Source organism: Chelmon rostratus, chromosome 7 (genome assembly GCF_017976325.1).
Source record: "Chelmon rostratus isolate fCheRos1 chromosome 7, fCheRos1.pri, whole genome shotgun sequence".
Classification (NCBI taxonomy): Eukaryota; Metazoa; Chordata; class Actinopteri; order Chaetodontiformes; family Chaetodontidae; genus Chelmon; species Chelmon rostratus.
Window position 1 is genome coordinate 20,814,269 of NC_055664.1, and position 286,664 is coordinate 21,100,932.

General features: G+C 42.6%; 14 protein-coding genes across 19 annotated transcripts; 6 read left to right on the forward strand and 8 right to left on the reverse strand.

Moving 5' to 3' along the window:
• Positions 1 to 554: 554 nt before the first annotated feature.
• Positions 555 to 27,259, reverse strand: rpa1 (replication protein A1). Of its 2 annotated transcripts, none has more exons than XM_041940532.1 (17): positions 27,138 to 27,259; positions 26,662 to 26,709; positions 26,102 to 26,180; positions 25,522 to 25,630; positions 25,285 to 25,373; positions 25,046 to 25,120; positions 23,736 to 23,850; positions 22,393 to 22,495; positions 22,207 to 22,275; positions 21,696 to 21,888; positions 18,157 to 18,293; positions 16,809 to 16,957; positions 10,339 to 10,468; positions 7,276 to 7,452; positions 6,300 to 6,407; positions 5,928 to 6,014; positions 555 to 1,366 (listed from the first exon to the last, which is right to left on the reverse strand). In XM_041940532.1, the coding sequence occupies exons 1-17, from the start codon at positions 27,165 to 27,167 to the stop codon at positions 1,262 to 1,264; spliced, it is 1,803 nt and encodes a 600-aa protein (XP_041796466.1). In that variant the 5' UTR covers positions 27,168 to 27,259; the 3' UTR covers positions 555 to 1,261. The 2 variants fall into 2 exon arrangements, with proteins under 2 accessions (XP_041796466.1, XP_041796465.1); XM_041940531.1 differs by having other exon boundaries at positions 23,736 to 23,853.
• A 1,293-nt stretch (positions 27,260 to 28,552) lies between these two features.
• On the reverse strand, positions 28,553 to 30,968 carry serpinf2b (serpin peptidase inhibitor, clade F (alpha-2 antiplasmin, pigment epithelium derived factor), member 2b). Its single transcript, XM_041941349.1, has 8 exons — positions 30,915 to 30,968; positions 30,745 to 30,819; positions 30,308 to 30,593; positions 30,009 to 30,152; positions 29,635 to 29,823; positions 29,319 to 29,461; positions 29,020 to 29,224; positions 28,553 to 28,905 (listed from the first exon to the last, which is right to left on the reverse strand). Exons 1-8 carry the CDS (start codon positions 30,966 to 30,968, stop codon positions 28,553 to 28,555), a joined length of 1,449 nt encoding a protein of 482 aa, XP_041797283.1.
• A 1,354-nt stretch (positions 30,969 to 32,322) lies between these two features.
• wdr81 (WD repeat domain 81) lies at positions 32,323 to 46,552 on the reverse strand. Its single transcript, XM_041940736.1, has 12 exons — positions 46,329 to 46,552; positions 44,998 to 45,511; positions 40,707 to 44,269; positions 40,518 to 40,625; positions 40,166 to 40,365; positions 39,820 to 40,001; positions 38,622 to 38,787; positions 38,140 to 38,305; positions 37,201 to 38,031; positions 36,922 to 37,067; positions 36,578 to 36,760; positions 32,323 to 34,063 (listed from the first exon to the last, which is right to left on the reverse strand). Exons 2-12 carry the CDS (start codon positions 45,357 to 45,359, stop codon positions 33,737 to 33,739), a joined length of 6,234 nt encoding a protein of 2,077 aa, XP_041796670.1. The 5' UTR covers positions 45,360 to 45,511; positions 46,329 to 46,552; the 3' UTR covers positions 32,323 to 33,736.
• A 4,521-nt stretch (positions 46,553 to 51,073) lies between these two features.
• Positions 51,074 to 58,622, forward strand: slc13a5b (solute carrier family 13 member 5b). Its single transcript, XM_041940285.1, is given in 13 exon segments — positions 51,074 to 51,092; positions 51,095 to 51,210; positions 52,214 to 52,342; positions 52,424 to 52,560; positions 52,781 to 52,992; positions 53,080 to 53,260; positions 53,355 to 53,477; positions 53,610 to 53,822; positions 53,919 to 54,025; positions 54,154 to 54,275; positions 54,833 to 54,994; positions 56,089 to 56,226; positions 57,175 to 58,622. Coding segments are annotated over 13 exon segments (1,785 nt in total). The 3' UTR covers positions 57,301 to 58,622.
• Positions 58,623 to 64,332: 5,710 nt separating this feature from the next.
• slc47a3 (solute carrier family 47 member 3) lies at positions 64,333 to 71,203 on the forward strand. The gene is made up of 17 exons (XM_041941256.1): positions 64,333 to 65,010; positions 65,949 to 66,050; positions 66,227 to 66,295; positions 66,395 to 66,543; positions 66,647 to 66,689; positions 66,858 to 66,902; positions 66,994 to 67,091; positions 67,188 to 67,285; positions 68,235 to 68,348; positions 68,428 to 68,495; positions 68,622 to 68,730; positions 69,025 to 69,100; positions 69,452 to 69,521; positions 69,647 to 69,779; positions 69,960 to 70,054; positions 70,143 to 70,185; positions 70,685 to 71,203. The coding sequence occupies exons 1-17, from the start codon at positions 64,879 to 64,881 to the stop codon at positions 70,894 to 70,896; spliced, it is 1,656 nt and encodes a 551-aa protein (XP_041797190.1). The 5' UTR covers positions 64,333 to 64,878; the 3' UTR covers positions 70,897 to 71,203.
• Positions 71,204 to 71,228: 25 nt separating this feature from the next.
• LOC121609285 (multidrug and toxin extrusion protein 1-like) lies at positions 71,229 to 76,436 on the reverse strand. Its single transcript, XM_041940871.1, has 18 exons — positions 76,410 to 76,436; positions 75,941 to 76,195; positions 75,483 to 75,584; positions 75,252 to 75,320; positions 74,997 to 75,145; positions 74,248 to 74,290; positions 74,097 to 74,141; positions 73,857 to 73,954; positions 73,665 to 73,762; positions 73,435 to 73,548; positions 73,276 to 73,343; positions 72,950 to 73,058; positions 72,553 to 72,628; positions 72,387 to 72,456; positions 72,101 to 72,233; positions 71,905 to 71,999; positions 71,688 to 71,795; positions 71,229 to 71,534 (listed from the first exon to the last, which is right to left on the reverse strand). The coding sequence occupies exons 1-18, from the start codon at positions 76,434 to 76,436 to the stop codon at positions 71,229 to 71,231; spliced, it is 1,965 nt and encodes a 654-aa protein (XP_041796805.1).
• Positions 76,437 to 77,713: 1,277 nt separating this feature from the next.
• LOC121609286 (multidrug and toxin extrusion protein 1-like) lies at positions 77,714 to 82,275 on the reverse strand. The gene is made up of 18 exons (XM_041940872.1): positions 82,272 to 82,275; positions 82,029 to 82,189; positions 81,581 to 81,682; positions 81,255 to 81,323; positions 81,014 to 81,162; positions 80,607 to 80,649; positions 80,458 to 80,502; positions 80,226 to 80,323; positions 80,043 to 80,140; positions 79,826 to 79,939; positions 79,659 to 79,726; positions 79,333 to 79,441; positions 79,170 to 79,245; positions 79,013 to 79,082; positions 78,778 to 78,910; positions 78,530 to 78,624; positions 78,242 to 78,349; positions 77,714 to 78,019 (listed from the first exon to the last, which is right to left on the reverse strand). Exons 1-18 carry the CDS (start codon positions 82,273 to 82,275, stop codon positions 77,714 to 77,716), a joined length of 1,848 nt encoding a protein of 615 aa, XP_041796806.1.
• An 8,829-nt stretch (positions 82,276 to 91,104) lies between these two features.
• On the reverse strand, positions 91,105 to 173,795 carry pitpnm3 (PITPNM family member 3). The gene is made up of 20 exons (XM_041940616.1): positions 173,492 to 173,795; positions 156,188 to 156,280; positions 142,591 to 142,698; positions 128,790 to 128,860; positions 128,407 to 128,627; positions 117,759 to 117,948; positions 115,817 to 115,939; positions 114,931 to 115,118; positions 111,885 to 112,042; positions 110,931 to 111,101; positions 103,583 to 103,777; positions 103,295 to 103,443; positions 100,057 to 100,173; positions 97,254 to 97,370; positions 97,009 to 97,157; positions 96,641 to 96,790; positions 96,290 to 96,473; positions 96,027 to 96,155; positions 95,456 to 95,868; positions 91,105 to 93,878 (listed from the first exon to the last, which is right to left on the reverse strand). Exons 1-19 carry the CDS (start codon positions 173,514 to 173,516, stop codon positions 95,530 to 95,532), a joined length of 2,877 nt encoding a protein of 958 aa, XP_041796550.1. The 5' UTR covers positions 173,517 to 173,795; the 3' UTR covers positions 91,105 to 93,878; positions 95,456 to 95,529.
• Positions 173,796 to 179,515: 5,720 nt separating this feature from the next.
• Positions 179,516 to 200,364, reverse strand: kiaa0753 (KIAA0753 ortholog). 4 transcript variants are annotated; one of them, XM_041941062.1, is made up of 19 exons: positions 199,940 to 200,364; positions 199,095 to 199,391; positions 198,724 to 198,973; positions 198,426 to 198,535; positions 198,261 to 198,323; positions 197,672 to 197,893; positions 196,780 to 196,957; positions 195,781 to 195,980; positions 195,439 to 195,569; positions 194,559 to 194,717; positions 193,943 to 194,032; positions 191,376 to 191,463; positions 191,044 to 191,115; positions 190,692 to 190,862; positions 190,388 to 190,469; positions 190,049 to 190,169; positions 182,326 to 182,559; positions 180,422 to 180,563; positions 179,516 to 179,602 (listed from the first exon to the last, which is right to left on the reverse strand). In XM_041941062.1, exons 1-19 carry the CDS (start codon positions 200,075 to 200,077, stop codon positions 179,543 to 179,545), a joined length of 2,808 nt encoding a protein of 935 aa, XP_041796996.1. In that variant the 5' UTR covers positions 200,078 to 200,364; the 3' UTR covers positions 179,516 to 179,542. The 4 variants fall into 4 exon arrangements, with proteins under 4 accessions (XP_041796996.1, XP_041796994.1, XP_041796995.1 ...); XM_041941060.1 differs by having other exon boundaries at positions 194,559 to 194,714; positions 195,781 to 195,983; XM_041941061.1 differs by having other exon boundaries at positions 191,044 to 191,112; positions 195,781 to 195,983.
• Positions 200,365 to 200,656: 292 nt separating this feature from the next.
• On the forward strand, positions 200,657 to 203,266 carry txndc17 (thioredoxin domain containing 17). The gene is made up of 4 exons (XM_041941107.1): positions 200,657 to 200,912; positions 201,133 to 201,214; positions 202,446 to 202,521; positions 202,761 to 203,266. The coding sequence occupies exons 1-4, from the start codon at positions 200,768 to 200,770 to the stop codon at positions 202,827 to 202,829; spliced, it is 372 nt and encodes a 123-aa protein (XP_041797041.1). The 5' UTR covers positions 200,657 to 200,767; the 3' UTR covers positions 202,830 to 203,266.
• Positions 203,267 to 203,949: 683 nt separating this feature from the next.
• Positions 203,950 to 261,383, forward strand: nxn (nucleoredoxin). 2 transcript variants are annotated; one of them, XM_041941071.1, is made up of 8 exons: positions 203,950 to 204,424; positions 246,566 to 246,683; positions 250,317 to 250,450; positions 252,484 to 252,584; positions 252,736 to 252,842; positions 253,618 to 253,797; positions 254,294 to 254,418; positions 260,253 to 261,383. In XM_041941071.1, exons 1-8 carry the CDS (start codon positions 204,116 to 204,118, stop codon positions 260,433 to 260,435), a joined length of 1,257 nt encoding a protein of 418 aa, XP_041797005.1. In that variant the 5' UTR covers positions 203,950 to 204,115; the 3' UTR covers positions 260,436 to 261,383. The 2 variants fall into 2 exon arrangements, with proteins under 2 accessions (XP_041797005.1, XP_041797006.1); XM_041941072.1 differs by lacking the exon at positions 203,950 to 204,424 and adding an exon at positions 231,576 to 231,673.
• A 776-nt stretch (positions 261,384 to 262,159) lies between these two features.
• mrm3a (mitochondrial rRNA methyltransferase 3a) lies at positions 262,160 to 264,927 on the reverse strand. Its single transcript, XM_041941225.1, has 4 exons — positions 264,334 to 264,927; positions 263,298 to 263,542; positions 263,052 to 263,213; positions 262,160 to 262,940 (listed from the first exon to the last, which is right to left on the reverse strand). Exons 1-4 carry the CDS (start codon positions 264,708 to 264,710, stop codon positions 262,345 to 262,347), a joined length of 1,380 nt encoding a protein of 459 aa, XP_041797159.1. The 5' UTR covers positions 264,711 to 264,927; the 3' UTR covers positions 262,160 to 262,344.
• A 333-nt stretch (positions 264,928 to 265,260) lies between these two features.
• On the forward strand, positions 265,261 to 268,397 carry glod4 (glyoxalase domain containing 4). The gene is made up of 9 exons (XM_041940787.1): positions 265,261 to 265,397; positions 265,601 to 265,650; positions 265,769 to 265,889; positions 265,988 to 266,132; positions 266,699 to 266,835; positions 266,940 to 267,026; positions 267,132 to 267,245; positions 267,327 to 267,413; positions 267,510 to 268,397. Exons 1-9 carry the CDS (start codon positions 265,308 to 265,310, stop codon positions 267,573 to 267,575), a joined length of 897 nt encoding a protein of 298 aa, XP_041796721.1. The 5' UTR covers positions 265,261 to 265,307; the 3' UTR covers positions 267,576 to 268,397.
• A 225-nt stretch (positions 268,398 to 268,622) lies between these two features.
• LOC121609400 (protein KIAA0100-like) lies at positions 268,623 to 286,321 on the forward strand. Its single transcript, XM_041941022.1, has 40 exons — positions 268,623 to 268,752; positions 269,294 to 269,433; positions 269,598 to 269,724; positions 269,885 to 269,934; positions 270,030 to 270,171; positions 270,258 to 270,376; positions 270,509 to 270,569; positions 270,645 to 270,828; positions 272,225 to 272,348; positions 272,461 to 272,585; positions 272,688 to 272,755; positions 272,837 to 272,973; positions 273,200 to 273,318; positions 273,758 to 273,951; positions 274,208 to 274,502; positions 274,729 to 274,934; positions 275,031 to 276,081; positions 276,240 to 276,431; positions 276,936 to 277,138; positions 277,870 to 277,988; positions 278,089 to 278,312; positions 278,419 to 278,609; positions 278,798 to 278,897; positions 279,041 to 279,240; positions 279,328 to 279,625; positions 279,720 to 279,877; positions 280,198 to 280,404; positions 280,728 to 280,827; positions 281,041 to 281,223; positions 281,358 to 281,479; positions 281,567 to 281,722; positions 281,948 to 282,069; positions 282,148 to 282,328; positions 282,657 to 282,743; positions 283,748 to 283,858; positions 283,941 to 284,076; positions 284,481 to 284,605; positions 284,688 to 284,789; positions 285,444 to 285,578; positions 285,854 to 286,321. The coding sequence occupies exons 2-40, from the start codon at positions 269,363 to 269,365 to the stop codon at positions 286,037 to 286,039; spliced, it is 6,711 nt and encodes a 2,236-aa protein (XP_041796956.1). The 5' UTR covers positions 268,623 to 268,752; positions 269,294 to 269,362; the 3' UTR covers positions 286,040 to 286,321.
• Positions 286,322 to 286,664: the final 343 nt, after the last annotated feature.

The following is a 286,664-nucleotide window of genomic DNA, read 5'->3' on the forward strand; positions in this document are numbered from 1 at the left end:
CAGAATGGGCTGAGGCATCCTTTGACACTGCCTGCAACAACTGACTTGCAGCAACAGAGATGTGTTGCAGCATTAAGGAAGACATAGAGGGAGCGCATTGCTAGTTAAAATAAAACGGCGTCAGCAGTGAGACGTGAGGAGGCGATCACAGGCAAACTCGAATCAATATCTCCAAGCATGGCTGGCAAAATAAAATAAATAAGTCAAACGCACCTTTCCTTACCGTTTAAAGACAGGTTTCATCCATCTAAGCACACTACAGGCAACAGATGCAGCGCTCAGCAGAAACGAGATGTTATCAGGAGAAAAATAGGGAGGTGCAGCCTCACTGATGTTCTGCTTTAATACAACATGAAAGTCAAGTTTGCAGGGGAATCTGTTGCACATCTGAGCAAAACCCGAGAAGATGGAGGGCATTGTGTACCAGACCTTGAAAAAAAAAAAAAAAAATCTCCTACACAGAGCAAATAATAGTCTGTTTTCGTTGGTGGGTGAGGACCAGGTGCTGTAAGGGAAAGGTGTGTCAGCTCAACAGATTAACACATTAGACAATAACTTGTTTACAAATACGTTTATTTTCAGTTAATTATCACCCAAAAAAAAAGGGAAATACACAAATGCACAAAACAGGCATTGAAAGCATGTACAACACCTTGTATCTACTTAAACAGGATGCAGTACATTTCCCATTAGGTCTGCACTGTGCATGTGTATATGTGCTTATATTTGAAAGTATGTGAGAGACCGAGGAAAAGAAAAAGAAAAAAAAAAGTGGGAGAGTAAACGGTCTTATCAGGGATGTGCAGGTCCAGCCCAGGCATTTTGAGTGTGCTTCAGAAAGTGAAAGGAGTGCTAGCTACCGCGCTGGCCTTCTGCTTACAGCAGCCACCACCCCCCCGTGGCCGCAGCGCACGCAGGAACAACTGGCTGACTTAAGACAGACACAGCGATGATTTCTTCTGTGGCTTACTGACCCACTCTCTGCTCTGCTTCCCCGAATAACAAAGAGGAAAAAAATGGTGTCTGTTATGTTCACCAGCGACAACAAAAAACAGCTTCCAGAATCAGGTCACAAAACATTATTTCACAAAGGAAAAGGTGAACAGTCACAAGTACTCTGAAGATTCACAAGGAAAAAAAAAAACACAAGACTAAACACATTTGCTTTCTAAGCAAAACATACATTTAGAGCTGTTTGTTGGCTTTACAGGAACAAAGGAAAACTTGCAAAAGCAAGCAAAAACCAGAACATCACAAGCTCCTACTGGGCTGCTAGTTTCCTTATGTTCATAATCAACCTCTTACTGTAGTCCTTGTGGTCAACAGGCTTCACGTCCATGACAGTGGCCTTGATCCTGGATTCATCCTGTCAGAGAGAAAAAAAAAATTGTATGAAAATTGGTTTGCACGTGTGCTTGGATTTGAGAGTTTGGTTCAGACTAATTCTCTGGTCATTCCTTAGCCGTGATGAAATGGGCAAGACACACACACCGCACTCCTATTTATTCAATAGAGAACTAATCTACTGGAAATGTACAATATATCGGCACCTTCCGTTCCCCTGTGACAAAGTGAGTTAATGTGAGACGTTTGGACCGAGTGTCTGAATTGTGTTGGCATTCATATCAATGTTTCACGAAAAAGAGGCAGCTTTTAAAGCCATAGCCACCTCCACAGCTGTCTAGACAGGGGAAGGTCATTTCTACCAGGGCCATTATTCTCTGCATTTAAACAGAGGTTACACTCATTTTGTCTCCATTAATCCTCTGCAGCTCAAGTGGGTAAAATGGAAATCCTCTTCTTTTGGATCGGAGCCCACATTCTTTAAGAATAGCCTGCTATAAATCTTGTTGCTTGTTTTTTTTATGATGCAAGAGAGACACAGTTCGGGCATATTATATCCAAAAAATATAAAATCACAGAGAAACTATAGCTTGATACAAAGTGGAATGAACAAGATTGATTTGTCACACTTTACATCAAAACAGGTAAATGAACTTGAGACTACAACTTTGCTAATGCATTTGACAAAGCAACATGGGAAAGATGTTAAAGGCCTCTTTATTGTCCAGTGCAGGGACTATGTGTGGATGCAGGTGGACAGAACTATCAATAACAGTGGTTAAAGGTGCTGTTTGTGACCACGAATAGCACGATGGAGAAATGTTTAATGAGTTTGTTTGTATAATGCAAGCGTGCATGAGCACACACATGCACCTGAGCAACGTGACACACATTCCTGCAGTTCGTAGTGGCCAAAGGCGAGGAGAGGATGGCGAGCTAGGATATAGAAGGATATGAACAGTGCTTTAAACAATGATTTAGAATTAGAAAGAAAGAAGGAAGGAAAGAACGATGAGCTTTGCAAATGTTGTGAGAGAGGAAAGAAAGAAGAGTCAGGCCTCAAGGATACACAATGTGTAACACTGAATATAAACAAACTTTTTTTTTTTTAAATAAGAAACTCCTCAGGGCACCTTTAAGTGTTGTAAAATCGCCGTCTCGGTTTCTAAAAGGTCAAGCATAACTTGCAGATAAAGAGGTGCGTAGCTCTGTGACTTGAATGTGATCATTAGTGCAGGAATCTCAGATGTACCACTTGCTGCTTGTCCAGCTACTTTCACACACTGGGGTTACTTCATATTTAGGCAAGGGTGATTGGAACATGCTCTTCAAAACAAGTGTGCATACACTGTGCTACAAACACACGTTCTCATGCTCCCTTCTGCCCAATGTTGTGGAAGCCTTGAAATTAAATAGATGCACAGTGGAAATAAGACATCTGCAAATTCAAAGTCATAAACCAAGTGATACCAAAAATGTCAGAAAATGTCAACTTACTGCATTTAAATTGTTGATATTAAAACTTCTAATTTGTTTTTAATCAAAAACACAGTAAAATAAGGATTTTCTTCCTTCTACATGAAATGAAGGAATAATAGTAATAAATTACCTCTTGTTTATCTTAAAAAGCGGAATTATGAGGACATGAGACTTTTTTACAGTGTTATTGTGGAAACCTACATTCAATCCTCAGTTGATGAGTGGGTGAGTGAAGTGTGTGTGTGTGCGTGTAAGAAGCCAAAACCACACAGCCAAGTTGAGTTTTCCACACCTGAACAACCTGTGCTGCCCCCCTTCCAGCCACAGCAGAGAGTGTGTACATATGAGAAACACACACACACACTTGTTCTGATGTGACCTTTTTTTTCCTAACAGCTTTAAATTTGGCAGGAACACTTACAGCTGACAACAGCCAAGGAAACCAACCATTTCAAACGTGCGAAACAAGACATTTTGTGTCCTGTGCAGCCTGTGACATTTGTGGCACTGGGAAATAGCAGCAGAGTGAGATCTCTTACTTTCTCTGCGCTACAGAGGAGCTAGCCTGGGTCTGACGGTCATACGCTGTCCCAACTTCAGGACACTTCTCTCCGTGTAGCCGTCGGCCTGTTGGCCATACCACGTTTGCCATCGGAAACTCAAATTAGAAATTAGCTGACCTGCTGGTTGCCCTCAGATCTACATTTCCGTTTGAAACCGGGCCTGCTGTGGTGCAGCGCGGTGCGGTGTGCTGGGCTGAAACGAAAAGCCCTGAATGTTCAATATCCCCGTTTTCATCAGTGTCATCCTTTTGAGACATTTAAATCAGTTACAATGTCTAGACATAGCCCACAGAGACAACGAGGCCTTAATATCGGTGCAACAGTTCGAATATTATAGCTGCGAGCAGACATTCCTGATGTCAGGCGAGTTAACATGAAGACTGTCAAACAGTGGTAACATTTACAGGACTTTGTTTTGACATCAATAACACATTTTATAGTAATGAAGTTATTCATCCACTGAGATATTGAGAGTTCCAGAACAAGTTACCTACACACAATATCTAAATGTCAATATTTTGAATGCCAAAATACAACTTTGATCTGCATGAAAATAATCCCATCATGCATCACGCCCACATGAACCGACTGCACATCACACTGGTTTTGATGAATACGCTGTAATTAATCAGAGTGCTTGATTTAATAGCATCAAGTTAACTATAGCAAGTGCAACGGCTGTTGGTTCTCAAAGGCAACACATGTTTATGCTTAAAATCGCTTTACGCTCATTTATTTAAATATGTTGATGCCAGAATGACATTAATTAATACTGGACGCACTTGAATGTAGTTTTGACTTCATCCTTAATGGGACACGAGGCTCCTTTAACAGCATCTTGGTTTTGCTTTTTTAAGAGCATCATGCTAATGCGAGCTTTGGTTCTGCATGATGTCGAGCAACAAATGCATCACAACACTTAGTTTGATACAAATGTCAAATAAATCTGGACCATTCTTTCATTGTCTCCTATGTAATACAGTGATAAAGTTGTTAGCTGCACTTAACTATATGTAATATAGTGGCCTGCAAGTAAGGATTATTTACACTAATGATCTATAAATATGCATTATTTTCAATTAAAGCAGGCATGTCAAACTCATTTCATAAAGGGCCGTGTGGCTGCAGGTTTTCGTTCCAACCAAGGAGGAGCACACCAGGCTGGAATCAATTAATCAGCTGGTCTGAGTCTTCAGCTGATAACTAAGTGATCCCTTGATGTTGATTGGTTGGCCTGGTGTGCTCCTCCTTGGTTGGAACAAAAACCTGCAGCCATACGGCCCTTTATGGAATGAGTTTGACATGCCTGAATTAAAGGTTTAGTCATTAACATGTAAAAAAAAAAATATGGAAAAAAACCACATCACATTTTGAGTCTTTAAATTGCTTGTTTTGTCTGAACAACAGACCAAAACAAGACGAATTCAATGAGATAAAAGAGAAAAGCAGCAAAATGTCACATTTTACAGCTGGGAGAAAGCAAACTTTTGTTAATTTGCATAAAAAAATAATTATAACTAGATTCTTTGGATTGGCTAATTATCCCTGCTTTAATATCGCATCTGTATGCGTATGACTAAACATCTGACGTCTACCTTCCCAACATGAGGCATAGCCAGGGTGACCTTTAAATGTGTGGTTTAGTGTTTTAATGTCATTATAATGGATAATTTCATCATACTCCTCATGTGACTGCTGCAGGTTCTTGATTGAATTGCAAATGAAGAGTAGAATTTCCTCAGCTCGGCAAAGCTTAAGACTCACTATGATACAACAGGATAAATGAGTGCCATTAACTGTTAAGGACCTGTTTAGTCCCAAATGAAGCATATTCAACATTGTGCACATGACAACATGTGAGGGCAGGGTACAATAACTGGCTTGTAGCATTGAGAAGCAGAAAATAAAGTGAAAGAGGGGCTGCAGGTGTCTCTGTTGAAGGAATATGGAGTTTGGAGGCAGCAGCCAATACATGCTTGTAGCAGTGCCATTGGCAGTTGGGATGCTGCGCTGAATGTGACAGACACAGTGGCCTCTTCTGTGTGTGGAAGGCGGATGCAGCCTCTGGCTCGGCTCCAGACTTCCTGCTCAGAGTCCCAGCTCAATCAATTCTTTTATGTGCTTTCCTCAAAACAAACCTCTATCTGTGTGGCCTACAGGAAATAGTGACCACGACTAATCTATGTGTGCATCCTTCACAAAGACACTGAAAATGAGCAGCATTCTAGGACAAACACTCAGGTTTTTTTTTAAGAGTTGGCTCTGTCAGTCAAAATGAAAGCAGGGTTTCTTTGTTAATGAATGGGAAAACTATCAAAGAGGAATAAAACATGAAGAACCTGTTTATGTGCCATGCATTTTCAGCTTGCAAAGGAATGATGGTTCAGGGAATTGAGGCGGCAGCATTTTTTTCTCGCAGCGTTTAACACAGGCATATTTTCTATTGCATTTCAGCAGTATGGTCCATCTGCAAAGCCTGCTGCAATGACAACAAACCCGCAGGCGTTTTATCAGAAGAATTAGCGCTCCTGCTTTACTTACATTATACGTTTCTAGCTTCACTCTGCTACGGAAGACGAAAGTGTTGAAGTTGGCTTGTTGGAAGATCTCGTCAAAGGCAGCTTCGTTCTGAAATTGAGAAACATTTGATTAGTTCAACTTCAAGACGTACAATATTCATTGAATCAAATGTTAGTCTCGTTGTAGTTTCGAGCACAAAATATATGAAAACACTGAAAATGACTCTGGTGGTTTTCTACGTAATTGTGTCTGAAGGAAACAAAGCACAGTAGGTGTCGTTGGCACAAATCTGTCAATGCAGCGAGAGAGTGACACTGTGACAAAGTCTGAAGCTCAGCTCTTGCCCCGGCCATTTCCTGAGGCCAGTATCATATTGAGGAAGGGAAGTCTCACCGAGTCCTTGAGCTGCCCCAGGTAAGCTGCATTCTGGCCCAGCATGGCTTCTGCACTTTCCTGGAAGCAAGTCACCCACTGGTTGTCTCCGTAATCTGCAATGTTGGCCTGTCAGATAACAGAGAAAACAAAAGGCAAGAGGAAATGGAAGAAATGTTACACACATGCACAACCATACATCTCTGTATTCTTGTCTGAGTGTTGCATAATTTTCGAAAGTTTGACAAAGCAGTTGGCTGGGTGCTTATTTTAACTTTTTAGCACATCTCTGTGCTCTTATGAAATCATTACATCCTCTAATTAGCCCATATCCTGCTGGCAAGCCTGGCAAAACACGCAGAGTCACGGCACACTTGTGATACATACAGGGGAAGCAAATTCACAGCTTATGCTACAGCTTGTGAAGAATAACAATATGTCAACTGGTGAGTGGTACAAAACAAAAGCCGCTTATTTCAGGCCTGGCTGCAGTTGCTCCGTTGCTGACTAAGTGAGTTTTTGCATTCAGTGTTGTTGGTTGCTTTTTTTAAATACTGTTTGTTTGCAAACGAGCTGAGAAAAAGGCTTGAATCTGCATTCCTCCCTGCACTTTCTGTAAAATGACTAATGACGCATCGTTGAAACGGCAGCAATTAACCCGACATAGCTCCCATTTAAACTCAAGTGTAAAAATGTGCTTTAAATGTCTCTAAATTTAACTGCAGAGAGCAGACTGGGGCAATGCTGAGCCACAGGGAGTCGGCCATAAGGGGAGAGAGTGGCTCGAGTCCTGGGAGACGGGAAAGACGAGTAAGGACAGTGAGTCAGGAGAACAGAAAGACAGGGAAATAAGAGGGAGTAGCAGAGGCATCTGCTCAGGACTGAGCAGGAAGAGCAGGCATTTAAGATACGTGCATTAGTGCACATGTTTGTGTGTGAGTGCATGTGCGGCACAGCTGAAAATGAATTTTCGGGAACCCAGTGCTGAGTCACTTACAGAAAGGATGAGGCGGTACTTGAAGTTGGGGAACTCTTTGTCACACTTCTCACAGCGGAACATGCCATTCTGTTGGTCGACCACTTTTTTGTTGCAGTCCTGGCTGGGACAGGCCTGGTAAAGGCAGTTTTCCTTGCGCAGGTACACTATGGTAGCTATGCAGGTGTAGTAGTCTGCCTAAAAGGGAATATAAACAAACACAGTTCTTGCTGGATGCCTTCTCTCTGTCACGAGCTTTTTGTTTTGGATGTTAAACATGTTGACTGTTGGGAACCAGGAATAAAAACAGCATGAAATTAACATTAAGATGACATTTTAAGGCGCATATAGTGGTGTATGTGCACAGGCGGAGAGATTTGTGTAGCAGATGCACAAGTTACACACGCAACCAGAATCCTAATGGCTCCGACACAAATGCAAACTACTGAGGTAGCTGCTGCTTTTGTGGGGAAGAGGCAAACTTAGGGCACCGGCTGCAGATAGACAGCCTTCGGAAAACATTCCTAGTCGGCACGGAAAGCACACAAGCAAGTGGCATGAATTTCACATTGGACAGAAAGAGCTGAGCACCAAAAGATGTGCAATAATGAAGAGATGAAAAGTTTCGACGTGTTTGCAGATGAGTCACATCACCTCTCCTCTTCTGGAAGGGTTTCCTCGTGCAGGGCAGGCCCTATTGCACATGTACAGCTCATTGTTTTAGACAGAGGCTCCCCCCCTGCTAACCTCAGCACTGTGACTACAGAGAGGAGACTGGGCCCCTGCATGCTTTGATAAACACTAAAGGTGCCTGTTCAGGCCGTATGATTTCAGTAGTGCAGAGAACATCGTGGAACAACAGAATTGTGGAATTTGATAATAAAAACAATCACGGAAATTGCCAAAATGTGGACGCAATTTATAAAAATCAGGGTTATTTCACAGCGTTTCAGCTGAAGGGTGTGCAAGCATGCACACACACCTTATGTTAGTAATCTGGACATCCTGATTCATTTCAATGGTAGAACAGCTTTTTCAAACTTACACAGTCTCAAACTCAGTCCAGTCTTAGTACACAGAGGTACTTTGCTGAGTGTTACAACATAATCTTACTAATGTTTCAAACATTTGCTAATGAATTAAACAGGAAAACAATCCCTAAAGTACAGTGAAAATGAATGAAAAATTCTCTCCTCTCTCTTTTCTCTAAGCGCAGACCACTGTGTCTGTATGCGAAGGGCGTTCGCCCCCAATTAACTTCCAAAACAGGACAATTGATATTTTGTGTCAATTTCGACAAATAAAAAGCCCTTAAGAGTGTGGTTAAATGACAGCGACAAAATCAAAGAAAACCCTCCTGTTCCAAGACAATGAGCTGCTGGCGATGTGTTTTTTAATTAGCATTTTGATTTTTACCAAAAACAACCCAGACATCAACCTCCGCTGCTTTTCCAAAAGGGGTCCAATTAATCAAGTAAATACCTCTTCAATTAGCGTGCCACTGAGGGCTGCCACAGTGGGAAGAGGACAGAAGAACTTGTTTCTCGCCGCTGTCACAGGCCTTTACAAATTCAGTGTCAAGCCAACAAGAGGAGGGTGACCACTTACTGTCAGAGAGGGCATGGGGAATGTGCAATGTGGAAACTTGAGATTGTGACACAAAGACTTTGTGACAGGAACAATTAATTGTAACAGACTTCTGTTAGGGGGGGTCTTGAGAGGCCTGACCCACATGCCCCTGTGTTTTGGCATGTCTCGGAGGGGTCGAGGACGGCCTCGGCTCAGCTTCTTTGTCAGCGCCAGGCCTCGTCACACGCCATGCTGAGGAGGAGCAAGAGCCTCCATAGCCCAGGGGTCAATCGTTTCCTCCTGCACGGCGGGGAGCCTGTGCCGGGGGGAGCCGTTCACCTGACAGGGGCGCTAATGGTTACAGTCAGGACTTCGGGTGTGGAATTTAAGAGAAAAGAAAAAGCCTCCGGATGATTGAATTGCTTAATTGGCTCCTCTAAAAGGAAGCAAGGAGGAGGAACAATAAGCCATTCGCAATCTGTGAGTGGGAATCCTGCAGTCCTGACCACAGAGGGGAGGATTATGAGGGCAGCAGAAGCAGAACATGGTAACTCACAGCCTCGAGCAGCAAACAAAAAAAACAAAAACAACATGCAAAAAAAAAAAAAAAGGAAAAACCAAAAACCCTCATTCACCACAACATATTTTTCATTTAATTGGGACTTACAGATAACTGCTGATCCTGTTTAATCCATGTTTTATTGCATTTCTCTTTCTTTGCTCAGAAATTATGGGAACTCAGGTCTTCTCTGAGCTTCTGAATAGAAAGCACACCCCCCCACCTCCAGAGTCGTCCTTTACATCTGGAGCAGAACCATAATCGCTTGCATCTATTAATTGTCCTCATCTTAATGGAATATTTTCATCATGCTGTGATGATTACTAATGTGCAGAGCATGTTAAATTATGTTAAATTCGACAAGTTAAAATCTCTGCACAGGCCACATTATCCACTCTAGACAATTTATACACTGTTAGAAGAATATTCCCCCAACAGCATAAAAAAATCAACACATTTTACTTTCACTTATCTTGAGGTAGTAATTTCATTACAGAGGGCAAAGAATAGAGTTCATGCAATCTTTGTAATCAATACCAGAGATAAATGTGACTTTCACCATGAACATACACTAAGACAGTGAGAGGACACCTCTTGGGGGGGATTCATGAGCAGAAGACGATCAGGCACCTTAGTGGGATGAGATTTAAGTGATTTTATGAGTCAACGATTATGAAGATTCATCACGCTGACTCTCAGCTAAAAGGTACCTTTGCGAAGCAGAGCTGTGAGTGACAAGGTTACACTGCAGCGAGGTTTCCTCGACCTGCAGTGTGTGCCATGAACAAATGCAGTTTGACTGTGAGCACTTTCATACTTGTCGTTTGGCATTCAACACCAGCCTTTCAGTTTGTCCTTGAATATCTTCAAAGAGTCATCCTTGAATAACAATATGTCTGGAGTTACCATATCTTGAATGTTTGAGTGCGCCAAAGGAAAGCTGAGCACGTGTGTACCTTGTCTCCGTGTCCCAGGTGCTCCGTCTTCACGTCAGATAGAGTCTTCCAGTTGGTGTTTCCTCCCCCGCTGCCACCTTTCATCTCCGTCAGGGACTGTCCCTCCATGGTATGGCCCTCCTTGTCGTACCTATGTGAAAGACAACGAATACCAGTCACTGCTGATCTGACGCCAGTCGCAGTGAACTTGTAGGGCTGCACCCAGCAATCATATTCATTTCCCTGATTAATTGTTTGGTCCTTAAAATGTCAGAAAATGGTTTTAAAAAAAAAAAAAAACAAACCCAAAATTCTCAAAATATACGAGTGTCACAATTTCCCACAGCTGGCATATTCCTATTGCATGTTTTGTCCAAAACCAAGATTTTTAAATTATCAAGATCAAGACAATCTGAAAATTGTTTTGTGAGAAGTATTTAAAAAAAAAAGTATTTAAAGGCTGAACCGATGATTTAACAGCTGCAGATTAATATTCTGTTATTAATCAAGTTATGCTTTCAGTTCTATATAGTTTAATAAACCCTACAGCCCACCATCTCATTTATTCACCTAAAGAAATTAATTAAAGAAAGCTGCATTTCATTCATTCATGGTGTTTGTACGCCGAGGCCTAGTTTTGGACCACAGCTTAACGGCTTGATTCCACCGGGCTCTGATGCGTGGCGCTTTTTTTGTCCTCCAAGGAGAGCATTTCAGAAGCAGAGCATTTTCCTTGCCTGATTTTGTTGACTTGCTCAGATATTGTTGATTTATCATTTTTCCTGGATGTTTGTGCTTCCACCATGGGTAAAGTAGGCTACCTAGTTAAACAGTTTCTTTTTTGTCTGTTTTAATTGTGTTAATTGTTGATATACGATCAGGAGTTTGCACAGGGTGTATTATTTTGAAAACTGACAGGATTCTCGATGCTGTTCCTGTGTCTGACTTCCTGTCTGGCTCGATCGGCGCTGTGCTGCTTGGCGTAGCTTTCGTCAAAAATTGAATGGGTGCGTATTCTCCGCGGAGCAGAGCGCACTTCTAGAAACGCACTGCGGGGCTTCCGGTGGAATCACAAGCATTGTCTGGAATCGCGACGAACAGCTCCGGCGGCTGCTTTTCAGCCGGAGCGCAACACAGCCGTGTCCGTGGAATCAAGCAGTTATTCATTTCAGAACATCTGAACCAAAGCAGGAGACGCCATTACGCTGCCATTCATATGGCTGTAAGCAGGATGCATTGAACAGTTATCTTAAAAAAAAAAAATCTTGTTTCAGGCAGCATTCATTCGTGTTTGTCAAAGCAGAGAAAGCTCAGCTGAGACCAAGGCAAGCTGAGAGGCTTGTGAAATGAATCAACAGCAGAGGGACAGATGAGCTGGCCAGGGTCAGGGCTGTTACAGCGATATCAGAAACCCATTTTCGCCCAGCGTTCTCGGTAATTCAGGACAGACAATCGGAAGAAGAAGATGGAAGGCGGGGGAGACAGAGAAGAAAGATGGGTGGAGGTAAAATGCAGTTGAGGGTGAATAACAGTTTAAAATGGTCAGAGATCAATAGATCTTACTAATGTGTTGGCCACAAGGCAGAGGGGGGCACAATAGGGAGGTCATGTTGTAAATACAGCGAGAGCATGCCTCGCTCCTGGAGGCATGACTAATTGAAAATATCCCCATTAACACTTCAGACCGTGGCCAGGGCAACACACGGCCTGCCAATTTCCCACTTGTACTGACAAATGTGAGCAATTCTTCACGGTGACACCAGATTCCACAATTCCTGCGCGGCGTTGCTTTAATTGTTGCGGCACCCAGTTAAGAGCTTGCAAAAAAAAAAAAAAGGATCTCGTTTTCTGTCATGGGGCAACGACTCTCCTAAGGCAGATGTTCTGCAGAGGAGAAAAATGTGTCAACATAGATGGGATGATTAAAAATGCATCGCACTTTGAAAAGGTAAGACCGCAGACGAGCGAGGCGTCGCAGTGTCACGTGGCTGTTCTGGACATCTGATTTGACAAATACCCAAAAGGACTGTGAAATGCTCAACAACATGCCACTGTGACAGTATCCAGTTGCTAAGCTTTATACAGACAGCGAGCACGGGAGCCAGAAATGGCACGGGAGACGGTGATCGTGATGAAGGAGACAAAAAGAGGACAAATTAGACCTGGCAGGAAATGTGCAACAGTCAACTGAAAGCAAGCAGATCCCAGCTCAGAGCAGCGCGCCGTCAGTGAGACAAACTATCTGCAGGAACACTGAGATAGATGACTGGAGGTTGGCAGACACACATGTGCGTGGCATAGACATGTCGAATGTCGGTGTGTCAATGAACAAGGACAGGGCAGGAGCAGAGAGGTGTCAGAGGGAGAGGCACGAGGGGGGGGTGATGGGAAAGTCTAGTAAGCTGTGTTTTCTGCTCCGGGCTAAGACTCTAATGCCTGGGTTGAGAGTGGAGAACACACCGAAAACACAATGACTCTGTGCTGTGTGTGTGACTTGCGGTTAGCCACTTTGTCTGTGGTGAGTGACAAGTGGTCACACATTGAGCGACCGCTAATGACAGAAGGTACTGCGTTAAGTTTATTCAAACATAAACATGGATGAACGCACGTTTTCCGATGTTCTCATTTTGATGTAATCGTAGCGAAGTGTCCGTTTCTCCTCATAACAGACGGACCACACAGGCTGTAATTTTAAAACCATTTGTGTAAGAGAACAGAGTACAGCAATCTAACATTTACATGTCATTCATCCACCACGGGACGGTTCTGCATGCATCAGTGCACACGGCCACAACAGTTGAATTTTAATGAATCTGTCACATACAGAGCTCCAAGCACTTCATGGGCGAACAGAAGATGTTATGCTATAGTATTTTTCTATACGGCAAACTGAACTCCCTGCTAACCTGCTGTTTTGCTGTGTTTCAAACTAAACTTGACCCCAGCACAAAGTTACTAGATAGAGTGACAGTTCACATCTTTGTAAGCTTTATTGAATAAGATTATTTTTAGTTGTTAAAAACAAGGCTGCAGCTACTACTTTCACCTGCCAATTATTTTCCCGATGAATCAATAATGTCTATACAATGTCACAAAATATAATCAGAATTTCCCAAGAACCCAACCTATTAGTACCCAAAGTGCTAGACAAAACCCTTGAGCTCTTGTCAAAAACAAAACACAGCATAGTGCTAATTAAATGGCAGCTCTGTGTGGCACCGAGCAGACCGAGTAATGCGGGAGCCTTAGTTGAAGGGTACTTTGGAAATGGTGACTGAAACGAGCGAGTGCGCAAATTCGGTTTAAAACATTCATTAGGTCAGTTACTAACTCAATTCGGCTAATAACTCCAGCCAGCTCCTCTCCAACTCCACCAGCAGCTCAGCTTGTAATTCTTGTTTTCACATCCAGACAGCACAGTGAAACGTTTGGGTAAAATAACAGTCAGTGACATAATGAGGTATCATATTCACAAGACTACTGTATTAAAGCTTGTTTGCTTCTGGGCCGACATAATTACCGGCCCGACTATGTGCTGCGGTCCGTACATGTGGAAATGCTGGCGTCGTGATAAGGAAGGCGGTGACAATGTCAGCTTGGACTTGTCGGTGGTGCATGTCTGAGGACGACAGCATCGAGCTTTGAGAATAAAGGTGACAGTGTAGTTAGCAGGAAAGTGCCTGTCCTGCCTGACAGCTCGGAAGAAGGCAGCAGCACCATCTCCAAATGTGCTGTTGCCACCTAATGGACAACTGCATCTGCACAGGTAGATGGATCAAAGTGTGAAGTCAGAGTTTTACACTGAACATTTTCACGAGGTGGAACCTGATGTTAGGTTTAACGTCAGGTTGGCGACAAGTAATCTCAAAAAGAGGGCGAGGGCGTGCAGAACATGCACGTTAACAACGCACTAAGACCCCAGATTAATCCAACATCAAGATAATTAGTGCATAGGGCAGCATTCTTATTTATAAGCACACTGGAAAGTGCTGAGTGGCACCACTAATACTCTGCATGAGTTTGAGTCAACAGCCCACCAAGGACAGACTATTCATTTGAGGAAGTCCCAAAGGTCTGCGCCAAAACACAATCAAATTAAGACGCCTCCGCATGAGTAAAACAATGATGTTTCAGCAGGCTTGGCTGTACAGTAAAGGCGTATCTTTGTTTGGCTGAGAGAGAAAAGGCTCAGGGTTCTTTGGCTGGGAGAGAAAACGCGCTGGGTTCTTCTGTGCAAGATTAAATAACTTTAAAAAGATTCATTCAGAGTTTAATTGATTTGCTTCCTTGTTCTGTTTTCCATAATTCACATTTTGGCTTGCAGAACAATCCTTGAGGGACATACTTTGTGGACGGGTACCAACCTGAGACCCAAGCTTATCACCAAAGCACACATTATGTATTCAACAGCTGGCAGTCTTCCAATGAAAACATACTGACAACTTACTTCTCATCACTAGATATCATCTCTGTAAGGCAGCCTTAAAAAAAAAAAACAAAAGACAAATAACTACAGAGGCTATTCTCTCCGTCCTCTTCAAAGCAAGAGGCTGGCTGGGCGACAGCTCTCAGACAAGCTGCATAACGATCTCGTCTACACCACGCTTCTCACTTGGATTGACTTGGATCAAGAGTAATGAGTCAGGTTTGGCCTCCTTCAATCTGTGACTTTTAAACTGTTCATTAGCGGATTCCTGCGAACCTGCAGGTACCCACCGTCCAAAGAGGACCCACGCAAGGCCAAGCTGTCCTCTGTGCTGCATAAACCAACACAAGGATTTAAGGATCATTATTTCTGGCTGTCCAAGTGAGAAGTGATGGGAGAAAGTGGGGAACAACCTTCTGTCATTAAACTAGAGAGAGCAGGAAGTGTAAAAAGCCTGTGCAACAGTGGGGATGTGGAAACGTGATTCAGGACTTAATGGTGTTCAGGTAAAAGAAAGCAGAAGCCCCAGGAGTGGTGCCGATAATGGAGCACTTTCTATCACAATGTGAATATGAAAAAAAGTTCACAGTAGGCAATGAATTGAAGTAAAAATATAAATTCAGAGAAGGCAGAGGTTGGAGCTAAAACTATCATCAAGAAATTACCATGAGCCAAGAGATCTGATTAAAGAGGCACATCTGAGCATATTTTGTGATTTGCCTCTTTCTCACCTGAAAAGCAGTCACATTTCACTGCTCTGATTATGCAGATCAGGTCCTCTGATCGTGTATAAATACTCACCGCCACATTCGTCACGGCGGAAGAAGAGACTGCGCTGCACTTGTCATGAAATAAATGTGTTTATCGTCAGAGAAGAGCAGGCCTGGTATTGGGTGGTAAACAAATGAAGCGCTTTGGACACAATCGATTGGATCTCCGCTCTCAAACAGAGACGTCTGCTCACACGTCAGAGGGGAGGGGCGGACCCGGCCTGTTTAAGTGGGATCTATACTGACGACAGATCGATCAGCGTGTCACGGTGCTGAGTGAGGCGAGTATCTGCCCCCACCTCGGCCCATGTGACCAGCGCATCGTCTATCAATCATACAGCTGTCCCTGTATAAACCTTGACTTCACACCAGGTGACATCTTAGTTTCAAAATAGATTACAAAAATGTCTTATCCTTACCTCTACACAATACATACACATATGGCACTGCATGCTTATTTTTGGTCATGTCGTACACCAGGGAGAGGAAAAAACAGAAGTAACTGAGGAACTGGCACGTGAGCCTGAAGAAAAGATGAAAGCTTGAGCCTTAAATGTTTTTCTCTTCCACTGCGAGAAACATCTTCGAGGAACGGAGTCACATGCCTCAATTCTGCTCGTGCACTATCCTACAAGTGCATTTGGCTCTAGTTCTTCTAATAAATTCGACTGTAATGCAATACGCATGACTACATGTACACGGTTAACCACTGATTTTTAAGAAAAAGGTATCTTGGCTTATTTGCCCATAATGCTATGTGCTCAAATGAAAACAAACATGAGAATATGCGCACGCACGCACGCACGCACGCACGCACGCACGCACGCACGCACGCACGCACGCCAAAAGAAAAGAAATGCTACAATCAACATAATCACACAGAAATGAGTCTGGATTTCATTTCATCTGGAAAGGCGATTAGGGGAGTAAAAAACACATTTCCACAGATTAAGTATGATTTCCATTTATATGTAATGCTTCATTGAGGCACCCCCCACATTGTGGCTAATGGGGGAAAACTAATCTTGATAATGAGAATCAGAGCATGCACTCGTGCAACTTGGGAAATGGAAACTCACTACTTAAATCCTTTCAGTTCTTCAATTTTAACAGTAATACTTGCATCTGAGAAGTTGGATTCCGGGGGGATACATAACAGAAAGCCTTCTGGCATCAAAAATAAACCATGTTTCATACCTACTATAAAGGCACTTTGTCATGGAAATACAGCTGCTCGAACATACATATAAGCAATTTTCTGCACAGCATTATCTATGAACGTCAGGCTCACTTACCAGCCTCTGAGTTTATACGCCTCGGGGATGTCTGGGTTGATCATCAGGGTGCTGCTGAAGGATGCAGAGAGGGATCGGCCTCCAAAGTCTGAAAGTTTTGCCCCCTTAATGGCTACAATGGGCTGTCCAGATCCATCAAACTTCTCTGCCTAGAGATATGGACAGACAATTAAAACTAGGAAAATTAAAAAAGGAAGGAAGAATGTAGTGGTGCTTCGAGTTAAACATCAACATGCTTAGAGGCTCAGTATGCCGATGCTAACATGCTGTTAATTAGCAGGTATGATGTTCACCATCTTGGTTTATCCTGTGACTTGGTAATGAGCATGATTAGATGATGAGAACATGAATGTCTGCACCAAATATCATTGCAAAGCTGTCGAGATATTTAAGTGAGAATGCAAATGTGAAAATTCAGAGGATCGCCAAAGTCTGCAGGATTTATCATCTGGAACCATTAATGTCTGAACACAAGTATCCTTAATTTATCCAAGATATTTCAGTCCGAACCAAAGCGGTGGGCCGACTGAGCGACCAAAAGTCAGACCACTGACACCCGTAGAGCGATGCTGCTGTGAACTACAACACAGTTTTTTGTTATTTCAGCTCCAAAATGGCTGTTTTAAAATATTTCATGTTTACTTGGTTTTCAGGTTCAGAGCTTTTCAGTGCTCTTTATCATAATAACCTGAGGACACCAACAGAGTAAAAAAACAACTGTGAGAGGACGAGGGCAGCAGCAAAGCCCTCAGAGATTGGAGAAGATCCAACACTAGCTTTCTGGCATAGCCATTGTTCTTTATAAACTATACATCTTGTGTGCCTCAGCAAGTCCCTCTGGAAAAGGGGTATCTGTCGAACAAACAAACAGGGAACACTGTGCTGCTTGTCAGGAGGAAAGAAATGGTGGCGAACTCAGCGCAGTCCCTCTGAGCCACAGGTAAAAATCAACTGCAGTCGGACAGTTACTTCATCACCCTGTGACAGGGAACTTAGCCAACCACATTCGCCTCATTCAACACTGTACCTGCTGTTTTCCTCCTTTTCTCAAGCTGCTCAACATCAGCAAAATGTGTTGAACAACCGTCTTAATTAACACCTTTCAGACAGTCCTGTCAAAATCTGGAAAAGGTAGCATTTATTTCAGGTGCTCATGTCACTGTGTCCATCCCTGAATGTGTGATCCAACTATAGCGTAGCCTCAGTCGTTCATGGTCACCCTCCTACATCTAATGAAAAAAGGTCTTAAGGTTTAAATAAGTCATGTAATAAATTATAATAAAAAGCCCCAGACACAACATCTCTACTTCATTACACCTTTTACTCTCCGTCTAATGTCTGTACTCACTTCCTCTCCCCACAGCGTGACAGCCACCACCTTCCCGGACATGTCCATCAGATTGACCGTCCTCTTGGACACCTCTCTGTTGGTCTTGGTGGTGAGGCGGGTCACGTCGTCCACATCCTTACACACGCCGATCACATCTGTAACGAAAAAACATGAATCAGTGTTGCACTTTAGCAGCGGACACTGGATCTACCGTATTTTCCACACGGTAAGGCACACCGGATTATAACGCGCACCTTCAATGAATGGCCTATTTTAAAACTTCTTTCATATATAGGGCACACCGCATTATAAGGCGCATAGAAAGAAACCCGCACTGTGGTGTCAGGGGTTGCGATATGCATCCATTAGATCAGACCCGCGGCTCCTGAAAATAATTAATGACCATTTATTTAAAATGTATTTTATTTTAGTTTGTTCGTTTTGAAACAAATACCGCTTATCCTGCGTAAAGATGCAGGTGACGGCGCACAGCGCAGATGTGCAGACGCTGTGCGCTGAGGTTCAGGAGCAGAAATCACATTAACCATGTTTGATTAATATTTTAATTGCATATTATTTAGCACATATTCATATTTTTTCATTGTTCAGTGAAACAGTCATTTTATTATTCAGGTTGAAAGCTGACTGCACGCGCCAGTAAAAGGATGACGGCACGCAGAGAGTGGAATACCACTGTTACTTCGGCCACGCCCCCTGACTACAATAGCCTTAATTAACCAATAATGATCCATATAAAAGGCGCATCGGATTATAAGGCGCACTGTCGGTTTTTGAGAAAATTAAAGGCTTTTAGGTGCGCCTTATAGTGCGGAAAAAACAGTATTTTTCTATTTCTGCTGCTGATGAGGTCTGAGTGCTTGATGAGCAGAGTCGAAGCAGCAGGCGAGCGGCAGAGGGGTGGGTGAAGTCAGAGGTGGAGGCATGCTACATTAAGGCAAGGGTGTAGACTTAAATATAATAAAATGTAAAGCACGAAGGGATTTTTTCTTTTTATGTATAAAACTTCTAAACATGAAATTTGAAGACCAGAGTTGAGTTTTTAGGGGTTTAATCAAGTCCTGGAGAGGAACTTTGAGATTGCATCATGTACAGCATGTGCCATTCTTGAGAAGACCATATGGTTTAATTTTCTAGACCAACAGGATTGTTCCCACACATGCACATCATAAATATTGATTGTGGTGTTAGCGTCTACAGGTCACTCTCGGTCCCATGGTTTCCGGCACAAATTGGCTCTTGGGAAATAAGTGATTCATCCCTTTCACATCAGGTGTAAGGTCACCGGCCTGCGTACCAGGAATTGACATCCATTATGTACGAGAGAAGCCATGAAATAGGCTTTAATTGTTTCCACCAATGCACTCCAGGCATACTTTGTTGAGCAATGCAGTCGAGCATAATAGATGCAGAGCCATTTATCTGTAAAAGTGTGAGAGTGGCAGCGCCAACATTACTCATAAACTACAGTACAAACCCCCGGCCCCACTGAGTAAAGGGATTTTAAATGCATTTAAGCATGATGAACAAAACTAACGTTTGATGCCAGCTGCTATGTGGGAGAGAAATTACTCAAACAGCAGTACAAGCTGCAGTCTTCATTAAAAGAAGTACAAGCAGACTCCTTATTATTACTTCATTTTACCTGTGACAGCAGGTTCTCGTTTTCTCATCGGCTCTGTCATAGGGCCCAAAGTCAATCTGCACTACAGGCTATTACTGTCATCAGTGTTATTAATACCACTTTTATCTCTCTGCTCGTATACTGTAATTACCTCAACCTCCCAGCATATCCGGCTCTACTTTCTGGGACAAACTCTATGCGCTTCTTTTGATAGCTCATTATTAGGTGGTTGGGAACAGCTCAGTAGGAGTTGGGCTCTGAGTATCGGTTGGTTGGTTTGTGCTTTTTCGCAGTGCACTGGAGAGAATTAGGATATGTTTAGGCCTCGCAGAGCCTCACCCCCCTCATAAAAATTAAAACAATGTGTACTTGCACACCAGGAACAGAGGACACAAGCATGAGCTACCTGTACACTTCAGCGCAGGGTACATTCACTGATGCAATGACACTATGGCTCCCCTGTGCACTGCTACACAACTCTGCCCTCTGTACATTTGTTGAGGGCACAGAACACATCACAGTGTGATATCATCATCACAGCTAATGTCTCATAAAATGGGTTGGCAAAACATGGCCACCATTCAAAGTGGAAAAACTGCTCATACCAGACGGATCATCCCGCTGCAACGATGCAGCATGGGAACAAACGGAGCCTGAAGCTCTGCCCTGAAAGGGTTTACAAGGCTTCACTCTGAGCTACAGACATGACCACAGGGTCTTCCCTGGATTTTCTTGTGACAATAGAGGCAAAGGCTGCAGAAGAAGATCTTTCCAATGTGTCCAGTGAATAGATACCAACAGGTGGGTCATATGACATGGAAGCCATTGGAAAAAAACAGTAATTTATTGGTCCCAAAGTGAAACCCCTGTGGTTAAGAGCGAGGGCCCAGAGGTGAGATGACGCTATATCCTGAGTGAATGTCTGTCGAATATCCACCAAAAAATTAACTTCACTGCGGTGAATTTCTGCCTTCTAAATAATCTGACAAGCACTGGCACTCAAAAAGCAAGCTGAGGTTTAATATTCACAGTCCTATTTACTCCTGCAGAAATGGTAAATGTGTCATTCCCTCCCCTTACCTCCACATTCAAGTGCTGCATGTAAGTCATATAAAGCAACTGCTGACAAAAAGGGACAAAAATCCTTTGGTTTTTGTTGGAATTTTCGACAAAGACTGTGGTCAATAATAACGGAGGCCTATCTTTCAGTTAGATTGAGATAAATTAGAGACGACCCTGACACAGTGTGCGGTAGGACATGCCGGGTTTCTCAAATAGCAAAAGTCGAATCAGTCTCAAGTCATTTTTGGTCTAACTAGTTGCTTATATACAATATTTTATACCGTTAGATAAGACTTAGTTTAGGCGTTGGGGCAGAGGAATAAATGGGGCTTTAGCTGAGAGGCCCATAAAGTCGGCTACAGAGACAACAAGCCGAACAGGGATGAACAGATCCAATTTCTTTATTCCTCTAACAAATATTCCAAGCTGTTAGAACTGAAGGCTAGCTTTATTTAACATCTCACATAGGCGTTGAATGTTTTATTCAGCTCTTGTCTTTGTTACAGTATTGAACTTTGAGGGGTTTAAAGCTGACAGTTTCAACCTGGATCAAATAATACTTGAATTGTTGTATAGTTGACTAATTTTCCTGAAGTCCTCATGCTTGATGTCTTGAAGATGTCTGCACAATTTTTGTTGATTAAATTTCGGGGCTATGCATAGGGCTTTTAGTCTTGATAGTATGCCATGTGTTTCTATATGTTGTTATGCTGCAGGCCTGGTCCAGGAACATAAGAAACTGGGAAACGATCACATCTGTCTGGGGATTTTACGACACAGGTTGGGTTCAGAAATGGCTCTGTGTGTGTGTGTGTGTGTGTGTGTGTGTGTGTGTGTTACTCATGCTCCTTACCAACAACAGCATCTTTTTCTCTGCTCTCCAGATCAGCAATAGAGACAAAGTCACACTGCACCATGGGAACATCACAGCTGTCCTCACAGGGGATGACAGTGGACTCTCCATTGAGTGTCATCTCATAGTCATTCTTCACTGATGTGTACTGCTTGTTGGCGATCTTCAGGGAGCACTTGGAGATGTAGTAGACCTGGCCCGTACAGATGGATGAACCACGTGTTAATCAGAGATCTGGGGAGCATTTCACCTGACTGAATGGTGCAAACAAGATACGACTTCAGACAGTCGGGGGGGATCAACAAAGGCTGGCAGATGATCATAAGCTGCTTATTGTATGGGTACAGTGTAGCCAGATGACTCATTCATAGTCTCCGTGGTTTAACTCACAAAGTACTGTCAGCTGTTGCTAGAACAGTATGCGGCCAAATCCGTCTTTAACAGGACTGTGAAAGACAGTTTTGGCAGATAATTGGGACATAGTGAATCATTATCTGGAGGAACGCCTCACCTTGCCAACCTCAATAAGGCTGTAGAACTTGTCCACCTCTTGGTTGAAACCAGTCACTCGTATCTCTCCCTATAATAGAACATAAAATTTGAATAAGATATTACAGACGGTCAGGGACCATACTCACTTGATCTCTTGTAGGTTATTTACATAAAATAAAAAATGCGGGACCACAATAACACTCACACTCTCATCCACAATCTCCATGGAGAAGAGTTTGCCATCACCGCGAGAGTTGCTCCACGTACGGATGCTGCTCTTGTTGGTTACACGGGTGCGGATGGTCCACCTGTCAGACATAGACAAGTCCACTAATGTCAGTGTTCATTTATAGAGCACCTCATGGACCCAGACTGTAACCCTACATACATATTTCATTCTTTCATTCATTCATCCACCAACACACCCTTTAATAATCTGCCCTCTGGTGGCCTTTTGCATGAATGGCAATGTGTAAAGACCATCACATGACATGCATCATTTACTCGCCCCCACTTCAACAGGCTTCCCAGGAATGTTTCGATTGCTCACAGGAGAGAAAGCGCAGGTGTAGCTGATGGCATTAACCATGGCTCTGTTACATTAAGGCATGCCAGGAAGTCAGCAGCATTTGCCCTGCGCTGGCTCTCTTCAGCAGAACGCAATGTTATCAGTAACACCTGTGTTTGGCAAATCCACACATCCTCTGTGAGACAGGCCTGTACTGTTCAATTGTGGAAGCAAAGAGCAATTATGCTGTTTGTGCTTCTGGTGGGACTGTGAAACAGAGGAAAGGTCACAGCGGTTTTCTTCTGACTGTTTTTCAGGCTTTCACCAAACAGCCAGTATCATACACACCGCTTCAGACGCCATTGTTTAAGATTCTTGTTCCCGCAAGTCGGTCCCTGGCACCCTCTTCCCGATGACGTCACGGAGGTCATGAAAGACGGCAAGCTACGATTGGTCAGGGACCAACATATCATCTCTCGATTAAATCAACAATTTCTGTCTCTAATCTGACAGTGACGACCAAATATTATATAGTCTGAAATTGGCATTATGATTATCATTTTATTTCTATATGTTCTACTTAACATTTGCATTTGGCATTAACAACTGCAGTCTGTCAGAGTTTAAAAATCTAAAATGATATATCAGCTGTTTTTAATACATACAACAAACATTATTGAAGGATAAAGTTCGAAAACGCAGTTGCAGTGCTCACTAGTGGACAAACGACAGAGATCGACTTCGATCATATCGTCTTTGCCATTTCTGTTCTCCTCTCTTGTTACTTCGGTCAACATGCACACCAGTGCAATGCTGATACAGCAGAATAGAAAGCTTCACATATGTTATCCCTGTGTCAGGGCTGTTGCATAGAATCACATTAGGTCATATTTGTGTTCCTGATATTGTACCTACCTTCTGTTGCTTCACCGTGCAACACTTCACATGGTTTTGCTGATGCATTGCAGGTTTTTGTGGTTACTGTACAAATATACAACATTTTGACATGACATTTCTCACCGACTAGGAAACAGACTCACTTGGACTGGTAGGGGTTGAGGCTGGCGATGGGTACAACTTTGGAGCTGCCCCCTGGAGTACTGGGCATGGCAGATGGGGCCTTCTTCCCAAAGTCCTTAGTGAAACCTCTGTTCACTGCTGGAGGAATGAAGAGAGAAATAAATGATCCATGAAGAGCAGTGATGGAGAGAAGTCAAGAGAGAGGCACATGCATTATTCATCAGAGACGAATTACAAAAATCCAATTTCTTTGGATTGCAACTGCTTGATCACTGTAATTATCTCACTTCATGAGGGAAGTTTCATCAAAGAAAAGCCTAATGACTTAAAGAAAATTTACCGCTGTTGACTCTTGAGTCGAGCAGGAGGAAAGACTCGAGCAGGAAACAAAAATCTTGTCAAAGCGAGTTGTTGGAGATGTATGAGCCAGCATTTCGGCGAGAAGGATGATTCACATGTCACAGAATCAGGGCAGAGTGTGAAATGCTATAACAAACTGGAGCAGCTCTACCCCAGGAGAGCAGCGCTGCCTGACTTTGAGATTTTCCATTTGAACAAGCGCTGCACATTTGATTTGTGTGCGTCTCACGCGGAGGATTAGAGTTCAAAGTGTCCACTTAAGTCCTCCTACTTTGCCAACCACTGCACTTCTGGTAATTAAGCCCCCAGATCAAGTAGCACATACAGAGAAATGAACAATGACTGTGCCGATGAGGAGGGTGCTTGCCACAACTTCAATTCCCACACGGCAGATTAGAGGGATGAATACCTGCTATGACACACGTTGGAAGACAGCAAAACCCTTCTGACAGCTGAAATGCACATCTCTCCTGGTCCAAGCTCTGCTGTGATCCACCACTTACCGTTCACATGAACAACTGTTTGAAAAATAAGTCTATTTGTTCGTGGGGGTTAATACACTCCCTCCAGGTAACCTGTGTTGCTACCTGTTGGTTTGTTTGTGTATTCTACTGTGCATTTAAAAAGAGAGTTATGCTTGACATGCACAGGCAGAGACAGCTGCCTTTCACCACAAGCTCACAGTTGTTAAAAGTTTATGATACCAAGCGTTCACATGAAAAAGGAGACACTCTGTGCCAGTAACACTACGAAAAAAACTCCTGAAAAGGGTTTAAAAAGGCTAAAATTGAAAACGTTTCTCAAAGGGGCTGTCAAAATTACTTGTGTCCTGTAAATCTGTGGGTCACCCAAATTATAGAAAGCAGTAGGGAAATGGCGCCATCTGGTGGTTATTTATGAACTATTTGTGCACAGTGTTTTTCCACAAAATGTGAAGTCTGAACGAGTGAAGATAAAAACTTGCACTCACCTTCATTTCTGTTTTGTGGCTGTAGCGGAGGGCGGATTTCAGGGTTTGCTGCAGACTGTGGGCCTTTAGTCTGACCTGCAAGGAAGAGCTGACATTAATATTAACCTGCAGTGACACTGTGAACCATTATGTATGACTGACAATACCAGTCTCTCTTTATAAGCATATTCACTGCTTCAAAACAATCATTAATTATTCAGAAAGCAGCAAATATCATGAAACGTGTTTTGAAGCCTTACCCTCAGTGTAAGGGGTGGGGTCACCTATTCTTCCAGCAACATCTTCAGCAGCTTTGATGACATCAATTTCCAGAATGATCACCACCCGTCTGTAGTAAGACACCACCATAAACCGCAGAAAACTGCTTAGTTTTGGAGGAGAGTTCTTAAATATGCTCACAGTTATCAACACATTTATGCAGACTGTAGGCAAAGTCTGGATATGATAGATAAGAAATGTACAGAAAAACTGCATACCGTCCATCCTTCAGTATATTAGTCACATGCCTCTTCAGTACGCAGATGCAGTTTGGGGCCAGTCTGTTCTCTTCAGCCATGTAGTTCAGCTGAGTCGAGAGCATGAAGGCTGCAAAGGCGTAGAAAATTGAGAAAAGAGAATCACACAGGGGCAGCACAGGTTCATTCACTGCAGGGCTCTTGAGAATAAATGCTCCTAAAAACAACCCCACATCCATCTGGTATTCAGTGTCTCATAGAAAAGAAAATCACCACACATGCTTCTACAAAAGCCAATCAACCCCCTGCACACTTGTCGGGCACCAGTCATTTAAATGCCAACCACATTAACCTTTTAATGAGATAATGCAGTATGTATTAAGGAGACTTACAATCCAGAAAAACTCTAAAAATATGGTTTCCTGCCTGTATACTGGAAACCATGTTCAGATTTAGCAATAAACAATTAAAAATCTAATCTAATTATCAGTCACTACAAATAACAATAATTTGCTGTAACTTATTTCACACATCACAACATCCTTTGGATCCAAATCTGCTTTCCTGCTTCGACAGTTGTGTCAGAGAAATATGTACTCACAGGACAGAGTGTGCCGTCCATCACTCATCATCACGCGAAAGCGAGCTGGACCATTTCCTCCCTCTATCTTGCGAATGTTCTGAAACATATGACACAATGAAAGCGAGACCGATCAACATATTCAAAGAACAAGATTTGTCTTGCTACATATTATGTTCGTCCGGTTGTGTGAACCTGCGTCCTATGACAACATATGTTTTAGATAGTTTTGTTGTGTGGTACGTTCAAAAATTAAAGTACAAAGTAGCTATTTTGTTTTGTAAATACAATTATCCAAGCTCAACCTCTCATCATGTTAGGATCCGTCTCTCCTCCGCATTTTGAATTATGAGTAGTGTCTTGATCTTTTTTTTTTTCCAGCACCCTGAATAGGATCCAGCTTTGGTTTACAGAAGGCTTCCCAAATTTGATTCTGACAGATTGTTGACTGTTGATCAAATGTATGTGCATGTGTCAATCTTTATTGTTGCCAAAAACAGGAAAAGAGAAGTCAGCAGTGATAATAGGGGCTGTAACATTGAGGAAACACCGTGTGATCCTGGTCTGTTTTTGCTACTCACCACCAGCTGAAGCATTGCGTCGCTGCCACCGGTGCCATTTGATAGAGCCTACAAACACAAATCGCCAGTTAGCTTAATTTGCTCTCAAGATCGATATTTGATCCAATTTCATCTGAAACAACTTGGAAAATTACTAGTTTTCCAGAAGCTACTAACTCTACTTTCATATCTAATGCTAACTTAGAGCCACATTTCTAACGTTACTGTGCCTGACAATAATGTTAGTAAGCTAACACCTTTAAAAAAGGCAACGTTACAAGCGTTAACAATACTGCTAATATTACATTAAGCTAGCGTTGGTTGGCTTTCGTGTTTTTTTGGTCATTCAGTTACAGGGTGTGTGAATGCAAACAAATGACTGCTAGCTAACACACGCCAGCTGAACAAAAGCTGCACTTCAAACTGCACAAAATCAACTTTAACGTTTTAAAAATCGTGTTTTAGCTAATTAGTTATTCTGAAAAGATAAACCTTACCTCTATCGCACCCTCTGAGAGCTTCGTCATGTCTGTGAGGTGGTGATTTAGCGATAAAAATAAAACTTTAGTGAAATGTTAGATAGACAGACAACGCTTTGCATCTGCCGCTGACAGTACTTTGTGAATTGTGGCGTTGGCGCCAACAGCTTGGACAAACGCGCGATGTTGCTTCAGTTTCCGCTTCCGCTCACCGTTCTGACTTCAGTTTGTAGCCTGTCAGCACCGTGAATATGAATGCCTGGTGAACTCTCCAAAACTGACCGGAGACCAGTTGCATGAATATCAGCGCCAAACACAACGTGACGTCAGGCGCTTACTGTGATGCGTTCCATGGAAATGGGAGATTTTAAACTCCACCATAGCGTTTTTTTTTTTTTTCAATGGAGCTAAAGCAAACGTCGGATGGCAGTATTTGTGAAATTATGAGTTTAATACCTTTAAAGTTATGGTATAGTGGATGTTTTTTCAACGTGGTCATCACACTAATAGACATCCAATGACCATTCACACACCGTTTTTGACAAAGTCATCCATGAAGTATCCATAATTATTTTACATCACATACTCTTTTACTGTGGAAATACTATATGAGATATAGTGGGAAAAAAATGGACAACAATAAGTTAAAGCGATAATAATGATTGTAAAACATTATGGAAAGTTATGAAATGATTCAACTCTAATATCTGTTTTTATAACAGTTTCATCGCTTGAATCAATCAAATAAAGATAAGGGGAAAACTGGTGGGGTAGGACCACCAAATGCCAGCTAGTTAGTCACCTAAGTACGCAAAAAGGTAATTTAGCTGCAACTACAAATTGCTGGCATTTGAATAAAACTAGCCATGCTTGTGTTACCATCAGCCTTGTCCTTGTTTTGTCTTTTCCAACTTTCATCAATTCATCACTTTACCTTCAGACTACAACAAGAGCTTTTAGTTCAAGAAGACAATACAACTCATAACCTTGACAGGTTGTGATTCAAAACAATTCAATTTATTATCCCATTAGATGACATCGTTAAAAGTCAAACTCCATACAAAATGGTGCAGTTAATGCTGTGACATTGACCTTACATTTCCAAAACGTTGATTGATTAAAGTCTAATCAATCAATTACAAGGTGAGGACTGATTTTACTCTGGGTATAAACCTTTGCTTGTATCTAATTAGAATAATAAGAGTAGCTTTACTGGGACATGTTATCTAATGCAGCAAAACTGACATTTCTTAAGAAATATTTGTTTTTTACAGGGGATACTGGACTCCTCAGTGTGTCAATTCTACAATGACATAAAGCATATGTTTTCATACACATTCTGATCCAGCTAAGTGATATTTTACATTTAATCTGTACAATCACAGAGGTCTTGGCCTGGCTTTTCCTTGGGACAGCACTGTGGTTATTAGCCCCTACTTAGGTGGGCCTCCGAATGAGCCAACATGATTCTTATCAATTGGGAATCCCACTTTATCTTTGCTCCCAGGTTCTCCTCTCTGCAAGATAGGAGCTCCCGGATTCGGGTTGTTGATGACACCCATGAAAATCGGCACTTGAGTCATATCATCCATTAGGGCAAAGAAGAAGGGTTGGGTCAGGTGGAAAACAGGGTTGGACGCCCGCGAGATGATCACAGTGGTGGCTGCAGCAGCCTCAGCACCCTCCTCATTTATTTCCATGCTGGACTTATGCATGACACTGGACACCAGCAGGGGGCCGTCTGCTATCTCAGCCAGGTTGGGACGGGAGAACATCTCTCCAAGGCCTAACGCAGAGGAGAGAGGACAGCGTCAATTCTAGTCCACAGCGTGTTCAAAAACTATTTGTATGTGGGGTGAAAATGTCATAACTAAGACCACTGAAAACAAGGAGCTCTTACCCAATTTGGTAAAAACGTCCTGCAGCTCTTGAGCATACTCCAGTTTGAATTTGGGGACTTTAACTTGAACGGCCCTCTGCTTGGGCAAACGATTATACAGGTCGGAGACATTCAGCTTGGCGGAAAGAGAAGACACGTTCACCTGGCCGGACAAAGGCATGACCACCAGCAAGCTCATGAACTTCTGGAAGGGGAAGCTCGCTACCTGCACAGGACAAAGAAAGGGAGTAAGGAATTTAGGTTTCTTTCCAAACCGTATGATAAGACGCAAGTGTGCCTAGGGGACAGTGACATTGTACCTGAGCCTCCAGTTCATTATCAATAAATAAACTCAAGGGATGTTTGGCATCTTCCATCACTTCAGCATCAACCATGTGTTTGTCGTCAAGGTAGAAGACACCCCTGGAGGTGAAGCGCGGGTCAAAACGAGCTTTCCACTCTCCTGCGGGTAACGTGGGAAAGGGGTCTCACATTTAGTCAGCAGCATAGGACAGGAAAGGAAGGGAAACTTGCAAACAGCGGAGATTTGATTGGTTGCTCCCACTTGGATTGTACTCTCAGCAAACATGGCAACTTAGAAAAGAGGCTAATTATATGAATGTGGCGACATTTCACCTTTGAAATGGACAGCATTGATGAGCATGAGGAGCAGATTGAGTGGCAAAGCAGACAGGAAGTCAGTCATCTTTCCATTTGTTGCGCTGTCTACCCAGTCGTTAATCTGCTGCAGGCTCTCCAAGACTGCTGGCTCCGAGTCATATAACCGCTGGGATTCATTGACAAACTCCTGCTTTGGCTTAAACCCTGAAACATAACGAACACACACCCACTCAGGCTTTTTTCCTCTTAAAACTGTTCTTTAGGTCAGTGCTAATGAGAGAAATTACAAGAAAATAAATCTTTCTGCAAGCAGGAGCTGTGTAGTCTTAACTTTTTAGCATATCTTAAAAATGATTTAGACAAAAGCTGTGTCCTTTTCAGGAAGCAACCTTGGCGCAGGAAGATGCGTGTGGCGATCTGCAGGTCATTGTCTCTGAGCTGCACTAACACATTATGCATCGACTCGTGGTAGCAGGAGAGAGTGTGTTCGTGGAGATGATGCATCAGCAGCTCCTGAGTCTCATTCACCGCACCTGTGAAGAAGAGGGTTGCGATGACTGGATGGGAACGGTGACGGTCTCCAGACAACTATAAACGTGTTTGCTGACACAGGTCATCACACGTGTGCAGGAAAACAAGCTGATCAGGTACGATGTGTCGTGTAAAAGCTGCAGCAGGACATGCATACCTAAAGCCAGCTGGGAGAGCGCTAATGATATGCTGAAAGGAGATATGATTATGTTTGGCTGCTCTGGCGTTGCCTCCAGGTTCTGCAGCAGCTGCACTCCCAGCTTTTGAATGGCAGCAGCGATGGCCTCCATGGACTGCGGGCTTCGGCCAATAGACAGACAAACCTCATCTTGTTCCTCCTCTGATGAGCCCCCGTTGGGCCTGCTAGTTATGGGTGTTGCAATTACAGGTACGTCTGTGGTATCTGCAGTTTTTGGTTGTGGTGTACTTTTGTTTTCTACTTTCTAAAAGCAAGGATAGGACAAAATGTTAAGTATAAGGACACATTTTCAAAACTGTGAACTTAGATAACAAGAATAACTGCTGTGAGACAACAAGCACTATGAAAGAGAGAGGAAAAAAAAACTTTCCAAACATTTCTAATTTGCCTCTTACCTCTATGGGGTGGCTGGGTATCAAAGGAATGAGAGGCACCAAAGGGATAGACTCATTGTCTGCCACCTCACCATTCTGTTGAGCAGAAAGATAGTATAAAATAACAATTTATACAAGCGTTACACAATCTAGCATAATCTTGAAAGGGATTTATGAGCTTATAAGTTTACAGTGATTCCTTGGCTGCAGAGACAGATCAACAGGAGTGTCACATGAAGGTCCATGTCCTTACAACGTAACTGTGGAAGAGAGAAATAATGTTGGCTGAAAAAGAAAAGTGTCCTGGTCACTTTCATGAAACAACAAATACACCTCCCTCGCTTGAACTTCTTACAAAACTCTCACCTTTTGTATATAGTTTCTTTGCTGTATTATCTGCAGGTCTCAAACACTTTCTTACTAAGTCACCCTCTTTTTTAAAGGACCCCAGATCATCTGGAAGTATGCCTAAAACGTGGGAGCCAAACAAAAGGATTTTTTTTAGACTGTGCACCAAAACTTCCACACAGAAACTGTGAAGTGTTTGCTTTCAGCACATATCCACGCCGTCCTCAACCACATGCTGATATTACAGATTTATTGTTCAAAGAAACATTGTTACAGGGTACGCACTTTCAAGGAACATATATGTATTCAACACATGATATGCAAAAACAAATCAAAAGTATTGACTGGTATAGCACTATAGCCTCCTTTGCAGACCTTACACTAACATGAAAAATCCATGAATAACAGTAATATTTAGCACATTCCACCATGTCTTCAAATTATTCAAATGTACAATAGCGTCCCAACAAGTTTGCGAAAACATATTTGATCTTACCTTAAATTTAAATAAGAAAAAAACCTCCTGCCTTGTCCAAAAAAGGAGCGACTAAGTGACTGAGGATGGCAGAATTCCTGAGAGTAAAAGATTGGCACTTGCTCAGCAAACAGTTAAATATCAACTTGCATTGATTGGGGCCTTGTTCAAGCCACTATTTGTTTGTAAATGCAGCTACTGAGACTCATCCAGGGTTAAATATTGAAGGCTGACACGCTTAGTTATTTTGCATGTCAATGGGCAGGTGATAATGTCATGTCACAACCGAATCTATGACGGGACACATTACAGATTAATTGCAAAAGTGTGGTTAATCCAACTGTGTGTGGGCAAACAAACACAACTTGCTGACACCAGAGTTACACGTTTGATTAGAGAGAACACAAGCTCACATTTCCCAGAACCCTCTGGCTTTGACAGATTACCAACTTCACAGAACAGACAGCTAAACTTGACTGCTCTGTCTAAAAACTGGGGTTATATACTATGATCAATGACTGCTCAAGAGAGGGAAAGAAATTAAGCCAAAAAAAATAAACTTATTCAGCTGATTTGGTCACATTTCACCACTGAGCAAAAGCGGTATCTTCTAGACCACATGACAGCCGTCTGCAAACACAAGAGGGGACTTTGTCCAATCTGAGCTCGAGTGACTCAGCCAAGATCAGAAGGCAACGGTGGGAGTCATGATGAATCCAGGTGAATCACACAAAACAACTGGAACACACGCAAAAAAAAAAAACATGGAAGCAATTTGGTTTTTTTATTAATCCAGTTAAAAAAAAGAAGCGTTTTCTTGGATTTTTCTTAAAATGTTCAAAGAGATAGCGGGAAAATCATAACCAATTATCAATACAAACTACAAATTGTATTTTTCAAAACAAGTTTGCTGCTTTATTATTATTATTGAGCTTTCACTCCAGGTTTACAAAAAAATAAAACACAAAATATCAAAAGATGTAATACACTTCTAGAGCATTTTGAGCTTTGGGCAAATAATTAGAAAAGTAGGCAAACTGTGTTTTACAACATGACAGCGATTGAAAAATCACACAAAAGGGGAGAGCTTTGCTCATTAGATGCTGTTGGCCTTTGAAAACTGATATTTATTCAGCGTTTTGTGGAAACTGGGCTGGGTTTAAGAGACAAAAAATTCTACTGCAGCAAGTTAAACCACATTTTTTATTGTTAAGTTTTGTTCGTATTTTCTCAACATATTCATATGCAGTTACATATAAATGTTAAAATACAAAACTCTTCATCTTGGCATTGACTGCTCCTATGTTAGCTTTTGTAGTCAGAAATTAGAAAGAACTGGCAGTCAAAGTGGTATCTGCCTATATGCACTCCCAATATAATGTTGCTACAGGTTCTGACTGCTAAATCAACTGTTTAAAAATCCAAAAGCAACTTCAAGTAATTTATTAGTGGATAAAAACATTCAGTTTTTAAAATCTGAGTGAGAATCTTAATGGTACAATTCAGGCCATACTTGTGCAGTAGAATGAAGGCTGCGCATCAGTAACTGAGTCTTGTATGCGACGACAACTGAAGCGTCTCCACTCTGAGAAGATGCACCGAGACTGTCGACAAAACAGTGAGTGTACTTTTATTGTTCATGAAGTATAAACAATCTAACGTGAAACATCTCTCATGAAACACGGCGTGACGCTAACACAAACAAATGATTCGATCTACAAATACTGCATAGTTTAATCAGTGCATTTGGATACGCATGTATTCTAACATCAAGGGAAATGAAAGTTGAGGTCAATGTATTTTTGGTGTTGTTATGCATCTATGTGGAAAGTGTAAACACTACATAAGAACCGTGTTCGGTTCCACCTTCCTGAGCACGTCCTCTGATCCATTCTTTTGAACAGAATAACTGATCGAGTCAAAAGAACAAATGACCTTGTCAAGATAAGAATTTCCCAATATATACTATCTATACATCAATAGACTTTTAAAATATCATGGGATTTACTGTACATGATAAATGTTAACTGTGTGGCACATATTTCCTGTTCATCAAATTTGGTGCCGGAGTAGCAAGATTCAGTAGACATGAAGCTTATACAATGCCGTTGTTTGTGCTGCTTCAGTCAAAAAGCAATATAGTGGAAGTGGCTAAGAGTGTTTCGAGTAGCTGGGAGCTATTGATTTTCCCTACGCTAATAACCGGATGGCCCCGTTCTCAGAGCCCAGCAGCAGGAGCCTCTTGGTGGGCAGGACTGCCAGGCTGGTCAGTGTGCCGCGGAAGTTCTCCGAGCTCAGCTTTGTGCTGCTAACAGGGCTCAGGGAGATATCCGCCATGGAGTACACCCCGATCTTGTTAGCCACTGTTCCGGTTACAATCTCTGAACCGTAAAGGTCAAAGGCGTGAATGGGGTCGGACTGCGACTTGTACTGGCGAAAAGGCTTGTGTTCCAGATCTTTCCACACAGTGAGTGTGTAGTCGGTGGAGGAGCTGATGACCAAGTTTCCTTCTGCAGCCTGAAAAGTAACAACACAAGAAAGGAAGTCACTGACTGTTGATGTTATATTCAAGCATTCAACAGGTGAATTTCCCCAGCGTTAAATATAGTCTTATCTGACTGAACACTGCCAGCTTTACAACATTGTTTTTCAAGAACTGTGATTATTACTTGTAGTGCAATTTAATGTCCTTGTAAACACCCTGTAATTAAAAAAATCTGAATACTTTTAAAGTAGAGATGTTTCAAAGAACTATACTATTTTATTTTAATGGTGATTTCAAATTAAAATGAATTAAACAGAAATATGCAGCATGCATATTCAGACAGATAAATAAGGCAACAGCCTACAGCCTTATTTGCTTATATACTTCTGACACGTTGGACTCGTTGTGTTCCTGCACCCACAAACTAAGAACCTTTAGTTGGGAGTAAGCTGAATTAGTTTGATAATCTTTATTTCCTACAGCTAAATAAAGCTAAACATGAAACCAGCCAGGGGTTGACACACGGAACAATTGAGGGGAAGTCTGAGTAACATAAATGCGCCAATGAGAACTAACGTGGTCTTTCTAATGAGTAACCTCTGTCCATATTTGCCTAAACTTGTGCCTTTAAAACTAGAGATACAATCCTTGACCTAATTTGGGGTTAAATAAAGTTTGCTCATCCTTGCGCTCTGTTGACAGCAGATTTGCTGGGTACAACTTTCACCATCTCTGCACGGCTTCGCATCTCTCCACCACTTCCTTTGTGGAATGTCAAAATAAATCCACTTGGCTGATCGTCCTCTTAAAAATTTATCACATGACTACTGACAACGTACAGCCACACCTTCTGGTTTGAGTATATGATGGTCAGGGAATACAGGAACAGGTCAGTTGTCTAGAACATTTTTTGGGACAGGACTGATGTCATACAATGGCTCAGGTGTTTAACATATATGGTACTATATAAAGACTACTTTAGCCGAATAAAAGTACCCAATATTCCATGTAGACAACCCACCAAGAGGTCTAGGTAACTCATGTTGATGTAATGTGGATCACTCAGAGAAGATGAGTCAACAACAGTGCCAAGAGACAAACTGTCACTGCGTAGGTTGTGATTTCCACAGCTGTGGTCAACCACCGTTTATCAGAAAGCCTGGTTGGGATTTCACACCCACCAGATTCTGCTGGTCTATGCATCAGAATTTACAAATCAGCTACTGGAGGACAAAATGTCTTGTGACAGGCAGACAGATTTTATAAACTTTAACTGGTTTAAGTTTCTAGTGTTTACTGCTAAATGCACAACACATAAACAGAAGTTATCTTCTCAACAGTAGAAGCCTTTAGGCCTGTTGTACCTGATGGTATACCCATCATCCAGCTGCACCTCAAACCCATACAGCCTTTCAGAAATCACACCATGCTTACAAACCGAACAAAGTAATGGAGTCATGTTTCAGAAACTATCCAGTGTTTGGCTACAAGTTTATCTGGCAGAGCAACCGCCCATTTATATGACACACTGCATGACCGGCGTCCCCCAGCTCAAGTCTTGTGTAAACAACTTGACTGTAAAGAGTCCCACGCATGTCAGTGTTGGGAAACACACGCTGAATATGAGTACTTTGTGTAACGAGAGTTCAAGTTAATGTGTGGCCATCATTTGATCAAGGAATCACTTTCTAAAACATAAAAATAACACATGTTCTAACCTACAATCAGCAAATCACAGATAATTCTGTGTAACTTGAACACACAAAGCCTAAAATAAGTATTTAATATTCACCCACTTTGAGTTTTTCACACTTTATTGCATACAACATTGAGTTGTTGTAAGGCTGTTAGATTTGTAAGATTTTTGCTTTCGTGGTAATGCAGTAGAGAGGTGGGACTGTTTTTACACTTTGCTTCTTGGTGCATTTAAAGACACTTTAAGTGTTAAGTGCCAAACTGCAACATTTTCAGTTATTCATGTTTCTTTGGTTATTGCTCATCTTTCTTTTCTTTCTTCATTTCTAAAGTCTGTTGTTGATAGTATCCTGTAGGCACTCATTTATTTACGCATTCAACCAATCTATTGAAACTAATATTAACTACCCCAGTTTGTCATTGTTAGAGTTTTTGAAGATACAAACAGCTTTTGCAGAATGATATCATTAACTAATCATTAACTATTTCAAATGAATGAATAGAGGCCTGCGGGTATATCCATGCAGTTGGGCAGAGACTTTTTGTTGCATTTCATCCCTCCTCTCCTTGCACCATTTCTTATCTCCTCGTCACTGTCTGCTATCTAAATAAACCCAAAGATGCCTGAAACAGTACAAATAAAAATCGCTTGTTCATTGCATGCATAACTAGTGTTGTCAATGTCAAACCTTCATGGAGTCTATTTTACTTCACTGATTATCTTTGAGTAGAAAAAACATATTTACAAAACACCACTGACTACTGACAAAGATGTTACCCAGAGGCAGCCCCATTCAGTTATACAGATGTAAAGAAACACACACACACAGTCACACACACAGTAACTATACCCTCATTTGGAGGATGTCTCCCTCATGAGCCGGCCAGCCCTTCAGAATAAGTCCAGTACGCGCATCTAGCAGAACAATGAAGCCAGATGAGAAACCTGCAGCCACAGTGCGCCCTGAAGGGCTCACTGCCAGGTAGCGGATGAGCCCGGCGCTCACATTGTTGTATGCCAGACGAAATTCATGCTGGGGACACAGGGGAAGATTTGTCATTGTAAAGGCTGAAATAACTCTGTAGTGGAGAAGTGTAAAACATGCTACTATTATAGAAAACACAGTAATGATAATTGGCGGATGTTGTGTGGAGTAGGTCTAGACAGAATGAGCTTGCTAATTGAAATTGCTACCTGCAGTCCTGGTTTGCGAGGATCAATGAAGCGGAGAACAGAATCCGCACTGCCAAACACAACACTGCAGTGTGGAGCTGGCATGGTGGTGACAGCTGTGATGGGATTCTTACCGTCCACGGCTTCATACGAGCGGATCTGCTTGCCTGAGGACAACAGTTAGAGTGGAGTTAGTTATTTCATTCCATTGATTTGAGTCTTGTGTCCTTTAACGGACCTAATAAACAATTTTACAGTTCTAATCACGAGCAGAAATGCATTGTGCTTGATGTCTATTACCTGTATACTGGTCCCACAGGTGCACAGTGCCATCACAGCTGACTACCTCCTGTGACGCCTCCAGCTGTCCCACATAGAAGACTGACTTTCGATGGTCGTTGTACGTCAGCCTGGGGTCAACCTCCTGTGTTCCATCACCGTGGTTATAGAGGGGCCAAAGTTTCACAGTCTTGTCTTTACTACCAGAAAGGAAGTAATCCTCTCCTGCCAGTGGCGCCAAACACTTTGTGGTGCCTGAGTGACCCAGGAAGCTCTGCAGTCGGATCTGGTGGAAGTGGAAATGTGGATCCTGCTGGTTGAGGCCAATCTCATACTGCCAGTAGGCCAGCCAGTTGCCCTGCAGGGAGCGGCCACTGCGAGGGAGCTCCTGTTTCAGGGCACTGACTTCTAGGCTGGGGTCTGTCACCCAGGAGGAAGAAGAGGAAACTTTGCCAACAGATGGAGTGGTGAAGGTGGAGGCAGTGGTGATGATGGGGTTGGTATGGCTGGAGCGTCCCCAAGAGTTGGCTAAGCCCAGGTTCAGGCTACTGTCATAATCAGTGTCACATGACACTTGTATACGGTTTCCTACCAGGTGGCTCCCAAAAGTGCCTGACTCAGGGAGGGAGTCTCCGAGCTGGGTGGAGCTAGTCAAGGGTGCAGGGAATGGGCTGCAACCGGCACGTCTGGCAAAACCCGAAGAGAGTCCTATGGAGGAAGGAGGTAGCTCCACCCTGGATGCTGCTGTGAGGTTCGTTTCTGGACTCCCCTGACTCAGACTATGATGGTAAGACTGGGCCAACTGCCAGACCAGCTCATGGTTAGGAAACAGTTTCGGAATTGCCATGTCACCTACAGAAATCACAATACAGCATATGTTTCATTTTAGCACAGTGGATACAGCCTCCATCCTGCAACACAGGGTATTTTGTATTTGGCACAAAATGAGGCGTTCCCTACCTATGAGACAAGAGAAGGTGACGTAGGAGACATGAGCCATCTCAGGGTTGAAAACAGTCTGCAGCTCCTCCAATACCCCCAACTCATATGTGACATTTGACTCCTCGGGTGTGCAGACGTCCACAACAACGACTTCTCCCACAACTCTGCGAGGGGCCATGTCCAACTTCAGCGTAAGAGAGACAGTCACCACATCTGTAAATCTCCAGTTCCATCTTAAAACAAACACTGTCGATGCAACTACGTGAAGGAACTTCTAATTATCTGATGCAACAAGAAAAAACATCCTGCCACACTCACAAATGCATCTCCTCTCTTTATCTGCCTGTCTGTAAGATAGACAGGATTCCAAGTGCCTGTCTCGTTTTTATTTTAATCTGCCTTTGTGTTGTTTGTTTTTGTCAGGCTCTTTGTGACAGATCTGCTTGTTGAAAGCATTCTAGAATTCAGTCTTCATGTGCTGCGTTAGTGTGCGTGCATACCTGGGGCTGCAGTGAATGCAGCAGAGAGAAAACAGCAAAGAACCGACGCAGAGTGTCGGCCATATGCTGTTGCACCATCTCCCTCCCAATGCGCAGACAGATGAGAGCCATCAGGCTGAGTGTCTTGAGACAGACGGCGGTGCGTGTCTGCACCCCACTGGGGAACCTGAGTACAGCAGGATGGGTACAACCACGCAGAGGATGAATGACAGTTCTATCATAGCTAAAGTATTACCATTTATAAATCAAAAAGATGCTGAAAAACTAATTCATGCCTTTATTTCAATCCAACTCGATTACTGTAATGCACTATTTACTGGTCTCCTGAAAATAACCACTAAGAGACTTCAGCTCATTCGAAACACTGCAGCTCAGCTATTAACCAGAAACAATAAGAGCGAGCACATTAGTCCAGCTTTAGCTGCTCTGCACTGGCTTCCTGTAACATTCAGAATTGATTTTAAGGTCCTCATCCTTGTGTACAAAGCCCTTAATGGGCTACGACCGAGTTACACTGCTAAATCTCTTGTTCAGTATTTGCCTTCAAGAACACTGTGATCATCTGCTGCTGGTTTATTGGAGGTTCCCAGCAACAGCCAAAAGAAAATCAGTGATGAAGCCTTTGTTAATTATGCCCCAAAGGTCTGGAACATACTGCCCATAGATATCAGGGAAGCCAGCTCGCTAAACACTTTTAAAAGAAAGCTAAAAATCTCTTCACTTTAACCTTTAACTAGCTATGACTTTCCTGATAAAAGCTTGGAACTTTTGAGCTCTGCCTCGCACTTATGCACTGCTGTACTTATTCCAAATTGTTGTTATTTAATTGATTTTATGCCTCCTATGTACTCCATTTTTAAATGTATTCTACCACTATTATTCAGTGGTTTTATTTTCCATCTTGTTTTTACGACTATTGCCAAGTGTGTATTTATTCTCCATCATATTTTGTGCAAATTTTCTAGCCCTGTTTTATGTTCAATCTGTCTGTGTGTAGCACTTGGTGCACTTGATGTCTTTGTTGTAAAGCACTTTGAGCTGCATTTGGAAAAAAATAAAAAATAAAAAGCACAACAATCTGTTTGCAATGTTCCAGAATTTGACATGTGCTTGAATATTTGAATATTCTGGCATTGCCATAAGTGAAACCTCAACGTACATCTAGAGTATGTGCGCGGTTGTAATGTGTGTTATTTACCCCATACGAGGGGTGGTGAGTAGGTCCAGCAGTGGGAGGAGCACATCCTGATTGATCTTCATGAGCATGTCCATTAGAGTGGTATCGGAGAGAAAGACAACGATCTTCTGTGTAAGTGCAACAGCTCCCAGCAGACTTGCCTCCTTTCGTGTGTTAAGCCGCTGTGAAGAAGGTGGACAAACCTGAAAACATATTAAGAAATCAGAGCACATTTTGTTAATGTTCTCAGATAAATAATAAACTTAAAAAGCTCTAGTACAATTTTCCTTCCCCCCTCCAAAAAACCCTCTCTATCTTAACAATCCAAATGATGTTTTGTGCATGAGTGCTGCTTTATCCCCCTTACCAGATATCCTATATAAGGCAGGTACTGGTAAGTGAGTACAGGCTCTCCATAAAGCTGAGCTATGTAGATGAGACAGTCCAACACAGGCCCTGCAGTTTGGTCACCAACCACAGGTTTCTTCTCATATACTCTGCTCATTCCCACACTCTCCAGACTGCTCTCCTCAGATGTAGGGGTCACAAACTGGTGCTTCTGCGGCCCTACAGGCAGAGAACGTGGGAGGGAAATGGGGTGAAGAAAAAACAAGCAGTAACAGATGAAACATGTTTGATATACAGAACTCCAGAGCATGGTTTTGTCATGTGTAATATGATTGTGGCAATGAAACTTTTAATATTATAAACTTACGCACCAATGTAACAATTTGTAAGCAATCTCAGCAAATTTCTTGCAATGTATCGAGACGTCACTGTTGGTCCAAGCTTTGCTGACAGCCATCGAACTGTTTTGCAGACTGTATCTGTGTGCAGAAACATGATTAAAAACATTAGACATGAATCAGTAACACAAAATTTGAGATATACCTCAATGATTCACTCACCTAGAAGAATCTTTTGCTCTTTCTCCTCAGACTCTTCTGATGGATCGTGGTCCTCCTCCTGCTCTCCCACATTGCCTTTATCAGTGTCTTCCAGTGCCATTCCATTCACAAACTCTCCCTCCAGAGTGGCAACTGTGGCTCCTGAAGCTTCTGTGCAACCAGAGAGAGTAAGCTCCAGGTTGGGTACAGCAGGGTCATCTGTACCCTCTTTACCCTCATTAGTCTCAGTCACCTCTTCTTCCTCAAGCTCTCCTCCCTCCTCTCCTTCACTAGCATGTTTCAGGTCCTGACTGCTGTCAGCTGATTTGAGACTGGCTCGATCCCGCATTGAGTCTCCATCACCCAGTGAGAGCTCACTTGTGCTGCTTTTGTCACTTAGTTTCCCAACACTTAAAGACTCCTGGTCTTGATCCTTGGCTGCAGAGTTCTGGCTCTGCTGTTTCCCAGCAGCCACCCCTGCTCCACTGTTGACATAGAACCCATTCTGAAAGTCCTCTGCCTCTGAGAGAAACACTTGGTCATTTAGGCTGATGCCAGAGGAGTAATCGACCAGCCCTGCGTCTCCTACCACGACCCCTCCACTGGCTCCACTGCTACCTCCCATATTCCCGCTAACAGACCCAGAAGATGACCGCACCTCACCACACTGAAAGTCCTCTTCCTCTTCCTCTCCTAGATTGCATGTACCACCCCTGAGGCCTTTGCAAGCTTCCCCGCCAGTGCCTGAGATGCAGCTTTCAAAGCCAGTGATGACCTGCAGCACATGGGGGAGTAGGCTGGACAGAAAGGCTTGCAGGCCGAGCCTCACAATCAGCTGCAGAATGAAGCAGTCAGTGTAGAGATAGAAACGTCCTCGCAGGCAGTGAGGGTTTTCATAAACATTGATCAGTGGCTTCTGTAAGTACTTGTTTGCATTTCTGGGACCCAGTACTCTAGAGATGGGCTCGAAAAGGTACCAAGCAGCATAGACAGCAGTGGACTCCTCAAGCATTAGGGCTAAAATGAAAGGCAAGAGAATCTCAAGACCCTCAGCTGTAATGTTTCCCCGCAACAGTGTCTCAAGCTGCTGCCAGAGGTGAAAGACAACATCTCTTCCTTGAAGACTACACGTAGTCTCTATCTTGGCGTGGTAGGAAAAGATAAAATGATGAAGGGCTGCAAAATAAGAAGGGAAAGGGAGGGGGGAGATAACTGAGTTCAGTAACTGGCAGGGGTTTGGGGGAGGCAGACCATCGCAGATGGGGTCATATTTGAAAAGAAGTGGACGTGGGCAATCTGGTACTTCTCTGTGTGCTATACCAGAGTGCTTCTCCATCAGCAGCAGTGTCTCAAGAGCATGATGCAAAGACAGTGGCACATCACGGAGGCTGGCAGAGCATAGCTTCATAACAGCTTGGAAACGCTGTCTGAGGGGGTTGCCTGGTTTCAGTCCTCTCAGTTTAGAGGAGTAGAATATCTCAGCGATGAGAACGCCAAGGGCCTGCATGTCTCTTTGGTAGAGCTGTGTCAGAGAAGGTAGAGATTCAAATATCACACCGTCTCTCATGCAGTCACTTGATCCTGCAGGATGCCACACTTCAGCATGCAGACTCTTCACCAGGAAATTGTTCAACTTCTCCAGCTCTTCCAAAGGCTGCAATGGGTTGAAGCCCTCAGGGAGGGTAATTCTGATTTCCTCTGCACTGCTGGCAGTCACACTGCCCTCCCCATGTTTTTTGTTCGTTGGCCCACCTCTTTGTAACATGGCACTGCGTAAACCAGGGCCTAAGCCGCTTGTGAAATCACCAGGGAATGAACTCGGGGACTGAGATACAATAAGTGCTGTGTGCTCTGCTCCCATCTTTCCTCCCGCCGTGCTTGGCATTGGGACAGAGCAGGACGCAGAAACAGAAGAGCCTGTGGATGCTAATGAGTCCAAAGCTTCCATACCTTGTTCAAGCTCTTCATCTCTGTCTACCATGGTCCATCCGCTGGACTCACACCCTGTGGACTCTGGCACCATTCCATCCACAGTGTCAGCCATGGTGTTGATTTGAGGGACGTGTAGAGAAGGCACAGTAAGAGCAGCAAGGCCAAGAAGAGGAGGTTCTGCTGGGGCGTACTGGGAAGGAGATAAGCGGGGTGGGTGGGGCTGGTCAAACAGCTGAACTACACCATAGGTAGTCAGATTGGTGTGGTTGTCCACTAGGTGCAGGCACACATTCTTGGCCTTGACAGCTTCTTTACCAGAAAGCTTATAACCAAACGTGAGATCTATCCAGTGATGCAAATGCTGGGACACCTCTCGGCTCTCCAGAAGGCGTCGATGGACCTCAACAAACTCCTCACACGACTTGCACCAGGAAGGCACATCCAGGTCTGGCATGTCAGGGTGGATAGAGCGGAAAATAGAGGGATCTGTGTAGAACTCTGGAATGCACTCATCAGGGGTCCAACTCTGCATGCGCTCCATACTGGCTGGGTATTCATTAGGCTCCCACTGGGATCTAACATGGCTGCACAACACTGACTTGGGTGTCTGCCGGGCTTTGTAGACATAGTAGGTAATGTCTGAGAGCACGTCAGATATGTGATGAGGTACATGGAGGTGGTCAGGCTGTCCAGCACCACCAGCACCTACAGAGCCACTGAGGTCTCCGCCTACACCACTTCCACCCACCCCATTACCCACCGCAGCTGCCAAAGCCTCTTTGGTCATCTCGTATGTAAAGTCCAGCTGCTTATCCCCTTTATTGAGCCTGAACTTTGACCTCCTGAGGTCCCGGAATTTTCCAAATGGCACAGTGAAATCCACCACCCAAGGCAGCACTGGGTGATAATTAGGGTCTCCTTCTCTGCGTCCTGCCAGCCTGTTCAGTTCCATCAAGTAGCGGAAGTTACTGACTCTTCCATGGACCCAGTCAAGAACCAACATCTTGAGTTCACCAAAGCAGTCTTTGCAAAGTCTCTTGTTCTCTTGGCTCACACACGAGTGGTCCCTTGGCAGGACACTTTTTGGCACTTCTCTGCCACTAACATCACTGTTTGCATCCCCTTCTGGCCCCAGTTCCTCATAATGGGCTAGGTTGATTCTGAGGCGGCTGCAGAGCTGCTCATCTACAGCTATGTCCTGCAGGGAGAGCTCTCCACAAGAAAGTCCTGCTGCGTGACATGCCTGCAGGGCAATCAGTAACTGGTACAGAATGAACAACACTTTGGCATGGCTGTTAGCAAGCTTGGCTGGGCTGAAGGAGACAATATCATGGAGTGTATACTGAGTATATGGTAGAATCACATAGAGCATCTCTGCTGTCTCCAGCAGACACTCTGCAGGTAGAACATTGGGACAAAGATGGTCTGACTGGGACTTGGAAAAGCAAGATGAACCAGATGAGAAGTAGTTTTCTTTCTCCTTTTCTCTGGCTGGAGAAAGGGATGGAGACACCTTGTCAGATGAGAAGAATGTAGAATTGAAGAGCTTCTGTAAAGCATGACGCACCGCATCTACAGCCGCAGTATGCATCTGCTCACTGGCTCCTGCATATGTCTGCACAAGCTTGTAATGAGCTTCACGCCACAGATTCCTGAAAAGGGGGAAAAACAAAAAAAGCTGATACATTACTGTGAATGAAAGTAGTAAATGAAAAACCCTGACATGACATTAGAAGGTACAAATGATTGCGACTGAATAAAGCTCATTATTTGCAAAAACAACACTTATAAACACTAAAGTACATCATTTCGCCATCCGGAGATTAGTAAAGTTGTTCTTATCTTATCTTAAAGGAATGCACAAAGGCAAGTTGCAACTAACAATTATTTGCACTGTCAAATTAATCTAACCATTATTTTTTGGGTTAATAATTCAATCTAAAAAATGTTCGAAAAGGAGTCAAAAATGTGTTGCACATGTTACCAAAGCCCAAGGTCACATCTGCAATTACTTGTTTTGCCCGCCCAACGATAAAATGGAGAAAAATAGTAAATCCTCACTTTTCAGATGGTAGAACCAGACTATGTTTGCCATTTTTGCTGGATAAATGACTTTAATGAGTACTCAGTATTTAAAATTGTTGCTGATTAACTTTCTGTACATCCACTTATTGATTATCAATTCTTTCAGCTCTGCAAAAATTTACCACAAAAGCTTTTTTAATCCTTTTGGATGAGAGTTCACAAATAAAAGTCAATTGTTAAGGGAATGATGGATCATCTTTAAAGGAGATTTTTCACTTTGATTGAACGTTAGCACAGGTGTAACGTTACAAGTATAGTCACATTTTACAGTAGAAAATCAGAGTATATACAGTACCTGACATTATGTTGCGACACACACTGCATGGTTTTGACATAAGAATCCTGTGACATTAATTCCATTTGTTGAGGGCAAGGGTCTCTGGCCAATCTGTAGCTCAGCTTGCTTTTCCTCAGACCTTGAATGCACACACGTGTCCAGCCAGGTGGCAACTTTGCTTGGGAACACTGAAGGTACGTCCGGATTTCTGCCTCATTGATGCTGTCAAATCGGGTACAGCGCATGACCCTCCTCTCCCTCAGGCCCATCACCCAGCGTGTAGGAACAAGGGCTACAAGCTCCCTGGGACGGGGACCTGGGCCTTGCTGCCGTCGGTCAACCCCCAAGTCTTTCTCAACTGAATTCATCAGCCAATCCATGGCAAGTCTCTTGTTAAGAGTCGCACAATGTCCTGCTGCGTAGACCTCTCTGTCTCCCACAAGGACGACTTTCAGACATTCATGGAGGAGGAAATCAAAGTCATCAAGGGCAGACCAAATCTCCTCTTCCAACTGTCCGCCTGAGAATATAACTGAAAAACATAAATGGACAATTATATATCCGACTACTGCTTTTGTAATGCTTTAACAACGAGACTGCTGTGCAATGCTGTAAGAAGAGATGGGTGTTATCTAGAGAGGAGAACAGTAGTTGCTGCAATGACAGAGTGATGAGATGTTGGTGAATGCACACGACTTCTTTTCCTTCTCCTTCTCCTTCTCCAAGTACCTGCAGTTTGAGCTAAACTCAGTTCATATGTCTGAACCTGCTCTGCTCCTTAAACCTTCTCTACCCTGGGGCAAGTTTGCTAAAAGCGTCCACTTGCTGTGATTTAAAGTGTAAACTTTATGACATGCTTCTGACTAAATGTACAACTGACTTTACTTACGACAAGTTCCCAACACGGTCATAAACCACCAATTCTTAAAAGTTAGAATAAATTTTGTACGTTAGCTTGGCTGCTAGCTGGTTGCAGAGATAACATCCAAGAAACAATAAAGTCCACCTTAACCCGAGAATATAATTATTGCAATCTTCAAAACTGAACGTATAAATGTTATTCTGCTAATGGCAACCTGTCTCTCATGTAATAAATCCCGGAAAGTCAGTTGGTGGCTTTAGGAAGACAATTGGGGAAGTAGAATCAACTTAACGCTAAAAGTTAGCTTAACGAAGTGGCTAACGTCATGATACGTAAGTCCAAGTAAGAAAAAATCCACAATGTAGTTACTAACATCACTGACATAAAGTTAAACAAGAGCAGCGACATCGATGTAAATGTAACTGCAGTGTAATTACAGAACAACAAAAAAACAACAACAAAGCGTACTGCTTAATGTTTAGCTCACCTCTCACCACTTGTAGCAGTTGACAGCTAGCTAGCGTTAAGCTAACGGTGCACCGTCGGTCTCACGCATCGTGAGTTTGTGCTAAATTAACTTAATGAAACGAGGACATACTGCGGGACCACATCTAACTGCTGGCTCCATTTTGTGATGCTTACTGATGCGTGTCAGCAGGCAGACCACAGTCAGTCAGCCGACGGTGTTTTTGTTCTGTGCTAGTTGGAGCCATGTTTTAGAAACGACACCTCACGTGACACAACATCAGCCCCATCTCATGTGACCACTGCCGCTGCCCTGCAGCAGCAGCAGCACAGACCCGCGTCCTCAGCGGCCTGTAAGTCAGACTTTATATACACCAAACATGATATTTGTGCTTACTTGATGGAGCAGAAAAGACAGTGGACTGTAGTGTGTATGTAGGGACAGCTACTGTGGAAAAATAGAGACACCTCTCGGTGGTTTGATTTAATTTAACAGTAAATTCTAATAAAAACGGTCATAGTAGTGTGTGTGTGTGTGTGTGTGTGTGTGTGTGTGTGAGAGAGAGAGAGAGAGAGAGAGAGAGAGAGCTTGTCACTTTGTAAATAGCAAGCTATTATATTTTACTGAACTAATACGGTGAATGAAATATAGCCAATATAGCCTGCTTCTTAAGATCCCAAGAAATCACCTCATCTTATTTTAGGAACCAGCCCATCATAAAGTACTTCCCAAAATTATAGTTCTTCAAGATTGCAGCCTCCACTATGTCCAGTATAAAGTGATATTTGCTTCTGCTACCTGACTGTTGTGTAATGATAGTCATCTCCACAAGGTGGCATTATGTGTGTAATTTCACATACAAATCTTTCAGCAGCCTTCTGCAGACATATTGTGTACACAGTACACTAATTTGCAGTCATTTGATCTTTTATTTTGTTTTGCTGGCTCCAGCTTTGACTCAATATTTTGTAATGTCCAGAAGCAAAGAACTGCATCAAGACCTCTGTGTGCCACTTTTGTAGGCCTATTTTGACAATGTGATGGTGTCACATGTCTGTGAATATTCTCATTCATCCAGGTCACGGTACTTCAAAGTGCTTCCAAAGGCTGCTGGACTTGCTTGCTTGGACTCCCACCAGTCAGTTAAAACGTCTTCTAGAACCGCAAGCACGTCCAGTTGCCTTCGGAACACCTAGAATTGGTGTTGTCAGGTGGCCATTACTTATGGCTGGTCACCAGTTGTGATCACTGCTTCACTCGTACAACATTAAAATCAGGATTTCCATCACTACATTTAATGTGCATGCTTGATTTCCCATTAACGTTACATCGAGTTATTCTTCCACAAACTTAGTCCAAATCTCTGGCACTAGACTGAATATAATTAATTGGTTTCTATCCATTTATTAGAATACAGTACAGTGTCATACACAAGTTATTAAAAGAACACAATTTCTAATTTATCCAGAAAATGCTATGTTGATATAAATACAAACTTTATGAAGAATATTGACATATTCCTGTGTGCAACAATCTATTTGTGCTTTTGCTGCTGTATGAGTCCTGCTGTTGTCAGCACCTGGGAAGACAGTCCTGTGAATGCTGTGCAAAAAGCAACCCTACTTTGTTAATTAACTTTTAACATTTTAAACATAATTTTAGTGTGCATATTTTTATGTATGGATGTTTTGAAAGCATAGTTTGACTGGTCAATCATTTTAGGTAGGAAGTAAACAATAATAAAAGTAATAAATGATTAAATAAAGATTTTAAAAAGCAACAGATCAGAACTAACAATTAACTTAACAGAACTTAACAATTATTGTCAAAACTCAACAAGTGGACTGTCCTGATTTTAACAACCTTTTCATGTCTTCAGAATTGGTAAAAATTAGTCTGCAAGCATGAATGTTGAAATCCCACACTGGTTTGTAGACTCACAATTACAGGAGCACAAATGAAAAGCTTCTCTCATCTCAGCATACCACCAATGCAACATAATTACTGTCAGCACTTTTACAGAGAAGATGCAGCCAAAGAACATGACATTCCTTGGCTCAGCATATTATGTTCTTCTCTTAGTTCTGCTCTTCGTAGTTTTATAGTACTGCCAGGCAGAATGTGTTTTATGTTCCAAAGCACAGTGTTGGTTTTGGTTTAAAGCGTTCGCTGCAAATGGCCTAAACTCACAGGGCACAAAAAGAGGCTGGACACGTGAGGCATATTGTGCATTTCATTTGTCTGTGTTACAGTAGCTGTGCAATAAATACTGTTTGTACTTTTCTGTTGTGTCACATCACTCAAAATAATGTGTCACCTCATAAAGTTACAAGAAGGAATATGTGGTTTTCTGTAAGGGGAGAAAATAGCTTGAAGTGACATTTTACACCCTTTAAAAGCTCAAAAATGCACAGAGAGTTTAAGCTAAAACTAAACACGTTTTCATGGAAAAAAAAAAAGAATCTGAAAACTGAAAAAAGGTCAAAACTTGAAACGTGAAAGTTGAAAACTGCCCTAATCCAGAGAGATGAAAGTTGTTTCTTCTGGCATCATTATTTCTGTCAGCATGGTTATAGTTCCTTTTGGTTTGTTTGTCTTGTTAGTTAATTGGATGACTAAAAAAAAAAGTTAAATTTAGTAGAAAGTTAGGTCTCAGGCCGACAAAAGGTTTTTCGGTTCAGAGAGTGCAGTCAGCCATTTATAAAGCAACGTTCTCCCTCATAACACAGCAAGCTTTTTTCTGTTCTCCTCATAAATGTTTGGCACAAGCACATTCAGACGACTCTCAAAAGGTTTCCTTGTTGCCAAATTCTTACAAGCATTTGACATTATATAGAAACATTATTTGGCCACAAATCGGTGGTCATGAGTCTCAGTAAATCTGAGATGGCACAAGTGGCATGAAGGACTATTTTTACCGGTAAGACTTCCAAGCCGTCTGTTCACCAGCACCGAGCAAACCACCACAAGACTTTTCCCAATTTCCATTTTTCTGCAGTTGCGTACCAAAAATCATCTCATCCACTGACTGGTAAATACTGTAATTTGAACCAAAGAGCCAAATGTAAAAATGTGCCACGAAATAAGAGGCTGCATTAAGAAAAGCAGGCACCACAAACCCAACCAAAACAGACGCCGCAGGGTTACATTTAAAGCCAGGGTAGTTGTGTGAGTTACACAATACAGCAAAGAAAAATTCTCATGGTTGTCAAAATATGTAGACTGCTGGTAAAAAAAAAAAAAAAAAAAAGCGTTTATAGGACCAAATTTGAGGAAGCCAGGCTTTCCCCTCCTGGCATGAGGGGGAAACACACTGATGTTGACCAAACATGCAAATACACACTAATATCATTTCGGGTCACTCAGGTGGGTATTCATGTTCCATGTGGGATTATCACATGACATTTTAACAACCATGCAAACAATCTGCTTTACTCTATTGAAGTCAATCTACTCTGCTGGAACTCTGACATATCTGAGAAAGTGGTGTCTATTTTGTCAGAAATGCTTCACCCATTTATCACAGTGTTGTGAACCTGTTGCAGCACTTTCTGACAATTCCTTTTGCAGCTGATTCAAACTGACACACTCACTGTGATAATAGGCATTTGAAAGGCTGTAGAGAGGCGGGGCTGAAGTATTCAGGTCAGAACACACCGAGGAAATGGGGGGGGGGGCTGTTCACTGAAATAATTGTGAAATGTAATTTCTTAATCAGTGCGCAGAATACAAGTCATTTGGTGCAGACACGAAAGTCTTGAATGGCAGCTATTTGGTTGCAACATGTTGTCAAGGTTGGCTGCTTTATCTCCTGTGTTCCAGTTAACTCTTCAGAAGCTCAGCTGAAGGTTTGACAGAGTATTCAGTGGTCTGCAGCTACCAGGCTCGACAGCAACCTATCGACTTATCAGACTTTTAAAGTGTTTAGACATAAATAAAGGAATTTGTTATTTTTTCACACTGTTATATTCTGGCAGTGTGCAGTGGCATTAGAAACAGCATTTAGACAACCTGGGGAGATAAAATGAGCAGAAAAGTTAAGTGTTTTGGTTTTTTGGTTTTTTTGTGGCTAGTTCCAGCAGGTGGAACTCATGATATCGGTATTTTGAAAATCCAGGCCATGACCCAGCCTTTATCATTTGTTATAAAAAATACACACGCCCATGATAAAGATGATTTAAATTCACAGCCCCACTGCTGGCCTGAGACAATTTTTCTAATTCACACCACAGTGAGTCACAGACTAAAGTGTGTCATAGTCTGATCTGATGCAACGGACACAAGTGTTCATCTTTTCTTCATTCACAGGAGGATTCAAACATGAATCAGCTCACTGTACGCACTTCTTTAACGGCCGCAACTGACGAAATCCTCTTCAGGACACCAAAAGGAGTTAGAGGCTTCAGTTCACCTGTCCATATGATGTGGCAGCTGCAGGAGCTCCAAGTTCCTCAACTTTCTGCCAAGTTTGCAGCAGTTCAGCCAGTATCAGTGATGACGGGATTTCTTGTCATTATTTGGGAGGTTTGCTGATGGAAGAACCCTTTTTTGTTGATTCTCAGAATAATCAGTCAGTCAGCTCTTTTGTTTTGGTGTGAGCAGCTCTCTCTCTCTCTCTCTCTCTCTTCATTGTGATTCGCTTCTCTCTCTCTCCCTCCCTCTCTCTCTCTCTCTCTCTCTCTCTCTCTCTCTCTCTCTCTCTCTGTCCTTTATCTGCTGTGGGACTCCCCCCTCCTCCTCTCCTCTGCGCCTCAAAAGCGCGATCCATGGTGCGAAAGCCTCCTTTTCACCGTTTTCCTTCAGAATGGCATTCTTCAAATATCTCCGCTCTGTTAAGAATGAGTTTATCCTCTTCTCAACTCCATTTCTTCTACTTCCACTGCCTTTAGTGATCGGGACATCGGTATGTAGCAACTGATTTGGATGGAACAATGGGTTTATTTGGATTAAACTTTGTGGTGGAGAATTTCGGTAATTGTTAATGATTTTGGCATGGAATAATTGAAATGTTGCTATCTGGCAACATTTGCACTCGGGATGTCTTTAATTGGGTTTACACGTTTTTTTTAGAACTTAATTAGGAAACATTTCACCTCGTGTGCATGCAGTTTTAACACATGAATGAACTAAATTTATGCGCAAATTCAGCGCGCGATTGACATTTCTTGCCTAAAAATGAGGTTTGAGATCGAGCGTGATTTGCGCTGGTTTCCTCGTGCACCTGTTGATGCGGCTCACAAGTGCGCAGCGCACTTGGAGCAAAATGCATGAGAACTGTCCAGTGTTGCCTGAGGCTGGAGCGCTCGGAAGTCTTGTTATTTTAACTCCTAGTTGTTAACATGAAGGGTCATGTCCAGCGTGGGAACACGGAGTCAAAGGGCTCTGTCCATGTTACACCTTCATGTGACACAGACATGCACACAGGCATGTAGGCATGTTATGATAGACATAGACTGCAGCCGTGAACAAAGATATGAGGTAGGGGAGGGGAGGAGAATGTGGGGTCTCAAACTTTAGGATTGTTTCCTCACTTTGCAAAAAGTGAAGACAAAGGATTTTTTAACAAGAAGCAACATGAAAGCAACCAGTGGGCTCTGTTACCTGAAAAAAAAAACTGTAAAATGTCTTAATTAGGCAGGCAATAAAACATGGCAACATGAATATGTCATGTACTGATAATTGAAGAGGTGTTTATGGAGCTCAGACATATGATCTAGCAAGCAGTGACAGCAACAATAGCACAACAAGCACACTTATCTTTACCCTTTGAACCATAATAACATCCCATTAAAGATTATGTAATCCTGCTCCCGGGGGCTGTTTTTACACCTGACATGGCATCTTTCCAGAAGGGGTCTTATGTCTGTGTGCAATTTGCTTTCATGTTTTTGCATTTATTCATGCAGGAAGCAGAATGCGCCTACGTGATAGTCCTGATGGCGGTTTACTGGTGCACGGAGGTGCTCCCGCTGTCTGTGACAGCTCTCCTCCCGGCCCTGCTCTTCCCCTTGTTTGGCATTATGCGATCCAAAGACGTGAGTAAAATCACTTCAGCACTGTGCAGAGTTTCTGCTCACACACGGCTCATCCTCCTCTTTGTGACCCCGCTGTCTCAGGTGTGTATGCAGTACCTGAAGGACGCAAACCTGTTGTTTGTGAGCGGACTGATGGTCGCAGTAGCCGTGGAGCACTGGAATCTGCACAAGCGCATCGCCTTGAGGGTGCTGCTCTTTGTTGGAGTGCGTCCAGCGCTGTGAGTGGCTCAGATGCTCACCTCCACGGCAGAGTATCTGTTTAGCTTGTCATCTTTAAGACCTACATTTTGGAAACATGTCTAATCAACTGTGACATCAAAAACATCTGCTATAGATAAAGACGTTTTTTTATCTCTCTCCCTCTAATTTACTGATTGTTGTGAAACCCAATCCAAAGCCACTAACACTATTTATGTTTTTTCTTTATCTTCGTGGCAGTTTGATGCTGGGTTTCATGGGTGTGACAGCCTTCTTGTCCATGTGGATCAGTAACACAGCAACCACAGCCATGATGGTGCCTATTGTCCAAGCAGTGCTGGAGCAGCTAAACGACAGAGAGGCGGAGATACCTCAGATTCTCAGCTCAGAGGAGCAGGTCCAGACATCAGAGGCCGACAGCAAACAGACCGAGAAGCAGAGCGAGGGGCAAAGTGAGCCACGGTCACCTTCAAGTACAGCACTGTTGGCGTTTTTCAGAAAACGCACAGCTCTTATTATCCTCTGCTCTTTGTTTGAAGGCTCAGTGGTGGTGACTTTCTTAGATGCCTCAGCGGAGGCAGAGAGACATAAGGAGGCGGCAGAAAAGAGGAGAATGTGCAAAGGGATGACCCTGTGTGTTTGCTACGCTGCGAGCATCGGAGGCACCGCCACACTGACAGGAACCGGCCCCAATCTGGTGCTCAAGGGCCAGATGAACCAGTGAGCGTTTCCTCAAAGCATTGTTTAGTCATCCTGCATTTCTTTCAATCTTGTTCTGTGAAATCTAAAAAATCCCTTTTGTTGCTTTCCATAGGCTCTTTCCCCAAAACGGAGACGTGATTAACTTTGCCTCCTGGTTCGGCTTTGCCTTCCCAAACATGATCCTCATGCTCACGCTGGCGTGGCTTTGGCTGCAGTTTGTCTTCATGGGATTCAAGTGAGTTTGGTGATGGTTAAAGCCTAATTACAGTGACAGAGACTTGAACCAACATCAAGAAACTTTTGCCGCATCAGGAGTTTGTTTGAGTGCAGAGGTGACAGAAAGATTTTTCCCATGTGATCCCTCCAGCTTTAAGAAAACGTGGGGCTGTGGGGCTATGAAGACAGAGAAGGACATTGCCGCCTATAACGTGATCCGCGAGGAGCACCGTCTGCTGGGGCCCATGTCCTTTGGAGAGATAAGTGTCCTGGGTCTCTTCGTTCTGCTGGTGGTGATGTGGTTCACGAGGGACCCAGGCTTTGTCAGCGGCTGGGCGACAGATATCTTCAACTCCAAAGCAGAGTTTGTACACAACAAATTTCCATTTCTAATTCTGAGCCATAGTTTTTGTAAATTATTTGCTTAATTTCTTCCCTCCGTCATCCCTCTGCTTCTCAGGTATGTGACAGACGCCACAGTGGCAGTCTTCGTTGCTGTTCTTCTCTTTGTCCTGCCCTCTAGACCCCCGCGTTTCTGTTCGTGGAGGACCCAAAGTTTTGACACAGGTGAGCTACTCATAGCTATTCATTCTGGAAGAAAACAGATTATGTGTCACGTAGTTATAATCGTGTTTTGAGAGGTGGAGACTGTGCAATAACTCAATCGTCAGTCACTGGATTTATTGGCTCTGTAGCACCCCGTCAAGCTGCTGGCCCAACTCCTCGTCTGCTCACCTGGAAGGTTGCCCAAAAGAAGCTACCATGGGGCATCGTGCTTCTTCTTGGAGGAGGCTTTGCTCTGGCCAAGGGCAGTGAAGTAAGTGACAGTGACAGCCACACTGTTAATGGGAAACTGGCCTGAGAGCTTACACACAATATGGCATGAATAATAACGTCTCCGGAGGGGGGAGCGTGGTGGTGGCTTCATGGTTCTCTGCAGTGGTTTTTATTGTTAGTGGCAGAGTCTGCCATTCCTGCACCGGATTCAAATTGCTTATGCACAACGGAGTCACAGGAAACGGCGCTGCATGTAATCCAGCATCACTTTTTAAAATTTTATCTCATAAGAATCAGACTCACTATTTACAGTTTGCTCAGCTATCAGAGCTCCATTTAGCTACTGCTCTGCAAGCTGAACATTTCCTACTGCTGCAAGTTCAAATGTTGCCTGTGTTGCTTGTGTTTTTTCATTTTAAATTTCATGCTGCAAATAGCGCTGAGTTACACTTGAAAGTGCTCCATACGATGCACAAACCCTAATTATAGTATACTCATACCAAATGAGCAAACGGTAACTCAGCTGTTTAGATGAATGCTGTGCACATTTCCAGAAGAGACTAACTGTGTATATGTTTATTATGTATATCTCTGTAGGAATCAGGACTCTCTAAGTGGATAGGACATCAAATGACTCCCCTGCAAAACATCCCTCCCTGGGCAATTGCTATCATCTTATGCCTGCTGATTGCTACCTTCACCGAGTGCACCAGTAATGTGGCCACTGCGACGCTCTTCCTACCTGTCTTAGCCTCAATGGTGAGTTCTCAGACAGAGAGTGAAATGCATTTGATGAGGGCAGAGGCAGAATCTCAGACTGCAGGAGACAGACTATTATGTTTGGCAGCAGAGGTTCAGTGAGGTGAAGTGCGACATATGTGTAATTTCTTTTGAACCGATTTTCCCCAATTGGAGTCCAGCATTGAAACTACTCCCAGTAGGAGCCGGCCCATTTTCCCTTGTTTGGTTACCCATCTAGTTGGTCATTCAGGCTGAATATGTTTGGTTCCCTTTCCCCGGGCCCCTCCTCCCATTAATAACCTGCCAAACACTCCAATTCAGCCCAGCGCCTTGTAACGCTGCCCACCCCGCTGCTGCTGAAGAATGGCATGACTGTGCCCGCTAGTCGAGCACTTGAGGGGACGCCAAAGCTGGGTTGTGAAAGACAGTGCCAAGCAGGGGTATTCAGACAGATATTTATGAAAGGGGCGAAGGTGTCCAGCCTTTGTGTGAAAATAGGGATGGAAAGAAAAGAGAGAAGAAAAGAACATCTGATCAGTTATACTCAGCTGAAAGTGGGGAGATGACACTTTGTGGCTCTCATGGTTTGTGGTATGTCACTTTGTGTCATCCTGTCAAGTGAATCTTTAGCATTTGATTTAAACAAAAACATCAGACAAGACAAAACACTGTCATCGCAGTGACCTGATATACAGCCCACAGTTTGAAGAAGTCCAACTATAAAGTTTAAGTCTTTTCACTCTTTGTTTATTTTGAGAACCAGAAATTACTGTGCACTTGTAAGCTACTGTGCTGTGGGACATGTAATTCAGCAGCAAATTCCAGAGTAATGTTTTCTGCATCTTAGTACTCTGCCATTATCGCTACATATGTACCGCTTTTCTATTTTGAATATCATGACTCAGCCCCGAGCTTGCAGGAATTACATCTTAATTACACCCACCTAATGAGAGTTTTCACTCCACGCAGAATTGCACACATTTCACTCTGAGTTATGAGTCAGTGATTACGGCTGCAGAAAAATAGCCAGATGGAGGAGTGGAGGATTTTGTTATCAAGTCTGTGTTCATCCCTGTCTCAGACTATTCAAGCTCTCTGTGTGATTATTGCAGTCTCAGTCCATTGGAATCAACCCACTGTACGTCATGGTGCCTTGTACACTGAGTGCCTCTTTCGCCTTCATGCTGCCTGTTGCTACACCTCCAAACGCAATAGTCTTCTCTTACGGATACCTCAAGGTTGCTGACATGGTGAGTATGGCAGTGGTTTGCTATGTTTATTCAGTAAATTATATGTTGAACATGCAAAGTCGTCAGTTTAGGGCCCCTGCTGCGCCGTCGGGATCGCTGAACCTGTGTGTTCACAGTCATTTGCAGTTGCGACCTGAAACTGTTGAAGGAATAACTCACTGTTTTGGGGAAACACATTTGCTCTTTTTGCTGAGGGTCGGATGAGAATGTGAACGGAAGCGGTGTAAGGGTGCATGTCGTTCTCACAAAAATTCACAACTGGACAGTTTGCGCCGTCGTTGTGCCCCAGACGATGTGCTGACTCTCTGTAACGTCAGCTGTAAGATGACTGAAGCTGAGCGTGTCTGTGTGTTTGTGAGGCAGCTCAGCCTCTGACTGATCTCACAGCTCACCTGGGATTCCACTTCTTTTTCTTAATTCTCTCATTTTGGACATGTCTTAACAGCATTTTGCAGTGGCGAAGTTGTGTCTAATCACCTCTAAATCTCACTTTGGTTTATGTCTACATGCTAGTATGAAGCCACCACCAGCATCTGGTTCACTTAACTTATTATGAAGACTGGAAATCAGTAAAACTGCTGGCCTAGCTATGTCCAAAGATAACACAACCTGCCCGTGAGCACCTTTAAACCTCACAAATAAACACATTCTCTGTAGTATGAGTATAAATGGAAAGTTGTGGTTGTTCAACAGGGGTCTGTGTACTGAACTATTTCTTCTTAGAGAGCAGAGACTTCCTGAAGTCTTGCTGTCTTTACGGGGAATAAGAAGTAGTCTGCTGAGGTGCTGGTAGTCAAATTCTGTTGGCTTTGGTCATACTAACCAGCTGATGGCTGCAGCTTTATATGTAACAGAGAGACATGACACTTCTCATGTAACTCCAAGCAAGAAAGTAAGTATCTCCTAACTATTTCTTTAATATCACACCATACTCTTCCTTTCCCTCAGGCCAGGACAGGAATAGTCATGAACATCATTGGCATCCTCTGTATTACACTGGCCATCAACAGCTGGGGCAAGGCCATGTTTAACCTGGACTCCTTCCCCGCCTGGGCCAACGTCACCGGGGTGTGATCCTGGTTCCGCCATGGGAGATGATCCACGCACACACTGCCCTCCCTATCCACAGGTGCCGGACAAAGACCTCTGGTCAGAGCGACAGCACAGGACCACACGGTGGACCACATGCGCCCGACTGCTGCTAGAACACAAGCCCCGCAAGGCTTGTTTTCATTGACAACTGAGTCTTGCTTGTGAAAGAAAGTGGTGATGAATACGATTAGGAACGGAAGAAGAGTTGTCGGCGAATTAAATTCAAATCTTTTTCTATTTACATTGCATCATAATGAAGTTACACTTCTAAATTATGTATATCTTCCAATAGAGACTTTCTAGTCACCTAAGCAGCCAATTCTAGAAACACCATTCAAGTCCACTCATTTTTTGTCAGAGGAATCATAGGAAGGGCTTTTCATGAGGTCAAGGTTGTTAGAAATGTTTCACGTAGCCACATGTAGCCACATCTTGATAGCAATAAACTGTACAGCATAAAATAAGAGCCTAACTTCACACATTTACTCAAGTAATGCACTTAAGTACAATTTTGAAGGTACTCGTACTTCACTTAAGGATTTACATCTTATGCCACTTCTGCTTTACTTCACTGCATTTCAGAGGGAAATGTCGTCCTTTTTACTCTATTACATTTATCTAACAGCTGTACTTTCTAGTTACTTTTCATATTGTGATAATATGACATTTGACTATAGATTAAACTATGCAACTGCACGCACATCAGCCCCGTCTCAACCAGATCCAGCATTAAAATTCTGTTAAATACATTAGTAAAATAATGCAACATCGTTACACGTAACACTGACGAGGGCAATTCAGCTGCCTAATGAGCAACTTTACTATTGACACACTTCTGTGTCAAAATCTGTACTTTGACAAAAGTAAAACATTTATTGCAAGACTTATGACGGATTATTTTTTACACTGCTGCCACTTAAGTAAAACAAACAAAAAAAAATCCAAGTACTTCCTCCACCACTGTGTTGGTTAGGTTTGCCATTTTGATATTTATAGATAATTGGCTAATATGCACAATACAGCTGACACTTGACCACAAGTAAACATGTACTTTTGCCCCCCTTCTGTCCGAACTGACCTGCGCTGACCTATATATCAAGACATATGGTTGTTTGTTCCAGCATCAGCTGAACTTTGAAATATACTCTCATTACAAAACAACAAGCCCATACATGTTTTGTGCAAGCTTGTGCTGACTTATTGTACTGTAAACACATTTTCAACATTTTGATCAGTTCGCTGTGTGCTGACATTGTGAAATGTCTCACTGCAACAATGAATTCTGTTTGAATTGTAATAAGACTATTTAAGAACCACTGTGCGTTTTTTTTTTTCCTCTTCAATATCAAGACTTTTGTACATGGAAAATGAATAAAGATGAATAAAGTACATTTCAGTGGCCTGTGACAGACTATGAAAATAAAAGAGTTTTATACTAAGAAGTTTTAATGTTTCTTGCTTGTCATGTTGCCTTGTTCAAGTCACGCTCAGAGAGTTTTTACAGTAAATTCTGCCAAAGTTGGTTTAATTTTTAAGGCACTGATTTAACAGCAAGATCATTAATGACCTGGTTTAGGCTCTTAAACAAATGAGAGGATTTAATAAAGCAGGTGGAACGACAACTCGGCATTAGCTGTTAAAAAACAACATTGTCGTTGCTCAGTGTCATCCAAAACAAAATGATCCCACTTTCATCACTCTTCAACAACATTCAACATCACACGACAGTTACCTGTGTTTAAAAGTGCACACGTGTTTCTCTGCCTCCTGCTTAGTGACATCTTGTCTCATGCATAGAGCTGATATAATCCTGTAAACACAGTGTGGAAAGCCACAGTAATCCCGGACTGAAAGGGCACACCTAATGTATGCAGCCAAGAGTTCTGTGTCATTGTCCTTTAGCCCAGACTTTGCGTGAGCCAAAGGTCAAGGCAGTTATTGTCCAGCGCTCATAAACATTATGAGCTCTGAGAAGACATTTCACATGGCTCCACTTAAAGACCCCAGAGAGCTTTATTACAACCCTGCAAGTATCTATCACCATGATGAGAGTTACGTGTTAGAGCAAGACAAAGGATCATCATGAATCATTAGACTCGGTAAGAGGGATATGTACACATACTCTGGTTTTCAGTTGCTTTCACTGTACTTGCACGCTGCTCCAAGAAAAAATATCAGCAATATAGGAGGTAGAAATGGACATGATTTTAAAAAAGCAAGAATGTCTACATATAAAAGTCAGGTGTGTCTATAAATTGTAGACTAATAGTGAAAATGAATATTAAAAGTGTAATCAAATAGATTCTTTATGTTGTACATGAAGTAGGTGGTTATTTACAGTATATGCATGTATAAATGTCTATATTCAGTGTATACAGTGTTGAACTCTATATGAGTCATAATTTGAAAGTAAGAAGATGTTTTACAGGGTTGTTCACGCTATGACTGATTTAAGTGTTTGTCATGGTGATGGCCTGTGGAAAGTATTGTTCATTCTAATGGTTGTTTTTGCTATGCGGTGTTCCGTAGCTCCTACTAGAGGCCAGATGTTGGAACAGTCTGCATCCTGGGTTTGATGGCGGTGATGCTTTCCTACCACTTTCCTGTCTCTTGAGATGTGAAAGTCCTGAACAGAGGGCAGGTTGGCACCAACGCTTCTCTCTGCAGTCCTGACCGTCTGCTGTGGTCTGTTCCTGTCCTGTTTGGAGGCCGATCCAAACCAGACAGTGATGGATGCGAGTCCAGCAACTCCCGAGGCAGGCCAAGCGTCCTAAGCCGGCGCAGGAAGTGCATCCTCTGCTGGGCCTTTGTGATGATTGCGTCTGTGCCGAGTGGCCACTTCAGGTCATGGGAGATTGTGGATTTCAGAAACCTGAAAGTCTCCACCTCACGGCACAGCACCAACAACAGCACGAAACCATGTTGGTGGTATCGTGTGACTGAGGAAAACATGTTACACTGCTGCAAAGGTAATGGGAGAAGGAAATGAAAGGATCACATGAATATTCTGACCTCAGTTCTGTTGGACAATTAAAATGTTAGACGGTTTAAAAGTGGTTAACAAGCGGTTGGGTTCATAGGGCAGTTCAGATCACTATGATCTTGGGTCCCACTAGGAAAAAAAGCTTATGTAATTACAGTGCCTTTCTCTCCTTTTGCTGCCTCCCAGCCACCCACTCATTATCCAATTGAAACACATCCTCTTGTATCATAGCCTCCAGTATTGGCTATATATACATGTAAGGCTTCAGTAGGAAATTGAACCTGGGAGTTGTTCTCTTTGCTGGCATTTCACGCGACTGACTGCACACACAAGACCTCTGGTGAACCCAGAAACATGTTTCTATTAAATCATTAGAAACAAGGCCCTCTGGTTGTTGAGTAAGCAAGTAGAAAGATTAATAAATGACTTCCAGACAAATATACTGTCATGTGGGAATCAAGAAAATCTTCCAGGCACGCACAGGGTCAAACGGCACATTTTGCGTCGAATCCACCTGCTGGATTTGGAAGTATTTGTGGATGGGAAGGCTCTTTAAAACCACAGTGGCCTTCCACCTTTTCTGTATCAGTTACACATGAGGACAATATGCAGCCTGTCTGATAAAATCAATCCTTCCTGGCACATAAAGACTTGTGTGTAGAGATGGTTTCAGTTAGAAATTCGAGCATCCAATCAACCTTTGGACAGGAGTCAACAGGGCAAAATCTAAAGGATCCAGAAGAGGACAGAGGGCCTTTCTTTGGACCCTTTTGGCCAAAGCACATTCGTACTGACCAGGCTAAACTAATAGTGGTTTCACAATCATTCCCTTGGTGGGATTATATGTGAATCATTACACCTTTAATACCCCAAAGGTCGATAAAATATCCATAGCATCAGATTTGCACAGATAAAGCTGCCCCTTACATTTGTAAGGCACAAAGACAAGAAACAGGTGATGAGGAACAAATGAATAGTAAGCAAACCTGAGCTCGTCATGGAGCAGCTGTTTACATCATGATCTGAAAAAGACGATGAAGAACACTCCAAAACATGTCCAGATAATGAGTTTGAGTGATCTTGATGATATTACATAACAAATGGGAAGAGAGTTGTCCACGTTGACTGGCTCATTACAGGAAACGGGAACAACATGATTCTAGTCCTCGTTAGCGCCGGGGCTCCGTCAGCCAGTCGGCCCACCACTTTGGTCCAGACTGAAATATCTCAGCGAATATTGGAAAGAATTCTGTAGAATAACTTTGGTGATCCCATAACTTTTCAGTCAGCGCCATCGTCAGGTCAAAATTTTTGTTTGTCCAGCACTTTGGTGCCAGTGGCCTGAGAAACCACCCAGAAAGCAAAGTATGATTGGATCAGCTGTGAAGTATTGAATCCACACTGCTGCCTGATGCCAAATGTTGAATAAGTACCACATTTTCATGACGCAATTATTAAAAGAGTGTCTGGGATTGAATTTTAGCTGAGTTTAATATATTTTGAATCAAAACTACACTAATTTACCACAAAAAACACACACTTTTTCATCCCATTTTCTCTATTTATACAACATTTGTACAAGGAGACATTCTTCTGACCATGTAAATAAAGTTCAAGACACTTTTAAACTTGCATTTAATCCAATAATGACAGCAGGTTCAATTTAAATTCTCATAATATTTACTAACAAAAAGATTTAGTGTGTCCTGGAATATTTCTCTAACTATATTATAGATCAAAATATATAAAATGAAATATAATCTGACATATCTTGCAAATGAAACAGTGAAATAATAAAATAAAGTGTGTCATTTATACTTTGCTTATAGAACAAGAAATGTTAATGTAAGTCTTTCATGTGATGTAGAAATTAGCATTTCTTCTCTGAATCGCTAAAGTTCATCTGCGACGTCTCTTTGTGTCCCAGTGCAAAAGTTCCTGAGAGAGATTTTAAGCAGAAGAAGAGTGCAGCCAGGAAGTGGAAAGAGGTGACAGATTACGGGGCCTAGTCATCCCTGTGAAGTACCATTTCTTGCAGGTTGTGTGGGACTCCCTGTGGTTGGAGCTGGCATCCCTATGAAAACAAGTGAAAATGTTTTTTCACTTTAATTTCATTTACCAACATTAACCAAATCAGGTTCAAGTATGTAGGAAGGTCCTGCCAGCCTCTGAGCAGGTGTGAGCGCACTGCTTAAATTGCAGCAAAGGAATCCAGAGAAAGTTTCCTTTTAACTTGAATGGATGATTTTTTCTTGAAGGAACCAGTCAAGACCCCTTCAGATGGGGGCACTGTCATCCATGAGGACTGCAGAATCTCAGAGAGGAGTCGCTTCATGTTTACTGAGTAGCTTCTTTACTTCTATGGGAGTCTTCCTCTGGCACCCAGAAACCTTCACCTTAGGGAGCATTCCCCTTTTAGACGCTTGTTCTGCGTGTACCACACACGTGCTCAAAAACAGAGTGAAGGATGACTCATCGGCCCGTATGACCGCAGTTCACGTGTTACTTGCACCACTTCACTCACAAAAAAGGGACATTTTTAAGTGTAATAAGAGGTTAAAGCACTGCAACCCTACTATTGTGTCCGTCTCTCTGAAGTTCTGCATAGACTGTTTTGATGAGACTGCCTTGTCAATTTAGCCTCAGATTTTTTTTAATGGTATTTATTCATGGTACAGTCAGCTGATTCAAAGTCTGTTTTTGGCCTTCATGTCAAAACAAAGCACAGACATTTTGTTGTTCATGTCTTTCCTGCAGGACCACATCACCTGATGCCGTGATTGCTCAATGCAACAAACAGCAGTTTTTCCTCTTGAAGCCTATTACGACAGCGATCTTTGTAAATGTTGTCATGCCCTGGTGGCCAGAATAAATGACAGCTGACTCTAACCAGCACACGATGTTGTGGTGCAGCTACAGTGTTTGTCAGTGGGATGACATCTGTGTGTCCAATTACCTTCAACTTGCTTTGTTTCCCAAATTTACATTAACTGGACAGAAAATTTGTGGGCTGCACACTAGGAGAGTTGTAAAAACTACATAATGACCTGAAGGAAAACTTTGATTTCAAATTATATTTCCATATATTCATTTGGCAGATGCTTGTCCTACATTGACATTGACCTTAATTAGTCTAATTCTAAACCCTCCTGATGGGGTTGACAACTGGTATAATTCAACATAACAATTCATGGAGGCAGCAAATTATCTATCTATTTATAACATCCTTAATATCAATACTTCTTATTTCTTAATTTAAGGGCATATCAAGAGCCTAATGGTCTTTGCATCATTGCGTTGTTAACTTAAGTACAGTTTCAAGTAATGATTTAGGGCTTATTTAATGGACCTTGTTTTTGTTTGGCATAATAAAGCTAGTGACTCATCATCAACCTTGTTAATGTCTAACAAAGGGTATAAAAATGATTGCATGAATTTTCCTAAACAATGTAATTAAGCAACAGTTCTTTAGGCTTTGACATGTCTACAGTCGTTTTTGTAGAGAAATGAAGGACATTTATGGATAAATTACATGTTTTAATGGAAACCAAAGCACCCCTCAGTATAAAGACTTGGTGCCTAACAGTTCATGTGATTTCAGTGGTGATGAGACATGTCACTGTGCCACTTGATTTTTCTGTGGCTGTATGGTCAGATTGCATTGGGGTTATTGGGAAATGGCGCCATCTGCTGGCGCGATGCAGCACTAACGACAGCGTCTCAGGACGAGGAGTTACCGGGCAGAGGAATCCGGTTTTCATTGCTGTGTGGGAGAAGTTGAGCTTTAACACGCGTGGGTGCACGGGACAAGTGACCCATTACGCAAGGATTACCACCTGTCAGGTGTGACTTACCTGCTAAATTGCAACTTTATTTTTATGTTGAAGCTTCACCAAATCCTGATAAATCTTGAATAATTTTGCTTTGAGCAGCGTTATGGTGCGTTTTGATACCTGTTCATATTGAGGCGTTAATGCCTGTACTGTCACTTTAAGACGTCGAACTTTTTTGACGTCGATGCGGCGCCACAACACACTGAGAGGAGGTATATTTACATGGCTATGATTGGACATTTATTTTGCTCTGTAGTTAATAAAACATAATAATATGCAGTTATACATGTTAGTCTTAAGACTGAGAACATGCAGCAGCTGTGTCATTTGAGTAGAAACGCACTTTTTAAAGTTTTATTGGAGACGTGCGTCAGGGGAGCGATGACCCGTGTGTGAGGAAGAGCCTGCATGTTACAGAGCATTTTTGGGTTTTTTTTTTATTGATTCGTACACATGCCACCACCATGCCATGTTCATTAAAGGAGCAACCAGGAGCTGTTTGTGTATTGGGTCCTTCCTTCAGTCATCACCGTCAAAGAACACAACGCAGATCACACGAAAGTAACGGATTTGCCTTCAGGCGCACCCGTTACAGTAGCCTACGGAGAGGAAGTAGTAACCGACTGACCCACCCCGTGACTCACATGAGATCACACAATAGACAGCAGCTTTGCATCATACACCCTGACCTGAAGGGCTCATACAGAAACATACCGCGGCGAGCAGAGCAGTAGCCAGTGCGTCATGGAGAGCAGAGCGCAGAGTTCACCTGTGTCCACCTGGACTGACTGTTTTAGAATGAAGCGGATCCGCATGCTCGTCCCTGTCGGGTTCAAGACAGAAATAAAAGAGATATCTAAGCTGGCCGGACCGGTGGTAAGTAGCCTGTATTAAACGTCCTGTCAGTGTCCAATCACTATGACGATTACAGACCAATGATCCAATTAAATTAATAGTCAGGCTCTCCATGAAGCCAGGACACTACCACACTGTAAAAATACTTAGTTACTTCAGTAAAAGTATGTAAGTATATTCAGAATGTATCATTTGATTATTATTACTCATTTGTATATGTACAAACAACAAGACAGATAAGACAAAACTTTATGAATCCCCAGCCAAGGAAATTCAGGCAGCAGGCAATAGAAGCAGGAATAAGAAAAATACAAAATACAAAAAGTTGACTATATATATGTACATTTTATACAAAGGAACGATAATATATATACAGTATTTGCCAATGGAAAATATCCTGATCATTTTCCAGATTAATAAATTGACAGTTTAGTTTATAAAAGAGTCAGAAAATAGTGAGCTATGCTGTCACAATTACCCAGAGCCCAAAGTGACACATTCACAGTGCTTGTTTTGTCCAATCCAATAGTTCAAACCTCTAAATTATTAAAAAAAAAAAAGTTTTTACCTGAATAATGACTTAATCAAATCAATCAATCCACCAACCGTTTCAGCACTGCTTGCATATACTGTCGAGTAGTTCAGTTAATAACAAAATATATTTTAGAATGTCCTCACAGGTTTTCTATGTAAAAATCACAGGTAGATAAAGCTGTCAGATAGCGGTAGTGGAGCAAAGAGTAGAATTGTGGTCGTAGAAGTAGAAAATATAGCATGAAAAGAAAATAACCACAAATTTGTACCTAAGTACAATACTTGAGTAAATGTACTAACCACTGGAAGCTTGTACCACTCAGGTTGGAGTATATGCCCACACCGCTAATCACCAGCTAATAAACTAATCAATACCATTTTGTTGTCCCAGCTTCTTCTCATTAATTTTTGCCTTTTCTCGTCAGTTTATTTCCCAGTTCATGAGTTTTGCAGTGGGTTTTGTCAGTACTGTTTTCTGTGGCCACCTGGGGCGGACAGAGCTGGCAGGAGTGTCTTTGGCCATAGCAGTAAGTACAGCACGGTGATGATCTGATAGTGAAATTGAACCGATAGAAGCAGAAGGTGATAATGTCCGACGAGGAGTCCGTTATCAGGAATTAAAGGACACTCTGCAGCCAGTGAGAATCACCCAGACTGAGGTATAACAGGACATAATCCACCAGTGTTTGTGTTATATCCACAGGTTATTAATGTTACAGGTATTTCTATTGGGATTGGTTTGTCGGCAGCATGTGATACTCTGATTTCTCAGGTACGAGCCTGTCAGTCACACGTTTTCAATATTGACGACATGCCTTGTAAAACAGAAAAAGTAATGAGAAATTAAAAAACAAACAAACTCTGGTTTCAGACCTTTGGGAGCCGTAACCTCCTGAGAGTCGGGGTCATTCTGCAGCGGGCGATCCTCATTTTGATACTGGCGTGTTTCCCCTGCTGGGCGATCCTCATTAACACAGAACCCATTCTGCTGGCTGTCAAACAGGAACCAGAGGTGGCCAGGTCAGCAAACTTGACCTCTTCTCCTGCTTTAGTTTGCTGTTGTATTTTTTTTTTATTATACAATCATATTTCTTACTGATATTGATGGAGAATCTCTATCTAGATTGGCTCAGCTGTATGTGAAGATCTTTATGCCAGCACTTCCTGTAAGTGTTTCAAACCTTTCAGTATTTCGCCTTGTAAATGCTGCCATAAATTAGTCTGAGTAAGATTAAGCAGTTATACAAAACTTATGTATTGATGCCTGTTATGTCCAGATACATGCAATTCAGAGATTGATTTTTTTATATGCATTTCTTTGTGCCTCTCTCTAGGCTACTTTCATGTATGCATTGCTAGTAAGATACCTGCAAAACCAGGTAAGTCCATTATTATTCAACATATTCAAGTAATTCCCTGATGAGCTGAAATAAGACTCTGCCTTTTATTCACATGGCACTTCTATTTAAGGGCATCATATGGCCACAGGTGATCACAGGCATTGTGGTCAATCTTATTAACGCTCTCACCAACTACATCTTTCTCCACCCATTAAATCTGGGAGTACCGTGAGTATCGCCTGTTGATCTGCACATGGCTCTTTCGGCCACATCATTGTTGCTCGCGTCACATAACCAGCATTGTGCGATGAAATGCTCTTACAGAGGGTCTGCTGTCGCCAACACCCTTTCCCAGTTCTGCATGGCTGCAATTCTCTATTCTTACATCATTTGGAAAGGTCTTCACAAGGCCACCTGGGGAGGTGAGAACAACATTAGCACTGGAGGATGTTGACGCTGGATTTAATCAGGCACTTATTGTTTCCCTCAGCATGTGTTAATGAGTTACAATAGTGAAAACACTCAGAGTGGGAGGATTGTGGTTTAATCGTGTTGTACCTCAGTAGTCAAGAAACCCAGTAGTCTTAGCTGAAAGCACCAAATAGTCTGGAGTGCTTTTCAGACTACTTCAGATATCATTGTCTTAGGCTATCTGACTGCAAAACAAAGTGTGTAAAAGGTGTTTAAAGAACGTAACACCATCCCCAGAGACTATCGTCCGTGTGTGCAATACGTTGCCTCAGAGAGAACAGCGCCTGCACATCTTGCTACACTTTCTTGATTTCAGAAATAAGTAAAATTGGTGCAAGAATATGTCCTTTCTTTACATTTCCTGAGTTTATTTTGCTAATTTATTAGATTAAAAAAGCTAAAAGAGCTTGTGAAACATTGCACTATTGCCTCTTGAGGTACAAAGTGGTATTACGAGACAGGACAGGCTTCTGCTAGCTGCTTAGCATGCTAACTTCAGCAGATATCTCTGCAGCACAAAACATACATGACCTTGACATAAGGTCAGAACTTGATGTTGCTGGAGTAAAGCAAATACAGTATGTGAGCTGTGAGGTTTGTGATTAGTTAAGCGGCATGGAGTACATTTCTATTTTCCGCCATTTGTCTGCCATAATAAGATAAAGTGTCCTCCATATTTGAGATCCTGAGGGTATGAACTATAGTGTATATATATATAGTTTTATTCTTAATACTGGAGATTTGTGTCACTAGACTGAAGAGTCCGAACTGAACGATTCTATGAGCCCTTTTTTGTTCTCTTCTCCGTTTTACTTCTTCATTTAAGAAATCCAAGAACAGAGGGGTAGGAGTGGGAAAGCAGAAATGAATGATTTATTAATTCACTGATTGACCACACAGGTTGGTCTAAAGAGTGCCTGCAGGACTGGGGCTCATACATCCACTTGGCCATCCCCAGCATGGTCATGCTGTGTGTTGAATGGTGGACGTATGAGATTGGAGGTTTTCTGGCAGGTAATGTCACTTTGGCCTCTTTGTGTTTTTCTGTGAAGTAACGATTGTCTGAATTCTCACGGCTGTTCGTTATCGACAGGTTTAATAAATGAGGTGGAACTTGGAGCTCAATCAGTTGTGTTCCAACTGTCAAATATTGCATACATGGTAATATCCGTCGTGTGAAATAATCTGTCCTTTACTGAATATACACCAAATTGTTATTGTGTGACATTAATCATGCAATTGTGCATGCAGTGTAGCAGGATGTTAATATAGTAATTTTGTTATTAGTTCCCTTTAGGTTTCAGTATCGCAGGCAATGTAAGAGTTGGAAATGCGTTGGGAGCCGGAGACACAGATCAGGCCAAGCTGTCTGCTAAACTGACAATGTTCTGTGCAGGTCAGTACGCTCTCAAACATCATCTCAATGATATATAGTAAGATCTGATGAAAATTACATGTATCTGAAGTTAAGATAGTAATAAAATTATTGTTATATTGTCAAGAAATGAGTGCAAGAGTAGCTTACGGGTTAAAGAAGAAGCTTTGTGACCAAAAAAAGTGAGTGGAGCATACTAACTCCCATATGATGCACATATGAGTAAATATGAATGAGTGCATTTACAGAAATCGATTCAGCACCTTCTGAATGCTGCAACTGATGCATACCTAAGTCTCTCACCTTTTGCCACAGTGTCAGTCTCTGTATGTCTGGCGGTTTTCATCGGGAGCCTGAAGGACCATATCTCTTACGTCTTTACATATGACGAGTGAGTATGTCTTTAACACATTTTCTTTGATAAACACAGTGTTTTCCCTTGGCGTGCTGTGTTAACAGATACAGAGCTGGTGTCAAGTCTAACAGAGATAACAGGCGTCTCAAATGACCTTTCACCATTATGTCAATTATTGTACACACAGTAAAAGTGACCTTTGCTTACATATTCCTTTAAATATTAACATGCAGTTGTGCTCAGTTACACTCAGTAGCATCACTGTGATTAAGGGGCATTGACCGATCCCTTTATCACACATCACTCAAAAATCAAATGATAATGTCTTTTCTCTGGTCGGCCCTCTTATAATGTCAGACTGTAACGTTTGAGTCACTCCTCTTTCAGACAAATCAGGGAAAGGGTTGCTGAAGTTATCGCTTTTTATGCTCCATTCCTCTTACTAGATGCAACATCAGTAAGTACATCTGCCATTACGCCCAAACAAGATCTTGTGAGATACCCGTGTATTGCTCGTGGAAATTACCCGGTGCTTGTTTTTTGTCAAGTCTAACCATGTCTTTATTCTGTTTGCGTGACTAGGCTGCCTCGGGAGGCATCATAAGAGGAGCAGGTAAACAGAAAGTCGGAGCTGTTTGCAACATTTTGGGATTTTATGGAGTTGGGTTTCCTATTGGAGTGCCACTGATGTTTGCAACCAAATTAGGAATCAAGGGTAAGATTACAGCAGAGATGTTTTTAAGCCTTCGGCTGTTTTTTGCCACACCGTTGCCTAACTAGTAATTTTTAAGTTTTGTCCCCAGAGTCTTTTTTTAGCTAGAGATCTACCATGCCATCAACATCCACAGTACTCGCTATCCTTAAAGCAGGATGTGAAACTGTCTGTTTCCCTCAGGTCTGTGGACAGGCCTGTGTGTCTGTGTGTTTCTGCAGTGCTTGTTTCTGATCATATACCTGGTAAGATTGAACTGGAAAAAAGTTACAGTCGAGGTTAGTATTCAGATGTAAATCCCCGCACTCCAAATGGCCTGAAGCTGCTTCTTTATGAACAGACATTCACTCGCCTTTTTTCTTCCAGGCTCAAATCAGAGCAGGACTGTGTGGGAGCGGCGCAGACGCAAGTAAGAGATATGGTGCCGCAACTAAAACATTTTATACAGCTAAAGAAAAATATTTATCCTGCTTAGCATGAGGAATGATACGTTCTTCCTCAGACCCAATTGAAACGATAAGAAATGTAGTTTAATGGTAGCACATTGATATTGCTAACATGATGCATGTAGCACCTTTTCAGTCTGTCAGAAGTTCAATATCATTGTGAAGCTTTTCCTTATTTTCAGAATTGAGAGTATATATACTGAATACACTTTCTGTTAATTCAGGGTCAGTGTCAATGGGATTTTGAACCTGGAAGTTCTGGTTACACTTTCAACTTTTTGTCAGTGCATAAAACTGAAAGTGAATCAACACAAACTTACTAACAGCAACTTTTCAAAGAGTTTAATTTAATGTGAATAATACAGTTTCGACAAAAAGCTAGAATCTTGTAATACTAAGTTCACAATATCATATTTTTTTTCAGTGAAAATATGATAGTCACATTTGCATTTGTATGTCCAGGTCTCCAGCCAGACGATTCAGGGGACTCCCGGGGCCAAACAGACACCGTGGAGCTGGCTGAAAGTGAGGCGGGGCTCGCAGTGATGACAGCGGAGGAGGGGCTCTCTCACAGGAGCCTGGTCCTGCGTCGGGCCCTGGCTCTGGCTTTCATGCTATTGATCCTGGCTGCTGGAATCATTGTGAACGTGCTGATCACGAACTTGGTCACATGAACATGAGAAAACGTCGATTGAATTCAGTGAAGTGACTCCTCAGCCACCAGTGCGCAGTGTGATGCAGATGTTTGCATTGCAGGGTGTTTAAGCAGGATGTGCAGAGGAAGGAGGCAAGTGCAGAGGAGCAGAAAGTAGAAAGTGAAATGATCTGTGATCAGTGAATTAATCTCTCAAGGCAAAATGTTTCCATTCTGTCAAAAGATTTCCCAGTGAATCTGTCAGTGATCAGCTCACAGCCATATTCTGTCAAAGAGAAGAAGTCAAACTAATGAGAGTTTGACAACATTTGTATTAAATACATTAAACAGAAATACTGTGGACTGCCAAGGTCAGTCTGACTCTTCATTCGGGACCAGCACAGTGGAGAAAATCTGATCAGGAGTATATGTAGTATTGATCCAGTCTGAAGTTAAGTTGGCCTCTGAACGCAGGGTTTCTGGCAAAGGCACGAGGAAGTGCACACTCACTCCCACAGCCAGGAGGGCAACCGCTGCGAACATAGCGAGGCCTCGCCTGAGGATCAGCTGGGTGGTGGAGAGACGGCCGCCCGCCTGCTGCTGGACCACGTGTGCGCCCTGCGAGTCTGGGTTCCCATCATTGTCCTCGGTGCTCACAGACATGTAGCCGTCCACTGACTTGGGAGAAAGATACTGAGCATTACTTGATCTTGCTGAGTCATATGGAGAGCAAACAGAGTCAAACTCAGAGAGGGAAAGTGTGATAGAAAAATGCCTGCGAAAATAAATTTAGATTAATTGTTGCCAGGGTCAAGTTAACAGGCTGCTTACACTCCTACTGGTTGCTGTCTGGCTGGCAGCATCACTACCTGCAGCATCTGACACAGCAGCTGTGCTTAATAACGTCGTGTGAGTGTTTTTCTGTGCTCGATCCACAGCCTGCAAACAAGCAGAAACAACCAAATTCCTAATTTGTCATATTCCTACAAGCAAAGCTCAGTAACTAATTCTGTAGGACTGCAAGTCCAAACTCTAAGGCTTAGCATACCTCCTGTGTCATTCTCTCCCAGTTCAGCTTGAAGATGATAATGATGTAGAGGGTGGATTGCAAAGAGACACAAATGAGCAGTCCCAGCCAAAAACCTGTGGAGAAAAAGACCAATTAGTCTGTCAAGGGCACAGCAGGCTTCCCTTAGAAAAAAAGGACTCAAGGAATGACAAAAAAGGTCACCTCGTGCAATTACCTAAAATTCTCAGTTTTGCGACAAATATTAAAGTAACACACAGTGACAGTCCTATGCCGTAGTATCCAATGAAATTAGCCACAGCTGGTATCTTCTGTTTGCCCGTGCCCAGGAAGATGCCCGTGCAAACACACTAGGATGTAAACAGACACATCTCTCATTATTATGTGCTGTCAGTCCATTGGCCACCATGTGGTAACTTCTGGATGGATAAACATTTTATATTTAACTTATATGAAATGCTTTTATGCTTGCAAATGTATGTATTTAAACTGTTTAAACTCACCACAAGACCATCAAAGAACTGAAGGAAACAGTAAGCATTCATCAAGTGTGAGACCAGAGCTATGATCTTCCTGAAATAAGGTTTTATAATTAGGATCTGTTTTTTCCTAAGCCAACGTCTGTATGACATCGCTGGGTGAAATGAGAGTGCAGCTGTAGAGACTCACTCATCAGAGGTGAAGATGAAGCCTATCACTGATTTGGTAGAGGCAAGCACAAGACCTTCAACCACTGCGAAGCTACCTGGAACAGAGGAGCTGTGAATTCTCAAACAGCAGAGGAATTACGAAGTGCCTGTACATGCACACTGGCATCCTGGTTTGGAGTCTTGTCCTGTTTCTGATCATATTCTGGATATGATGTTTACATGCAACATGATAAATGTGGTTATTCTTATCAGGTACCTGATGGTCTGTGTGCAGGTGTGTCTATGCTCTGTACCAACAAAGACCGGACAAGCTGTTTACATGTGCAACACGAAACCAGAATGCTCTGAAAACTTCATCATAACTAGGATTCTAGTGTGCATGCAAAGTACAATCTGAGAAAACGTGTCTAACTGACCCGCGAGAGTGAGTGACATCTTGCTGGTGAGGATCGCCCTGCCAGTGTCTCCTGCACCCAGAGCATTTCCCACCCGTGCACATGCTGCAGCTTGAATACCGAGAGGGAACTGTGGATCCATCAGTTTGGAAAAACATGATAACAATGCATTCAGGAATCACAAAGCAGGAACACTGACATGCAAACGAGTTTGCTCCTGAGAGTGTTTCCAAGCCAAACTCCAGCATTAATTTGTAAAAGTTCTGTTTTTAGCTGATCTAAATCTGTGACATGTTCAGAGAAGACTCATGAAGTGAGAATGTGAAGCTCTGACTTGCTGTTAGTACCATGTAGGTTATGAAAGCCACCATTATCACAGCATGCTGGGCTGCCAGCTCATCTTCACTCAACATTCCTGATCAGCAGAGACAAAGACGAAAAGGACGGTCATGACTTTGTGGTTTGATTAAATAAAATGGCTTACCGAAATCTAATATTTGGATTACCTGCAAAGAATCCCCCAAACTCATAAACCCACCACTCAAAGCACTTCATTAATGTACTGGGAATGGCCAGTTTCATGTAGGAGCCCCACTCCTGCAGCGATTCTGTTGACCAGCCTGCAGGGGGAGAGAGAAACTTATTTATGTCGAGAGAAAAACTTGGCAGATGAACAAAGCGGTCCGTGAGATCATAAGGTCCACACAAATATCTGCTAAATATAACTGTCCCTCACCTCCCCATGTTGTCACGTGGAGCTTCTTCCACCAAATGTAAGCAAACATAAAAGTACAGATGTAAATGTGAGACAGAGCGTTGGCTGCTGCAGATCCGCTGTAAGACATGCACACAGATATCAGTGTGTGTGACCGTTTTATTCAGATTCAAAATGCTATACTGACGTGTGTGTGTGTGTGTGCACACCTACCTAACGCCCAGATCCAGCCAGTAAAGGAAGATGTAGTTCGTCACAGCATTTGCTATGTTTGCCACGGCAGCAGCGTACATTTGTGGCATTATTATACCCTGAGTACACAAACAGCAGATGATTTGATTATTGCCACCTTTGCCATCAGAAATCAAATCAGATTTAATAAGATTTACATCATTGTTATACTAAAAGATGATACTTGGATCAACACTGACTGCGCTACGGTCGGCAATGCACCTGATTCTGCAGGTAAGACGCCTGAAGCTGATATAGAAACAATGCCTGCAGAGAAAGATCATTATAATTTATTAGACAGATTTTGCACAGAAAGGAAAAACAGAAAATAATAACTAAAATTTGTTGAATTTGTGTTGAAATTGACACTTACTGGTACTGCTGGAAGGAAGCCTGTAATATACAGCTGGGCTATTCTGAAATCAAGATGTTTGTATTCAGTTCAAATTAAAGACAAACAAGGACGTAGGCGGGTAATGTACACGATTCAGAATCATTAGTTTAGTCTAATCTATTTTCAATGCCACTCAGAAGCAGGGAAGTATGGAAAATGTCCTGTTTAATGAAAAACTATGAAGTTAAAGCTGCATTAATCAATGTTTTTTCTAAAAAAAAATTGAACCAAATAACGGATGTATGTGAATTTGCTTGTTGTGAAGAACTCACAGAGAACTCTCACCCAAATCTGCAGGTCTACAGAGCTTTTTAGCCCTCTTTCTTTTCTCATATGGTCAGCCATGTACCCTGCAGAGGCAGCAGGCAGCTGTGTTTACATTTGCTCTGATAATCACTGTACTCTACTTGTCCAGAACCAAACGAGTAACAGAGTCAGTGAGTAGCTGCTGAAGTCAAATATGGTTCTGGCAGTGTTTGAAAACTATTTCCTTTGAAGGAACTTTAAAGAATTAAAGATAGTGGAGCAGAATGAGTGCAATGATAGATATAGATTTTTCACAGATGCTGCAGAGGTCATCTGCTCAGTATTTGGAATACAGATTCTCTGTTTATGCTGAATCTGTTCAGTGAATCTGTGGGGACCAGGAGTGATTTTAATGCAGAGGTGGTGGTGTTTGTGTGCAGAGGCAGCAGTGGTGTTACTCCATGTTTGGTGCTGGTTGTTACCTGGTCACCGCAGGGTCCTGGCCCATGCATAACAGGACGGCTTCAGCATTAATGAGGAGACCCCAGCAGGGCAGGCAGAAGAGCAGCAGGATGATGATGCCCCGCTGGAGGATCACTCCCACACGCAGCAGGTTCCTGCCACCAAATGTCTGCACAACATGATTAGCATTTTAGAAAGGAGGACAGTAATGAACAGCAGGGGTCATTGAATAAAAAAAAAAAATCCAATCATTATATCAAAAGGGTTTTCCAAACCTGAGACACCAAAGTGTCACATGCCAGTCCCAGACCACAACCTGTTGCTGCAGTGGTGACATTAATGGTCTGAAATGAATACGGAACATGAATGAGTCTGAGGTACGAGGTAAGAAATGTTGTGTTGGCGTGTTCATAGTATTTCATTTTCTCCCTCGAAATTAAATCTCCAGCTGTCGTATCCTCATGTTAGCCTCCACAAGGCTGCGGAGCATACAGATGATCACTTACAGCACAAGCTAATCCATAGCCAGCCATCACTTCATTGCCCAGCCGCCCACAGAACATTGTCACCACAAATGGAAGCAGGTAATTGAGGATTCGAGAGAGCAGCTAGAAAGACAAACATCGAGAGAGGTGCAGGTTGATACGGCTACCAGCTCACACAGTTGGAAATTGCAGTAAACACGAGTTGCAGTTGAATATCACGGCACTCAGACTATGCCTTGACAAGTACGCTACCACACAGTCATCACTTTGGCAGGTTGCAACCACAGTTTGAAACCTGCCAAAACCTGTTTTAGGTCTGTTGACTCTGTGTCAGTGTCAGACACCAAAGTCTGTTTTCCTTTAACCTGTCCTTGACTGTCATCAATCCTCTGTTGCATTGATCAGCTTTTCAGGAATGACAGCAGTTCAAACAGTTCCTTACAGACAGAGCAGGTTATATATACAGAGCCAGTCCTTACCAGAGGCCCTGTCATTTTCAGGATGTGGTACAGCTCCTCTCTGTGGGCCTGGGGAACCCTGTGGCGCACCCACCTGCAGCAGAAAAGCTTGTCACTGGACCCCTCCATGTCTGCAGCACGAGATGCCAGCGCAGGTCCCTGCACTGAAGTGTCCGTCTTTTCTCTCACGAGCTTATCTAAGTTGCTCCTCAGGATGTCGGAAAGGATGGAAATCTTGCTGCGGTCACAGCTGCCCTGGAAGCGAGCCAAGGCAAGCTGACACAAGGCAGATTTTAAAAACATGAAAAAAGGTCTGCAATCACAACAAAGACGAAGATGGATGGCTTGATCCTACTCACAACCTCAAGTCTGGGTCAGGAAAGAGATAATTCTCCCAGAACAACATAATCAGGTTGTTCATTACTCCAAAGATAAAACATTCTTGTTGGAGACGGTGTAATCATTTATCCTTTAGAAGCTTTTCACATACTTCGGAAATGTCGAACAGCCAACTCATTGGCTAAAATAAAAAATACATAAATAAAGTTTGTTTTAGAGATTCAGATAGTTAAAGTACCATGTATTTAGGTGATATATCAAACTTTAACTTAGAGCTCAAGGAAGAGTCTCCAACAAAAGTAAAGGTGTTATGGTTTATTCTGCCCTGCATCTTTCCACAACACAAAGCTCCTCTGAAGAACTCATTAAATCTTGGAGCAGATCTGAATCACGGGACGGATGGTAAAAATATTCTTCACTTGAGTAAAACATTTATCAAGCAGTTTGTTAACGCTCCTGTTGTGTTTGTTTCTCAGGAACAGCAGTGATGTTCCTGGGTCAGTTTGATGCGGGGCATGATAATGATCCAAAAGTGTCAGAAACTAAAAAAATGCAATAAACATTGTTTATATCTCATCAGTAACTCCATTACTAACCATTCCAATCAATATTTAGTTACCTCTCACAGATCATGGTTCAATGAGGATAAATCACTCGTTTTTCATAATAAATGCATGTTAAAACTTTTTTTAATGCACTTTGGAAAGTCCTACATATAAAATACAATAGTTTTACATTACACTGATTTTTTTTTTATTTCATTTTACACTTTTTTTCTTTGTATGAAGTGATGTTATAAATTAACAGAGACACCTCATCTGTTCAGGGTCAAATTGACCCACTGACTTAAAATCAAGACAAATGAGTCATGAGGATTTGTTGTTGAACCAGTGTACAAAAACAACAAAACATGCCGTATTTAGCTGGTTTGGAAGGCATACATTGCCTAAATGCGCAGCCATCTTGCCATGTACATATATTTAGTGATGAAGACCACTGTGTGGAGAATCTTTATATGTTCTGCCCCTCCCCTGCTGAGTGTCCCCTCAATGTGGGTGGAGTTTGGGGAGGGTTGCAAATATGTGAAATGAACCATTTTCATTTTATATGTTGATTACACTTATTAAGCCAAGCAGAAGAAGTTTCATACCAACCAACCATTTTTTAACTTTAAAATGAGTCAATTTGACCTGCAACATAACAGGAGGGTTAACAGGTCAAAGGAGAGAGCAGATGAGAAAAAAGCAGAGAGAACCCAAAAAATGTTTATGATCAAACAATTAATGAATCTCTTCTAGCAAAATATTACTTCCAACATTCATTCACTTCATTTTTCCATCAAATCTGCCAGCGCTTTGCCACTTTCTGCCACAAGAGTCTAAAATTCAGTGTTTATCTAACATTGAGCACAAACACTGATTTTATGATCAAGGCTCTCGATCAAGCTGATCAAGGTTACCCGGTCTCTTCTGTTGGGACCAGCACAGTGGAGAAAATTTGATCAGGAGTATATGTGGTATTGATCCAGTCTGAAGTTAAGTTGGCCTCTGAATGCTGAGTCTCTGGCAAGGGCACGAGGAGGTGCACACTCACTCCCACAGCCAGGAGGGCAACCGCTGCAAACATAGTGAGGCCTCGCCTGAGGATCAGCTGGGTGGTGGAGAGACGGCCGCCCGTCTGCTGCTGGACCACGTGCTCACCCTGCAGCTCCGCGCTCCCATAATTGTCCTCTTGGCTCACAGACATGTAGCTTTCCACTGGCTTGAAGGAAAAAAGGATCATATTTCCTTTATTTTATTAAGTTGTGTGGAGCGCAAGCACAGTAAAAGTTAAAAAGAAAGTTTGTTAGATATTTGCTATACTTGACATAAGTGTCCTATAGAAAGTATTACACAGAAAGCAAAATGGTCCATTGATAACAGTGCAAAGCAAGCTATGAAAAGCCATTGAGGGTGTTATTGTTAAGAATAACAGGTCACTTACACTCCCCTTAGTTGCTGTCTGGTCAGCAGTGTTTTTATCTACAGTGTCCGACAGGGCGGCTGTGCTTATTAATGTCATGTGACTGTGTTTCTGAGCTCGTTTCACAGCCTGCAAACAAACAGACACAAAAAACACAACTGCCAGTTTCTCCTTATTCCTGCACTTAACAGATAGAGACTGAAATTAACCAGATTTGTCTCGGCTGTTGAAATGAAACACATTCTGTCAGCACATGTCAACAGCTGAGGCCCTGCGTGATCCTGATTGTTAGATTAGCCAGTAGCATACCTCCTCTGTCATTCTCTTCCAGTTCAGTTTGAAGATGACAGTGATGTAGAGGGTGGATTGTACGACGACACAAATGAGCAGTCCCAGCCAAAAGCCTGCAGAGAAAAAGACAAATTGGTCTATCAAGGGCACAGCAGGCTTCCTTTATAATAACCTGCTCTTCCTGTGCAGCCATTTATTTGTCTTAAATGTCTCTGAAGATAAAACAAAACAAAACAAAACAAAACATGGTCACATCACATAGTTACCTAAAACTCTCAGTTTTGCGACAAACATTAAAGTAACACACAGTGACAGTCCTATGCAGTAGTATCCAATGAAATTAGCCACAGCTGGTATCTTCTGTTTGCCCGTGCCCAGGAAGATGCCCGTGCACACGCACTAGGATGAAAGCAAATTTCAGATTTGACACATATGACTTGCTTTTGCAATCGTACTGCAAACAGATTTTGCTCTGCACACAAGAAGGGCTTGTAGACTCACCACAAGGCCGTCAAAGAATTGAAGGAAACAGTAAGCATTCATCAGATGGGAGACCAGGCCTATAATCTTCCTGAAACGACAATTTCAGATGGTGTCATTGTGTGCACCAGCTACAGCATACAGTTATTGAAATGTGAGTGCAGCTGTAGAGGCTCACTCATCGGAGGTGAAGATGAAGCCAATCACTGTTTTAGTAGAGCCAAGCACAAGACCTTCAACCACTGCGAAAGAGCCTGCAAAAGAGGAGCTGTCAAAGAGCACAAAATGCTGTAGAAATTTATCAGTGTAGGCTACAACAACAGAACATGTGCCTAACTGACCCGCAAGAGTGAGTGACATCTTGCTGGTGAGGATCGCCCTGCCAGTGTCTCCTGCGCCCAGAGCATTTCCCACCCGTGCACATGCTGCAGCTTGAATACCGAGAGGGAACTGTGGATCCATCAGTTTGGAAAAACATGATAACAATGCATTCAGGAATCACAAAGCAGGAACACTGACATGCAAACGAGTTTGCTCCTGAGAGTGTTTCCAAGACAAACTCCAGCATTAATTTGTAAAAGTTCTGTTTTTAGCTGATCTAAATCTGTGACATGTTCAGAGAAGACTCATAAAGTGAGAATGTGAAGCTCTGACTTGCTGTTAGTACCATGTAGGTTATGAAAGCCACCATTATCACAGCATGCTGGGCTGCCAGCTCCTCTTCACTCAACATCCCTGATCAGCAGAGACAAAGACAAAAAGGACGGTCATGACTTTGTGGTTTGATTAAATAAAATGGCTAATTGGCTAAAATAAATCCAATATTTGAATTACCTGCAAAGAATCCCCCAAACTCATAAACCCACCACTCGAAACATGTCATTAATGTACTGGGAATGGCCAGTTTCATGTAGGAGCCCCACTCCTGCAGCGATTCTATAGACCAGCCTGCAGGGGGAGAGAGAAACTTATTTATGCAGCTGAAAAAGATGGAGGATGAACAGGGCAAAGCATGAAAGCACAGGGAAACCATGAATATCAAATCCGTCACCTCCCCATGTTGTCACATGGAGCTTCTTCCACCAAATGTAAGCAAACAGAAAAGCACAGATGTAAATCTGAGACAGAGTGTTGGCTGCTGCAGATCCGCTGTAAGACATGCAGATATGATGATATCAGTGTGTGTAATCATTTTATTCAGTGTGAGTGTGAGTGAGTGTGTGTGCACACCTACCTAACACCCAGGTCCAGCCAGTAAAGGAAGACGTAGTTCGTCACAGCATTTGCTATGTTTGCCATGGCAGCAGTGTACATTTGTGGCATTATTATGCCCTGAGTACACAAACAGCAGATGATTGGATTGAGTTCCACTTATATCTTTCCCATCAGGCAAGTAATTAGATTAATAAAGATCACATGTTTTGATTGACTGAAATAAAAGAACTGTGCGCAGGACATCAGTGCACCTGATTCTGCAGATACGACACCTGAAGCTGGTGCAGAAACATTGCCTAAAAGACAAAAAGAGATGAAAACTCTTGATACTTGAAGTTTTTTGATACTTATCACTACAAATGTATTGAACATTCACTAAAAAGGTGAGAGAATAACTCACTGGTACACCTGGAAGGAAGGCTGTCATATACAGCTGGGCTATTCTGAAATCAAGAAGCTGTATTCAGATCCGAAGAAATCATTTATTTAAGGTAATAAAAACAGTTTGGCGTTGTAAGTTCAAGTTTATTATCATATTTAGTTTTTGTATATCGACAACCCTGAAGAAGTGTGATAAAATGGTGGTGTGAGGCTCTCCTGCAATACAGGAGAGGTGTGTGTGATTAATTTCCTGTTGTGATATTGACTTTACACAGATGCTGTAGAGGTCATTAGATCAATATTTGGAATACAGATTCTGTTTATGCTGAATCTGATTCTACTGCAGAGGCGGTGTTCGTGAAAGTTGAGTCACATCACCGATGGTGGCAGCAGTGGTGTTACTCCATGTTTGGTGCTGGTAGGTACCTGGTCACCGCAGGGTCCTGGCCCATGCATAACAGGACGGCCTCAGCATTAATGAGGAGACCCCAGCAGGGCAGGCAGAAGAGCAGCAGGATGATGATGCCCCGCTGGAGGATCACTCCCACACGCAGCAGGTTCCTGCCACCAAATGTCTGCACAACAGTGCAGACAATGTCAGTCATTTTAGAAAGTAGAGCAATGAGCAGTTTGAGAGGGGATTGATACAAAAAAGGGTTTTCCAAACCTGAGACACCAAAGTGTCACAAGCCAGTCCCAGACCACAACCTGTTGCTGCAGTGGTGACATTAATGGTCTGAAATATATACGGAACATGAATGAGTCTGAGGTACGCTTGAGGACTCTGATGTAACCAATATTTCTATGACTCACACGAGTAAATGTACTGTATATTGATTAAATCATCAGGTTTGTGAGAGGATTGTAAAAGCTACCATGAGAAGATGAGTTCATTGTCGTAATATTTCATTTTCTCCCCGAAATTAAATCTCCAGCTGTCGTATCCTCATGTTAGCCTCCACAAGGCTGCGGAGCATACAGATGATCACTTACAGCAGAAGCTAATCCATAGCCAGCCATCACCTCATTGCCCAGCCGCCCACAGAACATTGTCACCACGAATGGAAGCAGGTAATTGAGGATTCGAGAGAACAACTAGAAAGACAAACATTGACAGAGGTGCATGTTGATACAGCTACCAGCTCACAGGTAAATTACAGTAAACATGGGTTGGGATTAGTTAACGTGGCTCTCTTTGCAAATGTAGTCATCATATTGGCAGGTTGCAGCCACTGTTTGAAACCTGGCAAACGCTGCTTTTGGCTGGCTGATTCCTGCTTCTATAACACAGACTCAAAGCCCTTTTTTCCTGACATGAAACATTTAATTAGTCCACAGTAGCTTATTACAAAGGAGTCAGTCCACAGCCGGACTGACTGTGGACTCAGTCCACACAATCACTTGCAGACAGAGCAGGGTAAGAAACAGTGCCAATCCTTACCAGGGGCCCTGTCATCCTGAGGATGTGGTACAGCTCCTCTCTGTGGGCCAGGGGAACCCTGTGGCGCACCCACCTGCAGCAGAAAAGCTCGTCACTGGACCCCTCCATGTCTGCACGATCAGATGCTGATGCAGGCTTTTCCACTGAAGCGTCAGTCCTTTCTGATCATGCAACACTACGTGTGTCTCCCCAGGAAAAGCATTCAAGTATTTCAACATCTGAGAATGTTACTAATTAATTCACCCATGGGCAGTTTCACAAATTGAGCTTCAGGTTTGACATTGTGGGAAAACAGTTGACAAAAATAATTTCATTATGTAAATGTGTTACATGGAACGAAGTTCGCCTTATGAGTCACTGTTTAATGCAGTGTTTTCTAGGTGGTATACCAGGGCTGCATGTAAATGACATTCACAATTAAATTTCACATTCAAGTGCAGTTAAAAGTCAATTTTGCATTTGATTGTATTCATTTGTGGCATGACTATTTGGCCAATAGTTAGCACTGTGGGAAGCATGCTAAATAACCATTACATGCCTTCATTCTACCTCTGTCTTGTCAGATGTGATATGTGAACAGACAGAAGGTGTGAAGTAATCACTATTCATGAACAGCTTTTGCATATTAATGACTGTACAGGTTTCCTTTGAAGAAGTGAAATCAGTCCAATCAATTCTGGCAGACATGTTCATTAAAGTGTTTGGGGATATAAAACATTAACATGTCATATGAGCAGTAAAGGTTAACCAGTCAGTGCTCTGGCAACATCTAAAATGAGATGCAGCCCACTGCTGCTATCAGGCAGAAAACCCATTCAACTAGCAATCCGTGGCAGAGTGATAGCATATATCAGTGCAAGTGGCTTCCTGTTCCACGGATAGAAAACACATTTACACAAACAAGACTTGTGGTAACTCGAAAGCTGGAGAATGAATTTGTGCAGACATGAAATGACACGCTCGTTTTTCAACTGATTTAAATATTCATTGTCAGGCTTCCCAGAAGTGATCCCTCTAAATCTACCTCTATATGAAGATGATTTGGGCACTAAGCAGCACGTGAAAATGTGTTTGGCTAATTCATCTTTCCATGTGGGCAGCAAGATGATGAATCGGTGCATCCACGATTTCCACTAGATGGAGCAGAAGCTTTATAGACAAACATAAAATTGTTTTCACAAACTCAAGTGCGTCACTCTGATTGCCCCCCTCATTGAAAATCAAAAAGCATGAAGACTTGAAGAAATAGCATATTCACTCTGTGTATAGTGTTACACTTAGAGACAGGAACTGCTTATGCACACTCACTCAATTTGCTTGTGTCATTGCCTGCTTTAGAAAGTAATGCCACCCATCTCTCATCTCTGAATCTTTCTATTATACTCTGTAAAGGTAAAGTTGGTTAGTACAAGTCTCTGAGCAGCTCAGTCTTTCCCAACAAGTACGTGTTTTTGGCAAAATGATGTTGCAGTAGGTTTCACAGAAGAAAACAACACATGTGGATGTTGAAATCCATGATCCACAGCTAGAAGGGCTCATACTTTGATTCTCTCAGCTCTCTCAGGTATGAATGTGACTTCTGGCCTCATAGAGGAGTGAAGTGATGGGTTTCTCCCCGGAGGACAGGATTGACTCACCCTGGAGAGGATGAAGCAGGTGGCATGCAAAAGTGAATACTTAAGTGAGTAGAAGATGAACTGGATGCAAAAGTTTGTGCAGCCCAAGAAATTTGAGCTCTCAGATAACTTTTACCAAGGTCTCTGACCTTTAACGAGCTTGTTCACAATCATGATCGGGAAAGGCCAGGTGATGCTAATTTCAAAGCTTTATAAATACCCTGTAATGAGAAATTAAAAACTATATTAAAAGGCCAGATTGTTTTTGCCAGACAGGAATCAGAGGATCAAACTAGCTCTGATTAAGTGAATACGACCATCACCACATCAGAAAAGGTTACAGAGCTCTAGCTGTGAATGCGTCCCTGATAGCTGGGAAGGACGAGCGAAACATGGCATTTCTGTACATGTGGCTTTCAGTGTCAGTTTGACAGGCAAAGAGCTCCCCGCAGTGTGACAACCCGAAGCCCTCTCGGCTTTATGTTGACTAAATCAATCAGGCTGCTGGAATGGGTGCCACGGATAGCATGTGCTGCAGTGCCAGTGATTTGTATCTGTCACTTGTTATTTTCTCTAACACTGCTCTTCCTTTGTGTTTGCTGAGTCCATCAGATGGCACCTCATATCTCTGCCTCCCTATCTCAGTCAGACCGTGCCCCTGCCTCCCGCCTGTCTCCCCTTCCTTCCTTCCTCTCTCTCTTCATTGTCTCTGCCCATGCAAACTTTTTGTCAAGTGCACCCTTTCTGTATTGCATGGCCAGAGCATTTTCATTTTTTAGCATGATATAAAATAAACATAACATAAATTTTACAGAGCCCACTCAGTGAAAACTTCAGCAGCAATCAAGTATAATTTAAAAACCACACAAAATCTTGATCGATGATTATGTAGGTATGTATAGCAAAGAGCTAACATGGCAGGGCGCTCGAAAAGTGCTTCCTGTACCTGTAAATAAGAAAATACATTAGCATCAGTGGAGTCAGTCAGAATAATGGTTAAAAGACTAATAGCCATGCTAACAGCTGTGTAAGGCTGTCGTTAGCCACAGTGCTGCTTTCAGCAAAATGCTAACGTCAACATGCTAACATGCTCACAGTGAAAATGCTGATATGCTGATGCTTAACAGATTTACGATGTTCACTATCTTAACTTAGCATGTCAAAATACTAACATTCTCTGATTAGCACTGAACTCATTGCAGCTGATGCTTATGTCATTAGGTGTGCAGCTATTTGCTCATAAGCCAGTGGACAAATTCACATTTTTACCTGATGATGGTGCAGCATGAAAACTAAAGTAAAGTCAGAGCATCGCCATTTACCCCCGACTCCTCCAACCCACTTGATTCCACCCAATGTCTGACAAACACATTTTATTTACATTTTTTCCAGCTGTGGGCATCTCCTCCATTTCCTTTGTGCATTGCATTGTGAAATAATGTTGTGCACCACAAAAAATCGGCCATATTTAGAGTGCATAGTGTCTGCTTTGAGTATACTTTCCTTTTGTCACCTTCCCATTGTGAACACGTACAGGACTGGGACACAGCGACAGTCTTGCCAATGCTTTCACACTCTTCCACTGGTCCACAACTGGCTGTAAAGCGCCAAGAAACTCAGCGATGTGCAACCAAAGGCAGTGTAGAAGAGCTGCCATGTAAACATGGATGTGATGCTTTCTGAGGAAGGAAATTAATTCAACATGTTTGTAAGACCTCAAGGACACACAGAGCATTTGCTGAATGTAAACATAACTTTTGTCTGTTTCACACAGGGTACGTTCAAGGAGGTCAAAGTAATCAGGTTAAGGTGTTGTCATTTTATTGGCTCTCTCACTGTAACAGCTTCTCAGTAGCTTTGTAAAAGCAGCAAATAGTCACATTTTTAAAATCAAATCAGTTTAGTCTTTATATTCAGCTCCATATGTCAACCTATCAGTTTTGTCTCAAGCTCAAAAGTCTGTGACTGTGCTGTGCTTGCAAATCCATGCATGGCACTAGCACAGAAGACGGAGAGGAAGCACTCAGTCTTCGAGCGCCATGAGGACACACTGTGTAAAGTCATCTGCAGAGAGGACATTTAGCAATGTGCTCAAAGTTAGGCATCCGTGAGAACCGTTTCCCCATTTTCAATTTTTCTGTGACCGCTCTCCTTCTATGACCCAGCATGGGAAACTCCAGCTCTTTATCACTAAGCCAAGTTATACAGTCCAACAAAAGATGCTCTCTAAACTCAACCAAGTCATTTCAAAGTTAAAAATTAATCTTCCAAGTTTATGAGCTTATCATGGCTGCTTTTCTTAAAAACCAAACTTCAAAAAACTGTGCACAGCTGCACTGCCTGTGGTTTTCAGGGGGATAAAAGGATCAAGAGCCAAATCTTTCTTTGACAATTCATTCCACTGATGATCCATATTTGAATGAATTATACCTCTAAGGAGGCTCATACTGTTTATTCATTTGGTTCTCCTTTAATTATTCACTCTCATTTTGTCTTTCGCAATGCTGCAGGTAAACCCCTGTAAACCTTGTAAAATAATCTTGTGTTAATGAGCTACTAAGCTGACAACACGGCTAGACATCTTCAATAAAAGATGCCTGTATCGACTCTCATGCATTTCAAATAAAATACCACAGCAGCTAAAAAGAAATGAAATACAGCTGCAAAACTAATCTGGACATGCAGTAGAAATGCGTGTTTCACGACTGTGAGACATCTTGCTTGCAGGTACCAAACAAACAAAACAAATGATGCTACTTGCGTAGCTGTTTGCACTGAGTTACATTAAACTTCTTGAACACAAAGAGCAGAAAAGGCCCTGAAGCAGCCTTTCCCAGACCTGTCAGAACTTCATGTTCAGTTAAATATTGATGACTTAGGTTAATGATGGCAGTGAAGATGTGAGCTCTGCTATGAAGGGACACAGTCTGTCGCATCCGATGCCACTGTGAGCAGTGATATGTGGCGCCTGCATCTGACCTTCAGTTCATGGGGGCATTTTAGATAATTGCTTTCTCAAATGCAATCCACAGATTGTTCTTCTCCCCCTGAAAATATTCTAAGGCAGCAGGTTTCCAAATTCTTCATCACTTCTTGAGACCCACATCTGAATTCAGAGGGTGTGTTGCAGGCTAATGTAGCAGGGTTGTAAGCATTCGAGCGACAAAGCTTCAAGCCAATGCTGTGCCCTCCAGGATAATTCTGAGACCTATTTTTAATCTTGCTGCAGTCCACCGCCTCGGTCATTTCCTCGACTTTCACCAAACAGCTAAACCTTTTATTCCAGCATCAGCATGGCTGTGGACAACTGTGGTCAAATGGTAAACTACAGCAAGTCCTAAAACCTTCTCATGATGGATGACAAGCAGGAGCAAAGCTATTTTAAAGTGAAATGAATTCAAACAACCACGTACAGAATGTGAAATAAGGCAGATTTCAATAAATTAAAATATAATATGAAACCAGGCCTGACCTTAACTGCAGAGCCGCCTTTCCAGAGGTACAAAAGTTGATCTCTATCTCTCCTTGCTGACCCCAGGATTGTGCTTTGGTTGAGAATGTGTGCAGTGTTATTCACACTATCTGACACTATTCCTGTTGTGTAGGAATCGGGCTGCCTGGCTCTAAGAAATCTCGCTATATATATTTATCCCTTGCTGTCTGTGGACTGCTGATCTATTCAGATTTTAATGCATTGCTCACCGCTGCCCTGGCATCCTGAAATCACCTAGCAGATCACAGGACAAATTAAACCCCACGCTGCTGTTTCGTGAATAACGATAAGGCTGATTCAGTGATGCCACTGCAGAGCAGAGCTGGAGGTCATACGTTGCTGCTAGGTAACTGACTTGTTTCGTATTGCGCAGCAGCGGTTTCTTTCTTATGCAAGCATTACATTGGGTTGTTTCACCAATGCTCTACATGTGTTACATTAAAAAAGATCAAATCCAGCATACGAGAAAGTGATTCGTGATTCTCAGCTACAGCAGTGTAGCTGCAGCATGCTATGTTTTGCATGACTGCGGCTCTGAGGAAGCCTCACATTTGCTCAGTGTGAAACCATCATCTAAGACGAAATGCCTGCAACAAAAGCGGACATTGATGCACAAGTGAGATACATCTCTAACAAGATTCAGACCTTGTGACCTGAGGAAGATATCCAGAAGCATTGCAAAAGCAAGTATGACAGTAATGCACCGGTCAGTTCTTGGGATTTACAGTAAATGTAAGTTTACTTATCAGGGAAAATACAAATAAGCATTGTTACACAGAGAGAAGCAATGCAACAGATGTAAAGTGGGTGTCCAGCTGAAGCTGATTTGCAGCCCCCCTCTTTTCCTATAAAGGTGACAAAATGCTCCCACTTGCTGCTCGTCTAGTTGTGGCTCCTCTGTGATTTTATTTTCTGATCAGTTGACACATTAGATTGTGGACTGGGTGTCAGCCAGATGTGATCACATTAAATACAGTTTCTTCAGTGCACCAGTAAAATAAAACATAACAATACGATTGAGAAAGGCATCTGTTGGAGCTCTCAGTCGTATCGCATGATCTTCATCAACAAATTAACTTTGCCCAGTTGTTATGGCATCGTAGATGTTTGAATTTCCATTTTTTTCTGAACACTTTAAGGATTTTTTTAACAGAACGTTTTGTGATAAAGACCATGTGATATGATCAAAAGCTCCAGAACAGCCACTAATCTTTTCAGGGTCAAGACAGATCCTTACACCTCACTTTAAAAAATTCTTCTGGTCCAAGAGGCAGTTTAATTGAAGTGTGAGAGAGATGTTTTCCTTTTCTTTTATCAACACAAGTGACAAAGCGATTTAAAATCCCACGTGAAGTCCCTGCACCCAAACACGTCATCTTAGGAAAGTGCAGATGCTTCAAGTAAGCGGTTAGTGATGTAGAGCTGTCACTTGAGCGCCTAGTTGATCAGTGAAGTAGTGACAGTACACTCTTACTAAAGAGTCTCAAAGGAAAATTACCTTGATTGAAGATCTTCATCAGCTGATGTGACTTTTGGAAAAAACAAATAACTAGAGGAGAAGAGAAAGAAGGTGCATTTCTTTCGCACAGAGGAGTAGAACAACAAGGGAAACAAATCAAGAGGTTTGAGATGCATGAACGACTCTGCTGGAGGCCAAATTAAAGTCAACTCTTCTGTTATTCAAGCAAACTGTCATATGGACAGTTCTCCAGTGGGAAACTAGTATATACCATCATGGGTATGTGGACGGTGAAAACTGGTCAGCTGGAAGTACGTAGTCTTTGAACAAATCATAAAATGGGAACTGTTCTGTATAGAGGTTCTTCAGTCGGGAACATGCATCCTAACAACATCAAACAGGTCAAAAATAGAGTTTCTTATGAGAATTCATTATTCTGTCATGTTATTGATATTATTGCTGTTTTCTTACCTTTTTTTGTTATTTATTCATTTTAGGTGACGTCTCTTTGCAATTTTTTTTTTTTTTTTGCCTCTATTACAGCTTACTGTTGTTTGTGTTGCATTATTTCATTTGTTTTATGAACTTTCTGCTGAGCTCAAACTGATTTTTTTGGTCCTCTTGATACAGCGTGATTTTTATTTGTATTTTTTGTAGTCGTGTTAATGGGGACCCCAGGAAGACTCGCAACCACGCTGTGGAAGCTAATGGGGATTGAGATTAGAGAGGACTGTGAGCTAGAAACAGTTGCTAAGTTTTAATCACTTAAATCTCAGTGTTCACTGTGAATGACTTCAACCGTCTTTAATGCGAAGCTTGCACAATAAGAAACCAGCAGTCCTTCTTTTCACCAGGGGGCAATCCCTCGCCTGTTTTTTCAGGCCATATGCTAGTAATGATGCTTAAATGGGGCTTGGAGAATCACAGCTCCTGCTCATTATGACAGATGCTTGGGGTTGGATAAAGCACTTTACACAGATTCAAGACAGAGGTCATTGTCTGAGGGAATTCATCAGTTTCACAAAATTGCTCATTTATTCAGGATATATGCAGTGAACTATTAGGGCAAAGACATATTTCTCAAAAAACATGCCCCTGACATAGTTTACATAATGAGCTCCCTCAACCATTACAAAACACTAGCATACATTTTATCAAACCACTAAAGATTATTATATTATAGTAGCTGGTCCAGCACAACCTTCATCAGCAAACTATAGAGGTTTAAATTTCCATTTAGCCACCAATTGATCCAACGACGGCTGGATCAATTTCCATTTAATGTTGGAGTTTTGTCAGTGTTCTCCTGACCTTTCCTCCAGCAGCACCTCCAGCAGGTTGACATTTCAGTTTTGCAGTGAAAACTATTGGCTGAACTGCCATGAAATTCGGTTCATACATTTATGTTCCCCTCAGGATGTATGTTAAAAACTTTGGTGGTGATAATGCAAATGGGATTTTCCCCTAAATATCTGCAATGACATTACAAACCTCAGCAACACGATATGTTTGTGCTAATTTGGAAATGCTGTTGTTCACACATCAAAATAAGATGGCGAACATGGTAAACCTGCATTGTCACTGTGAGCATGTAGCATACTGATGTCGACATTTAGCTCAAAGCTCCAGTGGTCAGCCTCATAGAGCCATTAGCATAGCTGTAATGCTGTCACTGAGCAGAAATCTTGTCTCGTCTTGTCCATGTTAGCTTGAAAGTTGACTCTTGACTTTGAAAACAGCAGCCAACAAAATAATCTCAGCACCATTAAATGGACCGCGTGGTGAGATCTTTTTTGTCAACTCTTGCCAAGGTCAAGAATGAACTAACTCAACCCAATATTAAAGCAACCTAGATTTGTGCATGCCTGAAATTGATGCTCCTTCTATTAACACTGCAGTCTGTGGTGAGGCCCTGGGCAGTGAATGGATGACTGGTTTTATTTCCTGCAATAAGTAAAGGCTTGTGGCCATTTATTGGTTAAGAAGCAGTCCAGCTCTGACAATGCTGTAGGGCAGAATAAAGCCAACAGCTGAGGCTGCTACAGCAAAAGTCAGCCTCCCTAATGTCTGTAATCTATCAGTTCTAAGTCAAACCGGCTATGTACAGGTCAGTAAGTGGATGGTGAACAAAAGGAAAGTTGGAGAGAGGTTTTTAAGTTTAACTTTCCAACCCAGTAAGTGTTACAAAGTCTAAATAAAAGGATATCGGAGTCAAGTCTGCTGCCCCACAGTCAAACTCCTGACCTTGAAGTATAAAAAAGCTTATCGCAGGTGATTCATCCCTGGAGATGAGGAGCACATGGAAGGAATAATAAGACTGTCCTGGAGCAAAACTAAACTCTTCGACTGTGAAATATCTTTATTTATGCAAGAATGAAAGACGGACTGAGTCCAATAAACACAATAACATGTTCATCATCACAGGAGATCTGTACAAAACAATAAACTTCGTAGCAGTGAAACCAGCTGTTTTTTCCTTATTGGTCAAAAGGCCAGTGTCAAATACTCATAAGACCAAAAGTAAGACCACAAAAATAAATAAAATCAAGGATTTTCAAAAGAAGCTGCCACGCCATCGTGGTTAATTTACTAAATCTTACTCTATACGTCGTAAGAACTGTTAATAAATGGCAAATCAGGTCAATACCCAATAGTTAAGTCATGATTTGGTGAATACTAATCATTTGACAACATTAATTAGCACTTAGTGAGAGGTTATTCATATTTATATGAAGACAATAACTGCGTAACACTTAAATCTCGCGCTAAATACAAAACTTTTACATTGTGTAATATAACCTGTTGTTCTTTTCTTGGTGATTTCTGTATTAGTAGCCTTTAGTATTGAGGAATAAAATGAATTTATATGACTTCCAGTTTCCATGAATCCCATTAAATGAGTGAAAGTCTGAAGTAAAAGGAAGAGGTAACTTCACGATCTTAATCGACAATGCATTTACGGTTATTACCGTTGCTTATCCTAAATTTAAGTATTGCGTTTGAGTGTACTCATCTGGCGGTGGAGCTTACATCCATGAATTATTATTCACCACGTATTTACAAATAGCTACTCTATCGTTAGTTCAGAGGACCACAAACATGACAATTGATAGAAGTTACTTAACAATATCAAATAATTAACATGCACAGAGCAATCACCATTTAACCATTAGATCATTATTTGCCATTTACTAACATTGTTGCTGTCCAGCATGAATATTTCACTCCTTCAGTGTGTCATCACTGCAGAAAAATAGCACTATGTGTTATACAGACTTATGGAAATACTTGTATCACTGTGTATACATGGATGGGAATGATCATTTTCTTGCTTGGATAACAATGTTTCAGTATCAACAATCTAAATGCAAAACAAATTCGAGTTAAGTATTTCAGTATTGTTTCTACAACATTATACAATTACCAAGTAATGCTAATTGGTGCACTGCAATTACAGGGGCGGCACCACAGGGAGTCATACATACTTAGTAGTAATCAAATAGCTAATTACCGGACCACCTAGGCAGTGAAAGAAAGGAGTCAAAGACAGCTCTCCTCTGGATTGCACGTTCCACTCCGCCATGCAGGTTTTCAGTTACACCCTAAAATCTCAAAAGCCCTTTTTCTTTCGTAGCAGGTATAAAAGCCTCGGCTAAGTAATCCTCTGACACACCGCTTCAATCCAAACCCATGAACACACGCGCTGTTCTGAAAAGCCGGCGGTAGTGAGCTGCAGTGAGAACATGCAGGTATGTTAACACTGGCCTCCCTGCGTCCTCCGATTCCTTGATTTACTTGTCATAGCTGTCTTCATGGTCGCTGTAAATACAACTACAACAAATACCTACTGTAGACACTCACTCACACATGCACACACGTACACAGCATCTAAAAACGTGTCAAAGCAAAATATCAACTAGATAAAATGCACTTTGTCATGAAGTAACAGCGAAACTCAAGACTTTGGTCAAACAAACCTAATTATAAGTATTTCTACACAACATCAAAACAATTTAAGGCAGAAATGAACCGTTCAACAATCAAACAACAAAACTTTCAAAAACATACATTGAAAATATTTCTTTTTACAATATTTCCTCATAGAAAAATATGTTTGACTTGCACAGAGTTTTAAACATGGCCACAATAAGACTCAATTCAACTTCGTGTGCACAAGACAGCATCAGATTTCATCACAAATCTATTGGTTCCAGTGCAGCTGTAGGAAATGGATGCAAGGGCATCCTGGTGGAAATTCAACTGGCGTGGGGTCTATTGTACAATATCCTGCAAGCCACTGCAACTACCAAGCAGCTAAACTAATGTGGCCGATAACACACTGTCATTTTAATTATGCAGATAATTTAGTTCTCATCACTTTTTACAGCTGTGTCTGTCATTCTGTAAACATTTTTTGGTCAAACCAGCGTTTTCCTACATATTCTGTTTAATCCTCCACTAGTTACAGTAACCAACAGACAGTGACAGTGCACAATCTGCAGGAAAAACAAAAACTACAAATACGATAAAATACAAATACAACTCTGTGTCTCTGAAGCAAGTACCGCAGCTAAATTACGAACCGCTGTGGTGTACTTCAATAGTGCAAATGCAACCCCGGGGGCTGTCGACCCCAGTCTGAGGCGGCTGTCAAAAGGCATGTTCTGCCTGAACTGTTGAGGGAGGGGCGGAAGTAGTAAGTCAGCCACAATGCGAGGGAGACATCTAACAGTGGGAGTGAAATGGGTCGGCTGACTGGGGCTCCGGATCGCAGAGCTCGTGCACAGACTGAACCTAAATGTCGCCGTGCGTCTGTGTCCAGGGGCCCACATGGGGATGATGTGTGTTGACTATTTACATGGGCGGGGGGTGAGCGCAGGAGTCCGTCATCATGACCACCTGTCGGCACAGCAGTCTGAATGGGGCCAGATTGTGATACAGTCTCAATAGGTTCAAAGTCACCACCGTCGTCACATCTTCCATCCTCTGAAGCGTCTGTTTGGGCATGAGTATGTGTGTACACTGACTATCTGAAGTACATTCTTTTGATTTTACAATTACACAATTTGAGCTTGACACAGACTTTCGCAAAAATCATTGCCATCCCGGACGATGACTTCAAATTTCAGGCACAAAGACTAGGTGACATTATCCATCGAGCAGGTCACAAAAAAATGGCTGAACGGGAGGCAAAGTGTAGAGGGCCAAGCAGGAGGTAAAGCTGAGCTGTGAGGGACGCCAGCAGGGGATCCATTGTATATGTACAGTGAGTAGAGGTGATGCTGTCAAATGAGAGAGGAAAATTAGCGAAGTCACACACATGTCAGCGTATTTGTTCCTAGAGGTGATACAAGCTCTAATCTCCATAATCGGACAAACAATATTTCCAAATGTAGAAATGAATGGATTTTCAAGCATGGGGAGACTGCAGTTGTAGCTCATCAGTACTTGCATAATCATAATCATTTACATTCAGTCCTCTCAGGGTGCTACTGCTAATAATAGCATCTCCTACTCAGGTTGCCACAGGAATATTAAGCACCCAGAAAATTCACTGTTCATTGTTTGTCAGCTCCCATCTTTGCTTCTTTCAATATCACTTTCTTTTGTGCTCTCAGACTTAAGTGTATTTATAAAAATAATAATCTCTCTGTGACTGAAAGTGTAAAGACTGTAATGTATCAGGCACATCACAGAACATAATCTAATCACGGTGGACGCTTATTGACTTTGCTGGAACTCAACAGTAGTGAGCAAAATCAATCTGTGTTTGCGTCAAAGCTCTGCAGAGCCTCGAGCTCTTAAAGGCTTCAACGGGCAACGCAGTTAAATAAAAGGTGAAAGGCTGTATTATTCAATGAGGATTTATTCATGTTACCTCAGTGTTTGCTGCCGTTAACGCGACAGTGATTCTTATTTTTAAGCGGGAAATGATAAAACAAGACCTCACGGGTGTCGCGGCAGTATTCTGACAATAAGATGTTTGCTTTGCACCACACAGGACCTTTCTACCCGTCAAAATGCGGCACAATCATCTATCACCACCTCGACAATTGATTGGGTTTTTGATTGGGACTGATGCTGAAGTCTGAAATAACACTGATTATGTCATCAGCTGCATCTCAGTTTGTGCTCACAAGCTGGAGATGTAGAGTCTCATATAAGAGGCCATTGAGGGGAATCTAATTAAAGACTTCTTTCAAGTTGCAGACTTGCAAGATGCAGCATTTTTAGAGCTTGACTCATATGAGAGACTAAAAGTGAGGATATCTCAGTCTCTGCTGCCTTGAATTTGACCATTTTTTTTGTTTTAATCTGTCTGTTATTCAGCTTCTTGCAAACAACCTTATTGCTCCATTTTGGAATGTGGAATTTGTATTGCACCAGTCTGCCCCAAGAGAGACCTACATCATTTATGAAGGACGCTGTACTGATCTGATACACTGAGGCACACTCTGCTGTGCATGCCCAAAAGGGTAAGAAACAAGTGATCAGACAGGTTGCAAACAAGCGAATGGGAAACAGATTAGGTAGATAATCTACTGAAATGCGCCTGAAATGTGTGCACACAACAGCATGTATGCAAGGTTGAGGTTGGACCTTGAATGAAGTCTCTAAAGAACTCGGTCTATAAACTGTTTACAACAAACATTTTGGGTCCGATCTGGTCTGTTTGCCTTTGTTTTCTCAGCCTGAAGCTTGTATTTGATCGTCTGACTGCTTCTGTTTCTTTTCCTGTGTGAATTCCTTTTAGCAATGTCACTGAGTTCTCCGCAGTTAACTTGGAGAGAACAAAGGTGTTATTACCTGTAGGAAAAAAGTACAAAAATAAGACACAAGTTGCTGCGAGAGATCTCACCTTGGCCCTGGACACTAAGACCCCTTTGTTTTCCAATTCTATCCTCCTGCAATCCTTCCATCTCTTTTTATACGTCATGGAGTGGTGTCTCCACGATGCATGGCGGCCCGTCCCCATGCAACTTGTCCACTGCCTCCTCCGCCTCCTCCGCCTCCTCCTCCCCCGTGGTCCTTATCTGACTCCGGCTGGCTCTGGGCTCGCTCAGGCTTGGGGTTGGGCGTGCATGGCGGGTCGGGCTGTTGCACTGACATGGTCCTGCGCAGGTGGGTGCGCTTACACAGGAAGTCAGGCTTCGCTGAGAGACCAAATGAGCCTTTCCTCAGGACCATACGAACCGAGGGGGATTTCTTGGGTCTGGCTCTGTGCCCAAACTGAAGGGTGGAGAGGTGCGCTGCATAGCCATCGCTCAGGAACTACATATACCCCACAGAGAAAGGGAGCAGTAAGAAGATTAAATTAAACCAGAAAACCAAGAGGAAAACCAAAACCTCTCAACTGAAACAGTCAGACAGAAACATTAAGAAATGCTACAAAAGAAAGAGATTAAAAAAACACAAATGCAATGACCTACCTGGCACTGATTCTGGTACTTCTTCGAAGGTCTGCCAACGATATAAACCTGTGAGGGGCTGAGGCCGAGCATGTTGTAAACAGAGATATCCTTCATGGAGCCGTAAGCAGAGTTGATCTTAATGTGACACTGGTGAGAGAGAGGAAATAATCATTCGGAGATGTGTGTGTGGCATTTCCATGCAGCACAGCACAAGGCTACAGCAATGTGAGCTTGCAAAAGAAAGATTAACTGCCCAGACGACGGTTTGTCTCAAGGGGTACCTCCTGAATGAGGTTCCTGAGGAAGATGGTCTTCTGTCGCAGGGGATCATGAACCAGGCCTTCAGAAAAGAAGATCATCCCGTGGGGAAAATTGTGCTGCGACAGCCACGATACCACACGCTGCTTCTGCATGTCAGGGCGGCCTGTGATGTAGATAATCAGATAGCCCAGGTCCTGCCAGTGCCTGCGTGTGAATGCATGAGATCAAACACGCTTCAGAGTTATTCATTTTGATCAGCAGTAGCGGCACCATCACACAGATGACACACTTGAATACATGACATGCATGCACAAAGGCCACCTCTCCAACACACACACACACACAGACATTCAGAGGCTGCTTCCACTTACCTGACGACATCAACAGCTCCAGGGCGCACCTTGGGGTCACTGCCCATGATTGACACACTGGCAGCAAAAGAGCCATCGATGCTGAAGACCACGCACTCCATTCCCCGTGGCAACACAGTCAGGTAGGCCTCGGCACTTGTTTGATCCCCCCTTTGGATGGAAAAAGAGAGAATGCGTTAGAAACTGCATTAGCTACACGTGGGTGTTACTCCCTTCAAGGCCCTTTATCCTGCACCCTCTAGCTAGAAGCTCACACACTGATATAGAGCATGAATATAGGACTTAATTCAATAATTCTTTCCTTTTTCTGTGCGACATCTTTTTTTATTTGGAGCAGTCTGTAAAGGGCACGCCACACGGATGCTTACTTGACCACCATTTTAATTGGATAGACTCCCAGGCCGAGCTTCTTGCTCTTGGGTATGGTGTATGTGACCCTGCCGCTGCTGTTGGTCACCTCTGTGTCAAAGTGCACCCAGCGGCCAGACTGAGGTTGTGTCATTAGCAGGACGTCCACCTGAGAGGGGCAGGGTGGGTCAACGGGCAAGATTAAAGCAAGTCTTTCATAAAAAAATGCACATCTGTAGTGATCAGTCACATGTCTGTGATTCACCTTTTCTCCAGTCAGAGTGACCATGTCCAGGGGTCCATACATGAAGCGGCCAACCAGAGTCTGAGGTCCGTCCTCGGTGGCAATGACATCATTCACCCTGTGGTTGGCGGTGACGTTCTGCAAGATAACAAGCATAAAACACAGTTCAGCCAAGAGTCTTTTTAACCTGATATGGCTCTTTGCTGTGATGTTCAGGGACAGATCTTCGCATTTACTGATGAAGACCATGAGATGAGATAGAAAGCTCTGGAAAAGCTACCATACAGACCGATGCACAACATTTAAAGCTGCTACACTCAATGTTCTCATATTAACAATGGATCAAATGACTTTGTGTAGTGTGCAGAAGGCGGCTGGTATAAACCCATGAAGAATTATCGCCTCTGCAGCTTATCTCAGCCCTCGGGATCTTTTAACATCTCTCAGCTCATTGTTTTGGTTTCAGCCGGCAACTTGACTGCTTTGGTTCACTCTCGCTGCTCTCATCAGCGTTGCGTGTCAGCTAAAGAGCCAGATATTTCCCTCAGGACTCGGTGGAGAGTAAAACAGAGCTAAAATGAATGCTCTGCTGTTCCATATGCTTGATGTGCTCACAAGTTAATCACATCAACTTGAAAGTGATAATATGTGAATTTTGTGTTTACATCTTGTTTCTGCTGCCCCAAAGTGGCCAGTTCATTCATTTCATTTCAAGAGCTTATAGACCTATTTAAAATTCACATAGACCTAAATGTAAGAGGAGAGGGCTGGGGAAGTGACGGCACATTATGTGGACCACCTAAGGCAATAAGACATAAACGATAAAGTCAGAACATGTGACTATGAAATTACTTCTGTGCCTGCCTGGACTACCACGAGGATCCATTGAAATCACCACTGGTGTCTTTACAAGCCCTTAAGACACACAGGACTATACAAGAGGAGGGAAATGGCTAAAGTTTTCCCTGCTTTGATGTGTTACATATCCAGTTTTCCAGCAAAATGCCTCTGAAGTGTGCACTCCGGGACCTTCCAGAAAAGAGGGTTAACTCTCTATTAAGCTTCCTTGTCTTGTTCTTTTCTCCATATTGCACCATTCAGTGAGTACCTCCGAGTGAGCCAGCAGAGAAACACTAATCCCTCACTAAATCTCTTCTTGCTGAGATGGTTGCATTTTAATAGCATATTATCAGCACACTAATGTATAATTCTTAGACTCTGTTACAGGCCACCATGACAGAAATCTTAATTCTCCTACCGACTTGTCTGTAACCTTTAGGTCATCCTGGAGATGTGTGTGTGTGTATATATAGATATCAATATATCTATCTGTACATACATATATATAGATAAATATAGATATATAACTGTGCAATAACCCAGATACACTGCATTTTTGGCCATATTTTTTACACCTTTTGTGTATAATGTACATAGCCTTCTATAGTTGATTTTTAGAATTTCCCCAGCATGGGATCTATAGAGTCCTATCTTATCTTATCTCATAGCAGAACTGCATGAGAAAACAAAAGCAACACCACTTACTCTAATTGGCTGACTCCGTCAATTCCGACATTGTTTACTTGAAAATGAAGGGTTTTATTGACAGCACTAACATTGTAAAGTGCTCACGCATGTGTTGGTATTTTACATACTGCCTAATGATTTAAAAGATGTGACATTTAACAGAGAAGTTTAACATTTCCAGCTGTTTTGCTTTGCCAGCACATACACACACACACACACACACACAGGATAGACATCATCACAGCAATACTGTGTGACTCGGGGAGGCCTGACAGTGTTCAATATGTAGTTAAGATTTCCTCAGCACAGTTCACTAGATACTGCGTGCGGTCATATGTGAAAAAGAAAATGCCTCAGTCTCATCATCCACTCACAGACGAAGTGTGGAAGAGACGAGTTGGAGAGTCAGACCCCTGCCTGCAAAAGAACAGCATGTACGAAAAACAACAGCCGCACTAGTGGTGACAAAGACCTCTTCCCAAGGAGGGAGGGGAGCTTTTTTTTGAAGCCTCTCTGAATAGCATCACCCAGCAGACGAGCTGGCTGCCACATTCAGATTCCTAAATCTCCACATGCTGAATCGCACTCAGGACGAGGCAACTTTTTCAGACCTACTTTCCTTTAAGCACTTACATCAGAAAGACATCACCCGGTCAAGGTGAGGCGCGAACAAGATTACAGTGAAAGAAGAAAACCTTCGCAGAGTGAAATATAGATATGTTCCCATGGTGCTCAGGTTGCACAGTTCTATTTATAGCTTCAATAAAAGCAAGCAGTCACTAAACTCGTCTTTGGAAAATGGCAGATAAAAGGAGCATTTGGTGGATAGCAATGTGACCTTGATTGTTCTACTCCGCAGGGTTTCAGAGGCATCAAGTAATTGTGTGTCTCTGCCTGCTTCAGTGCTTCAAGGTGAAACTGTGGGAGTATTTTAAAAAATGCAGGCCACTATGACCTCAGCACTTAATGATAAATGTATTTTTAGTTTCTATGAATGCAAGGCTACTGTGGCAGAAGAACAATTTCTGTTGTGTGTGTGTGTGGGTGGGTGGGAGGTTGCATTTCTGAGAATGAGAGGCACCTTAGAGACAATATTCCAGGTTGTGTAATATATTGTGTCCAAGCCAAAGTGCTTTGCTAAAATATTCATGAATTTGCTCACATAAAGTTTGAATGTGAGCTTCTAAAAGTTAATTGAGTAGCCATAAAATCACATTTGTGTTGGCGCCTTTGCCAGCAGAGCATGGTATAAAAGGACAAAAGTATATGCATAGTAAAGCGCTGAATTATTTATTACCCTTAGTTTGACATGTGTCCTCCTTCGGAGCCATTTTTCTCGTGGGCTGGAGGGAGAGAAAGGAGCCGAGTCCAGATTGTCCGCTTCCTGTGTCTTCACGCAGTCACATCGCATGAGCTGTAAATAAACACATGCATATATAAGATCTGGCATTTCAACACTTCAACAAATCAAATTAGCGTTAATGGGTTTGCCTCCCAGTCGACGCTAGTCTCACCTGAGCGCTTTCTGCACATAGAATATAATAATAAGGAAGAATTAAATCTGCAGTTTTGTTTAGGGATCATAAATCACAATTCTAATGGAAAGCTTTTGTGACAAGCGCAGAACTGCCACAGATTAAGGGTTAAGAGGTGATTTGAAGCACTTGAAGAAAATTACCACTCACTACTTGGAAGAGGCCAAGCTTATTATTCCTGACTGATTGGATGTAGGGATGCTCCCTTTTTAGCGCACGATTCAGCTTTTTCTGTGCAGCCCTTAAATTCCATGACAATCCTTTAATATTATTAGCTCCCTTATAGTGTCAACAGCACTTCTTCTGTCCTTCGTGCGCTCCGTATTCCTCTCATGTTTTCTCACAAAGAAGACGCGCTGCAGCAGACAGCGGCAAGGTGAAACCAGATTACCGCCTCGTGGTTGTTTGCCTCCGCCAGCCAGTCAAGTTGCATTTACGTCCATGTCTGTCCAGACTCACACATGTGGTGAAGACTTTGAAGAAATTTAACAAAAGGTAGCACATGTATTTTCGGGCAAAATGGATATTGATGTGTATGATTCCAGTGAGTCATTTCCAGGTAGAAACCTGCTGTCTTCACTTAGAGATGATTTTTACAGAGGACTGATAGAGAGCTTCATCACACGGTGCTCCAGCCATCACCTGAAGCTCAATATCAGCAGAATCAATGCGTTTGTGGTGGACTACAGTTCTTTAAATATGGATGCTTCACACATATCTTCAACCCAACAGCACAGAAAATCTATACAATCACCACAGCTTCAAGGTGGACGCCCAAGAACAGTGTCACCAATTCAGCATCTGACCAAATGTGAAACATGAGAAAAGTGTTTTTGTTGAACGTTACGATGTCACAGTGAAGCTGACCTTTGACATAACATGTCATCACTTCATCAATTTATCCAGTGAGACACTTGTGTGAAATGTTTTTTTAATTAGCATATGAATGTGAGGTCAACACCAAAAAAAATCAGATCATCCTTGAGTCCAAGAGGACATTTGTGCCAAATTTGAAGAAATTCCCTCAAGGATTTCCTGAGATATCGCATTCACAAAAATGGGATGAACGGACGCATATGAATGGCCATATAGATGTATGTACGGATAAACAGATAAACCTAAAAGCGTGACCGACATGGAGGCACAGAAAATCGCTCTGTTTATGTCCTCCAGGAGCTCTGCTTTATAATGAGGCAGTTCAAAGACTGCAAGTGTTTCCAGTGGCTTTTAATAGGACGTGACGCTTGACACTTGTTTTATTTCTTTATTTTTTGTTCTGCTTTGTTGCGGTGTGAGGAGCCAGTGATCCTTGTCATTACCACTGAGGCACAAACACACACTACACATGAATGTAATCACTGTCAAAGATGTGATTTATTCTTGGGCAGAGCCAGAGCTCAAGGTTTAATTCCCACTTAGTGTGAGAACTTTATGCACTGATGGCACTGTCAGACTATAAGGTTTCGCCCGTGAAAATCTCCAGAGACTCGCCTTAGCTGAGGACACATGCGCAGACATTTCAAATCCTAACCAACCATAAAAAGAGTTAGCAGCACACGTTTAAATTCTGACTTTTGCAGATCACAGTCATGCCAGAATGCTGGAAAGATTTTTTCAGATTTCAGTAATAAAATCAAACACGTTTGATAAAATGGCTCCCACTTGTCTGAGACTCAACTGTGAGGCGTGAGACGAATCCTAAACATGCTCATACGAGATTAAGTGTTGATAGTGACCTTCCCTTCATTTTGCAGACCACCGCGCAATCTCCACAATCTTGACCATCACTCATGAAGGCTAAATGAAGGGAAAAATGGGCCTCGTGTGCTCGGAGCTGCAGATCCACATGTCATGACTCAGCACTGGATTGTAGCCCAACATACTGTGAGATGTCTTGAAACGCCTTCACATGATATTTATGGTTCAAATGTCAATGGCAAAATCTTACTGTTTATTTCTTGTCACTGACTTTGTCCACAGCCATTAATGTCGTCACAATGTTGACGACATTACTGGCTTGCTGCCAGACTTCTGGATTTAAGATATTCAGAGAGTCATCAGTGCAGAAGGAGCCCTTGAACAGCTAAGAAGCATCTTTCCTCTATGCTGTGTCGTTTTTGCGGCAAGAAGACATCATTAAATGACAACAGCTGTAGCAGGATTTGGTTCAAAGAATTTCAAAAAAGAAGAGAGTCACATTTTAGTACTTTAAACGACAGTAAAAACTCAGTAAAACCTGAGAAGTCTATGAGGATGCAGCATTTAAAACATCAGATCAGCTTTTTGGGGAGCAAGAGGATTGGCATCGGCATCTCACCTACATTATGTATCAAAACGAACTAAAATGGCATGAGGAGTTCCCCAAGGGTCAATCATAGGACCCACTTCATTCATCTGCAACATACTGCAATTACTTTTCGATCATTTTTAGATTTAAATTCCCTCTGTTTGTCTTTCAGCCTGATGTTGCCTCCATGCCTTATAGAAAGCAAAACCAATTCTGTGCAAATGTGCTTTACAAATTACTAAAAAAATGTGTCTTCTTATGTCAAGACCAATGCAGATTATGAATTCAAGCCTGTTGATTCTTTACCTTGCAAGAAATGCCAACAAGTTTCCAAAACTAACCCCCTGGATATTACAGCAACAAATAGACTATATTAAAATAGACTGTTTCCAACTTAACGCCTCTGACCAGTGCCTCCACTTTCTACCTCCTACAACGTTCTTGTTGCTGGTTTTGTTACATTATGCAATATAATGCAGTTTGACACACTTTAGCAAACATCTACAAAGGAGGAAAATGAGGAAATGATAGCAAGTGGTTTCCTGCTGCTGCCATTTGATTGTATATGCAAACTCATGGCCTAAACTGAGACTGGAGACCACACTGCATTTTGTGACTTTGCTTGACTCTGTGCACTAATCACAGAAAGTATACTTGTCCCAGTATATAAAATCTGAAAAAAAACAAAAGCCTGTCAAATAAGGCTTGCCCACCTGCCGGAGAACAAAAGCTGCTACGTCAGTGGACTCCCAGTAGGAGGCATGGAAAAGGTGAGGCAGAGCCACTGTTGGGAAGGCGGTCAGCACATCAGGGCAGTACAACGCATAATCCAGCCTCTTGGCGCCCCACCAGCTACTGGAAACTGGAAACACACATACGCAGGAATAGACATGTGGAAAACTGAGGTCAACTCAAGAGCTGTGAAACCTCATGAACCTTAATTAATCTAGAGGAGATAACTGAATGAAGGAGACAGGCAGTGTAGCTTCCCTCCCACTCACTGTTAGCAATGGTGTTTCCCAGCTGGCCCATGGAGCAAATCGACATTTCACTTTCCACGCTGGTCACGCTGGTTCTACGACCTCCTTCTTCTCCTCCTCCCTCAGTCTTTGTCTCAGAGGACAGCTGTGAAGGTGGACCTCCAGGAGTTTGATCACCTTCCAAAAACACATTCGTATGGCCTTGGATACTCTCCGCTGGGGAGGGTGAGAAGAGGATGGAAAAGAAAAGACAAGGACAAACATTGATGGAAGAGGAAAGGAAATGCTTTGATCACACAACAACTGACTGGCCTCAGTCTTTAAATCAATGCTGTTATTTCGCCTAATAAGATGGGCTCTTGCTGTGTATCGACTTGCTTTGCGTTTTATCAAGGAAAACCAAAGACAAGCACTAAGTATGAGTACAATGACAGAGGCTGCTTCTGGTCCTCATGAGGTTCAATCCATTTGTATTGGATTTAGAGGTCCTAAAAAGCATCTTGCTCTCAGCTCCTGCTGACAAGTAGAATAATTATATCAGGTTGGTTTCCTCTCTTTCACCAGCACGTCTCTCGCAGATCTTTCCTATTTTTTACTGCATAATAGGAAAAAGAGTTCCCTGGAGACCTGGTTTCAGCAGACATCATGGATCCACTTGTTATTTCTGAAGATGCAGAGCCCAGAAGAAGCATAATTCATCAATAATTCAATCGTCAGAGAGGCCCGTGTCGCCCAGCTCTGTTCAATCCCTCATTCATCTTAAAGCTCCCAACACATCCCGGGGACAAACAGAGACTCGCACCAAATGTTATACAACTTCCAACAAACAGCATTTTCTTAACATAGCTGAACAGCAGGAAGCTGAACAGCACGTCCATAAGGCTGCTCTCTTTATTTGAGAACACTCTCGCCTCTTCTACCTGTATTATGAAACTGTAAATGTTTTTCCAACAAGACTCTGGAGGGTACTCATTATCCTGTTGCCGAGGCCTCGTATGCTGCTGTGGAGCTATTATGACACTGGACATGGCTTGACTCCAGTCTGAATGAGCCGCTATTCTACCGCTGCGCTGCACGGTGCGCTACAGATGAAGTGTTGACCTCAATGACAACATATAACCCCAATCCATACTCTGCCAAACAATTGAAAAGGACGTAATCCAAATACGTATGTCACAAACAAGCCAAGACATATATATACCGGGAGCTTGAACAGCGAGCAGCACGGCTGAGAAGAGCTGAGATAAAATGACAGTGGCTGCTTGCCTGCCTGAGTTGGTCTTTTGTGGGAGAGGATCTTGCTGCATGTCTGGAAAAAAAGGATTTTCTTAACAATTCTCTGTTTACATGACTTCAACTAACACTAAAAACAAATATTAAGCAGACGTTACCTCCACTCGTGGACAGTGTGTGCGTCTGCCTGCGTTCAGTCTTTGTAATTGGTGTGTTTGCATGAATCAAATTATCACCCAGAATAGTCGGACCTGCTTCATGAAGCAGCCAGTTATGGGCAGATTAACCCTCTCTAAGCAGTCTGTGGTAACGGCTATAAATAAGCCATCAGATGCATCCACATGTTGCCCTATGTTCGGTCTGTGAAGGATCGGCTACCGCAGCAGAATACAGATTAACAGCCGCACTCTCAGAGGAAGGGAGAATCAGGTGTGGTTAATAAATCCCCACAGTTAAGGCAAAGAACCAGCCACATGAGGATGATGGATGGATAGATGGTTTCTATGGAACGGGTCTGCTTCTGAGGGGCAGAAAATATCTTGTTGGTTGGGAAGGTTCAGCTGGTTTAATGGTTGTTTATGTATTTAAATTCCTTTCAGTCGGGTCAAAATGTGACTTTTGCATGTGGCATTATTCAAGCACAAAAATACCAGGAATAACACTGCAACATGTTTTACTTCAGTGCACATGTTCAAATGCACTGGGTTCAATTGTTGAATAGAAAGTAGGATTTATCAGTGTTCTGTGTACAGGCAAACACATTTCTGAAGCATTAACCCCTTAACGCTGATTGTCGCGAATTTGCATCACCGCTTTAATCCACATTGCAGCCGAATCGTGCATGCATTCCTCTAATGCTGGTTTGTGCATATTCAACACACACCTAGGAACCTTTTGCACTGGTTTCTCGTCGGACCGGTCAAAGTGAAAACTACATCCGTTGTGTTGTTGTTACAATGTAATGGTTGTAAGCCAATTTTGTGGCTGTTTTGGTGAAATAAATGAATTTTGAATGGCTTCACATTTATGAATTTTGGAAAAAAAAAAGGATTTTTATTGCATTTAAGCATTAATGCCTGTTGTCGCTAATTTGCATCATACCTAAATTTATATCTATTGTATGTGCTACAGAAAAATTAACAACCTCCTCTTAATTTAGGATCAATTTGAAAGCAAAAACACAAAGAATTATTTTTTTAATATAATTCTAAATAAATTCACGCGTCAAGGGTTTAATGCATTAATATGTGTGTGTGTGTGTGTGTGTGTTTGAAGGCATTTTGTCATTGAGACATCAGAGACTTTCACTTGAATGTTCGTTCACACGCTGCAGGACATTTACAGGAAGAGCCTCATGCTCCTGTGATATTTGGCACCTGGGGGGAGCCAAGAGAGAGAGAGAGAGAAAGAGAGAGAGAGAGTTTAATTCACAGTGGTGAGTTAGTTGAAGCCATAACGACTGTCCTCCTCTCACAGTGAATCCACTGATACATTATCATGTCAATTTGAATTATTTCATGTTATTAGTGAACCTTTTTTAATAACATCCAACACTCCAAGAGCATTGAACGACACGCCATTATGTTGGGGTGTTTTTCAAGTAAAGAATTGCAAAGATTTGATGGTTCCAGCTTCTCAAATGTCAACTTTTGCTGATTTCTCTTGTCTTAACATAAGTGCACTATATATGTTTTCTGATCGAAAAACTGATCTGCAGATTAATCAATTATGAAAAGAATCATAGTTTGTTCATAATACAGTGCCAATTCCAAACAAGTTGGGACGCTGTGTAAAACATAAGTAAAACAGAATGTGAGAACTTGCTGATCCTTTTTGATGTATACTTAATTAAAAACAATATAATTAATGTTTGACCTCATCAGCTTCATTGATTTATGTAAATAATATTTGAAACAAGTTGGGACAGGAGCAACAAAAGACAGGGAACGCTCCAAAAACACCTGTTTGGATCATTCCACAAGTAAACAGGTTGATTGGTGACAGGTGATAGAATCATGATTGGGTAGGAAAGGGGCATCCTGGAAAGGCTCAGTCGTTCACAAGCGAGGATGGAGCAAAGTAAACCACTTGTGAACACATGATTGGATAAAGGAGATTACTACATGGACTCGGGAACACTTCATAACACTGTTGTCTGTAAACACAGTTTTGTTTGCAAATGATTGTCTTCTATTTCTATTTATGTTTTACACAGAGTCCCAATAGGTGGTTATGTTTATGCATGTATACATGTCTATATAGAGTATATACAGTGTGCTTAGGTTTATATTTGACAATGATGGATGATACATACACGTTAACACACAATGTTTATTTTAAACTGCAAATATATATTTAATTAATATGGGGCATTTTAATATGGGGGTCTATGGGGATTGAGTCGCTTTTGGAGCCAGCTTCAAGTGGCCATTAGAGGAAGTGCAGCTTTTTCCACATTGGCTTCATTTTTCAGCACTGGAAGCTGCTGCTTGCAGAATACAGATTAAATGCCACTCTGTCTGACCACCTGTTCGGACCGTTATGATGACGACTGAATGTCACACAAAACCCAACACATATTCTTTAATCTATGCAGTGCATTTATCTGAAGACAAGGTCATTTTATATACTGTATACTGTTCGCAGTGATTTCAGTAATTAAACCTCCTCTGAGGTCACATACTGCAATCTGTTATCATTAATGTGGCCCACGCCGCTCAGAGGAGCCTCATTCTCTCTACAGCCTCTGGAACGTGAGCACAGCTTTGTCTTTCTTCCACAACACAATAAGCAGAGAGAGGCAGAGAGGGAGGGAGAGATTATTCTGACGGACAGAGAGAGAGGGGAGAGAAAAGCCCGCTGAGTCTGACGCATTTTCTCAAACACACACACACACACACACACATGACATCTCCAAAGATGTGCGCTGGGGACGAAGCCGAGAGAGCAGAGCATCAAAGGTGGGGACACGTGGTGACGAAGAAATGGAGGAGAAAGGGGCGAGGGCATGCGTGAAAAGCTAAAGTTCAAAAAATTCCAGTTCAAACAGCAGTCCCATTACACGACCAGTATGGAAAAAGAAAGACGATGATTTAAGCAGGAGGCAGGGGAGAGCGAAACGGCTGATGACACCGGTTAAAGGAAGGACGAGCAGAGAATTCGTTCGGCGAGGGAGGATGATTGCACTATGGCCTTGGAACATGCTTGTAACAAAAAGAAACGGAAAGAGACTTTTAACTAAGCACCCCCCTCTCCCCTCCCCAGTCGTCACCACGCTCTCGCCTCCACACACAGTAGCATGCTAGGGACTCATTTCATGGCAGAGCAAAAGATAAACCACCATCTTTACATTAATGCACCGTTAGCCATGAGATCAATACTGATAAAAATGAGTGCAATTACACATGCATTTGCTGTCACGGGTGATCATATTTCCCATTGGAGCATAGCTGGAAATCAATAGGAAGAGGGCTCATTTTCTCTATTTTAGCAGCATTCATCATAATAAACCCTCAAGTGTTGGTGGGTGTTGCTGTCGAACTCATACCCACAGGAGCCTGATTTGATTGGCTCTCCGTGCCTTCATAACAACTAATTACCATATTACAGAGCGGGAAATGGGTGACGTGTGCCACCGTTTCTTCTATGTGTTTGTATATCTGCCTCCGCCTCCGTGTGCACCTGTCTATGGTTTTTAATTTAACACATAATTTGACAGCATCCGAGCTCGATCAGTGGAAAAGAAACGCAGACCCGTAATTAAAACCCGGTATAACTGCAACACATCGACGTGCGCCTGCTTTTACACTCCATCACCTTTATCAGCACCACTAGCATCCTGCTTTGTGAACTCGATTAAATCAATAAATCACAGCTTGGGCACCCAGTTTAGTAAAAACACTGTGTTATTTACTACCATGTGTCACATACGAGCGAGACACGCGGATTACTCACGGGCTTCCTGTTTAAACAGGAAACAAACGAGCTGATGGGAGCTGATTTATCCCACACGTACACAGTACAATGATTTCAAGTGACTGAGTGACTTAATTAGTGAGTGAAGCTCTTTCCAGACGTGGAACAAGAACCATTACAGGCCTCGTCCATCTGTAAAAGTAATGGCTTTTTGGCTTTCAAATGTAGGTTCTATCACATATGTTCAGCAACCGCTTTATTCAAACATGACAGGAGTTTTAGAGAAAACGCTGCTTGATATGTGGCAACTAGTGCACAAGAGGGAGTGCAGAGAGCATCTTCTGTTCTCTAATAGGCTGCATGGCTGATGGATTTTAAACACTTATATTGACTTTGAAGCCTTCAGTAAAGACCACTGTGACCCCTTCTCTCTAATTCTTGCAGCGAATTCACTAATACATTTTCTCATCAATTTCATCATTACAAAGACGATTCTGCAGCTGATTTTGTAACACACGATACAGCAGAAAAAGCTGGTAACTCACATTCCATTGCTAGTTGCTGACATGCTGCAGGACTTGTTAGCATACATTTTTTTACAAATTTTTAAAAGGAACATATTTGCATATTGTGCTGCTGTGGCCTTCATGTTAACATTACAGCAGTTCAAACTCAGACCCCCTAAATGTACAATAACTTTGACATATCATAGTTTAAATTATTACAGAGCTGATTTGGAACTACCCATATTTACCATGTACATTTTCTATGTCAATAATGTATAAGAAAACCTGATCCTGGATCAGATCTCAGCTGAGATCTTGTCAGAGGAGTCACTGTCGCCACTCGCAGACTCTTTATGAACGGATTTTACAACTTTCATTTGGTTTTCAGTGTCAGCCCGTTACATATGGTACAGTACGGTTGTCCTGAAGTTTTGTTTGGTATGTTTTATGCAATATGATTATTCTGAAGTCTTTGTACGTATATTTGCTTTTTGGGACCTGACAGAACTGCAACGTCTGACCTAGTTAGACCGCCATTGTGACTTTTAATTATTTAAAATAAGGTAAAATTGCCACCACATTTATATAACAAGGAGTGTGCCTGAATGGGGTCTTGGTTAGTTTATTTTTAATCCAGTCTCATGTAAAACTTTTTGTCCATCCCACACAGAATTGAAAGATATCACTGTGTGTCAAACAGGAAACAGCAAGACAATCATATATCTACACCTACATAATTTCAGGTAACACATGCTTGACTGTATGTAAATTGTGCACCAAATAGTAGAAGAAGAAACAAAGAAACCACTTTTTCTAAGAGCCTAATTTTTACGCTGATGAAGGGCTTTTGTGTGTCATATGAATAGTCAATATTCTTTGAGCTTCGTCCATGTTGAAATAATCGGTTTTTGTTCTTGTCTCATTAAAGAACACACTAATATAAAGCAAAAAGGATAATGGAAATTAACTTTCCATATCACTGAGATTCCACATTTGACAAATCTGTCTTCATGTTACACTCTTTCTAATGATTGCATGTTGAGTAGAAGGTTTAAATGTTTCAACATCTTGCACCAAACCAAGTCTTCTGCTGTTGGTTCGTGCAAGCGATCAGTCCTTGTCCTACTTTCTCTCATTGAAGTAGGTGGACAGAGAGACAGAGAAACCAGGCGATGCGTCATGACTGCTTTTTAGAGAGAGTCCCTGTGTCCCAAAAGTGGGCTAAAACATGCTTCAAATAAATCAGTGGCTCATTAAGGACTGAGTCTCTACAACCGAGCCCTCCTGGGGGAGTGCAGCACTTCTGTGCCATATATCAGGCCGATATCTCACATACTGTGCCTGATCCTCAGAGAGGAGTTGCAGGCTGAAGGTGATGCACCACAAGAACATGAAGTATAATTACTTCAAACTTCTGGCCTTGGGAGCAGGATTTAGCCCCCCTCTGCAGGGTGGGCTCACGCAGATGGGATCAAGGCTCTGCGCACATGTGCACCTGTGAAAATTCACATTACTAAGTCATTGAATCTCTCTGCCACTCTAATCTGGTCTTATTAACAGGATTCCTCAAAGGTTTCACGGCAGCTTTGAAATGCAAAAATCAAAAAGGTTATTAATGCGGCATTAGAATTACACCAGGAAATAGATTAAGCTATGAAATATTCAGTCTCCCCACACTGGTAAATTGATTTCCAGGGTCAAACCATCCGTCCTACCGATGAGCATTGAGCGACCGTCTCCTAAAGGGTAGCGCTGGTAGCGTGGCACAGCAAATGGTGGCAACTTGTGGAAGAGAGGCTGCAGCAGCGGCTCCAGTCTGGAGGCTGAAGGGTCCGACGGGTAGAACAGGTTGAAAATCTGAGAGCAGGCTGGATGGAGCTGGCTCACTGAGGGACAGAAAACACAATTTTAGCACGAAGTGTGGTGTGCACAGATTTAGAAAAAGCATAAATAAAAAAAATCTATGTGAATAGGGTTAGGGTTAGGTTTCAAGTTTGTTTTTTATTACTTTGAAGTACTCACACACACGCAATGCCACATAGCTCATTTTCTGCCTGCTTCTATGAGTGGAAGCGTAATCTGAGCTTTGCTCGCCATCAGAGGACCTTTGTTTGTCTGCTACATTTGTTTATATAATTTTTACTGCATGCTATTTAGATTTTTTATTATGTATAGTTCTTGTTCTATTGTTCTTTATAGTCCGATTTCACAAAATTTATATTATCTATCTATCTATCTATCTATCTATCTATGCTGTTTGCAGTGAACTACAGGAAAAAAACAACACATTTATTTTCCCCTTGGAGCAGGAAACACATCAACTTTTAGAGTAGTGAGGTAAAATCCAGGTGAAAATCAGTTTGAATTGATTTGATCCAGTCAGAAATGTTGACTATTTTTACAGAAACAAATGAGGAAAAAGATTAAAATGATGAAATCATCCAATGGTGTCGTATCTGCAATAACATTTCACTCAAACCTGCTTCACAGGTCAGCGCATTCAAAGTGCTTTACAGTTGACTGACAAGCTAAAGATAAGACAATACACAGTAAAACAATAGGAGACTAATGCACAAGCACAAATATGACTGTTGTCTGTGTACATCTGCAGATGCGTGTGTATGAAGAAGTTCATTCTCTGGTGTATGTTGCACGCGTCTGATCCTCACCCTGGACGGCAGGCAGCACAGTGCGTCTCATGGCCAGCACGAGGCCAAGCGGACAGCCCAGCAGGAAGCAGTCTGACACTTCAAAGTCGAAACGGCCTGGGTTCAACACCAGGCTGGTGCTACTGCCGCCACGCACCTCCACACTCTCCTTCATCAAACTGGGGGATAGACACGGACAGAATATACAGAATGGGCTTAATCATGTGATAACTGGGTTGTACCAAGCTTTCAAATGCATGATTGAGACTCCGACTATGCTGCAGGCATCACTTTTAAAGGCTGTGTTTACCAAGAACAATGAGAATAAGTAAAGGCAGGAGAAGTGGCTTTTGGTAAGTCATTAATACAGAAATCATCAATTTGGGGTGTAACAATTCCTGTCGGCTGTGTTAATGGGGCAGCACTTAACTTGATGGCAAAGAACAATCCCTCTGTTACAGTTTTGTTTACATTTGAAGAGAAAGCAGGGGTGAGCTGAGATGCTCATGCTGAATTTGGGAAGGCAAATGTCTTGGTCTCAGCACAGATGAGCCAGTGAAGCTTTTGCTTTGTCCTGATTCAACAGTTGGCTTGTTTAAAGATTCTGGGGTCGTTGTCGGCACCAGGCCTTTATGACTCAGCCTGAGCAGCTCTTCACTCAGCATTCACAGGCTGAATCATGCTCACAGCTGTTTGAACAGCAGAGCCGGTCTCAGCCACAACCTTCTGCTGACTGACGAGATCTCTCTGCTCTCCAGCGAGACAACATTTCCCCATTAAGTCCTGCTTGGGGAGAAAGGATTAGCAAACAGTCTCCCCGCATCTTTAAAAGCCAAATCAATAGTGCTTTGATTGCTTTCTGCTTCCGTTCTAGTTTTTGTCTTCTCTTTTCTGATGTGTCCACTTACGTCTTCCTACCATGTTAGTCTAAACTGCAAAAAGTACTACCTGTGGTTGTATCTGTGCATCTGAAGAGATTAGAGATCATGTATTGCATGGACAGTACTCTGTAAATGGATTCATGTGCCATGTTGACAACACAATCCCTCCTCTGAGCAAGTGCACTTTCCATTTACTGGCACACAAAACATGCAGAAAGGGAAGTGTTATTTTTGCTGCCTGCATGGGCTTTAATTTCCCTTTTTGCAGCTATCGCACTTGTCACTTAACTGCAGATTGTTACCAATATGTTCAATAGTCATGGCAAATATTACATTGGCTAACTGTTACTGAATGAATGCTTGACATGTTTTTATGAGGGATAATGAGCAATGAACATACGACATGCGTCAAACTGCCCAGCTTTTCACTGCAGCAGCAAATAGATCTGACAATAATGCCTACCTATTACACTAAAGTATTGCAAATATATTTCTTTATGCGCATTATGCAATAAGCCTTTCTGCTGCTCTAACTGCACAAAATCTTTATTTCTGAGCACTTCAAACTAAATAGATGTCTAAAGCTGTCAATTATGTCCATTTAGGTGGCAGTTTATTACAATCTGGTTTAACATCAGTGAAATTAGCCAAAACACACATCCCTAACAAAGACAGACTGCTGGAAAAGTAGACAAAATAAAGTATAAGACATGGTAAAGTTAAAAAGAAATCAGCCCCACTGTTTGAAACCTCCTAGGTTTTCAATAGAAATTTGCACATGATCTCACAGGCAATTTCCAGTCAGAGCGACAGCAGAGCAAAGTGCACACTGAAACGTCTGGAATGGAGTAAACCACAGGTAGGCAGTCACACGACAGGCCTTTCTGATACGAGTGATAAAGTGTGGGAAAAGGAGCTTTAATAAGCCCTCCTGGTGGCTGAGAATATGCAGTAGATGTGCAGGGGAAACAAGCACATCCAGGAACAGAGGTTACCCTCCCCACGGCGAGGCCTGGACTTAATCAGGAGTGTAACAGCAAGTGAAAGGTGAGATGTGCACCGCCATGAACACAATGTGGCATAACTGTGAACTGATGGGCTCCTCTCTTCAGCGACTGTGTTACTGTGATGGTGTAAGCCTAGTGGAGCATGTGATTTGGAATGGGAGCACTGGTTGCCTGAAGTGAGTCGACATGGCAGGAGCACCCCCTCCAGCCACCCTGACCCAGCTAAATTCAACCGCTCAGTCTCCCATACAAACTGGCTGGCACAGGCTCAAACGGGCTATTTATAGTCCAGCAGAGGCAGGTAGGCAGGCGGGGCAGTCAAGCTGCAAATATTGATAAAGAGCAAGGGCGAGACAGGGTGACACATTCCAGGAAAACCTGGATGAGGGCCAGCATGCAACATCTGGGTCATCATATGACACTCATGACAAATGCTGTTTGGCAGAAATGGATGACAGAAATACTAATATGTCTGACGTGTTTTTTTTTTTTTTTGGGAGGGGTGTGTGAACTAAATTTTGTTTTTTAGTATATATCTACAGATAAATATAAATTTAGAGCATTCAAATTTGCACTGAATGCTGTAAATCTTTATTATCTGTGAATGTTTGTCATTTTTGACTATTGCACATAACACTAAATCTTCTTTTGCTACAGCTTGTTCCCAGTTTGACCAACAGCATTGACCACTATCTTGTCCAGGTAGCACACTGCTGCTATACTGCTGCTGTATTTGATTGTACATGTGCACCGTCTCTTTAAAACTTCCCTTCCTGCACCAACCATCGTTGTGAGTAATGTTGCAGACTTTTTCTGCACTGCATACGCATGAATGTGTGTGTAAATGTACGTATGGGTAAGTGCACGAAACAATGAAAAATGAAACTGTTGGCTTTTGACTGAAATCATGCAAGGTCACTTTATTCTTTGAGGAGTATAAAAAAACTGCAATGACGGAGATCTGAGCTGAGGTTAACAAAGCTTTTACTGAGTATAGTGTGTGCACATGATTGTGTACTGTGCATGTTTTTGTTCTTCTATTTCTAGTATATAACCATTAGTTTGGAAACATTTCCAGGTTATTCCATTCATTGATACCCAAATGGACAGACTCCAATGCTCACAGTATATATGATCATATTGCCCTTTGCGTGGGCCTGTTCATGCACACTGTCCCACCTGGAGAAGAAGCTGTGCTGGCCTGTGGACGAGGTGTCTCCATCATACGAGTCGCTCTGCTTGCGGCTGAGCGGCGGCTCGCCCTGGCCGTCCCCTCCGTTTGGGGCGGAGATATCGATGTTGCTCTTACTCAGCCTCTTGCTAGAACTCAGACCCAGGGCGGACTCCCCGAGCAAGCCCGAGTTATCCTGAGAGGAAGGAGGAGAAAGCGCAACATGCTGTTCAGCCTCATCCTCTCACAGCAGCGGGTACACCAGGAAATTACACATAATCAGATGGGAGCTGATGCGTTTTTCCCAGGTGAACAGTTTAAAACTGTGCCTGTGCGAGTCAATTAGATGTGAGTGGATTTATCAAATGGGAGGAGGAGAGAGTGAGGGAGCAACAGACAGAAAGAGGGGATCATGCAACGTATTGTGTGTTACATGGAAACTCCTTAAACTGATGCTCAGACCCCCACGTACACACACAATGTTCACCTCACCTGTGACTTTTATTCGCAACATTTACACATGAGACTTTTAGAGAAAAATAGTGCCAAAGACATTGCCACGAGCATGCGGTGTCATTTCTAAAAGCTGTGTCTTGATAGAGGCGCTGTGCTTAAAAACTGATGGAAAAAAGACGTATCAGAGATGAATTCTGTGTTTACTAGAGAGGACGGGGAGTTGTGCCAAGGACGCTGCCCCTGATGCTCATGTAGTAATTAACTCCACTGATGAGAACAAGGTATAACACACAGGCATGTAATCTTGATCATCTGCAGTGATCTCTTAATCATTCACGACCAGGAAAATGTCTTCACTTTCACCAGCTGCTCAGCGCGTCCCAACCCCGTGTGCAGATCTGTGTGCCATCATCATCATCATCACGCTGTCATCCCTACCTTCAGGCTCTCAGTGCTGTTGTTCCTGCTGCTGTTGTTGGGGCTGCCAGGCCTCTGGTGGTTGCTGAAGCACAAAGCGTCGAAGCACAGCACACCTCCCACACAGTCGCCCATCAGGCATACCTGCTCGAAAAATAAGTAATTTAGACGCCCTGCACATATGGTGCACTCAGTCATTAAAAGCCCTAACAGGAGCGCAACTCAAGAGGGAATTAAACAACGGAAAAACACTCCCTGCGTCCCACTTCCATACTATATAACTACATAACTGCCAAAGTATGCTATTTTTGAAAGATAGCAGGTTACACAAGAAATCAATGTATTTTATCATTTTGAACTTTCAGGTAATGATGCAACATGCCTACAAGCTTAGACCAAGACTGCTGATAACAATTCACAAACAGAAATGAAAATGTGATGTTTAAAAGTTTAATACTTTGCTTATCTCTGTACCTTCCTGCAGCTGTTTGACCACAGTTCTGAATTCATTCTAATGTGTTGCAGCTGTGAGCAGCTTCTCCTTCTCCTGTGTGCACTGCATTCAGAAAACCAAGCACTTTTTTAATGCTGCATTCACAACTCATCGTTCAGTGTGTAATTACAAGCAGCCAAGTGGGAAAGCACATAACCCAGGTAGGCCTCTGGGTTGTAATTCCGAGTCAGATGTATCAGGGATTTCTGATAGCTACTGTATGAAATCCCTTGCTTGGTGAAAAGAACTAGAGGGGTCAACAGATCGCTGCTGAAATAGCTGCTGACACTTCAGCTTATTGAAACAAATATTCTAACCATCTTGGAATAACGTGTGACCACTCAAAAGTGAGAATAAACTATGCTAGATTATATTTTCCCGTTCATTCCATTCTGCTGATATTGGGTGAATTCATCATTGGTATTTGTTCTTTTTGGTATCTTCAATTTTGTCCTTTTTGCAGTGAAAACACTCTACATGCTGAAAACTGTTTTTTTTTTTTTTCAGTTAAGTGACGCTACTGCATCACCAGGCAATGAGCAGCTACAAGTCAACAATGGTGGAATGAAAAAAACAAAAAACCCAACAGCTGATTGTAATAAAGGCAATCACACACAGATCAATATGTAGAGAAAATACTGCAGAGCGATGACTGGACGCAGACTGAGTTTAGTCATCTCAACAAGGTGAAAACAGACTGGACTGGAACACTAAACATGTCTGCCTATATCCTTTAACAGTATATAATAATAAATAACACAGAGTCCAGAAAGTACCAATCCAATCACAACAGCAACAGCCAAAAATAAAAATAACACATGCTGGTCAAATCACCTTCACTGTAATCACCTGTGGGGTTGTTACCTTGTACATTTTGACTGTATGTAATGTCTTGTGTTGTTGCTGATTGGCTAATCAGGAATGTACTAACCAGTGGGTCTCAATCATGTGTCAATCACAAAGACCTGAGAATATGAGGCTTTTCATTTCAAACAGCAGCTGAACTGCAGCAGCAAACAGACTGCAGCGAAAAAAACATTATTTGCTGGACACTGTTGTTACACTTGGTGATCTGGCTTTTTAATTACATCTACAATAATCAATAAGATATAAGCTAAGCAAAGCAAAGTTTTCTATCAGAGCCTTAACTTAATGCTGTTAAATGCAGCTCAGTTGTGAATAAACTTCTGACAGATCAACACCTCAGCAGAAAATACAGCTTGTTACCAAGAGGCCAGTGGATGTTATGTACAAAAGAGCTAAAATATGGTTCGCTTAAACAATAGAGATCTAGAGGCCTCTGAGGGCCTGAGCTCCCACAGCCTACACAGCCCACTCAAAAGCAATCTCCACTTCCTTTGACAATCATTAACTTCTATTAAAGCACCTGCAGCTCATTATTCAATGATGAGAGACTAGAGTGAAGGAGTTCTCCGTTCTCCTCTCCAACCAGAAGACGGCGAGACAGACCTGACCCGTGAATCCCTGCCCGTCCTCTGACTGCAGGAAGCTGTGGTAGACCTGGTTGGCTCGGGCGATCACGGTCGCCACAGCGTCCTGGTAGCGAGGCGAGACGATGGCGAGGAGGGGGAGAGCGGCCAGGGGCAGGTGGTCCACGCTGCTGGACACGCAGCTCTCGTCGTAGCTGTACGGGTTCAGGCTGGAAGGAGCAAGGAAAGAGGGAGGGGAAGGGGATGAAGGACGGTGCAGCACGAAGGAACACAACAAATTACATGACAATTGTATGTCTTAGCTGAGCCCTTTGGGAGTGTTTGCTTATAACGATGTAAGATGCTGTCATCGGTTTCTGATACACACTAATGTCAAAAGAAATGAAGGTCACGTTCATTTAATTAAGGTCATGATGTCGAAAATCAAAGATCCTTCCGGTGTTCCTGCTTTGATTCGCTTGAATTTACTGCATTCATTAATGTCTTGTTCAGTCTGTTCATGACACACTCTATCTGATTTGAATGCTACTTGTATGTGTGTGTGTGTGTGTGTGTGTACAAAAGGAAGATAAGGGAATGATCTTATCTCAAGGAATATAACACAAGCAAACCTGTACAGGTAGCAGCAAAGCCTTTGTGTCTTTACTGCTGTGTAGACATTAATGGATGTGTGTGTGTGTGTGTGTGCGTCACAATGACAGTGCAGATGCGGATCGGGCGAGACACTTCATGTGACAGCGTGCGGAAACAGTAAAAGATGGTGTTGCCCTGTGCTCCTTCCTTGAGCAGCACTGTCACCATCCATCAGATGCTCTGATTGCAGGAAGAGGCAGCGATGCTGCACCATGACTGAAATATGTCAGCGACCGTGTGCACCTCACCACACAGAAGGGCACAACCTCACCTCAGGTATGAAGGGTCACAGTTTTCATGTAGCACTGACATAAAAATGCATGTGATGCGACATTTTGGGAAGCACACCATTGCAGTAGATGGGAAGCCCAGCTACTGCTTAGATTACCAGATCGATAATAATTTCATCTCTGTCCAGTCACCAAAACTGAACGCAAGGAGAGGAAAGGGCTGACCCGGCTCTGCCTCCCAACAACGTCCAAACTGTTTTTTTTTCTTAGTCAACAACTCCCATGAAAAGACCAAGAGCAATCATTTGAAATCTGTCTCTTGATGCTTCCACACTCTCAGCAGCTCCACGCCCGTTCGCTCCAGCTAATCAATAGTCAGTCACATACAGCACCATCTGTGGCTCGAACGACCGACACACTGGAAACACTATGTTTCATTGTATGCAAGTACAATGACAATAAAGTTGAATTGAACTGAAACATATCCTGGAGCACTGTCTCCCCTGAACACACAGATATTAAATTAAGCTTCTAATGTAATCAGACTAAATGAGTGCTTTTATGAAACAGTGGGAGATGCTCGTGTTGTTCTGCTAATTGGACTGCTATGATTTACAGGTAGGTCCAGTAACACAGGCCTATTGTGCCTTGGGGGATTTTTGGACTTTATTTCATTAGAGTCAAACATTGTGTTGCCATGGTTACTAATAATAATACCCCAGAAAAGGAAAATTTCTGCGTCTGTGTACCGGCTACACAAGAAAATGTGTCTCCTACACTGGTAACAACTGGGACCAGAGCAACTTTAAGTCATTATCCAGCTAAAAAACATCCAGCTCCCTTCTCATCACTTTTTTTTTCTAATTACAACCATGATTCTGCTCTGCCACAGGTTTTTTAGCAGCCACGGCCAACTTCTGTTGCAATTATGAAGTGCCACAGTGCAGGCTTTGGGAAACCTGTTGGGAAGAAAAGAGACACTAGATGTGATTTTTGTTTTGCTCCCAGCAACACAGTGTTCAGCAGTCAGTGTGTGACATCCACGGCAGATGAAGCCACCTCCACAATCCCCACTGCCAACATCACAGCAAACAGTGACGAATCTGTGTTGGAGAGCAATTATTTACATCAGCCACCAGAGTAAATAGATTGACAAATGTTTAACTCATCCTGTTCTGCTTTACAGAAATGCATGAAAATCAAACTGGCAAACTTGCTGAGGTTTAATAAGGTCTGCCTGCATGTGTTTTGCTTGGAAAAGTCGCATAAAAAAAAAAAAAAAAAAAAAAAACTCACGGAACACAACCCGAGCAGTTGACAGATGCAAGCTAGGACACCAATGCTACCTGATGCCATTGTTGCACTGTGTCATTGATAGATGCACTGCACCTCTTCTCCCAGCTGGTTGATATCAAGCAAGAGCAGGAGAGAAAAGCAAAAGATGCAGCCCTTAGAGGGATAATTGGGAATTTAAGTAGGAATTAGTCAGAAGTCAGAAAACCTCATCCGTATTCATGTCCATATGCTGTCTTGAGGAATGGTGAATCGTGAGGTTAGCTTGGCTCGACTCCTGCATGTGCATGTGATAAAGCAGCACTTCTACCAGCTAAATATCTCAGAAGATTAGTGACTGGTCTGACTAATTTAAAGCACATATATTTTTTTTAATGTTAGCTTTACCATTAACATCATGGTGAGAAACTTCCAATCAACCTCTTCTTATGATGCACGCAGCCACTTCAAATAAATATGTTTGAATTTCAGTATAAGCGATTCCTACTTTGCATGCATATTTGAAAACATTTAGTATGAAAAACTGGTTAGATGAGTACAAAATTAAAATCTTGACACTGCATTTATTCTGTCTGCAACTTGCAGAAACTGACAACAGAGACCTCGCTCTGCAACAGTAAAAATAAAAGAGAACACTCAGAAGTTTATCTGAGAGCAGGGACTAAAAATAGTTTAGTTGCATGCAAATGTAAGATTAGATGGTGAAAATCAATGTGCAACTTGAGCACAGATTAAAAAAAAATGTGTATGTAATCATACTGCAAATAATGTAAACAAACATCAGCTATAATCACACGTTGCATGTAGGCACAGCAATTATGCCTACTTCAATTACAAAAAGAATTCTATCAATGTAGTAAGATAACATTGTTTACATGAGCTGCCTTTGCTTTATTGCCTTGATCACATTACGGCTGTTACAATTCAATTAACATGTAAATGTGGGAGCGAACATAACTTGCAGAAAGGCAGCAAATGTGATATTTGGGATGGTGAAGTAGACAGAATGTCAGCCATGCTGCTGCAATCAGCACGCTCTAGCTCATACTTTATTAGGTTAGTATAATGCTTAATGTGGGAAGAAGGTTTTCTTATGATTCTCATGTTCTTACAGTAAAGTCTCAATGAAAGTCTGTGTGTTTCACCTGCAGATGACGCGTATTCTCTGTTGGCGTAGCTTCCCTCATGGCAGTCTCCTACTGGACTATTTGCTATTTAGCAGCAATAAGTGGAGTCACATTCCAGGATGCGGCTCTGACATGTAGCTGTCAGCAGAAAACTGTGCAGAGATCACATAAAGCCTCTTAAAATGCTGTTTGCCTCTGCACTGTCAGCTCTGGTACAGCGTGAACCCTGCTCTCGAGGGCAGCTTTTTTGAGACAGCTTTCTACGCCTTCAGCCGCTTCCATGCAGATTTGTAGGAAAACAGGAAAAAAAGGGAAACCTTTGTTATGTTTTCGCTGGAACGGTGCTGCACACAGTTATTTGCATAACAACAGTGTCACTCCTTCTACAGAAGCCGCCGTATTTAATATTCAGTTCCGAAAAATCATGCACAGAAGTTGTAACGTATTGCTCTAGGAGGAAGACTGTGTCATAATTTAAACCACCATGATTTGTTCATGAGGTGCTTGTTTATGAGTTTTGGTGCTGAAATGTGAAATCCCCACATCCCAGCTCAGTGCCACCGAGAGTTTGGTCCAACCTTTCAAGTCACCCGGCCTTGATCTTGGAGTCTTGTTAACAACCGCTGCTCGCGCACGCTCCCAAACACAAACACGCACGCACTTCCTCGCCGAGGAGTCAAAACAAAAAGCTCAGATTAATATTCCAAACACACTCTACCTGTGAGCGGGGTTCACAAGTCACAGGACAGGAACAGGGGTTTAACACCTGCTGCACTGCTCAACAAATGTCAGGTGAAACACTCATTATTTGCATTGCATAATTACTTGATTATGCAAGCACTTGTTAGTATCACTACCACAGAGCAGCCACTGTTTTACATTCAAAAGGGTGCACATAAATTATTTGTTTGTCCTGTGTGTGTGTGTGTGTGTGTGTGTGTGCATGAGCCAAACTGTTTGCCAAGGCAGTCTGGAGGTATAACGTCCTTGAGGGCTGCAGGTTGTTCCCTGTTCAGAATCGATGGTCCTAATTAATTTCAGGCGATCATTAACATCTTCGTCTATACAAACATGTACTTTGGAGAACGATGCTCCGCCAAACCATCCGAATCCCATCTGCGTTTAATGGCTTTAATTGATCTTAATAATCCTCAGTAATTTCCTCTGAAATGCCAGTGATCAATATAGTAGTTGCTGTGATACCAGGCGTAGAGTTTTGATGGAGCAAACCTGGAGAGCGGTGTGTTTGCTGTCAGTAGCAGATGGAGCTCTATAGAATGGATATGACTGTAGATTTAAATCCTTAATTAAGAGCATGTGTTCATCAAAAATGTCCTCTACCAGGCTACAGAAGCGATAAACTTGACATCCATCAGTCAGCACAAGCAGATGAATAAAATGTGCTACTCTGGAGGTTTTTCTGCTCCCCAATACAGGCACATCCACCGAGCCTTGAAAGGCGGAGGAGCGTCGCTATGACAAGTCTGCCCCTTCGAGATGTGAGTCATTTGCTCACGAGTGGTGGTATTTACCCCCGCTTGCATCTCTCTGCTCTCATTAGTGAAATGCAAGCGATACTGACTGCAAATATGCTGAGGTCATGTCGAGGTGTCACTGGAGTGAACGTCTTTTAAGACTTACATAACGGAAGAAGCCTCAAAAAGCCTCATTTGCTGCTTTGTTAGGAGCAACACTTGACTGTAGACGGGCTGTCTGGTTATCCTTCATCTTTGAACCGAGAGAGCCTTTTAGTTTATCGCTTTGCCTGTGATTACCACGTTCATGCCACAGACAGCTAAACGCAGAGTAATTAACTCAACCGTTCTATATTGAGAGATGTACAGGAGTCTTCCTCAAGGTTTAATGGTAATGCGGTGATGAGGAGATCCATTAACAACAGCAAGGAGAAGATAAGGCCGAGTGGGCCGATTAAACCTCACATCAGCCTCATCTCGTGCAGCATAACCTTGGGACAGACTCCATTATGCTGCCCCACCACCCTCTTGCCTTTCGCCATATAATGTCAAACTGAAAACTCTGAAGTCTGTCAGATTCCTGCTTAATTGCCCTCCCCGTTTCCTAATGGCTGGCTTAGCACCGTACAACGTTTGCACAATTAACATGAGCAGCGACGGGCCTCTGCAGAGTCTTTTTAATTAGAGAGAGGGTGCAGAAGCTGTGGCGGCACGTCCACTGCCGCTGATCGCCAGAATAATGAGTCTCTATCTCCCCGAACTGAGGTCACAGCACACGGCCAAGTGGACTTCCTCCTCCTCCTCCTCCTTCTGAAGCTGCACACCGACACTGAATGTAATGAGACAAGAATCCATCTTATTCGTCTCTCCTGCTGCTCAGATAGAGGTTTTAATACAAATGTTTCTTTCTCTTCAAATCGTCACAGAGAGGAAATCGCTGTTAATTGGATGCACTGATGATGCAATAGTACACATTCGGTGCTCTTCTCTAACTGTTTTCGTGTCGGATGTGCTTGTGCAAGTGTGTTTATGGATTACACGTGTGTTGTCTTGACACCCAGCTCCTAGCACTGCCAGGTACGTTCATTAGCAGGCAGAGCAAATAATGAGCACAGCAGGCCTTCAACACACATAGCAACAAGGACAACACAAGCTGAAAAACATGTTCATTCTCTACTGGGACACCCTACAGTACATAAGGAATCATCAGGCACCGAGCTGAAAGTGGTGTGTTTATGTGAAAGTTTGTCTTTGAGGCGCTAGGAGATTTTACCACCTTCACTCGGCGGTGCGATTTCCAGCCAAGCTGTTACCCAGAATGAGAGTAAATTACCAACACAACAGCAACTCCTTCCCGCAGGGTTGCCTATTCCTCTGATGTTTATGTTGGCATGCAAATAAATGAGGCTCCGCACGCCCACAAGTCCAACACTGTCATTAGAGCAAACACTGTTAACTGACAAAAGTGTAGTTGAATAAGTGTTGTTTGTTGCTGTGTGGGCGTGCATGAATGCCTACCGACTGCACATATTGTGAGAGTATGGTAGGGACCTGGAGCCATCTGGGCATAAGTAAGCTTTGTTTAATTTCAGTGGGGAGCTAAAACACACTGACAAATATGTTTTTCATCTGTGAAATGTCCCAATTAGTATGCATCTTTGCCATGACCATTAAAAACAAAAACAGATCTAAGAGAGCTGCATCCAGATCGCTCTTTATGTAATGGGTTTGTTTTAAAAATAATGACTCGTTATCAGATTTTTTTTTTTTAACTTGCAAATGTCATTATCAGTATCAAGAATGAATTAGTAGATTTAAAGATACATGAATAAACAAAACGAGAGACACAAATAATGGTACATGGTACATTCCACTGTCCGGCAGTGGAATGTACCATTTCTAGCAGATGGTCATACAGCACAGCTTTGTAAGACACTGCTCTGAATACATACTGAATATACTGGGAGATCAGACCCTTCCTCAACTATGAAATACTTGAGTTCATTATCAAACATTAGTTCTTAGCAAAATCAACAATATCAAAAGTGTAGCACATGAGGAGGATGCAGCTACTTTATCACATTTTCTCCCAAATGTACAGTATATTTATCTTATCCTCCGTTTTGATCTGTATTTCTAAGTGTATTCTCATGGTTGTAACCTTATTTGCATACTGTCAATGATTGGTTTTTGTTACACCAAACCTTAACTTGCAAACTGAAGACCACAAGCTGCATTTTTGAGGTTATAACAACTCATAACGACATGTTAACGGTTTGAGCGACTGCAGAAACATGGCGGACTCCGTGGAAGAAGACCCGCTCCCTCTGTAGATATGAAGAGCTAACGAAAACACGATTCTCCGATACACACTAATGAAAACGTAGTTACGGCTATTATGTTTCATCTGGACATTTAACAAACTCCTGGCAAAAGAATCCTGCTGAAGAAAAAAACAGAAAAAAACAAAACCTCCTGCAGGAAAATAAAGCTTGATAGAACAATTAAAGACGAAAGAAATAACGTGGAATTAATGTATTACACAGGGCTAAACCTATTCCCCAATTTGTAATTATTGTTTTTAATTATTTATTTCTCTTTCCATTTGACCATTGTGTTTAATCATTCATTACTTAATTTATTTCCCAATAAGACAGCTTTGGTCCTTTGTGACAAAGCATTTTAAAATTAATGGGTCTCTTTTCAAGCAAAATTTCATGCATGCCTGAGTGTTAATTGTGTACGTGTTCATGTGTTTGTGTGTGTGTGCGTGTGTGTGTGTCCACACGCACGAGCAGGCAGTTGGGATGCGGCAGTAACTGCTCGTCTCCCAGGGGAAGTTGTTGTTTTTAATATTTTATCCGCGGATGTGGTGAAAGCTAAGCGGACGTCAAGCTGCTGAGCAGCGACAGCACTCAAATCTCTTTACACTCGTCTTGCTTCCAGTCAGCACTTCGCTCCTGCTAACGTCAATCGCAAAACCAGACAGAAGCCTTCACTTGACTGCCAAACACATTCTCTCAGCGACTGTGATTAGTGACAATTCAGACAAAAACATCCTCAGCATGTAATTGGAAAAGTAGCGAAAACGAAGTGACGCTGTCAGAGATAAAACTGATGACCACTGGGACATGTGACATTAAACACGAAATCAAATCATTAGCTACGCCTAAGCGGCTCTCTGCACAGGCAGCAGATGAGGCTGAAAAAGGAGCAAACACGTGAATGTATGCACGTTTTTACATCGTCCAGCAGATGACTTCATTGCATTACAGAGATGATTACAAGGAATAAGACTTTTAAGATGGAGACAAACTGTATAATTTATTATAAGGGAAGACTCTTCTACTCACGGCTGCTTATCACTGAGGAAACCTGCAGACCATTTCCACTTTGAACATGATCCCACAAATGAAACCTGATCATAAAGTAACAGCACCTAATTCGACAGACATCACTGTTTCCTTGCAGCAGACCTCAGCGACTCAATGGAAACTGTATAATGTCACTGAGCTGTTTACTTTGTCCACGAAGGAGCCACCTGCAGGACTTCAGGGGTGAATTAACAATTAAAAACCAGCAGCGTTTAAAAAGGTTAGGAGTTAAATATTCCACATGGCCACGAGCTTGCAGCGGCTGAGAAATGCCATCAGCATACTGATTAACATTGCCTGTTTATGGGTCTTTGGTCAATATATTTTCTCAATTAACCTTCACCACATTAGCCAACAAGGCATTTTTGCCTCTATGCTAATTCTTGCACTCGTGCATTCAGACTGGGAAAATGTCCCCTTAAACAGTACAGTGCTGTGTAGTTCATTCTTTAATGCTTGAAAGTAATTAAGGCCGTCTATCAAACTCATGAGATCATCGGATTAATAAAAAAACAGAAGCAGGAGACTTAAAGAAAATAATAAAAACAAATAAAGGACCACCTGGTGGCACATAAATACCAGATTCAATGAAACTGCAATCACTTTCGCTATTTAATGCATCTCTGACAGGTTGGATTGCCATCTGATGTCAAAAAAGGCAAAGCAGGAATGCAACCATGAACCACTGTTGACAGATTGCTCAAAACACCTCAGCAAACGCACAGCAGCAGACATTTTGGCCATGGCAGCGTGACTGTAAGCCAACACGCGCAATACCAGGACCTGAACCTGAAGCAGTTTTAAATGAATCCAGCCATCACAAATGTGATTGTCATCCAGTAACATGTGAAACTCTCACATTTTAAAAAAGCCCATGCAGCGAAGAGGAAAACATTATCTGAGCCATTCGTGCCTCACAATCACTCAAACATTCACCAGCTGACGTCGTGCAGGTGTTCAGCACAGACAATACAACCTGACGCCACCTCGAACTCCTCGTCACCTGTTCGGCTTTTGGTATTGTTGATTTATCTGAGATTTAATGTTCATGTGTCTGCTCGTTAGAGGGGGTTTTCTCTCCTAGCAGAGTCCCTGTTGACTCTTTGAGAGCTTCCTCCACCAAATCTAGCTGAGTGAACATTTGCAATAACAGGTCACTTGCTTGACATGTCTCTGACGCTAAAAAGGTATAAATACAGTCACCTCCCATAGCTGCACACAAAGTGTGAACGCCTCCCTGTATCACTAAGCAGGCTGTGATGTGGTTGCACATGATAACAGCAATTGAAAGTAATAATCTCAGAGATTTTCAATTAAATAAATGTCCGCATCTATTGCCAAATGAGGTAACACGATGGTGACTGAGCTTGTGGCCAACTGATGAACACTGATGCATTTGCAGCATCACAAGCTGAGTGACGGCCCAACATTACTAGAAGAAATGCTGCATTAACTGACTGCTAATGCAAACCAAACATTCTGCACATTAAAAGCATTAAACTGGTGAAATTATCATGATGTTGTCACAGGGAGCGCAATGTGTCAGCGAGCTTTACACTCGCAGCTATCGTGGCACACAAGACGACGGCCATTTTCAGCATTTTCTGACAGCAAATCAGTTAGAAATACTGAAGGGAGTAATGAGACAAGAAGGAGATGAGTGAAGGAAAAAGGCCGGTTGTTTGTTTTGCTGTGACCTGTTGTATTAAACCGTATTTGCGTTACCATCACTGACTACAGGTGTCGCCTAATTAAGCAGGACTGAAAAGTTAAGGACTACGTCTTTGAGTGACACTGAAATTAACCATCTTTAACTGACAAAATATCTCCTTATGTGTGTTTGTGCTAATAAAGTTCTTAGCTGTTAGCACAAATTTTCACTGGTATGTTTTGGGAGTTACTAATCATTATAAGATGCAGCAGCATGACCTATTTAGATTTGCATGTAGCTCAGGGGAGGCATGATAGATGCAATCAGATCTGTGACCTGGCTAAAAGAGACAACTTGTTCTTTTTGCAGCTAAACTACATTTGTGGCCAAAACGGGGCTGTTCCTGTCTGCTTTTAAAGGCACGTGGTTACACCGACAGGCCACCTACTTTATTTCCTCCAAAGACGACAGGGAAGACACCTGTAGCATTCTGCTGACTCTCACAGAACTCTAAATGGAAGTCTTAAAGGTTTCATGGGGCAACTAATAACGTGAATAAAGTCCAGAACAGCTTTAATGTTCGTTGATGGATTATTCACCCTCTGGACTGGAGGGATGACCATTATTCTTTCTAAAGATATACCCTCCTTTGTCGTTTTGATGATATTGGTGGGCGCTGTCTAACATGTTGATATAAAATTGGAGATTTGGTGTAGGCCACAGCATGTGATTCATATCCTTTTTTAACTCATCAACTCATTCTGCCTTTCATCAGTGATTTAATCAGGTTTTTCCTTTAAGGGTATAAACTTAAAAAAAGTGTATTGAACCACATCTGGATTTGGAGTCTAAAGGGGGGCAGATGCTCTGGCGACAGCACTCACTTGGACACCAGGGAGAAGGCTTCAGCGCACACGGCCGGACATGGCACCAGCTTGATCATCACGTGTTCGCTGGCGGCCTGAAAATGCACCCGCGTCACCTTCTCCAGCACTGAGGCCAGGGTGGCCACATCGCCGGCCTTTGTGCTGGGGTCTCCGCCTGCTGTGTCCAAGATGTTTCCGCCGTGCACCACCAGCAGCAGCACGTGCGTCTTACATTTCCTCTGCAAAAGGGTGAAAAAAGAGAACTTAAAAGGAGAGACTCAAAGGGAGGAAGGGATGGGGCGGCATTTCGGGAAAGCAGCGGCAAGACAAAGAAACTGGGTACTTCTACGTGTTCTTGGCTGCAGGTGAATGTACTGAAAAGCTGTTGGTAATGATCCCACCTCTATGTCCTCCAGTCCTTCAATGCTGCTCTGAGGGGCACAGCGTGGACCACCCAGCTGGTAGAGGCCGTCTGTATTGGATGAGCAAAGGGTAGAAGCAGGAAGTGGCAGGAAGGTAAAGATGGAGGAATAAAGAGAGAAAAGGGGAAAGAAAGGGTCACTGCAGGAGCCCCTTGACCCAGCCGCACCAGAAACAGATGCATAATTGGACAACGATCTGTGAATATGGTCAATATTACTAACGCCTCTTCATCTCTCTTCATTCGTACTCTGAGCGGGGGGAACGGGTCTATGCACCCACAGGCTTAAAAGGCACAAGTGAGATTCAGAAGTCGATACTGGCAGTAAACAGCAGGAGCGTGGTTGTCTCTCTGCTGCAGCATCTATAGCCATCACATGTGGCTTTTAAATAGCCATGGACGTCTTTTCTACAGACAAAAGACGAAAGGATGACAACTAGCAGCTCCTCTCCCCCATCTCTCTCTGTGGCGCAGCATATCATGGGAACCCGGCCAAACTCATTACCCTCTCCGGAAGCCTCTGCACGCTGTGTCATCTTATTCCTGAGATCTCTCCTGTCTCTCTTTCTATTTTCTCTCTCCTGGCTCAAGGCACGGCTCTGCGCTTTGCTCGCTCGCCCGTTGTTTATTTGGCCTCCTCGTCTGGGACCGGCTGTCATGGGAGACTCTCACAGACTCACGCACTGTCATCTCCCCTCCACTCCATTCCCAGCCCACAGCCTGCCTCCGACTGCCTGCTTGTCTAGCACTGCTCAGCACACACAAGGGACTCAGCACACTGAACTATTTTGGTCACAAAGTAACAGGAAATCAATGGCGGGAGGTTTTCTTTTCTCTGAAAGAGGGGGGTAGGGCAGAAAAGTTCCTCCAAAAACCTTGTAAAGTCTTTTAGAGTGCAAACACTGCAGGAGAGGTGAAACAATGTGGGATTTGACAGCGGGCAGAAAAACTGCCTTGTTTGATCTAAAGGCAGTTGTACCTATTTGTGGGGCTGGTTTGAAATTGAAAGGCATTAGATTGAAACCCAATTCTTTTGATGGGAAGACACTGATATACCTATTTACAACAGAGCTGCAACAATCAGACATTTATATATTATATTCGCTGATTTCAGTTCCTCCAGTCTGAGGATTTCCCGCTTTTTCTGATATTTTAAAGATTATTTGATGGATTAATCAAACTCCAGATTAACAAATGATGAAAATAATCGTTAGTTGCAGCCCTCATTTATTATAAATGCTATATATTTGACAGCGGTGGGAAAAATTAATTGTTTTACAAGTCACAAGTAAGTGTCAAGGTTTGGCTTCGACGTCCAGAGTCACATCCAAGTCTTAATATCATGTGTTAAGTCTCAAACAAACAATGTTTGTCTACGCTCTTCTCTGCACTGACTAACGCTCCTTTGCCTCCAATTGTGCAACATGATTGGCTGCTGTATAATTGGTCATCTTTGACTCGGGGAGGATATCATGTCATCCCAAATCAAAAGGCTTAAGAGAGGCAGAGTAACGAGATTCCAGTCACGAGCAGTGTGTCATTACACATTTCAAATGACATTACAGTTAATAATCAGTTGCTTTGACACTGAAGGACAGGCTTAGAGTCAGATGGTGGGTCAGTTCGGTCCCATTCAGCGGACAGACTGGAAGGAGATGTAAACGAAGGACAAATAGACAATGAAAAAGGATATAGAAAAAAATCAGTTTTATGTGCGTGTGTGTGTATATATAAAAGGAGTATAAAAATAATATTACCTTGAGATGGATGGTTCAGTTTCACAATGAAAGAGTTTGAATTGCACAAAAATAAGATATAAATAATAACATACAGTGCTTTTGTACTATTGCACAGTAGAAAACATACAACATAGTAAAAATATATAATTGCAGTAAAAATATGTAATATTACACAAGATTGTTGCACAGATGTGCTTTTTTCAATGAACCTTGCCAACACCAGAGAGACGTTTAGTGATTTAAAGTTGAGCTGTTTTTGTTGGGTCTTAAGTCACCAGATAAATAAGTTCAAAGGTCTGAAATTAAAAAATATATGTATATATATATATATATTTAAAAAAGTATACATTTCAAATCAAGTGATACCAACATCTGCACTGGAGCACCTTCAAATAGAAAACATTCTACGTGGGCAGAGGGCACTTTCAAGTTAAGACCAATCTTCTAGAAATTGCTATTTGATCATTTTCACACTAACAAAATTCCCTGAAACAGTGTGTTTGTGTGTGTGCGTGTGCGTGTGTGTATGGACTGAAAGCCAAATAAAATTATTAGGTGGTTTAGTGCAATGCCTTACAGCAAAAAGCTGAAATAGGTTTCACAGACTACAATTTCTGTGGCTGATTGGGTGAAATATGACTTCTCTGTTTTGGGAGGCAGGAAATGCTATAGCGGTAGTTTAGATTTCTGGCGCCCCGAGAAGCTTCACATTTATGGATCGTGATTCAGTCCCAACTTTATCTTGAAGGAAGTTCAGTTTAGTAAGTGAAATACAAAGGTGAACAACTCTTTTATCACGGAAGACATGAGAAAAGACAATAACAGTGCGTTCAAACATGCACTCACTCAGTCACAGCCAAACATAGCTGCCAAACAGCAGCAAACAGCTGCATTCAGCAGATTGCTGAAGAGACAGTCAGAGGAAATAGCAGAGCTTCGCACACCTCATCATCTGTGAGAGCAGCACACATGCTGGTCTGCTCCTGAATTCGGAGATAAGTAAGACATTTGATTGATATTGGAGCAAACTGACAAAAGCATCTTTCCGTTAGCGCGGCTTAGCGATATAAACTGGCTTCCTGCGGTTACGAGGCCGATTTTTTTTATCCTCCTGCAGTAGATTTGTGCTGCTGCAGGGGGAGTCTAGCAATCCAGCAAGTCTTTTGTTTTCTTTTCTTGTGCTTCCTCGCTGAGGTCTGAGTCCTGCCAGTCAATATGTGCTCTGTGAAGCTTAGTGGAATTTAGCAGCTCTCGCTCTGTGCTCATTCCCTCCAAACAAATGACCTAACCTAGAAAGCACCCTGTGGAAAGTTGACAGTGCCGTAGTCCAGCAGCAGCACGGCCACTTCCAGTGGCTTAAAGCCCAGGGAAGGCAGACACTCACAGCCACTACTCCCACTACACCAACGCATCTGTTATAATGCTTCATATTTCCGAGAGAGAGGAAGAAAAAATTGACCCCAGAAAGAAGGTTGTGAAGATGAAAGGGCTCTCCAGAGAAGTCGACTCGAGCTGAATAAGAAAGGATGAAATATTGATGTATTGATCCCTGTATGGATCCCTCTTGTGTGTCATTCTGTCCGTGTTACTGTGATTTAAAATGTCATTTTCCCATAAAACTCAGCGCTGTCTCTTTTTCTCTCCAGCACGCGAAGCGTTTGTTTGCTGTTTCACTCGCCTCGGCCTCTTCCTGTCAGGTCTCGACACTTCTTTCACCGTCATGAGCAGATGAGAGAAAAACAAAAGCGGGAGGATGACAGTGAAAGGCAAAAGACTGCATTCATCATCAGGAAGATTGGCTTCCAGACTACGGATTCAAATCTTCCCAGGGAGTATGAAAATGGCAAAATGCCCTCAAAGTTTCCTGCCTGCTGGAGTGTGAATCAACTCATTAGAGAGCTACAGTATCATGGTGAATTATCTGTGTTCCTGGGAAGACGTCCACAGAAAACAGCAGCGTTGGCTTCTTCTTGCAGATTACTTTTGCCTCTAAATCTTTTCCTCAATTGAACAAGACATGCTACGTTTTCAAGAAGCAGAAAGAAGAAATTTACAATGCAGAAATAAGTCCCTGATTACATTAGTGGGAGTTGATTATGAATACCCTATTGTAAACCAGTGTGGGACAATAATCTATATAAATGTATGTCATTATAAAGAAATCATTGGTGGTAAATACACTGCAACGGGCTCATAATATTATTAAGTGTCCTTATGGCAATAACCAGCTCTGGCAATGAGGTAGAGCCCCTCTGGGCTTCAGCCACTCACTCAATTCACATGACAACGTCAGAAGAACGTGACTTGTCCTTTTTTTTAACCTTGTTTTTGTCTCGAGAATCTCCTGAGAAAAACATCTGGATCTTAAGCAGCTGCTGAAGATGCTCCGCTATGTTCACCAGCTAGCTGCTAACGTTAGTCATTGCTCTACAGGTAGTGAGTACTCAGTAAAAACAATGCCGAAGAGAGCAGTGAGACTGAAGCAAAACAGTCAAGTCATGGGCCGTAAAAAAAAATGAGCTGAAAGATGCTCAAACGTCCGTTGAGCGCAATTTTTCAGGGTCACTGGTGGTGAAGTTCAGCCCTAGAAGCAGTCAAGCTTAATTGATGGGAGAATCTGAAAAGCTCGATGCAACTTCAATTTTTCTCTCAAAAAACTGGCTTCTCTCACGCAGAAATGAAGAATATTTTCCTAAGAGCTAGTGCACGATCAGATCTGAATCTGCAACAGGTTTTTATGTTTGTTTATGATCGTTTCGGCTAATCTGAAATAATTTTACAACAAACTTTCTCTGCAAATCATTATCAGCCATGTACAGTAACCACTGGAAATAATACATGGTCTCTATAGAAAGAATTATTTTTTGTTCGTGTGTAATATTTGAAAAAGGGGAATAAAAGGGTCATCGTGATTACATGGACTGCATGCATCGTAGACCACTGGGCAATAGGGACTCATCTGAGGAAGAGAATATAATGAGGGTTTATGTGATGAAAATATGAGTGAATTTTCTTAGAAGAGGTAAGATGCTGGGGGAATCATCTAGAGAGGTGAAGAAGTCATGCACCACTTTGTTGTGATTCGAGAGTCTGTGCCGTTAAGTAGCAACAGGTTAGGGTGCTCATTTGGAGGATTGTTGTCCCCTGACTGGTTGAACAGCCATCTCTGACCCCTGGCACAGTACAGGCATGCTAACACGCTCAGCCATCTGCTCACTGCTGCTGGCATCAGGGTCTGTCGTGAGGCCCTACTGTGAAAAGACCCCAGGAGACGCCACCAGCTCCACTGCATGACAAACCTGCTGACCCACACAGACACACACACACGCCATAAGGAAATGCAGCACATAAACTTGGTCAAAGACACATATATATTCTGACACATGCACACATGCACACTCGCAGTCTATCCCTAACAATCCCAGCTGCTCCCTGCCTATATGCTGCGGCCGCTGTACTGCAACAAACACTCCCACACACACTAACACATACACAGCAGGCGGAAGTGAGGCGGGAGAGCCTCACTCAGTGACAAGACGTGCTGATCTGATATTCACTAACGGCATCCGTTTGCCCAAAAGCACTGGATCAAAAACCGAAAAAACCATAAACAGCTGCAATACAAACTATTGACAAATGCACCCTGAAATGTCATATAAATAATTGATGAAGGTGGAAGCAACAACTGCATGCAGATATTTTGCTCTAAAAGTAGGAGGAAAAAACTAAATCAGAGAATGCAAAGAGGGAAACAGAAGGGTTTGAAGAAGTGCAATTATCGGACATTTGGGCAACAGAAATAAAATGAAATACGATGAAGGTGTGAAAAACAAAAGTAGCACAGATGGAAGCAACAAGAATCTACCTTAAAGAAATAGTATGACACTTTCGGAACTAGGATTATTTGCTTCCTTGTAAAATCTGAAGCTACAGCCAGGAGATGGTTATCTTAGCTTAGCTTAGCATAAAGAGGAGGAAACTGCTATCACGGCTAAAGTCCTACCAGCACGTCTAAAGATCACGTCACATCTCGTTTGTCAGTACAAAATCCAACATCAAGAGGCGAGCCATGCCCCCCTATTTCCAGTCTTTATGCTGAGCTAATAAGCTAACAGTGGCTGTAGCTTCATATCTACCACAGACATGACATTTACTCACTGATGGGTCACTCACTGATACATATGCTTATGTAGCTAATTTAAGCAAATGCATATGAAAGGCAAATTCACAGCTCAGTGGATATTAAAGAGAAAATTGAGTTTCATTTATATAACCCAAGGTTATGCATTTGTCTTTGATGGTTTTGCATTTTCTCAAACATATGACTCATTATATCCTTAAAACCTTGACTCATATAATTAAAACTCCACCATGTGAACAAAAAAAAAAACTCAAAAAGGCCAACAGACATTATGCTGTGAAGAAATAGATTTAATTATTAATTGTGCAGCAAATGACATACAGCACTGTGCTGTTATGAAGTGTGATAAGTTGAAGGGTTTAAGTGCTATTGACCCATTTCTACCTGACTGGCAGCTGCATGCATTTCTGCAGCACATAAACACTGACGCTCGATAGACATTTCTAACGGGTCAAGGAAAGCGTTAACCATCAGCATGAGAAATCTATGTAGAGCTGAGAAGCTTCACGGGATTGTTCATTTTCATTTCATGCAGTCGCTCTCCCTCCACCTCCCTCTGTCTCTCCCCTCCTCCCGCGCCCCCACCCCTCCCCTCTGGAGCTCCAGGCGACGACAGTGTTGTTTGGGTGCGATTATCTTCTCTCAATGTGCGATCGCACAACATTTCTAACTTCATATCCTGTCAGACAAACGTACACATGTACACACAAATGCACATGTAATCACGCAACTACAGACAGACGACAGACACGAGGACAGAACAACAGAAACACAGACAGACGGGAGAAAAAGCCTCTAACAACAACGGTACAATTACTGCCAAGGGGCTGTAATAACAAAAGACGAGGCAGAACAATACTGCGGACGTAGAGAGCTGAGTCTTTCAGGTCAGTCACTCGTAATCATTACCCCACCTCTCACTCTTTCTTGTTTACCGTCTTTAATTATAATTTAGCAGAGAAATTGCTTTTGTCTTTGCAGCTTTCAAGCCTCTCTAAGCTGTTTTCTCTCCAAGAGAAAGAGAAAGCATTCATTTAATGGGAATTTAAGTGACATGACAACTGCGCCTATGCAAAGATTGTGTGTTAAAAATGACCACGAGGGAGGCAGCGGGCAGAATACAGATGAGTCTCAGACCTTAAATTTATGTTTTCTGTCACTCCCTCTTTGCGTGTGTGTCTGAATAGAGCTTCAGGGTGCATGCAGAAGAAAGCTGTGACGCGCCACAGAAAACAGGAAATCGGTCTCCCATTCAATATAATACACTTCTCTCCAGGTCACTTTGTGTGGAATTATATTCCCACCATATATTACATGTTGCTGGGAAAAAAAAGGTCCGTGTTGGGTTGTTTTTGGCAGGGCTTATCACTGAGTCATCTCCAAACTGTCTACTTCCACTGACGTGGCCAGTTTAGCTAATGTTATCCCACCTTGGCAGCAAGCACCGAGAAATCAGCCAAGTCAGAGTCAGTAGTTTTTGTTTATCACTTACGTAACGTGGCTATTTCAGGTTTGACTATATGATACAGCATCAGTCGGTGAATGAAGTGGAAAAAAAAAAGGTGGCGCTGCATAAATATACAGATAAGAGTGTTTGCATGGTGAACAGATGGAGAGCCTGACGTTGGAGCAGTGGCTGATGTAGGACGTCACTGAGCGGAGATGAAGAAGACGAGTACAGTGGAAAATAAGGGGCAGTTGTGCTTCAGGCATTCCTCTCTGCCACTGAGGTTTCCATCACCGTTGCTTCTACTGAGAGGGAAAGTGTTTACAGTCGCTCGTGGCTTGTGGAGTAATGAATGAAGGGAAGACAGAGAGGGGGCGATATAAGAACATGATGAGGTGATGTGACGGGAAGAGAGCGAAGGAACGGGGAGGCCAGAGGGAAAATGATGGTTAGAGGAGCTGAGGAGGACAAAAAGGAGAATGAAAGAATAATGGAGAGCAAAGGGGAGAGAGGTTATAAACCCAGAGATGCATCTGAGGAACCGACAAATGTATGTAATCAAAGGGAAGTGGATGTGACCACTCAACCGCTGCAGAGAGTAAGAGCAGTCCTGCTGCACCTCTAAGCTGACCCTTGTTCTGACCTGCACAACAACAATCCCACATAGTCTCCTTCTCCTCCTTTTATTTAGAACCACTGACAATAATTCATAAGCAAAGAGGTCAGTAAGTAAATAGGTGGCTTTAGCTGATTATTTGTTTGACAGGACAATGAAACATCATTCTTTACCTGCAACAGAGAGCGAGCTGACAAAATAGAGGCTGGAAACTCCACAGTATGTTCTAACGCCCAAATGCTACTGGAGTTTTAAAGGTCAACAGCAACACACAGTATGTGAGACAGTGTCTATAATAAATATTTGTCGATCACATAACTGCATGTATCTGTGAAAGGGGTCACTCAAGCCCAGAAATAGTTAGCACCCAACTGTGCAGTTCCCTTCAGCTTTATGGAGCTTTTATGGAGTCTTTTCACAGATTGATTTGGTCCCGCAACTCTGGCGCCCAACTTTAATGTTTTGATTCGCTTTCACCGCATCGCTTTCAGCCACAGCAGGCAGCTGTCTCCTGCAAGAAAGCTCTAGAAACCCACTGAACCGCTACCTGAGCAGACAGACAAAGTTAGCGACTAATTGGTGAACACAGTGGAGCGTTTAGACGCTAAAGAGACCAAAAATAGAGCTAAAAGAGATCAGGTGGCTGAAGTCCAAATGAGTGCTAATGTTGCTCCATGTCTGCAGGACCCTGAACCCCGACATCAAGATTGAATCTGGCTGCAGAGGCTTATTGCATCTTCCCTTCCCTCACCTCCTGTCACCTCCTGTCTATCACTGTCTAATGAAGGCGTGAAATGCACCAGGAAATGATTAAAAAAAAAAAATCTTTGACATTTCTGCTCTGCATTATTAGTTGCTGGTCAGCATATTCACTGATGCAGGCGCACTGATATATCTGTGATGAACTAAAATCACATTTCTGGTCAAACCTGTTGAGCACACTGATTCTCTGTGCAACTCAACAGGTTGAAAACATCACACGATTCTGGTAATATTCAACCGTCTTGAGCTTATTAGAGGATATCTGCACCTCTCTGACCAATCCGTTCCTAATTTCCCAAAAGATTTCAGCCACTTCTGTTGCAGTAGCTGTTGTTGCTGTTGCTTTAAGATCTTTTTTTGTTGCTACGCCCGGCTTTGCTCAGCTAAATTTATGTCTAATATTCCAGTGCCTCCGTGAGTGTAGGATGTAAACAAACAGACAACACAGAACCTCAGCAGGCATATGCACATTTGTATGCAGCACCACGTTTGGGAGTGTTTCTATTTTGGGTAACTTTGACTTTGTTGCATGAGAGACGGAAAGAGGGAGAATGCCATTACCATCACTTAGACAGTCCAGGTGAAACTCTCAACAGCATTGTGTGGGAATAAATGTGCAGCAGTCCCAGTATTTTCTTTCCATCTCAGAGAGTCTTAAATACCGTAGAACAAGAGATCACAGAGCTGAATTCAGCGTCTGATAATAGGTTTGTTGGAAAAACAAATTTACGTGGCATTAGTCGCGTTTGCACACATGCTTTGCCGTTTCAGTCGCGTGGCGTGATTGAAATGGAAAGCACCTGCTGTATGAGACACAGCTTCACATTGACTCAATTACAGTGGGAACATCTAATCTTTGCCACCCTTTCTGCTTCACAAAGAGGAGTGGACAGCGTACTCGTATGTTTGTTCGTGAAAACAGTGGATTTTTTTCATGCATCACACAAGATAAAGACAGATGATCTCAGTGGGTGTGAGTCTGGGGAAACTGGGGGCACATGCAGTTTTAAAGAAGAGACGCTGTGTGACCATGTAATAATGTCTCGGGTCAGCGTCTCCCACTATGCCCACCAGCTTTAGACCCCTGCAGACACCATATACATCACACGCTCCATTTAAGGTTAAAAAAAATCTTTTTTTTTCAGCGGGCATTGAGTGTACTTAACACCTCAAGCACCACTGACGTGTATGTACCAGCTCCAACAATGCAAGAACCAACAGCTCAACAGTGACTGAGGACAGTGGCAGCAGGAAGCTCTGAACTACATAACCCTCCCTCCTATCCAATCAGCAGCTGTCTGAAGTCACCTTTATGTGTGCTTATATGTGTGTTTTTAAATGGGTTTGTTTGCATCGATGTAACTTTACTCAGAGTGTACCTGCTTATAGCTGCCGAACAGCCACTCATTTGATTAACAAAAGATTAATTTACATCATCTCCTTCAAGTTCTTAAGCCTGCAATAGCAGATGATTTTGGGGGGCACCAGAAGCAAGCTGTGAACACGACACTGACATAATATAAAGTTGATACGGTGAACGGTAGCCTCTTTACACGTTCAGCAAACACAAAGCAATTTAAGCAATAACTTGGAGTCCGGTTTGTATTGACCTGATGAATTTAAGTGCAAAATTCGCTCCTTAGAGCTCTGTTTTTGGTCTCCACCAACTCCTGAGGGAAATGGCTGGCTCTGTGGCTGCTAAATGCTCCGCTGAACTCACCAGCTGGTTGCTAGCTGTGTCTGTTTGCTGTTTGATGCTAAGCAGGTAGTGCTGTAGTGGGTTTAACAGCTACCTGCTACAGCTGAAAACAAGCTGTGCGGTAAAGCCAGAACAATGAGCTGAACGTTGCCAGTCGGGTGATAATAATCTGTGGGTTCATCATCCATTATGGCACTTTAGCTAAAAGATGCGCATTTCATGAGTCAAAAGGACACAAAAATATAGTTTTTAGAATAGGTGAGGATCATCTTAATTGAATTCTAGCTTTATACATATAAAACTGAAAGAGTGATTATTCCTCTTCTCCAACATGTCATCATGAAGTGATGCCATCTTAGCGTGATCCCAGTGTGAGAAATTACACCACACGTTGCACTAAAAAGCGTTCTAAACTTCACACAAAGCAACGACGGACACTTCTTTGACATACATGTGACATCTGAGGAACGTATTAAAGAACAAGACTGCTGCTTTTCTATATTTCTACCGTTTATATTTATTTGTTTCCTTTATTCTGGCAGATGCTGGTGCTGCTAACATTATTCTGAAGCACTAGAATATCTCTGTACTTCACAGGTCATTACTGGTTTCGAGAGAGGTCTGCTGATGGGGTGTGCGGGGGGTGTAAAATATTCACAGTGTACCCACTTCTTCAGTTATCACCACATGACTTAGACCAGCATCCCTGCAGGACTGGATTCTTTCATCTCTGCAGGACTGGAGTACACTCCCACTGAATTGCAGTGATTAAAAGCGTCCACTCCAGTTTGTCAAATCTCAGAGCTGACCTTTACGATGAGAGCCGGTCTATTTATCAGTAAACAAAACCAGAAGCCAGCATGGCACTTTCATGCTATCAGGACTGGACTGACAGACGAGCTGTAAAGCATGTTATTATCAGTGATTTTGTCCTATATGGTTAAACTGATGCCAATTTAAAACCGCTCCGTTTCTATCACATGTTGTTTTATGATAGAGGGAAGCAGTGTATTATCTTTGGCTGATGAAGCAAAAGAAGAGAAACTTCGGAGTCCAGATTGTATCCAGACTGATTCTTTGAAGTCAGGACAGCAAAAAAAATCAGATCCAAGCCACATTTGGAGGTGGTTTGAATGTGATTGATTCTAATCAGATTTCTACAGATGCGTCACGGTTGGTGCCAGCATGATTGTTTGGACAGCGAGACGATGGGGCTCCATTTCTCATGCTTCCGGGTTAGAGCCACATCACCAGTGCACGTACTTAGTGACGCCTACAGGCCCTTTCAGAAACAACGTGATGTGAGCTGCGGTTTGTTGGCAAGCTTGCATCCAAACTTGAATCAGTTCGGGGGCGAGTCATTGGAAACGATGGGCTGCAGAGCACAGTGGTGCCTTCGTCGCCTTGTGCCTGAAAGCGCCTTACATCGTTACCACAGCAACCCGTGCAGATGCAGGCTGGTGATGTCTGAACACACAAATCCAATCCGATCACTCGCAATTAACAGCGCAGACCATCTGTCTTAAAGATCTGCTTTGAGAAACGAATCTGACTCGCCTGCAGTCTGAACAAAGCCTGAACAGCTTAAAAAACCTGATATGAATCTTTATTTGCATATGTGGCATAATGATCTGTATCACTTAACCTTCACACACAACTAAAACCCATAATGGAGAGTAAGAAGTTAAAAATATATTCCTGACTGCTGCGATCAAATTTTCTCTCACATGAAAGCCGATGCTGTGGGAGTTTGACTTCTATTAAAACCACTGATCTGCATGAATCCCAGCACTGATTCATGATCTTTAAAGGCACAAACTGAACTTCTCTTATTCTGTCTGAAAAATCTGGCGCTGTTAAATCTCTGGGCGATGTGTTAGTCAGTTACTGAGCTTGGATGTTCACGCCAGAGACTTTGATATGTTAAATAAATTCAATAACTTTGTCCCAGGAAGAATTCATTAGAATAATCACTTGATTTAATCTGTGTTGATGTCGAACATGAAAATCTGCTGGAATAGGATTGTTTCACCGCTGCTCTGTACAGGCAGCTGTCTAGTTTATTGTTTCGGATGATTCTTCTCACAACACACAAACACGACAGATGTAGATGTTCTTGATTTACTGAATTAGGAGAGAAGCTTATTCTCTGAGACAGGATCATGAAAAGTCGATCAACTGGGGCTCAGGCAATAAAAAAATTAACAGCATTTGCCACGTTGGTCCTCAGGGCCTTGAAGTAAGAGCATTGAGGGAGGGCAGACATTGCACTGAACAGAAAAGAAGGAAAGAGGGGAAAATCAAAGGAGATTCTGTTCAGGGAGCAAGGAAGAAAATGTTCCCATATTTACTTCTGTGGTGTCTCATTAGCTCATTTCCTTTAGGGGGAAAAGAAGAAAGAGCACAAGGAAGACGAGCGTCCACACATATCTGTGATCTGTGGTTTGTTTGAAATTTGATAGAAGGCTTAAACAGAAGTGAAAAATACTTGAACTGGAACTGCTGGAATTTTATTTAAGTGTTCAAGCGATGCTTTCGATGCACATAAATACTCTGCGGTGCAGAACGTTTCCAGCTAAATGCGCTTCCTCGGGCATCGCGGAGCACTGAGACGGCGCACGGAGCTGGAAATGCATCACATATCTGCATATTAGATCTCAGCCACCCTTATGTTTATCTCCTGCTCACTATGTGCTTCTGTTTATTCATGCTCATCTAAAGCATCAATCACCAAATGTTCAGCCTTTGCAAGCACGGAGGATCTAATCTCTGGGAAGTCCTTTTTCCTCGATTTGATATGAAACCTGTCGTACGTGACGCTTTTGATATTAACATGGTGTCAATTGGCTCGGCATAGTGTGAAAGGGTTAGTCATCACACCTCGATAAGATGAAATCAGACCCTTTCCACAACCCTTGTGGTCAAAAATGACTAAATGCAGCTTTAAATAGAAGCTACAGTCCACCATTATCATCATTCAGTGAGAGGCTCATTCCAGACAATCTGAACCTTCACATGTGAGCAAGCAAAATGCACACCTCGTCGTGCTTTTGTGTCTCAGAGTGATTAGAACTTGTGTGTGTGTGTGTGTGCATGAGTGTGTGAGACGTGTATTAGTCATGTTGCGGGGACATAAATCTGTTTGCACAGTCAAATCTGTGGGGACTCACCTTCTTTTTGGGGACAAAACAAGTCCCCATAATGTGAATCATTACATATTAGGGCGAAGCCCTGGGTTAAGGTTAGGGATAGTAATATGCAAGTAGTGATTAGGGTGAGTCTCCAGGAAATGAATGCAAGTCATTGTAATGTCACCTGAAGTGATGTAAACAAGAGTGTGTGTGTGTGTGTGTGTGTGTGTGTGTGTGTGTGTGTACCATGTGACTGGTCCTCCATGTGTCCGAGAGTTTCAATCTGCTCCACCAGGTCATTTGAGTTCCACTGACTCATGCCCAGCAGAATGGCGCTCTTTCCCTCCATAACATCTGCTGGGACACACACACACACACACACACACACACACACACACACACACACACACATACAGGAGTAAGACAGTGCATTAAAGATAAAATCCCGTTCCTCCCTCTGCATATCAATAATCCAAACTGATCAAAGCTGAACAACATGAAACAGACTGCACAGACCAAGAGTTCACTCAGCCAGGTGTGTTGATTTATTGTACCACATTATACTCTTAACAGGTGCGCTCACACGTTAGCTTTGTGGCACCTGTTAGGGTGGACTCTTTATCAGAGGGTGCATCCTAGCACTGGCTCTGATCTGTGCCAGATGGGTGTGGTTTCCACTCCATTTAAATTTGGCTTACCAAACGGTGCACGCTGCTTATGCCAACCTGAACGGACAGCTTAATGTGCAGTGAATAAACAAAAACTGCCACGTGACGGCAAACAACATGGCAAACAACGGGAGCCTGGCAAACACATGTCTTTCACATGGCTCGTCGTGGCTGAACACGAATGGAATAGCCACTGGCTGCCTTTGCCAAAACTTGCAGGCAGTGCAGAGATAAAAATGTAAATTTGGCCTGAGTGATGTTTACACAGACTAAATATACCCTAAAGACAGCAGTGTAACATGTTTATCAAGATGGCCTACCACATATTTATCTGTCTTTTCTAGTGCATCATCCTCCACGAGCAGCAATATTATACCTTCAGCCACACTACTGGCTGCTGTTTGGTTATTAGCTGATAAAGATTCAGTGTTATACGTGCTGCATCCTGTGTCGCCTGCACTCCATTTGAAGGTACCCTGTGGAGCTTCCTTGTTCAAACACTGCTAATTTTTACATCGGCTGTTTTCTGCAAAAACACAATGTGTAATGCACTGAAATCTGCAGTGTTTTTGTCCATGTTAACATCATCAAACAATCGTATTCTTTCCTACCCTTTGGTGGGACAGTTATTGAGACTTAAACACCATCAACCATGGATCAGTAGAAAAGTGTGAAACCATCGGCTGGAACATGTGTCCTCGCATATGTGATATCAGAGGCGAGATACAAAAAAACAGAAACTTGTTTATCAATACATTGCTCCATAGTGTCCCTAGTGGCCAAAAACTGCACAGGATCTCAGAACGTTGCTAACAAATAAGTTCTTCAGGGCACCAACATGAAGAGTCAAACAGGGTGTAAACAAAAGGTTAGTCAAACATAGACATTACACACATATAGTTTAGTGATCCTGCCACCAGCTGCCTCAGTTGTTTTCACTTTTACCAAATCTGCCTCTCTGTCCACCCCTTCCAGCCACACACCCACTTCCCCAGGCCCCTGCATTTCTATGCAGCTCTGCAGTCATTGCCGTTCTCTGCCTGCCCACCAGATTCCCTCTGACTTTTCCATCAATCCTGGTCACCTGACTCCCTCTTCCTCCAGATCAGGCCAGTCAGCGTGCTGGCCCCTTGTCGCCAGTCAATTGCCGGATCATCAGTGTTGCTTTGTGCCTTTGCTTTCCAGCCTCTTGAACATGAACCTCAATCCGAATTCAAGTCCATACCTACCTGTCTTTACTTTTCACTTGCCTCATACCTGCTAACCTGCGGTTTCTCAGCCACTATGCTTGGACCTCCCACCTCTGCCTGTAAGCTTAAACATAACCATTTTACTACTGTTCCTGTCTGCCATGTTGTCTGCATTTAGGTCCTGTTCCTTGCTGCCTTGTACACACCTTGTGACAGTCCTCACGTCACTTCCAGGCCATTTAAAACACGGAACCACCACATTGTCACGGTAAATGATACTACTACTACAAATACTGGAGAGTATTTGAAACCTCTTATGCAGAAACACAAGCCAGGTGTGCTGTGTGGTTCTGCCTGACCAAAATGGTTGTCTACTCGTCACAGAGGGTCATCCGAGAGAGAGTCTGAGACAGGATGAGTCATGGAGGAAGAAAACCCCTCTACCTGGCAGACTTCTCTCCTCTCTCGCACATCCCTGCCTGGCAGCTCTGAAATGCACTGACATGGGTCTACACAGCCTGTCCATTTGGATCACAGAGCTGCCGCTCTACTGGTCACAGTTTGTCTGCTCCGACTCCCCCCTGCTTTGGTGTCCTCTCTCCCCTCTGGGCATACAATACTGAGCTGAATTAAACGACGCAGGGACATAACACACATGCTTACAGATTCAGATATACACAGACAGGGACAAAGAAAATGGAGAGGAGCGAGGAAAAGACTCACAGAGAGATGCATATTGGATCTGAACAAAGCATTGCAGGATGTATGAAAGCCTGTGTTTGGACAGGCGGGGAGAATGCAAAGCAGGCTTTACACCAAACCCTGAAAACGCAGGTTACTGAATCATCTCCTGCAGGGAGAGCTGAGCAGAGGCGCTCGCAGCCAAAACAGAAGCTCCTCTGAGAAGCAAAACGTGTTTGAGCTGAATAAAACACACTAAAAACCGGCAATCTGCAGAAATCAAGCGCAACGCATGTGACGCGCACAAATAATGAAGCTAATAAAGCGAACCGATTGAAGCTACCGTTATCTGCGTGGAATTAGGTATGAGAGAACAGCAAAATCCGTTTTGAACAACAGGCGAAAAGAGAAATAGAAGTGTGAGGTTTGCCTGCAGCCGACAGCCTCGAGGGAGAAAAGGGAGATTTAGAGACATCCTTCAACCTGTCAGCTCAAAGTGAGGAAGTGTCAGGGTAGAAGACAGAGGAACAGATGCTGTGATTTTTAAATGATGACGAAACGGCCTCGCTTGACCTCTACCGCTCTAATTTTTCTCAATTCTCAATTTCTCGATCTCATCATAATGCATTAGTTGCAGCAGTGGAATTACCTAAATACTACTTCTGGCTTTATTTTAGGCCCCTTCTACGTCCGATGACGCACTATGAAAATGACATTGCTTAGGGGATTATCCTGTAAAATGGCATAAACAGAATGAGGCAGTCAGGTAAGTAGGCTGCAGAAGAAGGATGGCATTGAAACACTCCGAGCATAGCTCAGAAGCAGATAATGTTTCTGTAATTGGATATATAAAAATGAAGGGGAAAAAAGCATTAAAGACATGGAGTCATGATTTAATTCTTACAGTATTCATACTAATGTTTGCATGCTCTGGGAAAGATGCACAAATGTACTTATACATGTGCGTTATTTAGCCATGATGGTAGCATGGCTCAAGGGATGTCAGTCGTTCAGTGCCCTCCTTTGGTCCTGAAATATCTTAACAAAAATTGGAAAGATTGCTTGTAAATTTGGTTCAAATTCATCCAAGAGGGTGAATCCTACTGACTTTGTTGATCCCTAGATGTTTCCTCTAGCACCAACAGCAGGTGAAAGATTCCACTTATCCTGTTTAATACATCAACATGTATGCGATGGATTGGCTAAAATTTTTTGTTCAGACATTCATGGTTCCCGGACGGTGGATCCTAACGACTTTGGTGATCCTGTGACCTTTCTTTCTTTGTAGTGCATGTAACGCCACCATCAGGTCAAAATTTAGCTTTTCTTTGTTTTTAGAAATGTAAGGAAAGCGAACACACTAAACTACGTTGGTGACCGTGGTTAACAATGTAAGTGTATAATATACTGTATATTGGCTCGATATGAACTACAGTCTCTTGTCTTCTCTGTACATGCTGTCAGTTCCCTCTACACTGTTCTTCTCTCATATGGGACACTTGGTATCCCATTTATCCGAAAGCTATTCTGTAACCCACTGTTACAGATGGGTTACAACAGTATTTAATCACTTCTTATAGTGTGCTTCTGCAAGCCACAGCACTTTATGTGAGTATATTTCTATATCTTATTTTATATGCATATACTTAGTATGTGGCCTTTACAATTTATCATACGTATGTTGTTTACTTTGTGTTGCTAATGAAACTTTAATGTTTGTCGCTATTTCTATATAGCTTATCATACTTGTAATCTCTTAGTCTAAATTCCCATCAGTATTTACTCACTGCCCCCTCCAGGAGGATCATTAAAGTTTCATCCCTTCTTTTTTGTTCCCACAAATAAGATTACTGTATATTCTCTGCGTGTGTGTGTGTGTGTGTGTGTGTGTGTGTGTGTGGCAGTTGCATTACAATTCTGTGTAGCACATCACATGAGACAGTTGTTGTGCAGCAACAGTTTCATTAAAATGACACGCTGCAGCAGCTGATTTAACTGCTCATAAAAAAACTTCAACCAGGGAGAAAGAACTAATCAGTGAGATCACCACGGGCAGGAACTGGCTTGGAATGAGAAACGTCTGGCTTTCAGTGGCACATGGTTCATATCCACTGCAGGAGATGTGCTAGTAAGAGGTCTTTTTCTGTACAATCAAGCACAAAATCGGGCTAATTCCCAAATCGCTTATTTTTACATAATCCTGGTTTGATTTACCAATAAAACGCTACACAAATCAATCCCTGTTTAGCCTGCGAGGACCTGGATTTTGGACTCAACCACCAGAATGCAAAAGCAGCATAAAAAACAACACTTGTCTAAGAAATCCAAGATCTGGATCGCTGCCAAAATGTAATGAACAGTTGTTGGGTCGGAGGTCTATTGGTCCAGAGCGTTAAATCCGCCTCTGCTCATAACTTTTTCAGATTGTTAAAAATGTAGAACAAACAAGCATGAAAACAGTCTCTTTCCAGAAAGAAGTGAAGACAGAGGAAGGGCGAGTCCACAGGCTGATGAATCTATCTATGCTACATGCAACAAAAATATATGAAAACAAGACAGAGTTTATCTTTCATGTACTCTCCGTCAGACCCGTCACAGAGATGTAAGATTAAGGTGAATGAAGACAGGCGAGGGGATGGAGGGGATTACCTTCCAGACACTGATGAGCAGACACTGTCGCTCTGTCACCGACAGCTCAGACAAACAAGCTCGGCAGGGAATGATATGTGTGCGAGCGTCTCTGTTTGCTATTGTACTTCTCTCTTTGTGAGGACCGGCTTTAGTTTTAAACCTAAATAACCGTGACAGTTTTGGAACATAAGTTTTAACCATCCGTGTTTAAAGGGAAAAAGGGATGAGTGGGAGGATGAGCCCTAAAGGAATCTTCACCATAAACTCGTATCTGCTGCTTCCGCATGTGACTTTCTCTTGAGTTGGGGAGATAAAATGCTGCAATCAGCCACATGTGCAAGACAAAAAAAGAAAGGAAATTAAAAATGGAAGTGGATGAGCAAGTGAAATTATAAAATCCTCCTTTCTGCATCCCGTTGGACTTTCTTAATTAAAACCCTCACCACATATTACAACTCTGGTCAGTGATGTAAACATCTATCACACGTCTTAATGAACAGCTTGACATTTTGGGAAATATGCTTATTTGCTTTCTTGCCAAGAGTCAGATGAGAAAATCGATACCATTCTCAAATCTGTTCCTTCAATATGAAGCTACAGCCAGAAGCTGGTTAGCTTAGCTTCACATAAAGACTGCAGACAGGGGGTAACATAGCCTGGCTATGTAAGGTAACTGAAAGCTTCATAATTGAATAGAAAGACATGAGAGTGTGTTGTGGGAAAATGTTGTTTTTTCCCCCAAAAATGTTGAAATTTTCCTTTAAATGTGTTAAAATTCAATTTACTATGTAATTATGTGCATATATAATTGTACCAGCAAGATTTATGATTATCCTCATGACCCTTATTAACAAAATTTGTCAAAGAGACTTTCCCATCTGGTAAAACACAGTCACCCCAGGTTCAATCTGTGCCGAGTGGAATACAGGAACATAATAAGATAGCAGCCTTATAATAAATGAATGTCCCACTTGCATACAAACATGGTTTACCTCCCATGGCAATATATTATGGCATTAAACTGCGGGAGCAGCCAACACCATGAATTTCCTTTCAGGCTCAATCTGTCAATTCGCCTCATTATTTAAATTCATGTCATCAAATAACAAATCTGGATTAACACACAACAAATGTGTCAACAGCTCAAATCAATAAACAGTGTGGCAATTGAGTTGGCATTCGCTCGAGCTGCCTGAGGGCGCACTAAGTCACGATAAAAAATGAGACTCGTGCACAAACTTGTGTGGTTTTACACGTGTGAGACGTAAATGGAGGCTGAGTGATGCTGAGGGCGCTGTCAGGTGGAGGTGGAAAGGAGGGAGCAGTATGCTGGGTGGAAGAGAGGTTGAATTTTTCTTTTATTATAACAGTCAAGTGGAGGGTAATTAGAATTCATCAGATTCTTTGGTAAAAAGAGGAAGTAAAAGCAAGCCTGAATAAATGACCCTGCTGCTGCTGGCCAGTGGCAGGAACAGCCATGAAAGAGCCGAAACACTTGGAAACACTGAAAAATCCATTATATATATAAAGATTTGACACACCAGATCAATTTATTACCAGACTTTCTTCTATTATCTGGGTTAAAAGATCAGGAAATGTCATTTTATGAAGCACTTCTTCATAAGATTTATCACTGCAAACATGCAAGGCTTCAGAAACCTATAGTCTTCAATAACAAAACTGACACTGTTATCTTCAATCCAAAACAAAGCCAGAGTTTTCTGGATGGAGCACAGTGTTTCATCTTGTTAAACAAATATTTAAAATGCAGTCTTCAATCTCGCTGAGCTTTTTCAGCAAACTGACGCAGATGAGCTAGTGCTACTGACAAAGTAAAGTCATGAAATGTGAGCAAAATCTTGAAAAGGGCCTGCAATATTAAAGTGTGCACAAATTATTCAGTAAAAGGTCTTTTTGTGGGGTGGCAACATCAAAGGAAAAAAAATGCATGGCGCTCTTTAAAGAAGTGCTTTAAAAAGCCTCTATTCTATGGATCTGTCAGGCCAATAATCAAGGCCCATCATCTGAAACAACAGGGGATTGGTGGATTGCTGCAGCCTGAAGTTGAGAAGAGGAGGAGGATAGCTATAAAATCGGAGCTGTGTGCAAACAGCAACAAGGGAGATGGAAGATCTAGGAGGCTGTGATCAACAGGGTCATACAGGGAGGATGCCCCAGGCAGGGCTGAGCTTCGTATGATGCGTTCACACATCCAGAGGAAACTGATTGCAGAGCTAACACTGGAACATCCATCCAGTGATTCCTGAAGTCTCTTGGGATCACGTGCTCCAAGCTGAGGAAGGCTCTCCTGGTGGAGGAGGCGCAACAAGGGAGCTTCAGCCTGGCTCTGAAGAAAAAAATAAGGCGTGAGGAAACCAAGTATCCTAGCCAGCTGCAGGGGGTGTGGGGAGACGTCCCTCCCACTGCTCCACCACCTTGAGATGTTCTGGGGTTGAAGGAGCGTCATCAGTGAAGGGTGGCGCCCGGCCAACTACCCTGCAGCCGGCACAATGGCACCGTCGGGGCTGCATCAGGTAGAACTGGCCAGCAGGTGGACCCACCTGTGCTTACAACTGTCGGTTTGTTCAAAGTAAAACTCCTGGTCACTCCATGTGTTTCTGCGTGCAGCATCCTCACTGAGCACAGAGCTTCAAACAATTCAATAGTTGAAAAGTGCATCCACTGAATAAAAAGATCAACATTTTCACAAGGCGACTGCTTTGCATTTTATTTTTCTTCCTTCAGCGTGAGCTTCAAATGTCTTCTTATCTCCTTCCTTTCATTTGAACACTCACATTTGAGAGCTTTTGTGTCTGTATTGCAGATAAACCGGAGCTTTACCTGCCACTGGAAAATTAACGTTTTATGCTCGACAGTGGAGGTGGCGCCACTAAACATCTTCGCTTTGATCTGTCGATGTGTCAGCACGGCTCTCTGCTCTGACAGCGGCCTGTGATGCACTTCTGTTTTCATCGTCGCTGCGGGGCCAACTCAAGGGGGCCGGGACGATGCGTGGGGGCTTTGCCAGGGGCAGCTGTGCGGATGTCAGAGGAGTTGAACAACAGAGATGACAGCAGCAAACCATCCAGCCAACAGCTGTGCTGCCTCCACACCATGTCGCACAAACACTGACTGACGCACAACATCAAGCTGACCTCAGTCTCTGTTCTCATTAGAAGCAACACACGCAGATGTTGATGGATTTCTTATCTGCTTCCCTGTTCAGCAGCAAGATTCACATTGTTAATATTTTACCATCTGTAAACACGTTTTTGGTACAGAACAAAGTCCGTTCTGAGTACCAAGTTTAGTGCTGGCGTCTAATGCTCAAATTTGTATTCTTCTTTATGTCCTTGTTGTTGCTCAAGTGAATATTTATATGTTTAATTCATAAATCACAATTGCCTAAAAGGGTTTTACAATCTGTACAGCACAACAACATCCCCATTTCCTCCATTTGGATAAAGGAAAACTGCTAAATATTTATTTTTTAACAGTTTCTACTCTAAATCATATAAAAGTGTTAAACTGCATAGTATTTAGTGAATGTTTTTGCACGGCTGCTCGTGCTCAGACAACATCCGGTATTCAAAAACTCAAATGAACTATCTGCTGTGATCAACTGCTTCAGGAGACCAAAGTCGTTGAAGAAATTAACACATTCTTAAATAAAGTCATGGTATTTGATGTTTAGTTGCAAATCAATGGCTGGAGTCTTCGAGGCTTAGAGGCCCAGACCCAGCAGACACTTGGCATCTTTCCTAATGAGGCTCCGCCAGACCTACATGCAGACTCACTTCTTGTTTGGGACGTTGGGACCAGTCTGGTTCTTCAAGAAATGAAACACACCATCAGTTCATTTGAGGTCAGCATTTTTTATGTGGCAGCAGGGGAAGTGGTGGGTTGTTCTGGCTTAATGTTTAGGGTCATTGTCCTGCTGCAGTCTTGGGGTACGATGTATAAAACAGGAGGACCAGCCCTATACTGGTGACCCGTTATGACTGTGAACACCCTAAAACACCCTCCAGGATACGTAATCTCCTATACCTTGAAGAAGAATTCCTTTATTAATCCCCATTGAGGGAGATTCATCTTCACGCGCTGACTGATGTCAGAGTGACGGGTCACCACAGTGCAGCGCCCCGAGCAGTTAGGGGTTAGATGCCTTGCTGAACTGCTTGAACTGCCACTTCTCTAGCTACCTGGTTCAAATCCACGCTGGTCTCAAACCGGACCAAAGCCAAGTCCTTATGGGCTGAGCCACTGCTGCCCCACTTATGGTCATTGTTTCGTTTCAAATCAAATCGGGTGGATTACAGAGGAAAAACAGCAGAAAATGTCAGACAGTACTTGTAGGCTGCGCTTGTGGATGCATTTGTTGTGAACACAAAGCTCTGCACTTCGACAGCAGCCTTTGATCAGCCTGAGGCAGCTCTACACTGCCACTGGCCATGTACATTAAAGCATCTCAAAAAAGACCCATAAAGAGCATCAAACATGGCCATTTCTTAAATTCAAACCCAAAATTTATTGTGCACAGGATAAACCACTTGAGATGCATCATCTTGTTTTACAAGAGGCATCTGACAAGGTATTGCATTTGCTAATAATTATATGTATGGAGACGGAGCAAGAAAGGTGATAAGAGAGTATGAAACACACAAACAAATAACAGCCACGGCTCATCTTAGCAGAAAACTGAGTAAATATCTGACAGTCTTCATACATTTTCATAGCTTTTGTGGGTCCGCTGGGTTGCATAGAGTGGATGAAAACATCCATCATAAGCACATAAATAAAAACCCCCCAAAGCTTATTGTGATGGTTTGAGTGGTAGGCCAATAATGTGACAAACACCCCCTCAATCTCTCTCCAGTCTAAATCTTTTACTTTTTCTTTTCTATAAAAAGATGAAATAGCTTTGGCTAAAGAAAACATACATCCAGCGTTCCTGGTGGAAATAATGACGTGCAGTTATGTGCAGCTGAGATTGAGAGTGGCGGCGTTGCAGTTAGCAAGCGGCTGTGGTGAGCCATAATTTCAACAAGCCTTTCATGACCTTGATCTAGTTTCCCTTTTAAGGGGGGCATCCTTCACACTGAGCATATGTTTATGTTTGGAATAACTTGCTCTGTTGCCTTTTCTGCAGAGCTGAGCTCTTCTTTTCCCCCTGACCTCAGACAATGAAGTCACACAGCAAGCACATCGAAAAAGCACCCCTCCTCTTGTTTTCTGGCTTTATCTTCTTTTACAAAGCTAAACTAGCTTTGTTGTGTTTCGTCTTTCAATGTGAAGCCTCTTTATTGATTGCAACAGACCTCAAAAACACCGGCCTGCCTCACAGTCCCTCTAATGTTGTGCATCAATGAGAGACGACAAAATGAGACATAAAATGTTTGGCCTCCGCAGAACAAGGCAGCAAATAATAATCCATCTGGAGTTAGAAGAAAGAAAGCCTGAAATGAAAGATGGAACAAAAAGTGACCTTACGAACACCTCGACTCAAAGTCTTGTGTGCATAATCTGTATCTCATGACAAATGGATGTGGAAACCTCAAAATGACTAATTCTGCTCTAAACTGTCCAATTCATAGCTAAAATATAATGCCATCACACTGATTGGCTGCAGCAAACCAAAACAAGCATGATACACATTCACAGTTTAATTGGAGGCTTTGTTTCCAAACCTTTAACACCGTACACCGAAGCTGTAACAACAGTCGTGTCACTTATGAGAAATCAAACGATATAACGCCCCTCGAAAACTAGATCTGCTCATGGCAGTTCTGCTCTGTCTCTTTTCATTTGAAGTTACAGCCAGCAGCTGGTTAGCTTAGCACAAAGACTGAGAACATGCAGCAACAACTAGCTTAGCTTTGTCCAGCAGCAACAAAACACATCCACCAGCAAAGCTTGTGAACATGTTATATCTTGTTTGTTCACTTGACGTGTAATGAAAGCTAAAGCTTCAGCCATTAGCCTTTTAGCTTAGCTTAGAAAAAGGGCTTCCTGGTTCTGTCTTAATCGCCTACAAGCACCTCTAAAGCTCAGTGAGTAACACATAATGCAAAAAGCAAAGTGTAAAAAACGACACAACACAAGATCATGCAACCAGATTTTTTTCCCCTTTGAACAGAGCTAGGCTAGCTGCTCCCCCAGCTTCCAATCTATATGCTATACTAAGCTAACTAAGCTTGCTGTATTAGCTTCATATTTACTGTCCAAACATGAGTGAGCCCATTGTCTGATCTAACACTCGGCAAGAAAGCAAGTAAGTGTCTCTCTCAAAATGATGCATAAAAGCAATGCATTGCAACCACACGCCAGAAACATTTGGTCATTTGTTTGCTTTTGTTTGCTGCTGCAGTCTGTCCTCGCCCTGTTCCATGGAGAGAGATTACAGAACATCTCTGTTCATCACTGTCCCTTCACATCCAGTGAAGAGATAGCTGAGGAATCTGAAGCCGCAGATAGTGTGAGGATGAGGAGGCAGTACATCTGTTCACGTAAAACACACGCACGTATTATCTCATCCCCTGGCGATTCCTTGACGCTGACGGGCGCCTTGACTTCGGTCTCACGAAATGCATTTCGAGCAGCGCTCAGCTCGGCCCTGTGACGGCTGTGATAAGGGTAAATATTTCATGCTTTCCAGGAGCGTGTGCAGCGAACGTGCCTTTTTTGGCAAACAGAGTATGCAAGGGAACGGGGGCGAGGGGAAATCAGAATTAAGGGAGGGAAGCGAATGAATTTTTGATTGAGGCAGGAAGGAGTGAAAGGGAAATGAGATAAACAAAAGCAAGTGAATGACAGAAGAGGATGAAAAAAGTTATATATGATGTTAAATGTGACGTTAAACCACGGCACTTAAGATTTCCTCTAAGGACAAAAAGTCTGTTCCAGATGGCCTCTAATCCACCAGCCACATTTTCAGCATGTTTTTACATCGTGTGAAGGAATGTTGGACACCAGAAACTCTCAACACCCCTGGCTATTGACTGACTTAATGTAAAATAAGAGTATTATCTAATAATAACACATAATTGACTAGTATCTCTACCATCAGTCTCTTGGGGATAAGCACTTGGAGGGGATAATTGGTGGGATAAGTATTCCACTTATTGGCTGATGAACTCCCCCTGGGACTGTGAAAAGGCTAGTAGTTGAACAAGCTCTCAAGTGTGTCTATTTCTGGTCAGTCCTACATCTTAAATAAATTCACACAAGTATCTTCGGCAGTAAAGTGGACAGTGAAGCTGGTTTTTGTTCATTCGCTCATTCAGTTAGCTCCGAAGTAAAATATTTAACCCATTCAGTGATTATACATTACATACATACATTATACATTAATTTATACCAACCCAAAGCAGAGCATGCAGTGACGGTCAGAAATTCTCCTGGATCTTCCATAATATGAACTTTTAAGAGCCTTATAGGGCATAGCAAGTACGAGGTTCTTCCACTTTTCCTACAGCTGAAGCATTACCTTGATTAACCAGTGAGTCAGCTGATTATAGCAACTCTTTTGATAATCATGTAATCGTTTGACTACTCTTTCCAAGTAAAATGCCAAATATTCCCCAGTTCCAGCTCCTTAGCTGTGGCGATCTGCTGCTTTTCTTTGTCTCAGACTGTCGTGAACTGAATATTTTTAGTGTTCCTTGGGCAAAACAAGACATTTAAAGATGCTTTTAGAAACCTAAAGGGCATTTTTGCTGACAATTATAGACAAAATGATTGATCACAACATTAAACAGCAGATTATCCAATAATAGAAGTAACTGTGCTGTGCTTGGTTGGCGAGTAAAGAAAGCAGTTGTTGTTAGAAATAAAGTATACATGAGATATACGTCTATATGCCACAGTAGAATCCTGGACCACCGCAGCAAAAGCTGGTCCGTCAAAGATAATCAGACCACTCAGGTTTTTCTGTTTACACATCAGAGTGGATTGTGATCCTTCATTCTGTTTCATTTTTACATTTTGTTCCCCTGCACTGTTTGGCTGTGTGTAGCATCTGTACTGCTGCCAGATGCTCGGGAACCTTCCTGTTTTTGTTTTTCTGGCCTCCTTGCCCCAAATACCAGTGAGGGACCGCAAATGGACGCATTTATGAAGCGCTTTTCTGGTCTACTTTGACCACTCAGAGTGCTTTACCTGATCTACCTCCTGAGTCACAGACGCCCCATAAGGACCTCAACATGTTGCTTTGTTTAAATAAGCGTCCTCTATGGTTTTTTATTGGTTTTCTTTTGGTTGTCCTGGGGCCTGAAACACAGGATATCTTTTTATCATTTATTTTATTTAGGCGGTCCCGATTTTCCCAGTGAGCATGTTCACATGAAAGGGGAAGTGTTTGCAGCACATGACCAATCGCAAAAAATGGACAAGTCCACTGGCAGAGGAGCGACACATTTGTCAATTAAAAGAATATAATAGACAAACATAAAGAAGTTAACACACAATCCAGGCTAACAGCGACACAGCTGGCAAAAAATCGCTAAATTAACAGTCTTATAATATCACTTGCCCCATCATTAGGGCACCAGTGGATCTGACTATAATTACATCTGTGTATGGCATTAAATGAATGTGTTGCTTCAGTGTTTTCTGGCTATTTCTATTTTGACCTTGAAGTCAGGATAAAATGTGTAAATAAAATGTAACACTAACCTCTGGCATCAAAGAACTCCTCATCAGAGCTGTCAACCGATTCTTGTGCGATATTCTGCAGACACCAATGGGTGGCGCTGTGCTTTCGTGATCCTGCGGGTTAGACAAAGAAAGTCATTCAGAAAATCTGCTTTTAGACCTGAGGAGTGACAAGCAGAATCGTGCCATTAATCACAGAACTCAAGGATAGACAAACGAAGCGCGGTTATATTTTTTCCTCTCGGTTGATAGCTCTCAGAATTTCAGAGTGAAAAGCAAAGCGTGAATGCCCCAGGTGGGGATAGATGGCCTTTCTAGTATCACAGCAGGTGAAAAGACACGAATGGACTTTCCTTTGAGCGGTGTCACAGCACACAAGTGTCTCAGCAAGGAAGCCAGGCAGAGTTTTTTATGACCTTCTGATACAAGAGCAGGGATAAAAAGGGATTTAGAGCACTCTCCGTTTGTTGACAATATTCACCCTCGAGTACCCAGATACAAAACCATTGCAAACAACAGAGTACAGCAAATGATGGAGCAGAAAGTGAAACAGCCAGGTGAAACTGAGAAAACAAGCTCAGGTTGTTAATAAACTCAATTAAGTAATGATTCTGGAGTTGACACAGGATTGATTACAACTGTCAGGCTCCAAATGTCGTTCATTCAACTTTAGGTTGAAAAGCAGCATTTTGCAAAGCACTAGTTGCACCTGTAACCACATCCACCAGTGGTGCCATGGTGTCCGAGACTGCACCTGTACATCACTGCATCGAGGTGAAAAGTTAAACCACTAGAGGTCAGCAAAAACAAGACTTCCAGTGGGTGTTGAGTTACTCTTCAAGAGTAGTAGCTCCTCCTCACTCTGATGATGTAGCCATAATGGACCACATGTCTCCCATGTTCTGGCCCAGGGGCCACATCTTGAGGCTTAATTTTCCCATTTTTATCTGAGTCCATTGCTCCTTCCTGACATGATAGATAAGACATGTCCCATTGGACAGAAAGCACCAAAAACACACATTATCCCTTGATTTTTTTTTTCCTCACCCTCATTCCAGGAAGACCCTCCCGACTCTGCGTCTGATCTAGTGTTCGTTGCTTGGCTTGGGTTTGGGGTAAATGCTCGGCTAGACGGTTAGGGTTAGAAAAAAATGTCAAGGTCAGAGCCAATCAGAGGTAGAGTAGGGGCAGGTCTTCACGGACTCCGGGTGGGAAAAAAATGCAGGGAGAGTGCAGAGTTTGAGAGCAATGCCCGTTTTTTGGGGGATAACAGGCTGTCACAAAAATGAGCTTTCTGGTGGGACATTTTTTGGACCATTTGGGTTTCAGAATAATCAGCAGTTGGAACAATGGCATGCCATGTGGCCATGAGCGAGACTAAGGAATATTGCAAAAACTGCTCCATTACTCCTACTATGATATAAATCATGGGGATTAAATCATGTTTAACAAACCAGCTCAAGTGGCATCATTAAATTCTACTAAATTTACCTGCTTGAAAGTAGATAGAAAATTGTTCAAGCACGTGTGCAATGTGATGTACAACCCCAATTCCAAAACAGTTGGGACGCTGTGTAAAACATAAATAAAAAACAGAATGCAATCATTCGCAAACAAACGGTTTATGACATATTCCTGACATCCTCTATACAATCATGTGTTTACAACGTGGTGAACCTCGCTCCATCCCTGCTTGTGAAACCACTGAGCCTTTCCAGGAAAAATAACTTAGCTGCAACTCTTTCCGTCAGCCAATCATTCTCCAGGATGCCTGAACCGCTGCAGTCCTTAACCCTGTCATCTTGGCCTACACTGAATGATGAGTGAGGAGGCTTGGCGAGGATTAGTTCAATCCACGTGTGAGCGCTGAGTGTGCATCAACACACAGACCAGCAGCAGCACTGCCAGCCGACAGCAGCATCTCCTGAATCTTACACAGCAATCCCTTATATACCATCCCTGACTGCTAATTTGTGTCAACTAAACTGCCTGTGGGGGAGCTCAACATATATACAAAGGGCAATCTGGCCAAATTATACAATCCTCTGCTGACACAGAAATAATTAGTGCACATAAGATTAAAATTCTTTTTTTTTTTTTCAGGAAAACACTGCTTCCCTCTTTGGAAATGTCTCTTCCCACTTGAACAAAATGGAAATAGCTATAAATACATTGGAAGTACTCAGAAGTTTGTATAGTTACCCAACTATTCATTAACATTTCATACTTTAATACCAAATGAGTATGAAATTCACAATGAAATGGAGGAAAATTTACATCACACAGACCTATTGCTATGCCTGTCAAGTGCCTGTTATGTTACGTTAATTACAGACTTGCTAATGTTTGCAACCTGCTTTAGAGCAGACAAAAACACGCTGCAAAGGACAAACCTGTAGGCCTGCGCGCTTGCAAATATCTGCCCCGTCACTGTCTTACGTGCTCTCCACTCGATTGCAGGGAGTCATCCTGAGGAGGCACATGGACAGGCAGAGGCGTTCCCTGTGCGCCACAGTGCCAAGAGCTCCGCAGGCACATGCCGAGTGGGAAGAGGAGCTGATGGTGTGCACAGCATGAGCAAAGGAAAGGAACTAAAGGAACTGCCAAACAGCTTTCTATCATGGGATTTGATTCGTTGAGTGCACTGAATACACCGTGGGTCACCTTATGAGGCCTTTCAAGTGATTTTAAAGCACTGTTTTTATCCAATGGACCCACTGCTGGCACAGATACCCGTGTATATTCTGTGGATGCTGGTAGTGCGCTCAGTTTACCCGTGCAGCTGCACAAACACTTTCAATGTCCTAAGGTTTAGGAAATCTAACTATTTGTGTGGCTTGAGCCTGGCACTGCAGCGCCTATCACCAAGCGATGCCTTCCCCACTGGGTAATGAAAATGATTGCTGCAGCACCCCGCAGGGCATTACGGTGCACTATGTCGCCGCAGATACTGAGTGAACGTTTGAAAGAACTACAGATTATGATCACACAACCAGCAGGAGTGCAAATATGAACAGACCATCCTGCTTGTACCTTGAAGACAGGAGCAAGGACTAGGAAGATTTTGTCAATGGTGAGAGGATGTCCCTCCTCTTCACATCTACTAGCCAATCACTGTAAGTTGGCAAGTTGCTTCAGGTTGCTGAGGACTACAGGGAGGAGAGGGCTCCTTCATTCATGTATAGATGGGATAAAAATGCATACAGATGGAGAGGGAGAGGAGGAGAGGGGAGCTCAGTGCATCATGGGAAATCCCCCGGCAGTCCATGCATATAGCAGCATAACTAACGGCTGGTTCGAGCCAGACAAATCTAAAAGCTTTATCAAAGATGCCAATTTTAAGCCTACTCCTGAATGTGGAGAAGGCGTCTGCCTCCCAAACCCAAACTGGGATCTGGTTCTGAAGGAGAGGATTTTGCCTCCCATTCGACTTTTGAAGACTCTAGGAACCACAAGTGACCCTGCATTTTGGGATTGCAGCATTCTAGTGGGGTAATAGGGTACTTGTGGCTTTGTAGGTTAGGAGTTGGATTTTAAATTAAATTCTGGATTTTACAGGGAGCCAGTGCAGACAAGATAATATGGGAGAAGTAAGTATCTTTTTCTAGTTGCTGCAGGGTTCTGGATCAGCTGGAGCATCTTTAGCAATGTACTGGGGCAGCAGGATAGTAAGGAATTGCAATAATCCAGCCGAGAAGTAACTAATGCAGAAGCAGTGCACTAGTTTTTCCTGCATCATTTGAGACAGGATGCGCCTGATTTTGGCAATGTTATGTAGGTGAAAAAAGCCGGTCCTTGAAATTTGTTTTACCCATTAATGCACAACTTTGTGAACACTTAAGGATGAGGTTTACTCATTTTGAAGATAAATAAATGTTTTTGAAAAATGGCTGAATGGATAGTTTGTATGCTATTAAATCAAAAATGCTAAGATGCTAATGCATCTGGTCTGATGAAAGAATCAAAGTTAAACACCCAGACGAGGCCATGGCACACTATATTCCTTAAACTTGGCTTTAATTACTTTGACTAATGGATGTTGGCTGACGCAAGTCACCCATATTTGTTTGCCTTTTCAGGCACTTTGGTCTAATTACACGTCAAGACAGATATAATGGAGCTTTCCCTGTCAAAACAAGCATTTTTGTGCTTGAAAATCATGCTCATAGTCTTTCAACACCAATTTTTTTTACTATTATTTAAAAAATGACTCAATTTCTGCTTTGCATAATGTGTCATGGAAATGATTTGTGCTGTAAAACGAATTAGCAAAGCATTGTCAGGGACGATGTCGGATGTTCCAGTCCTTCTCACCAGTCAAACAGATGTGAACTCTGTTTCACTGTGTTCAAACAAAATCACAGGACTTGATAATTCATCATTTACTTTGATCAAATTGCTTTTGTCTGCAAAAGTAAAGCATGCAAAGCCAAAACAGCTTGTCTTTTAAAACTGACTGTGCAACTGATGGAAACTGACAGTGAGACAGGGAGGGACGGGGAGAGACCCTGCACATCATTGGGCTACGTTCAAAGGAAATCTGTGCGTAGGTATTTAAAAGGATTTACTTCAAAACAAGACAACACAAGGCTGCATGTGATTCATCTCATCCTTCTTTCATCCCTTTCTTTCCATTATCCACCTCCAGCAGAGGTTACACTGAAGCCTGCAGGGGCGGACAGGGTGGGCCGACAGCATTGACCCTGGAGCAGCTCCATTGCAATCACTGGTTATGTCCTCTGCATCTGTCGCCTGCAGACAGGTATGACTCTATGATGCCTTACAACACACACACGGCTGCAGCGCTACACATGCATGAGGAGGTAGTGCTGAGATTTGTTGTAGGTCATGACTGGTTCAAATGTTTGACTTAACGTAAAAGTAGGATGGGTGAGTCTGTCATATGAATTTTCTGTGTCTTCTACAGCAGACTCTGAGAGTATAGTGCCTGCAAATGCTATTTCATAAATGCTATTTCAGGCAAAGCGCTTTTTTGCTCTCTTATTCTCTCTCTCTTATTACTTTTAGGCTGCTCCGATCAATACAGTCCGGCCACAGAAGGCAGCTGTTTAAAAATCTCTGATAAATCAACTGTAAAATACCTGTCCAGCACCAAACAGCAGACAGACGCCGTTAGCGACTAACTTATGAGCATAGTGGAGCATTTATTCGCTAAAGAACCAGATTACCCTGAGTTATTGGTGGAGATAAAAACCAGAGCTAAAATAAGAGTGAGTCATCAGGTGGTCAGAAACAAAGCTTATGATGCTGCATGTCTGTGGGATATCATAGACTGTGTTGCAGTGTTGGTAACAGCGTTGGGACATTACAGTTACTAATCCCAGTTAAGATTACCACGAATTTGATGGAGGGCTGATATAAATTGGCTCGCTCTGGATTCAGTTAGCACACTGTTGCTGGATGTGTTAGCTCGGTGCAAAAGAGGAGAAAACCACTAAACTGTCTCACTTATATGTTGTGTCTTAGCTGCCTTGCTAAAGTAATCCGCTGGTAATCCTGCAATCAGGACTTGCCAGGTTCGGTTCAGAGCATTGGAGGGTGTGTGTGTGAACCCCCTAGCTTGTGACGACAAACAGTAGGCTGTACAGTAGACTTCTAGTTAAACCAGCGTCCCATTTTGTATTTCTACATGTTTTAAATGCACAATATTTGACATGTGGGTAAAGTAATGTAATGAGTAATGTAGACTAACTAATTACTTAACAGCAATTGCAAACTAATAACAAGACAATATTGTGTTTTTGGGTTGAAGTAGATAGATAGATAGATAGATAGATAGATAGATAGATAGATAGATAGATAGATAGATAGATAGATAGATAGATAGATAGATAGATAGATAGATAGATAGATAGATAGATAGACAGACAGACAGACAGACAGACAGACTTTATTTATCCCAAGCTGGGAAAATTGCAGTAGCCAAAAACTAAATCATTGCAGGTTTAACCAAATAAAAAAGTCAAACTGAATAATCATCTTTTGTAATCAAAAATAATGCCAATGTGTGTTTTAGTTTATATTTATTTATAGGGTTTTTTTTTATGATTATTAAAAGGATGCAAAAAAATAACCGAAATGCTTGTTTTTCTCTCAGCTGCCTGAGGACGTTGGTGTGTTTGATTAACAGCAGCTGATTAACAGCAGGCTGCCAGTGTCAAACACCAGAGGCAACGAGACACAAAGTTAACAAATTTGCACTGTAGCCTTCATGTCATGGGCAGACAGTGAGCTATTAGCAGGGGTTTTACGGACCACACCGGTATCTAACTGGACCAAAGTCATTTGCAGGTCCGTTTCCATGCTGTTTGATGTGCAGCAGCTGAGCAGCTAATTATCTACCTGGCCTGTAAGCTGACTTTTGCAGTGCACGTTTCCCCAGTAAATGTTTGTCTGGTGGCTTGTCCAACAAGCTAAGTTGCAAAACAAGACCTGTCTTCATGTTTGTAAGTTAAATCCGAAGATCTGCATCTACATGAACATATTTTTTTTTTAATTAATGGAAAACCAAGATATACATTTCTTTTTCTCAAGTGATTTACTGAATGTGATGGTTTGCTAATCCTTTTTGAGGTATGCTCTTTTGATCAACTTCATTAATTTTTGCAAATATCTGCTTATTCTGAATTTGATGCCAGTAACATGCTTCACACAAGTTGGGACAGGAACAACAAAAGACTGAGAAAGTTGTGGAACGCTCCAAAACACCTGTGTGGAACATTCCACAGGTAAACAGGTTGATTGGTAACAGGTGATAGGATCATAACTGGGTATGAAAAGAGCATCCTGGACTCTGCAATTGTCCGCCTCATCACAGATGGGGATGCCACGGACTGCAGAGAACTGACCCAGGGAGTTGTGGATTAGTGCCAGCAGAAACGCCTCCAGATCAATGCAGGGAAAACCAAAGAGCTGGTGGTGCACTTCCACAGGTGCAAACACTCCCCTCCTACACCAGTCAACATCCAGAGAACGGACATAGAGCTGATGGAATCTTACAAGCACCTGGGTGTTCACCTGAATAACAAACAGGTCTGGACTGAGAATACAAATGTGGTACACATAAAGGCCACAGCAGCAAATCTGCTGAGGAGACTCAGGCCTTTTGGAGTCAGGGGGCACTCGACCACTGACAGGAGGAGACTTAACACAGTGGTTAAGAAGGCCAGCTCTGTCCCGGGATTCCTCCTCAACCAGGTGGAGGTGGTGGGAGAAAGGAGGATGATGAGGCTAAGCTATCATCCCTGATAGAGAACATGTCCCACCCCATGCAGGACACTCTGGGCAGCTCCTTCAGTGAGAGGCAGCTTGTGCTGAGGAGAGATACTGCAGGAACCTTCCTTGTTTATCCTGGTTGTTTAACACGATGTGGCAGTCCACGTGATCATCAAATCACGTGAGATCACGGTAAGCTGCCCAAACCACGTGACCTGAGAGCAACAGTTGGTGGTAATAATACACCTCTGTTGTTTTCATATGAAACCTTAAAGCTTACATTTTTAAAGGAAGTTAATTTTATTGTTTTGAGTCTTTGGTTTTTAACTCAAGTGTCACAAGTGACGTTGTTTTAGTTTATATGGTAATAATCAAATGTGATGAAGTATGGTTTAGTATGGTTATTTCAAACCATTTCTTAATTAACAGTAATTATACTGTGATGTATACCGTTACCATAATATAAAATAACACATATACTGCATTGCGATTGAAGGTTTTGGCCAAAGCGCCCGCTCCTACGTTCTGATGTAAAACCAACTAAACTAAACTGAACTGGACTGGACTGGACTGCTTGGTTGAAATGCATGAGAAAGGGACCCAAACACAACAGGAGGGTTAATGTGTGTTAACACATTTCTGTAGAAATAAAGAGCTCATTCTATAGGTGACAAAAACACAATTATTCCTATTCAGGTGATTATACACTGATGATATTAGAATTATGATTAATATCTTCCATTTCTGCTAATAAATCCCTGTAAATCTTAGACACTGGCCTTTTAACACACCAAGCAAAATTTAATCTACATTCATTTTAGATACTAAACCACAGAAACAGCAAAAAGGACTTGTACCTTCCCTGGTCTGGTATCATGCTCTAAGCAGTTTACAAAGAAAGGAAGTGACTCCACCAGAGGAGAATCACCGAAGCTCGCTGCAAACAGAAAACCTAGTGGGCTGCATCTTTCACCCTCCAGTTGGCTCTCAGCAGAGGCCACCTGGCTTTGCTTTGAGGGTATTTGTCTGGCGGTGTGAATGATAGATGCTTTAGTTCGGTTTTGTTAAACACATGCGGGAAGGCGGCAGACGCAGCACAGTTCCTGTTAGAGTAATTAAACAGGTGTTTTAAAGGAACCTGAAAATGTTGCAGTTATTATATAAAAATCTGTAGACAGTATTCTACCACATGCTTCATTTTCATGGATGGAAGAAAATAGAAGAAAGAAATAAAAGGGGTTTCTACGACATTGACATTTTTCCTAAAAGATAAATACACAGGACGGGTCAGGATTTAAATCAATATCCAGCTGTATCCGTGGTGATGATTTGCTGCAGATGTGCCCAGAGTGTATTTATGAATTGAAACGCTAAATCAAGTTATCTGTGATGAGTGAATGTTAACAGTATAATCAGTGAACATATTCCACCCTGTATGAGTCATATGCTATATGGTTTTCACAATGGGAGAACATCTCTCTCTGATGTAGGTTATTCTACTGCAACAAACCCTATAATTTACTAATCTATATGGCATTTTCCACTGATTCTCAGTGTAAATTGCACACTAGACACATATGATTTAAGGCAAATTCAATGCAGACGCATTAAGCTGTAGGGCTGCAATATAAATGGAAAATTTTCTATGGAAGGCAGCTGTTGAAGACGGATTTGGGATGGTAGCTGGGAGAGAAGTAAGAAATAGCTCGAGTGCAGCTCCTGAAAGATTTATAATTGAACTCATTCATCTTTCTATCTTTCCTATTACACATATATGCCGCAACTACTCTGCCAAAACTCATACTAAAAAGATAATAACTAACTTTGGACTGCACAACTGCCTCCAGCTGTATAGAGAATGAGTTGGAAATGCATCTCCACCCAACTTTTACAACAAATTAAACTTGATTATTCGGTGAATTGTTGAATGTCATAAAATATTACAAGTAAAAGCCATGTTAAACAGTGAATATTCAAACAATAGAGGTAAAAACAAGATAAAGTATATCAAAGCCTGTTAAGTGTGTGTTTTCAGGGGTTAGTTAAAGGGCAGCAATTTTTTAGAGCAAATTATCCCAGAAATTGAGATCTAGCACCTCAGGCCCCAGTGGGCTCTGAGTAGATATTATATATATGTATAAAAACCATATAGGTCAAAAGTGCAATGGTCTTTAATTTGGTTTTGTGGCCGCTGGGTCCCTCATACTGTATCTGATCATCTAGGGGTTCATCACACATCTGGCTTTAATTGCAGTTGAATTCATCTCGCAGGACACATGCATAAGCATTTCCTCCACAACTGCACTTGCGTCTCAAAAAGCCAACGCAGAGTGGAAAGTGTGGCAACTCCTGACACAAAATGGATTAATCTCCTCTGGAGTGGAAATACCAAAGTCAAGTACAACTGCGTGAAATATTTATGAAAGCACAGCAGTGTCTAAACTCAACTCAACAAATAATTAGTGCATCTTGAGACATCCGAAGACTTTTCATCTGCCGCCATTTTTTGTTTGTTAAGTGGATGTTGGTGGAGGTTAAGGGTGCACAGACTTCTCCACTTAAGCCAAGCGTCTAAGCTTTTTTGCAATATTTGGACTCTTCTTCAAATTTCCTCCATTTCCACTTCTTGCTTTATGCACAAATTGAAAACGAAGATACTGAAAATAGGTTGCTCAAATCTAAAAGAGGCGGCGAGTCAGAAAACACTCACACAAATAGTTTAGCCGGAGCTCACCTCTTATCGCCCTCACTCCAAACCAGATGGTAAATTCCTCAATTTATAATTAGTAGCATTTAATACACAAGAAACTTGTGGTAACCAACATCACCCGAAAGAGCTACTGGGTCATAAGAGATGGCGACAGCTGCCGTCACGCAGAGAGTGAGGACAGGAGGGCTCTCTCATGATGCAAACCGCATCCGCGTGAATATTAGACAAGTCACATCAAAGTGCGATATCTCCCACGTCAAGAGGAAATCCAATGATGTTTTCCTTCTGTGCACGGAGAAATGGGAGGAAATGAGAAGTGCCTCTGCCCCTCATTTTAACATCCAACATGCCCCAGGGAAGATGAAAATCACAAGGACCTGACTCGACATGATAATGTACACAAATCCACACGAAGAAAAGGACGACGACAGTGGTTCTGTGTCTGCTGAGTCTGTTTATGCCACAGTAAACATCCTACGGTCCGCAAAAGGTAATCAATTCTGTCTGTCTGGTCCTCTGCGGGCTGGAAATGGCTATTAATAGCTTGTCCTGTAATTTAATTAAACCTCATTTCAGCACACAGTTAAAATCAATCTCTGCAGCCAATGAGAGACATAGAGGAGATTGATTTCTCCTCAAAAATGTTGAATCAGTCACAGATTCACCTTCCAGGCATTATCCTCCTGGATGCTATTTATCTGCGCTGCAGCTACGCAGATCAGAACTTGGCATTGACTCTTAATGGACTGCTACGCTACAACTAGGTGATAATCATCATTACCAAGCCTGCACACCCTCCACTTGAGTCTATGCAACAATGACCACATTTAGTGCTGTATGTCCAGACTGAGAATGAGTGCATGTGAAGGGGTTATATTATTAAGTCCATGCTCTAATGATTTTAAATTGGATAGGCACTGGGTGAGAAGGCAATCAGCTCACCACAGCTTCCCAGTGGAAAGATCACAAACTGTATACCTCAGCTGTGACCGCGTCCTAAATAGACATCGACCGATAGTAGATTTTTAAGGGGTAATAATATCACGATGGTTTGTAGCCGGAGAAGGCCAATAGCCGACTAATCGGCTGATAAAAACACTGTTGGAAATGGTATAGAGGAGTGTGTGTGTGTGTGAGTGTGGCGAGAGAGAGCGAAAGAAAATGAAATGAACAATCTTTGATTTTATTAGAAACTGAGTAACTGTCAAACTGAATATCTAAGTCAAAGTAATAGATACCTAAATAAATAAATAAACCTGGATCACTGAACGTCAAGACGAAAGCAATAAACACCTTAATAAAAATCCATCAGCCACAATCGGAGCCACGTTCCACTGATGCCAATAGTTTGTAAAACGTCCAATCGGTGCAGATAAATCTGACAACCTCTGGGCCATGTTTCTGTCCTCTTGGCAAATAAAAGTCCAGTATTCGCTCCTCTTTTAGCTCTATTTTTGGTCTCCTCCAACTCCTGGGAAAAAATATCTGGTTTTATAGCTTCTAAATACTCCACTATGTTCACTAGCAAGTCACTAACTTTTTGGTGCTGGGCAGGTGGTGCACAGTGGGTTTATCAGAGCTTTGTTAAAGAAGGCTGCTGCCCGCTGGCCTGAAAATGACCCTATGTGTTGAAAAAGAACCAAACAGTAAAGTGGTGGGTCATAAATCCAACGGACCAAAGCCAAAGCCTCATGGCCCAAATTTCTGTAAACCTGCTTGTCAAAAAACAACAGTTCATCTCCACAGTAGTCTTATTGCTTACAGTATTGTGTCCTGATCAGGATATCCAATAACAATCTAATAATCTAACAGAAAAATGCCCATCACAAGCTCCAAGAGCCCAAAGTGATGTCTTTTGGACAAATCCTAAAGACATTCGGTTCACTGTCATATGAGGCAAAGAAGAGTGGTTAATGTTCACATTTAAGAGGGTGGAAGCAACAAGTCTTTTGCTGTCGTTTCTTGAAAAATGATTTCAATTGATTATCAAAATTGATGCTTATTTTCTGAATAATAATAATCATTTCAGCTCTGGTATGGACAGTTTAAATAAGCCAGTTGACAAGTTGACAGAGTGACTGACAGTTCAGCTAGATGCTCTCTGACAGGTGCTTCCAGTCACTCAGCGATGGAAAATAGCAGAAACCCAAAATGTATGACCCCACCTAAAACATTTACTCCACTTAATAAATGTGTTTGCTAAGAGGCTAGTATTAGAGAGCTGAGTAATTGTGCCTTCAAAAAGTCTATTTCAAGAGCATGAGTGCTTCCTCGTAGCCAGAAATCTGAAGGGAGAGGCTAAACAAGCGGTTTCTGCCTTCCACTCTGCATCCAGAAATCAGTTTGACGTCAAGACATTTGGCTGTGACAAACAACATGTAGACTGGTGCCCGGCTCCAGGTGAGCCTCAAATAGCAGCGGGCCAGCTGCTGTGTGCATTGTGAATAGCTGCTCCCCGACACAGGCCCAGTGTGCTCCCCCATGACAAACAGCTATTAAATTTGAATTAACACTGTTTTGTATGATCAAATAAAATAACAGAGGTCATGGGCGGAATGCATTAGCACACGCCTCTGTAGAATTCAGAGAACATTGTGGAGCTGCTTGTTGAACAGGCTGTCTGGGGACCATTTGCCAGTGCGACCGCACTACACCCAGCAAGCTGTTGCAGTATAGTACTGTATATATAAAGTATTTATCATGTCTTAAACCTTAAAGACCTGGCTTTGTGGACACTTAGAGCATCAAACGAAAATGCTAACACTAAAATAGTGGTAAATGGTTAGCATTCACTTTATTCACCTGTAGAGAGAGAGAGAGATGGAAGCAGGGAGAGAAAGAGAGAGACTGTTCATCAGCATCCTGCAGCTCTATTTTTAGCTTGATGCTGAATCCCAGAAAAACAGCAGGTAGGCTACCCATTTATTTTATTTGGACAACAAGTAAAAAAAACCCTTCAGATTGATCCAGATTCATCAACTATGAGGAATATAAAATGCAAAATGGTGCTATGGCTCACAGTGAGGCCCGGAATGGTCCATTAAGTCTTAGGAAGGACAAGCAGTTGGGGTCAGTGAGACTGTGGGAGGGGGTATGACAGAGATGACTGAGAGTGATTAGAAATGCAAAAGTTCTTAAAGAGATTTGGCAGCATATTACCTGCATGGCTTCAAGCCACGGCTCATGCAAAGGGGTGGGGGCAGCCTCAAGGATAGAGAAACAGGTGTGTAACTAAAGACTGTATGGTTTGACTTGCAATGCCAGCTGGTCTCATTAAAAGATGCAGCCTCTGTTGTCATGTGACTCCTCAGCGGCCAATGAAAAGAGCAAGATGTTCGCAGGTGTGAAAGTGTTTGAATGAGAAGAAGAGCGCGGCTGGGACTGAGCATCTGTATATGTATGTATGTCCAACAGAAAGCAAAATTAAACAAGAAGCATGTTGTGAAATAGCTGACAGCCAGTTATCCTCGTTGAATGTTTATTCAGCAACATGCTACAGCAATGCTAGCAGCTGTGTGAGGTTGTATTAGCCACAGTGGTGCTTTGAGCTAAATGCTAATGCCAGCATGCTAACAATGGCAATACTAACAATTCAATGTTTTGCAAGTATATTTTCTATATTCACGATCCTTGCTGAACATGCTAGCATTTTAACATTTGCTAATTAGCACTAATATTTTCACCTGATGGTGGCGCTAGAGGAAAAGTGAAGGGATCACAAGTCTCAGGGGGAATCCAGCAAATATTTGTCAAGAAATTTAATTAAAAATGCAAATATTAACCTCATGATGGCACTAGAGGGACAATCAGAGGTTCAGCAAAATCATCAGGATTCATCCTCTTGGAACAATGAATGTCTTCACAAAATTTCAAGACAATCCATCGAGTAGTTGTTGAGATATTTTAGCGTAAACCTATGCGGTGGAGGATCTGAACGGGCCACATGAGACATCCATTAATATTCTTTTAAGTTTGCGCAGCACCTGCTTCATTTCGAGGAAGCTTTGCTCAGCACAGCCCTCGTCATTCCTAAATCCTTATTACTCTGCTCAAATTATCTTTCAATATTTAGATGATTAAAACTGGGGCTCTCTTCGGTTTTAATTGACAGTTGGTGAATCTGGGCACAAGGCCATGTTTCTGCAGAAGCTGAAAAAAGGCACTGCAAACTGTAAAGCTTAGCTAGTCTATAAACCCTGGCTGTAATAGTTCAATAATGAAATACACACCATGCGTATATGTGTATATCATCCTTGCTGTTTGTTCCACGGGCCCCATTCTAGATAATAGTGCACGTTCTCTCGAGAGAATAAAGACAGAAATTTTAATCTAGAATAAGAACATGTATGGAATCCCCTGCAGCCCTCTGATAATTGAAAATGATGAGATAACATCTGCGTACATAAGTGAAAGTCATGGAATTAAAAGTCTGTCCTGGCCTTCTTGGTGAGTGTTTCTACGAGCTCTACTTCAAAAGTCGCACTGTGAACGGAGGTCGAGCGATAATGATGCACTGCATGCTCGAGATATGACTGTACCAACAGAAACCTCACACACACTGAAGGCTGCCATCAACCTGCCACCGGCCTGCTGGAGAATCACAGGGTTAACATGTTTTTATAGAGCTCTGCTGAAATCATGTACAGCCTCACAGTGGAGCTTCCATTAGCGAGTGAATTTTATGGTGAGGATCAATGCAACATAATTAAGATTAACTGGAGAAGACATCCAGTTGCAGCTGTTGAGATAAAAAAATAGTTTTTCCATGCGCTCAGGGAATCTAATTTGTCTTGTGGGATTGTCTCCTAAAAAAAGAACCGCTTGCTTGATTTCTCGAGGAGAACAAACTCGTCGGCCTGAGGGGCTGTAGCTGACATTTTGTACAAAAATGTATATTTAAACAAACTGGTACACAAATAATGAACATAGAAACAAACCCTTAGCAAACTGTGGCCCGCAGTTTCACAATGAAGAGGATCTTCTGCATCTTTTGTTAGTCGCCTTTATATTTTTATCATGAATTGGACCCTTTATAAACCCTTTTATTAGTTTATACCTCATGTTGAATGTGCTGTGCTGCCAGTGTTTGTCCAAATCCTCATAACTGTTTCTCAAATTCTGGAGACATTGCCAATGCTTCTTCAAAGAGTTCTGCACTGGTTTAGGATTGCACTCCTCAATCATTGATGGATTCAAAATGTTGAAACAAATCGAAAATCCATGCAGCAGGATCAGAGATATTGTCTTTTTTTTCATATTCTTCTTCCTTCTCATAATCTGTGGCCTACATTACCCACAATGCCAACAATTGGACCACCAACCAAGTTCAGTTGGAGATGTGGGGGTGTTATGCTAGTATCAGCTAATGTAGCCTTGAGCTGTTAGCCTCAAGCAGAGATGAGGAACAGGACATAGTTAATTTCTTCCCACCACCGGATTTCTTTTATTTACAAACCAACCATCACTGACTCATGTGACATCACTCAAGTGATGTCACTTGAGTCACTTTATCAGTATTTGTGCAGCTCCTGGTCAAGCCTAAAAAGGCTTCATGGGAGTTAGTGGTACTCCCCAAGACCTGTTAACAGACCTTGACGTGAGCTTCCCTTTCATGTTTGTAGAACTTTGGAAAATGATGCAGAAAAGCTGATTATTTCCTCTTGGTTTTAAAGGCGCCATCATAAAAATATTCGTCTCTGTCTGGATTAACTCACTCAACCAAAATTTATATACATTAGCTGAACAAACAGATACAGAAAATACATTCTTTCTAAATTCAGGAGACTTAAATGGAGAATTTAATGGGGAAATCCAGAGTCTAATGGGTTAATGCAACTCCTGATCTCTGCCTGGCTCTTTGTTTGAATCAGCTTGTTGTAAAATGGTAAATATTTCAGATACGTTCCACTTTGTATGTCGCTGCACCCTCCTATCAAGCGGTGGTGCTGCTGTAAATCCAACATAGGCACATTTTAGAGCCCAAACCACGCTGCATAAAATCTCCCCTCTGATGTGAGGCTTATTTCCTCCACTGAGTTGTGCTGATATTTTAATTGATCCCTGAAGGGAAATTCCCCTTCTACTCTCGTCCCGTGGAAAAGGTCAGAGCACAAAGACCATGAACAGAACCGCAAGCCTGAAGCTGGAAGAGCTTCAGTGACTTGCTCAAAGGCTCTCCAGCAGGGCAGATGCGCGACGACACAAGGGAATAAAGCCAGGACCTCCGGCTCGAGGAAAGTGTCAGTACGATTAACGCAACCACGCTGCTTCTGCTAGCACGGTTAACAGGGTTTTACACCAACTCGATATCATGTGCCTTTGAACTTTGGATTTATCTCTATCATTAAAAACCATCAAAAATAGGTCTAGAAAGGAAGAAACAAACAACATATCAGCAATCTTGTACACAATACAAAATCTGAAACAAAATGATGCCGTGCATAGGATGCAATCCTAACAAAGAGTAAAAACACAACCTGAATCACTGCATTTTCTTCTCTTTTTTTGCATAAATTTACACCACAATGCAACAGGTGGCACATTTGAGCCGCAAAAGAATCTTTTGAATGAGCAACAATGAAGCTCTTATGCTAAAGAAAGGTCACAACATCAGAGGCCTCGCTGATGCCGTCCGGCCAGAACTCTCTCACATACCACGCGTCCAATTTAACAATCAAATGAGCTGCATGAAAAACTGCCCGCTATTATTAGCAATGCACCGGACTCTGGATTATCCATTTTCATTTCTCCTGGTTTAACCTTGTCCTGGCTGCTTTGTTGTCTAATGCTGGAAATAGAGCAGCATAGACTACAATGTGTTTGTCTTCCACCTGCAGGCTCTGTGACCTGATGAGAATTACAGCTACACTTTTTTATTATTATTTTTTTTTTACCATGTGGTCACTTCCTTAATTTAAATAGCTGTTACTACTAACAGAGTCACCCGCCATATTTAGATAGGGTCACACATACAGCGCTGACAGCTGATAGCAGACACCTTTGACCTCAGGTCTGCAGGTGTGTCTGTAGGTCACTAACAGCTCACGTGTCAATATTTGGTGAATCCCTCATCTTTTTTTTTTCTTCTTCTTCTACATTTGACCCTGCAGCGTCACAGGATCTGACGGGTCACACATTTGGTTGTGACGCGCAGAGACAGACAGGACAGAGCGCCTGAATGGCAGACAGACAGATGTAAGGACGGACCGGGCTGGACAGTCCACCGACCCGGGCTGTCTGACAGACGCAGGTCCGCTTAGACCGTCGCGCATTCCTACAGATTGCCTCCATGCAGCACGCGGCTGTGCGCGCCAGCGTCCGGCAGCACGAGACGCACGTTTCTACCTGTTAGCACGAGACTGCGTGCAGTGTCCCCTTACCTTTTCCCCTGGTCTCCTTTGACATAGTGTCCTCTCCTGTGCGTCTCTGCCTGTCTGCGGTCACTCGGGAACAGCGTCGCGTTGCTCTGCGCAGAGACGTTTTGTCAGATAGTTAATCAAGCAGCGGCTCTTCCTCCGTCCCTCTTCCTGCCTGCTGCACCTGACGCCTGCCGGACTGAAGCAGGGTGAAGCAGGCGCGGGGAGCTCCGGTGGCCGTGTCGGTCTCCTCTCACCGTGGAAAGCGGGGGGAAAAACAGAGAAATTCAGAAAACCGGAGAATCCGCAGCTGTGCGCTCAGTCACCTGTGTTAAGTCCCTCAGAGCGTCGACCCGCCCCTGCCGCAGACATACTTTGGGTATTTGTTGTATCTGTGCAGACTTGGCTCGCATGTCATGCCCACCCAGCTCCGGCTCGCTTGCTCCTCTCCGCCGCTAACATCAGCCGGAGTTCCTCCGAACGAGCCACGGTCTGCAGCTCGACTGCCTCCAGCGGTGCGCGCACGTCCGCGGCTGCGGCTGCTGAAGGGCGTCCGTCCTCTTTCCAAACACCGTTTCCTCACTTTGCAGGATGCTCGAGAAGTATCCTGAGCGAAGGACAATAAACAGCTGCTCTGGTGACTCCAGAAGCTTTAATGTGAAAGCTGTGGTTTGTCATTTGCAAGATTCATTTAATTGGTTTAATCAATTTTATTGGATTTAGCCAAGCACAGCAGTCACAAGTCTGTGCACAAATGTTTCAGGAATTACAAAGAAAATGAGATACAAAGCAGATAAAAGCAATGCCACACAAGTAGCCCCTGTATGTTTTTTTTTCCATGCAGGGTGTGGTTGTTACGGAAGAGGATATAGAGAAGAAGAGGTATGAAGATGAAGAGCAGGGCAGTTAATCACAAGTCTGCACACAAATATTACATGACTTTAGCAGAATATGAAATATAAAGTACCGGTAGGTGAAAGTCAATGAGTGTCACAAGTGTGTCGTCTCATATATAGGGTGCATTACTGCATATCTAGGCTAAATAAAGAGAATATGTTACGAGACAATGAATCACAGGTCTGCACAGGCCTATTGCATGAATTAAACATAATATTACATTTAACGCAGATAAAAGTCATTTTAATGTCACACAAGCAGCCGTGTTGTATATTTTTCCCTATGCAGGGCTGGGGTTACATGTCTGCTGTATAAAAGGGGATATGGAGTATGTGAGGTATAAGAGCAGAAGGATAATAAATCAGTGCGGCCTAAGGATGGAGGGGTGAAAGCTACCACCCCTGTCAACCATCCATCACTGGAGCAGCAGGTGCCACCTTGGTCACATCGGGGCAGTCACCCAGACAGAAGAGAAAATCAACCGACCCCTTCAAAACAAAGCATGAAGTTTGATTTCTTTTTTTTCCCTCCTCTTTTGCTTTTCGAGGGATAAAAGGGAAATGAAGCGCATGAATCATGTTCCCTCAGCTCTGAATCCTTTAAATCCAGTGGCGAGATCTGGTCTAATCTGACAGATGCTTTACCTAATGGGCGCCTCGAATTCATTTTTAAGCTTATCTTGACCTGCGCAACTGCTGTACTTGACCCAAATTGCAGCAAAACGGGTTTTTCCCACTGGCGCGCAGTATGCTCGATAGTGTGAATGGTGATGCCGTGCTTATCGCTCTTCTCCCGGGTGACCACACGTGAGGGCGCAGAAGGATGATCAGGCCGTGGCCACGTCCACACAAATGAATATCGATAAAGGGAAAATGCCTGTGGCCGAACCATTACCCGGAACGTGAGAGCCGGCGCACTGCATTACCAAACTCTGCTCGGAAAACATGCAGCCAATTTCTATTTATCACGAAAGCCAGTGACAATACATATCTGGTCCAGAACACTGAGCTGAGATCCCACGAAGAACAACTAATAGGAAAGAGCTTTAATGCCAGGAAGCCAGCAAGACAGATTGCATTGATTACACCAAATGGCTGTACTGACTGGATCCAAGTGAGAGAAAAAAGGCTAATTGAATTAAGTGAGTTCCTTTTCTTTCTTTCAAATCCTCTTCAAGCCATTGAGGACATCACTCAAATTCTACAGCACTTCCACATCAGCAGAGGCGGATTTCAGCTGCGACACACACGGACGAGAAATACATCAAAATAACCCTGTCACTTGTCATTTGTACAGCGACATTCACAGCAGGCAGCTCATTCCAGACAGTCTCTGTCTGGTGTTGGGTTGCTCCAACTGCTCTTTGACTCTTCCTCCATGCATCAGAACAAGCCCTCATCAGATCACTTTCCCCTCCTCGCTTGACTAGTGCCCACCTCGTCTTTTTAACACCTAGTGACACTTTATCGAAGATATTAGGAGGGACGGGCATCAGCTAAGTGTATCTGACAGTGTTGTTCTGTGCTTTGATCTGCAGGGATTTCGGCATCCTAGTCTTGGTCTTGGGCCTTCGTCGGCCTCGGTTCCATGGACTCTATTTCTGTCCCTCAGTCCACTTGTGGGCATATCAGTCATCATACGGATTGACATGTTTTTTCTGTGAGCTTTACTTTCTTCTACTCTGTCATGTCTATTTGTTTTTTTTTTATTTTATTCCATGAATAAAATATGCACATAACAAAAAGGAACCCACATTTTCGTGATGATTTAGAGCACAAGAATCGAGGCAGCGCACATTCATGGAGCACAGGCAGACAGGAAGTCCATCCTGTAGACAGATGTTTATAGTGGTAAATTACCACTCTGAGACTTTAGAAAATGAAGGCAGGACCTGTTTCAGCGACATCAGGCTTTCCGGAAGCCATTATTAAAGAGAAACAAAACACAATACTTGGCAGTCAGCAAACCTGGATTTAGCACCCGGAGTGCAGATTTTTTGTTGTTTCCTGTCTGACAAGACAATTCAGCGACCTTGTGGGTGGAAAAGCACAACCAGCGGCTTCGTTGGTACCAAACCAAAAGCTCTCTGCACTATATGATGATTTATACTAAAATATTCCCATGTGTCACAGCGGCTCTTACACAAGGTGAGATAGTAGACTGGCACTTCTTCACAGTCAGACAGTGCTGAGTGACACATCACATATTCCTACTTGTGCTGTATAAGCACACATTTCATTCGGTTGTGATGACACTTTTGTCCTTGCTATCAAAGCTTTTATGTAGATAATGAGAAGTAACGTTGGTTTACTGCACAAGCTCAATGAATCGTCTCATCAGGATGGTGATCTCTGACCTCTGACCTTAACCCTGTCCAGCACAGTGACCTCAGGGAGTCCTTTGCATTGCCCTGCACACTGCATATTTACACTTATGACATATGAAGTGTGGTGGAATGTAACTAAGTACATTTACTCAAGTAGTGTAGGCTACTTGAGTCCAAATTCAAGGTACTGGTACTTAACTTGAGTATTTCCATCTTATGCAGACTTTATACTACTACTCCACTGCATCTCAGAAACAAATATTATACTTTTTACTGCATTTGCCTGACATCCGAAGTTTCGAGCTACTTGTCAGATTACAATTTTTTATGGCCTTCCTGTCCGGTGAAAACCACGTATCTCCAACTTTGGTGATGCTGGATGTGAATGTTTGTGATAAACTGAAGGATTAAGAGTTACTTTATGGGTTGAGAGTATTCTCATCTGAACCATCACAAACCCTCCTGGATTAGCTGTGAAATGCATTGTCACAAAGCTGAAAACAGGCTGATTTTATTGTGCAAAGTTTACTTTTTAGAGATACGTGGTTCTCACAGGACAGCAATACTAAACACATATGGTGATCTTATAATAATAATAACATTAAAATAATAATATTAATCCAAAACATCAGATATAACAGGAAAATACGGACAGGGACCATTTTACTGCACAATGAGTACTTTTACTTTTCATGCTTTTAGTACAATTTGCAGATAATACTTAGGTAAGGTTTTAATACAGGGCTCTTTCTTCTAGTGGAGTATTATCACAGTGCAGTATTTGTACTTTTACTTGAGTAAAGGCACTAAATACTTCATCCAGAAATGTTTCTTGCTAACATCAAACACAGCAGTGAAAATTAATTAAGTGCATTTACTCAAGTACAATTTGGACATATTTGCATTTAACATAAGCCGTTATATTTTATGTTACTCTGTACCTTTTACTCCCTCATTTCCCAGCTGTAGTTTCTGGTTACTTTGCAGATCAAGATTTGGTGTACAAAACATGAAGTTGATCCACTGTTATAGATGAAACAGTTTAGAAAGTAGTTGGACAACTCTAACATGGTGCTTACATGTTCATTCATCAGTAGTAATAATCCAGAATTGTAGTTGTTACACTGGGAAATGGACTATTTTGTATGAGTACTTTGTGTGTGTGTATACTTCTATCCTTTGATTGGACATAATGAAAATCTATTTAATGAAATCTCCTTTGACTCCTTTTCTTTCAGATGTGATGATGAAGACGTGGCTGATAATTATGCTCTGATTGCAAACCGTTAAATAAACAGCTGAGGCTTAGCTCTGCAGACGGTAGTTGGCTTTGGCTCCGAAGCCGCGCTGTTCACCATGATGACTGTTGAAAAGCAGAAAGTTTAACAAGCTGATGAGTGATGTACCGGTGAGGAAAAGGTCACGCTGCTGCTCCTCCTGCTGTTATTCTGTGTGGTGGAGTCCACACTCCACTGCATCTCACGCGGCAATAAACAAAATTACAACAAACAAACATAACTCTGTTGCATCCACTCTGCTTCAGGCTCACATCTGCTTTGAGGTTGACAGATAATCTTTTCAGGCTCATAATCCATCAGTGTGAGTTTAGTCGGCTCTCTGCAGGATCGCTGCTTCTTTGCTTGTTTCAGACAATAACCTCATAACTAGCAGCTGGTCTGAGACCATAAATCATCCCAACGAAGCAAAGCTGTGATGAATTAAAGACAGAAACAGCCAAAGATTTCTCGCAGCCACAGGTGTTTCAAATGGGAAATATTGTGAATAGAATTTGCATGGCAGGTCGCTCAGTGAAGGCCTTTCTCATCCCTCTGACACTTCAGCTCCAGCAGAAAAACCCCATGAGAACAGCAAACAACAGCAAGACATAAATGATTTTACATCCATCGGGTTTTAGTACCGAGCGTCTGCTAAAAATGTTTTGAAAGCCGCCCAGATGTGACAAATCTGCCTTGATGCACCTGTACGGCAAAGTGCCCCCTCAAAGCACCATGCATACATTGCAGTGATACTGTGTCCTCTCCACTTCTGAAATTAGTTCTGATAATGAGTCAGCGCTGGTTGGCGGCAAGGTCGACCCTCTATGACCATTACAGATTAGAATAATGTGCAAAACGCTGCTACTTCTATGTAAATGCTCATACTTAGAATCAATAAAAGTAAAAATGAGTAAAAAAATCCACATTATTAAATCAATACAATGTTCGCTGTGAATAAAGAAATGCATATTTAAAATAACAAAGTAGGAAACCGATTTCACTGTTCGCTGGTTTGCTGACACACAAACGCTAAGTGGGGCCTGCTGGGGTGGCATAAATGAAAATATATTCGGCTTTGTCTTATAAATCACTCTTGGCAGACATGTTTGAAATTTCTGAACCATAATAATGAAAAATAATTAGAAATGAGCTCTTGAAAATGAACGGAATCATTTCAAGTGTTTCACCTCTTCCTCTCCCCAGTGTCAGAACGACCTCGGTCATGTCAGAGCAAAGACGGCAGCGCTGCCCTCGCTTTGAGCCCGCACATTTCTATTTGTCCTCGATCGAAAAGAAGAAATGTGCACGGAGCTCGAGCGCGTACGTATTCAGACGCCCACGCGGAACCCAGCCTGAGAGAAAATAGCGGCAGCTGATTCGACGTGAGCTAATTCATTCAGTCACTGCATGTCCCCTGTCAAAGGCTGGTCCCCACAGGCCAGCGAAACATCTGGATGTGTCCCCTCTGCTCTGTCTGCATGGCTTTCATGTTGCTCTCAAGGGACTAGACAGTTGCTTGGGCTGCCAAACCCGTCCTGTTTATTTTGCATTCAGAACTGACATTTTACACCATTATTATGCTGGATTCAGTTGGTCAGTAGCAACAGAATATAAACCAGCTGCCATACGCTGACTCTGTGGAAAAAAGAAATAAAAATGAACAACAGCTCTAAAAAAGATCATTAAAAAGTCGTCCTAAACCACTTGAAAACGCTACAGAGAAGAACTTCATAACACTTTCTTCTCCTGTGCTCCATCTCCGCACAGTGGTCATAACTTACTGGGATAAACATTCACTAGTGAGGGGAAATGAAGCCTTTTGCTGCCTTTGGACCCTTTATTTAGACATTAAAGCAAAAGAGGAAATAGTGATACAACAGATTACACACATGACGCCCTCGAATTCCTACATCATTCGGGTGGAGACCGTATGCAATTAATTTATTTCCATATTCCGACGTGAAAATAGAAAGTGTGAGTAATCCTCAGGGAGATTTAAACGAAGAGCAAGGGGAGGGCAGTAATCTTATAATCCTCTGTAATGTCGTAATGGTCTCTCCAAGCTTATCTAAACTAAACTAACTTTCCCAGTGGAATTCAATCACAGATACAGATGGGCCATGAAGAGTAATGTGACTAATGCTCCCTGTGCAATTCAACGATCCCCTCTGCTGCAGCTTCATTAAAAAATATCTACAATGACAATTAAATAAAGTCATATGTCGTCACATCAAAGTAGTGACCTATAAACACTCCTTAATGTGCAGATCTTTGCACGTTAAGAAAGTAAGCACACACAAAAATGGCAAATAATCATAGTCCTTGGTCGACAAAATGATCCCAGAGTCTTGATATCTAAATCTGCAAAAAAAAAAGACGATTTCCACCAAAATAAATAAATATCAAAGCAATTTGTAAGAAACTCCTGCATGCTGTAACATCCTATTGGCTGACCAAAGCCGCAGTCGAAGCAGGAGGCGACTGGATCGGCTGAAGAAACTCTGAGGTGAAGACGGCCTCGGCGTATTCCTCCACGACATCCTGAAACTCTGCTGCCACGTCAGCCAGAGCCTCCGACAGTAGCTCATCTGCCAGGCTGAGGGTCGAGAAACAACAGAGACATCAGAGAGAATAAGTCATTTTCCTTGAAACCAAGTTGCAAAGACAGCTCCTGAGAGTCGGCCTCCTCTTAAAGTTACGGTACGTAGACATATACAGACTTTTTGAAATTGCTAAATAACAAGCTCAAGGGACTTAGACACAATAAGATTTATACATCGCTTTAAACGTGGCATATGAGGAAAAGTAAATAATCAGCCTTGTGCCGTTATCTTTAAAATGCAGAAGGTGCAGGTTTTTCCTAAATGGTGTGTCTACTGACTTTCACAGCTGGACGGAAAAACACTGAAATTTGCACCTTACCATTAAAGGCGTAAAATGAAGGAAAATAAGTCAAAAGAATGGTGAGTTGGGTGCAGCAGCGAGCTAAATTTCAGTGTTTTGATCATTATCTGAGTCAACAAACGCAGAGCCTGAAGCAGGGACAGGAAAAAGTGAAAGTGCTGTACATTCTTGGATCTCCAGACGGCCCCAAAAATGTCAAATCATTAAGTTGTCAGCGCAACAAAACAATCAGAGTAATTGTGTGTTGTTGAACTACCTGTACCTTTGAAGAGTCAATACAAGAATACTTTGCTGTCAGCCCTGCATTCAGGGTGAAAAGAAGTCAAGAGTCTACCTTAATGGATTAGGAACAGCCATTTGGAAATACTAATAACATGAGTATGTTAAAAGCCACGCTAGTGCTGCTGAATGACTCCACATATTCTGTATGCTGTATGTTTAAGGCTCCAAATACAATGAAGTCCAACCACTGAGCTGACGGTGTAAAAAATAATTTTAAGAACTTCAAATGAAGCTTAAAATAGCCTCAAGTTTGCATGTTTTCTGTGTTTCGGCTGTGCTGAAATTTTTTTCTATTTTGCAAATCAATCTGTTTGCAGGCAGAGTGAATGAGATCCTCCAGGGGGTTTGGGTCCACAGCAGCACTCGGCTGCTCATTACCATCACATCATGCAGACAGGTTTCTGCACTGTGGCAGGTGGCAGGTGGCGTACATGCCTGTATGTATGTGTTCTCTTTCCAAAAACACTGAGGTAATTGGATGGCTTCTCTTCACACAATATCCTCGTTTTATTCCAAAATTCAGAAAAGTGCAGATCCATCTCTTGAAAACTTCGGCTCATTGATGTGGGACTGATAATGAGCCGGCGACACAAGCAGTCAGATCCCAAAGGCGGGACTGGGCGACACTTTTTCAGCTCTCAAAAACAATTTATTGAGCTGTTCATAGTCCTACACATATCTTTGACACACAGAGTGAGAAAAAAGGGCTGACTTATATTTTACAAGTTTGTGACTGATACATCAAACATATGGATCCAGCATGTTTGCAAGGATGAGAGGGACCGTTCTGCATTCTGCACTGCAGCAACTTAAGAATTCTCTTAAATATGCAAATTTGTGAGTGGGAGAGAGAAACACCGATGAACACCAGAGACGCACTATGCAAACCATAACCTCTGCATGATCCGCTCAGAGCAAGCTCTTCAGGCTGCACATCATGTCCGTCAAACACGTCCAGGGACAAAACAGAGAAAAGGAAGGACCAATCTTGTTTCTATGTGGGCTTCTGAGCATGTGATGCTGCTAATATGTCGTAGAAATATTTTTATGAAAGCTCAAAGACACAAAGCATGACTGCACTGACTATTAACACCATTTAACTACATATTATGTCAACCAGAGGGGAGTTAAGATAAAACCTTTACTTGTTGCCTTCACTGTCAGTTTTTTACCTGTCTGCCACGGCCCAGGGGCTGAAGCTGCCAACAGCCTCGTGAGCCACAACGCGCAGGTAGGCCTCGTAGTCTTCCCGGTACCGTCGGATGTTTCTTAGCATGCTGCCTGGTACAGAGATAACAGTCCCCCTGCTTCGCTCGACTGGGCCTGGGAACATGACACTGCGTCTGGGCTGCAGTTCATCCTGGGATGCCTCCTCTGTCAGGCTGTTCTCCGAGAGGGTGCTGTGTCTGAGGAAACACAAAGGATGCTCATGTGGCCAGGCAAACAGGTAGCTTTCCAAGAAACCTTTTCATTACCTCGACCGTTCACACTCTATGAACTAGATGAAGGGGCTCTGATGGCTCCAAGGAAGAGGCAAACTCGTTTATTGATGAGGGAGCCACAATGGAGCGCAGTTCTGCCATTGACCAGAAACACTTGTTGTGCCTGATATGAGGCTGAGGATGATGAATTTAGGAGAGGTGTCAGAGCACAGGGCAGCTCTCTCGCCTGCCCCTTGCTCAGAGTGAGTAGGGGCTCAGCTGGGCATTGCCATGGTCTGGCTTTATAATCCTCTCTGCTTGGACAAATCAGCCTGGCTCCTGCGACGGCGCTCTCGCTGCTATATTTAGTGTTGCAGCAGCAGTTCCCAAAGCAAAGTGCCTCTCTATTGTGCTCCCCGGCCTCAGCTGAACTTGTATCTGTTTTGACTGTGGGGACTGCAAACTGTGGGGGGGCCATAAATATCAAAGTGCCAGCACAGTTAACTCTGCTTCCAGTCCGAAATGGGTCGATTTGCTGTCCGCTGGGCATCCAATGTGGCAAACACCAAGAAAACAGTACCCAGCAAATCCATTTCCTATTTATAAGGTCAGGACGGCACCCACATTTTTTGTGCCATATTCACGCACGAACAAGCACCAGGCTGTCTTTCCTGTCACCAAACACCATTCAGACATTGTGGCGTCTTTAATGGCAAGATTGATGTTGCACATATATCTCTGTATATGTGAATGAAAAAAAAAAGCAAACACAGAACAGAAACAAGTACAAAGTGTTAGTGGTACCTTCTAGGGTTGAGTGGTGGTTTCTATTTTCATATCGTCTAATTGTGGTTACTCGCCAGTGAAATGCCAGCATGAAAGATTTAGTGTTAATGTCGGAGACAAATGTAACATCTTGCATTTGGGAATATTCTGGGTTTTACCCAGATGCCAAAGGTGAGCCTAAGGATATTACACAGCCCATCTGCAAGCTGTGTAAAAGTCTGTGTGTCTGCTTGGAACGACCATATCACAGCATTATGTTCTGTTTAACATTATTATCTTATCTTTAATATCACATTCCAAGTCATATCCATAAACCACAGGTGTGGTTGTGGTGATTGTTGGAACAATGCACGTAAGGAAGAACCTTACATTGTTCTGTATGGAACCTTTCGCAATGTTCGTCAGACGCAATCTGAGCCTGTCAGTGCCAAAAGCAAACACTTTCAGTGGACATACATTGACGGTGTTCAAATGCACAGAAGGATTACGTTGCAGCCCATTCTGTAGCTGCCATCTGCAGCGTTCTCGCTTAATACTGGATCAATCTAAAAAAATGTTGCTCCCATTAGTCACTTAGACACAAACACACTGGGAAAATATGGTCCATAAACAAAGACAATATTTGACTGGAATTTCTCCCGTTTGTCTGCGACACTGAAATCATCCAGGATACGACTGACTAGGAGATGCAGTCCAGCACACTCCTTAGCGCAAAACTAACCACTTGGTTTCCAATTAATTGCTGTAGGGCTATCAAAAGCAAAAATTAACCGAAACTGACATCCCTAGTCAGATCCATGGAAAAGAGATAGCGAACTGGTTTGCAATTAATATAAAATTCACTCGTCACTGTGGGCGGACATGCCGCTCCACCAGAAACACCTGTAGAGATTATCTTTATAATGTCTTAGTTCTGATAGGAAGTTAGTTAAAATCACAATAATATCTGCGTAGGAAAAAACAATGGCTGACCATCCCTTCAATTGTCAATATATGATTCAATTGCCTCGTAACTTCTCACGATATTCTGCCCTATGGAGCTCAATGAGAGGAGAAGGCCAAGGAACATCTACTAATATCTACAGTGAATATTTCATTAAATCTGTGCATTCATAAGGGTGTGTGTGTTTCTGCGTGGGCTGTGATTGACAGGGGAGTACAAATTGGATATCCTCTGCCCATCACACTCGCCCACCTACAACTTGGCCTGCACAAGATATACACAAAACAGACAAATAGCACCTGCAAGAGATCACCTCAAGTTGGTCTTCTCACTTCCTACAAAAACCCAAGCCTTGCATCGCTGTGGAAGCAGAGGATCTGGCAAAGGAAGGTGCCATATGCGACATGTCAAAACGGATGTGGGCTGAGTTGGACAAAGACAAATGTGGCTCGGAGATCGCAGGGAGTGATTCGAGCGAGACTGGTAAGCTTTGGGGAACAGCAGCAACGATCAGTGTGGTAAGAAACAGATGGAGGATGAATAGTGTGGAGGACAATGTATAGATTATTGCAATGCAGGGGGCGAGAGCCATCACAACCGCAAATCTACCGAGCAGCCATGGACTGTACAACACATACTTAGGCCTGAGAGGAGAACTGCAGCTGTAAACAAAGATGCAGGAGCAGGAAGTGGGAGAGCAGATTAAAAAAATAAATAAATAAATAAAACACATGAAAGGTTTAGAATATTGCTGAGCTGGGCTTTCATCTTTTCATTGATTTGTTTCACCTGCTGACGGAGCTGCTGTGGGCCAGTCAGCATTAACCGAGATGGGAGACAATCGGGGTCTGTATCTGAACTCCTCACCATGGATACATAAACGTTATCTGCGGCTCTGCTGATGTCTTCAAAGATGAAATCTCTCACTCCATTGTCTCTGTGGTCGTTTCATAGCACTCAAGCACAAGCACAAAGGCAGCATTGGTAAACATTAATCAATGCTGTTTTGGAACTGGATAATGGAAGTGTTAAAATACCGCTTTAGTGTAAGCAAGCACCTTCTCACAAATAGTGAAGAAAAACTCTTGTCTGATAGGCCCTGCTGTTGTCATGGCACAGAATAAACCGTAACGAGCCTCGGCAGAGACTAAAGATTAGCCTGAACACTTGTAAACAATAAAATGAGATCTGCACTATATCTTTATTTTGGAAATCAGCTGACAGTCCTTTAAAAATTGCATGCCCACATCAGTCCTTTCCTTCATCAACTCTGTGCCTCTATAACAGCAACTAAATCAAAAATAATCAGGAAAGCCATGATAACTGATAATAGCCTGCGAGTGTCCCTATTAGTCATCAGACAATACAATCAAAGAAGCCTCCAGTGACTTTCTTGGTGTGTGTGTGTGTGTTGGGCACATGATTGAATGCATGACTCTGTTTTCCTGCTGACGGCAGCGACTGATGTGACTCGGGGCTGAGAAATGTGGGCAATAAGCAACCAATCAGGTCTGAGACGGCACACGTGATGAGATCTTCACGCATTTTGCCATTCCAAACCCCCAAAATGAAACCTCTCCATTCTGCTCCACTGAACACTGATGGAGGTTTAGCACAATCCAACACCAATACAAAGGCAAACTGGATTTTGAGGCTATATTCCTTCATAGGAACTGACGCTTTTAATCAGCAGCTCAGCTGCCATATAAGCAACATGAAGGCAGAATTTTCTGAATGTCAACAATAATGTTCCATTCAGTCTCATCCACAATTTCCTCTCTTGTACAGCCTAGTGTTTACTTTCTGCTGACTACTGCACAAAAGTATTAATTATCTTAACTGTTGACAGGTATACAAATATCTGGACTGAACTGCAGCTGGCTGCACTTTTGAACACCTACTGGGACGTAAGTGTTTTTTAAAATAATATTTGTCATTATCTGGAGAATTACTTCCCTTAATGAGGTCAGTGGGTTGACTGGTTAGTCTCTGGCAACAAAGTGAGGCATTACCATTAAATCTAGAATGTTTTCTTGGACACTAATGCAGCTCATTTCCTCAGGCTGCAGATGGAAACTAACTGTCAAACGTCACTTCACAATTGTCTGAACTGTGAAGCTCAGTCCCTGTTACTTCCTGTTAAAGACATGTTGACATTAAACCTCAGAACCCCAAGCAGTTTCTGGCCGTTTCTTTTGCTCTTGTCACAGCATTACTCACTATGGCTCATTTTTCTCTGCAATATAAAAGTCCTGCACCTCTGTGGAAACAGCTACAACTAGAGAGAACTCAAAATCATAAAAAACATACATTTTTACAACCTCTACACACTCAGCTCTCTGCTCTGTGAAAACACAGCCTGCAGTTCAGTTGACTTTAGTGACTATAGGTCTCAGCCTAGTCATTCAAGGCTTTCCAGTTGCACCAAGGAGCATGACATTTGAAATGAGACACGTTGAATAAAGACATTTTGATGAAATATCACTATTTTAAGCTTAGATTTAGTTATTTCTCCTGATGGAGGTGTTCATTACACATTAAAGGACAGTCGCAAATTTGAAAATATGTCAATAAATAGCTTTTCAAACTTACTGGTGGGTTGTGGGGTTCAAAGGGCTAAAAAAAAAGCTGAATTTAACATGCTGGTTATAATTGTTAATTTGTTCTTGGTGTATTGTGTTATGTGGATTTTTGTTTTTGGTATTGAGTTCTGTAATCAAAACTTTTCTTCACTTCATCCCCTCTGTTATGTGTTGTAAAATGGGTCATTTTAGCCAGCAACACCGCAGCACAGGTAGCTGACTCATCTCCCTTGCAGCTCAGGTCAGTTTACAAAGGAACGTCTTGGCCCCTAAAGACAGTTCTATAAAGCGATGTGCCTAATAAGCACAGTTTCTCTTTCTATCTCACACCAAACGACTCCCCGCTTCCAGCTTTATTACTTCTTCGGGGACGAAGCACTGAGGAAAAGTTGTTGTCTGCCTACGCCAAGTTTCTGTTCGCACCTCGTCGTAGAGATTAAGAAAACTCCATCGTGAAACAAACCATGCATTTGTGTGACTGTAGTAGGGTCCACTAAGTGCAACAAGTGATACATTTATTGGCAGCATCTTTCTCTGTCAGCCCTTTTGATACACAAAGATATACTTGTGCCTGCACAGAAAAAAAAACATTGCCACTTAAATTCATTTTAAATTAAATATTAGAAGTAAGACTTTCTCCAGACAAAAGCAGCTGGCTGGGTGTTCATTCAGAGCGGGGATGAGGTGACTAATGTGGGAAATGTTTTGAATCGATGGTAATTGTTTTTCGAATGATAAGGAGTACAATTCCTGCCTGGCAAGCGATCTATGAGCTACAAAATATGGTGCAGGCACATTTCATATACATGGCCACCATCAATACAAACAAAGTTGTGCTGTCTTGTTGAGTAGAACATTTTTATCACCTCCCCCGCCATCTATCTGTCTCATTACTGCACTGGAAATATTGAGGAGCATCTAATGGAAAAGAGATTCTGCGCTGCCATGATGTGTGAGTGAGCAGACAGCAAAGTTACACACTCTCCATTTTGCTGAATGGCTGTCTGTCACCATCAGTGTCTACTGAGTCTATGCTGATCAATGTACCAACAGACCAACAGTCATATATCCAATTATGGCCAAGAAATCTCTGATGTTCCCATAAAAACACCAAGCAACAAATTCACCTTGTAGCGAATTCATGTCAACCACTTCTTATAAAAGCAGACTCGTGCTGAAAAGCTGAGCTGATTAATTGACTAATGATGTGTGTTGTGGAAAAATTTCCCGGTCTGCCTATAGAGAGCCAAACAAACCACTCTGGAAAGCAAGTAACATGCACGAAGTGTTTAATCTCTATAGAGAGGAGACACAGCTACAGAACCACACGGCAGTAAGCAGTTCAGAGTTGTGCTCCCTGATCAGATGTTTTCACCCCATTCTTATAGTCTGACATGCCTTTGGTCTTAACAGAACTGGTATAACAGATGGCACCAGAAAAACAGTTGTCTGCAATAAAACTTGATGATGTCCTGTTCTCGGGAATTTACAGTTAGGTGTGATAACATCAGGTCATATACTTTGGCACCCCTGGGAGTTAATTGCAGTAGGTTACAACAACAAATCCACCAGGACATCCTCTAGTCAATATAACAGTAAAACAGCTAAGACTACAGATCAACTATATAAACTAGGAAAACAAATAGAAAAGTATAGAAACATGTAAAAATTCCATCACAATGTGTTTGAAATCTAATTTAGAACACCCAGTTTTGTAATACTACACCACAGCACACTTATATAAACATTTTCCTTCACTAAAAATATGCATTATTTGTAACTGGATAAGTATTTATCTTATGAAAAATACTTGAAACTTGATTAGAGGTCGATACACTTATTAGTATTTAGTAATAAATGCTTTTATCTTTGATATCTGTAATGAATATAGGTCAGTTTGCAGAGATTAGTTTTCACTTTGACATCAGAGTGTTTTCTTCTATTGATTAGTGTCAAAAAATATTGAAAAAGCTAACATGAAAAAGTCCAGCGGGGTGCCAATACTTTTAAAAGGCACGGTAATTTGGACAGAGGATGAAAGCGATGCAAGCAGGTCTGCCTCAGTTTTAAGTCACAGGAATTCAGAGAGTTTCAGAACAAATGAGCTCGCAGTTCAGTTATCAAATGGCTTTGTCCTTACTAAGATGCTGCGAGCCTGGATACCTCTGAAACCAGAATAAGTCATGGAAAAACAAAACACCTCTTCAAAAAGACCAGACACGAAATACTTCAAAATGCCTGTGTTGTGTTTGCCAAAAAATAGAGCTATTACTTGATGGATGTGTTAAGAAGAGTATAAGATGAGTCACGGTGGATCTGAGGGCAAAGTTTCCATCAAGGGAACTGCACCTGAGTCTCTCCAAGCCTGACTGATTTTAATTTGCTAATGGTGCTGCTGGAATTTGTTAGAAGCAGCATCCCGCAAGCTTGTCTGCGTCAACAACTTCTAGTCCTTCCAGTGTCTTTTCTCTTCCTTCCAAGTTCCTCATTAATAGAAACAGTACGGCAGCTGCAGCCAAAGCCCTGGGCAGTGGACGGTCTCTCTGTGGAGTCTGCTGCCAGACTCAGGAATAGACTCTGCCCTGGGTACGGTAGCCACCAAGTGAGTTTTGTGGGATGAGTAAGGCCTCCCGTTGGGAGAGTGATTATAGGGCAATGACACGTCATGTGGAAAAAAAAAAAAAAAAAAAAAAAAAAAAAAAAACACTAACCAACTAGCATCGTTGGAAAAACATGAACCACTGTAGTTTTCATCTTGGAAGCCTAATTAAAACAGTGGTGGGTGCCTTCCTGCTGCTCTTAGTTTTATTGTACAACCACAAGACGTCTTAAGTGCAATTAAATATTTTTCTCACAAAAAATGACAGAGACTTTTAAGGCATTCGAAATCCAACATTTCCATATGTATATTGGTTAAACTGAGGGTTATATCATATCACATCATCATCACTATTGTGCTAGAGACATGATCACTGGGGGCTCAGGGTATAATTTTGGCTCAAATGATTGAGAAGGAAGTTAAATAGGTCAAACCCTGATGCTGCACTCCAGTTAATATTCAGAGAACACTCATAAAACAATATGAAGGGAGAGCCATCAGCAAAACATTAGCAGTAGAAATCATTTGAGTGTAAAATAAGGGCAAAGGACGTTAATAGCTCACCCAGTCTCCACAGGTTTCTCTAGGACAATATCAGCTGCAGAGCTCTGCCTCAGCACTGGCCTTGTGAGCCTAATTGGTTGAGGAGAGGCTGGCCTGGAGCCCGGAGCATTGCACTGGGGTCCTGGGAAAAACAGAGAGGGAGGAGAGGAGGGGGTGGTGGTAGTGTGTGTCGAGAGGGATGGGGTGGATCAGGGGACAGACAGATGAGGGGGGAAAAAAAGAGCACTGAGTCAGAATGATAAGTATTCACCCTCTGCATTGTAGCGCTGTCTCCACCTACAGGAGACATCAGGGAAATGATTTGTCTAAATGCAGTTAGTGAGGATGAGGATTTTTTACCTGCTGTTCCTGATTGGTCCCAATAAAGAGGGTCTGAATAGGTGATAGCGGCAAACCGTCTCCTCACTTCCTCCTGATCTCTCTGCTCAGACACATACAGAGAAACACATTTTAGAAACCACCTTCCACTAGTGAACCATATCAGACGGGCTGAGCGTCATGAAGACTAGACACTGCATCAGTAAACAACACCAGACCAGAGCTGTCACAACAGCTCACTATAAATAACAACCCCCATCACCGGTGACCTTTTCGGGTTCCGCTAACCTTCTGTTGGTGGGCCCCTCTGTAGGGCAACTCTCACCTGTATCTCCTCCATACGAAGCAGCATAGACTCCAGGGTGGGGGCCTGCAGCCTACTCTGAGCCATGCCCTCCAACTGTCTGTCTGCCTCAGCCGCCCACGCCGCCCGTGCAGTGTCCTCCAACAGATCTTCCAGCAGCGCCTCACTCAGCTGCTCAGCACTCTCTGCTGCCTGTGGAGGACAACATACACAAAAAAACACAGAGAATATAAGCAGAATATTGAGCTTAATTGTGCAACTGCTCAGTTCTTGTCGTTTAATCTTTGCCATGGCCATCAAATTCAAACTTTCTTCAAAAGCAAGGCCGATTCTCCTCCCCCCGTCAATAATTTGTGACAGCAGCGCTGCTCACCCTCTCTGCAGCCTGCTCAGACAGGCGATTCCTCAGTGAAGAGCTCATCCTGTTCCTGGACTCACCAATCTGCTGAGATAAACAGACAAAAACAAAACCAGTGACACTGATGCAAGCAAACATCATTTACTCCCTCTTACTCAATAAAAACAAAACTGATACTCAAAAAGTCACAATTTATTTTACTGTGGTAAGTAAGAAGGTAAATACATGCACTGTTTAATTTGAACAAATAAGATGGATTGATCGTTTCTCTCTTCTACCGGAGACATATAAAAGCAAGGGAAGGCAAGTAAAATGGCACTCCCCAGGCAACAATTAAACCTTCCTACTTGTGCTTCATCCAGGAGGGGCTGAATTCTCTCTCTGGCCTTCTGCTCAGCTCTCTCAGCCCACTGAGTTGGCGAGACAACTTCAGACCTGCAAACCAAAACACACCCACACAGCAAGCTGTCACAGGAGAAGTTCTGTGGCTGTATAGATTTAACTTTAAGAGACCAAATGAGGCATGTTATTCCCCCAACAACATTATTATTATGTGATATCAAGAAAGTTGTTGAATGGGTCAAACTTTAGGCCACTCTAGATTCTGAGCGATAGATGTTAAATGGTAATGGAAGACAAAATGATTTGGACACAGAAAAAAATGCTTAGTTTGTGCCACATTCAAATTGCTTTTCAAGTCTGATGGGATTGTACGTACAAAAAGCAGTATTTGTCAGGCTTGTAATGGCATAAATATTCACATTACTGTGATTAAACAAGGACAAAAACTGACAAAACAAACTGTGTGAACAATGAACTAATCTCTAAAGCCTGACATGCTACTTACAACAACTCCAGCTGAGATTTCTTCAGGGCATAATAACTCAAAAGAGATTAATTCGATGAATGTGACGTGAGCATTACATGCAAGGTATAATCTGTAACTGTGAAGGGTTCTATCGTGCAATAGCTATCACCTGTTAACAAGTGACAGGTTTTGTGCAATACCTGTCACTTGTTAATAGGGGGAGCAACCCACTTCTATTCCAAAACACAGTAGGGCATGATGACTCTCTGATTTCAGCTCTCCGCCGTAAGATTTACATGGCATGTATTTTTTTCCCAAAAAAAGCTCAGTCTCATGCTAAATATGCTAAAATACTGTTAAATTTAGAGGCCTGCAAACAGTAGGCCACGAGGATGCAGCTTGTTTCCTGCCGTCCATACTGATGGAGTGGCTGTACTTTGTTTTGATGGGTTTGGTAATTAACTATAACTTAACTAAGAATATTTAATTGGCCCAGCAGATCATTTTCACAGTTGACATTTTATCTGGTCATAGCGAGGAATGTCCAGGTGGAACAAATAACATTAACAATGATGCGATTCCATTCAAGTGTCCCATTAAGGCACTACACCTGTGTTTTCCCAGGCACAATGACCAGGTCTACTGGCTGTGTCTCTGTGTGTGAGAAAATGGAAGCATGAAAGACAAACCTGCACGCTTGTTATAAAATAATTAAAGCGCTACGGACCAAATGTTGACTACAATCTACACTATGCATGGCTCACACTGGCCTGAGTTAAACTGCTCAGTGACTGTTAGGAAATGTGAGGCGATCTATAGGAACACATGCTCTCTCTTGGGCTGAGGGGATGTTTCTGCAATCACAACCTGCGTTATTTTCTGTTCTATTGTTCGTGGGTAATCACGTCCATGTTGCAATCCCCAGTGTGGCTGTTGTTTAATTGTACGGCCTGGTGCATTGAGTTGTACAACAGATTACTGTGTGGATTACTGATTTGGGCAGTGGCATTACTAGTGGGAAATGTTTTTCTTAAACAACCTTCATTTATTTTATACAGGACAAGAACACATCCAGGCAAATATTATCATTATTATTAGCATTGCTATACAGTCCGTAATGTTTATTGTACAGTAATTAATCGGGACCTCTGAAAACAGCTCTCCACTATTTCTGCCAATATTACTGTGATCCTGTCCCCATTAAAGGCATACCCTCCTGTTTCCACAAGATTCTCTTGTATTTTACCCATCTTTCCTGTTGTCATTCTGTTTAAATATTTTTCTTTAAATCTCCCACATTTTTAACCTTTAAAAAAATGTTGACAGGAGGCATAATGGCCTGTTTGATGTGTTTGCAACATTCCCCTCAGGTACAGCAGATGGCAGTATGTAGAATATCAGACACAGATATTAACACCTCGTGACGAGGAGCTGATGGACTGTTGTAAGGGTGGTGGGACAGCCCATGGCGGGGCGCTGGAAAGTGTTCCCTTATTTTCAAATCCCAATGTTGCCAGGTAAATTAAAGGGGCCTGTGGAGTTTTATGGTGAACAAAAGTTATATCAACATTCAGTGTTACCAAAACAAATTGTGTGCATCTTTGAGGTCTGACGAACATGTCGAGTGCATTTCCTTCCTCAAAAAACATTTGCAAAGCTGATTTATGAATTAATGAATGATTATTTTTAGTCCAGCATTGTTTACTAGCTTGCAATCTTTGCAGCATATCTTGTTGATACCGCCACCTGTTGATCAGTGGAACAGTGTGACACACTCATAGAAAAACAGCTCATTTGCACAACTAAAGCTCTGAAACTCCACAGGGAACCTTCAAGCTAAATTGAATTTGTCTCATTAAGGGAATTGTTTTATTTCACAGTCAACTGTTTTAATTGGTGGCATATTTTCCCAATTCTGGTACTTCCTGTCTTAATGTCAATGTACAGGAGGTTTGCAGTTTGGGTACAGATGGGATTAATGATTAATTAACAATCAATTTTTTGACTGGATCAATATGCAACAACTGAGGCAACATTATGACCTTCACCTTGCATCCCCGCCGATGCTTTAAATCTGCTAAAACTGCAATTATATTTCTACTGTACCTTAATGTCTGAATGCGTTCAGCCTCTTCTCTACTCAGCTGGTTGAGCTCTTTTAGTCTCTGCATCGTCATCTTATCCAGCCAGGCTTTCCTGTAACAAGCCAGTGATCATCAAATGAAGCAAAACACAAGCTCAATCAAATATTTCACATATATAATGAATAATCCTAATCTCTAAAATCAGTCTGCTGGCCCCTGATTAATGGCAAAGCACAATTGTAGTAATTAAGATTTGATTAAACAGAGACGTATGTGAAGCACTCAATCAATGAGGTTCTTATAAGCACTGAAAACAGGCAAGATGTTAATCACTCATTAAGAGAAATGGCCTCAATCTAGCAGGCACCTGGATTAATTTATTGGAAAGAATTAACTTTGAATTAGTATCAAAGTATTGCCTGTGGCTCTCAGCAAGTGGGGTCTGCTACAGAGGTTAGAAATAAATCACTGAATACATTAAGATTCCTTTTCCCTAGAATCCATCCATTCTGCTTTTTTCTCTCTCTTTTTTAAGACACACAATCTGATGTACATATGAAGTGATAACAAAAACACAAAATGTATTTGCTAAAACAGAAGAGGTTAAAATCAGCCAAAAATCTTTAGATTGGCTTCACCTTAATGCTTCATTCTGAGCTTGTTCCTTCTTGTCTGAGCTCAAGGCCGGCTGCTCTGCTGCCAAACCACTGGCCACCTTCTGTTTCGGAGGACTGACTGAGGGCTTTACAGGAGAGAAGAGACATCGAGGCTCTGGTCCTCTCCTTTGAGGGGATCTGCTGAGAAAATAGCAGAAGGATGAAGGAATAATAAACACCGGCTTAAATGGAGCTGGAAGAATATGGAGATGAAGAATCAAAGAAAGCTGAAGATAAAGGGCTAAATTTGCAACACTGTAGTTTTTTCATGCCACATTTTTTATATCATAGTTGCAATTCCTGAGGGAACAAACATTCTGCTAACCCTTTTTTTCCAGCTATTATCGTATTAACTTTGAATGAATGAATGAAAATTTAGTATGCCATCATGGCTGATGATATGATGAGTGTTTTTTTTGTTTTTCTGCTTTATCATTATAAGTTCCATTAATATTGTGGGGATACCAATTTAGCAGGGCCTACAATCATACAGTGAATGGAAGCTATTAGTCCAGCAGCTAATTATACTATTTTTCTATTCACGTCCACCTACTGGATGAAAAATGAACAACTTGTTAGACAAGTCTCTCCTGGCACTGCTTGCATGGATCACCTTTTTTCTCCTTCTATTTTTAAATGTTGTTGTGTCAACAGGCCATTAATTCACAATGCATTAACAAACAGATTCATAGCGCATGCAAACTGTTACCTTGAGATAAGACTTTCAGACATTACAACAGTAAAACCTGAGTTATGTAACGGTGTTAATCATCCAGCCTGCACCGAGAGTGAACAATAACAGGTTATGATTTTTAAAAAATCCAATGTGTCATCAGCTTGTGCGGAGAGATAAAAGGCTCACCGCTGTGGAGGAGGAGAGTGAGGGGATGTAGGTATCCAGGGCACGGAGTGCTCTTTTTGAGGGAGCTGGTTCACTCTGAGCTGAGAGGAGACTGTAGGCTGCCGGAAACCTGCATCTTGTATCTGATTACGCTATGACAAAAATGATAAAATATATGTTTAGAGTGTTTACATGATCCTCATATTGTTCGAAACTTTGAAGTGACCTCTAACGGACCTTTATGCCCCTTTTCACAGTGAATTTTCTTAAAAGCCAAATCACACTGCTTCTTAAATAATAAACTATTACATATACATACACTATTTAATTCTGTATACAACTTTGTGGGTGTCAAGCCACCACCTTCATTATAAAGTCAGCCTTGCTTCTCTCAGAGTGCAGAGCTCCCCCTTTTCTGCAGACGGTGTTTTTCTGAGGTCGTCTCTGCAGCTCTCGCAGCTCCCTCTGTTGGGCAAGGCTCTCCAGGCCAGCCCTGAGCACCTCTCTTCTGTTCAAGGGCTGGTGGGAAGTGGTTTGGGGCTTCTGCGATGCCATTCTCCTACCTGCTGTCAAAATGAAAAATGAAACCTTTGATTCATTTTGATACTTTTTTTAAAAATTGGGAATAGCTACAGTAGAAACAAACCATACTCTTTGTCATCACTATTAAACACCTGGGGCCTAAAGCTTTACGCGCTAACACAACACCACCAATTAGCTAGCACTCTTAACAACCAGCTGGATTCCTACTGACTGCTAGATAAGTGGTACAGGGACACGAGTTTGTTTCCAGGGAGATCTAAATGCAGCTAAAGCTCATTGTAGGTGTTTGTGTCATCTCTTCCACAGGATGCCTCTTAGCGCAATAGGAGCCTGCAGGAGATAACTGCTCATAAGGTTGAGCAGCAGGGGACTAAAGGCCGGAGTACTGCACTTCACCTCCTGTTTTTCCATCACTTCTTCTCGACTCCATATCAATTTTATGCCTGATGCAGCCATTTAAGCACAGTGGGAGGCCCAAACACAACTCACAAAAGCCCTGAGGCAACTTCCAGATACATGGGAGACTAAACGCTTTGGCCTTCATCACAAGGCATACATACAATTTACTCTCTGTGCAGTGATCAGAGACTTCGGCAGCAAGTACATCATGCCTGAAGTAGGAAATTATGAAGGAAAATACTGCATTTATATTAGACTCTTGAGGTTTGCAATAGTATTCATAAATACAGTTGCTGAGGAAAGAAAATTAGAACCAGAACAGAAAAAGATTAATTAAGTAACACATGCACAAACGGCTTGCTGAAGACAAGTAAAGGGGTTTTAAACATGCTACCTAATCAGGGCAAAAGAAACACTCACCATGGACCACTCTTTTGGGATTTCTGGGTTTGCGAGGTCCTCGAACAGATGAGGTGCTGGGACCTTTGGGTGCTCTCGTTGGTGACATGCTGCGATGAGGAGACTTCCTGTGTGGAGGACATGCTTGGGCCTGCAACTTTTCCAGCATGTCTTGTTTACTGAGGACAGAATCCAAAGTCTAAGAGGAATAGAGTGACATTAAAATCATGGATTATTCATGTAAAAAAACCCTAAACAATCCCTCCATCAAATAACACGCATATGTAGACAAATAACATAAAACATCAATTAATCAAATAAAACACTTTAGAAAGACCAAAGTTATTTTTTAAGTTTACTGTCCTATCAAAAACATGCAGCCACATGCAGGGAAGTCATAAAGTATGAGAATGAAATATGAATAAATGAAATGAAACAAAACACAGCAAGTTGAGTGCTGACTCTCAGCTATAATATGAGGGTGTTTATATCAACATTATTTCACAATTTTGGAGGACATAAATAACTGAAAAAATTAACTAAGACTTAAATAAAGTCATCTCATTACCAATGATTGGTGAACTAAAGCCTATGAAGCCTACAAACTTCTGCCCGTAGGTTTGTATTTGGTATGTAAAACACATGCTCAGTTAGATAGATGTCAGATGACAGGTGACTCAGATTGAAGTCATGTGACTGATATGATCTATAAAAAAATTTCACTGTTTGGCTAGAAAAAACTGTTTAGTAGGTTGTATGTTTGGAATTATTGTACTGCTATATTGTCCTATAATTGGGGCACAATGTTTAAAAAAAGCTACAAGTCCTACATACAATAGTTAAAATCCAATGTGTTGGAGCCAAGGAAATGAAAAAATATTATTAACACTTTCTAATACTTTATGTTCCTCACCTCTAGTTTCTGCAGAATTTCAAGGGCCTTCCCAGGCACAGCTGAACCCTGTTTTACTTCAACTTTGGCTGAGCACAAAGAGAGCTGGCGAATCAGCTGGCCCAGCTCTTTGCAATAAGGGGGTACTTTGACAAGAGATAGATCTGAAAGCTGGTGGATAACAACCTGTAAGGCCCTGAGTGCCCCTCGGTGGGCGGCTGCAAGCCTGTTTATTGCTGTGGACTGAAAGAAGAACAGATAGTAAATCACTTTACAATCTAGATGATTTTTGCTCAGCAACAGAACTGGAAAAACTAAACAAAATCTGCCTTCAAAATAACATTAACTTCAAGAATTATTAAATGTGGTAAACATACTGATACATGAAATCATCATCATTGCTGTTATAACAAAAAGTTTTTTTAGTTTAATGCCTGTCATAGAAAAAAAAAATATACACAAGTGAGGCCTCAGATCACACATTGACGTGTTTGGACAAGTGAGTTAGAAGATTAGTTTTTGTGGGACTGGTGCTTTATCATTATCAACAAATACATGAACAGTCTCAGCTGTACATAGCAATAAATCAGTGACAATGACAAAGACATACCTTTTTGGTGTCCCACGTTCTCTGGCTTCGTAGTTTCTCTATATCTCCTTGTATCTCTTTTACCTTCAAAATAACAATTTTGTAAAACAGTATTTATAGATACAGGGTAGATTAAAAAGTCAGTAAAGGTTTATTTCCAATTACATGTGGTAGAAATTTAAATACCTGTTGTTGGAGGACATAGATGACACGTGCTGAGCGAGCTGCCTGCTTCTCTCTGCGTATCTCCAACTTGTTTTGCTCTTCAGGCTCTAGTGGCTCCTCTATTTTCTCTCCTGTTGTTAAATTCCCATTATTCATTATTACTCATAATTACATGTGTATTGTAAAACCATATGAAAAGCTTGCTGATTGTGGTGGGTGCCACAACTGTGATAGCCTTTTCAAACTAATCTGTACCTTTAAACATATAATCAACAGTAATACATGGGACTAGTGTAACAAGCTGTTTTTTGTGAGTCACCTCTGTTGGCTAGCTCTTCTACTTTTTGAATATACACTTCCAGCTCATGTTGCAGCTTGTGGATCTCCTGGCTTAGAGAAGTCTGTTTGGCTCCAGGGCCAGGGTCTCTGTTTGGGGGTGACTGGCCAATGCAAGGCATGGGAGAAATGGGATGCTTCTGGGATGTGAGCACAGACAGCTTGGCTCCAGGTTGGGCCATTTTTTCCTTTGGACTAGAGGCCTTTAACTTATTTGGAGTGGCTGCAAGTTCCTACAGAGAGAGAAAGAAACTCCTTTCGGTCACTGACTGAAAAAGTCATCATTCCTTACATAGGACATATAGAATTAAGCTACAAATAATACACGTTATACCATGAATGTACATCAGTTACCTGAAGCAGAACTACATCACTTGTTTCAAGGGTGGAGGTGGCCTCCTGGGATGGTCTGGCAGGGGATTCTATCAGTGTTTTGAGGCGCCTTCGTCTCAGATCTCGCTTGGCCAGCTGAACCGCAGTGCGCAGTCTCTCCTCAGAGAGGGTGGTGAAGCTGATGGAGCTTCGGGCGCTGTCCACCCTCTCACGCTCCTCCGACAGCGGCAGCAGCCTCTCGATCACAATGGGGGCTGGTGGGCGTACATGGGTGGCACGGTTGCTAGCACTTGCAGGGATAGCTTCATTGAACAGTAGCTGTGGTGTATAAGATACCAGTCAGTCTTGTACGTGACATTAACAGATATTTGTGGTACTCAAGTTATGCTTTTCACGCCACTTTCTCAACAGGTATTTCTGTCGTTCACGCATTTTGAACTGAATTGCCAGCATGTTTGTTACGATTATCTAAATTCAATGCAATCTGAAGCAGCAACCCTACAATAAATCCTACCTTCATTACGTTTTTTGATTGAACTGTTTTAAATAAGTGTTGAATCAACTTTAGCATTACTTTGGGGGTCTGTACTGTTCGGTTCTGTTATGCTATAAGGAGAGGTCTCGATAATATATAGTCAAGTGTCAGTGATACGTCAAGTGGACGTAACACATTATATTCTTCATGAAGAGGTCGGGTTTAACGTTACTGCGGGGTTGATGTATCGGACTGAGCAGGATTTTAGCTAACGACAGTTGTACCAAACTGGCAACTGAGTGTACTGAACATAGCATGAGCCACCTGGAATAAAGATGCAGTGTAATACTCACACGTTTTAAATAATTTTATGTATCCCACTGGTGTTTACCTTGGTTTGGGACATCCTGTGAGTTAAATCGCTGTGGTTGTAAACGTTTGGGGTTGTGCGTAAAACAACCCAGTCTCTCACTTGACTTTGCTGTCCTGCGGAAATCTTGGGACTGCTCTCCAAGAACTGCGCAGTCATTGCAGCAAAAATAGCCACCAAGTTCTGTCAAACCAGCATTAAGTCCTTGATATATTAGTAATGCTAATGAGAATTAGCATTAGCAAGCTAACTTGAAGTTTGCCAACGTCAAATTAATCCCAACATCATCCATTCGACTAATTCGACCTCACTTGTAACTATCTTTTCAGTATATAAAGAAATTCTACATTAGCTATACATATAGCAACGCCAACTGGTGGTTAATTAAAATATAGCACATGGCTAACTATCTAAAATATAATCCAGGCTTGACAACAGTTTGAAACGCCGCCATGACAACAACAGAACGCCGTTAGACGGAAGTAGTCTTTAACTAAGTACGGCTCGTCAAAGAAGTCAAACATCATCTCAACCGCATTTTTATTGACGCATTATTAATCTAAAGTGAATATCTGCTGTGACACTTTATGAATGTGTAATTGTGTATGTAATGATAGTATTTAAATAATTTACCTTCGTCTTGTTTAAGGACAATTTCAAATGCCTAATAAAGCTATTGAGGTACACTGTCACTTTAAGAACCTTTGCACAGACCGGAAGTGGTACTGTCAAGTTTTCGAGTATTTCTAGCAAGTCCGCTGTGCAGAGCAGCAGTTTTTGTTCTAACATTTGCCTGTGCCTCATAGTTGTATAGTTTATATTCGTGCATTTTCACATTAACTCAGTCTAATGGCCCATTACGAAGAAGTACACGTGCGTGGATATGATGAATTCTCTCAGGCTGTGTCTGAAAGAAAAGGAAAGGACATTTTTGCCTATTTCTCTGGTGATAAAGACGCCCAAGGAAAGAGCTGGTGTCCAGACTGTGTGAAAGGTAACTATATATATGTTCTATTACGAGTTACCATGCATAATGCAGCAATATATGCTTGTGCTTTCATTTTATACTTGAAATATCTGGTCATCTAACCTCACGTGGAAAACTTCTCATTGTTCTCGTAGAGAGTTGGGTGTAAACTGTTTTGCTTTTAAGGATCATGACACACATTTATTTCATGTGTAGTGCACTCTCATTAAGTTTTTCTTCCTTCCAGCTGAGCCAGTGGTGAGAGGAGAGATGACTCATCTTCCTGAGGGCTCGGTCTTCATCTACTGTCAAGTTGGAGAGAGGGCCTAGTCAGTATTTCACTCTGCTTTATTTCAATATTCTTCTGCATAACTGTATAACCTCTGTCACCCAGAAGACATGTGTGATAGCAAGCCACGAGGACATATCATATTAGAGCTGCAATCAACACTTACATTTATCTGTTGAGTATTTTTCCAATCATCTGCTCAATAAAATAAGATAAATAATGGAAATCAGAGCCCGACATAATGCATTTAGAACTGTTAACTGACAGTTTGACAAACAATACTAATTGATTTGAGCTAACTTTATTTTTAAACATCATGAAATGGAAAGATAGGTAATTATTTGTATTTGTGAAGCCACTAGCCAGTAGCAAATATGTATATTTGATAAATTGAAAGAAAAAGTATGATGTGATTACCAAACTGGATACCTTTTTTTGTTGGTCAACTAATAGATTTATCAACAGATGGTTTCAGAATTACATTATGATATTGGATCTCATTTTACATTTTTACTTTAGACAACTGATAAACTACAGAGCCAGGTACAGTGAACACAGTAAAATATTACATTTCTAGACAACCAGAAAGTCTTGTGCCACCAGAATGATGTATGGTTTACAGCTGTATGGTTCATATGAATAATCATACCTCTACAACCCAAAGGAGTTGTAGCCAAGAGAGTTATTGAGCTTTTAATAGTCAAAATAGAAATATTTCTTTGGTATAGATTTTGGTATTATGATCTTTATTTACACTCATGCAGTCATAGCTCTGTGTAACATTAAATCTGGGTCATAAATTTGACTGAAATGTAATATTAAAATAAATATTGAGTTTATTTTCCTCATAGCCAAAACTGCTCCACAAAAACAGAAATCACTCAGACATCTTGTGGACGAATTATTAATATTTGTGCAAAATGAATGAATGCATACAGCAGAGGTTTCCCAGTTAGTGATATTTGCAGCTGCACAGCCATTCTGAACATCTGCATACCAACTGTGGATTTGATAAGATCGTAGTGCTACCAAACATATGATAGACTACTGTACACAAAAAGGCATCTCTGTAAAGTTTAAATGGTTTGCTATTTAAATGTATTACATACATTTGACCACCAAGTGTTGCTTATTCCACAGACTTTTTAAATTAATCCATTAAGCATTTAGTCCCCATTTTTGCAAATATAGCTTTATGTTGGAAAGCTGAAAAATCTTTTGCCAAGTCTGCTCTTTCAAATGTGTCTCATGATGTCTTTTTCATGCTTCAGTTGGAAGGATCAGAATAATGACTTCAAGAAGACACTGAAGTTGAGTGGAGTTCCCACTCTGCTGCGATACGGCACAGTAAGAATAACTTCTATTTGCTTGACTATCTTATTGACGTGGATTAGCCTAAGATCAGTCGACTGTTAGTGTTTTATATAAATTAGATTACAAGTGACCAGATTCAGGTAGCATTCAGTTTCTTATAAAATGTTGTATATGAATGAGCATAATCTCTGATATTGCTGTAGTTAGAGTGCTCTTGGCAGCACATTCACCCGTGTAAATGTTAAAAGCCTCCCTCTGTAAACCTGTTTCAGCCTCAGAAGCTGGTGGAGGAGGAATGCTTCAAAGCAGACCTGGTGAAGATGATGTTCACTGAGGACTGAGGGATCCTGCGCTGTTCACATCCGACACGGGCATTCAGGATTTCTTCACCATTAATCAGTAAAGTTTACCACCATTCAGTTTCAGCACTATTGATAATCTTGCACATGGCACACTGTGATTTGCTCAAAATCAGCAACTGTGTAAGTTTACAACCAAAATATCTTTGTAATATTCAGCTGTTCAGCTAAATCCAAACTGGAATATCTGCACAGACAAACAGGTAGAGTGGATGAAACTCACACTACTATATGCTTTTTTTTTGTTCTGCTTTTTGTGCAAACATTCACTCCTGTTCTGTAGCTTGAGTGTGATGCATTTCTTTAAATGCAATGTTCCTCTGACACACTAGTTGATTACGAAAATATCTTCTTTTTTTCTATTGTGTCCATTTTTCATGTGATTTTTGTTGCTTTGTCGGTCTCAAATAAAGTGGCACTCGATGTTGAACATTTGTGGCAGAAGGAAATGTTCTTTGTAACGTGCGGTATGATGACACTGATGAAGGCTGCAAGCTGAAAAGTCTCACAGTGACATTTTAAGTGCTGATGATGTTTGATTTGTTGTTGTTGTTCTGGGAGACACTCACTGGAGCATTTGAACAAAGGTGTTATCTATACCGGAAGTGTTTTTCACCTTTCCCTGTCCATGCACCTTGGAAGTAGGTGAGGTAGTTTTGACATTTGCTGCAGCCCAGGTATTTCCCTTTTATGAACACTAGGTGGCAGCACATCCATAGGAATAGAGTGTGGCCTTATCCTTCAGAAATTTGCAGGATTTAATTTAGTTTTCGAGTGAAACTTATTAAGTGAGGAAATCTCAAGCATTTCATAAAATACAATGCAATTTTGAGGTCAAACCTAGAATCCAGCTGCTTTGCATCTGAACATTTTGAGGATATAAAACGTGAACTCAGACATTAAACATTAATTGAGCTGCGTTTGCTATTCTTAACACATCAAAAATACACAGAATACAGCATAAAGTATCATCTCTGTGATTAGAATAATCAGATGTCACGGTGAAAGTGTTTGCTTTGGTGGTTAAAAGAGCGCAACCGCTGTTGCAGTCAGGCGATTTAAGCGGAGTGCATTCCTGCACAGCGCTCACACCGGAGGACGAGCCGCGGTGAAGCACACACCGCAACGCCTCACAGGGGCTGGGAGCTCACCTAAAATCTCGCGTCGGAGGTGGAGGAAGTGCTGGGTGTCGCCTGAGCATAGCGGGTTTTCACGCACAGCAGCCTCGGCTGAGGGTTACGTTGCGTGTTCGAGGACTGTGCGCCGCGATGTCGGAGTTTCTGGTGAGTCTGCTCGGGGAGCGGCTCGTCAACAGCGAGAAAGCCGAGGTGGACGTGCAGTCGCTGGGCGCCAAGCTGTCCCTGGTCGGGCTCTTCTTCGGGTGCAGCCTGAACGCCCCGTGCAAGCAGTTCAACGGCAGCCTGTGCGAGTTTTACAGCAGGTTCAAAAAGACGTCTGAACACAAGGACAAATTGGAAATCGTCTTCATCTCGTCTGATCAGGACCAGAAACACTGGCAAGACTTTTTGCAGGAGATGCCATGGCCTGCGTTACCTTTCAAAGACAGACACAAAAAGGTAAGATGGGTCGTGGTGATGAAGAGGGACACTGGCAGATCACTGCTTAATCCCTCAAGAGGTTTTTTTTCTGTTTATTGGGCTGGAAAGCACCGGAAAACCCCCATGTAGGCCGTGTATGCTGCTCCTGTCAGTGCACAGGTGTATATGCTTTAATTCGGGTCATGAATTTGGCTTCCTCACACCATTGACCTCTTTTCAGTCAGATTCCCTCAAATCTGACTTGATTCAACTGGACTTCTACCATCTTCAATTTATCTGTCTAATAAACCAAGTAAGGCTCATTATTGATAAAACTCTGAATCTATTCATGTGTGTGACAATGTACACCAGATCAAATCTAATAAAGCCAGTGGGTCAGAGAGGCAGCCACTTGATCCCACATTCAACCAATGGGAAATGAAAAGGATCTGTGAAATGTCACGAGTGTTTGTGCAGAAAAATCTTCTGAGAATTGAATTTTCTAATCATATCTCACGCTTTTGCATAACACGCGGAGCCTGTGAAGGAACCGTTCATCCTTTGCCTTAATTTGGTGGAGATGATCTGAATGTGGCGGGCCAGACATTCCTAACTTATTAACAAGCCAAAGAGGAAGCAGAAAGCCTTGATCTCCTTGTGTCTGCACACTTCAGTTCAAGGAATAGTTATTGGTGTATAATATTTCAGCTGAGCATCTCAGAGCACTGTTATTGTTGCATCTATCATATTATCCTTGTTGCTGCATGTGTAGCCTGCTCGGTGAAGGCCTCTTATTTTGCCATCATCTCATCTATAGGTTTGCTGATGGTGTCAACACTGCAGTGCTTGGAGGATTTCAAGTTCACTGCTTTGATTTCTTTCACATATTAAGTGCTGTCATATTTGTCTTAATTTAAACCATGAGGCAACTTGGATTTATTTTTCTGTGATTATATATATATATTTTTAAAATGTGCAAATATTTGCATTTTAACGAAAACAAAACAAATGTTGTTTTGTTTTTTTTGTTGGACAATACCGTATTATTAAATTGCATCATTTATCCACTCACAAGATTTATGAGTAGCCTGAAATCATCTTTTGATGAACTGTTTTCTGTAGAAGTTTCGATTATTAGAATAAATATTACATTTCTTTTCAAAAGAACAGAAAACACTCACCGACATCTTCTCAATAAATCACTATTATTTATGTGAAATCAAAGAATGCATACAGCAGAGGTTTGCCCAGTTTACCAGGCAGTGATATCTGCAGCTGCACAAGCATAAAGCAGAGTCTCACGCATACATTGTGTATGTGCTGCAGGACGTCGGTGGGCCATCCCAGTGTCCTGTCTGCAGCACAGGTCTCTAAATGTAACTGCAGATGAGCCAGGACACTGTGTTCAGCTGTATTTGCATTGTATTAGTCATGCGTGTCAGTGAATACTGATTTTGTGTGCACAGCAAAGTGCTGCCATGGATTTAAAATTGTCCAAATAATGCTAAAGAGGATATTGACCCCCAGCTTTTGAAGATTAGGCCTGATTAGACGTTAAAGAGGAAATATTTCCTCTTGGAAAAAGAAAAAAAAAATGTATCCTTAGTTATGTCCTACAGTATTTGTGTAAAATCAGAGTGGCCTAAAATGTTTAGTAACCTGCATCTAATCTTTAGCACAGTCTGTATTCACTCAGAGAGCCTGTATCTTTATCAGCCCCACCACGTCCAGTCAATTCACCCCTAACTGCTCTTTGTGCAGATGAGGCATGACTTCGACTGCGTCATTGTCTTGTAAATTCTCTCAGATTGCCAGTGATGATTTCCGTTACACCTCATAATGAAGCCAAGGCGTGAATAAGGCTGGGAGATGATGACAGGGGAGTGGGGGGTTGTCGTGTTGTTGTCTGGGGCGGAGCACATCCATCACCACAGTGCAGCGTTATTGTGTTCTGACTGCTTGAGGAAAATGTCTGTGGCATCAGCACAAGCGCTGCTCATGCTGTTGTTGGTGGTCCGTCGGCTGGCTCGGCCCTGTGAGGACAGAGTTGTGCACAGTGGTTCAGTCTGGGCTTCATCCAACCGTCGGCCTGTTCTCTCTCACCATTAAAACACTGCGGTAAAAATTCCTGTTTCAGTCCGCAGCTTTACTACAGAAACAGTATTTTATAAATGTGACATCTCCTGAGAGGTGCAGAGCGGGTCGTTGCCCCTCAACTCCATTAGTTAATTCATGATTTATGCATGTTGGCATTTAAATTTTATTATAACAGCACTGCTATGTATGCTGGAATCTGTGCATTCATTTACACTGCAGCCTTTCTCCTGTTCAAATGGTTGGTGTTCATCACCAGCGAACCTTGTATATAATGTTTTTAGTCATAATTCAGGTAGTTGTTTTTTTTTCCTGATAGATTTTGTTGTTTTAATAAGTTGTGGAACTGCAACGGTTAGTTAATCAACAGAAAATTAATTGGCATCTATTTTTATAATGAATTACACATTTTAGTCACTTTTTTAAAAAAAGCAAAAATGCCAAATATTTGTCCTAACTTAATATCTTTTGGATTTGGACTGTATTTGAACACATCACATTGGGCTGTGGGTATTTATAATGCATATTGTTCACTATATTCTGACAGCTAATCATAATTGGCAGATTAATTGATAATGAAAGTAATTGTTGCAGCCCTTATTGCTTGGCTGTTTCGTGGGGATTTATGTGGCGTGCACAAATTTTCATTTTTTGGGGTTATAATTAGATGTTTCTATTTCCTGCCTAAGTTTCATATTTTGCGAACGAGGAAGTGTGAAGTTATCTGGTGAGAGAATTGGACAACATGAAGTCTCTGAGGAACAGAGGAAGACAGACTGCTGAAGACGTCCTGGCGTGTCTGAATGTGATAGTTACAGTAATTGAAGAGGATCTACTGTACAGTATGTGTGCTGTAGACTGACCTCACTGGTGAGTGATGTTGACCCAGCGGAGGGCCGTGTTGATGTTGTGGCCGCCTCACCTCTCCTCTCAGGCTGTTTCGGACTTGTGACTGCGAGCTGAGCTCTTCTCCTGACGGATGCGATTTCTCTTTAATCGCGTCTTTCAGAGCCTCACCGCCCACCTAAGACTCTCCGACTGCACCTCCCCTCCTCCTCCCACTGCCCTGCACTGACTTGGCTAGCTACCTCTCACTAGAGGCTGTCCTCTTTTCTTTTTACTCGGGGGTTATCCAGGCCTTCCCGTTGCAGGAAATGTTTGTTATTTAATCAAGTAGGGATAATATTCTTGATTAAATACAGAGACAAAGGAAAGTCTGGTATATTTAATCTGTCCTCTGGTGTTTTTTCTAACCAACATAAACAGACTGAAAGGTGTAATTGACCTTTACATCTTGGTGCCAGTGAATTTAATTTAGTTATCCCCTCATGTGCATGTCTGACTGACATTTTTTGTTTTTATAGAGGTTCCTCTTGGGTCAGTTATAGAGTGCTTAGCGGAGAAGAAGATGTCAGTATTCTTTCCTGTTTGACATTTTCCACTCTTAAGGTGGTGTCACTCATGATGCCAGACATGCCAAGAGGTCAGAACTTTGTTTCTGAGCAGCATGGAGGATATGCGCTACTGTTTGTCTTTGCAGACCCTGGAATAGCACGTTGTCAGTGGGTGGACGTCTGGTTGTCGTGCAGGCACGGCCAGCTGTCTGGCTATCTGGCCTTGCTGGCACTGCCTTACATGGACTTGTGCAGCAGGAGTGAGAGAGTTCCATGTAAATCAATTAAAGCCTCGGCCAAGGCGACGTGAAAACCCAACTTGACCAAAGGGGGCGAACAAGCCGAGATGCTGCCAGGGCTGTTTCTGCAGGAGTCTGAGGGGGGGAGGGTTGCATCGCAGGGAGAGAAAGGCCTCTTGTTCAAGTCTTCCTGGTTGGTGCTTCTGCTCTTGAGCCGGCCCGCAGCCAGGGGCTAAGGGTGCAAAGGGGCTTCAGAGAGGGGCTAAGGACGCCTTTCGTCAGTATGTCAGTGATCTGCTGAAAACTGGAGTGCACCCAGCCCATCGTAGCTGCTTGCTCTGTGACAGCAGAGCTGACTTGAAAAGGGCCTGAGCTGTTTTATCTGCAGGTGGTGATTCTCTCGTCTTGATCTGTCAGTGTTGCATTTGGTTTTCGGCCCGTATCGTTAGATGTTTTCTGCTTTGTTGTGTTCGCTCGCACAGTGCGGGCTATTAACGTCAACATAATGTGACATTTTTGAGGCTTCTGTGATGTGGGACGTCTGTAATTGAGAGCTTTGGAGCTAATTGTAGGATTCAGAGAGGATGTATTCGTCACCAGTTTCTGCTCATAGGGACCAACTTCATGTATGGTATCATACTGAAGTCAAACTGAGGTTGTTAAGATCACCAGGTAGGTAGTAACGAAGGGGAAATTAATACATCAGCCTAAAAATATGGAGAATGCCTGAGATCCAAAGACCGTGACTTCCCCTCAGGAAGGTTAATTAAGGATTATGTATGGAGCCTGAAAGCTAAATCAGGCAATGCAGTAGCTGTACCTTGGATACCAGTAGAACAAGGTCAGCAAGACCGTTCTGACATGGCCTACTCCACCAAATAAAGCTGTGAACCTGAAATAGCGGCACCGTCTTTTAGATTCTGATCAAAGCACAGACAGTTCAGTGAGTAGCCTATTATGAAGTTGGCTGTGGTACTAAATGGAAAATAAGATAATCCTTACTTCAAGGCATTTGACCCTGGCAGATTAAAGAGCTAGTGAAACCCTGAAGCAACGGTTAACCTGAAGTGTCGTTGTGTTTGAAAACCTGAGGAGGTGTGGTTTATAATTTACATAATGTACATATTTACATGCAAACATTATAATTATTCCAAGTTTTTAATTTTATTTATTTACTTATTTATTTTGCCAAACTCGGCTGTGCTGCAGGGGTTTTATGGGCCCTTTTCACTCTTCCAACGTGGTTCCGGTCTAAAATACTGCCTTAGATTTAGGAAAAGGAAGCTGTGTGTTGGCATAATACCTGGAGCTAGATAGTAATTTTCTTTAAATTACATATTATGGCTTCTTTATGGCAGTAGAAACAACAGGAAGTGCCTCAGACGTTTATTTGATCATGTTTTGTACCTCTGCATTTGGGATTCAGGTATGATTGTGCGGTTTGTTTGTTTTTTTATGGCTGATTTGATGTTCGCAATGTTTGTTTTGCGTCTGCTCAACAGCCTCAACCCCCGCCTGTGAACGTGGATCACTCCAGTAACAGCATATCATTTGCTGCCTGGTAATGAAATGAACAGCACGGCTTTTGTTTCCCTTCTACATCTACATTCCAGTTGACGCCACTGGGTTACATGTAATTCTTCCTTTTCAGTTTTGGCAAGCTGACCTTGCGGAGACTGCTACCTTGACTCAGGCTCGACGTGTGCATGCTTGGCTGCAGTGCTGTAGTTTAATGTGACTCCATTGTCCCGCAGCTGTGGGGCCTTGTTGCTGTGCGCCATGTTTGACAAGAGCTTATGTAAAGAATGTGGGCAGACACCTGCTCCGCTGAAGCCATTCAGGGCCAGAGGGCATGGAAACTGTGTGTGTTTGTGAGGGCTCAGGATGCTTGGCAATGCCAACTGTTACATCTCACACCACGGAGCTTCGGTTACTATCTCCTTTCACTGCCCATTATGTCCTCTTTACTGGGAGATGTGTAATATTATGAGAGGCGACAATAGAGATCTCACTAGAGGTGAAGTTCAGAGGCTTAAGTTACCCAAGTGAGAGTTTGGGGAACAGTCGCTCTGTGTGTCTCGTAAAACCCATTCCCCCTTGCAACTCGATCTGTTTCTACTTCCGTTATCTACTCGTTAAAAGACAACACACAATAGCTGTAAGGCTGCGACCTCTGTCTGCGGCTCATGAACCGCTGCAACGATACTCTGGGATTGACTTTTCCTCTTTGTCCCCGTGTTCTCCAGCTGGACTGCTCCCGGACTCTGTGCGGTTTTCAGTCAGGACTTTCCAAAGCGGAGTGACGTTAAAGATAATAGACATGGCTAATGTGTTCTTCGCAGTGTCTGCAGTAGCTCTGGATGGGAACAACAGATGATTCATCTGCTTGCGCACACTATCCAAAACCAAGCCCAGTTCTCACATACTTACCAGTCAAATCAGTCAAAACAGTGTGGCATTAAGTTCAGCATGCAATTGCTTGATATTCATTTTGGATTCTGGATGAGAGGAAAAGCAGCTTAATCCAAGCTTCTTTCCATGGAAATAAGCAGATGGTTGTTATTTCAATTCATAAATCCACCATCATCTGCTACGTCTTTGGTTTTTTTTGGAATGCCGCTGCCGCCGTATCCGGGAGGTTTGTTCTTCCTTTTCTCTGAGCTGAGAACACTTCATGGACGGGTTGTTGTGCCGGACCCTCCCCCACTCAATCCTCCGGTCCTCCTAATTGCCCCACACCGCAGCTCAGCAGCCCTTTCCAACATAATAACAGCATAGCCGCCCCAGGGGCATCCTGCCATCCAGAGCTGTCTTTCGTCCTCCTTTTGTTATCTCTCCTAGATTGAATGTTGGCCTTTGTGATTGCCCAGTTTCCCCCTCGTCATCACCACCACTGATCATATTTCTTAAGCTAAATGAAAGAGACACAATGATGGATTCATGCTTTGGACTCTCTCCACTCACTGCAAATTCTCATCTTTATCTCTGACACTCAGTGAAACCTATCTGCTTCAGGATATCTGCTCTGTCAGTGAGTGGCAGCGCTGATTTGATGTAAATTTATTCATAGCATGAAAATTTCTGGCATGACAAGTTTCCCCTCGGACGATAACCCCTTCCCCTCCTTGTGACCACCACCCCGCTCCCAGGATGGCAGCGCTGTGGTGTATAAGCAAGCTGTAAACCCCCCTCACTGTGGTGTTTTCATCCGAGTGTAAGTGCTCCTGCAGCTCCTGCTCCTGTCGAAAAAGAAGCTCACCATACAAAGAGACCCACTGTCTCAGCGTGTAGCATGGCACACTGGCACCAGCCCCGCTGTCTTGCCTACAGTTTAGCTGTTGCATGTGGCGAACTGATTTTTATCTAGCAACTGACAGACATGCACTCTGGCAAAGTGAGGAAAAAGGCTGATTTCTCAGAGCGTGAGGCTGTTTTCTGTCATTTCTGGTTTAGTTAGCCTAAATAATGCTATTTTTGTGCTCAATTGCACTTGAACTTTGTACACTTGTGATTCCCAAACACTTACCGAGGGCTACTTCTGCGGTTGCATTGTGGAGTAGCTCAACCAATTAAAAAAAACACAAATTAGACTTAATTAAAAACAACATATCAGCAACATATTTGTGTTTTTGAGGAAAATAAACATCCAATTCGGATTAAAAAATGGTGTGATGCCAAAAGAAATGGAAAAACGGTTGAAGTAATTAGCTCAAAAAAATGTATAAGCAGTGGAAATAGTCAGCTAGAAGTAAGAAATGGCTGCAATAGTTAGATCAAAGTACTGGATAAATGCTCGAAATAGTCATCTTATTGGATAAAAGGTTGAAATACTTGACTAAACTAATGGCTAACCCAATATGAAATGAAATATTTAGCTACCAGTGATGATTAAACAGTTGAAATAATAAGCTTGAAGCAATGGATCAGTGGTTCAAACATCCAACCTGCCACTCAGCAACATTGACAATTCAACTGTATGAAATATTTACTAGTGTTACAATATATAATGTATCACTGTAACACTTTTCTGTAGTTGAACGTGATGGGTGGTGCTGATGAAGGGGTACTTTATAGGGAAGTGGGACACGGCATGCCTGACAAAAAAGCTTGGGCACATTAACCGCTGTTCTGTGCTGCGAGGTCAGGACCAGTGGTTGTGTTTTTATAGGGACGGCGAGGAAAAGCGAAACGGTAGTCGCTCCCTCGGGCTGAGAGAGAACTGTATGTGGATGGAGAAAATGCTCCACTCTGCTCCTATGGGCTCTGAGGGCCTCCACATGCTGCATGACAGGAGGCAGCGCAGCATCCAGCCACATCCTGCAGGAACTAAAAACACAGATATACTTTAAGACACAGGGGCAACGCAGTCAATCTGTCACTGTAATTACATTGTGGGATTTTACTGTTGTTGTAAAATCATGTTATGTGATTTTCCGTACTTCAACATTAAGCATGATGCAGCACCGTGAAGTTCCTCTGGTTTTCATGTTATTTTTTCAGCTTATTCCAGCCTTACAAATAGCATGAATGCGCAGGGATGAAGAGAGTAATAAAGCTGTGATATCTGCAGTATCAGACACAGTCAAAGTATCTCTTTGAATGGCAAACGTCTTTTCACTCTTAAAGGAATAGTTTGACCTTTTGGAAAACACGCTCAGGTGCTTTCTTGCAGAAAAGATTGAAACCACTGCACCGTGCGTGTGCTGTAAATATGAAGCAATGCAGCGGCTTAGCTTAGCACAAACTGGAAATGGGGAAACCAGCTGGCCAGCTCTGGCCAAAGAAAAGAAAATCCGCCAACCTGCGACTGTAAAGATCACTAACATGTTGTATCTCGCATGCTCAGTCTCTGCAAAACCCAAAGTGTCAAAGCGGCACGGTGTGTTTTTTATGGGTGGCTACGTGACAGAGCTAAGCTAAGCTGGCTAGCTGGCTGCTAGCTCTGGCTTCATATTCACCATGCAGACACCAGATTGGTGTCGACCTTCTCATCGAGCTCTCAGCAAGAAAACAAATGTGCGTGTTTCCCAAAGTGTTGAGCTAGTTCCTTCATGAAATATTGACAGTATAACTGGATAGTATTTTCAGTGTGCCACGTCTCAACGGTGACATCCCGTGACAACCTGTCAGCATGTGCATGCACTCACGCACCCGCCAACCCCAGTCGCTCAGCATGGATGGACTGAAGATGTTCACTCAGAGCACCACAGGAATCTGAACAATATTAAAATCCAGAAATAGCACTTTGTCGCAGTGGTTTTGACAGCTGAAAGAAACTTGCACTCTGGCGTCCCGTCTGCACCGAGAGACCAGGCCAAGTCATTCTTCTTCATCTTCTTCACAATTTCAACTCGCTAGTTCACATAAGCTTTTCTCCTCTTTTTACTGAGTTCATATACATGGAAAAAAAAGGTGATGCTTCTCCAGTGCTGACCCCACATAATTCAGATTAGTTGCTGGTTGATCCTCACTTTGCTCCGAGGCAGATGCTCCATTCACAGTGAGCTGTTAATCTGCTGCAGGATAATGAGCCAGCTGAGGATGTATCATGTGTCTAATAAGGTCAGATGCCACCTCAGACAGCCTCCCAGAAGAATCTTTTCCATAATATTGAATCAGCATGGGGAGCAAGTTAAGAGTCCAAACAGCTGCTGAAGAATTATAAGTAAGCATCTTCAAATGTAACTTTTGTCAGAGCTCAGCAACTCGAGGAGACTCGAGCATTGTGTGGCTAATTTAAATGCTGTCCTAGAAAAAGTGGAGAAAATTTGAGGGGAGTCTGGCTGAAGCAGATCTCATGGCCTGTAGTTTGCTCATTATTTTTGTAATAACCAGAGAGTCACTTGGAATCATTTCCAGGCGCGCCCGCTCCCGCTCCTCCAGGAGATTACACACAAACGCTCTTGAATTTGGATAATTGAACGTGTTTCTGTTTTGAGGATTAATCTAAACATCCCAAATCATCAGCAGCCAGGTTCACTGAGTTTACTGCGCCGTTGTTATTTGACACCGCAGCAATGACACGCAACTGCACGTTATATTTACTTGGACAAATGGATATGTTGATATTCCCTGTTGGTATCTGTCATGGCCTGTGTGTGCACGCCCAAGTCACATGACTCTTTACAATACATTTGTGAGCTATTACTCAAGGTCAGTGGTGGGCAAGCCAATGTGGAAAACGAATGATGGTGCTGCACGCTTGCCTATAAATTGATTCATACTGCTGTATAATCAGTAACATTACATGAACCATATGAAGCCGGGCTTGTTTTTCAGCTGGCTGCACAATATTTCCTGGCATTGAAAGCCTGTAACTGTCTTTGACAGGTTACACAGATGTAGAATGTTTAACCTGCTAATGCCACTTACTGCATGTGATTATTAGTGATTTTAGTTTTGGTAATTTTAAAGCTCCTCTTTGTGGAATTTTAAGTCATCACAGCATCTTTCAAATTATTCTGATGGCATGAATCTTATTAAAGAAAAAAAAATCAGGTCATCCTGTGTTACAATTAGTGCAGTTATTCAGCATCATTCATCTGCGTGTCTTTCAGTTTGTGACACCCGGCTTCTTGCCTGTTTACGGTCAGCTGTGCGTTGCCTTGCCAACAAGGCTGGTGGTAGAGATGCATCCGCGAAAGGGGAGGTCACATTTCTGACTGGAAGGAGAAATACTACTTTTAAACCTCATGAAAGACTGGGATATCAGCAGTTGGTTTTTTTTTTTTTGTTCTAGTTGAACGAATGAAAGAGGAACAGCGTGTTCATTAAGCAGGGTATGCACGACTGCATGTATATGGAAATGTCAGTGGAATGTGCGTTTTCATTAGGCTTGTAAGCAGCTTGGTAGGGATATATGTCTTTTTTGAAATAAAGGCAAAACCCGGAATATTTTGTACATGTAAACACATTTAGTGACAAACATGGTGGGAGTGAGCCAGAGCTGAGGGGGACTGCAGAACTGGGTAGTAACTCATGATTTCGAGTGGAATGTCCCCATTACACAGTCATTTGATCCACTGTTTATATGGAAATATTGATTAGTGATTAGTTTAGATGCTTAAATTCTTTTCAATCAGAACACAACTGATCGCATGTATCTGCTGTCAGAAAACAAAATAATCTGGCAGACTGAAAGCTCTATTTTTTAGGCATAAAATCTGCCCCAGACAACACAGGCCTTTGTTATAGTAGTTGCACAGAATGCAGTGGATGTTGAAGTCCAGCTTGTTTGTTCACTTTAGCTGCAAGTAAAGTAAACAAGCACAAAACTTGACCTTGCTGCTGAGAAACACATGGAGACTGTATAATATACAAGGGCACCAGGCCAGATGAAGCCCTGATGGTAGCCCATATGGAGGTGCTGGCAGTGGCGTTGGCTGTAACAAGCAGAAAAATTACAAGAAAGCCTCATGACGGCTGGGTGACAGGAAGAAACTGCGTCATGGGAGGTCTGAGTGCGAGGGATTCGCCCTCAGAGCGATCCGTACATTTCTCTAAGCTGTCACATCCCATTTTGAAATAAACTGTGCTACGTCTTTGTCCAATAAAAACCCCACCGCATGCATTCCACAAATACTCCAACTCGTGTAGTTGCTTTAAAGAATGTGTTTGTCAGAAAAGCCTCACAAATCACCCGACTCCTTCAGCGGTTGAGAGACCGGACCCCCTGCTGAGGCTGTGCTGTGGCTTAGCTCTGCCTCTGTGTTGGGGGCTAATCGCTGTTTTGATTAGTCTTTTTTTACCCAATCTGTTTGCACGGAGCACCGATCCCACGGCCATGTTGAATGAAAGGGTTTATCAGCTTAAGCCTGTTGTAAGGAGCACGAGAGGTCTCATCTTTTCTCCGAGGAACGAGAGCAGCCCTCGGACACAAGTGTCCAGGCAATTAGAGACGCCGGGGGCCTCAAAGAGAGATTACTGGCACACAGAGTCGTGGCCGGCTTCTTTCTTGTTCCGCGCATTGTTCACTCGCCGTTGAGACACACGATGGGTGCTGTGGAGGAGGAGGTAACCGAGCGCAGTCACGGGACTCTTATCTGGGGAAGATTCAGTCGATGCAACATCAAATCATAGACTTCAAACCTGTTGCTACATACTATTGTTTTCCTACATAGTGATGCAATGGTTAAATGTTGTAGCAGTAGCCATATTTTCACTTTATCTCTTGTTCTTTGTCAGAACATAGTCCTTACTTTTGTAATGTGCACATATGCTAATGTGAAAACAAATGGTAGCTTTGTAAAGCGTATTTATCGGCTCTTTCTGGGCTCAATTATTTCCCCCCTTCGCACGTTGCCACTGTGGCAGCTGGATTGGGTTGTATCCGTGGACATCGAGCCAAAGAGACGTCCAGACCATAATATATATAATATATTGAAGGCTGGTGATTTGGCCTCTGTGCTCGTTGTGGTTTCAGTGCTGCGCGCCACTCTACTGATGAGCCTGATACTCATATTAGTAATGGTTGTGGACATGCATTCTGATTGGTGGACGGCTGTGCTACCTCCACAGCTGCAGCCGCCCACAGTTTCTCAGTTGATTTACTACATTGATATGCCATATTATTGGCTGTTACAGAGTGACACAAACTCTCTCACTCACATTCCACAGATGCAGCAAACCCTCGTTATTTCATCCAGCAGTGAAATAAAAATCTTGATTTATAATTTTCAGTTTACACCCACATACAGTATATCAGTTTTTATGATTGAGTGATGAGTCAAATCAGAATCATGTTATTTTCCTCTTCCGCCAGGAGTGATTGTGACTCACAATTTCATCCCTTCCACTCATATGGCTTCTTTTTAAAATAGTAATACAAGAGATTTGATATTAACGCACAAGACCTGCATTGTTCGTTGAAATGTTAAAGGTTAAAGCTTCAGAAACATTCCCCCGAAGATAGACATGAAAACTCAGTCGCTCTGTGTTTTTAGTCATCCTAGACGTGGACAGGACTTGAGGCTCATGTCTTTCATGGTTTCTTTCTGCGAAGGAACTGAACCGCAGAAGCCGAAAGTGGGACCGTCCCTGCTGACGTGACTTGTGGCCTGTGAGGTGTTAAATTGAGTCAGGAGAGGAGTGGATGAACACAGACAAAATACTTAACCCTCCCTCCGCTCCACAGCTCCACAGTATGTCACTCGCCACCTGCTCATTTGACAGCGCTGCTGGTTTTGGAAGCGGCAGGTGTGCCCTTTAAGTCCAATGGTAGCAGGTTCCACTCTGACAACCCCGGTCTGTTGTGGTCAGTAAGCCTGCTTTTTCTAAAGGTGGAATATAGGCTATGCTGGGATCATTAAGTGCCTTTAGCGGAGCCGCATGAATAGCCAACTGTTTGTGTGCTCACAATCCCCCATAGAAATGTACAAAGCTGATGAAGTGAAGCAGAAAAAAAAGCCAGATGAAGGTTTCATGTGAGGAATGTTGGTGTTTCTGCCAAGTCATATACCTATTCCCCTCCTCTTTTCATCTATCATATAATTATGGTGTGCAGCAAGAGCCAGAGGTATGCACTATGTTTTAAAAGAAAAGAGGGGTGGGATAAAACCAGAGAATTATTGCTGCAAATGAAAATATGACTCTAGGTTTTCCTGGTATGAGCAGATCCAGGCTCAAAGAGAGAGGTGAGACCCAAACCAGAAGGTGCAGTTCTGATCTGTGCTTCTTTCTCGGAGTGCAAAGAGTTGCCGATTGCAGCTGAAAACCCCACATGTGGAATCATTTCTCTCCGAGTCCGCAGAGTTCGCTGTGTGGCCGAGCCCCTCGAGAAACAAAGCCATCTTCATCGCTTCCCCTCAACGCTTTGTTGCTCCAGGTGTTCGCTGCCGGAGCAGTCGAGATGAACTGCAGATAGAAACTGTGTCCAGAGATATGTTTTAAAAGGAAGGAAATCCACGGAAAAATATTAGCCAGAAGTTTCTGCAAGGCTGTCAAAAGCCTCACAGGTGTTTTGTGAAACTCTGCTGAGCGAGTGCGAGGAATCCTCTTAACTTTGTTGTGGTGAGAGGAAAACATGTGGGTCGGGACCTGCCAGTGGGGTGGAGATACGTTCATAATGTGTACTGTAATTACCCTCCAATTACTGGCATCAGAGCATAATCACAAAATATCAAGGCAGCATTTGACATCACTCATGCCAACAGGCTATTATTGCAGGTCTCTTTTTAAGCTGCAGTCATTCCCACAAGGCAGAACTGAAGAATATGATGGTTTTGAAGTGCGGAACAATGTATAAAGCTTTAGGAATAAAGGTGGAGCTGAAGCGAAATGTGACTGGCTGTACATTCTCTCGTTTTCCAGGCCTCCTTTTACATGTTCCTCCTTTGTCCAATCACAGAAAGTGAAAGCGCAGCCAAGTTAAATATCTGGCGTGGCTTCAAAGCTCCGAGTATTTCCGCGGAAAAGCCGGGCGGTTCATGGAAGTTCATGGATAGAGATAACAGATTGCATGTCTTTTGTGGCCGGCTAGTTGCCAGTTTTGAGAAATTGGTGCACCACACATTATCGTGGAATATTAGGTAATAATACAGTGGGGTTTCTCGAGTGTGACCATTTTGAACTGGAGTCTTCTGGCATCAGAGCGGTGCCTTGAATCTTTACGAAATGGGGCGAGAGCTGTGCTGCTGCAGGCGTACGCTAAATGTTTAAAGTCCTTTTGTCTGCAGGAGGAAAAACACAAGCATCGCTGTGAAACACATTAGTTCTTGCAGGTGCGTCCTTCTGTTTGGTCTGATTTTCTTCTGGTGCAGTTTCTATTAATTCTTCCTTTACAGCCTCCTGTCGAGGGTGGTCTGTTTCTGCTCTCCTACCCATTCAGCCTCCCTTCGGTTGTGAGACCCTTGAGTTATTTTGGCCTTGAAAGCCTAACCCGCCTGTCCTAGAATCATCTTTTAATTAGACTGCCTCCCCTTCCTCGATTCCTGTCTTCTGGTATCGACATCAGAATAAGACATGAGAGTCGGAGGCAAACCTGCAGCCCTTTTTACCTTTTTTCCTTTGCTGAGAGACGGCGATGAATAGAAGGAAGGAAATGCTGCATTTTCAATGATCTGCACCATCTTTGATCTTCAAATTGCTGCCATTACGTGTCGTAATATTCCATGTAAAATTCCTCAGATTACCATGCTTTTGATGTTCATTCAGACTCGGCTTTGATATCGACATGCTGTGCTTATGAATGTAACTTCTGATTTTGAGCGGCATTTATGTCGTACAGTCAGAGGTACTCCTGCTGGTCATTATGCAAACACGCAGATAACGCTTCTTTATCTGAATGATGGAAATCTGTTCCGGTCACAGTTTGTTTATCTAGAAGCCAGGGGGAAGTATGCTGGTGGTTTGGAGGGTTTTAGTGGCGCAGGCGATGTTGAATACAGTTTGTGTACTTGGCAATAAGTTAACAGATTGAGAGACAAGAAACAAGAGCGAGGCTTCAACCCACGGTCCTGGGCCTGTTTCTGTGTTTACCAGTGGTGAAGTGTGAGCAGCTGTAGGAGGATGCCAGCATGAGGACTGAAATAATTACCGCAGCATGCTTGCTTAGTCAACACCGTACAACTGCAGCTGTTTCCTTTGCTGTTGAAAGAATTTCAAAGGATGTAATGTAGCTTCAGGAATTTTTTTTTTAACAAGTGGAGTCATAACTACCCAGCGGGGGTTTGCTGGACTGTGGTTCCACTTTGGAAAGTAAATAGAATTTAAAGTTTAATGGTCAGAGGCTGCGACCCGGACTGGGAACTGACACTTATGTGTGGACAAGACCACTCTTAAGATTTATTATCAACCTGAGGGGCTTGGACACACACTGCGTTCACACCATTTTGCTATGGTGTTTTTTATAGACTCCACCCCCACAGCAGTGTCCTCTTCCCACCAACACAAAAGCGAGCAGAACGAGCAAACTGGGTCAGGTTTCTTTCTATTTATGCCATGTATGTGTTTTCTTCCTCCTGATGACACACTCGTCAGAGCTCTTTAAGCATCTGCATGTTCGGTTTCTTTTTCCGGTGCAGCTACAGCACCCAAAGCCGCTTTTAGATTATCATCAATCCTTAAAGCTCCGGAAAACTCGCTTTCAAAACAAAGTATTTGTCCGCCATATAAATGTTCATGGCTTAAGAAGCAGCTACCAAACATCTGCAGTCATCAGTTAGTATTTATTAAGAGTTTAACACTCGAAAGCTCTGCTGCATGGAAGTATGCAAGGTCCCCGTTTTCCACCTGAGCTCAGCCACTTCCAACCGGTGTGAAGAGCTAAAAAAAAAGCAGCACTGACAAATCAATATTTTAATGAATTTATCAAAACTTTACCACTTTGGCAGAAAAAGTGTGTTTATTTCAGACCCGCTCATAGTAGGAAGCTAATCGAGAAATTGTGTTTTCAGGGCCTTTAATGTGTAATAAGAACAGAATTGGATTCTCTTTTGTCACAAATTTGTAGCGCTGTGATGTGGACACATATTCATCGTTCATGGCCCCAGCTCAAGGTCTTTTTGATAATTGCATATACAGACACGGTGGGTTTTGCCTCTCAGCAACATCCTCCTGCCCAGCTATTTCCCTGATGAGCAGCACTCTGTCATCTCAGCCTGCCAAACGCAGCCGCTGCAAAATGGAAACACTCCAACAGGCAATCGCTTTGGTCAAAATTATGCTAAACAGGCAGTTCACTCGAATACTGCAGCGCTCCCATGATATGTATATCTTTTTATGCTCAACACATTTCGGGGATCGCCCATCTTCATGAATCATCCCGTGCACAGATGGGGATGTGAATATTAATGTAATTTCAGCGATTGTGGGCGAGGAGTGTGCGTTACTGTGCAGAACTGTATCTCACAGCATCCTGTTATTCATCTGGACGGCCAGAGTTTCATTTCCAGAGTGTGTGCTGCTCTTCCTGCACACTTTCTCAGGCTCTAACAATACCCCCTCGTAGCTGGCCCCTCGTAATCCTCTTTACCGCCCCCCCAAGCCATACCCCCCACCCCCCAAACCTTTTCCTCTCTCCAACTTCTCTGCAACAAGCTCCCCTCAATAGGCCAGGCGCCGTGCTGTGTTGTCAACATCAACCAATCCTGCTAAGAGCTGCTACAAATTTAAATGTTTGGAAATACTGCAAAGCTGCTTATATGGAAGTTAAATACTTTGGCTTTGAAACCTTAATATCTGTTAGATGTTTCACTGAAACTTGCTGAATTACAGATAGAGTCTTGCTTTCCCACCTGCATGCCAGAGTTTGGGTGCCATTTTTTGCTCGCGTTATTTCGTTTGCGCTCCTTGATGGCAGCCGGCGCCTTCGACAGGTGATCAAGACCGTAGCGTAGCGATGGCGCCGCTCTCTCCCGATGCTTTTTTGTTGTTGTTCTCAAGCTTTTTTTTATGCCTTACCACAGCAAGATGGACGTCACTGTAGACTTCACTCCGGTATGCAGTGTTTGTCATGCATTGTTTTTCACGTGCTTTGATATCGCTCTCTGTTCAACATGGAACCTCGACACAGACCAGAGAGAGGGGGGAAAAAAAGGAAAACAATGAGTTGAAATGCTTTGTTTTCTCCCTTTTCAAGAAATATTTTTTCACATTCCTTCTTCGTTGTCTTGAGTCTGCTTTTGTCCTAAAAATCAATGTAGCTTTCCTTTTCCACATCATATATTCCATCTGTATTTGCGTGACTCAACAGAGACACACTCAGGTGGATAATTTATTGGCAGCGCAGAAGGTTAAACATGACAGTATAGTTGAAGCTTGTTATCACACAGGGGGGTCTGTGGATCTTTCTCTTTCCTCCAGATCAGCAGATCTCTCGTCCACTTGTAACTCTGCCCCGTTTTATCTTGTAGAGATCCTTTCAGCTTGATTAGAAACGTAGTTATTCACCCATTTATCCCTTCATGCAACAAACGGCCTTTTTTCTTCAATGGAATGGCAAGTGACGGGTGGTAATAGTAGATCAAGGCCGGGCGCTGGGGTGCCGGACGGATGTTGGAGCTAGGGGCAGAGGGGGAGGGCGGGCTGGCGGGCTGGCGGGCTGGCGCTCGGTCTCAGGCTTTGGCGGCCGCTGCCCGTGGGCCGCTGATGTGCCGCTCATGGTGGGAACTTAAAACGGCGCTGCTTATTAAGTCAACCCCTGCTCGCAGCTTCTCTGGCGGTTTGCCCCGTGCCAACCGTGCTAGGGCTGCTCTTTTCATTTCAGCCCTCACTGACTGATTCCTGCCCTCTGCCCCCGGGCCGCAGTGAGCGCCGTTGTCACTCAAGTTGAGTGAGAGCGAGCGCTGGAGGGGGGCCTGAAAGGCAGTGACACTCCAGAAATCCACTTCAAACAAACAATTAGAGCATGCTGATGCATGGGGCTAATAGGCTTTTATGAGTATACTTAGAGGCAGCGTTGCTGTTGAGATGGTATTAATTATAAGCAGGGTTTAGGGTGCTGCAGATGAAAGCCATTTAGGTTTTCCAGGTGATGCGTAAGAACTAGTTTCTGAATATGCCTGTGTTTGGATATAGCAGAGGAATGTGAACCCCGTTCCTCCTGAGTACTGGAGCGGTGCCTCATCAGCTCCCACAATGCTGCTCAATGTATGCAAAGCCGTCTCTTGACAGGGCTTGTTAAGCATCAATGCTACACCCCTGCTCCAGAGATTTATTTCAATATGGGCCATTACCGTTGATAAAGTCCCCGCTCAGACGACCGCTCACTCCCTTTGTGACTTCAGTGTCCTTAAAGGAACCACGTTTTCCAGCTGCAGAGGTGGACAACTTTGCTATTTTTCTTTATGGCTACACAATCCGGCATTGTCACGGTTACGATCAGTCCATAAACCGTTGTGGGATGATGGAGATGACATCATTTCAAACATAAAACCACGGTGTTGCACTAAGAGTGGCTGGGATGTCTCATTTCATCATTCAGCTGAGGGAAATTTGTAATGAAATCCACATAAATTCATGACAGTCGTATTTATCTTCATCACTATCTCCTGTTGTTATGGTGTGTGTGTATGTGTGGTGGAGTAAGCAGAAATCTGAACTGCAAAATGATCATCTTTCAAAAGTATGTGGACTTTAGTTAGTTCAGTGTCCACATTTGGCTGCAGATGTTATGTTGCAGCCATCGGTAGATGTTCTATATTTTTATTCAGATATGTATAATTAGGCCTATAAAGAATACAGTATTGATGATTGAAGCGCGACATCATATAGACGTACAGAAAACAGTGGCTGTGTGTCATCTTCTCCCACCAGTCTCTTCAAAGTGTCTTTTCTTTCCACCAGGCAAACGCCTTCAGCCTGAGATATCATTAGTACAATGAAAGGGATCTTTGACGAGGATATCTGCTTTATTTTCTCACTCCTCTAAAGCCTGGCTCTGTGCTGCTCATCATGGCCTAATGGCACACAACGCTGCAGCAATTAAGCAGCTGTTTGGAATTAATCAAATAAACCTCCCGATGCCTTTTTCTCAATGTTAGGTTCTCCCGGAGAGAGGAGACACAGACGTTGCTGTAAAGAGTGCTGTTTACATTCTCCCAAATAGTGAAATAGGGTGTGATTTTTAAACAAATCTGTGCTTGCATTACTTTTTCTTGTCTGCTGTCCAGTGGCCGTGCTAAGAGGTTTAAGTTGGACATAACAACCCACAAACAGAGGGACAGATTTAAAGGTTAAGATATGTATAAAAGTAAACACTATGTCCCTGCAACGTCGTGAAGTTCTACAGCTCTACAGGATGGAGGCAGCTGTGCAGGACAGATGCTCTCACAATGGATAAAACTCTGTGATTGCAATTTGACTGACGCAGGAGATCATCTTCAGCCTGCAGATCCCCGTTGCTAAGGGACCAAACTCGTGGGCTCGTAATGGCCGAGTGGACCCTGAGCAATCTTGGGCAATTACTTCACTTAATGATTAAGAAGGGAGGGCTGCTGCGCTGTGAATTCATTACAGGGTTGAAGCTGATGAGCTGTAGTAGTTATAGAGACATAAGAAAGAATTGACAGTGTGACAGGCATGCAGTCATTACAAGCCAAGTGCTCATGTTTGGAGGAGCAATTAGCAGTTATTTGATTTCTGTAGGCCATTATCGAAGGGACTGTGGAACAGAATCAATTATAAAAGCAGCATTGCGTCATTTCCCCTTTGTCTTCATATTCCTCGGTAATTCCATGCAGGCCGGAGTGTGGGTTGTTTGTGTGGGTTTTTCGGTTGTTTGTTTTTGTTGTGTGATGTATGAAAACTGCTGACTGAATCTCCTTGTGGAAACAGTCGGGCAATTCAGGACGTTTGTGAGCTCATTAAAAATGGAAAAAAAAATGGCAGCATTGTCAGGTCTGTCATTTTCGCAGGAGAGAAATGCTTTGGAGGGCAAAAGAGAGCGTCCCATACAAAAGTCCAATCTGGGCTGAACCGGTCCGGCCTGGTCCATTTGCTGCTCGCTTGGCTGGACCACCCAGACTGATCTGGCCTCACAAGTGAGCATTGTATTCCTCTGGGAAAAAAAAGATCATGTCGCAGAACTGCTTTCCAGATTCATTTCTTGCCAGCGACAAAAAGACTAAACAACAAAAAGCTGAATAGTGCATTAAGATACCCAGTGGCCTCTAATGTCAAATGATCGTGGCTGCTAATTATGAAGTAAGATAATGGTCCAAAGCTTTACTTCTTAAAGAGTCATGGCCAGACATGCCACGAAGGGTGGATACTCTTGGTCTCTAGATGATGTCTCCTAATGAGTTTGGTGTTCCTTTGTGTCTCTGCCACTTTATACACTTTGATGTAAGAACGTGTATCCCAAAAAAGTAAATGCCCAGACTTAGCTGCTGTCGATGTTCATAGTCCCCAGACAAGGAATGGCAAACGTTTGCTGACCCCTTCAGTGTCGCCATCTGGCCCAAACACTCTCCAACACCATATTGATCTGATGGGCAGATGATGATAAAGCTTGACGAATGCATTAATGCTCTTCAGAAGGTGGACCCTGTTGATTTTCAGACTTGTCAGCTTTAGTCTTTGTCTTTCACAGTAACGACTTGCTCATGTGAAGCAAATTCCTGTGCAACTTGTTCTCAGGGGGCACAAGTGAATCACTTCTCAAAGCATTTAGGGAAACATAGGACAGACCAGCAATGCGAAATCAGGGAAGGGTCAAAAGTTGCAAAAGTTTTACTTCATGGAAATTCACATGACATTTGCTTGGATTCTCTGCAGCAATGTTTCAAAAACCTGACAAGAAAAGGCGATAAAGCAGCGGGACGGAAAGTTTAGTCTTTACATGTGAGGACGAATATGTGAAGGAGAAGAGTGTTATAGTTTTGTGGGCTGTGATGGCTAAATAGAGTCTCTATGGCCTGTTACTGCTCCTTTTTTAGGTTTCTTATTGAAGCAAATGCCAACAAAGTTAATGGTGAACTAATGGTAAAAGCTTGGGTTTTGTTTCATAGATCAGTGACATGCTTCAGGGTGCATGTTACAGCTATCGCTCGTATGATACAGTAAAAATAATGGGAAGATTATTAATGTCAGGACCTTGGAGGCCTTTTCCTTCACATATCTTGTTCTAGTCCCCCTATGAGAGCCAGAGTGAATTCACGCTGTTTTAAAGTGGGCTGTTATGGTATGGGGAAAATGAAATAGCAGGAAAAGTTTCAGGTCCATAAATTTCGGGGTAAGCGGGAGTGACACGCAGCACCAGAGTGCAGGCTGTGCGGTCTGCTCGCGGTAGGTTATCTGCCAGAAATTATAAATATTATTTGAATCTTTCTTTTTCGGCCCCGTCATTGCAGTCAGTCATGTGAACTAGCAAAACCCTGAGATCTGGACCAGTTGCTCTGTTGTCTCAACAAACGTGAGTGAGCACATAAACAGAGAGCAAAGAGAGACGGTCGTGCAGCAGATCTCGCGTACGAACTCCCTATTTATAAGAGCACTGGCCTGTTGTTTATATCAGAAAGCTCTCAGCTCAAATATCTTTTTATTTTGTCCATTTAGACGGTTTAGTTCTCCACCTGGATCTAGGAGGAGATGTGAAGTCATTGCCAAAATTGAGTGCTGTGCTGCAGAGTTTGTTCTCGAGCCGGGGTCATGCATGATGCCTGATAATTAGCATGTAGCTCGTTGTCGGCTCTCGCTGAGACGTGCTTCATCCGGTAAGAGCAAAGCCACATTCGGCACTCAGATTTAGCTGGTTTATGTTGGGAAATGCAACCACTTTACAAACAGTGTGCTCTGTAGGCCACCACATATGTACTATGTGTTTGACAGACCACAGTTTCCTGGTTGGTATTTGGCAGCAATCAGAGCAAAACACGAGCTACACGGGTTTTGATACATGAGCCCCGAAGCCCAGTGACAACAAAATGACTGCAGGCAAAGACAGAATATATTAATTTCAATCCAGATGAGTGAGGTAGAGCGAGACCTGTAATTAGACTGAGATTGAGAGTGACATTACAGGTTACACCTCTCGATATCGCCCAGGGCTACATAAAGACTGTAAGCCTTGAAAAGCAGCTTCACTGTGACGATCCATCCACTCGCCCATTGTGTGACCGTAACGCTGCCGCCACGCCGCCATGTACCACCAGCCCAAGGCACAATGCGCGCTGGTCATCTGCGTGTACGGATGTCGGTTTCGCTTGCGTCTGGCAGGATGTGTGTATATTCCAGGACGTGCTTCGTCCGGTTCCTGCTCGTATGCATTACACCGAGTGCCACTCACAGGCCGGAGGGAGCGGGCAGAAATCTGTAGGTTCGCTCAATCCTGTTAATGTGGAACAGCATTTAATTAGATCCGCTCTGCATCAAGCAGCTGCGTTTGTGTCTGCTAAATAACTGCATGTCGCTAACTGCTAAAGTTAAGGCGCCGACGGCTTTGAATGGACATGTAAAAGTTAAAGAAATGGGCCACAGCAACCACAGAGTGACTGTAAGTGTCAAAAAGAACATTTAAGGACAACTTTATTCGCAGTGTGACGACATAATGCCATTTTAACAATCCTCACATTTGAGAAGCTTGAAGGAACAGTTGCTTTGAGTTGTTTCTTTGCTGAATGCCACACAAGATTAATCATCAAGTTGCTTTGTTTGAACACAGTCAGCTTGGATGGAGATATGAGGTCTCTGCTATTGCTTCTTATTTATGTATTTGTATTGTATGAAAAAAAGCTGCCAGTGTGAAAGAGGTGCAGAAGACATCACATCGAAACACTGAGGTTTGGCTTTTCAGTTTCCCCTGTTGTATTGCTGTTTCACTTTGCCCAAGCTGACTATTTTCACATCACTGCATGCAACACAACTGCGCTCTGCTCGCTGTCAATCACATCGCACCCACAGGGAGAAATGGAAATCTCTACCAGGAAATGTTCCACTCGAAAACATGGCGCCCTAAAAATGTTGTCTCATCCAGCCAGTGCTGAAAACATTAAGTTGTCCTTTTATTTCTGAATGATTGATACTGTTTTGTAAGGCGGGTGACTGAAATCAATAGTTTGAGTGAATTTTTTTGTTTCAGCTCTTAAAAAAGGACCTCCCAGGATACAACACTGATTCCAAAAAGGTTTGGATGCTGTCTAAACATAAGCAAAGGAGATTGTGATCCTTCGCTAATTCTTTTTGACATATGCTCAATTGAAAACAGTACAAAGGCAAGATATTTTAGATTTTTGTAAATATCTGCTTATTCTGAATTCGATGCAGCAACACGTTGGGACAGGAGCAACAAAAGACTGGGAAAGATGTGGAACGCTCCAAAAACACCTGTTTGAATCATTCCACAGGTAAACAGGTTGATTGGTAACAGGTGATAGCATCATGATTGGGTATGAATCATCCTGGAAAGGCTCAGTCGTTCACAAGCGAGGATGGAGTGAGGTTCATCACTTTGTGAACACATGATTGGATAAAGGATGTTACTACATGAACTCACTTCATAAAACTGTTGTCTGTAAACAGTTTGTTTGCAAATGATTGCTTTCTGTTTGTATTTATGCTTTACACAACGTCCCAACTTTTTTTGGAATCAGAGATCAGACTGATTGTAAATGGCTCTATTTCTCTGTTTGATTTAAGGAGGGAAAAAGTTGGATCGAGGTGTTAACAGGCATGATAAATTTGACACAGACACATCTGTTTTCGGTTGTTTTCCCTACATGTCATTGTTGACTCTCTGTGCTAGCGCCCTAAAAGGAGAGGAACTGTGCTTCCTGGCCAGCGAAAACAGAGCTGGTTCGGATGATGTATTTTCTTTGTGGTGTTTTTCGAGAGAAAACTGTGTCACTGACAAATCACACTGGAGAGCAGAATCGGCATCACAATCCAATTTTCCACAGCTCGAAGACGAGGACATACATGAGGACATATTGTCCAGCCAGCCTCACTTTCCATTTCTACTGTGTGCTGGGGAAAAGCATTTAAATGCTGTGTGACTAGCTATTGTGCAGCCCATCACCTTTACACCCCCCCCCCCCCCCCTCATTCCCTGCCTCTCTAGTGTGCTCAATGCATGCCATTACTGTCCTTCATTTAAAAAAAAAAAAAAAAAAAAAAAGGTGGGGGAGGGAGAGAAGGGACGAATGGAGGGCTGGAAAGGTGACGAGAGCACCGAGAGATAAAAACCAGACTGATTTCTATCTTGGTCGAGCTCCAGGCGCAGACAGCAGCAGGCTCCTGCTCCCCAGCAACCAGGAGCGAAGGGATGAAGGCTGTAATGTGGCAGCATGGATTGATTCTCGTCATAATCCCGTCCTATCAGCTCTGGCGCAGCAAAATAGTAGCACAGACGCACTCGCTGCTTTTCGAAATGAGTGCCTGCCACTTTTCATGCCATTATACTGGACAACCACACACTTAGAGCCACATGGTCTCATTGTTTCCGAAACTACCTTATTGCTGTTTGAGTTGGTGTGTTGTCTGGCAGTTTGGTCCCAGTCGGATGGGTTTTATCTCTGTACCCCAGAGGATACTTCTGCAGTTGCTGGTTGGTATGTGGAAGGAGCTCAACACAATTGGGAAAAAAATATAAATGTATGCACCCACACCTAGACACCTGTAACACCTGTCACTGGCATCTGAGTAGCACATGTGCATGGGTCAGATTTTCACACGTGACTGATGGGTAATCCTAACCCCAACCACTCACGCATGCAGAACTCGGATCAGGCAGTGATGACACCTACACATCACGTGCATGAAAAAGTCAGCAAGCAATGTCTTAAAATGTAGACGTTATGTTTTACATTCGCTAAAGTAAAGGATAGCTTCTTGAAATGAGCTAAAATAAGATTATAGACAAATTGGTAAAATATGTAGATAAAGGTCATATAATGGACAGTTGAAACAGCTTAAAAATGTAATTCTAAAGGGGGCAGAAAAGCAAACTATAGTTCTATTAATAAAGAAATCAGGCAATAATTGGCCTTCATTCTGTGAGCAGACGGGACCTGAGTTTATGCTGCACACGGCACGAGTCTGCAGACAACAGAGCGCGGTGAAAGCAGTTGATCCTTTTTGATGAACGAAAGAGGTAATTGCTAATCTTACCGACAAGCACACTGAGGTTCCTGTGAGTGCTTCATCATAAAAGTTAAGCTGTATTTTGCCAGTTGGGTGCTTTTAATATGGAGCTGCAGCAGTAGGACATGTAAAGTTTGTAATAGCATTAACTTAATACAGCATTTTTCCAGGAATGTTCATAATACTGCAAATATATAAATATTGCAATACTGTCATCAGTCATCGCCATTGTGTTGCTTCATTCTTTATTTAGATGAAAAACTTCGAAATCATTACTTTTAAGTATTGAAAATTGTTGAAGTAGATTGATAAAAGTAGTGTTCTAATACTATGGCCGGGTAAATGGTTAAAATAGTTAAAACAGATATCTAAAAGTATTGGATAAATGGTTGAAAAGTCCAGATCCTGCTACTCCGTATGGTAGCAATACAAATACAAACTGACAGTTTGTTTCTGTAAAAAATACAATAACAGTAACACCCAATCCTCCCTCCTTCCTCTCTTAACCTGCATCCCCCCTCTCTCTCTCTCTCTCTCTCTCACACACACACACACACACACACAATACCACCTTGTATGCTCTTAAAGGTTGCTTTGACTACTCCTTCCTTTTGACCATTCAGATGGAGCAGGGCTGGCGATGCTGGGGCTGCAGGGCTACACACATGCATGCGGGCTGGGTGGGTCGAGCACTGGTGCTAACTGCCCCGGCGAGACGCTGGTAGTAACCGGGAGGGTGGCGAGGGGTGCTCTGCGAGAGCGGTCCGGCTTAGAACAGCGGCGCCTTTTGTGTCTGCCCGTTTCTGACGGTTATTTATAAACCCAGTAAACCCACAGCACATTCCAGGCTGCCACAGACGCAGGGAGAGCTGCACCTCACCCATGTGTGTCCTCTTTGTCTGCGCGTGGAGCTCGAGCCTGGCAGCCGGGATCGGGGATGACGCTGCTCGGTGCCGCTCACATCTGGTCTAACGAAGAAGACGACAAAAGCTGCTGATTGTCTTTTCCCCCTGATTCTGGTGATGCACAGAAAACCATTCCGTTCCACTTTTTTTCTCGTTTCGCCGTTTAATTTGCTCTCGGCTGTTGCGTTTTTATGACCGCTGCTTGTGGTCTTCCATGACTCATTAATGGGAGGGCCGCCTTCCTTGGCAGCGGATTCCTCAGTTTAATGTTAGCCTATTACTGAACTCGACTACTTTGAAAAGTGCAACTCTCTTTCTTTCTCTGTCCAAATCTTCTTAGACGTCCTCTTCTGAGTTTGTGGAAAACATTAATCACATTTCCCTGGACAGCTTTTCGAAACCAGCATGGGACGGTGATGCTTTCAGGGTTTTCTTGGTAGCAGGACACCGTATTTGCTTTATCTTCAGCCTGTGGATCGCTCTCAGGAAATGCGGTTTACTCATGTTTCCCTATGCTTCCTAAATTGTTTCAAACACACCAGGCACTGATGAACATGTATAAAAGATACAGTTTTTGTGTCTTACACCAGCAGCTCAGGGGAGTCATTTGAGTTTCATCCTCTTCTTCCTCCTCTTCCATTTTGTTCTGGCTGCAGTTATGTGCAGGTTTCCTGTAGCTGATTCCAGAGAACTGTTGGAGGAAGTCCAAGCACTAAAGGACATCCCTTCCCCACCCTTTGAACCAGAATCCATTTTCTGCACTCTACAAAGGTCCCATGAGCCAGTGGTGTATAGTATTAAAGCAGTATCGTCCTGTTATTAATTTCAGGCCTGGGTTTATTTGTTTGCTCTTTATTTTGACTACAGACTTACAGATAAAGATCTGTTGCTCCTTCTCATGTTCGTCACCCTTTTCTCCGTTTCTGTGTCGGTAAAAGCAATGAACAGATCATAAAACACAAAGCTGCGCCGGGCTTTTTTTTAATCACCTTCCTGATTATTGGCAGGCTTTAAATGAGTTTTCCCCTCCTTTTAAATGCTAAGCCTGATTACAAATCTCAAGGTCTGCTTTACGCTGCCTAAAAAAACACTGGAGATGGACAGTAATTTAAAAAAAGGAGTCTCGCCATCTGAACCAAGGTAAGCATGTCTTTGCAAAGCGGCAGTCATTGAAATATATTGTTTATGAGCTTCTCAAAGTCAGTTGTAGTAGAACCTTAGTTGATTCAAGGCTGACATGAGTGTGATCGTAAGCTCCAGTCTAAAGTCAAGCTGCTACTCAGCTCCAAACTAAACTCGCCACTTTGGTTAGTTGCAACTTGTGCAGCTACTTAACTAAGCTACCGTCAAAACCTTGTTGGTGAAAGTGATGTTTCAACCAGAGTAGCATTCACACACAACGTGAGGGTAGGGGATCACATTTTCAGACAGTATAGTGTTGCACTCGGCTGTTCACATGAAACGTTCAAACCTTTTCTCACCTCCGCACATCTGGCCAATCGCGGCGTAAAGTGGGTGTTAATGTCGGGCCATCCGTTTCAGAAGCGGTACCGTCAGGAATTCCCATAACAAGTGAATGCAGCATAAATGATGATCACGTGTGCATGTTGGTGTCGTTTCTAACCGTTTTTCCATGACAACAGCTCATAAGGAATGACCCACTACTCTAACTCTGTTTTATAACTAGCTTGTCTGTTGACATGAGAGAGTTAAAGACTAACTCTCACACTATGTTCCAACTAAGCCATGTTTGAATGTAGACAGAGGTGGTGCAACAGCCTGCTGGAATTTAAATAGTGAGTTATATTGGAAACCAGGAATCAGATATGTCCTGTTGGCTCATTAGTCAAAGACACATGCCAAGCATTTGCTGCATTAAATCCATGTCAAGCTTGTCATTTCCTCCACATTGCCCTTTATTTCCTTTCCCCGCTGTACGGCCATTACTTTCAACCAAACGTCATAATGCTGGTATATTATTTTAATTGCCAGCGTCTCAAGCATTTCAAGCCTAAAACAGTAAAAAACGAAAATGAATAAAGGAGATGTGTTGAGGATTTGTGCCTGAGGATTACATCATCTTGTCTAAAAAGCCCTTGAACTGCTGAAATGAGATATCAGAAGAGTCTGTAGGAAACCAAGGCTTAGCAAGGGCTGGTGACCTCTGCCTGCATCTGTGGGAGGCCTCAGATCCGTCTGTCAGGCTCGTGGAGCTGAATTACAAACACGCCGCCGAGCGCGCGCTTTCCTCTGATGCCGCTCAGTTTTTTTTTTGATGCAGTGGAAGCTTCAAGTGCAGACGCTGGATGGCTTGCCTTAGCTCGGTGAATGGAGGAAAAAAAAATGAAAGCCAGAGCTGCTTTTTATTCTTGGCTGTGTTTCCTTCTGAGAGTCTTTACAGGTGCGTACAAGACAAATCCCGCTAAAAGAGGCCCTCGGGTCTGCAAGCTGGGAAGGTGGCGAGAGGGGAGATTACTAAATGTTTATGCAAAAGGTTTTTTTTCCTCGTAAGAGTTTCATTTAGAAGCCGAGAGGTTTGTGTCGGGGAGGATCAGGGGTTGCACGGAGGTTAGGCGTGAACGGATGACATGAAGGCGCCGTTGTTTCAGCGGGGCTATTAAAGGCTTGAACTTTGAACCTGTGCTTTGCCCTGCTGATCAGCCCTCCACCGGCGTGACGTGACCCTGAAAATCGACACTCATGTCTGTCTCCCTCCTCTGTCTGTCTGTCTTTTTGTCTGTGTGTCTGCTCTGCCCTTCTTTCATCGCGCCTGTTATTGTTCATTCTCACTGTGAGATGCTGATGTGATGTTTATGATTATTAACCCTTTTATTTAACACAGCAGAGCATAGCATCATGTAACAGTAAAGGACTTAACAGTGCTTATGTGAGCTTTTAAACTAATCATGTGTGAAAAGCAACAGTCATATAGTAACCATACTGTCAGGCTGGTGGTTATTGGCTGTGCAGGAAAGAAGGATCACTAAGCCTTTCAGGCTAAAAACTGCTGCCACAGTATCATTAGCAGCACTCATTGCTTGTGAGTCATTATGTGATTTTCTATTCCTGGTTCTGATGCCTTGAATGAACTTGACTTCAAAGCTTTACTCATGGTTTTGCATGTTTTAGCCAATTTAGCTACAAATTAATGTTTTACTTTGCTGCTGACTATTTGTCCAAAGCGTACTGTGAGACTTGAGATTGTTTTTTTTTTTTATCTGCAAAGAAGACATTCACTGAAAATCAACCTGCAGAGACATGGATTTGTTTGAGATACGTAATCCTTCTCTATAAACACTTCACCACCCTTATTTTCTCACATTACGTATATTGTTTATAGTAATTTATGGGTGTGCAGGTACTGTTCTGACAGCTCCCTGTTGATGCGTTCAAGGACAATCTGAGATTTTAAAGTTGTTGAGCAGCAACTATCTTGCATAAGAAAAACCCAAATTCCTGCTACTGGATGATTTTCAAAATTCCTTGTTGACCTTGGAAACAGCTGTTGACAAAACACGTGAAAGGCAGCTTGAGAGCTGTTCTGGAGCTTTGGATCATATCACATATCTTAAGCGGGCGGATCGGCTGAGGAAGATTATGTGATACGATCAAAAGCTCCAGAGCAGCTGCTTAATGGACCTTAAGGTGAGCTTGTTTTTGTCAGCAACATAACTTGTGAAAACATGCTTTCTGGCTCAGTTCTGAGTCTTTGACGCTGATACTAAGGAGACTTTTGAAAGCGTTTCCTGGAAGAACAAAAATCAACTGATGTGCTGATCTTCATACTCCTGTGTGATAGTACATTGAATATCTTTGTATTTTGGATTGATGGTCACAGAAAACATGCAATATAAAGATCTGATGTAACGTGGTGGGCATGTTTCACCTTTTTCTGACAATTTATTGACTAAATGATGAATTGATTGAGAACATAATCAGTAGATTCATCAAAAATGAAAATAATGGTTCGCTGCAGCTCTACAGTAATGGGTTAAAATGTGTAACACAACCCTTTTAACTGCAAAACAGAGCACTGGGTTTTGCTAATGTGACCCTTAGCTATGGGCCAGGAGCTCTGGGGAGTGCAAATGTAACGTAAGAATGTGTCTGCAACAAGTGGGATTATGCGTCATGATGAGGTGTCAGGACCCCGAGACACTGCTTCAGTATGTTGAACGGAGCCAGTTGAGGTGGTTCAGGCACCTGATAGAAATCCCCCCCCTCATCCCTCCAGTCTCTCAGCACTAGTGGGAGCTCTCCCAAGAGAAGCTGGAGGAAGTTGTAAGAGGGGAAAAAAAAGACACTTTACTTGCTGGGCTGCCACCACAGTCCTGACCTTAAGTATCTAGAAAATTGATGGATGTTTATTTTGAGGCTCAGCAGGGGTTTGGCTCCGAGCTACACATCAGACCTTTTTATAACTTCTTATGAGGGGGAGCGTAGCCTCGGGTCTTCTGGCAGAGCACTACAGGTTGTTCCAAGGACTCTGCGCTCAACAAAAGGTGACCTGGTCTTTGCTGTCGAGGCTCCTGAGGTCTGAAACACTCTGCCAGAGCTGAGGCTAGCCAGATCAGTAGCATCTTTTAAACCACTTCTCAAAGCGCAGTTGTACAGGGAAGCATTTTTACAATGTGCTTTAATGTTCTATGTTTTATCGTTGTTCCAAGCCTGTCTGTCTCCTCTCAATTTATTTTTTTATTTCCATTGTCTTTGTTTTCCTTTTATCTCTCTCACTATTTTTTTAATCCTGCTTTATAAGGCGCTCTGTAGTTGACGTAAACACTGTGAAATACTATCCCCAATGTCCCAATTAAATTGTGGGAGTTAAGATCAAATTTAAGGACCTTCAAGTAGTCAGACATTTTACCATTTTTAATAGTCATCTGCATTCATTATAGACTGTAATTAAATGGTTATTCTTTGATTAAATAACATAAATAGAGGCATTTTGGTTACTGAAACTGTGTGCCTGTGTACAAGGTTTTTTTCCCAGCGCATCCCTTGACATGTGGCCCAGACTTGATGGAAATTTGATTTGTGTGATGTTTTGTCCAATACTTAATCTGGATGAAATGAAATCTGTACCCAAGAGTCTCTTCAGCAGGCCAATATGGGCTGATTCTGTTGGAGAGGGAGCTTATGGAAGTCTGAATCTGTCGCCGCTGCTGTGAAAAGTGTTGGGGAGGGGGGGCGGAGGGAGCGGGATAAGCCAAGAATAAAGCATGCATGGAGTAGGGCGGGCGAGCGGGGGGGGGGGGGATGTACAGCTCGGCCATAAAATGCACGGGGCCGGTCCGCAGCGGCAGCCAAACAGATGTGACTTTTAATGAGCGTAAGACTAGAGGAGGAAACAGGCTAATGGGTGGATATAAAGTGTCACCATGTGACCAAATGTCACCGTAGAGCTGCATGTCGTGCAGGTAATGGGCAGAAAGAGTAAGAATATCGTCTCCCACAGGAAATGAGGCAATGTGACAACCCATCATTAAGCATCATAGCCCACAGCAGCACAAGCTAGATTTGTGAGATTTGAAGATAGGTGAGAAGTAGGACTCTCTATTTCATGGAACAGAAGGTCGTTGTCAGGCTCATATGGCTATATATAGTATATATATGTGTGTGTGTGAGTGTTTGTGTGTATATGTTCACACGCTGAGGCCTCGGAGTGCTGCCTCTGTCAGAAGACTGTGTTGTTTTACGAGGCAGACCAGACGCAGGGTGTCATTGTGATTTATGAGGCTCCTCGCTGCCTGTGGAGGGTACAATTGGACCAAAAAAATGAATGGTACCCTGCCAAGTACACGGTGTCTCAACATCATGGCACTTGCTATGCTTTATTGGATGTGTTCAGAACATAATTCAAGATCTAAATAGGCTATCATGCTTTTTTGGGAAGATAGTAAAATCTCTCGGTGGTCGTGAGCCGTTTGCACTGTGCAAAGTTGAAAATCTTGAGACAAGTGTGGGGAAATCTGTGGTTGTTTGTCAAAAATGGCGCTCTTAGGTCGTACTGTGAGACATTTTGGACCACAATCTCACTGCTGCTAAGACCCATAAAAACTTATTTACCGTAAACTGACTTTGCAAAGTCTGCTTTTCATGTTTCACTCTTTTTTTCCTTGCTACAACCAAGCTTCACAATCTCATCTTCTCCCTTTTTCGAGGTTTTTTGGTGCGAAGATGAGCCAATGAGCAATCAACCTTGTTTACTGAACTGCAGTGAATGTGTAACATTTTTGTCACTGCTCAGTCAAAAGACGCCTTTATCTTCAGTAATGCCAGGATGCAATGATATGGTCATTTTTAATGTATTTAAATGCAATTATAAATCAGTTTCATACCAGACTTACATGCATGCAGTATATTTTCTTGCTATAGATTGGCAGAAAAAATGCATAATGGACTGTTAACAGCCACCTACGCGGAAGGATGTGTTAGATTGTCGTATGTGGAATTCAGCAGCCCTGATTATGCACAAAACACTGATAATGTGTCTGAAATGTTCCCTTCAATTCCCATAAATATTAATGTGTTGTGATGGGATCAGGGATTGAGCTGCGGCTCTGGGAGACTTCCCAGGGCTTCAGCACAAGGAGGAGTGGTGGGAGTTAAATGTGGGGTCAAACAGAGGTCACAGCGGGGAAGCTGTCTAAACCCGACACCCGACCACCTCCCCTCTGCCGGCGCTCCAGGAAACCGAGGTACCGGAGAAACACTAATGTGGAGGCTTATGGGTAGAATTAATGCACAGTTGCTGTGGGTCTGTTTGCTGTGTGTAGCTAATTGAGCAGTAAGTGTAAAAAGCACATGCGTAAAAATCAAGTTGCGCTTTAAGGCTTATTCTAATGTGTGTTTTGTCTCATTATTAATATGTAAAAGACTGAGAGTCCCCAAGTGCACAGACTTAATGAGGCCATACAAAGTGCTGTTCTGACGTTTATACTTTCTGCACATATCTGACCAGAATCATTCCACACTGTATTGAATTACAGCTGAGGGAGAGTATGTGTTCTATTACCTTTTGGCACGCATTGTGATTAAATAGAAAACTCCAAAAATGCAATGAGCTTTCCAGGTCATGAGTTGGCCGATCACTGGGATCGTATAATGCCAGTTTCAGAGGGTCACGCTAAGGTAACTGATAGAGCAGGTCCAGCTGGTCCGGAGCCAGACCAGCTTTATATCGTCTCTATCTGTCTGTCTGTCTGTCAGACCCTGCAGGCCTCGGCTTGATGAAATGCAGGCTGATGGTAGGAAGGTGTGAGTTACAACTAACTGAGAAATCGTGACCCAGTGTTCACACAACAAGAGTCGGTCATCTTGTGAACTGCATTGAGGTAAATCACTCCAGCTGACTTGAGGTGTTCTTTCAGTAGAATTTAATGATTGAACCACAGAGACTAAATGACAAAGGTTACACATTAGCTTCCTCGCTGTGTACTGTTTGTGTAAGATGACACACATTTTTTTCTGAAAGTTGTTGGAAAGACTGTCATTCTGATTGCTAGCCCTGCCAGTGTGTAGTATGTATGTGTAAACGTTAGTATGTCTGGCTAACTATCTTACTGTGGTAATCCCAACCCAGCCAGACCCAGCTAACCTAGTGTTAGCATTGCTACAGTTAGTATTTCATTAGCCAACTGCATTTTAAGGGGCTAAAAGTTATGTAAATGTATCAGTAGTAATTGAATAATAATAATAATAATAATAATAATAATAATAATAATAATAATAATAATAAACAGTCCCTTCCACTGTGTCATATGTATGTGTAAACTTTAGCATGTCCGGCTAACTATTTTACTTTAGTAAACCCAGCCCAACCGGACCCAGCTGACCTAGCGCTAGCATTACTACAGTTGGTATTTCATTAGCCAACTATATTTTATGGGGCTACCAGTTCTAAATAATAATAATGATGGTAATAATAATAATAATAATAATAATAATAATAATAATAAATAGTCCATTCCACTGTGTAGTATGTATGTGTAAACTTTAGCATGTCTGGCTAACTATCTTACTTTAGTAAACCCAGCCCAGCCGGACCCAGTTAACCTAGCGTTAGCATTACTACAATTAGTATTTCATTAGCCAACTACATTTTATGGGGCTACAAGTTCTAAATAACAATAATAACAATAGCTTCTATTTTCTGCTCTTTACTTAATTTGGGGAAGTTAACACTTCAGCCAAATTTGTTATCCGAGGTACCATTAGGTTTTTTTAGTCCTCATCCTAAAAGCCCTTTCTCTTGTAACAATAAAATTTAAACATATTGTTCATAAATAGGAACAATAAAGTTTAAATCTCACATTTGTATGGGAGCAAACAGGGTTATGTTAGAATGAAATGAGCCTGATTTTCTGCACCATTCGTGTGATACTTGATTAACCCAATACAAGTACAATGCTGTTTTTCGACACTGTCTGAGTTGTATTTTAGGTTATGTCCACACTTGGTTGCTGAAGTGTTTTCTGTAGTTGGCACAAGACATCAGCTTAGTCCCATTCCACCAAGCTGCTCTCCAGTTTTTCCTACAACATGGATTGTTATTTACAAAAATATAGCCTGGGAAATGAGTGCAGCAGCAAATCAGGATTCTCAAAAATGGATCACATGACAAACAGATTCCTGAAATCACATGATAATCACACATCGATGTCAGGAAGACTGGTGTTTTTATTGCTGTTCTGTTCGGACAGAGAGAGTTTTAAAAAAATGCATTTTTGTGGTTGAAAATGCCAGTTTAGCGTCGACGGATAACTAAAGCGGAGAGAAAATGGTTGCAATTTAAATATTTTCCACATTAGTGTGGACAAGGCCTGTGTGTCTTTGTGCGTGTGTGTGTGTGTAATAGGTTTACACTTCGCTCTTTGTAATGCATCATAAAGAGAGAGGGATAGCCGGGGAGAGAAGTAAAGAACAGTAAGTCTATAGGGGGCAGGGAGGCAGCACTGGGAGGGAAGAATGCACCCCCTGCCATCCTGACCTTTGGCCTTGCCGAATGTAGGCCTCAGGGGCTGCCCACGCCTGTGGAGAGACAATGCTGCAGATACCTATTGAGCACTGGCTTTTTACTCCTTTACAATCCCTCCTGCTTTTTTACGCCGCGTTCTTTACGACAGAAAAACTTCTGGCCATACGGGGTCCAAGTGTGGATTTGGAGCCTGTATTCAGAGGGCTGCTTTTGTGTCTCCACACAAGGCTAGAAGTGGGCAACACCCACACACCTCCCTCTCGCTCACTCCTTCTCTCTCCCTCTCTCTCTCTCCCTCTGTCTCTCTCTCCATTTCTAACTCCGCCATTCTCCCTTTTTTCTGCTGGGTTATTTACCCTAAGCCCTCTAGCATTCTGGCACCTGTTTTCCTCACAAAAACATTAATTTATCACTGAATTATTAACCAAGAGCCCACAATGTGTCTGGCACTCGGTGACATGTCCTGACTTCTTGGGCGGGGGGGAGGTGGGTTGCCATGGCAATAGGGGCCCTTTATCGAAAAAGCAATTTAGCCAGCATCTTTCCCGTCTGCATTCTAGAGGATCCACCACGAAAATGGCTCGATGGGAGAATATTAAACGATTAATAAAATGCACAAGATCGCTGCAACATTCTGCATTGAGGAGGCGTGGTGTGAAGCCTGCTGTTATTCTCTCAGCTCGACGGATTTCGGGGAAGTGCGTTTTGCTCATCGGGATGGATGTGTGGGGCAGGATGAGCCACTGTAATGAGTGCAGCGGAGTAGGTTGGAGTGAGTGGCCTGTACTTTTTACATTTCAGGAATATAGATGACACTCGAGGAAGAACATGGAAGTGGTCGGAAAATAGAAAAATTGGGCGCAATTTTGTGAAATCACCGGACAACGGTGATGCAGAAATCTGTGACAGTAAAGCCCTAAAAATGAAGGTACAGTTCTTGTGGTTTATGTAAGGCAAGACGACATGCACATGGAAACAAGATGAAGCTGGAACATATGAAGAGATAGGTCATCAGTCTAGAGAAAGGGCAGCAACTGTGCAGCTGTCACAGACTTTGAGATGTGTGTTTCACCACCGGGGGAGCCATGGCAGTGAAGACTCTTGACCGGGTAAAGTGATAGTCAGGTCAGAGCGGCACAGATGGAAGCGCTAAGTAACACACACTAGCCTGCATAGTGTTGGCTGGAGTATGGCTAAGAGGTGGGTGGGAGGCGCTCCCTTTGTAGCCGTGAAGAGCCATAACAGGGTTTTGAAGTGGATACAGGCAGTTACTGAGAGCCTCGGGAGCAGATCGAGCAGAGGTGAGGTGCCGGAATGTAAGTCTAAACTGGCTGCAGGGGCCCAGCCAAAAGGGAGTTACAGCAGTGAATTTAGCAGAAGTTTGTTTCTCATCTGTCTACAACCCTGACTGAGAAGAAAATACGGAATGGTTTAGATTTTAACCTGAAAGCTGCCTGACACATGATGAATGAACCGCTGATGCTGCTGTGCACCAGTTTGAATCCATTTGCAGATGAGGTTATCCATGTTGCACAGGTGATAAGCTCGAAAAAGAAAGAAGCCTGTGTTAGCGCCTGCCAAGAGGCAAGCTAAGAGTCCAGTCCAGCCTGCCCTCCCCTACGCCACTACAGTAAATCTTTACGGTCAGAGATCACACCGCCTGCAGGCACTATCAATAAAAAAGTCCCAGGAAAAGACAAATGCTTTTGTTGAACACGTCTAGAGGGGGCTGATCAGTCCATCAGACAGACAACCTCCCATCTTCTAACAAACGACTTTCACACACTAACAACCAAGATTTATGGGAAGATGCAAAGGCATTGATCGCCTGCCTGTTTCCTCCTCTGTGCAGGAGATCATCGTGCAAATTGAAACATTTGATTTTATTTAGAAAAACTCTCCTCATTCCAAGATTTAAATTGAATCAAACTGGAATATGGTTTCCTCTGTGTCCTCTCTGAATAATGTGTACTCATTTTTTCCCCATCTCCTCTATAAACTGTGCCAAAAAATTTCCCCTTGACATGAGTGGAAAGATTATATGGGGAACATTTTTGCCCAGTAATCAATATTATTAGGTCATGAAATGGATTGTTAATCTGGGCGAACAACATGAAAATGTAACATCCTTCTTTTTCAAGTCATCCATTGGATTATCACCATTTGTCCCTCATATAATACTCAAAGATAAAGGGCTATGCAGCTATCAGAATCACAGCAGGACACCTCTCATATCCTCTGCGGTAAACGACTCACTTTACTTTGTGGTGGCACTGCTGTAATAAAGCAGCGACGGGAGCGTCTGGCAGATGCCTCGGGCTTGACTGGTCCAGTGAAAGCAGATCTGTGAGGAGATAGGGCTCGAACGATGATAGGTGAATTGGGCACGTTGAGTGATGAAATTTCTTCCACTCTAGTTCTCTCAACACACAGGAGCCACTGCAAAGACTCACTGGTTAGTGACGTAGCTTCACTGCAGGACCCGGCCTCAAAAGGGCTGCATCAGAACTGAAGCAGATGTGTGCAGATGTAGAACTTTTAGCACTCAAATCTGTTGGGGGTTCTCCACGTAAACTAATCTCCTCTTAAAGGGCAGAATGTTGCCATAAAGTTCAACAGAGCAAAGAGGCGTGAAAGCGATCGCTACGCATGATGTTTAACGTGGAAATGTGGATATCTTGGGAAGGGGTTTGTTTCCCTCCTTTTCTTTCCTTGCTCACTTACAGTTTAGAATGCACACCGGTAGGAAACTAATACAGGCATTGATCCCACCAAACAAATTTATCTATATCTTAAAAGAATCAGCATTTTCTTTGATCACTGGGGCGATCAGATTTTGCTGTATGTCTGTGCACTGATCTACTGGCCCCACAGTGGGCTGATTTGCTCCTCTTCTGGATATGGATTCGCAGCCATGCATGATCCAATTAGCATGATGAGCACCGAGCATAGTGTGAGACTAATGTCTGCATGTTCAAGAGAATAAATGGATTGTTAGTATGGATTTCCAGCTATCCCTAGAGTCTTAACAGTTGGTGGGCTCTCTACAGGGGTTATTAATATCCTTAAACCAGTGTGTAGCTATATAGCCAAGCCTACTGCTTCACACACTTACACACTATGTTATTGATAATGAATAGAGGAACCCTTAGAGAAAGTCTGGAGTGGCAACATGCAGTCTTAATGCAGTGAATACAGTCTGCAAGCAGTTTGCATGTTAATTAGCTACTGACTCAGTAAAAAGAGCAGCCTGGGACTGCAACTAACAATTGTTTTCATGATAGGTTCTGTAGAATATTTCCTTTATTAATCTATTGTCTAGCAAATGTCAGAAAATAATTAAAAATATAATTTTCCAATAGTCCATGTTGACAGATGTTGGTTTTGTCCCACCAACAGCCCAAAACCTAAATATACTCGGGTTACGATTATACAAAACAGTGTTTTTGATTGATAAATGAGAAAAATGAATCACTTATCAAAAACTGTGGCGATAGATTTGAATGGAATAGTTTGACATTTTGGGAAACACATCTGTATGGTAAATATGAAGCTGCAGCCAGCAGGCAGTTAGCTAACCTGGCTCTTGCCAATGGTAACAAATCTGCCTTACCAGCACCTCTAAATCTTGCTAATTAACACATTTTATGTTAAAAAGTGTAAAAAATTACATGCTGTTGATTTACAGGAGGGATATGCCAACATATTTCATGGCTGGGTTTTGTGAGGAATACCTCAGGACAGAGCCAGACTAACTGTTTTCCCCTGCATGCTAAGCCAACCGGCTGCTGGCTGTAGCTTCATATTTATCATACAGATTTGAGGGTGGTATCAATCCTCTCATTTAACACTCAGCGAGATATTCTCAGCTCTACATACAGCATCGCATAAACAAAAAATGCTTACATCATATGAGTCATGTTACAGACTGATAAAACCTGACAAAGACAAAAGCTTAACACCACTTCTGCAAGGTGAAAGCGGTTTCTCAAGCCAAGGAGTGAGGCCAGATTTGTGTGTGTCAGATAATTTATGTGTGTATTTTAGTACAACATGTCACATTCTGTATTTATTGTCCTGGTTATAGTCGACACTCTGCGGCTCTCAACAATGAAACAGTGTTTTGGGGAAATGGATTGCTGTGGCATGTGATCCTCATGTTTTCTATTAACAAGGAGGACAGAAGAGGGAAGAGAGCGATTGTGAGCGCCGTGTCTTCAGTGTTTTGGAAGAAGACTTTGGATTTACAAGTAGATGACAGTGAAAGCTGTGGCAAGGGTGAGATTCCTCCTCTTACAACCCCCCATGCATAGTGAATCCTTGTCTTTCAAGGTGCTGAAATCCATTTGTTTGCAACAGACTACAGGACATGTTGCTTTTATAGTTACAAGGTCAGCCATCCCCCCCTGGAATCATAGCAGCCCTTTCATTCTAAAGGCAGATCTGAACCCTAGAAAGGATTTAGCGCTCATCCGTGGCTACTCTGATCTGCAGCCAAATCACCAGACAGCCATGATTCAAGGATGCAGTAAATTAATGGCCAGACAAAGAGGAGGAATTGTTCTGCCTCTGAGGTTGCTACACAAATCTTTCAACTGCTCTCTTGATGCTGCAGCATGAGAAAAACGAGCTAGACAGCCTTAGATATAGTGGTTCCTCTAGTCTTAAAATAAATAGGCAACATTAGTTGTAAGTTGGTCAGTTCGTCCACCACTGCATATACAGTCCTGGTTTCTTCTTTCACCTGTATTATTATTATTAATATTATTTATAATTGCTAAAAAGGATCAAAAAGTTAGCATTGCAATGACAGTAAACTCAATAGACGCTATTTTTGCTCAGTTTTTAGTCCACCATTGAAATATCTCAACGGCCATTCATGATCCCCACAGGATTAATGCACTTTTTTTAATCCTTTGTTTTATAACCAAATACCTGCACAATTAAGTAATTACCTTTAGCCTTAGCTGTACTTTTTGTGCTCGTTAGCAAATGCTAGCGTGCAAACATGCCAAACTGAGATGGCAAACACATACAAATTATACAACACCATGGGAGCATTATCATTGTGAGCATGTTAGCATGTCGACATAGCATTTAGCTGCAAGTGCTCACAGAGCAGCTAGCATGGCATGTCCTAACACTCAAAAAACCTTGATTTAAATGTGAGAGAGTGTTAGCTAAAAGCAGTTTATTTTGGAAGTGATGTAGTGAAACAGCAGATGTTTTTACTTTCACAGTGCATGTTATTTGTCATTCTTTGAACACCTGACGGTTTTCAAAATCGTATTACGTGTCGCATACCTCAGTGTGGATACCTCTGGGCCTTGACATGCAATACATTTCTTGACATTTTAGTGCTAGTACAGAACCAATCACCCTATCCCTCTGCCTTTTTTTTTTTACCTCTCTCATGTCGCTCCCGCACACTCTTTCAGCTAAATCCGGCTCTCAATCTCACATCATCAGCCTGGATGACAGCAGGCGGCTGAGTGAAATGGTGTCAGGCACGTTAGCTCTCGGAGACAGTCACAGTTAATGCCCCTAACCCCATCAATTTGTGAGCCGAGATTGAGTTTCCAGAGCAGCATGGAGCGTGTGGTAAATCTGTTGACTGTGGCAGACGCTGAAGTTCGCTTTTGACGGACTTCCAGACCAACATTGTCGGAGGCTCCGGGTCGTCTTGTCCATGGGACAGACCGTCTGACCTCTGCTCTCGGAGAGGGCCTGTGGTCGACCTCTGGCGAGGGTATGACAACATATGTGGAACTTGTGCAAAGAGGAGACACACAGTATGAGCAAAACACACACTGTGCAAGCTTTCCTCTCACACTCAGTGATTCTTTCTGCTCGGCTGCTGAAGTGAAGTCACAGTTTTCACAAAAAGAGCAACGAAAGGTTTTCTTCAACCTGGAGCTCGATGGTAACCTAACCCCAAACTTACTTCACAGAGCCTTGAGAAAATCAGGCCTCACTTCATTTGGCAAACAACCTATTAGAACAACTACTGCAGCATCCAGACAGCACAAATCATTATGTTTTTATGGGTGCCTAAGTGTTTGGCTGGTACAGCAGGTAATAAATCAGACAGTACAGTATTAAATGTTGTTTAACTTTTTTTCCTCTTTTGACAATTTTGTAATCTGTCTCTTCTTTTAATCCCTGCAAAGTCATTTAAGGCATTTTTATTCAATAAAGGGTCAGAACCTGAAGGATATTCTAGGTTAAGATTGTGTTTCTCATTTTCGTTCTCCCGTCTGAATTTTATGAGCTGGTATGGGATTTCATGCGAGGGATCCCCTTCTTCTTCTGAACTTGCTGAAGCAGCAACATTGCACCGTGCAGAATGCCGCTCTTTACAAGACACGGCTATTTTCTATTCACAGCGTAGGACTCTTCCCTCTGATATGGAAAGTGAGTCTCAGATATGTGAAATGCTTGATCTGCTCTTTGATGTTAAGGACTACACTGATCGCTGAACTCCATAAATAGCGTTGGTTCATGCACAGATTTCTGGCTATAAAGCTTCTCCTCTGACTCTGTGAGGCTGTCTTAATATCAACTCATCATATCGGACGTATTATGATTAAATTCAAGGCCAATGGGTGCTCATAAATGCCTATGAAAGTATGAATCGTCTATCCAAGAAGCTCCAGTAATTCGCAGGGCTCAAATTTCCTCTTTACTGCAGAGCAGAAGTCGTTCTTCTTTCAGCTGCATACCCTCTTTTACTCTTATTCATGACACAGCAGGGACAGCATGAGCTTGCTCCAGTTCAGCCTCTTAAAAGTGCAGCAGTGTGCTTCTCACCCTCTGCTAATTCACCTCAGGGCTGACTGCACTCCTCTATTTTTTATTCTACCTTCTAGTCTCCCGAGTCTCTTTAAAACAACAAAGAGGGTGTTTGTCCTATAAAATATATATGGTGCTCAGTTGACATTTGGGTTAAACAGTTCTTCCAGCTCTCAAATTAATATAAATATGAACATTAAGGTCTTTCCATCCACGTTGCTTTTCTTTTTCCAACATCTCTCTTCTTTTTCTCTCTACAGATGAAGCTGTGGAACAAGTACAAGGTAACCAGTATTCCATCTCTGGTGTTTGTGGACGCAGCCACGGGGAAGGTGGTGTGTCGAAATGGTCTACTGGTGGTCAGAGATGACCCAAAAGGTGAGATCGGAAGCCACACACACACACACACACACACACACACACTTGTAGTATATTATTAGCGAATACGTCAACACGCCGATTTATTTTTATTCCCTGACCTCAAGCTCTGACCTTAATCCTCTTTACTGAATGGTTAACCTCAACCCCAACCGCCAGCCATCCATCCCTAAAAATGCTGCTCTTTAATGAGGTAATAGGAAGACATTTGAGGGTCAAAAGGACAGATGGACATAGATAAATCTCTCACACACTTTGTCTGTCATACCTGTTTAACCCTGAATTCTTAGTGGTTAGCGTTCTTCAGTCTCTCTGGGCTGTGGGTATTCAATGGGATGCTGCTTCTCCTTGAATAATCTCTTTAACCAACGCCTGCAAGACAGTAACGCGCCCAAAATCACTCACTCTTGGTTTACATCACACTGTCTCCTCCACCTGTCCCCCATAAAACAGCAGCAGGGAAGAACTAAAAGTCCCCTGAGGCATGATGAATGAATGAGCAAAGTAAATGTAATAGAAAATGCACATAAATGCTGTTATGTGAATGTTACAAGCCGGACGCGTGAAGATACTCAGCAGTTGGTATTAATTCTCCATTTGGCTGACAATAAACTATTGCAGAAGAAGAGGGCGCAACAACATGACGTAACGCCAGTAAAAGAGTGTCAGTCAAACCTCAAATGATGGAGCACCATGTGGGAAATGTGACAGAAATATGGCATTTCTGCTTGTTTTGTGTATTAATTTGAGGTTACAGTGACGCTCCAGTGTACTCACCAGTTTGCTACAAGGTTGTATTATAAGAACTGGATAGCAGACTCAAAGATGGCGCCCACTCACTGGAATGTAAATTGCCCACCGAGCACATCAGCCAAAAAAGTTTCAGAGCTTGCTTCCGTGACGAGTGTCCTGCTGCACATGTGCATGAGCGTTGATGACAAAAGTCAAACCTTCATGGACTTAAATATTCATAATACAAATAGCAATAATTGATTTTCTTTGCAGTTGGAGGTGTTCTGTCAAAGGTTTTACAGGCGTTTCTTTTATAATGGTGGTCTATGGGGAAAATGCACAGGGGATTTTTTCCATTGCAATGTCGCGAGTGGCCACTGGGATTAATTGGCAGCCAAAGCTGAGAGGCTTCGTGTTGTATCCAACTCTCTGAATACATCCACAGTCCACGCAGATCTGAGGTTTTTGTCTGCCACTTGAGTGACTTTTAAATAGTGCGCTTCTTGTACATCGTCACTGAGTCTGTTGTCATTATATCTTTGGCACATTTTGTTTTTTTTATCAATACACCAACTTTTCCACCTTAGCCAAAATGTTCATGAAAACAGGTGGATGAAAGTCTCTTCCTCTTATAGGGTGAATGTGGGTGCTAATAAAAATAAAACTTAAACTCTGCAACAGTCCAAAATCATTAAGTGGAAGTCCTCCAACTAGAGTTATCTAATTAACCTCAGTGGACTGTGCAGCACAACTTAACTGAGTAAGATGAACTTCAGAAATCTTAGTAAACCAAAATGCAGTGAGTACAGTCACACCTCATTCTCTGTAATGATGTTTACCACATACCTAGAGTTCCCTGCGGAGATACTGCACTGCCACATCATTCAACATTTGGCTAAAACATTTTGCAACAACTTTTCCCCCCTCGTTTGTGTTGATGCTGCCGTAATTATGGTGCTGCATGAATATTATAGCGTGTCCGCGTCTCACTCCCTCATCTGCAAACCCTATAATTTCTGCACTTTGAAGTGGAGGCAGAGAATTAACAAGAGTGGGCTTGCATTCCTTTCCTGTGCAGAGGACGTCCTCTGTGGCTGCGAAGAGCTCAATATTTTAAAACGTTGCCTCTCCAGATCCTGTTAGGTCAGCATGAAAAAAAGTGCCATTAGTCATGTGAGAAGGGAGAATAGCGGCACTGTAGCAGCACAGCAGTGAAGCAGAATGGATTTCACATGATTGTGACAGATTTTGCAGCCTGGTTAATGAAAGCCAGTCCAAGCCTGCAGTATTATCCACGATTCATTAGCTGTTCTTCCAAACTTGACGTGGCTGGAGAACAGATTAATCTCTGGCCTCAGTAGCAAATATGGGCACAGGCAGTTAATTATGCCTTAAATCTCCGACTATGCTCAACCACTTTCAAAGAAAAACAGACCTACTTCTTTGTTTTATCGTGCATTTTGATATATTTTCATGTTCAGGTTATTTGAGAGTCAGACTGAGTGCAGTTCCTGATGTGACAAATCAATTCAGCTGCAGCAGCTACGCTTAGGAGAGGAAAAGGGCACTAAAAGTTTGCCGTGCATCGAGACTGGGAGGGGCTGGTGAACGATTCAGGACACCTCTGCCTTTCACTCCTGATGAAAGGCCTGACTTGAGTGGCGGCAGACTAGCCTGCAGCGCAAAGATGGAGTGCACTTTTACAATCAGGACAACAATAAAAGGCCGCGGCAGCGCGGCGCAGACGTGTCATTCCTGCCTAATGAAGCCCTAGACAACCACGTTCGCATAAAGAGGCCATTATGAACTGGCCATACAAGGTTTTATTTATGATTACCTCCTTTTTAATTCGGCAGCACCAAATACATCTCTAGAGGTTGACGGTAACAATGAAGAGGAAATGGAAAGTGTGGAAGAGAGCGGGAGGGAAGTATTTCTGGCAGCCTTCGTTTGCTCGAGAGGCAACGCTTTCAGTCATCATTAAAACCATATTTTGAGCCTGGTGTCTATTTCCAAGAACAGATGTCACAAAAAAGCCTGTAAGTAATGCATACATGACAAGTACACAGGACTAGAGCAACGATTAGCCGATTTGACAGAAATGGCAGAATAGTCATGTGCAGTTGGCTGAATAGAAACCAAAATTCTGTTTCCAGCTTCTCAAATGTGAATATTTTCTGATTAAATCAAACAATTAATGGAGAAAGTACTTGACAGATGAATCGATAATGAAAATAATCATTAGTTGCAGCTCCACTCTAGTTCTTCGACTTTGCTGTTTTTTAACCACTCCAGTGCTGTGGCTTTATGGAGAGTAATACCAATCCTTTTGATTGGTCCAAACCGAAATATGTCAACAGCTATTGGATAGATTGCCCTGAAATTTGGTACAGATGCTCGACTATATGTAATGACTGTAGGAGATCCCCTGACTTTTTCCCTAGCGCCACCTTGAGGTTGAAATGAAATGTCTCAACAAGTTTTGGATTCTGGATGGATGGATTTTGGTCCACACATTCATGCTCCCCTCAGAATAACTTGTTATGATTTGGTGATCCACTGACTTTTCATCTAACACCCTCATCAGGTCATCAGGTGTTTTGGTTCATGGCCAACATGTTTTAATCTCAACAGTCTCAGCTGTGCATTGTAAATATTGTGAGCACGTAGAACTAAGATGGTGAACAGGGTAAACATTATACCAGCTAAACATTAGCATGTTAGCATGTTAGCATTTAGCTCAGTGACCTGTTATGCATTCATACAGCCTCACAGAGCTAGCATGGCTGTAGACTCCTCCTCATCCTGTTTTCTTATCTTTTTTTTATGCATGATTTTATTTTCCCCCCCTCTGCATCTCTCCCTTTCCATCGCCCGCCCCACTTTCCTACCCTCTCCCAGGCCTGGAGTTCCCCTGGGGACCAAAGCCATTTGCAGAGGTGGTGGCAGGGCCTCTGCTCAGGAACAACAGGCAGACGACGGACAGCAGCTCTCTGGAGGGACACTACGTGGGAGTGTATTTCTCAGCACACTGGGTGAGTACAGAAAGGAGAGAAGGAGGACAAAGTTTTTTCGATTTTTACTTTTCTGCCTTCCTAACTCCGTCTCCTGGTGCGAAGAAAGGGCATCGCCAGCAGAGCGGAGCAGGAAGAGACAGAGCAGTTCATCGAGACAGATAAGAGAGAGGAGCAGGAGGGTGGAGGCGACTCTATTGTGTTTGTGTGTTTACATTAACAGTGGTCAGCCATCCCTGTCAGTCCTTTCACCGCCACCTCTTGGCCTTTGTAAAGTCGGCATTGGTAACCCCGCCCCACTGACATCACCATTGTCTCTTTCTCCACTGGACCTGCTGATATCCAGCAAAGGTCATGACTCAGTGATGCACGAAAGGCGTTATATCATCGGCGGACTGTTCCTGATGAGATGCAGCGCAGGCGCTCCGAGGCCAGTCAGCACAGCAGCTGCCAGAGCCGCAGCCTCAGAGACCGTCTCTTCAGAACGGTGACGCCTGAAGGCTGGCTCACACCCCAGACTCATACAAAATTGAAAAGGACAAGTCACAAAAGCCATTACGGGAGTTTATTTGCGGCGTTTTTACACCACATTCCCCCCGGTTACTCATGTAAATCTATCCACTATTAAAGTCATTTTACAAACATGGATTGCCAGCACCTGGCCTTGCATTTACACAGAAGTGCATGTTAAGTTGTTTTTTTCTCCCCTTAGTGTTCTAGGGACCTGAAATGGCCCGTGGCAGAGAAACATGACCTATATTTTACTGTGCATTTGCTTTTTGCCTGCAGTGTGAAGGGATGTTTCTTTTAACTCATTACAGTAAAACTTTAGCTAAAATCTAGTTCAGTCCCAAACATCTGCAAATAAAAGCCCACACAAGTCGGATTTCTGATGCTTTAGAATTTACACCACATCGTGCAAACTACAATGAGCACAGAGCACAATATACAGTGTTTACTCCTGTGAGCAACCGAGGAAGAAGTCAGTTAATGAGCAGTGAATTGATCGAGGCTTTGTGCTGCTTCACACTCTCACTCCCGCCATGCCTTTGTGTTGGTATGGTGCGTATTCGTGACTGGATCAATGAAAGTGCTTGACATACTGTATCCACTATAATCCACTTGACTGGTAATGAAGTACTGCCTGCACCTAGTCAATAAATTCTAAATAAATAAAATAAATAAATAAAACAATAAACATATCCAAACACCTCTTCTTAAAAAATTAAGACTATTTTTTTATTAACTTGCTAACATACTAATGCATTGTTTATCGGTATTGTAAGGGTTTGTGATATTAATAAAATCAATATGTTTTACCAAAAACTTCTATTAATAATCTGCCAATATTTTCTGAGTGAATGCTATTAGTTGTTAAGAGCTTAAGAAAATATAGACATGAGGAGTAGGTTGTTATCTTGCAACTGTGATGTAGCCTTATAAAATAATATTTAGGATAATTTGTGATATTGAAAAAATCCTTCAGGAAATCTGCTCTTACGTCTCAGAAACAGTGGAGGGAGACTTTTCCTGATGTCTCTTGTAGCAGAGTATCTGAAGTTCTTTACACTGTCTGATGTGAATGTTCAGTGTTTGTATTTTAGTCTGTATCTCACCAGTGGGGGAGCTGACAGAAAGAACATGAGAGAGAGAAGTTGGAAGTTAAGACTGGTTTGTTTTCCCTCCTGCTGCCATGGCACTCTGATGTCATCTTAATGCCAGCCATACCACCGCTCCCCCTGCCTGGAGAGAGTGTGGGCTCTCCTAACACACACACACACACACACACACACACAGCATCAAATACTCTCCCAAGCTTGAGCATTACAGCAGGATTACTGTTTTAAGCGGTCCGGGCTATATTTGAAAGAAGCTGGATACAAAACAAGAGAGAATTGCTAGTTTGTGGAAAGGTGTTTGGTGACATACAGGAGCGAGAGTTTGGAAATACCCAGAGTAAAAGAAGCTGCGGCGGCGGCCTATCCTGTTTGTGTCTTTGTGTACTGTATGTTCACTCACTCACATCCTTCTTCCCCCCTTTCTCTCTCTGTTAGTGCCCACCCTGCCGCAGTTTGACCCGGGTCTTGGTGGAATCGTATCGAACTGTCAAAGAGTCGGGTCAGAAGTTTGAGATCGTGTTTGTCAGCGCTGACAGGTACGACTGACACACACACACACACACACACACACACGCACATCTGTCTCCGTCTGTCAAGGACATAAATAATCAGTCCTCTCTACTCAGCTGTTAATTGAGACCACCAAACCACCATCTGTTCTGTTTGGTGCTTTCCAACCACGTCCAGGTCGGAGGAGTCCTTTAAGCAGTACTTCAGCGAGATGCCTTGGCTGGCGGTGCCATATCCAGACGAGGCTCGGCGATCACGACTCAACAGACTCTATGGAATACAAGGTATTTTACAGCCTCTTCCTTCTTCTGATCTTCAGGCTGAGAGAGAGCTGCAGAGCTTCGTTATGTCACACAGTGAAACGCTGGCACGATGGCTCACGGCTCTCTGTGCTGGGCAGGCAAACAGCAACACAGATTGCCCTGCAGCCTGAGGAATGTGGGCCTGTTATCAAGTTCACAGTCTCGTTCGCCACAGAAGTGCTGCGCCTCGCTCTCGTCTCCTGATTCCCTCCTCTGTGTGTGTGCAGAGGACTGTGGATGAAGTTAGCAAGAGCGCTGGCTCTCTCTCTCTGGCCTCTCCTGCAAAGAATGTGAGGAATGCACTGAGGAACAGGTCAACGCTGCCCCCCCCCGCATTCAGACCCATGCAGTTCACGATGGGCCCCCACCTCTGTCTCTGCAGTCCACATGCGCAGACAAGAACACACTCACGCACATTGTTTACTCCCGGATGGTGTCTGTTTCTGATAAGGCCGTTAATAAGGGAAGGAGATTATAATCAGAAGGATGTTGGGAAGCGATGACATGAAAAAAAAAGAGTTGGAACATCAAGAGTGAAACCAGAAAGCCCTGCAGAGAGGTGAAAGTCACTAGAGAGGGAAGAAGCAGTCAGAAATGGCCTAAAACATCCTCACAACAAAACAATCTCAGCGGGAGAGGGAGCAGGCTGCGTCATGAGGCGATGATTAACAGAAATGGCCCCAACTACCTCCTGCCCATTTCCTACCCTCCCCTCTTTGTCTTCTTCTCACACCATCTTCACCTCCTCCCTCTCCAGGTATTCCCACGCTGATTCTGCTGGACGCAGAAGGTCACATGATAACGCGACAGGGCCGCGTGGAGGTGCTGAACGACCCGGAGTGCCGGCTCTTTCCCTGGCACCCTCGGCCCGTGCTGGAGCTCAGCGAGTCCAACGCCGTGCAGCTCCACGAGGGGCCCTGCCTCGTCCTGTTTGTGGGTGAGTGGGCCCGCATTTATGGTGAAGCCGCTGCAGCTCCGCATGGGGCTCTGCCTGGAGCTCCTTGTGTGTGAATGAAGTGGCATTTATGTGGAGCATATTGAATGTCAGAAAATTCTTCCAGTGGTAAAAGGTCCAAAGGTCTGTGGGAAGTGCTCTAGTATTTATCAGTCTATTTATATGCTAATAGAGGAGGTGCACAGAAGCAAAATGCTGGAGGTTTGTGAAAAGCAAAGAAAAATGACTGAGACATGAATGTAGGACAGTTTGCTACTTGTTTTGTGAGGACTGAGACCATCCTGGTGTCGCTTGAGGTCAAACTGGACTAAAAAACAAGACAGAGACCATCTGTACAGCTCCTTTCAGGTGCTCACGTAGTATCTGTCCACCAGTTGTCCCTGCTTCCCACTTCACTCGTCTGTGCATTTTTCCTCTCCCAGGTGTCATTTTTTCATACTTTTAACATCTGTCTGTGTCTCTCTCCTGGTTCCTCAAGACGCTGAGGAGGAAGGTGAACTGGAGCCGGCCAAGGAGCTCATTCAGCCAATAGCGGAGAAGCTTATGGCCAAGTACAAAGCCAAGGAGGAGGAAACGCCACTGCTGTTCTTTGTGGCTGGAGAGGTGAGATAAGCCCCTCGAGGCCACTCAAGACAGAGTGAAATGCCGTGTCACACAAACCTGCATAGCTGAAGTCTAGCCTTTAGAATTATGACCAAAGTATGTATGAAGCAGGAACACTCAACGTTAAACAATAACCTTCTCAGTGCTCTCTGGTGGACAATTCATTTGAAGTCTTGTCTCAGGTTGTGGATTAATGTAAATCCAATATCCCCTCTCCTTCTACCTCTGCTTTTGCTCTCCACCAACTCCTGAGGGAAATATCTGTCTCTTTAGCTGTTAATGCTCCACTGTGTTCACAGGCTAGTCGCTAACCTGCCATTTGGTGCTGAGCAGGTAGTGCACAGTTGATTTTTATTATTATTTGCTGAAAACAGCTGCCTGCCGCCAAAAATTGCTGTGGCGAGAGTGAACAAAGCAGTTTAGTGGCAAGCTTTGCTTTTTTCTGATTCCTTATGGGCCTACATGTAGTACACGGATACCATTATGGATGTAATAAGCTAATATCGGCCAATATTTGGTTTATTTATCAGTCCGCCTCTAACCACATATTGTAGGTCTCTGGTTTGTGTCTGCACCCAACACCTTGGCCATTGTTGAAATGGCAGCAATAGAGGCCCCTCTTTGAGCCTCTTGAGCCTGCATGAGTGACACTCACTCCTATCCATGACCCCGAATTCAACTGGGTGCCCTTATCATGATTTGTAGACCCGAGCGTGCCAGCAGACTTTCTGTACTCCCTCAGACTACGTCCAGATAATCCCTCCATCTCTGTCTTTATCTCCTCCCACGTCTTCCCTGTGTGGGACAGACCCCGCAGTTTCCGTAACTCTTGTTATCTCATCTTGCTCTGTCCTGACCTTTCCAGAGCTGGTGGAGTTAGCAGCAGCAGCAGACATAATTACCAGATTAGCTTTCTCTCCCCAGCTCCCCAGCTCCCCTGCTCTCTGCCCTCCAGCTCCCCTTCCTCCCAGTTCTCTCTGCCCAGCAGTCTGGGAGGACTGCGCTGGTTTCTCGTGTCACACTTCAAGGGCAGGCTCAGGTTTCGGCCGTGGGGCTCGCACATGTGCTAACTGTCTGACACTGTGTCTGTCCAAGGTCCCTCCACCCTGATGTCAGCCTTGAAATGTCACTGACATACGTACAGAGAAGGAGAAAAGCTTAAGTTTTGCGTGTCGTGTTCATTGTCAGTGTGCCAATATTTACTTGACCTAACACAAAGAGACATTGTTGCACTGGAGCTTGTAGTGATCCAGATGCGTCTTGTGTTATAGCTGCAGTCTTACGTTTGCTTTGTTTCCCTTGTGGCATACATGCTAAGGCAGGTATTTTTACATCCATGTAGCGCAGGTATAATTTCCTGGCTCTTGTTCAACCGGCTATGAAATCACCAGGCTTCATTTCCAGATCGGGTTCATGGTCAGATATCACTTCCCGTTTCAGGCGTTCTGAGAGCGAAGCTTCCAGGCTCTGGGCTCAGATTCCTGCACCTTGGCCCGGGTTAGCCCTGGTAGTCGCACGCTCCTTGCCAGGCCAGCTGCTGGGTTTTCTGTGTCCATGAGACAGCAGTATGTTTGCAGTCTCTCAGGGGGAGGCTGAGCAGACCAGGCTGAGCCGAATGACACAGGATCTTGTTACACTACTGAAAAAACCATACGCCACAGAGTAGCACACTGACTTATAAACGCAGAATGAAAGATCTTTTGTTCTTTCATTTCTGCTGTGCTGTGGCTGTTGCATGCAAAATGAACTATAGTGGTATTATCCAGGCCCATAAGAATTTAATTGATTTTGTGGCAAGCAGGAATAGCTGTTGCCTGTGATTATGTGTGTAAAGCTCAATGAATATTATATTTTTAGCCATGCAAGCCAAGTGGCTTGTATGGGAGGGCCATGCCAGTCTCAGTCAGTCCACTACACCAGCCGTCAAGTATTATATGGGTGCTATGAAATTGCTGTGGTCCACATATACCGGACACTGTATTTTGTGGTCCCTTGAGTTTTGCTTTTGCGCTACCATGAGGTTGGTATTGAGTGACATTCATGGTGTCCAGTGAATGAATCCTAATGACTTAAGTCAACTAATTTGATTAATTTTGATGGTCGATTAATCATCTGTTTTTTTCAAGCAAAAATACTAAATATTTGATTGATCCAGGCTCTCAAATGTTACAGTTTGCAGCTTCTTCAGGTTGCATCAAACTGTAATTTGAGTATTTTGGTGTTTTGACTGTTACCTCGGCCTCTGGGACATTGTGATGGGCAGTTTTCATTGTTTCTGATGTTTTATAGACTAAACAATTAATCAATAATTAGTAAATAATTGTCAATTGCAGCTCTGTTCACATTTGTGATTAATTGGGTCAAATATCTCACCAGCAATGAAATGAATTAATATGAAATGTGCTACAGATAATCATGCCTCATTAAGAATGAACTGAAATAATGTGGTGATATCTAGCACCGTCATCAGGTCAAAATTTTAGCTTGTTCATTAATTTTATGACCTAATGGCTGCAGAACTAATGGTGTGCATGCTAACACGCTAAACTAAGATGGTGGGCAAGGTAAGCATTATATCAATGTTAGTAATATCGTTATGAGTATGTTAGCATGCTCGTGTTAGCTTTTAGCTCAAAGCTAAGTGCAGCCCCACAGAGCTGTTGGCACGACACGTAGACTGTTAGTATTGTTTCATTATAAACACAATAAAAGTTTCTTGTTTATTTGCTCGAAAAAAAACATTGCATTGAATATAAGCTGGCTTTATCAATAAAGATGAATAAATGCAACTATTTTTATTTTCACATAGCATTGATATTTTAAAGGGAGGACTGGTATTTAGATCATGAGGAGTGCATCTCTTTTTTATGTAGGCTCACATTAAAAATTTGTGTTTTTATCCCTTTATTTTTTATCTCTTTTTTTTGTAGCTCAACCCCAGTTGTTTCAATCTGCTGTCTTTTTATGCTACATTTGCACACACCAGCCAAAGATGTCTTCACTTTGAGCGATACACTGATGAGCAATTGCTGCTGAGAATATCCAAAATTTCACAATGATGGCTTTTCCTCCCCAAGACATCAAAGCTGGCCAGTGAGACGGACGCAGCCCCAGCTCAGAGGCCAGTGGGGAGGTTTGCTCTCGTTCTCAGTTCAGGCCTTATCAGATGGTCATCGTCTGTGAAATGCCACAGTGCATCAGTAATCAGAATAAGCCTGACATGGCCCAGCAGGTTCCACGCGGTAAACACACGCTGAGCCTTATCACAGCTGTGAGTGCGGGCTACAGCAGAGAGGCCCTTTGTCTGTTTTGTTCTGAGCTGAGCTGCAGAGGGCGGGGGGCCTCTGGAATGGCTGCACCTCACTAGAAGCAGTTTACACAAGCGGAGAAGCCAAACAAAAGAAGATGCATGACTTCCTACGGGGGCGAAGACCGATGCAGAGATTACATCTTCTCATATCGGAGAGGCTGGAAAGGCCACGGTGACAGATTGTGGAATTTCGCTCTTTGTGGTTTCTTTACACTGCGTGCCCAGATGATCTATAATCTATGCTTAGTATGGCTGCAAGTGAGCATGCAAGACAAAGCTTTTATATGTGGCAGGAGAATTGAGCAGTATTTCACTCGTAATAACATTGTCCTTAGTGACAGCTTACATCTGTGAGTATTAAGTGGTCAATGTATGGTGATTTGTAGCATAATAAAATGGGCTCCGTTCAGAGGAAGTTAGCTGCCTACAACAAAATACCACACTGCAACTCATCTGTTCCATCTGTTAGCAGTTTTGCAAAGTAGAGGTCACAGACTTCATCTTGGCATACTTATCCTTTTTAGGTAGCAGCACAGCCAAGCTATTCAATGAGAAGTCTGAGAGCTGATTGTGTGGTTTGATCCATTTAGCAAGAATAGCTGTGGATTTTCTGATAACAGGGAAGACACAACAGAGAGGTCTGAATGGAGGGAACGCTTGAGCGTTTTATACAGCAGGAAATCCATCCAAAGTCTCTTTATCTTTGGCTTTGTTTTGACAAAACTCACATTGGCACATAAATCAGTAACAGTATTAACATCAGAGGCGCTGCCTCCATGAGAAGTCCAACTCTTTGTTGCAGTGCCACCCTCTGGCCCTTTCTTGTTAGTTCTGCATCCCCAACATAATCTTTTCCATATGAAACTGATCTTTAATCTCTGCGAGTCTTCCTCTGCGCCAGCAAACTAAGCTGAAGGGAAATCAGGCCAATGCTGTCATGAAGAAAGGAGAACGCCTCAAATGATAAAAGCATTACATATCTAATAAGTGAACTGTGCGACCTTACAAATCTATTTGACTTTGAGAAGATATGACGAGAATAATGGATCTGTGTCAGGGCAGGAATGCTGATTTCCAGAAGCAGTCCTGGCTCGAACCAAAGCTGAATTACAAAAGGGTGTGATTTCTTATTCCGTCTCAATAATTAATGGCCCTTTCAAGCTTGTTTGAAAGTTGCTGCTTGCCTGCTCATTTGTGTTACCTGTGGCTACGGGGGCTGCAATCCCGACTTGTAAAAGGGTGAAAGGTGACATCGAGCCTCAGGCAGAACATGAGTGAAGCAAATAAATAAAGCCAAACCTGGCAGCTATCTATTTGTAACACATTCCTTCACAACTCTGCGCTGCTCGCTCTCCTGCCCACGTGTGCTGCTCAAATACTCTGTGATGAGACTTACATCTGACGTAAGTGAGCTTTTGAAAAAGGAGAGCTGTTGTTGGACCCCCACCTGGTTCCTTCCTGTCTTTCCACGCAGCAGGATGCATGACTAAGCTCCAGCTCTCTGGTCTCTCTGGGCAGGCTGCCTGCAGGAAGACAGGAGAGAGAGTTTCATATTCTCTTTCAAGAAGTGTGAATTAATAAAGATTGTGCCAGGCAGTTCTGAATTTTATGGGGTAATCTGAATGTAGCATAGTTCAAGTAATGGGCGCTGTGGTTTCCTTCGCCAAAAGCAAGTCTGAACTGATGAGCAGCAGAGAAATGGGTAATTTAGAGTGTAATTTCTCTCCTGGAATGTACCCAGTGTTTGACTTTCATGTGTGTTAGAGTCATTCACATGCCATGTGAGCAATGGATAGATTAGGAGACAAACAGAGCCGCTTTGCTCGCAATCACATTGCATCTTTTTCACTGACAGTCCTTAAAGCTATGTGTACTAGGAAACCCTTGTCAGCTTGCATACTGAAAGTTGCTGTGGCCAGTTTGACCAAGCACAGGATTTATTTGAGTAATTTTAAGAGGCCTGAAGAAGTCTGATTCAGTTACAAGATAACAAGCCCAAACTAAGAGCTGTCCAATGCTCATCTGGTCAACTTTTGAGTAAGAAAATGAAGTCATGCAAAAGAAAATGCTGAATTCCTACACACTGTCAGCACTGCGGTGTTGCTCAATAGACTGTTGTTGTTCAGTGGACTAAAAGCTGACAGTGTGCAGGAATTCAGCACTTCCTTTTGAGAGATAGAAAAAAGTTCTGTGTTTTCCTGTCATCTTCTAACCCCTCAGATTTATCTTGGGAACTAACTATATGGCCCTACGCACAATATTATAGAGTAAACTATAGCAGAGCTATTTTGTAGTCCACCATTTTTGAATTTGCTTTGAAATGTGATCAAGATGTCCCCACTTTAGACTGAGCTTTTTTGACTTTCCAACAAAACTTGTAAAATAGTCACTTCAAATAGAGGCTCTGGTTTGGGGCCGTTCCCAGTAGGAAGTAATCCAACCGTGCATGTTCAGAATATACCGCCGCACCTTCACACAATATCACATCAATCACTGTTTTTTCCTTTTTTTTACTTCGCCTCAGGATGACATGACTGACTCCCTGCGGGACTACACAAACCTCCCAGAAGCAGCACCTCTGCTCACTATCCTGGACATGTCGGCCCGTGCCAAGTACGTTCGCGACGTAGAGGAGATCACGCCGGCCGTAGTGGATCAGTTTGTCAGCGACTTCCTGGCTGAAAAGCTCAAACCGGAGCCCATCTAAAGAGGAAGTCCAAATATAAATTGGACATACTATATGGGACTCACTCCATCATCGAAACCCTGATCTGTTGCTATGCCCCTCACCCTTCCCAGCCTCCCACTATCTCTCCCACCTCCCCCCTGACTTTGTCAGACTGTTAGAGAGATGTCTCACTTTTTACTGACATTTAACATTTTTTTTAGACATGTTCCTCTTTTCATGGAGTCCTCTTTCTCCTGTGGTGCCTTGCATTGATGATAGTCCCTACAGTAATATATATGGAGATTCTGTTGGTTCTTTTTTTGTTTTGACCTGAGGAAAAGTGTTTTTTTGTTGTTTGTTTTTTTCACTCGATAGCTTTTCTGAACTCTATAGGAAACCAGAGAATTACCCAGTGGACCTACTTATTCAGCTGATTCTTTGCTTTGTGTTTTGTCTGCAAAATCCTCATTACTTTTGGTTCATGAATGATGTTGAGAAAGAGTAAGATGCATTTTTACAGTTGTAATTCACTTGTAGTGCAAATGTGCTCAACCTCAGTTGGATGTAGCCGTAAGCCTCTATGGCCCTATTTAAAAAAAAAAAAAAAAAAAAAAAAAAAACATTATGACAGGTGCACATACAGTAAAAATCACATTATACCTGCTTGTACCAGACCAATGACTGATGTTTTAAACCCCCTGTGTCTTGTTGTGTGTGTTACGATGTGAGTGAAAGTCATCTCTTGCCAGTTGTTAATGGTGGTTCTCATCTCAGTCATTATGAGGATTTTCTGTGAAGGTCCCTTAATGAAAAGGCCAGGTTATTTCTGAAGGCACAAAAATGGCATTGGAAAAGTGTTGAATGTATAAATCCCTGTACTTCAGTCATGACTTCTCACATCCATTAAAAATTCACTGGTAAGTGCAAAGTTTTGTTCCTTTTTAAGCTCAACAAATAAAGTTAGCTCTTGGATATGTAAAATACACACAATGCAGCGACTCACCAGTTCCTTTGTTAGATGTGTTTGAATAAGGCCTGCGGTCTCAAAGATACTCAATGCAAATCTTGCAGTTATTATAGAAGGCAGTGTGCAGACTGACTCATTTTTGTCCATGTATGAAATCCAGGTGAGATGTGTTGTGACTGAGAGCTCTGCATATTTGCATAGACAATGCGACTGCAGATATAAAGGATGGACATCAGACTGTTGCAGTGAGTCTGGTCCTTTCTGGAGGAACTGTGCCTCAAGTGCAGGAATCTATTTAAGGCTCTGAGGGACTGTATGAAAATTACTAGGAGGGAAGGAGGACTGTAGTCAGACTTTTTTTTCTTGGAGAGCATGGAGGGTTTTGGGATGGGTCATATTTCTAATCCTGTATTTATGTATTATTAATATAACGTGAGCTTCATTGCATAAAAAATGGTCAAATCAGAAAGATTTTTCTCTTGCATCATGGCCACTGAGAATTCTGGATTCCGATTGGCTGGAAAGGTAACTTGACCACATAACTGACTCCTATGATGGATTGTTTTTTGAATTTAATTTGTTCTAAATTAACACCCCTCTCAACTGTAGGTACAGACGGCAACAAAGAGGTTTATCTAAAGAGCTTGGTGCTGGGTTATTTGTGTAACCACCACCAACAACTGAAGTGAAGCTGGCGGCCTGAGTGTGGGACCAGACAAAATGACTAATCAAAGGAATCCGATTAATTGACAATGAAAACAAATTATTTGGTTTAGCCCGAAAAAGGAAAGAAAACACAAAAAGTTAAACAAGGCAGAAATTCACTGGATATGAATCATTTCACAAATCCCTGCTTGAAATTCAGTGTTTTATTATTAGCAGGGCAGGATGTAGAATGGAAATGCATATTAATCTGTTCAGTCTGTACTAATAAGGACGAATGGTACACCAGAAGTCACATTATAATATTTAGAGCCAATATCACGATAACTGCTGCTCAGCTTTAGATTTCCTTTGTCTCCCAGATGTCTGCATTAGTTTTAACAGCTGCTTCCTGCCCTCAAACAGAAGGATACTGGCGGCCATGGCTGAATTCAAGCTGTCCATAACAGGGACGACAGGAATGAAGAGCCTGTGACCGGCAGTTTTCTCAGCCAACTGGACTGCCTCTAGACTTAGGCCATGAGTCTCTCCACCTATCACAAGAGCAGTGGGGCTCTGAGCCCAACTCTCATGGTACAACTTTGTGCCCACTTGGGGAAGTGAAAGTCCCTCTGATTCACAATCTGAGTCAGAGTCAGAATCGTAATCCTCGTAGCGCATGTTATTGGGATTAGGCCTTGCGCTGGTCCAGCCGTAGTCTCCTACTTTGGAGGGTTTGTGAGACACATCAACTTGTGAATCGCTTGCTTCTCTACTCATGTCAGCACCACAGCTGCTGTCAGCCACATGGACAGTCACAGGTCTAGGGAGGTGATTTTCAATATCATTCCAACCCAAGCTGGGATAGATGGGAAGGCGGAAATGGGCGCCCATTGCTGCACGCAGAACTTTAGGCTCCCAAGCGTCAACACAACCTGTTGGTGTAAAAAATAAAGAGATTTGAAAAACTACAAGCAACGAAGCAAAGCCATTTTAAAAGGGTGGAGTTGTCTTGTTCACAACACTAACTGATAACATGGGCATACCCTTGGTAAGCAGGACATTATGGCAGCCAGCAGCAGCAGCACATCGCAACATAGTCCCAAGGTTGCCAGGGTCTCGGATGTTGTCGCATATCAGGGACAACGGCACCGAATGACCTCTGTTTGCGAAGTCCAGGCGTGAGGGGTCCGGGCGAGAAAATATTGCTGCAGATGAAGATGTGGAAGTCAGCACCAACTCAGGAGTATCTATGCTTCATAATGAACCAAAACAAAAAGTGTGAACCTCACCGATCACCCCTTGTGGCGCCACAAGGTCAGACCAGATCTTGATGTCCTCAAACTTGACTTTGACCAGCGTGGCCCTTTTCAGCTTGTCTAAGGGCAGCTCTCGGAGCCGATCCACTGTACTGAAGAACACCATCTGTGGGTTGGCTCCAGCATCAAGGGCGTCACAGATCAAACGCCTGCCCTCCAGGAGGATTTTACCCTGATGCTCCCGAAACGTCCTCGAACGAGCAACACTCACTAACCTCCTGAAGGACAGAGATGCAGACGCGAAGATGGATTACAGGAAGTGTGAACATGTATAATTATTAGAATTATGATCACTATTTAAAAAACATTGTGAGTTACAGGAAGCTTTTATATCAAAATAATACTTTTTGGATACTTTGCTCTGAGCAAAATTACATTTTTCTACAATTTTTTCATTCAAAAGATGCCAGCAAACTTATCAAATATCAATGTTTTATTTAATCTGCCACAATGTGATTGAAGAATGTGTAAACAAGATTATGAATCTGACCACACATTGGTTAATCTATGGACACATCCTGATCAGTACCAAAAAGTTATCCAGGCTCTACACCCCGCTTGGCCCCTCTCAGTGTTAACTATATATTATATTACTGGATTATTCCTACTGATGCATTAACGCATTTCATTTTCATGCTGTAGCTGGTCGAGGTCGAGCTAATTATCTTACACACTGCTGGATAATTCAATCTTAAATAATAAATGATTATTTCATAGGCCAATCACATGTTTTAATGTAAAATATTCATCTGGAAAACAACAAGTAACCATAGTTGTCAAGAAAAAGTATTTGACTAAATGCAAATTAGCATAAAATGTGAAGTACAAGCCCCTAAAAATTGTACAATGGTGCTTGGATATTCTGAACTTACTTTTATGATCCTCTAATCTGACAGAGACGAATGTTATTAAATCTAATAGTCAACTATTAGATTCGTTCTACTTTGAATGTCAGTGTCGTGACCCGTCGTGGAAATAATTCACTGCTGCATCATGCAGTGACACTTACGCCAGTCTTTTATCTCCAGGGAAAGCCCTCTCGAAGCGCAATCCATCAGTCTGATCCTCTGAAACAGTAACGTGACGATCCTTTGCAGATGACTGCACGTTAGTCCTCGCCTTGACAAAGTCAGGTTCTTCATGATGCCTTGTTGTAGCTGTGACTTTTACCTCCCTCTCCCTCTTGAGGTTTTGTTTTGCTGGCTGAGATTGTGGCGTCGGCTTGACGACTTCTCCCGTCTCGTTTTCAGGAAACAACACTTTGACAGGTTTCCTCCTCAGTCCGCGTACATACCGTTTAGATTCCACAATGCCGTTTGCTCTTGTTAGAAAAGCACTTCGCTCTACAGAAGCAAGACATATCACGCTTCTCATGTACGCTGCCATGTTTGTCCCGTTTCTTCTTCTCTTTTCTTTTTTACCGGAATACTGTACAAATACAGGCTACCCTACTTACCGCCACCAGCTGTAGTGTAGGTAAAAGTACATTTACACACCTAAAATGAATCTAGATTACTGGATAACATTAATAATTTACTGCGTGCGGATTTATTTCCCGACAATATTATCAAACTTGTTAATTACACCCTTTAGTCATACTTTACTCTTCTTTTTCCTCGCAATCCTAACGCGTCAAAGTAGATGCTCAGCTGTAACATCGCGAGAGAATGCGACATACTGGGTGATACCATTAACCCTCATAACTAGGGGTGGCAAACGTAGTTTTATCACTTTTTATCTTGCTTGAAGTTGTTGCACTTGTCCATAATAATATTATAATGATAATACATTACAATGATAATGAGAAACGGTGAAATACTGCCTGGGATCTGGTATTTGCAGTGGTAAATGCCAACTGGTTGCTAATTTTATATTTACTTTACACCAATCGACGACAGAAAAATCGATCATCAAGGAAGCTTAATCGTTCCCTACACACCGCTCTGCAATTCAGACATCATAGCATAACATCTGTCAACAAACATGGCTTTGAGACGAGCGCTGCATTTTGTTTTCAAAGTTGGTGACAGGGCCAAAACAGCCACGTTTTACCGAGATGTTCTTGGCATGAAGGTACTGTTACTGAGCTTCATTTAATGGTCAGATGTGACTGAAACCATTGATTAACTTTTGTTGTTGATAGGGTGGTCTCAGCTTAAGTGTTGCACAACGTTGCGTAGCTAGTAAAGCCAATTCCTCTTCTTTCATATGAGTGAAACTCGAGTGTTTTTGTTCTCCTGATGAATGCTTGTTCTTTCATCTCTTATCCATTTTAGATTTTGCGTCATGAAGAGTTTGAGGAAGGCTGCAAAGCAACGTGTAATGGGTAGATAATGAGTCGTCTTAAACTAACTGAACTTTGCTCTCACAAAGCTGTATAACAAGTTTAACAGAGCTGGTAATATCCTTATAATGACCACTGCCCTCATCCTGTATCCATACAGCCCCTACGATGGAAAATGGAGCAAAACCATGGTTGGCTTTGGTCCAGAAGATGACCATTTTGTAGCTGAACTGACATACAATTATGGGGTGGGAGAGTATCAACTTGGCAATGACTTCTTGGTGGGTGAGCGGTCATTTGGAAGCTTTAGAGAGAACATGTGTTATAAAGGGTACAGCAGTCTTGTAAAGGGATATTGTCATATATGTTTCCACATTAGGGGCTCACTCTACAGTCAAGCAAAGCTGTAAGCAATGCTAAACGTCTGGGATGGCCTCTTACTGAGGTAGGAGAGGCTCTCTATCTGACCCAGGCTCCAGGAGGGTATCCCTTCTATCTTGTGGACAAAGAGCAGCCTCCCAGTGGTGAGTGTCATTGTAGTTTCTCCAGAAATCAAGAGTACAATTTACGTCACAGCTTCACAAATGCAAGCAGTTGCTTGCTGTCCTAAAAATATATGATTATTGTTTATTATAGCACGAGATATTTTATTTTATTCTATGAGTCAGACTCAATATCTAAATGTACATATATTTGGTATTTTATAGAGTTCATTATTCATTGATTAAAACTTAATTGATAATATTGAAAATTAAATAATAATTTCAGATAAAAAACAAATATCATTTGCAGCTTTAAATATTTTAACATATATTAAAACTGAAATTACTGTAACAAATAACCATGTCATGACTTTGTCTTAAAGCCTCTGCAGCATGGTTTATTTTCTTGAAGTAATGCTCACTGTTATTTTTTCCTTAATGGGGATTTCATGACTGCAACCAGCATGAAAATTTGCACATTACTACTCACAGAAACAAGTGCAGTATGAAGGAAGAGGCTCTATCTGGTCATTGCACATGTTTAACCATGGCGCACTGTTTTTAACTCTGTTACTGATCACCTGTAACCTTTGATCATTTGTTCTCAGACCCTGTGCAGAAGGTCTGTCTCGGAGTATCAAACCTCCAGAGATCAACCCACTACTGGACTTCGCTCCTGGGGATGAAGGTGATGGAAAAGAATGAAGAAAAGAAAACAGTGCTGATGGGATTTGCAGACACTCAAGTGAGTCAAGTATCAAAGAAATAATTGCATTTTGTGTTCTATGTTAATAAATAAGAAATTATTTTAGTCTGGATGTTTTAATTTTATTCTTTATCTACACGCAGTGTAAACTGGAACTTCATGATATCAGTGGGACAGTAGATCACGGAACAGCGTTTGGGAGAATAGCATTTTCATGCCCACGAGAGCAGGTAAAAATATTATTTCATGAATACATCTTCATGTCTGTTAATATTTGAGAAAAATAATTGTCACTGTCATAATTTTCGTCATCAATATTTTATCACATTCTACAGCTGCCTGACCTCGAAGCCTTGATGAAAAAGGAAAATCAGAAAATTCTCACTCCATTGGTCAGCCTGGACACTCCTGGAAAAGCCACAGTAGAAGTGGTTATTTTGGCTGACCCAGTAAGTGCATTACCATTATACTGCTGTAATCAAGTGAGAGCAGTCTGTTAAAAAATGTTAACTGGACAATGGTTGTTTTAGGATGGTCATGAGATCTGCTTTGTGGGAGATGAGGCTTTCAGGCAACTGTCCATGGTGGACCCCAAAGGAAATGACTTGCTTGATAAGGTTGGTTTTGCTCCAATATTTTCCTCTCTACAGTAAATATGCAAAATGTGTTGGAAATTCACTGGACCTGTGCCCTTTATGCTTTTGTGTTTTTAGGCCATGGCCGAAGATAAAAGTGACGAGTGGTTTGCCAAACACAACAGACAGAAAGCTGCTGCATGAGATGATGGGGCTTGCCTGGAAATTGTGCACCATCAATTTCTCACCAGTTCACTTGATGATGAGTTGCTGTACAAGGCACCTGTAGACAACTCAATTATCCTTCAGCTGGCAGTATGAGATTTTTTTTTTCCCTGGAAACATGCAATGAGGCACAGTTGCATTGACAGCACTTTGTAAAAGGACCACTTGTTCAGTGTGATGGACATTTTTCCAATAAACAGTGGTGGGCAAAAAGTCAATTTAACACAACTTATTCATAAAAATTATGAGCCCACACTTTTGCTTCTGGGCCCCTGATGACCCTCCATCAACCACCTTCTGGGCAGCATGTATCCAAATTGTGTTCCAAATAGTGCTCTAATTACTGAGGTCACACTACCTGGCTGCAAGATTTCTGTGGGTCAGTTTATTTAGGAACATATGCCATGCAAACATAATATTAAGTAAAATGATAAAGGCATTAATTGTAGATTTAGACAAGGCTGCAACATGACATAATAATACAGAGGCTGTCTTATTGCTTATGTTGTTTTCATAGTAAAACTCCACAAATGTGCAGTTAATCAAACAACCAAAACCTAGATACATGCAGTGTTACTGCAGCTTTTAGGGGTTTGGGACCCTGGGCAGTTGCTTGTAAATCCAGCCTTGGGTACCAACCATTGAAGTATGCGGTGAAATGCACCATGATGCTGTAAGAGGATGCTGTTTACAGATAAATGCATTCAGCATCATGCAATTGTTTATTCATGTGTTTGAGTTACACTGAATCTTATTTGCAAAATTACATGTCACTCATGTGGTTGAAATAAAATTTGTCTCTTAAACTTTCCACCTTTGTTAAATAGTTTATTACTGTATATTTTGTCTATGCATGAAGTCGTTTTAGTGGATGTATATGAAGTGGAGGTGAACTACTGAAGAACCCTCTATGATTGAATGCATCGTTAAAAGTTAATATTTGCCTGTAGAGAGTTGTTGGCGGTGAACCAGCTCCTCTCCCACTTGTCTTAGTTCCCGGCTGCAGGTTAAATGAGCAGCCAGCTGAGCAGGGCGGACCAGAGGAGAGCCGAAGTGTTTACCCCGTGTGAGCAGAGTTACCGCTGACTATCCGATGAAACTGCTCTCTGCAGTATTATGCTGTGAAGCAAAAACCCAATACGTTGAATATGTCAGGGTAAGCAAGCTTGATACCTCACTGGAGCTTACAGGACATCTGCGATAGTTAGCAAACAAGAGTTGTGTACCAGTCTCGCAGCTATGCTAAGTTAGCCGTAGCGTTAGCATGCTAGCACAGATTTGCGACTGATTTTTGGATGACGCGGCGGCAAATATCGTTAACTGTTTCCCGTTTGGTTAGTTTGTGCTAATGCTCCTATCCCTTGTCCACGAATCACTGTCTTGCCACCGGTGGTTAATGGACAATGAGCAAGTTTAGGTGAAGGTTTCACACAGTGTTGAGTGATAAAGTTTAGCTACGTGCTATTTGATGTACGGGTTGTAACTACAGTGTAGTTAATTAGCAATGTTAGCACCGTGAGGCCAGCTGTTACCGTTAGCTGACAAACACACTACTAACGTTACTGAATTAGCGTAGCAAATGTTGCCTCGGCCAGCTAGAGTGACAGACAAGTTATGGTTTTCTAGCAACCACTTAGCTAAAGGCACCCGAAGGTAAGGTGTGGTGAAGCTGAAGTGCACCTCTTCCTCTTTGACAGCAGCTGATAGCAGACGGAGGAGCAGCCAGACCCATGTCCAAGATTTGGGTGTGAACAACTTGGGACACAATGTCTCTCTTGCTGATATCCTTCCTTGTAATTCTTCTGCTTGGGATTGTGTTGTCATGTGTCATTTTCAGGTAAGAAATGTGTACAGTACATCTATGATAGCTAGTGATACTCTGTACAGAACACTGATTTACTTTAACCTATTACAACTTCTAAGATTTAACCCAGATTTTTCTTTATTCAGGAGCAATTAAGTGCAAAATCAAAGATTTCAGTTCTTGTCTTTTGCTATTAGGTGGATCATATGCACCCTGGCTGTGCGATTCTTCCAGACTGCACTGAATGCTGATCTAAAGATCAAATCAGTAGGGCTGTTTTCAGTCCAAGGAGTCAGTATCCAGTTTCACCCCCAGCATACTCTGGTGAGACGCCCTGTGTTTACATGACATTTATGTAGTGAGCTCATTCAGTGCGGCTGCTTCCACATCAGTGGTAAATGTTTGGCTCGGTCATGGCCAGGAAACATTATCAAAGGTACCTTTTAGACCTACTATAACATAACACTGACTCTCTTTCTGGCAGGAAATTGACAGAATATGGATTTCAAGTAAACTTCTAAATCAGGATTTGCCGTAAGTTGTCACATTTCTTTGTCAGTTTGAGATAAAATCTTTCAGTTATAGATGCTAGGCCCTTTTGTGACAGTTACTGCATGTTTGCGTTTCAGGAGATACCTGGCATTGTGTGTTGGGGATACCAGAGTTAGGTTTGACTTGCAAGCGCCACTCAGGCCTTTGGTGAAGAAGAGCCATGGAAAGAAGTCAGGGAAGATTTCAGTCAGCCCCACAATGCTACGCTTTCTGTCACAAGTATGGAGCTGCGCTGTTTGTCAGTATTTTGCTAATCTGATTTTGTAGGCCATATCTCACTTCCTGTCTTGTGTTCTTGTGTTCAGCTGCTGTCTTTCCACATCAGCTCAATCAATGTGATGGTACTGAACATAGCACTGTCAGAGTCTCTGTGGCACATGACTATTGCAGGCATCACTTTGCTGCTTGACCACCAGAGTAAAAGGTAGCTACGCAGCTTACACTCTGTCATCTCTGTCTGGCATTAATGTGATTTGACTATTAAATTTAAGAGAAAAGAGACTATCCCGACCAAGGATCATACTATAATTTTCTTATTTCTTGTCTGTCATTACAGGCTGGCGTGGGACTTCTCAGTGGGACAGCTAAGCAGTAAAGTGCTTAAAAGCAGCCAGTTGGTAGGTTCTTCTGTTTTCACTGAAATAGAGACTTGTGATTGAATGTGAGTGTGACTAACGTGCTTTCCGTTGTAGGATATATGTTTGGCTGAAGTGGCCCTGAGCCTGCTGCTGTCTGGAGATGTGAGCCTACCAGAGATGAAGCCAGGTTGTTTGTCTCTGAGTGTGAGGACACTTATAGCAGAGCTGCATGAGGGTCTATTTCTTAGCCAAGTCCTGCTGCCCCCGACTCCCAAAAAGAGCATTCAGGATGCATCTGGTGAGTAAACGCAAAGTTTAATCTCTTGACACATAAAAATTTATAATGAGAAATAAAAAAGAGCCATGGCAATCAAGCACTGCTTCACTACTGATTAAAATTTATTTGCCTTTTTCTTTTGCCTCTAATTGCAGTGCAGAATAAGGTCAAATGTGAGCCTTTGACCTTATTTTTGAGCTGTCTGATTCCTTTCCTTTCTGAGCCATTTTCACACAAGTTTGTCCATTTTTTTTTCTTATTTCATAATTTCACACCAGATTTGATGTAACAGTCCCTCAAGCCATAATTCAGGGCAAGTGTGCTTATAGCTTACACAAGTGTCCCCCTTGCTGAGACATTAGATGGCTAGAGGACATCAGGCCTTGTTGTCGTAATTCAGCAAGACCATAGAAAAAGCAGCACAATTCACCTCATCAAGATGTAACTGGGTTGATTGTATGGGTGTATTCCTGTATTCCCCAAGCAAATTCTCTCTACTCGTGTGTTTATTATCATGAGTTATAGCCATGATGGCACTAATAGTTGTTTTCCACTGGTTTCACATCTTTTGCTTCTTTTCTGTCTGATATTTTTAGCTGTTCTGCTAAACAGCAAGAAAATGGGGACAAGGTCATATCATAGAGCTGCATTGACCTCTGTAGGTGCCTGAAATGCCCACATGGTTAAGAATGAATAGAAAAAGTTTAGCCTCCCAAATCGAATAAAGCATATGGTATACATTTACTTAAATAGTAAGAAAAATGCAGGTGAAATCATATCATATCAAAATAATAGTTTTTTTTCATTATTATCTATATATCTACAGGTTTTTGGGGTCATTACTCACTGAATGAGATATTAAATAAATGTAAAACTAAAACATCAGTAGCACAGACATCTTTAAAGTTTTGTTCGTATGAATACAGACTAACACGGTAAAAAAGAGGAAATGACACACACTAAAGTAGTTCCATGCAAAACATATTTTTAGATCATCAGAAACCAAAGCATGAACGTTGCGCTGTCAGTGATTTAACTTGCAATCAAAGTTTTTCCAGATGCTTTACGTATACTGGCACAGTTGCAACATTTGAAACCTGCTTTTTGGCTGTTCAGATAACTAAAAAGTGAAGTGGAATACTTTTTCTACGCAGGAGGTCTAGACAATATGCACATTGCACAATATTGCAAATTGCTATTGGCTTTTATCAGGTGGCATACAGTATGCACTATGTCAAAAAAAATGCTTATTCAATTAAAATGTGATGTATTTATCATATGCTGGAGAATATTTGAAACTTACTTACTTACTGTTTTTAGCTGGTGTTTCTGATAAATGATCTGTGGTTTTCTTGCGTTTTTGATAATATCATACATACTATATTGATTTAATCGTATTAATATTGTTTCCTTTCAGAGTGTGAAAACACTGAGTTCATCCAGACTGAGGCTGTGCAACGTTTTCATCAACTGATTCCCCACAAGGTCAATGTGGAATTTGATAACACAAATGTAACCCTGTCCATGCACAGCCAGAAAAAGTGAGTCAGCATCTTACCATCAATTGCATAGTTGTGGTTGTGCGCAGTTTTATTCTCTATTGAATGAGCTATTGATTTGAACATTTCATGACTCTTTTTCCTGCCTGTGCAGACACCTGAACTGGACTCTGAAGTCTTTAAAAGTCTGCTATGGACGTGACGACGAGCAGCTTCCTCTTAAAAGCTTCACTCCTGAGCTGAGCTTTCCCCACAGCAGCCTGGAGCTCCTTCTAGAGGGTTAGTGGACAGCTGGGTGCCAGACGCAATGCAGAGATAGTTGGATGAAGGGAAAAAGCTATGAATAACACATTCTTGGTTTTTATTTTTTTCTATCGGCAGATGGACTTCTCCTCTCACAAAGTCGACAAAGAATCCTTTGTGTGAACACTCTCAAGACAACCATGCAGGTGAGGAAGATGCTTGATCACATCACAAGAATATAGCTCATGTTTGACCTTATGTTGACTCTTGTGTCTTTCTACGTTTAGGTTACATCAGTGGACATCTCAGGGTCATTCACTGTCAACACTTGCATCATCCACTACCGTCACCAGGAGTTCTCACACTGGCTAGATCTATTTCCATGGGAACAGCTAATCCACCGGAAGGCAGCACACAGAAAAAGGCAAGTTGCAAAAGTAAAACTTGAAGGTTTGATTGCTGTATGGAAGTCGCCGCTTGTCTTAAGATCTCCCACTGCAGTGAAAATAATAATCTTAACACCTTTTTATTATCTTCTCTTTCTCATCCATGTATGTGTTTGCCCATCACTCATTCTGCATTGTGTTGTCGCATGACGTTATTGTGTTGCGTAGTCCGTTAGATTATTTTCCCACCCTCCTTTCCATCAGGCGCCTCCCTCACCTGGATGCTCCCGTGATGGTGGTCACCTCTGTGTCCAACATTAACGTGTCCGTTCAGCTGGGAGACACAACGCCTTTTGCTCTAGGTTTCCTCTCTGCCAGTGCAGGTACTGCAGGCCTTTCACATGCTTCACATGTACACATGCGCAAAGAAGAGAGATGCATGTGAACATCATATGATGTTACTGCTACATTGCAAATTGAGGGCACTGTTGCGTTAAAGTATAACCTCAACACTCGTGGTAAGCAATAGCATGTAATGTAACTGTAAAGTCATGTGTAAGCCCTGTGCTATTGTTGCAACAAATTTTCCTTCAATAAATCTTTGTAGCTTTTATTCTGAATGCAACATTTAGGTCAACCTTTTTCAAACAAACTAGATTAGATAAATTCTTTTCTTAGATTGCAGATTAAAAGTTACACATTAACCTGCGCTCCTTTCTTAGCTCTGAATGGCTTTTGTTTGAAGTCGCTATACTTCAGCAACTTTGAATATCATTTCTCAAAATGATACTTTATGATGACTTTTGCCTCCTGTGTGTGTAGAACTGCAGCATCTTCTTGACCTTAAAGATGAAACAGAGAGCCCAGAGTCCCAGAATGTGCACCAGCGTGCCTCACTGTCCCTGGACAACTTCTGGTGGAGAGTGGGTCAGGGGTCTCATATCCAACAAGCACCCCACCCTCCTGGTAAACATGTGTGGGGAGAAGCGCTAATTTTAGACTCGCTCAGTCTTCAGGTAGGAGCACAGATTATTAGGGAGCCTTCAGAAACTTGTTTCATTGAATTGTATTAAAAAAGTCAATATAGATAAATCTCAATACAGATTTCCTGAATTTGCCAGTTTTTCCAACCAAAAATTAGATCCAAGCTGTTAACACCAAACAAGCTGTTGAAAAATTTAAAATTACTTTTTATGTATAGGAAGTCAGTTAGAGGATTTATTGGCATGCTTGATTGCTAATGTTCGTGTGCTTTGAATCTCATCCCTCCAGGGGAGTTTCAGCCGACCCCTTGTGGAGTCCAGTAGCCATTCTTCAAGTTTGAGTGTGGAGTCCAGTCTGAAAGGGCTTCAAGTGGAGCTTTCAGAGACATGTGCACTGTGTCTGTCTCGCCTGCTGTCCCTCATCTGTGTCCCTCGTGACGCGGGACAGCTGTCAGATGTGGCCTCTGTGTCTCCCTCTGGTGACGATGCTGTCCAACACGCTCCTTCCTCACAGCTAGCCCTGCTGTTTAAACTGGACTGTTGTCTGGAGGATGTTAATGTGTTCACATTGTCTAATCTGGCAGGTAAGATTTTTTTTTCAGAATGTTTTAGAATGCACGCTGTGAAAATGTGGTCTCTGCTACTCTGATGGCTTTGTCCAGTAATTTATTACGTGGGACATTAACGGTACTGTTTTTAGGGTATGTCTATAGTGTGCCTCATAGTTGTTTGACTAGCAAATTTCTCTGCTCTGTCAATCATTGCCTTTAATTATCATCTTTTATTAACTTTATTAACTGTCTTCTTAAGGAGCCGTGTCTTTGCGCATGGATATGATCAAAGTCCTGAGCTCTGCAGAGAGCTCCACGGTGTCTCTTCAAGGTGTGAGCTTGTCAGCGATCAAAACCCTGACAGAGAACATGGAGTCATGTTGCCCTGCTTCTGAAACCCCCAACCCCGTGCTCAAACTCACAGTGATAGCCTTTACCTACCATATCACCACCCACACCTTCCAGGTAAAGAAAATCAATCAAAATCACTTCATGATCAGTTTCAGTTCTCTAAACTGAAAGAGTCTCTGTGTCAACTTTCATATTTTGTGTCTTGATCAGATTCAATGTGAAGAGGAGCTCACCGTCGAATGGACACCACCAGACCACATGGTCTTATATCAGCACCTGACTGAAGCTCAAGTGTGTTGGCGTTTGCTTCGTGGGGAGAGAGGAGAGGACAGTCCGACCAAACCTGCGGAGAGTGAGGTTGTTTCAGGCCAGAGTAGAGGGCTGTGTGTGCGTGTTGAACTGGGCTGCACTCGTTTGACAGCCCATGTTAGTGAGCAGAACTATATTCTCCTGCACACAGAGGCCCTCTCAGTAACCAAGCATGCTGGTTCCGTTCACATGCGTTCTCCCTCCATGATCTTCAACTTTGATGGCCACAACATCGTCTCCTTTAAAGGTGTAGATGTTGAAACACATGCAGAGCTGCCTGAGATGCAGCTTCACAGAGACACCTTCCCCTTCCTCACCACTCCTCATAACCGCGTCTGGGTCCTCACTTGCCCCTGTCTGGCTGTCGAGTTCCCCTACCAGTACAATTTCTCAAACACCTTCGACATGGCCATCAGTGTGCAGAAGTGGCTGAAGACTCTGCATCGCTCCCCCGACCAAGCCACGACCGTCCAACGTCTGCCTCCTGACCTCGTGTTCAAAATCAGCCAGTTCTCGTTTGTCTTCCTGGACGACATCTTTGAAATCAAACTGCGAGACAACTACGAGTTAATGAAGGACGAGAGTAAAGAAAGTGCGAAGCGTCTTCAGCTTCTGGATAAGAAGGTGGCAGACCTGCGCAAGCAGCATGGAGAACTTCTCCCTGCCAGAAAGATTGAAGAGCTGTATAGTTCACTCGAGAAAAAGCACATTGAGATCTACATCCAGCGCTCGCGCCGCCTCTACGCCAACACACCCATGAGGAAATCCCTGCTGACCTGGACGGTGTCAGACCTGGAGCTAGTAGCTCTGGCTGATCACTCTCTTCATGGGCCAGAGAAGGTGAGAGAGCAGCTGAGGGACATCGACAGGATCAGTCCCTTCCCCAGAGATGGACTCCCTTTGGTTGTCCAGTGGTGCCGGGCTGTCAAGTTTCAACTGGCTGCTTTTTTGGGTAAATTTAAAACATTAATTACAGTTATGAGATGGAGTTTAGATGAGACTAAATCAGAAATGAAATGTAATTATCTTAATTAAAGGCCTCACAGTTTTAAGCTTACTTTTACTAACATGAACATAAATGATGTCTTTCCTCTCTTTCTGACGTGCCAGTGAGAATTCGGGATTACCCTCGCTATCTGTTTGAGATCCGGGACTGGAGGCTGTCAGGACGCCTGATGGGGACCGAGCAGGACGGACAGGCCAGGGCTCATCGCAAACAGATTGTCCCCCTTGGTCCACCATGGGGAGATGTGACGGTCCACAGGAATATGCCACCACTCAAGTTCTACTATGATTTCAAATGTGAGTGATGGAAATCAAGCTGTCACCATGCTATTCTCAGTCTGTTTGGTTGTCATTGTCAGTTCTCATCAGATATACCCAGTACTTCATTCTGCCCAACCAGTCACAGGTTTTGAGGGTGCAGAAGTAAAAAAAAAAAAAAAGCAGAAGAAGTTAAAAAGTCATGTGCAGGAGCACAGGAAGAGGGAAATCCTGCATGTGTGTAATAATATATGTAATACAATGCATAGGCCCATAGTTAAAGAGGAAAGTGAAATAAGTAAAGTAAATAACCAGAACGTAACACAGAAAGTAGGAGTAAAAGCAAAACTTTGTTCCAGCTGTCAGTCCTTCTTGTGCAAAAGAGAAATAAAATGATTTTGTTTCCTGAACTCAAGGCAGGAAATTGCTATTAATAGTCGTGATGGTGGTGAATCATAAACAGTATGAAGCAAGTTGTGAAGTCATCCTGTTGGGTTTACTCTCTCAATTTAATATCTCTCTCTGAATATTCTCTTCATGCAGCTAACATAAATCTGTACACCATTGTGTGGGGGCCATGTTGGGACCCTGCCTGGACCTTGATTGGCCAGTCCGTTGACCTGCTGACTAAACCCACAGTTGATCCCTCACCTCCTCTGGCCTGGTGGGACAAAAGTCGTCTCCTGCTGCATGGACGCTTGGTTATGGACATTGATCAGGCCAATCTTCATCAGCTGGCTACAGAGGTAAAACAATGTAAAACAATGAAACTCTGTCGTGAATCTTCAGTAGATCTCTGCAGGAAGATGTTTAATGGAGTTATGTTTGTGACAAATCATGTTTTCAATCATTTTAAATCATTTGACATTTTACACACATGGGCCCCTGTACAATCAAATGCAATCCAATACAACTAATCTCTGATAAAGTTTTATGATGCCAATAATGCCCAGTTTTGGTGCTAACTTAACTATTACCTAAATAATAAACATATAATTTAATTTACACATTTCTGACAATGTCTACAAAAAATGAACATTCTAAACTCTGTAAATGTAGAATTGATGGTAGATGTGTTGTATTGGATTGCATTAGATTGTGTAGGTGTACATAATAAAGTGAGTGTATATTTTAAGACACATACTGCACCCTCCCAGTTGTTTATAAGATAAGATAAGATAGAACTTTATTTATCCCCAGCCGGGGAAATTTAGGTATTATAGCAGCATGTAATAGCAGTTGGAAAGAAAAATAGCAACAGAGATAGAGAAATTCAAAAAACAAAATACAAAATAAAAAGTTGACTATATATATTTATGTATTATACAAGCAAAATTAAAATTAAAAGAAAACAAAATGTGTAGAAAAAACGTATACTGTATATTATGTTGTAGCTTGTTGTGTTAACTGAGTTACGTGAGGAAAAATTAAATGAATCACCCAAGCTAATATAAAGCTGAATCTTTAAATCTTACAGGACCCTTACAACACCACAGAAAACCTGCACTGGGAGTGGAATAAACTGAACTTCGACTGGAATCCTGGGCAGTTTGTTTTTAAAGGAGATTTGGATGTAAATGTCAGGACAGCATCAAAGTAAGTGGGAGCATCAGTAGTGAAATTGCGGTTATATGCAACTTTTAACTGTATTTGCAGAAAATCGTTTAGTAATATAGGTGTCTTTTTTCCATACTAGGTATGATGATATCTGTTTTCTACACCTGCCGAACCTGTGTATGACCCTTGACCTCCAGTGGCTTTGCCATGGCAACCCCCATGACCACCATGCTGTAATGCTCTGCTGTGCAGAGAACGTTGCAGATGTAACCTCAGGACAACCTCATGACTCCTATAGAGCCTTTCGCTCTGAGAACCTCAACCTCTCCATCACCATGGACCTTAACCAGCACTGTGGCACAGGTATGTGCAACTGTTCTATCTAGCCAAACAAAGCCCACTACACTTGAAGACCAGTATTGTACCTGTATTTTGCTGTAATGAACTATATTTATTTTTATCTTTGTAGAATCATCCCAGCCTAGAATCCTTCTGTACAGCAGCACACTGCGCTGGATGCAGAACTTTTGGGCGACCTGGACGGGTGTATCTCGACCAATCTGCAGAGGCAAGCTCTTCCACAGCCTCAGGCCTGTCCGCAAGAAGCTGGGTCAGCACTACAAACAGATGTCCTACACAGCTGCCTTCCCACAACTACAAGTAAGTGTTTTTCTAGGCTGCCCTCCAGCAACAGTCCACTAAAAATCTGCTTCAAGTTTTTACCATGTCGTCTGCATTTACACTCGCTTGCACAGTACAGTTTGATTCCTGACAGGTAATTTACTGAGTTATTCCCCTTTATTTCTTTACACGTATGCATACATTTCTACATATTGTTTGTCCTTCAGGTGCATTACTGGGCCTCCTTCGCCCAGCAGAGAGGTATCCAAGTGGAGTGCAACAAAGGCCATGTCTTCACTCGAGGGGCTCAGAGACTTATTCCACAGGGTACAGGCGTCAACATGATACCATTCAAGAAAAACAAATTCTTCATACATACAAACTTAATTTAGACTCACAACAGAACATGAAGTGGTTGTATTTATGTTTTTGTTGTGTGTCTGTGTGTCTGTGTTCATAATGTCTCTCAGCTGGCACTGTGATGAGGAGGCTGATCTCTGAATGGAATGTGACTCAGATGGTTAGTGAACTGTCTCAGGTGACAGTTCACCTGATGGCCTCCACCTGGGATGAGACAGCTGACCACCAGATCAACGCTCAGGTGAAGAAGACTCACCTGCTCAGCCTGTCCTCCCTGAGCTACCAGCGACAGAGCAACCGCATGGAGGAGGTAAAACCCCAGAGTTAGCTGGAGTTTTAACCCACTTTTCACCGTTGCTGCATTCATAATCAAAAACCTTTTGAATATTTCTGACAGGAGGTGAACCAGAAGGATGAGACGAACGCCTCTTACACTCACAAACTGCGCCTGGTGGACCTGCGTGCTTCCTGGACCACCACTAACAGGAACATCGCCTTTGGGCTGTATGACGGTTATAAAAAGGCCTCTGTACTGAAGAGAAACCTCTCCACTGAAGCTTTGAAGGGTCTGAGGATCGACACACAGCTTCAGACCAAGAAGCTCAAACGCTCTCCTTCTAACTACTCTCCCACCACCGCCCCTACCACGCCAGTTATGCCCACTGTCAGTCGAGCAGAAAAAAGTCAAAATGAAGGTGATGAAATAGCTTGACTAAGACAAGACAACAGCTGAGTCTTTTTAAGATGCACTAACCTCTTTCTTTTCATTTTCCCTCCTTCACTCTGTAGGAACATCGATGCTTCAGAAACTGATTGAGGAAACAGACAAGTTTGTGGTGTTTTCAGAGGAGGACTCAGGTGTCAGCGACCAGCTGTGTGGCATCGCAGCCTGTCAGACCGATGATGTTTATAACCGCAACTGGTTTATCGAGCTGGTCAACTGTCAGGTGCCTTGATAATAGCTTTTTTTATTTTGTTCTATTTTATTTGTTTTGTTGAGCCCAGTTTTGTTGTGTTTTTTGTTAAACCTGTGATGGAAGGATCACAAGTTCTGCCACAGAAAAATCCAGTAACATGATCTACAACACCCTGCAGTAAATGCTGCTGAAACCTTGTCAAAACTGTGTGGATCAACCCCAAAAAAATCATAGTTCTGTAAAGATTTCTCTCTTTGAGAATTGAGGTTTTTCTCGCAAATCTATGACAAATGCAGGTCGATAATCTGGGTGGCCCAGTTTTTAACCCTCCTCTACTTTGCTTTACCCAGATGATGTTGCGCGGCACAGAGACTGCAGGCTGTGTGCTGGTGTCTGCGGCAAAGGCTCAGCTGCTCCAGTGTGAGCACCACCCAGCCTGGTACAGCGACACCCTGAAGCAGAAAACCACCTGGACCTGTCTGCTGGATGGCATGCAGTACTTTGCCACCATGGAACCCAACCCGTCTGAGCAAGAGGACAGACAGTTGTGGCTGGAGGTAAGTAACCTGACGCACTGTGTGGTTTGTTGAAAAAAACACTTGGCAAGTGATCAATCAGATCAATGAACCTTATGACGTAGTAGGACTCTTGTTAAGGCCAGTCAGAAGAAGAGCAAATTCCATTTCCATGGAGAGAAATACTGTCCAGTTCTGATATAACTGATACTATAGAAGCATGTACCCCTACATCTTTAGGAGCCGCCATTGATGCTTTCAAATGTGTGTTTCAAAATGAAGAAAACTAACTATTCAACTACATCATCACAACCAAGACTTCCTGCTCTGATGTTCTCATGGCTCTGTCATTGGGTTGTGTTTAGGTGAAAAACATAGAGGAGCACAGGCAGCGTAACATCGACTCAGTGCTGGAGCTGATGGAAAGTGGCCAGGCTGTGGGAGGAATGGTCAGCACCACTACAGGTAAATGACTTCTCAAACACAGGATTGTTCTCCTTCACAACCTCCTCATCCCACAGACTGGTTTTTGTAAAGATATGCCCTGTGGGACGCTGACCACACTGCTACGGCTATAAAAATACTTTCCCGGATACACAAACAATAAACATGTAGAGGGGTCTCTCGTTAACTGTTCTTTTTTAAGGATTACAAAAATGTTCTTTTCTGTGTCTGTAGACTGGAACCAGCCAGCCCAGGTGAACGAGGCTCAGCAGGTTCAGCGTATCATCTCACGCTGTAGCTGCCGGATGCACTACATCAGTTACAGTCATGACATCAACCCGGAGGTGGCCACGCAGATCAAACCACCAGAGCTGAGGAACAATCATGAGAAAGAGGACCTATTGAAAAAACAGGCTGGTATGTGTGGTCAGTTACATACTGTATATCATTAGCAAGGAAGAATGCACCTGGGTTCTTGTGAAAGGGGCAGCTTCCTATGTTTTTTTTATTGACAACCAGTTACAAATAGTTTTATTATGCTGATTTGACAGGGGCTGTGGACACATTCACGCTCATTCACCATGATCTGGAGATATCGACTAACCCTGTTCAGTACGCTATGATCCTAGACATCGTCAACAACTTGTTGTTACACGTGGAGCCCAGACGCAAGGTAGGCTAATCGTCCCAGCATATAAAAGATTTCCATGTCCTTACCAAGGTTTCATCACATTGTGGTCTTTATCTTTGGGACATGTAGGAGCACAGTGAGAAAAAGCAGCGTGTGCGTTTCCAACTGGAAATTTCTAGTAACCCAGAGGAGCAGCGCAGCAGCATCCTGCACCTCCAGGAGGCCGTCAGGCAGCACCTCGCCCAGATTAGACGCCTGGAAAAACAGATTTACTCCAACATCAGGGTGAGTCACATCATGCTTTATTAGACAGTAATTTACTCTTGAAGTTATCACTGTTATTTTAAACTGAGAGTTTATATGAACAGAAATCTGATTATTTCTTTAAATATATTATGTAAACATGAATGAATCAATCCCATCCATCTGACAATGTTACAGGAGTGAGATGCGAAATAAATGGATAACTCTTTAATTCATGAAACATTTTGTCCCTTTATCATCTTGCAGGCACAGCCAGAGGAGCTGAGCGGTGACGAACTGATGGAGATCAACACAAGGCTGCAGAACCAGCTGAACCAGGAGAAGAATGACATGCAGATGAAGAGCGAAGAGCTCAACATTCTCATCAGGTCTCACATCAGCACTCATTCACATGAGATACTGAGAGGATCTGGCACACAGGTCAACACTAAACTCTTTCCTTTCAGGTGTTTTAAGGACTTCCAGCTGCAACGGGCAAACAAGCTGGAGCTGCGGAAGCCCCCAGAGGATGTGAGCGTGGCGAGGAGAACCGAGATCTACTTTGCCCAGGCCCGCTGGTGTTTGACTGAAGAGGACGGCCAGCTTGGCATTGCTGAGTTGGAGCTGCAGCGATTCATGTACAGTAAGGTGGGCACAGCTAAGAGCTACATCAGTCTAGAGTGGACAAGGACTGGCTGATGATCAGAGTACAGACAAGACGGCAGAATCATTTCTTATCTTTCATCCCTCTGTAGCTCATATTTACCTCGGCTCTAGCTTGTATTTATCCAAGTATAACAGGAATATATAACATATCCTATTGTTGTATTTCCTGTATTTTTATCTAATGCAATGCAAAGAAATTGAACTGCAGAAACACAGTTTGCACTGCAGCATCTTTTGGTATCTTGCTTCCGACATCTTCTACCAAATCACTGCCGAAATGCAAATGACTGTGAACACTTTCTTCCCACAGCTGAATAAGTCTGATGACACAGCAGAGCATCTTTTGGAGTTAGGGTGGTTCACAATGAACAACCTGCTGCCCAATGCCGCGTACAAGGTACATTTGACTCTCAGTGTTCAGATTTGGCTTTGTGAGTTTTTTTGTTTGTTCAGTTACCAAAATGAAAAAGAACATTTCACTTGACTTTAGTTTGTTTTTAAGCCTTAATTATACAAAACACAATTACTTTCATGACAGACAGTTGTCAAAACGTTGCCTACAGTAGCAATATTTATGACTGTCTGCCTGGTTTCCTCTGTGCAGCGTGTGAGGGTATGTACAGTGCTGCTACAGTGACAAGACTTAATGTCTGTGTTGGCTCCATCTTGTTTGTCAGATGGGATCGTTCCGTGTCACTTCAGAGTTTAACATTCAGTGTTGCATGCACACGCTCAAGAGTTGATTTATGCATGTGTGACCAAGGACTCATTACAAGTTCACTTAAAGGTGGGTCGGCCATTCTAGTCCAAAATAGTCAAATTCAGCAAACATCTCCTCATAGTCTACTAGCTGTCCGTTCAGTGTGTGCTCTGCAAAAATAAATCTGGTGCTTGCACGCAGCCATGGCCACATTTTCCCTTTTCCAGCCAGTCAGCAACAGGTGGCGCTTGTGCCTGTGCAGGAGAAGAGATGGGGGAAGCGAGAGGGACAGTAAATCTAGGACATGCTAACATACATTCCCATTTTGAAGAAGGAGAGATGGCAGAGAAACAGCCAAAGAGAAGAAAATTAGAAAAACAAAAACTGAAAAAGAAGGATTGTGAAGCTTTCCAATGCTGGAGAGACCCCCAAGAGTTGAAAGGCATGAAGACAGATGGAGGGGGGGGGGCGTAGCTTCTGAAAGAGCACTGAAGAGGAGGGGTGTTTTTGTTTGGCTGTAGAGTTCAAATATCAGCAGTATCTCTCCAGAATGGCTCACTCCACCTTTCACATTATGGTGTCGTCCATACTGTGTTCATATCATCAATAATATCATAAAGTTCAGTTTTCAAAATGACATCACAGTAGGATTTATTTTGAGTTGTCATTGAGGATGAAATGAACTCCCTCTTCTTCTACAGGTCGTCCTTCGTCCGCAGAGTAACTGCCAGTCCGGACGCCAGTTTGCGCTGCGTATCTTCAGCAAAGTGCGCCCCCCTGTGGGAGGAATCTCTGTTAAGGAGCACTTTGAGGTGAAGAAACATCCCTTGCAGCCACATTCACCGAAACCTTTGGATCGTGTTTTATTGAAGCTGTATTGTGTCCCATCGTCAGGTGAACGTGGTGCCTCTCACCATCCAGCTGATGTACCAGTTCTTCAAGAGGATGATGGGGTTTTTCTTCCCTGGAAGAAATGTTGAGGAGGAGGAGGTCACAGATGAGGAAGACAAGTTCAGATTGGTTACGACGGGTACGTTTTGGCAACAGTGGCAATATGACAGCTGTAAGATGAGCAGCACTTTGTCTCACTGTGGGATCACCAGCCTGTAACCTATATCGAATATCTGATCAATAATAGTTTCCATTTTCTCTGCCAGATGTGAGTGTGGTATTGAATAACTCATTACTGTGTTATGTCATCCCTCTGAGCTATTAAAAGGCTCTGTCACTTTGGATATGACCTTGAGGTGTGTGTGTGTGTGTGTGTGTGTGTGTGTGTGTGTGTGTGTGTGTGTGTGTGTGTGGTGTGTGTGGTGGGTGTGGTGGGTGTGTGTGTGTGAGAGAGAGAGAGACAGACTCAGTGGGAGTATAAGGTGTAGGGTGCAGAGTCACCCAGAGGCCACAGTGCTGATGCTGATGTGGTCTGTGTCACAGGTATCCCTGTCAAGCCTCGGCAGTTGTCAGAGGACACCATGGGTCCTATGGGCCCCAGCAAAGGTGTCGCCCAGGGACTGAACCGCACTGCAGGGGTCAGGAGGTCGTTCAGGAAACCTCCAGAGGTATTTGTGCTTTTTAGATTGATTGTGCTCAGACGTCAAGAACAAAACAAAATAAAGAAATGTTGTAATTTCCCCCCACCAGCATCCTGTTGATGACATCGATAAGATGAAGGAGCGAGCTGCAATGAACAACTCCTTCATCTACATCAAGATTCCACAAGTGCCGCTCTGTGTCAGCTATAAGGTGGGTTTTCTGTGCATAACAGCCGTTACAGAGTCCTACATTGACTGTTATGTTTTTAATCCCGGTTCATCCCTATGGATAATGGGCTTGAATAGAAAGAAGCATAGAAATAAGACTAAGAAGGATTAATCTGTTATATCTTGACCTCTAAACAGCTCAGGTCGTTCAAACAAAGTTATCTGTACTTGAGGTTGATGGCGCCTTGGTACTGTGTTTATTAACATGAATTTTTTTTGATTTTGCCCTTTTGGATTTGTATGACATGATGTTGCTGGATTCAAGATCGAAAGGTTTTCTCAAAAAAGCTATAAAAACCCACTGTACACTACCTGCTCAGCACCAAACAGCAGACGGACACGGTGACTAGCTGGTGTACAGAGTGCAGCGTTCAGCAGCTAAAGTCAGAGGAGGGAGGCAGTAGAGATTAAAAACAGAGATAAAAAAAAGTAAATATTGGACTTGGCATTCATCATGTGACCAGAAACACAAATACAAATGAAAGATGATGTTGCTCCATAACTGCTGGATCTGGAAATATGCAACTGTTTGCTAAAAAGTACATTTTGAGAGTGAGATACCTTTTGCCTCTAACCTGATGGGGCTTTTTTTTGTTGTTGAACTAATGTTTGACTGTATAAAATCCCCTTTGTTTAGGGAGAAAAGAGCAGTGTGGACTGGAAGGACCTGAACCTGGTTTTGCCGTGTTTGGAGTACCATAACAACACCTGGACGTGGCTCGACTTTGCCATGGCTGTGAAAAGGGACAGCCGGAAAGCACTCGTAGCACAGGTACACAACATGTAGGACTAGAAACCCACATAAGATGTGATTGAAGGAAGACAGATTAACGTGGTGTTCTAATTAAGATTAGATTACCAACATGGGCTCTTCTATAATGCTTTAAACCATTCTAGTGTTAGTTATCCTGTTTCAGACAGTGTGCTTTCAATTGATTTAATTTATTTACCATTACCAGGGCCGACTAGGGTCAGAAACAACATAAATTAGTCCTGACATTGCAAAGTGCGTTTCTGAACGTGCTCTTTTTGCTCCTCAATGCTCAGATGATAAAAGAGAAGCTGCGTCTGAAACCAGCTTCAGGCTCAGACCTGCGGGGGAAAGCGTCTGAAGGGAAATCTGACAACAGCCTGCAGCAGCAGGAGGAAGATGAGAAGGCACGGCTCCTCATCGGCCTCAGCACCGCAGACAAAAGCTCCAGCAAGAAGAGCATCTTCAGCCGACGCAAGTGAAGCAGCAAACACTCGCACACTCACACCACGCCAGAACCCGACTGTATGATCCACCACAGCAGCTGCCACACTCCCTCAGTACGGGGATCAGGGAAAACGCAGTTCTGCCTCTTAGGGAGATGGTGGATCATTTCAAATACTGTATCGAATGAGCCTGCTGAAATTAAAGTGAAATTCTAATGTTTTTTTTTCTTAATACTCCTGATGTGTCTCAGATTTGAGTTTATCTCTGCAGGGAACTCAAACAGCTCCCATTTTGACCAAATATATATATATATATATATATATATATATATATATATATATATATATATATATATATATATAATCACGTTTATTTGTGTGCCATTTAAAATTTCACTCTGCATTTCAAACACTCAGCAGCTTTCAAAACGACGACCACTCACGTTGCATTGAATGTAGCGAGGAAGATTTACAGTGCGTAGCTAGCACTTCACTGTTACTGTTTCCTCTGCTTCTAGAAATGCGAGACTGAGAGCACCTTTTCCTGCTGGTTCGGGAACACTGTATGTCAAACCTGTTTAAGTTTGCTAGAATACATAGGACTCAATTAAAAGCACCTTCAATGCTGCCAGCTGTAAAAAAAAAAAAAGATTTTGAAATG

Coding starts and splice junctions, on each gene's coding strand:
- rpa1 (XM_041940531.1), bottom strand. CDS start 27,167: ATGACGAAGCTCTCAGAGGGTGCGATAGAG. Junction 26,181..26,661: donor ACGCAATGCTTCAGCTGGTG/GTGAGTAGCAAA, acceptor CATATGTTTCAG/AACATTCGCAAGATAGAGGG. Junction 16,958..18,156: donor TCACGCTGTGGGGAGAGGAA/GTGAGTACAGAC, acceptor CCATATCTCTAG/GCAGAGAAGTTTGATGGATC.
- serpinf2b (XM_041941349.1), bottom strand. CDS start 30,968: ATGGACCTTCATGTGACACTCCTGTTGATCTGTCTCTGCAGCCAAGGA. Junction 30,153..30,307: donor GCTCTCCCAGCTGGCTTTAG/GTATGCATGTCC, acceptor TCTTCTTCACAG/GTGCGGTGAATGAGACTCAG. Junction 29,225..29,318: donor ATAATGAACTGGAGGCTCAG/GTACAATGTCAC, acceptor TGTCCTGTGCAG/GTAGCGAGCTTCCCCTTCCA.
- wdr81 (XM_041940736.1), bottom strand. CDS start 45,359: ATGGATTGGCTGATGAATTCAGTTGAGAAAGACTTGGGGGTTGACCGA. Junction 44,270..44,997: donor GTGTCGCAACATAATGTCAG/GTACTGTATATA, acceptor CCCCCTTTTCAG/GAATCTGTGGCGTGAAGCTC. Junction 38,032..38,139: donor CACCTTCTCTTGTCTCATAG/GTAGGGAACGCC, acceptor TGATTTCTGTAG/GTGACATGGCAATTCCGAAA.
- slc47a3 (XM_041941256.1), top strand. CDS start 64,879: ATGGAGAGCAGAGCGCAGAGTTCACCTGTGTCCACCTGGACTGACTGT. Junction 66,296..66,394: donor GTGATACTCTGATTTCTCAG/GTACGAGCCTGT, acceptor CTCTGGTTTCAG/ACCTTTGGGAGCCGTAACCT. Junction 69,522..69,646: donor TCTTACTAGATGCAACATCA/GTAAGTACATCT, acceptor TTGCGTGACTAG/GCTGCCTCGGGAGGCATCAT.
- LOC121609285 (XM_041940871.1), bottom strand. CDS start 76,436: ATGAGTTGGCTGTTCGACATTTCCGAA. Junction 73,344..73,434: donor GTTTGGGGGATTCTTTGCAG/GTAATCCAAATA, acceptor TCTGCTGATCAG/GAATGTTGAGTGAAGATGAG. Junction 72,457..72,552: donor TTCATCTTCACCTCTGATGA/GTGAGTCTCTAC, acceptor ACCTTATTTCAG/GAAGATCATAGCTCTGGTCT.
- LOC121609286 (XM_041940872.1), bottom strand. Junction 80,650..81,013: donor CAGGACCCTGCGGTGACCAG/GTACCTACCAGC, acceptor TCTTGATTTCAG/AATAGCCCAGCTGTATATGA. Junction 80,324..80,457: donor TGTCGTATCTGCAGAATCAG/GTGCACTGATGT, acceptor TTGTGTACTCAG/GGCATAATAATGCCACAAAT.
- pitpnm3 (XM_041940616.1), bottom strand. CDS start 173,516: ATGTCAAAGGAGACCAGGGGAAAAG. Junction 128,628..128,789: donor AAGGACTGGAGGACATAGAG/GTGGGATCATTA, acceptor ACCCTTTTGCAG/AGGAAATGTAAGACGCACGT. Junction 97,371..100,056: donor GGACACATGTCAAACTAAGG/GTAATAAATAAT, acceptor GTTATCTTGCAG/AACGTCACCGCCAACCACAG.
- kiaa0753 (XM_041941059.1), bottom strand. CDS start 200,077: ATGACTGCGCAGTTCTTGGAGAGCAGTCCCAAGATTTCCGCAGGACAG. Junction 198,974..199,094: donor GTGATGTAGTTCTGCTTCAG/GTAACTGATGTA, acceptor CTCTCTCTGTAG/GAACTTGCAGCCACTCCAAA. Junction 180,564..182,325: donor CCCTGGGCCGTGGCAGACAG/GTAAAAAACTGA, acceptor CTCGACCCTCAG/CCTGGCAGATGAGCTACTGT.
- txndc17 (XM_041941107.1), top strand. CDS start 200,768: ATGGCCCATTACGAAGAAGTACACGTGCGTGGATATGATGAATTCTCT. Junction 201,215..202,445: donor CAAGTTGGAGAGAGGGCCTA/GTCAGTATTTCA, acceptor TTCATGCTTCAG/TTGGAAGGATCAGAATAATG. Junction 202,522..202,760: donor CTCTGCTGCGATACGGCACA/GTAAGAATAACT, acceptor AACCTGTTTCAG/CCTCAGAAGCTGGTGGAGGA.
- nxn (XM_041941071.1), top strand. CDS start 204,116: ATGTCGGAGTTTCTGGTGAGTCTGCTCGGGGAGCGGCTCGTCAACAGC. Junction 250,451..252,483: donor TGTATTTCTCAGCACACTGG/GTGAGTACAGAA, acceptor TCTCTCTGTTAG/TGCCCACCCTGCCGCAGTTT. Junction 254,419..260,252: donor TGTTCTTTGTGGCTGGAGAG/GTGAGATAAGCC, acceptor ACTTCGCCTCAG/GATGACATGACTGACTCCCT.
- mrm3a (XM_041941225.1), bottom strand. CDS start 264,710: ATGGCAGCGTACATGAGAAGCGTGATATGTCTTGCTTCTGTAGAGCGA. Junction 263,543..264,333: donor CCTGGAGATAAAAGACTGGC/GTAAGTGTCACT, acceptor TCTGTCCTTCAG/GAGGTTAGTGAGTGTTGCTC. Junction 263,214..263,297: donor GGCGCCACAAGGGGTGATCG/GTGAGGTTCACA, acceptor CTTCATCTGCAG/CAATATTTTCTCGCCCGGAC.
- glod4 (XM_041940787.1), top strand. CDS start 265,308: ATGGCTTTGAGACGAGCGCTGCATTTTGTTTTCAAAGTTGGTGACAGG. Junction 265,398..265,600: donor GAGATGTTCTTGGCATGAAG/GTACTGTTACTG, acceptor TATCCATTTTAG/ATTTTGCGTCATGAAGAGTT. Junction 266,133..266,698: donor CAAAGAGCAGCCTCCCAGTG/GTGAGTGTCATT, acceptor ATTTGTTCTCAG/ACCCTGTGCAGAAGGTCTGT.
- LOC121609400 (XM_041941022.1), top strand. CDS start 269,363: ATGTCTCTCTTGCTGATATCCTTCCTTGTAATTCTTCTGCTTGGGATT. Junction 272,349..272,460: donor TCCATGCACAGCCAGAAAAA/GTGAGTCAGCAT, acceptor CTGCCTGTGCAG/ACACCTGAACTGGACTCTGA. Junction 276,082..276,239: donor TCAACTGGCTGCTTTTTTGG/GTAAATTTAAAA, acceptor CTGACGTGCCAG/TGAGAATTCGGGATTACCCT.